The sequence below is a fragment of the Hermetia illucens genome, chromosome 2 (genome assembly GCF_905115235.1).
Source record: "Hermetia illucens chromosome 2, iHerIll2.2.curated.20191125, whole genome shotgun sequence".
Classification (NCBI taxonomy): Eukaryota; Metazoa; Arthropoda; class Insecta; order Diptera; family Stratiomyidae; genus Hermetia; species Hermetia illucens.
Window position 1 is genome coordinate 167285270 of NC_051850.1, and position 288358 is coordinate 167573627.

Genomic DNA, 288358 nt, shown 5'->3' on the forward strand with positions numbered 1-288358 from the left:
GCCTGTGTGTCCACCGGCTATCCTCCGCCTGTCCCATGCTGTTTGCCACGCAGTCAGTGACCGCAAACGCTCACTTTGCTGCTTGCTTCCTGATTTTCGTACAGACGACTTGCCTCATCGGTTAGAATATCTATCGGGATCATCCCTGCAATCACGCATGCTGCCTCATAAGATGTTGTTCGGTAGGCGCAATATGTTGGGAGAGCACTTAATTGATGTGTAGCTTGAAGGTGTCTATGATTTTCTCCGATTTTTATCGCCGACGCCCATACTGGTGCCGCATATAAAAGTACAAAACTGCTAGTGTTGAGCTGAATGCCGCCGCTTTCTGCCCAGTAAGCTTTAGGTGGGGTTTAAAGCTCAGCTTGGAGTCGAATATTACTCCCAGGTATTTCAGCGATGGCTGAGAGCTAACAACATGCACCCCGATGCAAATTTCAATAGTTTTTTGTTTCCGCCGCTTTGTAAAGAGCACCAACTCCGTCTTGTTTTCGACAACCTACAGCCCGTGGTCTTTAAGCTAAGACTTGATCGTCCGTATAGTCTCGTTCGCATATATTTGTACTTCGTCGGGGTGATTGGATGTTATGACCACTCCAACGTCATCTGCGAATCCGAAGACAACGGCTTGTTTAGCTACTGGAAGCCGTAGAACTCTATTATATATTAAGTTCCATAACAGAGAGCTCAGAACAGACCCCTGCGGAACTCCTGCGTTATTACATCCATCTTCAACCCTTCGTCTGCATTATAAAGTAGCTTCCGCTGTCGGAAGTAATCGAGGATTATATTTAATATGTATTTTGGTATTTTTGCCCAATGAGCGTTTCGATGATATGGTTCCATCTGGCAGAATTGAACGCGTTCTTGATATTAAGAGTCACTAGTGCGTAGTATTTTCCTTCGTCGTAGGCTTTCCTGGCTAGTTTAAAAACTAGTTTGGTAGCATCAACCGCTGACCGAGCCTTCCGGAAGCCAAACTGCTTATTCGATAAATAACCCCCACTATCAATTAACGGATATAACCGGGTATAGAATACCCGCTCGAGGATCTTGCCTATTGTATTCAGAAGACAGATAGGTCTATCGGATATTGGCTCACGGATCGGCTTACCTGTCTTCGGGATCAATTCAAGCTTTCGTATTTTCCACACTGCAAGCTTTTGTATTTTCCTTGTTGGGGATTCGATTTATGCCGGGGGCTGCGGCATCCCGGACCCTTTTCACTGCTTCCAAGACTTCGTCTGTGGTCACTGGAGGTATGTCTTCGGAGCTCATTGGTATCATTGGGAAGATTGTTTCCGGATGTTAGGGGAACAATGTCGAAAATAGAGGCGGACCTTTTGCCTTTGATTGCTGACATAACGGACTTGTACGCTGCTCCCCATGGATCTGAGTCTGCCTCATCACAGAGTCGCTTGAAGCAATCATTTTTACTTTTCGTGATGGCCCATTGCAACTTTTTTCGTGCCTGTTTATTTTCGAGGCACCGTTGTTCATACTCTGGCATGTTTCTTCGGCGTTGACTCCGCCTTCTGGCCTTCAAGCATTCCGTATGACACTTCACTATTGCAGCGTTCCACCAGTAGTTAGGGTTACGCTTCCGCGAGTGTGTCTTGATATGGAAGCGTCACATGCTTGGTATATCTGTTGGGACAGCTGCGATGCTTTTTCTATGGCCGTTCCAGTAAAGTCGGTGTTCCACTGTAATACCTCGAGAAATGTATCCCCATCAAGTGCCCTTGATGACCAACCTGTTTCTGGTTTCTTCAGGCGAGGATTTATTGTTCTGGGCCTCTTTTCAAGAATAATATATATCGCCTGGTGGTCGCTATGCGTGTATTTTTCGCTAATATGCCAGTGTAGATGTTTGATCAGGGAATCACTTACAGAAGTAAGATCTACAACGGAGCCAAGCTCTCCACGCCTAAAGGTGTTTAGGCTTCTGATGTTTGCCAGGGTGACGTTTAGGCAGGAGAAAACCTGGAGTAGAATTTTTCCCCTTCCATTTGTTTTTTGGCTTCCCCACTCCACTCTGTCTGTTTGTCGACTATACCGATTGACACAAAATTTAGTAAGAAGTTAGGAGCTGTGTACGCCCAGAATGCAGTGAGTTATATCCTTCTACGTTGAGATTTAGGGGGGGTTCCCATACATAAACAAGTCGGGAAACCGGAAGCTGGACGTTTCAGGTACGAAAGGTTTTGTGTATTTCTTAGTACGTAGCACGTAATATATGCATATGCCCACTTTCGGGTGATATTGACATTGATAGTCTTCAATTTTCAAAGAAGCAACAATTTCGACGTATTATAAATTTGTTAGTAACAGTGCGATTTCCATCAAACTTGGTATGATCATGCTCTACATTATAGCCTACATCACTGCAGAATTTCGTGCTGCTAGGATGAATTTAAGGAGGGTTTCCAGCCAATTACAAAAAATTATAGCAATATACTATTATTAACTTTCTTTGAACAGATATCGGTATGAAAGGTATTTCGGAGCCAAGGCACCATATAGTGGCAGCCTCTTGATTTTTTTCAGATTTTTCGGTTTGGTAGCTTCTGGGAATGGCCCCTTTAAAGAAATGATCATTTTCAACCCCCCGCATTCCCCACGTTTCCAAGAAATGTCAAAACTAAGACCGGCTTCGAAAAGTACTAATCGAGACCTTTAATTTGATACCCGACATGACTATATTTGATGAAAAAAAATGTTACACCCCCCTTTTGCATGTATGGGGACCCCTCCTTAAGTTCAACGTAAAATGATGTAACTCACTGTATGTGTGAGCGTTCACAGTTCCCACCTTTCTACCAAATTTGGTGCCAATCGCTATAACCGTCTCCGAAAAAAGTGCGTGTGACGGACAGACAGACAGACAGACAGACATACAGACATACAGTGGAAGGATCTCGATGAAGTGACATCCAAAGGAGAAATTTTCACTGCCTTGATGGAACAATTCAAGTTGGAGGAACTTGCCGAAGAGTCCATTGTGAGTTTGCGGAAAGCCTATGGCAATACTCAGACGGCCACATTGCGATTGCCGATGCAGAAGTTATTGGCGGCCGGGAAGGTTCGAATCGGATGGGTTGTTTCCCGTCTGAGAGAGCAGATTTCTCTAAAGAGGTGCTTCAAGTGCCTCGCGTTTGGTCATTTTGCGAAGGCATGCACCAGCGGCATTGATCGGTCCGATCGATGCAGAAGGTGTGGGGAGACAGGCCATATTGCCAAAGCGTGCAATAGGGACCCCAAATGCTTATTATGCGAAGGAAGTGAGGGACGGGATTACCGGCATATTGCCGGAAGTGCTAAATGCCCGAAATTTAGGAAGACGCTGACTTCAATGAAAAAATGAGGTTTATTCAAATAAACCTCAATCATTGTAGGGTCGCTCAAGATTTACTCGAGCAGACCGTCTATGAATCCGAGGTGGAAATTGCCATCATTAGCGAACCCTATAGAAACCGTCACGGTGGCGTGTGGGTTATAAATTCGTCTGGTGGAGCGGCTATATGGGCATGCGGTCGACAAGCCATCCAATGTACTAGGAATCAGACATACAGTGGCTTTGTGTGGGCGAAAATAAACGGGGTATATGTGTACAGCTGTTACGCCCCACCAAGCCTCACACTGCCCGAATTCGAGGAAATGCTTGACAGCCTTGTTCTCGACGCAAGGGGTCGTAGTCGAAGGGTGATAGCTGGTGACTTCAATGCTTGGGCCCGTGAGTGGGGTAGCAGGGAGACAAATGCAAGGGGCCGCAGTCTATTAGACACTTTCGCACAGTTGGATGTCGTTCTGGCCAAGAAAGAGGGGTCTACCTCAATCGTAGACCTAACTTTTGTCAGCCCTGCACTGGCACGTGGTATGTCTTGGTGTGTCAGCAACCACTACACCCACAGCTATCACCAGGCAATCTTATTTGGGCTATGGGTGGAGTCACCGGGCACAAGATCATCATGCCCGAAACCGAGAAAGATGTCAGGCTGGTCCGCTAAAGCTCTGGATGAGCGGATCTTTGTGGAGGTGTGGTTAGACCAACCTAGTAAAGCAGGCGCCTCTACGGAACGAGCTGTCCATGTGGCCGAATGCATCGCCAAAACATGTGACGCGTCCATGCCGAGGAGGTGTTCATTCCCCAGTAGAAGACCAAACTACTGGTGGAATGCTGAACTGGCCAGCCTTCGATCAGCCTGTCACCGAGCCAGAAGAGCGGCTCAAAGAGCAGTAGGCAGAATTGACCAAGGGCAAAAAAAGCACGCCTATAAGGAATCCCGCAAAACCTTCAAGCTCGCCATCCAACGGAGCAAGAGGGAATGCTTTAAGGAGCTCTGTTTAGAAGCAGACGTAAACCCGTGGGGGAGCGCCTATAGAATCGTGATGGGGCGATTCAGAGGCCGATCATCTCCGCAGATCACGTGTCCTACACTCTTGTTAGAAATCATCCAGGGGTTATTCCCTCAGCAAGAGGAGGGCGTAGACAGCTTCCAGCGACCTCTGAACGACACGGCAATACCGCCAGTCACCAGTGACGAGCTGCTGGAGATCTGCACTAGGATAGGAGATAATAAAGCTCCGGGTCTGGATGGCGTGCCGAATAAGGCCCTTAAGCTTGCCGTGAAATCCAGACCGGACATGTTCGCTGAGTTGTTCGAAGCGTGCATGTCCGAGGGGATATTTCCTACATCATGGAAACGACAGAAGTTGGTGCTACTGCCTAAGGCTGGCAAACCACCAGGTGAGCCAACCTCTTACAGACCTATTTGTCTTTTGGACACTGTGGGCAAAATGCTAGAGCGAGTAATCTATAATAGATTACTCCCGGTTGTTGAGAGCCAGGGAGGTCTCTCAGATTGGCAGTATGGGTTCCGTAAAGCCAGATCAACCGTTGATGCCATCAAAATGGTTACTGGCTTGACCGAAAATGCAATCCACCGAAGGGGCAGTACTAGCAAATACTGCATAGTGGTGACCCTGGATGTGAGAAATGCATTCAATTCGGCCAATTGGAACCTAATACGGGAATCTCTGGGGAAGATTGGTGTTCCCGCTTATCTTGCAGCTATTATCAACAGCTATTTACAAGAGCGGAGGCTTTGGTATGACACCGATGACGGACCCCAAGAGTACGTTGTCTCCGCGGGTGTCCCACAGGGGTCCGTACTGGGCCCATTGCTGTGGAACATCATGTACAACGATGTTCTTAAGCTTCCCCTTCCGGAGGAAGCCACGGTGGTGGGCTACGCCGATGATATAGCGCTGGTTGTTGTCGCAAAGCATCTCGAAGATGCTGAGTTATACTCATGCGAAGCGATCAGTGCTGTTAAGGGTTGGCTTGAGAGTTCTGGTCTGACACTTGTGGAGGAAAAAACGGAAGCGGTCCTTATCACCAAGCGCCGTAAAAGAAATTTTGCCCGTATTCAAATTGGGAATCATATCATCACTTCTAAGCCTGCGATCAAATACTTGGGAGTGATGATAGATGGGAAGCTTAGCTATAAAGCATATGTGCAGTATGTCTATGACAAAGCATCCACTGCGAGTGTGGCCCTGGCAAGAATGATGCCGAACGTGGGAGGGCCATGGCATGCTTCCAGGTTGCTTATAGCGAGGGTAGTGAGTTCGATCCTGCTCTATGCAGCTCCAGTTTGGGGAAAGGCATTGCAGGTTACATTTAACGGTAACAAACTGAGTTCAGTCTACAGAAGAACAGCCCTAAGAGTATGCTCGGCATTCAGGATTGTCTCAGATGATGCAGCATTCGTCATTTATGGAATGATGCCCATTGACATCTTGGCAGACGAGATTACGAATATATATAATGCGAAGTCTACCTCTCCTTTATCGCAGACGAAGAACGCCGAAAGGGAGAGATCGTTAAATAGATGGCAAGAGCGTTGGGAACGCTCGGGAAAGGGTCGGTGGACACACAGGCTCATCCCTGCCATCAAGGAGTGGTTGGAGAGACGGCACGGTGAGATTAATTATAATCTTACTCAGTTTCTCACGGGGCATGGAGGATATCGCCAGTACCTGTTCAGGTTTAAACTGGATACCTCACCCCATTGTCCAAACTGCGATGGAGTCCCACAGGACCCAGAGCATGTATTCTTCCACTGTCCAAGGTTTGTGGAGGAAAGGAAGAGCCTAGAGGAGACTCTAGGAGAGGTGCTTGTGCCAGAGAATCTGGTGCGAAGAAAGCTAACATGTCAGGAAGACTGGGATGCGATCCACTCCATGGTCGTATCTATCCAGAGCAAACTGCGAAAGTCAGAGGAGATTAGAAAAGCGCGGTTACGTACGCCGCGTAGAGACGAAAGGGGACGAAGCTAAAATGAGCTGACTCCGCCCTGTGATGTAATACCGTACGGTGGTTCCACGGGGCAGGGAGGGAGTCGGGGGTGGTTTTAGTGGGTAAGAATCCCACACGCTGGCGTGTCCAGGCCATTGTCTTTTGAAGATTTCCACCTCCTCAAAAAAAAAAAAAAAAGACAGACAGACAGACAGACAGACAGACGGTAAACCGATTTTAATAAGGTTTTGTGTTTACACAAAACCTTAAAAAGGGAGGTGTAAACATTTTTTTCGCCGAATATAATCATGATCATGATCATTTGATATCAAATGAAAGGTCTCGATTAGTACTTTTCGAAACCTTAGTTTTGAGATTTTTGAGAAAGGCGGGAAGTGGAAGGGGTGGAAAGTGATGATTTCTTTAACGAAGCCATTGTCAGAAACTACCCAACCGACAAATATAAAAAAAAATCATAAAGCTGCCTTTATATGGTGCCCAGGCTTCAAAATACTCTCCATATCGATATCTGTTCAAATTAAGTTAATAATAGTATATAAACAAATTTTTGGGGAAATTGAGTAAACCCCCCCCCCCCTAACTTGGTTGTAGTATAAAATATAATATGAAGCATATTATCCTCAAGTTTGATAAAAATCATACTATTAGTAACAAAGTTACAGTAGCTCAAAGTTGACTTGACCGTGTATATTTAATGCAACTAAATATCAATATCACACTAAAGTGGGTAGTGAGACATGCTAAATGCATATACATAACGGGCTACGTACAAATGGGATAGTTCTGCACTCAAATATTCTCTCAGAAGAAGCAAACAAAACCTTTTATACTTGAAGTGCCCAGCTTCCGGTTTCTCGACTTGTTTTGTAATTGGTTGCAAAACTGCCCTTAAGTTCATCCTGTTGCCACGAACTTACTTGTAGTAATGTAGCCTATAACATAGACCACAATTCTACCAAGTTTAGTGGAAATCGCGCTATTACTAACAAAGTTATAATAGGTCAAAGTTGACGTTTCCCTGCAAATTCAAGACTATAAAAGTCAATATCAGCCGAAAGTGGATCCTCTCACATAATATATGCATATATTACGTGCTGCGTACTAATGGGACAAATTCACACTCACCTTTCGTACCTGAAGCATCTAGCTTCCGGTTTCCCGACTTTTTGAGGGAAAGTCGCAAGGCGTCCTTAAAGAACTATTGTGCCCCTGGCTCCAATATGCAGCATTCGCATTAGATAGTATACGGCATATATTACCCAAGCAATGCATTACACCCTCATAAGATATATGTGCCCCTGTTCTAGCACAAGAAAAGAAATAAAATTTAAAATCGAAAGGGCCATCTAGCAAGGAAATTACCTTTTCGAATCTTTTGCGTATCTAAAAACACGGAAGATTAAAGCTTTTAGTTCTGTCTTGACTGCGTTAGCCCCAAGTGAAAACTTCCTCCATTCCTCTTATGATGCAGTAATAGGTGCAGTCCACCGCATTCATCTATCCATACAGCGTGAATGTTCTATTGAAAATCTCCAACGAGCCGCGAAATAGATAAGAAAGAAAAGCCGGTTGCGAGCGTGTTTACATAACTTAGTCGGGGGCGTCCAGCGTGGCTCTCCCACGGAAACACCGCAGAAATCCCCAAATAGTCACCACCGTCTTCACCGGCCGCTCGACATCGCAAACTGTCGCCGTCGGAGCGCATCCAACAGCGCGGCTCAACAGCAATCTGCCCATCTTCTGTTAACGCTCTGTTAGATACAATATCTAAATGCGGGTGCATTGATTAGCGGATGCACTGCAGATACATGCACGCAAACGGGCAGCGTATGCGGACGGAGCGGAATCAGCTGAGTGGAGTTCGAGTACTGGAAACAGTCCTCGCTACGTATCGCTGGGACCGATGCGGCCGCGGCAGTTTTGCAGTCAGGCCGATTAGATGCAACGGCTGTGATGCGTTTCGGGATGGGGATGCATTGCATCCGCGAAGGCGCGGCTACTGTTGTTGCTGTGGCCTCGGTGCCGGTGCTGCTGCTCCGACACGGGCGACTGCGCTGGTTGGCCGCTCCGCAGCTCATCGGCAGCTTCAGCCTTGCCAATATCGAATTCAACGGCTCAGCAACAGTCACAAGCCGACAGTCGAGTAGTTTGCATGCCTTGAAACAGAATAGATGGAAGATACAGTTACAGATACAAGGCCCGAGACAAGCGAGAATTTTTGAAAGAAAATTATATCCTGCTCGAGTGAAAACAGTTGTTTTCACTCAACCGTTGGCGGGTCTTGCATCGGACGGATATCTAGTTCTGCTATTAGATATCGCAGCGAACTGTAAGCGGACACAATCTTATTCAAAAAAGTAGCCGGGATACGCGTTCTTTTGGTGTTGTTAGTGCAACTGTCGATTGTACGATCGCGAATATAATTGAGTGTGGAGTGCGGAAGTTAATGGGATTCTTCCCTGTATAAGGTCCGGTGGTTTTCCTTTCCGCGAAAGCGTGTAGTTTCCTGAATCTCAACTCAGTGCATCGGAAGAAGCTTCTGCGCGATTAGAGTAATGATGGGAAAAAGTTCACCCGTCACTGTTCCCAGAACAGCTTCCTTGCAAGATTATCCTTCAGTTCATTCTGAGATTGTGGTCTAAGGGTTCGTTTGTGCTTCGCTTAAGGATGTCTTGTTGAGATGAGTTTTAGTACGAATTCAGTATTGGAACATTATAGTAAGTTTGTGTGGAGTGTTTGTGAGTAACTAAGAAGTGGAAGGGTATCGGGTCTCGTCCTTTTCTACTGAAGGATCAAAGTGGACAGCAGATTTACGAAGCGGTGAAAACGCAAGATCCTGCGGACGAACTAACCCCACAGATCAGCAGTTGCAACCGTTAAATTTTTTGGTGGCCTGAAGTCCGCTGGTATCCACTTAGGCCGAGTTTTCAATAAAGTTGAACGTCTCCGTTGGGAAGCCCATGCCCAGCTTCTTCCCTCCAAATTTTTTTCTGGTATAAATTCGATACTAAAGTGATATGTAATTCGCTTGATGCTCACGAGTTTCTCGAAGAAAGTGGTGTATGCGTGCGCAGATTTTACTCAAAAAGAAGCAAAGCAAAGAAAAGATCAGTTTTCTCGAGTCCGTAGCATATTATATATCTACATAGAGTGAGTTTCGACGTGTGTTAAAAATAGAAAATCTTACGTGTACGTGTGTCGCGAGTGACGTGTGTGCAGCGCGGATCGGCTCCTACTTTCTCGTCATTTATATACCTACGATTTTTTTCCTACGTTTGCTCCTCGTCCGGATCCACTAGTAAACTATAGTCCGCGTACTCTGCTGCCTTCCAACAACCGATCGCGATCTGTGTTCCTACCGGCTAGGCTGTTTCTAGCCCATCTTTCTCTGGGAGCATCAGGCGGTCTGCGTGTAAAATTCGTACGACACACCACTATCGCTGAACATTGTGAAAAGGGACGATCTAAAAAAAAAACAACAAAAAGTCAGCAAGAAGATCTAGGCGCTCTGTAGTAAGTGCAGCGTCTGGTCCACGCGACCTGACAGAATACGCCGATCATACCAAGCTGCGAGTTGAAACTATACTTTTAGAAAGACACGTCTCGCTGAAATCTAATTATTTCCAAAATAAGAATCTGCGCTTGGCAGCTTATCATTGACTAACTCTCAGCGCATAGTACACAACTCATCCTGAGGTGGCCTTAGTAATCTACGCGCACAGCACGTACTCCAGAATATACTACGCGAAAGTTATGCGTGATTTCTGCTTGGGCATCACGTATCCATCCCAGAAGCAGATCAAACGCAACATTCTGGAAGCCACAAGACAGAAGACAAACTTTGAATCCTCCGATCGTTCCATGCACTCAGAGGAGCGGAGAATTCCACGCGAAGAGTAGAAAAATTCTGAAAAAAGTTTAGGCTGTCTAGGCTCGATTTTCTCGCGACTGATTCAACCAGGCCCAATTTTTAGAGAATTGAATTTAGACATTTGATTGATTCATTATTATTTTCCTTACAATGCTACTGAAGTCTTAAGATAAAGGATAGAGTCAAAAGAACGACATCTTTCGAAATAGAACCAGTACCAGAAAAAGGAAAATCAGTAAGGCGACATAAGAAACGTATTTCCTTTACATAAACTAACGATTGTGATCGAGAAAAAAAAAATCTCATTCAAGTCGATCACGGACGCAAAACACCCAGACCAAGAACAATGAAGATCAGACGCAATAGCTACGAATACTTTTGTATAGTGCGAGGATTACAGAGAATTCAAAGGCACCTACTGAATCCCGTGTGGCAGGGTTGTAAGCATCATTCAGCACGATCACGAGTCAAGCAGAGTCTCAACTGAACGATCACTGATCCACACTAGGGTTTTATAAGAATACTCTGGGAAGCAGAAATTTCTACTACCCTGATTACATGACATTATCCAGGATCAAGAATATCCTTAAGTGAAATAACACAAAACGTGTGAATCGCTTGAAATTGCAATTTAAAGTCTGAAGAAAAAAAGAAGCAGAAATTCCTTCCAAGTGCGTGAACTCCATTCGAAATTCGATCATCAAAAACAGGCGATCATAGGGACGTCATGTATGCGCGGGTATTGCGCAAATGGAGTTTGGCCAGATTTCTAATGAACCTGTGGCTAGTCGTTATCATGTTGCTGGTAATATGTTGTCAGAATGCTACGAGCATGCATCTAGTAAAGAATACAAGATCGTCGCGATCGTCTCCGTATTCGTTAACGTCGTTAGTAAATACAATGCAGAGAAATTCGGATTTAGGTAGTACCATGACAATATATAGTCCTTACGGTAGATTGATAGACCCCTACCAGTATCAGCTCCGCCAATCTCAGCAACTTAATTATAATCAGCAGTATCAGGACTTTTTAGACACACAACTGGATAGAAGCCAGCAACAGCAACAACTACTTGTGAATGATGGTGTCGATCCGCGGCGATACTACTCACCGTACACGATATACATTAGAACAAATGCTGACACAGCACAGGTCGAGAAAAATGTTCCAAATATGAATAGTCAAATAATTAATTTAAATAGTAATAATAATCCAAGCAGTTCCACCTATAGTAGTAAAGACGGTACAAGCTCTCCGCCACACAAAGAGCAGAACCCGCACAGCAACGATCCTTCGGATCAAAAGCAAGCGCAGTTAGACCACCACAGTTCAATGAGTAGTTCAAATCTAAGATATTCAGATAACAGAAGAGGAAACGTACAACACCCACATAGATATCGGGGGAAGACACGCGATAAAATTCAAGGGGAAAGTCTTAATGTCCCCGCAAGAAGTGCAAAACTACCAGTATCATCCCCTTCACAAGCATTACAGCCATCCGCATTCGATCCCATTCGAACGGTGCCCGACTGGTTACAAATTGAAAACGAGCGACGACTACGAATAGAACGACACCGACAACGACGCCATCGCCATTTCGAACAAATTGCCCGTTCCAACAAGGATAATGGTGATACAGCAATTGACCATGGAAGCAAGCAGAACAACAATAACGGAAGCAGTCCTATTTCTACTATAACTACTAATCTAGGCAACAATAATGATAGAAACAATAGGAATAGCAGTAGCGATAATGTTAGGGATAAGAGTTCTGATCCAAGATTAAAAACGGAGGGCAGTAACCGCGGTCAAGCGATCGTCAATACTCAAAACAAAACGATCAGCTACCATCAGCCGCAATCGCGTTACAGACGCCGAAGAATATCTCGATCGCATCATCCTCGACGTCGTCAAAAGCGATACTGTTCCGCTCGTGATCCTGTTCAATTGGCATACCTGGCGCCAATTGTACTGGAAGGAAAGGTACACTCGATGAGTGCTAATCGCCGAGCTAACTTTTCCGCTTCATTTCAAGTTACACAGATTTTCAAAAATCGACAAAACCATAATATAAGGAAACTCGATCTCGTACGTTTACAATTTACTTTCTTGAATACAACCGGAGAATGTGACATCTACCACGAACAATTCCGGGAACGTGGATTTATAAGACGCGATTTGCAGAATGCAAGAAATTATACGCTTTTCTTAAAATATGTTGGCGAAAAACCCAGGATACTTGGTCAGCCGATACTGAGCAATCAACGTGTATATGCTTATGTTAAAAATGCTTCGCAGGAGAAATTTGGTAAGTTATTCTTTTATCCTAGAAATAACTGCCTCCTTATAAGATTTTTTTAGGGATCAGTAAATTAGTAAAATCTTATTCCTAAAGCTTCATTTGAACGGAAGTTAATTAAACTCCCACCACAATACTGATCGCATATCGATAAAATTGGGGTTTAGAAAATATGAATATTGGATAAGAAATGGAAAGGATCCTCCGAGCAACAGTACACTATCGTGCTCATCCTAGTATACTATGCGCTTGAAAATAAACGTATCCCTCCACAGGAAACACTTTTGATACTCCATGTATCATTGCATTTTCTGGAATAACCTCGAAATGTGTAATCCTCCGAAAATTTAAAACGATATCTCTTAGTCTAAATTACTCCCGTTTTTCCTTAAGCCATTTAGGGAAGGTTCATACCACAATAAGAGCAACCATCTTACTTCTCTGTTATCTTATTTCTCTGTGACATTCAGCAACAATCAACAGCAATATATTGTTGTTCACTGAGCTCCTAGATGTCTTCTCCAACCTCTCCACTGCTAGATGTCTTCTCCAATTCAACTCTCAACGTGTTTCCAAAGTACTCCCCCCCCCCCTTAATAATATGGGAGGTTTGGAAATCCTGGAATGACAGTTTTCTGGGAGACTACATTCCGTTCACGCACAGACGGGCCAAAAGCAGAAAATGGGACTGGGAGAGGGATACATGGAGTGAAACCAAAACATAGCATGTAGGTACCTCTAGGCCAACATGTACACTGCATTTCAGGGAAAAGTGTATGCGATCACGGGGAAATAACATAGAGACGTGCAAGACAGGGAAATACCATAGAAACGTGCAAAAATTCATAATCTTTTTGGCAACAAGGCATCTTTCTAAGCTATCACCTCAAACCAAATCAAAATTAGTGGGCGAAGGCTATCCAAAGAACACCAGTTGTGGAACATCACAAAGAACACCAGTTGTGGAATGCTACTTCATCCAGGTTGCGCTAATGCGTGAAATAATTTCATAGCGCAGTTCTCCATTGTTTGACAGTGAGTGTGCCTGTTTCATGGGGATCACTCGTCAAAACTCAGTTTTATTCAGATTCAATCTGAGACCATATTGCATTAGGCGAGTGATTAAAGAAATTTTTGACATGACAAAATATCCCTTTTATATGGTTCAACATTTACACTTAAGAATAGTACTCGCTGCATGAGAAGGTTCCTTGGAAGTTCATTCCGGTGGGCTAACAGTTTCCTCATGTTGTTTTTTAATCTTAGAAAATCGTTCCTAGTGGGTTCCGGTGTACATTGAAGGTTTTAAAGAACTACGGTTCGAAGTAATCGCTCTTAGTATTTTTAATTTTTGCAGAGCTTACAGCCTCAGAGCCCGTCTCCTATGGGTCCAAGTTGGCTTTAGAATGCCTGGTGTGTGTATGTGTTTCAGGTGGGTGAGAGGTAAAACCTCTCAGCACTTAGACCGTAGTGGTCCATTGTACTCGATTTCCGGCAGGATTTCCGTTAGTGGATGTGAAACTGCCCGCTGCTACATCAGCACTAAAGCTTGTTCCCAGTCTTCGATAGCAGCATTAGGTCCGGCTGACGCCCCCATTGCTGTTTCCAACCTAGGCATGGATAATTGAACCCACTCTTGTTAAGGCATCCGAGATTTCATTTCCCTCTATACCATAATGACCGGGTACCCAGAGTAGTTCCACCGTATTGAATCTAAAAACAGAGTTTATTCGAATTCTACATTCCTGAACGATTTTTGAAGTTATCGAAGGACTGGTTAATGCTCTCAATACAGCTTGACTATCACTATAGATTGCGGTACGCCTGCCCTTTTTAAGGTTTTGTGTAAACACAAAACCTTATTAAAATCGGTTTACTGTCTGTCTGTCTGTCTGTCCGTCTGTCTGTCTGTCTGTCTGTCTGTCCGTCACACGCATTTTTCTCGGAGACGGTTGTAGCGACTGACACCAAATTTGCTAGAAAGATGGGAACTGTGAACGCTCACGCATACAGTGAGTTACATCCTTTTACGTTGAATTTAAGGGGGGGTCCCCATACATGCAAAAGGGGGGTGTAAATTTTTTTTTCATCAAATATAGTCATGTGGGGTATCAAATGAAAGGTCTCGGTTAGTACTTTCCGAAGCCGGTCTTAGTTTTGACATTTGTTGGAAAGGCGGGGAGTACGGGGGGTTGAAAGTGATCATTCCTTTAAGGGGGCCATTCTCAGAAACTACCCAACCGAAAAATCTGAAAAAAATCAAAAGGCTGCCACTATATGGTGCCTGGGCTCCGAAATACCTTCTATAGTGATATCTGTACAAATCAAGTTAATAATAGTATATTACCATAATTTTTAATAATTGACTGCAAAACCCCCCTTACGTTCATGCTAGCGCGACGAAACTTCACAGCAATATAGAGTATAACATAGAGCATAACCTTACCAAGTTTGGCGGAAATCGCACTATTACTAACAAAGTTATAATACGTCAAAGTTGTGGCTTCTTCGCAAATTGAAGACTATGAATGACAATATCATCCGAAAGCTACGTACTAAGAAATACACAAAACCTTTCGTACCTGAAGCGTCCAGCTTCTGGTTTCCCGACTTGTTTTTTTTTTGTGCGTACACGGAGGTGGAAAATCTTAGAAAGACACGTCCGCCGCAGCTCCGCCGCCCGAACGGCGGAACAACAGCGGGCGCGTGTGGGATTCACATCCACTAAAAACCACCCCCGGTCTCTCCAGCCCCAGCCCCGCGGGACCACCATTGAGGTATTACTTCGCGGGGTAGGTTTGCTCTTAGGCACTCATCCTTCTCCTATTTGCAGCTTTCCTCCTTCTTTGTTTGTTCCTTTAGCAACTCCTCCTGCATTTGGATGATTGCGGAACCAACCGCAAGCCACTTCTCCTCGGACTCCAGCATCTCAGTAACCAAGCTCTCCGGGGTCCCGCTCCTGCCCAGCACCTGGTTTAAGCTCCTTCTCTCCATCGCAAATCGTGGGCAGTGAAACATCACATGCTCTGGATCCTCCGGTATGCCATCGCATCTGGGACAGTTCGGAAAATCATCCAACCCAAAGCGGTGCAGATACTGCCTGTAGCAACCACCGTGTCCCGTGAGGAACTGGGTAATGTGGTAGTTGGTATCCCCATGTTTTCGCTCAAGCCACACCCCAATGTTGGGAATGAGCCTGTGCGTCCACCGACCTTTCGCAGACTCGTCCCATCTGCGTTGCCAGAGATCAAGCGACTCTGACCTTGTGACGCTGTGCATGCCCCTCCATATGTCTTGCATTGTACAGGACACTCATTTCTTTGGCCAGGATGTCAACCGGGATCATGCCTGCCACCACCAATACTGCCTCATCTGATGTGGTTCTAAAAGCACTGCAAACCCTCAAAGCCATCCGCCGGTAAACCGAGTTCACCTGCTTCCGTCTCTGAGAGTTTGCCAGCGCCTCTGCCCACACAGGCGACGAGTAGAGCAGGATGGAGCGCACCACTCCGGCTAGCACCAACCTCCGGCAATGTTTCGGCCCACCAATATTTGGCAACATTTTTGCAAGTGCCGTGGTGGCACTTTTGGCATGCATACTCTATTTGGTGTCAATTATCACCCCCAGGTATTTGATAGCCGGCTTTGATACGACCGTACGTCCACCGACCTCCGCTTTTACAGTGTTATTTTTCCTGCGTTTCGTTATTAAGACCGCTTCCGTTTTCGCGTCCGCCAAGGTCAGCCCGGTCTTTTCTAGCCAGGACTTTACCGCTCTCACTGTTTCTGTTGCGTAAACCTCCACATCTTCTGGGTGTTTTGCTGCAATAACCACAGCTAAGTCATCAGCAAAGCCGACAATCGTAGTCCCCTCTGGGACGGGAAGAGCAAGCACCCCATTATACATGATATTCCACAACAGGGGACCAAGTACCGATCCCTGTGGTACCCCGGCTGTGACAATGTACTCTTTGGGGCCCTCATCCGTCCCATATCAGAGAGTCCTCTCTGAGAGGTAGTTTTCCACCAAATTCGCTAAGTATCCGGGGACACCTATGTCAGCCAACGCCCCTTTAATTCTATTCCAGTTGGCCGAGTTGAATGCGTTTTTGACATCCAACGCCACCACGGCACAGCAGCCGCCAGAAATCAGTGCACCTTTTGCCAGGTTTACCACCATGCCAATTGCGTCCACCGTAGAGTGGGCGCGTCGGAAACCAAACTGGCGTTCCGACAAACCATTGCTGGCTTCGACGATGGGCAGGAGTCTGTTATAGATGACTCTCTCCATCATCTTCCCCATTGTATCCAACAGGCAGATAGGACGATACGACGCCTGCCCTTCAATCGCTCGTCAATCATCCAGGTTGCCACTGTTAAGATCGTATACACTTCAGCCTGAAAAACCGTTATATATTATCCCAAGGAAAAAGCCCACTTCTCGTTTTTACTCGAGAAATAGTATATATTGACATGGTTCGTCTCACTTGCTCTTCGTTTCATGATAACCTCATATTTTCTCCCAAACAGATGTATGTGGAAGCTTTTTGTTTAGAATAGCTCCCGGATGTTTCACTCCTTCGGAGAGTTGAAGGGTTGTAACCCTCATCTCTGGAAGGCAAAGACCATTTAGTTTGGATTTACTGAACGTCCATGCCTGAGGTACAAAATGTCAATCAAATCAAGGGCGCATTGTATATTTATAAACACCGTTCCGCACAGCCACGTCATCTGCATAAGCTTGAGCGTATATTGGCAGATTTTGCAGTTCGCATAGTAGTGAGTTGATCAGCGGACCCCACAGAAGTGGGGGTTGGCCATTCGTCGCTTCTGTTGTTAAGTAGCGATCAACACCCACTTCAGCGCTTAGAAATCTCTGCGTTAGTATAGCGTAGATCCACTTAATTAAAGTTTCATCAACACCATGCTCTCTGCCGGCATCACATAGGTTTTGGAAGGGCGCACAGTCAAACCTTGAGAATTGCGTCCTCTATCTTAGAAACCAAAGAGTAAAGAGGAGACTCACAGGACTTTCCACGTTGGTAAGCATGTCGGTTTTCATTTAGTGGCTGCGACCTTAGCACCTCCTCCCGAATGTGACGTTCAACCAGCCTCTGCAGACATTTAGACGAAAATGATGTTAAGCTTAAGGAATTTGCCTGAAGTTCTTTGGATTTGAATAGTAATTTTTCCCAGGATTTGGTTTGAAGACCACCTTAACCTTCTGCCAAGAGGAAGGCATGTAGCCCAGAGCAAGACATCCATCCTAGGTTTTAATGTGCTCCGGTTCAAGGTAATCGCCCTTAGTATTTTTGACTTTTGCAGATTTTCAGTATTAGCTGACTTGCAGAGTTCCAGAGCCGTCTCCTATGGTTCCAAATTGGCCTTAGAGTACTTTAGTGGGCTAGTAGTTTAAAATTCGAATTTGGGGTGTTTGGTTTCCACATGTTTCTTCAACGCAAATCTTATGTATGGGTAGATTCTTAAGTATTTCATGACATTAAACTGTGGGATTGGTATGCCCGTAAGCTTAACTACAAAGCGGGATTCCGTTTCGGTGAGGTGAAAAGATGGAAATTTGGAACTATTAAGTCAGGGGAGATTACGGGGTGGTCCAAAATGTGCCAAGATGAAGGCGAAAGCACCATGATGATGTTGATCGTGTATAATTGGGCGACGTTTACTCCTCGGCCCGAGGTAGAAATTCAATTAAAATGATCTGAAGTGGCTTAGGTGAATTGGTGATGGTCAGAAGACTATCCTGAGTGGCTGCAGACAATTAAGAAGGATGAGCTAACCAAAACCTTAAAAATTTGTCGAAATCGCCGGTGAAGGTGAACAGCATCCTCAGGCCATTATAATGGAGGATGCCAAGAAAGGTGGGAATATCTGAACAGGAGAATCATCGATTGAGGATGCGATCCGAGTCGTTATAATTTCTTTTTTAATTTCCAGCTTTAGCTCGCGTGTTATATACCGATAGGTACCGGCAATTTCCCATGTTTGTTTGATGTTCAGGTTCCGGTATGGACCCACTCATCGATATAAGGATATGTCTGACTAGCAAAAAGGCAACTAAGCGCGTATTGACGAAACACTACTGGAGTGTTAGGTTGCTGCCATAGTTTTCCCCTCTTGGGCGACTCCGGCCATCCAGGATAGTTTTTCGACCATCGACTAATTTACATACGTTATTACAGGTTCCTTGCCAATCCTGAAACTGAGGCTTTCAATTTTTTGGTAGATGAAGACCGTGCTGATTGCCTTTTGATCTTGGAAGTGAGGCTAGGTTTGATCTGGGTGCTACCAAATGTTTAGAAAAAAACCTCGATTTTCTCTATAAAAGCAAGGAATTGCGGAGAACAATGCGTAACTGAAAATAAGACCGGTCAATTTTCCATGATTTTTTTAACCGGATTCTGGAATAACAGCGACCTGCATGGGGTCTTGGCGTAGAAGGGACCATGCCACCAAACTCGATTACAGATAACAAAAAAAGAAAGTTCAATTGCCCTAGTCCTTTTATGTGAGCGACTTTTTGGGGAGGGGTAGGAAGAGGAGTGTCTGGGAATGATAGGGGAAGTTGATTTGGAACGACGTGAGCCATTTTGTTTGGGTGGAGGGATATATTGGAAATAGGTGTGGCCCGGATGAAGAGAACAAGTGGTTCCTGAAATATTTTTCTTCTCACGAAATCACCACCATTTAATGCGCCGCGGGCCAGTGCATTTCTCACGCTGTTTTATCGATGACTTAATTCGCACGACGGCAACCAATGGCCGATGTTGAGGTGGGATGGTCTCATAGGGAACGGCTTTGCAATCAGTGACAATGGTAAAATGTCAGCGTCTTATAAGAATATAGTCGATTTGCGTTTCACTATTCCCACTATAAAATGTAGGACGATGAGAGAATCGTTTGATGAACCATGTATTCATAAGAACAAGATCATGGGTGTCCACAAAGTCGATTATACGCTCGCCACTTTCATGGCGCGCTCCGAACCCCTTTCCTCCAATGCACCTGTTACCTGGCGGTTTCACCCGCATGGCCATTAAGGTCGCCGGCAATAATGATATAGTCTCCAGCAGGCACGTGATACGTCTTTTCATCGAGAAGTTGCCAGAAGGCATCTTTCTCGGTGTCTGTGGTGAAGAAGTGAATAGTGCGATTAGCTGATATAATGGTGAGCTTCATCAGCCGATCATCAAATCGTTCGACTTTGTTAATGGCATGACGGAAACCCTCTGAGATGGGAATGCCAATACCATAATGAGTGTGTGGGCTGCCAAAATAGAGCAGTTTATAGTCATTTTTACCGCGTTCGCGTTCAATGTCGCAGCTTTTGGCACCAGACCATCGGGTTTCTTGCAGAGCGCAGATATGAATGCGCCTTTTCCAAATGGCTCTTGCGAGTTCCTCGCTCTTTCCAGTTAGGGTACCAACATTTAGCGTATTTTGTTGGTTTTGTTCGGACTAACTTGCTTACGTCCTGACGCCGTCCATGCGTCAACAACCCTTGCCCATTTCTCCATGGGGTCCCGTCCTGCCGCGTCGACTGAGGTGGACGCCCTAGTATTTCTCCGAGGCTTGTGACTCAATCCGATCATCTTGTTTGTAACGACATTGTATGCATTTTCTTGGTCGCCCTGTCCCGGGACCTGTCACCAAGAGAGATTAGGCAGGATTTAGCATAGTGGAATAACTCCAACTATACTCTATTTATCTCTTTCCCTGATCTCAGCATTTTATTTTTGTTTTACTGAGGATAGTACAAAGTACGTTGCCTCAAACCCTTCTCCTTTACCTGAGCTATTGGACCAGCATACTATGTTATAAACATGGCGGAGTTTGGTTCCCGTAATATCGATGTATACCAATTAAATAAAACAAAAAATACTCGCGAAATAGCAAAAACCGTCTAATTATTTCAAATTAGTGAACAGATGGTTATCGCTGCCATGGGGAAAAAGGAGTTGCAGGAATTGGGTCTTGTGGAAACTCGGTTACTAAGGGTTGAGGTGTGGCTTCTTCTTCACTCTGAATCTGGCCTTCACGGTATACATACGCGGTTTTTTGGAAGAATCGTACAGGATGTAGTTGGATATGTACTTCGCACTATCATTTTTGAAGTCGTCCTCTTTAGGTTCTCGTGAAAGCAACCGTTTGATACTTTTGAAGATTGAGTATTCCATTTGGTAAGATATCAGTAAAGTCAATGAATTTAGACATAGTTGAAAGATGATGCTTCGGGGAGGTGTAAATGATGTGGTCATCTACATATTGGACGGTATTAATAGGATTGTAGTTTGGAGGGTCCTTCGGAATGTCTACTGTGAAGAAAGAGAATTAGGTTGCGGAAACGATAGGATACCAGTGCAGAATTGGTATACACTGGAGAAGAGACATATCTCCGAACTTTTGCCTGGAATTGCCGACAATTGCCGAAAACGAGGGATGAGTTTTTCTCATATTGATGAGGCAGACTTTTCTAGGTATGCTGCTATTCACCCCGAGAAAATATCGACCGAATGATGGATTGACTTAGGCTTCATCATGTCGAGGAGAGAGACATTGCTGATTGGCTTCGCTATTTCAAGTGCAGATTACTTTGGCACTATCTTCTAAGTGTAATGAAACTAGACGAATAAAAGTTCACAAGATGCCTATTTCTAAAAAATAATTCCATCGTGATACATTAATATTTATCGAAGTGATGAAGTCAATATTTCACCTTCAAAATAATATTTCAATGTATGGTGGGTGTTTATATCTCCAGCGTACTTGAGAAGTAAATAAAAAGATGTTTATAGAATCCGACTTACTTTGACGGTTGCTTTGTAAACTTTCCATATTATTGCATGATTTACAGCACACAAATTCGTTGTTATCTAGATCTAATTTCTCCCCGCATTGTTATTGATAACGTGCTCTTAAAAATGCTGCTATCATTGATTGCAAACTTTGCGTAATTATTTCATCGATTTCGATTATAGCAACATTGAGTCATCAAAACTACCCCTGGAATGATCGTTTGGCATTGTGTGAAATATTTAACATGCGTGAGAAAGTACCTCCAAAATCAGATATTTTCATATTGCAGAAAAACTTGGGGCCGAATGTTAGAATCATGGTGGCGTGTTCAAAAGAATTATCACCAGAAACTTTTCTAGACCGCGTGTAACCTTAAGAAACCACTAGCATTTCCAAAGATTATCACTTGTTCGTTGTTTACAAGACGATAACAAATTCTGCTGTTGATATAAATAATAGTAATTATATGCAAAATATTTGATCGTACAAAACGTGAGATTCAAGGAAATCATACTGAACTTTTCGGGTAACATTCATTTGCCGAATGAATCAGAATTTTGGGGTAAAGATTTCTTTGGAAAGCAAACGTGAATATTTTTTTTGATTTATCGTTATTATATTTGATTGTTTGATCTACATTCTAAAAATATGCCAAACGTGTAGGTTATAGATAAATGCCATGGTGGAAGCTCTCTCATCGTGTTTCTAAAATAAATACCCATACTCTACGCTAACAAGTTACACTTTCAGTGCCTGTGATATCTGACACTTGAGTCTTGAATGAATTACTGTGCTGGAGGTTGTATGGGTGAAACTTTATCGAAATGCAGAGATATAATAAGCAAAGAGTGATTAGAACGTCATTAAATTTACATCACAACGCAACTTTAACATAAGATATTAAACAGACACACTCATAAATTGACGTTGTAAATTTTAGGTTTCACGCAGGATCTTCCTGTGGAAAATATTTGCAACCTGCAGAGTTAGTCATTTTTGACGCGGACACATTAAGGAGACACATTATAATACATAGTATTCAGAGTTTTCCGGTACAATAAATAAAAATATTAAATATATGGATGTATATTATGTCAAAATTTTGACTTTCTGTGAAGGCCATCTTTTTGCAAAACATTGTGCCACCTGTTTGATTGCGGGTGCTTGAAGAATAAACTTCCTACACCAAAAAAAGAACAAATTAGCTGGTCAAATGCTTTTGAAACTCCCACTGTGGAGGCTACCGCATTAAGAAATTATTTAGTGAAATATCTCTAGGTTGATGTTTGACACTGACAGCCCTCAATGAATTGAGTTCCGAGGACCAAAACAGAAACTTCGAGTTATAGAGGTTTTCGATTAAAGGACGATTTGGTTTATGCATTGTAACACACAGGAGGTGAAACTGCCTAGGCATACCTTGAATTTTTGCAGAACAAAAAATATTCCGTCCGGTGGGCGGTCAGTCAAGATTGCAGTTGCGATCTGCGCACCTCCATTGGTATTCGTTCCCATTTGTGGGATGGTGTGCACTTCGCAGTGTTTGACATAGAAATTTTCCTGCTTCGTGCCAAAAACAATCATAGAAGGCAGTGATCCGAATAATACGGCAATGTCACTTTATCCATTTTCTATTGCAATCTTGACTCGTCTTTTTTGACTAGTTTCACCTCCTGTGAAAAGTGTTTTTGACTGACAAATTGAAAAATCTAATGGTAAGGAAATGAGAAAAAAAATAATTAAAATTAAAAAAAAAAAAATTGAGAGAAAATAATGAAAAAATAAATAAATTGAGAAATAAAGTACAAAAATATTATGCATAGACACAAAACAATTCGGGAAACCAGAAGCTTCAGGTATGAAAGGTTTTCTGTATTTCTTTTATAAAAACATTTGAGTGGACACTTCACTTCAATTAGAACCTAGGATGATTAGGTTATATAAGAACAGCACGAATCTATGCACGATGCATAGAGTATAGAAGAACGTCCATTTCCGCATAATACTGACATTCAAAGTCTTGAATTTGCGCTGAAGCGACAACTCTGAACTATTATAAGTGCGATTTCCACCAAACTTAGTAGGACCATGCTCTATGTTATATCCTACATTGCTGCAAAATTAATAAAAAGTTTAGTAATATATAGTACCATATTACTATTATTAATTTTATTTGAACAGGGATCGATGTGTAGGGTATTTCGGAGTCTAGGGACCATATTATGACAGCCTCTTGATTTTTTTTCACATCTTTTGGTTGGGTAGTGTCTAAAAACGGGTCTATGAAAAAAATTATCACTTTCGACTCGAGGCCCCACCTTTCGAACAAATATCAAAAGACCGGTTTCGGAAAGCACTAACTGAGACAATATTTGGTGAAAAAAAATTCGTAAATCGATTTTAATAAGGTTTTGTTTTACACAAACTCTTAAAAATATGCAATAAAAAAATGTCAAATACGAAATTAAATATAAATACAGAATTTTATTCAGAAGAATGAAGAAGAAAAATTTTGCCATCTTCATTCCGTTTGATGAAATACTGTCAAAATTCTGTTAATAACTTTTTCGGTTTTTCAACTGAAAAAAGACGACAAGTCAAAACCATCAGTCAACCTTTTGTTTTTAAAAAAAAACTTTTGTGTTTAACTCAAAACGAGGGGTCCGTGGACCACAAGAGAGGCAGTAAGTGACTTCCCAAGCGGTTCGGTTTGTCATCAAGTGGATCCTCAATGAAAAAAGTAGTCAAGGAAACAGGAATATTTAGATGATTGAATAAAAGGCGGCATTTAGCTTAACGCTACAATTCAGTTTAGTTTCACTGAAAACATTACCATTAGATGGTTTGTACAACGCTTTAGCATTATAGAATTTTTAGCTTCGAAACAAGGGGTTTGTTCAGGGGGAACCTTGAAGGAAAGACCGATTTCATCGGAATAGTGAATATTCTTCTTTTATTAAGCACCTAGTTCACTTTTCCACTCTGAACACGCTAATTTTTAAAAACTCAACTGTATCTCTAAATTTGTCTAACCAACCCTTAGCAATTTTGAAGCGTTCGCTTACCAAAGAACTTGCAGAAGTCCAAGCTTTTGACTAGTTTTAGAAAACCAGTATAGAGACATGTATTTCCCATTTTTATGACTGAAAATGGCAAGGAAAAGTAGCAAACCCAAAAACTGCGTTTCTCATTCGTTGTGGATCATTCTTCTCAATTGCAGCACTAGCTCGATTTTTTCAGCCCCACGTGTGGTCTAAAGAGATTTTTTTAATTTTCGATTTTCCGTTTCGCATCTACTTCAGTTTCGACTTAACGCGATATTCCCATTTTGTATTCCAGGTTTTGGTACAGACCCAACTTACCGGATCAAAAATATGTGAAATTTTTGATAATGGCTTGAGGGGGACTGAAATGTGCAAAGGGAACCCAACTCCTTCGCATTTTCGAACTTGGCTAGTACAACGGTGTGTGAGTACGTGTCGACGGGACAGTTTAGTTGATCTACATTATTTGTGGGCGGATTTTCACGGTCGATTTCACCACATTATTTTTAGATGTTTGCTCTGCCTTCTTAGTTGACGTCTATGAACTCAAATGGTCATTTTACCCATCTCGCTATCGCAGAAGTCATTACAAACAGAAGTTGTCCGTCTTCTGCATTTAGTCTGTAAATTTTCCACACTTCTTATAAGAATGACCGCCACCATTGACGACTACAGCTTACTTTTGTCGTTTTATCAACCTTTCTAGGAGCTTCTCTGTCGTATCCACCATCCAAAGTCGTCGATACATCGGGATTTGACAAGCAGTGGATTTTCGGCCTTTTCGACACTCTTGGCAAAATATCTTTTAATAAGTTTTAGTGCTTCCTACGGAATTCCATCAAGCCCTGGGCCTTTGTGGCTTTTATAAGCTTTTTGGTACTTCCAGGATTTTGTTCGATAATTCGTTGACTTCAACTAAAGTCTCGTGTATTGGGAGGAGAGATTTCACTGTTCCTTTCATTTCTCTGCTGCTAAAAAAGGAGGTTTGTGGTGTCGCTCCCAGTTTGATCATGACGATCTTGGAACCAGAACTCCATAAATTATTATGAACAGGAAGATTATTACGGTTTTTTTGCCGTAGTTGATCCATTTTTGTTTTTCTTCGCGTTTCCTTTTATTAGCTCTCATGAATTTGCGCTTTCTTTTGAAACATAAATAAACCACTCGTTTTCTTAATCATCGGAATATTAGACACTTGTTTTATAGTCTACATTGTCATATTTATCTATAGTGCTTCTATCTCAAGTTGACGGCATAGATTAAATGAACGATTTCCTAAATCAAATTAGCGATTTTTCAAATTAAATTAACATTTTTTCCAAATCAAATTCATCGTATCAAATTATTAAGTAATCTAAAAGAAAAACTATCTGTGAAGGGGGGATATACATGGTTCATACGTAATCTTTTGGATTACGAAATAGTTTGAACCTTTAAATTTTATTTAGAATATCGTTAATTTGGTTCAAAAAAAAGTTCTTTCAATGGGAAAATCTTGAATTTGATTTGAAAAGAAGTGAATTTGAAAAATTGTTAATTTCATCTGCAATGTCATTAACTAGAGGTGGAAATGCTATATATTCTAGCATCTTTTCTGAGGTTATGTGGCATTGTTGTGCCTCTTTCACAGCTTATTGATGAGGAATTGTTGGCTCTCGAAACACTGTATTTGTGACTTCAAATAAAAAATTTTAACCGATACGGGAAAATTCTTCTCGGGTTTGTTTCTCCTGTTTAATCAATGACACCTAGGTCCCGTATTTCTATTGCCGTCATGGATTTTACGTTGGATACTTTCACTTTATTCGACTTTTTTTTTTTAGTGATGAAGTGCTTGGGTTTCATTTTTTCACCTTATTTATGCTTAAAAAGTATCATTTCTATTATGATTTCTCCAATGTTTTTACATTGTAAACTTTCAGGTTTTTTTTGAGTGGTTGAGGCTTTTCGCTGGCTTGATAATTGGTGCCTCTGTTTCGCCATTTAGTGCTCAATTTTAACACTTGGTTATTGTTTGGCTTTGTTCTCGAGCATTCCCTTCTTGGCTGGTTCTATTGGGGCGACGGAGGGAGAAAAGCATCCTTGTTCTCATTTTCAACGGCCTTGACTTGGATTATTATTGCTTGCTGTAATCGCCTGCCACTTGTCTGGGAGTTGCTTCTTGGTTATGGGCTCGACTGGGCTTTGGTCAGCTATTTTATTCATTTTGCCAGATTTCTACATTTTCTTCGCTAGTTTTGCTGTTCACTTTTAAAGCATGTATTCGTTTTTAGTTGTTTTGGCTTGTCTCGGCTTTCAACTTTTAACTAGTGTTTTCTGCAGGTTTTCATTATGGAAAACAAAGAGGTAAACTTCGTTCGGCTACTAAATGCCAGTGCGATTTTCATATTTTCAACGCTCTACAGCATTTTATCAGTGAATCGTATATTTCTTCTTTTGACTTTTTTGAAATTTATTCCTGATGGGAGAAAGTCTACCCTATGAAATATCTGAGCTTTTTTCGCATTAATTATCTGTTCTTCTTTTGTGGGTGAACTTCGCAAGCTGGTATAAACACGGTTGTTGCTCCGTTCAAATTATAATATAATCTTCTGCCTAAGATCTCGATTCAGCCACATTTCCTCTCCGAAAAGTATCTTTGCTCGCATACAGTTGGAGGTGTGATCATTGGAAACGGTAGCTTTTGTTCTTCATCCGTTCCCTGGTGTATTTGAGGGAATATCCTCAACAAACTTGAATGTGTGTTGGTGGTGGCTTTGGGGTGTGCTGTCCAATGTTATACTGCGAGTGTTTTTCTTTAGTCAATTTTGTCTCTACAGCCAGCTCGTTGTTCTCGCTTATCAAATGGTCGATGGATACGTAGGGACACCATGGGGAGATGATAAGTAATTTGCTTGGGACAGTAGCAAGGATCCCCACAGTTTTATTGCCACATTTCAAGTTCTAAACGTCAGTCAGTTATGGAGTAACCTCGCCCGGGCTTACCTTTTGCAGGTTTGAGAAATTGGAGATTACAGGTTTTGTTTTGTTTGTTGCACGGCGGTATCCCTGGTTTAAACTATATTCAAAACACTTCGCTTCACACTAGAGATGGAAAAGTGATGTATGTATGTCACACCATAAAGCTAATATCACCTTAAACTGTAATATCACATTACCATTATCGAGCGAAATTGAAATATTACCAAACATTACAGCATTACCAAACATTACTTAACATCATCGCATTACCCAACATTACCACATTATCTAACATCATCACACTATTAAAGGGATGGTGATATTTTTGCTATGATTGGTAATGTTTTGTATCACATTACAAAACATCACCAATCTTTGCAGTATCTTTGCCGATGCCGACGCCGCGTATCGCTTGTTCTTATGATCTCCTATTTTTTTGACTGGCTTTGGGCTAAAAAATGGTTTCGGATGCATGTGAGTGTGCGCTTAATGGTTTGCCATATGGTCTTACCTTGCCTAAAAATGTATCCTACTTATTTTCTAGGTGCTCCCCATTGAATTTAGCACTTTCTTAAATTTTATCTGTTCTGTAAAAAATCAGCCACCCAACAACGGTATCGGAGATTAGTGTCTCCTGTTCACTCGTAGGTAGAGTATAATTAACAAAGTCAGATTGCGCTTTAGTTTCACTATCATCACACTTAACACTGTGCAAGTGCTTACAGCAGCGAGACAAACCCAAGAGGTGCAGAGGCACCCATGATGACGGGGATTCGAACCCAGAGCAGCGAGATTGAGAAGCTGACGCTCTACCCCCTCAACCGTCTCATCGTTCAGTATCTGAAATGGTGCGAGAAAAGTAAAAGTAAAGGGAAGCAGCCCAGAGCCTTGGAAACCCAAAGGTACCTTTCGCATGGTTTTTAGCCACATTGCTATGCTCTTTTCCACGAACAAGCAATCATTAGGGAAATAAGAGCTATTTTCTAATGACTAACCTGGAATGCGCCGTTCCCTTTTAATGGTGCTGTTGTTGTAATGTGATCCCAGAAAACAAGTTGGTGACTCTCCCTTCAATAGTAAGTGACTCGATAGTCTTAAATCTCTTCCACTCTTGCGTGTGTATTTCAGTCGGGATAGAAAAAGTCGGAACATGAGACCACCAAGTCAATTCACCCAGTAAAAGAGTAGTTGATTTTTTACCGGAAGGTGCACCAGCTCTAATGTAGAAAGGAAAAATGAGGTTCAACGCATCCCTGGGAGGTACTACTTATCTGAGTGTAATTATGCGGTGTTCCAGCGATTAATTATTCGAAATAATAAAAAACTTGTTTTTTCTTTTTCGCTAGTGAAGATATTTATTCTTGCAAATGCCGAGATTTCGGGAACCAGTTGCTCCCTTCATCAACGCTAACAAGTCAAGTAGTACGTATGTCATAAAATACATAAAAAGACTGACAGAACGTCTAAAAATTTGTTGGCCAAATGATGATTATTTATATAGAAAGATGGATAATAGATAGATAAATATTTTTGTAGTGGATTTTGAATTGCACTTCTAAGGTTCAATCATTTCATATCGTCAGTGAGGCAGCGGGAGAAAGTGTTTTCTTTTGGAGTAGTTTTTTTTATAACGCCTCCCTTCCTCTGGCTTCTGGTGTCTTTACTTTCTGTTTAATCCTGAATACCAAACGGTTCGCCATGCATAAGCAACGAGGAAGCGGACAGTGGATTATTGTTTATATTACTATTGGATTTAGATTTTATTATTCCTTTGAATTAGCCTCAATTGGATTGCAAACTTGGGAATTACATAGCCAGAAATTCAAATGTACTCCCATGCGGTGCAAATAGGTCACATTTCCAGGAACTGCCAATTCCAGGTTGCACTGAATACCTGCTATCAAGCAGGCCTTCTTTAAAGTTCAAAGTACTGTGGGTGTTCCTGCCATTACGCATGAAGAGAATGCGTCGTAAAAGCTGATAGGTAAATCCACCAAATAACCAACTATTCAAATTTTCTTTTAAGACTCCTAAATACGAAAATAACCACCCATTTGAACAGCAAACGCGTTCTTTTGCCCATCCCTCGCATTCCATGATCATCAAAGCCTTCTCAAATGGTTACATTGTCCTCATCAAAAACAATCTTTTTAACTTTAGCTATTTGTTATCTATTTTTGAATTGTTTAAATTGCCGCAATGCCTGCACCCACGTCTTCATTACATCTTCATCTTGTTTTGATTTAAGGAATTTTTCGCGTCTGCACTTAATTGAAAAATGTGCTAATACAACACAATTATCTGAAACGATAAACTGGAATAAAATGAAAAATTTGTACAAAACGCAGACTTCTATTCGCGTTCTTATACTGCTCAGCCTCGGATGGGGTTAAATATTTGTCTGGTAGTGGAGCGAACACTTCTGCATTCAAATTCAAATTTCCCGCCCACACATGCGAAATCAATGAGCACAGGTTTTGGTTTATTGTTGAAACGATGAAATGAACTGTTGCTGGTTCTTGGTTTGAATTCAAGTAAATTCTGTAGTAACAGATCAACAATTTGTTTCTTAAGATGTAAAATATAAACAATAAATGATGGAAGCGGAATATATTTTTGTACCAACTTTGCAACAGTTGAAATGCGTGGTAGATTGGAAACAGGAATCACTTTGGGGAGTTGAAAATAGTCTCTAGCCTGGAAATATATTTATCCAATGATTTTGAAAGGTGGGTGGCAAAATCATCTCGTAATTAGACATATGCATGCAATGCTTTTGGGTATGATTGAGTTGATTGGATTGGGATAATCCAGGACGTAAACAAACGCGATGATATGTGATTCTCTAAGTTTCACGTGGTCAGGAGGAGAACGCTCGCTTGGAGAGTTGATGTTTCAATCACTATGGACGATACCGAAGTGGAAAGTTGTCATGGACTAAAGTCGCTACTACACCAAACCAAACCCATTACCGCCCATTAGGAGCCACTTTTTCAAGTTCCTTGTCCGAAAAAGTTTCAAATTAACAACAATTCCCTATTGTTTGCTTTAATTTGACGATTCAACGCCGACATGACAGTGCAAAATTGCGCATCCAAAAATGAAATTAATTTTCTTAACTATGTGATCGGAATGAGATGTTAGATCATATAATTCCTCCCCTTGTTGCTAAAAAACCGCCTGAAAAAGTAACACAACAATCATTTGTTTGATCTTGGTTTTCTCAGTCTTCTACATTTCGTTTTATTTAGGCTTCTAATATGGCTTTGATTTCGAATTTTTTTGCATTGGATTTTTTCCCTTTCGAATGACTTAGTCTGCGGATTTGATTTCACTTGACTTTTGCACGGTGGTGTGAACTGGACCTCGATATCCGTAGAAATAAACGTTGATCAATGCCATCAAGCTGTGAGCCAGCGAGGTTTCTAATTAATTTTCGTCGCTCAGTAAAGTCAGGCATTTCCGTGAGAACGCGGTATCTCTCGGCATCTTGATAGTACGCTATGTGTATTTTGAGGTAACCTTCTGCATCCAATACACTTTCACCAACTCTTCATTTTCAGAGGAAAAAAATAAAAAGGAAAATAACGAATGGCGGTAAATAGATACAAGAGATTCAGTCAGAGTTTGCTTTTTAGCGCAGAATTGAATTGGACAGTACTATATCTTTATGATTTTACATAATCAAGTGGTTTGGTGTTTGGTTTCTGTTTTTGCTAAACATATTCACGGAATTTGTTGAAGGATCAATAACAACCTATCACAATTCCGAAACGAATGTTCCAATGAAAGTTCAAATTTTAGAAATTATCTTCAAATAATTCAACTTAGGACTTCCCCTTATCTGACATTGAACATATTGGACACCTTCTAACACAACAACAAACGTTATCACGTAGTTTCTCAGTATTACCTTATCATTCATAAACGGCGCCATTCACAAACTGAATCACTTTCTCTGAGTATTTTTTAAAGTGAATTGACCTATGATTAGTTTTTCTGCTGAACCTTGAATATGTACATCCCCTGCTACTTACACTTGAATGCGTCTTAAGGTTGTAATCTTAGGTACAAGCCGGAAAGCATAATTACATTTGAACGAAGAAGAAGTCGCGAGAAACCCATTAACAGTTCATGCCTCGGTGACCAACATTGCCTGAAGTAGAAATGGTCATCGTAGGGTTCACTGGGAATTTATTATGCAAAAATAATGCAAAATGATTTTCAGTTGCAACTATCCATGTTCTTCTGTTTTGTAAGTAATTTTGCTCATCATTTCAGTAACATGAAATATAAGCCTCAATTAGGACCAGATGAAAACAGGGCTGAGTTTTATCTAAGTCAGTTCAATGTCGATATATTTACTTTTTCATTTTTAGGAATTTAGGTAGTCTTGAGTCCGCGTCAACTTGAATAGGGACTGCATCTGATGGAGAGAAACACTCTGGGTAATGGACCCATTTTTGGCAAAAGTAGTAATTAATGTTCAGTTTGAGGCTGCCCCTCTTCAAGTCGCTGCCGATTTAGGACTTGCTCAATAAAATGATTTCTGCTTCAACTAGCTTAGGCCTGAAGGCTTTCGGACAGTATAATTTGATTCATACCCAGATCAAATTACACCATCAGTCTTGGTATTCCCAAGTCAGAGGTGGCGCAGCGCCTGATAAGTTCCCTTTGCCCAGGATGAAAGCGTCAGCCGTTATTTATCGTTAGATCACTTTTGGATCAGCTTAGGATGACCACACCTTCTTGTTTAGATATGATTAAAGCTAATCCCAGGATCCTTTAGTTATGGACTAATTTACTGGCTCGATTCCCATTATATAGTTCTAGCCGAATCCCCTTCTGAACGGGATTGAGGCTGAAGAAGAACGAGCGACGTAGCTTTGGGCGAAAACGTGCTACATCTCAACGGAATTATTGTTATGTTGTCACCATATCGTCAAAAAATCGGCTTCTGAACGCAGCTCACACACAACATTTACAAAAATCTGGGGGGAGGGGCTAGCTAGTTGTTAGTAAGAAGACATGAAGTGGGCTTAAAACCCCGCAGCTCTGCAAATGCACCAAAAATTGGCAGGACCTCACCTCACCGCCAAGTCAGTTCGCGTCAGAACGTGCGAATTGGACGATGGAATTATAGCGGCTGGAAGGGAACATGAGTATATCAACCTTTTTCAGAGCGATTTACCCCGTTCTGCATCTTAGAGAAGGTTTTTTGACGGTAGATTTTGTACCTTCTGGGGACGTATAATACTAGAATCGAAAACGGATTTCGTCTTCAGCACCGGGTCATGAGAAGAGATCCTCCAGGTCCTTTCTGGGATTCATTTGGTGAAAAATTTGTTTTCATGGAAGGTAACCTCAAACCACACACTGCTGCTGTTGTATGCCAGTATTTAGAGGAGAGGAATAGCCTGAGCTGGCTAAGTTAAGACCTTAATCCAATCGGGCATTCATGGTATAAATTTAAAACAAGTCAGGAAACCGGAAGTTGGACGCGTTGGCTGTGAAAGGTTTTGTGTATTTCTTATATAAGAACATTTAAGTCGACATTAGCCCCATTAGAACCTAGCACGTAATATATGCATATATGCGCGAGAATATACACTTTCGCGTGACACTGACATCAAGACTGAGTCTTGACTTTCCATAGAAGCAACAACTTTGACCTATTATTATTTTGTTAGTAACAGTGCAATTTGCACCAAACTTGGTGGGACTATGCGCTATGCTTTAGTCTAATTTGCTGCGAAATTTCGTGATTTCGGGGTGAATTTAAAGGGGTTTTGCGGTCAATTAGTAAAAATTACTATTATTTACTTTATATGAACAGATATCGGTGTGGAGGGTATTTCGGAGTCTTGGTACATTTTTTCTAAATTTCTGAGAAACGCTCTTTGAAAGAAATGATCATTTAAAATAATAAAACTTGTTTTTTCTTCTTCGCCAGTGTTGATATTTGTATTTTTGCAAATACCGATATTTCGGGAACCATTCGTTCCCTTCATCGGTGCTAACAAATCTGCTCCTCAGTGGTTTTATTAGTCTAGACATGGAGAATTGATTATTAAATTCAGTTACGTCGTATTGTCTTTTGGAAAAACTCAATTGCTCTATACCTACTGATCGCTTTGCTGGAATATCTCGGTGTTACAATATTGTAGCCAACTTTCAGCTTCAGGGATCACTGAGCCAATCTCAACAACGGCGCTAGAGAAAGTCTTCGCAAATCATTCCACACAGCCCATTTTGCTACAAGCTGACGATACCGTACACAAATTTTCCAAAGAATTATTTTCGGGTATCATCTGAAGGATAATTTCTTTATTATATCCTAATTCTGCTGATACAGAGGTTCGGGATTCTTTGACGATTAGCCTCTTGTAGGCCTGTTTCGGTTCTCACTTTGTTTTAAAGCGAACAGCCTATTGGGACGATATCCGATAAGTTTTCTCCCACCGTCGTGCTCATTTTTAGTTACCTCTTTAAATGACACCTATACAAATTTGACAGCTGTCGACGATTAGTTTGTGGGATAGAGCATTTTGACCAAACAACTTTTGTTAATTTGAAGAAAGTGGGTAAACAGAAATTTCGTGTGTTAATAAAGCATTGCTTTTTGGTGGAAAAAAATACTGTTGAAACCAACATTATTAGGACTTTGCACCAGGAAAATTAATCGTTGAAAAATGGTTTACTAAGTTTAAACAAGGCGAAATGAGCGCCGATGATGGTGCACGCAGTGGAAGCCCCAAAGTGGCTACTACCGACGAAAACATGAAAAAAGTTCACAAAATAATTATGGATGACTGTAAAGTGAAATTAATCGAGATAGCTGAGGGTCTAAGGATAGCAAAGGAACGTATTGGACATATCATGCATGAGTGTTTGGGTATGCGAAAGCTCTGTTCAAAGTGGGGGCTGTGCGAGCTCAGAATCGTCAGAAACAGCAACGAGTTGAGGATTTTGAGCAGTGTTTGAAGCGCTTCCTTCATAAGAAACCCGAATTTATGCATCGATATGTGCCGATGTACGAAACATGGCTTCGTTATTTCACACAAGAATCAAAACGATCGTCATCTGAGTGGACTGCACGTCGTTATAAAAAAATGTTCTATATTAGCCTTCGAACTTTGTTGTTTTTTTCATGGTATTGTAATTAATATAAAAGAGAAAACCCTTTACAAGTCAGGCTCACTGTGCGAGGGTCGTTAAATAAGTCCTTAAAAATATACAAAAACCATATATTTTAGGCGTTTTTTTTTTTTGTGAAATAGACTTCTTTCAGCTTTTCGCACTTTTTCAAGTGTTTCTCCAACATAAAATGTAAAATTTTGGAAGCTCCTCAAAATAGATATCTGTTTTGGTGACGGTGACCGTTACCACCTCCTTTTAAGGTTTTGTTTGCAAAATAATATACCGAATAGTCATGTTGTGTATCAAATGAAAGGTCTCGATTAGTACTTTTCGAAGCCGGTCTTGTTAGAAAGCCGGAGAGTGAGAGATGATGATTTCTTTCACGGACCCAGTAGTTGCTTTTATGTGTTTCAAATAATTGGTATGTAAATGATCCGTGTGCATCCGAGAGAACTACGACCATAATCTTATTGGCGATTTCACTGTCGTTGATTTCTTCGGGGCCCGTTCGCCTTCAAATACCCACTTGATTGCCCTTTGTTTCTGGAGCTTAACAGTGTATCTGTATTTCGTTGCCAATAATATATTCCACGGAAAAGCGCCAAAACAGCCTCAGAGTCGACCGCATGGTTTCTACTGAGAGTAATCGCGGCACTTATTTTTCCGAAATTTTTCTCAGTCCCGATTTCTTCTGCAGAGTCAAAAACAGTGTACCTCGCGATATGCCTGCAACTTCAACTATTCTATTCACGTCAGTTCTTTGATAATTTAAAACCATATCGAAATTTCCTCCTCCATTTTGGAACAAGTCGTTAGACGTCCCGAAGGATGCTCACTTTTTTTGGAGCCACCTCAATTATAAACAGTTGCAAACATAAAGATAGACGTACCAAGAACTTCGCCCAATTCAACATTAATCTCTTTTGGTGTTAGGTTTTTAAAATATAAGTATTTAATAACTGCTTCAAATTCACTTTTCTCAATTTTTCGAAATAAGCAAAAATTTCTTGCCCGAATTGACAATTAAGATTAAACTATGCAATGAGTATTGAAACTTTGGTAGCTATCAAATGAGAAATGACACTTATTAAAAGCAAACTCTTCCTAATGCAACGGGCACTATCTATCGATAGCCTAAATCATTTGCTAATAAAGCTTCCGAATAATCTTAAAAACTTGGTCTCTGGTCAATATCAAGCAGAGGGACTGTATAAGGCTTTCTTCTCTTCTCCGGATATCTTTGTTGTGTTCCCATGGATCTGATTTATAATTCAGAGACTCTTTTTCATGACATTAAAGGCGATATCTTCCTAAATGCAGTAAATGTGGTTTGCGTCATCACCAGATAATTGCGCCAATGGTAAGTCGGTTATTTAAGTTGACCCAAACCAACGAGAGGAACTGACAAAAATGTCTATCAAAGCAGCGATAACTTAATATGCTAGATCCTTTCACCACATCCGAACTAAGCTTAGAATCGAGAGAAGAGGCGAACCGGACCAAGATGAGCTGGTCGCTAACGAAACAAAAAGTAAAGAAGATGAAAGAGGAAAGGCTCATCAGGAAATACGCGGCAGTGGTGAAGCGGTCGGCAACGTTTCTCCAGAGGAACGTCAGCAAAGGCAAACAAAAACGGACTGATGGAACTGGAGGAACTATTACACCGCATCTCCTTTCTACAGGCGATCGTGTAGAGCAGCAGGAGACGATTGGAAAGCAAAAACAGCCGCACTCTACGCTGAGGGCGCTGATAGTGCCAAACGGACCGCACTGCAAAACGAACTGGGGAAAAAGCGGAAACAGGACGGTATGTCTGAAGGAGACTTTATTAAAGTAGTTCCCAGCGCCCAAAGGAAAGCAAAAAAGGACAAAAGGAAACAACTGACTACGCCACCAGAGACCCTTCTGTCCAAAGACAAGGAGGCTGCAAACCAAAACCTAGTAGCAGAAAAAACGAGGAAAAGAAGAATGACTAGATCCTCTGCTCATTAAGCCAACTGATAGTAAGACATTTACGGAAGTCCTTAGTGAAATCCGGTACAAAATGAAACTCGAAGTCAACGGAACAGAGGTGTCTTCCATACGGAAAACAAGGGGTGGCGAAGTCCTCATTGAACTGTGCCTGAAGACGACTAGCAAGAATAAATATTAATGAAAGAAATGGATAATACAGGTACAATTTTTATCCTGCACCCAATTTTCCCATGTAATTTTCTGCACGACCCCATGATTTTTCCCCTACAGCCCTGCTTGCCAGTGTAATATTCTTATGTTGTTTCACCATTGCCTGAATTCATTTTAGGGGTAGACCTATAAGGTTCTTCGTGTTTCTTCATTCCTTACCTTACAATCAGAAATTAAATCAGAAACTTTTAGAAGAACTTAACTCCTGCTGCACTATATTATTACAAGATATCATAGCTATTGGCCGAATGGATGCATGCAGAATTTAATCCCATTTGTATAGAAATGCTTCCTTATCATAGGATTTGCCAGCAACCCGGATATTTCAGAACAGTGTTCAGTACTTTTCTGTAGCTGGCTGCATTCAATGTATCTGATCCGCTTGGGAGCCCCACGTCGTGAGATCCGTGAACTTTGCATGTAGAAATTCCATGATTCTGCTAATAAGCTTTGGCTAATGTTTAATTAAGTCCTAAGAAATCTATAGATTGCTGGCCTCACTTTCATATTTGCTTGTTTTATTAGAATACCCTTTTATCAGAGGAGTATTGTCCGAGTTTCGACTTTTTATATAGTAACACGATAAGACTATTTCAGGTTCTCCGCGGCTTCATATATACATTCTCTAATGGGGGGCAGTAGCTAGATTCCGTGACTTAACATTCACTGTTGCTCTAGTAATAATGAGCGAACTAAAGTAATTTAGCTCAAACGTTGGATCATGAAATGAATGTTTACATTTTATATTGAGTTAGTTACGTCATTCTCGTACGTTTTATATTCGAAACCTTGTCAAGGATGTCTCTACCTTAACCTACACCTACCGCTGATTGAGGTCGAAGTGACTGGTCCGTCTCGTCAGTCCATGGTTTCGAGCTGGATTATTTTGCATTCAGAGTGAATGCAAGTTGAACTTAACCCAGCATGGCTAATGTTGCAACCGAGAGGCGGGAAAGTTACGCACATTTCATTGGAAAATTGTATGCAATTAAGGGAGAACAAAGGAATTAGCAAAATTTGAATTAAAGATAATAAATAGGATAGATATGCTCTCTTCAGTCATACTCCTGCCTGTCGTTCAGCAGGGAATGGAACATTTATAGTGTGTGGGGAAAATTGGGCCAATCAATATTTTTGAAAATATTGTCCTCCATAGAAATTGCACTCACCGAGCGCACGAATTTTCCCAGAATATTGGGTCAGGGGCTGACAAAACTCAAGTCCGCAGTTGTTTCGTTTTTCCAATACGACGGGGGTTAATGACTCGAATCTTATGTTTCGGTTTTAAAATAGAAACACTTCTTCTGTCGGCCGTTCAGCAAACCATTCAATTCATACGATGACTCATTAAGACGGTAGACCACTAACTGCGGACTGGGGGCCTTTACCTGGTTGCGCTTTTTGTATTTATCTGGAAAAGTAGTATCATAATATTCTCGCACCTGACGCGAGCAAGTGCGCCAAGTTTAAGTGGGGTTAAACGACAATAAATAAGATGCTAAGAGGATTAAGTTACGAATTACGCGGATAAGACAGTGAAGATCTTAAGTGGCACTGCAACGCAAGGCTAAACTGTCGATGGCGTAACTATTACGTTTTAGAGGCGCGAACGCAACTTGCATCCAACAGATACACATGTTGTGCGGCCACGGATGATATTTAGCCCGTCACAGGTCACAGTCAGATGAACAGACAATTGTAATAATGGGTTTGAAAAGAGACAGACAGTTGAACGCATTCAATGTGTCTATTTATGATTCTAGATTTCTTTTTGTACAGAATTGCAATTCATGAGTAATATTTTCTTTTCTCTCATCTTTTCTGTTTATAGGCAGTGGAAAGTATCTTATAGTGTATGAGCTTGGAGTTTTTTAAACCATGACTTCAAGTAGAACAGCGTTAATACACTGTCTATAGTTACCCAAATTACCAAAGAAACACTATTTTTTGAAGATATTACCTTTCTATAGTTCTTAATTCTGTGATATTTTCAAGGTATTAACTCAAACTAGCATTATATGGGCCCGTTTCGAGAATATAGGGACTCTGAAGTCCTTATTTTCCTAAACAATGAAAGTTTTACATAATAGCGCCCAACGTGGGGACTTCACAGAATACTTGAATTAAGAATTTCAAAAGGGGCGATTTACGATTTACGAGGGCACAAAAAGCTGGTTTTTGTTTGAAATGTGTGAAAATAGAGATGTCTCCAGCCACTCGATTGCATTTTTTGAGACGATCCCTTTTCAAAATTCGTCGCAGGACGTCCAATTTTATTAACTAAATTGAAGGAGTTTACCTATTACAAAATAAAATAAGATGGTTGAGCGCCCGCCTCTCGATCTCGTTAATTCCAGTTTGAATCTCGGTCCTCTTAGATGTTTTTGTTCGTATCCATACTGTGGCACTTCCACAGCATTAAGGGGGTAAACACTACAAAGTTTGCAGAAGAAAGTAAAGTTTAGGATTTTTATAAGAAAAGTAAACAACATATCGAAGTTCCGTTAAAACATGTTTATTATAGGAGCGTTATTAAAGTTTTGTGTAAAACAAAACCTTATAAAAATCGGTTTATTGTCTGTCTGGCGTTTTATGCTTTTTTTTATACGTTGGACGATGGAAAGGTTCAAAGCCTACTGCTGGCTCCTGCCATACGGTTATGTCAGACTTTTACTCACTAAAACCACCTCTTTGTACTTTGCTTACCCCGCGGGACTGCCATTTCTTTATTACATCACAGGGCAGGGTTAGTTATGAAGTGCGGTTCCTGTCGTTATTTGTAACTTTCCTCCGAAGCTCCTCCCTCCTCAGCAGATTGTGGATCGCCTTCATTAATTTTTCCACCGCCCTCCAAGATGTTATACAGGCTAGCATGTGGTCCACGATATTCTTGGCTGTCAACCGTGCCCCGGCGTCAATTTCCGACTTCGCTCTGTGCACGGCAAACCGCAGTCAGTTAAAAACAACATGCTCCGCATCCTCCGGAATGATCCCACATATCAGACAATATGGGGAGTCTCCACGTCCGAAGCGATAAAGGTGTGCACGATACCGTCCGTGTCCGCTTAGGAATTGAGTTAGGTGGTAACTAACCTCACCGTGCCTTCGTTTAATCTTCGAATAATCCTGTGTGTCCAGCGTTATTTAGGTGAATCATCTCATCTTTTTTTGCCATTCCATAATAGATTCACTTTGTGCCAATTGCCGAAGATAGGTATAGGACTCGCCGATTGCATATGATGGGTCGCTTGACCCTCGTTCGCCAGGATGTTGGTGGGGATCATGCCTGCTACCGCACAAGCTGCTTCGTCTGAGGTTGTACGGTAAGCGCACGACGTTCGCAATGCACTCAATCGGTATGGGGCTGCGATTTTTCTTCTATTCTTTTTCCTACTTCAAAGACGGTGCCCAGACTGGAGCTGCATAAAGCAAGATGGTGCTGACAACTCTCGAGATTAGGAACCGACGGCTTTGCCTAGGACTACCTATATTTGGTATCATTTTTGCCAACAATTTAGCTACTCCGGAAGCTTCGGTTGCTAAATTTTCAAGATGGGACTTGCATTTCAGTCTTTGGTCAACCATGACTCCTACCTATTTAAGTGTTGGCGGCGACTGTATGATCCTGATCTTTATCAACGTTTGCTTCCTTCGCTTTGTAATCAAAACTACCTCGGTTTTATGCTCTGCAAGTGTCAGACCAGCTTCCTCAAGCCAAGACCTGATTTCAAAAATTGCTTCGTTTGTGAGTACCTTGATCTCATCAATATCTTGTGCTACGATAGTCACTTCGATATCGTCTACGAAGCCAATGATTGTCACTCCTTTGGTTAGTTGCAACTTTAAAATTCCGTCATACATTATTATCCACAGGAGAGGACCGAGGACTGATCCTGGTGGAACACAATATCCTCTCCCGGAGAAATTCCATGATTATGTGCACAAGGTATTTAGGAGCGCCTAATTTGGCTAAAGCCGCAATTATTTTGCTTCATTTTGCTGTTTCCTCTACTCTTTCGGGAAAATCCCATCTATGAGGCACGTCGTAAATGTTTCAGCGAATCACCTTGGAAATGTTTCGATGGCCACTGTCAGTGCTTTATTCGGAATGCCGTCTAAACCTGGCGCTTTATTTTCGGCAATCTTCTTCACGGTTTTCAAGACTTTTCCAGTGGTTGCCTTCGGAATTTCACCGGGATCTACCTGGACAGTGGGTAGGTTCAGTTCACTTGAAATTTTCGGGAAGAGAGTGCTAGTGATATCCGGCAGCAAATCAGGGTTGGTGTTTGACGGTGAGCGCTTACCCTTGATTGATGCCATAACTTCCTTGTATCCCCATGGGTCGAAGTCAGCTTCCTTGCATAACCTCTTGAAGTGTTCAGTATTACTTCTAGAGATGGCTGCTTGCAATTCCTTCCTCGCCTTCTTATATCGGTTGTGCAATTCTTCAGACTCAAGTCGGTTTCTGCTGGTTGGCTGTGTCTTCTGGGTTTAAAGTAAACTTTGCAAAGTTCTTCGATTTTAGCATTCCACCAGAAGTTGGGGATTCGCGTCTTGAGTACCATGCGGCGGGGCATGGAAGCGTCACACGCTTTTTTGTATCTTTTCAAGAACCTGCGCCACCTTTTCTCGGACATTTTCCACCGGTATCGCTTCCTGCAAAAGTATTTCCTCGAACATTTCTTTATCAAGTTTTTGGATATCCAACCCGATACTGCAGTTTTCTTGATTCGCTTTGCTCCTATCGTACGCGAAGATGGTCACTGTGCATGTATTCCTCGCTCACCTGCCATTGGACATCCTTACATAATGTATCGCTAACAAACGTAAAGTCTATCACCGATCCCATATCCCGTCTCCGAAAAGTGTTGATGTCGCCAGTATTTGCCAGAACGACATTCAGATGTGAAAATACTTCGAGCAATATGCGGCCTTTAGCATTTATTTCGCGACTACCCCAATCTACGGCTCAAGCATTAAAATCGCCAGCTACTATTATTGTGTTATGGCGGCTTGCTTCGGAAGCTAATTTTTCCACCATCAGCACGAATTCATCTAGCGTGAGGTTCGGCGCAGCGTAGCAGCTGATTATGTGAACGCCGCCTACGTTAGCTCGTGTGAATCCGTCTTCTGGGCCTAAGCCCAGGTTGTCGCTTTGCCGCTTCTGTCTGATACAAAGACACCACTGTGGAAGTCTTTTTAATATTCGCATATAATGGCAAGATCAATTTTATTTTCCAGCACGCTTTAAGAGAGCAGTTCCTGAGTTGCCTGGCAATGGTTTAAATTCAGCTGTAGGAACTTCATTTACGAAAAGCTGAAATCGCCTTCTTAGACGCCAGACATCTGTAACTGTCTGTGATATGGTCGATGTCATCCTCCTGAATTTCTCTTCATAGCAGGCATTTAGGATTTGCATTGCACTCTTTAGCAATATGCCCTTCTTCTCCGCATCTTCGGCAAAACAGATCTATCGCACTTGTTTGAACAGTTTCTGTCTGTCTGTCCATCACACGCATTTCTCTCGGAGACGGCCTTACCGATTCACACCAAATTTGGTGGAAAGGTGGGAACTGTGAACGCTCATCCATACAGTGAGTTACATAATTCTATGTAGAATTTAAGGGGAGTCCCCACACATGCAAAAGGAGGGTGTACATTTTTTTTCATCAAATATAGTCATGTGGGGTATCAAATGAAAGGTCTCGGTTAGCACTTTCCAAAGCCAGTGTTGGTTTTGACATTTGTTGGAAAGGTGGAGAGTGCGGGGGGTTGAAATTGATCATTTCTTTAACGGAGCCATTCGTAGAAACTACCCAACCGAAAAATCTGAAAAAAAATCAGGAGGCTCCCACTATAGGGTCTAGGCTCCCAAATACCCTCTATACCGATATCTGTTTAAATAAAGTTAATAATAGTATATTACTATATATTTTAGTTGTTGGCTGGAAAACCTCCCTTATGTTCATTCTAGTACTACGAGCAACAATGTAGAGTATAATATAGAGCATGATCTTACCTAGTTTGGTGCAAATCGCACTATTACTAACAAAGTTATAATAGGTCAAACTTGTCGCTTCTTTGCAAATTCAATACTAAATGTGAATATTCTCTTATCATATATGCATATATTACGTGCTACTAACTAATGGGACAAATGCACACTCAACCTTTCATATCTGAAACGTCCAGCTTCCGGTTTCCCAACTTGTTTAATAATTTTTTTTTGAATCAAAAATTCTCTCGAAAATTGTTAATAAAAATTAAACCGTGCAATATAAAGAAAAAATACTTTAAGGGGCGTGACTGCCACAATTCCTTTTCTTCCTGAGTGTGCGCCCTCTGCTTCCGTTGGTGGTGCTGAAAATTCAATCTTTGCTATTATTATATTATATGAAAACCCCACTTTGAGGAGCCATACCTTTTCGAGAAGGTGATCATCACAAGTCTTAATTGCAGTTATCGAAGGAGTACCTACTTTTCCCCCTCCATAACCCCTTTAGAAAGTTAAGGCCCTGCAGATGGAGAATATTTTAATATCATCATGATAAAGTTTGATTGGCCACAGTGTGTATATCGTCTCCTTTCTGGGCATGCAGCCCTTGTGGTCGAAAGTATAGATGGTTAACTCTGAAATTAGCGTCTAGCGCCTATTTTTGGTCAACTTACAACGTCGAATGTTGGCATACCATTCAAAGCTAAATGTTATTGGAACAAAGGCTTGTTTGAATCTTTTGGAAAATCCTGCAGTACAAATTCCTCATTTTGTCAAAACTGCAGCCATTTAGAATCAATTTCATAGAAAATCCTACTCAACAATCTTTCCTGCGTATGCGTATAATGAGTATGAGATGTAATTTGACAGAATTTTATCGATTGACTCTTTACGAATGTCCTAAACTATGTCTTTTATTTGAACATTTCAACTCTTCAAATTTATAATTAACAACATTTTTACGCTTTATTATAATGGAATAATACTTAAAAGAATTTAGGTGTTTACAGGTCTTTTTGGTTTGTGTAATTCAATGTAATACTTAAAACCAAAATCTTATTCTAAAAAAGATAACAAAGCGACGGTAACCAAAATGAACGCAACATTGTATGCCGCTCCTTTTTTGTTTCCTCCGGTCGGCGGACGTATCAGTTCACGCCTTTTTACAAATGTCATAATTGACATTTCTTCCAGCCACTACCAAGCCACCTATCGATATTGTTGCGGCCATTAATACAGCGGCGGAGGCGAATTCAGGTTCGCGCCTCAAAAGCATTTACCAGTGCCACTGCAGAAGGTCCTTCAGACTTGTTGCTCAAAGTGCTGCCCAAAAACTACTCTAGGATCGAACACTTTTCCGATGCCATTCCTGACTTTGAGGGGGGTATGTTTACTGAGTGAACTATGTTTCTCCTGAGAATTTTGTCTGAAGGAAAAATTACCTGTTTCTTAGACGAAACCTATTTTTGCTCTTCCTTTATCGTCTATCCATCCGATCGTACGTTTAGATCTAGTTTCCACATTCCGTTTAGCGTATTTTGGCCAAGATTTCAAATTTAATTGCTGGAATTATCTCAAAAAAATCATGTGGGATATACACTTCTCCATTCTACCAACAGTGGCAGGACCCGAATCCCTGGGGAGTTCGGTTTAAAAACAATTAAGATGCAGTATATCCGCTATTGGCGTAGCTCTCATAGCTCATACTGATCGTGAAAATTCATTTTAATTGTTTATGCTTTTATCGGGCTTGATTGCCGACGTTCATGAAAATGGCAACATAAAACTAAAGAGGTGTACAATTAATAAAACTACTTGGGTCCACTAGTACACACCACTGTCGCTCCCGCCACCACAGCCGACCATTATCGTCAATATGATCGTCAGAATATATGGGAACCTCTATCTTGAACTGAAACTATTCACTGCTAGGTTACTATATTTGTGAAAACTGGCTCTGTCTAATCGTATTTGGAATACACTTGATAATAATAATAAGCAAACATAGATCGTTACTCATTGCCAGATTGCTGTAATCGTAGTACGAGTATCGGATCGAATCCAATCGAAATGAAAACAGCTCAGAGCGAAGCCCGAAGAAATAGCGAAGATTAAGGTAGTGCCTGGTGGCAACATAATGTACGGTTAGGTACTTGGTCGCAGTGCTGCCGATGTAGCTTATTGCTAGGAACTGGTTACTCATCGGCTTCAGATACCAGACCTACATCAATTGGGAATTCCCAATTGATTCTCCTTCAGCGTTAGTACATACTGTTCAATTACACCCTCCTACACTTTCATTGTGGGAGATATCTTTTACAACTGTGGGCGATAAGTGCTAGGGTGGCTCAATATCCACCTCAACTTCAATAGTACTCTATCACTAACTGCACTTCGTCTACCCTTGATAACACTACTCTACACTACAAAACGCATCTGCGATCTTCGTTTCCACGGTCGCTATAGTAGGAGCTCGGAATTCAGTAGTCGCTGATATTTTTTCGCTGTTGTTGTTCTTTTTCTCGAACGCATAAGTTGCAATGCTATGTTGAGTTCGTAATTTGTCCCAAAAAAGGAGTTATAGAAAGCTATTTGCCTCGATCTTTTGCGACAGCGCAGAAATCAACTGATCAAGCGATCAACTGACCGTTCAAGACAACGATTCAGGTGAATTTGAAATTGTCTCTCTTGAATATCTATTTATCTATATTTGATACATGAGGCGTTCATTTGTATCCCGGAATTGCGTCAATTCAATTCAGATGTGATGCTGATTAATAATTTAGAACCATCCTTCTGATTATTACAATGCTCCATGAATCGATGAGATATTTTATGATATTGGCAATGAAATGAATTTTTATAGCATTTCTAGAGACCTAACAAGGAGCATATCTTGAAAAGGACCCTGGGAAAATGTTTTATTTGAAGGTTCGATGGTAATTTTATAATAACTTCCAATTTTTTGCGATGAAACAAACGTTTCGAATCTCCGCTTTTAACTTAGCAACATTCTCCAGCCATATAGCCGTCTTTGAGTTCGTTTAAGGAGGATTTTCCGAGAACTTTTTTGTCTTCTCGAAACGTTATGAGCCTTCATATACCATAGACATTGTTGGAAATGTTATTGTAATCCCCTTGTCTACTGCTATCTAAGTTGGATTGTCGTCAAACCACAACACTTTGACAATGTGAAATTGATTGAAAATCGTGGTTTGACAAATTCAAGCTTCGAATGATCTGTTGGTGTATAATATCATATCATGAGAGGACGTTAGCTGAAATGACTTCAATTTGGTATTGAGACAACTTTCTCGGCTTGAAATTTATCTAGCAAACTATCTAGGCTATATCTCCAGCTTGACTGATTTCGTTATCAACACACTTAAAGTTAAGCAAGTCACAAAGATGAACAAAAACAGCCATGACCAAGTAGACGATGTCCTCCACTTCCTTCAGAGTTAGGTCGTTTCTAGAGATATGGTAACCGTCGTCCAGGGGGTGTACTTTTCCACTGTCGGTTTTATAATGTTTTTTTGTCCTTCTCTCTTTTGGCTCTTTGATACAATCAATCTATCAGTATTATAAATTTTTGCCGGACTCGAAACACGAGCTTTATTTTATACAGTACTGCTCGGTCAATATTGTTGTGTACTTTCCTGAAATCCTCCAATATTTAATATACGGTTACCTTTCATCGCTTGGTGAGGCATAGCACATCAACTACATCTACGCGCCATCGCTCGCGGTTACCTGAAATGCGCTTCATCTCACCCAGCATGTGCAGCGGAAATCTAAATTCCGCGCACCGTTCCAAAATGATCCGTAAGGTGTTAATGTGGTTTATGCTTGAGGATGCGGGGCAGAAACGAGCCTCCTTTCTGTCGATCAAGTTTTCGAAATGTTCTTTGATGCGTTCCAGGATTGTTTTAGCTATTATTTTTACGATGGTGGGAAGCACGCAGATACCACTCCAATTGTCACATTCAAAATGTGTGTCTTTTTGGACTTTTCACGATCATTCCCTTCTTCCACCCTCTGGGAAAGGTCTCGGATTCCGAAGATTTCCGTACGAGTGGAAGCAGCGCAGCGATAAATAATCCTGCAGGGGGATCGCCCAGCGGCTTTACTCCGTTTTAGTGCATCGCTGATCGAAATGATCTCTCTTCTGCTTGGAAGAACACTCCGTATCCGCATGTTACGGTGACTAGCCACTTCATCCACAAGAGGGGAACCTCACCGGATGTAATACGGCTAAGGACTTTGCAAAGTGTCTTTCCACCTTTTCAGTTGTTCATCTTCGTGGATGAGAAGTCGACCGTTAACGTCAGTTTTCTTGATGCGATATACAGTCATGAAATCATTGCAATATGCGGAATCTTCTGTTTCCTTGATCAGAGCAATAGCAAATTCTCTTTTGTCACGCTATACACTACGCTGAACTCCTCGGAATTTCCCTCGGTATCGGAGGTCGAGCGCGTCATGCCCGCCATCACTGGCGGTGGTCAGTACAACTTCAACCTCTTCCGTTCATCGCTCCGCTTCCACGACTCCGTAGCACAGCCAGATCCCGTTCGGAACGTGGCCGACGACCTGTGAAGCACCCCAAAAAAAAGCATTTTTGATAGCGGCCGAGTGCTCATCGATATTCACAGTTGGGTTACTCAGTAGATCTGCCGCTTGCTCAGCAAAATAGCTTTCCCACTGTCGAATAGCAGCTGGGTTGTTCAACCGGTGGAGTTAAACAGCCCTGCGAAAAGTGGCGGACGCAACACACAAGCGAGGCCGATGTCAGTGGTCTCTTGTTATGCACATTCAGAAGACAACTCCTTAATCTACTGATGATCGCGAAGTGGTGGATCTGATTGCTTGTATGGCATCTGTAAGTTGAATCCCAACTAGCTGTGAACAGTGTGCCACCGTGTACCTTCATCCAGATCGCACAGGCAGTTATTAGTGTGAGATTTTGGGCTCCACATGAATGAGGACAAGACGAAGTATAATACATGGTCGCAACATCAACCGGTAACAGTTATGACGATGAAATTGGCGGACGGTGGTTGGCAGCCAACAGAGCCTATTTCAGCCTATAAAAACTGTTTCTCTCGAATCACTTCACAATAGAGCCAAAGTTTTTACCGAACAAGACAATGATCTTGCCAGCTCTCATATATTCCTCGGAGACTTGGGTTCTTAGCAAGAAAAATTTCGAACTCTTGGCCACGTTCGAGAGAAGAATCCTCCAAAGAATTTTTGGCCTCCTGCATGAGGATGGGCGATTCCGCAGCCTACATAACGACGAAATCTTTGAGTGATACCATGCCGTTTGCTTGTGGATAAAATCCGGCTCAACAGATTGCGGTCGGCGGGTCACTTAATCCGTGTGGGTGATTATGGTGCAGCCCGGAAAGTCTATAAGGGCAATATCTAGTATAGTAGAAAAAGAAGACGTGGCAGGCACTGCCTTAAATGGAGCAATGACGTAAGTCAGGACGTCAGACAGCTTTCAAGGATACCGAATTGATGGATTTCGGCACAAAACCGGTATGTCTGGAGTTCCTTACTAAGGCAGGCCTAGACCGGATACCGGTTGTTGCGCCGTTGTTGATGATGATGTATAACATCTCCAAGTCACGATGAATATTGAAGTTTCTGATGTACCACGGTGCAGAGGTGATCGTTTACTATATCTTAAACTACATTCTTTGAAGGAATTCGATGTTGGATGTGTTTCCTCTAAGTAAGCTTTCTGTATAGGCATAGTTCTACGTATTTTACCTGATTACGCTGAGGAATGGATAGTCCGTTAAACCTAACTGGGGAACATGTTCGTTTCTTCCATCTGGAGGTGACAGGACTGCACTTTGTTTGATCGACTTTAATTCTCCAGTTGGCCAACTGTTCAACTGCTTGATTTCATGTGATTCTCGAGGTCTCGAGATGTAATACTAGGGTTCGAATGTGTCTGTAGAGTATCGCTGTGTCGTTAGCGAAGATAGAAGTAAATAGTCGCTTATTTGTGGACAAGTTTACAGAATATGTATATCAAATAAAGCAGAGGGCCGAGGGCCACCCCCCCCCCCCCCTTTATGTTACATTCTCGTGAGATGAAAGTTGTTTGTTTAATAAAAAATTTTCTGCCAGTCAGATACGACTCGAGAATTTTATTGGTATTCACAGGTGGCTTTTTGTTGATTTTGTGCAACGTCAAGACAAGGCCGAGCAGTATTTTCTATCCTCCAATGGTTTTCTTCTGAATCCGAACTGGTGAGAAATAATAATTTCGTTTTCATCCATGTGTTGCGGTAGCTTTAGGGTCAAATGTGGTCTTACGAGAGTCTTAGAATTTTCGAAATTTTGAAACAAATCGGTTGGCAAATCTTCAAAACACACTGGCCTGGATACGCCAGCGTCAGGGATTTTTACTCACTAAAACCACACCCGACTCCCCCCATGCCTCGTCGAACCATCGTAAGGTAATATATCACGAAGCGAAGTTAGCTCACTCTAGCTTTATAATGCCGCGCTGAGGCGTACGTAACCGCATATTTCTCGTGTCTGCTGCCTTTGAGTTGATCGCATGTCAATCCTCCTGACGTACCTGATACCTCTCTTAGACTCTCCTCCAAGCACTTGCTTTCCTCCACAAAAATTGGGCAGTAGGACAATTTTTCTTTACTGCGAATTAATAATAGTCATTTCCGGGCTCTTGCAACCCCATTTGTTCTGGTCCTGATAGAATTCACAAATTTACTAGCAATCTCCGATACATTCGTTAACTGTTGCTTCTAAGAGTTTCTGCTCGAATTCGCGCGTCACGTTTTTCAACCGGCGAAACGGGTGCTTGGTATCGCTCTCCCATACCACCCATCGTTTCCCGAGCGTTCCATACGCTCTTCCCATCTACTTACAGATTTTTCCCTGTCGGCACTCTTCGTCTGCGACAAAGAAGATCTCCTTTGCCAAAATTGCTATCAGCATCATTCAAGAGATGACGAATGCTGAGACTAAAGGTAGTGTACACCCTTAGGGCTGTTCTTCGGTAGACTGCACTCAGTTTATGAGCGTTACCTGAAATCAGCAATGCCTTAACCCAAACGGGACCTACATAGAGCAAGATCGAGTTCACCACCATGGGTATAAGTAATTTAAAAATATGCCCTGACCCTTCTGCATTAGGCATAATCCTTTCCAAGGCCACACCTGCAGCTGATGTTGTCTCGTAAACATGCTGCTCGTGCTGCTTCTAACTGAGCTTCCCGTCCATTATCACTCCCAAGTATTTGATGATATAACTTCTTTTAAGGTGCTTGGTGATGAAGATCGCCTCCGTTTTTTCTTGGCTATCTGTTTATTTGTCCGTCTGTCTGTCCTTCTGTAAGACGCATTTTTCTTAGAAGCGACTGTCCCGATAAGTGTCAGACTCCACGGCAAAGGGGCAGAGACAGAGCTCCGAGTTCTAGCTATATGTAACCCCCATCAGCCGTGCTAAACGCCTCATTCCCTCATTTCTTTCTCGCTGGTTTTTTCGTAGGCACTCCTGATTACCTTCAGCAACGATCACTTCTCTATGTGCGAAGGACTTGTTTCTGTTGGTGAACAATATGGTTGAAAGATTGGTGGATTCTGCGGGAGAAAATGTTAGTAGGACCTTTTTGTATCAAAAGGTAAACCCCCTGACAGTGATTTGCTACGAAAAGTATTTAATTTCTAAGAATTGAATGTCCTTTCTCACCTATTCTGATATTCTATTTTTTTAACGTAGCATCGTTTCACCTCAAGCGATCTGCTCAGAAAATTATAAACTTTATCTGCAATTGATCGTGTTTATATGATGTAGCCGCATGTTGTCTGGAAATCTTTCACTATTCACCTCCATATGTACGCAATGTGCAAAATTTTTATTTTTGGTTTTTTGAAGCTGGTTGTTATGCTACTTGCTGACTGTCCGATTGAACTTCAGATCGCTATCACTAGGTGCGATTTCGAGATCGCATTACGCCATGGTATACCAAGGATGTTGTGGTTCTTAATGAGGAAGCTCACGGTATCTAGGTGGTCTCTTTAGCTGCCGCACTCTTATTTTCGAATATTTGTGCTTGTTAGCTTCAGAAGTAAGCTCTAAGCATTTCCATAACTTCAACCTACATGCATGCGGCGGCCGCGGCGATCACACATGCTAGCCGTTGCTAGTGAGCAGTGACAAAGTCACCTTTGCAGACACGCTTAAAGATTTAATCCTAAAGTGATAATTCACCGTAATAACTAATGGAAATCCATCTACACAAGCAGTGGGAACTCAGAAGAAACATTGTTTTATCGAAGTTTTCTATGTCATTTTTCCTATCACAAATCTGGACGAATTGCTTTGTTTGGTTACTCTATTGACATCGGGAACTTTCTTTAAGTTTAATCTAAACAATTTGATAACTCACCAGAAACAAATAAGAGCTAACTGTCGGAAGTTTGCTCAATCATCAAGAATTGTGATAAAATCACGAAAGGCTGGCATCGTAGTGTTAATGTCAGAAAAAATTTGGTGTCATTGGCACGGTTGTTTATGTGATCAAGGAGATTGAAAACGATCAGATTGAAATCATGAGATTGAAGCAGACTTTTGTTTAGACTGCATGGCTTTACACCACACACTTTCATTTCATCAGAATTTCGACAAAAAGCTACACTTGGAAAATATGAAATGTTTCATGCCTTATCCGAAAATCTATTTTCCTCTTGTGGATGAAGATTGACAACCTGCATTTCTCACGAGTGGTCAATTTCGATGCTTTGGATGATGGAAATTTTATAAATACTTTACTTTAGAGAAAGTATATAATGAAATGTAATATTTTGACTGCACTATATATTCTAACTCAATTAGTTGATGGAAGCATAGAACTTTTGTTTCTGCCGATAAGCTCGAATGTGGGCGCAAGTTGTAGTCCAATTTGAAAAGATATCTCCTTCGTCTATTTATAGAGAAATTCATTCGAATTTTGCTTTATTGGTTTGATAGAATTATCTTAGATATTAGATTTTACATCTTCAGGAAAGGCTTATTAATTATTATGATGTTAGAATAAGGATTATATAAACATTTATTCTAGAGTGTATAAAAATGATAGAAAATGAGAAATAGGCAAGCTTCAAAAACTACGTGAAGCCAGACGGCGCTCATTGTACGCCGGGTTTTAAGAAGAACCCTTTTGAAGGGGGAACCGTAGTTCCAGAGCTAGGACCACTTGGCAGGCCAATTATGTTATCACCTTTAGACAATCACAAACATCCATGACTATAACCATCTCGGCCAATGAATCGTTTAAGGTAAACCTATTTACCCTGTTTTCTAATATCAATCACGGAACCTGGGAAAATCCAACTTCCAGAAGCCAGATTGCTGTCAAGCACTAGCTGCTATTAACGAATTGATAAATTTGGTCATTATGTTCTTTGTAGAGATTTCTCGGTTGACGGATACTGCGTTATCCAGATTCTTTGTGTTGTGTCCAGAACTTTATCATGGGTTACTGGGCTCGTCACTTGGCAGTTTTTCCTATTTAGTGAAAGATAGTGTCTTGATATTGAGGAAACAATGTCGTGACTATCTTGCGTAATAATCCATATACGAGGGAGCCTTGAGACGTGGTTGACTTATATATGACTTTTCGAGAGTGAGGAACTACCCCTCTACAAAGGCGCTTGAAAGAGTTCTTTTTGCTTTACGTGTATGTTTGTACTCTTGAAGATGCTAATCACAATCTGAAGTATTTTTACGATGATGACTTCACTTTGTGGCCTTCCTGTAATCTGTCCATCACTTAGCGATCTTCATTTTACATCTGCAGTTAGGTTTACACCCTTGAGACCATAAACTCTATGTTTGCAGGTGCAGGAAACCTTTTTATATATTTTGATAAAAATAAAAAATCTTTCCAGGGGTCAAAACGCAAATAATAGTGACGTTGGAAATGTGTTTTCTTGACTTTTCGCGGCCGGTTAATTATTTCAGTGCAATATCTGCTTTAAGTCTGCGGCGATTATTAACATAGGATAGTCCCACTTTCGTTGTAGTTAATATCAATCCTGAGTGTTTTTGCTTCCGTAATTTCCTGTCAATTTTTTGTTTTTATCGAGCTTAAGCATCTCTCTAAGGCTCGTTTCACACGTATACGGTTCCATTGGCTTCAGTTTCGGTTACTGCAAACAAATGTGAAACTATTATATTTTTCGGATCCAATTCGGTATCTATTCAGTACCTAATTACACCGTATGGCACCGAATGCTGCTACGGCAAGGATAGGTTTTATCAGGTTACAATACGGTTCGAATTCGTGTATCAGTTTTTATTTGGCTGAAATAAGCAGTTTACCGAATAGGAATCGTGCAAGAACCGTGTATGTGTGAAAAGGTTTCATTCCGTTGGGTTAGCTATCGGTTGTGACCATAAATATACCGAATTTAATGCAACCCTATACGTATTGAACAAGCCAAATTGTCAGCACCTCTGACTTTAATATTAGACAAACTTTTCCTGGGGTTTCTTCCCTGCTGGTAAACTTGGCTCATCTAAATCGCTATTGAGATTTTATCCTTAGCAGTGATGAAATCGATTTAACATTGGAGACGAATGGATTGATTTCTGGATCGATGTTTCCCCTAATTGTGTTGGGTAGTTAACATTAAATTCTTTCGGAGCAATAGTTTAGTTTGCTTTTATAATTCCAACCTAATTTTCGATTAGAAAATTCATATTATTCCATTGAAAAATACCATCAGCTCACCCGCGCGTAAACGCGTACAGAATTGCGGTGGTTTTCACGGAACATTGGCCTATAGGGGATCATGCTGCAATACTCAGCATTCCCTATATTTCGCATTGTTATTGTTGCAGACACTAGGTAAAAAATTCTTGTGAAGACCGCAAGAGATCTCCGATTATGAGTTGTCCTTCGTAGGCTAAGCGTGCTAGGGTTAGCTTCGAAAATCAGGTACGGCAAGATTCTGTTATTGCTGCCCATCCCACAGTCTTAGGGAATTGAGGCATCAAAACGGCGCACTATCACGTTTCTCGCAGCGGCCACGGGTACCTAGCTACTTACTGATCAATGTTGAATGCTTTGGGATATCTTAAGAAGTCATGGGAGCAACAAGTAGCAGAAAGCAATGATGAAATCGAAAATAGACTGGGCGAAACAATAGAACCGAGGATATTTCGGGCACTGAAAATAAGGTTTTTTAGAGCACGGTTAGAGCCGCTGGAACAAATAAGGCAACATACTGGAAAGCGCCACTAAAATGCATATAATGGTTATTTTATTTCTACATTCTTACATGCACTGCAGGAGTCTTGAAAAACGCCTCTTAGTCTAATTCAATCTTCTCGTGGTGGGAAGACCAGCTTCCGGTTTGTCATGGATGATTGTATTCATCTTTGTGCTGTTTCTCTTCTATGGATGTCATTTGCTCAAGTGTGTTGATAATCAAACTAAAGCACTGAAATTTTAGGCGGTGTGGATGCCTCATCTTCCATGAAGGAGCGAACAATACTTACCTTTGTTAACAATATCATATTTTATTGTGAATTGAAAAAGCAAGTAAATATAAAATTCTATGAGTAGGTGGTGGCAAATGTTAACGAGGATTGGATTGAGGTAAAGTCGTAGGAGGGTCGTAGGATAAAACCAGACATAGCCATTAAAAGCGCGATTGATTATGTTGACAGAACGGCAATTAAAACTAGACTTGTAGTCGACGGTTACACTCCACAAATGATGTTCGGTAGTATTTAAGTGATTGACACTTCGAGTGGCATTTGCTGACATTTAGTGTCAACTTATTCATACTTAGTTGGATAAACTGAGAAGACTAAAAGCAGCAGATCGTTTTTTGTAGTCAGTACTCTTCGGCTAAGTGGTGGCAGAAGTGCACGGCCAAACAGTCTTCAACGTATCTCTCGAAAAGTTTGATCAGAGACAAGAAGAGTTACGTAAGGATAATAAGACTCTCTTTTGAAAGGTGAGGAAAGTAGGAGGAAACTTTTATTGAAAATTATAGATGAACGGGGAACTGATATATGTAGACACGTGCTTGCACGCCTCTGTGTTTGTCAGGTTCGGGAATGGCGGGGTCCTTTGAGTACTTTGATTCCTCACGTGTCACTTGAAAATGCGGAAAAATAAATCAAACATTCGCGCACCTATTGAAATAAGCAACACGCTAGCTAAACCTGGAAATGAAAAAATAAAAAAATGTGGGCCCAGCTGCGCGCTTGAGCCATAGAACTCTTTACCCGGATATGCGATCGAAAAGGAGGATCCACGGCGGATCACATCCTCGATCAATATTTCCCCTGCCTCAGACGCTTTGTGAGCCGCGGCTGCTGAGGTTCCCACCTTACCTTGACATCCTCAGGCCAGTTACTTCCTATGTGGTGCTTCCATATATAATAGTAACGCATAGAGAACATTTTCGCGGAATAGCTTCAGCTTGATGTTGTTGCTGAGATATCAGATTTTTTTTTGGACAAATCAACAAAGGGGATTCATTAGTGCATAGAGAGACATCAATATCGGTACCAACCCTTTGGTCACGGTCTATGACTCAGCGAGATCAATCGGATATCATTAGCGTAGTCGAAGTGTTTGACGGAAGATGTCAAAGTGGCCCATTTTGAGAAGAAAAAAATGTTTTCTCAGCTAAACTGTAGGATTAATAATGGGACGGCAAACTTGAGAGGTAAAGTCCTACCATAAAGTATCTAATCAATGTTGTTACCAGATACTTCAAATGCCTGTATATCCAATGTATCCATCATTGCGCTTTGAAGAAGCTTCCGAGATATATTTGGAAACATGAACTACTTTGCATATTTTAGTTTTCTTCATTGCAATGGAGTAAACTAATTGTAGTTTAACAGCGCCCACAACATAAAATCTAAATCCAGATTACTCAATCTATTGTAATACAATTTTCATAGCGAAAAGGGAAGCTTGCTTCCCACCAAACAATTACAGCAACCGACAACCGATATGTCCATGTGTGCCCTACATACCAGACCTGAATTTTCAATTAAGATCATAAAGCAAGTGAAAAACATTGTGGATGCCGGCTAATAGTATAGCACTTACGGTAGCTCTATGCTCACTCTTTACGCGCACTTTAGAAACTTCACGTTTGTGATGAAAAAAATACAAATAAAATAGAATCAGAAAAACACTATAAACAAGCTTTCGGCGTATTTTATAATGTATGTAGCATATGGGAAAATTCAGTTGCGTTCAGGCGTGTACTTTTAGAAATAAGTATAAAGTGTTCAAATGACCTTGATGGGTGTTCCCAATACCACCAACGAACACTATCCATTACTTTAAGTATTTATGATACGTACATCTATTAAACAGACTGGCCTGGAAATCAGTGGAATGCATTAAATAATAATAGATAAACGGATTTTATATGAAATTTCCAGGAAGGCTCATGATGCTCCTCCGTGTAGCAATTCTGCTGGAGCTTCTAAGTTCATTGCACAAATATCTGGTAGAAATCGATGGGACTCTTTACCCAGGAGTAGTAACTGCTCAGTATCTAGCCCCAAACACCCTGTATTTTGCCCAGCGGTGATGATGATTAACATTTCTTAGTTCGAATAACACCTGCTGCTTGACTAGATCAACATTTCAACGAAGTGATTCAGACCTTCGGTTAATCTGCAAGATTCCTTCAATTAGTGGTCACCACCGCTCGACAGAATGAATAAATTGGGTAGATTTCAATCCCTCGGAAGAATAAATTGAGAAAAGGAATCTACTTACGAAAGCCTCACTTATGAAACCTTCCTTCCTGTTCCCTACTTTGAAAGTAGTATCGAGTTATGAAATTGTTTTGCTACCTGTGGATTATGATACTCAAAATACGTGTACATATGGTGGGAACATACCGATTCCGGGGGTGGCCCCGTCTAGTTTTGGACAAAATCCGGCCCAATAGGCCAAGATGACAGGTCACCTAATCCGTGTGGGTAAGGATGCTCCAGCCCTATGGCGGCAATATTTAGAGTAAAAGCCGCAACGCCAGATGGAATGATCTCGTAAATCAGTACGTTAGACAGCTGGTAGGGATAACAAATTTGTCGACTTCGGCACACAACCATATTTTGGCATATTTCGAATTGTTTTTCTTGCTTGACGATGTGCAATGAATGCCACTATTTGGGTAGCCAAGATGATCATTAGGGTTGACTAAGATGAAGCACGGTGGCATTGCTATCCCAAAAATCTGAAAGAAAAGCTGTAAAAACCGCCCGTGTATGCCCGCAAGTATTTGATTGCACTCCATAGAAGTGTGCCTTCGCCTGATTTTTGTTGCTCGGCTGGTTCCTGCCCAAGACAATCCGCCCTTGGCTCCGTTCAGAACCAGGACAGCCACAAGTAGTGGGAACTAGATACCTGCGCATTGATCGCAGAAGAAATCAACGCAAGGACTCGCGAGGAGCAGTTTAGTCTTGCTAATCCCATGCAATGATGTTGTTAGCGAGGCTGTTTCGCGTTCGCCAGGATCCGGAATTTTTGTTTTAATTTTTATTTCCAGATCTAGCTCGTGTGGGTTTATTTCATTAGGTGTATACGAATCCCTCCGTTTGTTTAAGTATTTTTCTGGATCCGGTGCGGACGCACGCACCTCCAAGGGCATGTGAATCTTTGTATAATGACACGTGAGGGATCGAAGTGTTGGAAGGACTCCCTCCCCATTCCCGAACCTGGCTAGCACAGAGGCGTGCACGCACGTGTCGACGAAGCACTTGAATGGAACTTAAAAATTTGTGGGCGGACCTTCACGGTCAAATTAGCCATTTTTTTAGGTTTTTGGGATAGCTCTTCCCTTTAGGTCGTCTCCGATCACTGCTGATGGTCTCCTGATCATCGCCATGTCCATTTTGACATTACACATGCTAAGGCCATAAGGTTCCCATAGCACGATATAACCTCCGGTAAGGCTTCGTGATCACTTCAGATGAGTCCCATTGCAGACCCAGGTTTGATAGCCCTTTTCGAGTAACTGTAGTAGATAGAATTAACCAAAGCCATAATTAAAAATTTTCTGTTTCCTTAAAGCCGATCAATGTTTTTATTTTCTCCGAAAAAGTATTTCAGTCAGTCCCTTATTCACCTTTTCAGCGGAATGATCAAAGCTTGTGCTGGTATTATCAGTAACAAGAAGACTTCATAGGGAGGAGAAAATCCAGCGGCGGAGGTGCACGGAATCTCATTGTGTACTATTCGGGATGAGGTAGCCAAGCGGTCCATGATCCATTTTGTCAATTTATTGATGTGTCAATGTCGCCTAGATGGTTTTCTTGTATGTGTTTCCCCATCACAACAGGGAGCGGATGCATCCGAAATATTGAACTTGTATACATCTACTTATTTACTTCTCACTTCCTAGGAGAGCAAATATGGACGAAATGCCGCGAAAGCTTCAGGCTTTTACTTCCATCAAGCTTCTTATAGAGGAATTTTGAAGCATCATTTGCTCAGTGATTCGATTAGGATCCATTACCGTTAATCTGAAACAAATCCTTAAGGAATCTCCGCCTTTGTTTTCCGCCGGGATTTGAGAAGCCACAAACAGTTGTGCAATGTCTGCTGTTTTGGCAGATGCTGCCACCTGCTCGCAGCAAGTCGTGCCCATGCGCTAGCAACCACTTGGACGCACACCAATGTACTGCATCATATACGTGGCCCTAACACCAGCTCTTATGCGCAGAATTATGTTCACGCAAATTCCACCGCGGTCGAAGATATGCGATGATTTTCCGTCGCCATAAAATTTCAAAGAACGCGCTGGGAATTGAATTTCTTGTATATCGTTTTCTTGTCCTTAACATATGATATACTAGCTTTTATTTTAATTTCTATGGTTATTGCTCCTTAAATATTGATTCGAGTGCTAACTAACGTTTTCTTTTCTTTTCCTTCTTTTTTCTTCTCGTTTGGTACGTACCTCCTTCGGCATCTTAGATCCTACTAGGTCAATACCGTCTTTGACCGTCGTATAAATTGGCTAACGAGTTTTCAATTTTTTTCCTGTACCGTTTAGTTCTTATAGTTCAGGATGTGTTTTAGTAAATGATTTGCGGTTTCGTCCAGTGCAAAAGCTACTCATCAGACGCTTCCTCACCTCTGCCCTGGGAGCACCGTGATTGAAGTGGTTACAAAGTGGCATTTGCTCCCTTATATCCATTCGAAAACACGACATGTGTATGAAATATAACGCGAGCAAAAACTGCCCTGTAACATTCAAGCATAAGCCGGCCAAGGCTAAACTAGACAACATACTTCCACCGTTGAGTCCACGGATAGAATCGCAAATCATATACTTTTTGCAACTTGGGTGCTTGCCCAAGAATGAGGGTTCCGTGGACCCATCCGTGGGAGTATGTTGATTTCCAACTGGTCTAATCCGCTACCAAGTGGATGGCTAACTTAAGAATCCCTCTATTCTCAAACAAAAGTCTAGTTTAGCCATCAAGTGGATGGCGGACTTAGAAATCCCTCGATTCTCAAATAAAATTTTCATTTCAGGTTGAGGCGTGGGGTCACATGCCCCATCCATAGGTTACGTTCCCCTCGCAGCCATAGTATATTGTCTTACGTTTCACGTTGAACCAAGAATAGTATTTTATTCATAGAAGTAATCTTTTCGGAACTTGGAAGTAACTAAGCATGTTAATAGCTGAAATAGCGCCTATAAGCTAGACAATTCGCAAATGGCCACAGTGGAAAATTGTACAATCTAAATTGTGAATTTAGGTTACCCTTTAAATTTGTGAATGTTGTAACAGCTAAATCTTTTACTGTAAAATCTCCTTTCTTGCCCTGTTCTGCGGTCTTAAACAGGAACTCTCTTGGGTTCTTTTAGAATTGGGCCACCTCGATGTTTTAATCGGGAGATGTTCAGAATGGGTGAAAGCCCCCCAAATATCAGCAGAGGCCTGAAGAGGCATGAAATATAGGATGCAGCCCGTCATGGACTTTTCTTCTCAACTGGGACTCTGGGCCCTCCAATTTTTTGGATCCACGCCATTGTTTTTCTCAATAATGTACGTTACTTCAAAACATCTCATTGATTTTTCCGCTGTCATTTAAGTTTTTAGATTCAGGTGCGAATCTAGCGCACAAGATTAAAGTCACGTGAAGTTTTTGTAGATGAGGTTCAAGGGACTGAGGTGTCCAAAGGAGTCCCCAAACCTTCCGTACTCACCCGAGCCTAATTAATACGCATGTCAACGGGAAACTTCAGTGGAACCGCATTTCGATGCTGGTGGACCTATACGGTCAACTTTCAGCACTTTTCATTTAGCGTTTTGGCATCCTGAGCACTCTAATGAATTCATGTTTTATAGGCATTCGGCCCGAAATATAAACAAAGACAGGTTCCCGGGTTTTGACCTTCAGCCGTAATAGGTAATTGAATGAAACAGGTACTTCAGAACATGAACCGAACTGATATACTAAAAGGAAGTAGGTAATATCTTCCAGCCGTAAAAAGCGATAGCCAATGCATGCTCAAAATTAATACGCCTATTCCATATTGAAAAGTATTATAGTTGTCTACAAAAAAGGTTTTTGAACATTTTTATTCAAAAAATTGTCAAATGCCCCCCATTAATCTTAGTCCATTAGTCCAGTAGATATCAAGCACGCTGATATTCAATGATCCACGTTGCACTTGATAAGTTTTTGTGATTTTCGTTGAAATGATTTTATTAGGGGGACAATTATGAATGAAGTCCATAAATAGAAAAATTTACTAAAGCGAGCGCGAATTTTAAAATGAATTTCAAAAACCACAAGTCATTACCCTCTAGAAGCTAAGCCCACTTAAAAGATAATAGTATTATTTAATCAAATCAAAAATCATGTGGTAAAACTATATCGAATACTTCCTCACTATTTATCAACAATTCTCTATGCCAACTATCTACGACAAAGCTGGGAAATTCGAAGCACATGACTACTCGCTAATAAAAAAAAAGATTCAATTTACTAAAATTAATCTCTAACTAAAATATCTCAATTGAAGATAATATGCTCTAGTCGCAATCTTTAAAGCATTTACCCATATAATTAAAGGTCGATAAGATTAGTAACAATCGAAATTATTTTAAAATCTTAGGGAGACCGATAGAAAAAGTAATTTTCGGAAAGATATCCATAATGCAATATCTTTTATCTCTGATATGCATTTCATTTTTAAGGTTTTGTGTAAAAGCAAAAAGTTGTTAAAATCAATTTGTCGAACGCAATTTATTCAGAAATTGTCATAACTATTTGATAAAAGTTGAAGCTATCAATCTGATCGATGTAGAGACTGGAATCATTTTATCTTGAGTTTAGCGGGGAACTCCCGTATGTGCTAAGTAAAGGTGTACAAATTTGTTTGCGGAATATAGCAATGTGAGGCATCAAGTAAGGTCTTGAGCATTACTTTTCCATGAACCTGTTGGGGAGTACCGTCCCCACGTACTCGAGGAGGGCGATCAGACCCGAGTCTGCAAGGGACTCATCTGAAATGGCTTTGGCCACGAAGCCTCACCGAAGATGAGGGACGGCCCTCTGAGAGCATATGCTTCAGCAGAATTCCTGGAGGATGTGTTCTCGGCCCGATTATTTGCGGTTGGCCCCCTTGTGGGAGACTCATGGTGGTTGTGGTTATGCTTACATCGCGGGGAGAGCTCCTTGGGGCTCAAGCCTGGAGTTACGCTGTACAACTCGGGTGCCGTACCCCTAGGTGCGGCAGAGGTGTTAGATAGGCCTTGCATCCACTGGTATGAATGCTGAGCCTGCACTTAGTATAAACCAGTACCGCTGTACGAGTGATGGCGGGGTTCTAATTGTGGTCCCCAAATCAATTCGTGTGCGAAGAGGACCATTGGATTATATGTACACGGCAGGTACTCACGTTAAACCCCCAGGACTTTCATTAGTTTTAGATGCAAGTTGAAAGTGTGACGTCAGTTCTAAGGGGGAGGCTAAGATGTTTGAATCCAAGAATGGATTGATCCAACCTTGAACTAAATATGAGTACAAATTTGACTTTTCTTCCGAGATCGAGAAACTGACACCTTTGAATTTTATTCAATTTTTCTTGAAACTCATCAAAATACAATATTTAGAAATTAATACTTCAAATAAACTAAATACTAAATCAACTTTTTTTTTATTTTTCAGGTAAGTTTGCAGTTGCTATGTTGGAATGATTCATAAATTGGTATTAGCTGCACAGTTTATTCAGTTCAGTTCCCCAGTGAAGGGGGTTTATTCAATATGAAATTGTAAGTTTCCTTAGAATTGTTTTCCGCAACAAAAATCTTGGCAATAGTTACTGAATCGATAAATCCAGACAAGCTTGTAGTTACCCTCGAGTAAGAAATTTTAAGAAGGAAGATATCGGTTGTTTTTCTGAGAGAAATGTAAGATCGCAACTCTGCACAGTGAGTTTGATTATTTTACCGATAAAAAAAAAATAATAAAAAATATTTGTTTATAGAAAATCAGGAAAAAGAAAAACATTTCCTCGGAAACTCAAAAAGGAAACTTAACCAATTTTATTTTGTGTGAAAATTGTTACTTCTTCCAACGACGTCATAACCTTTCGAAAAATAGTATGCTTCGGGGAAAATGTTCAAAGTTTCATGAAAATTTTTTTCGTTATTTCATTTACTATTGTAATCTGAAATTTATTAAAAATTATACGTTTGTTGTTGGAGAATGCAATTCTGAATGGCCAGTTAAACTTTCAAATCAATTGGTGAAAATCATTCGGGTTGTCTTTCCAGCAAATTAAAAAGGTGATTTCAGCTCTGTCAAATCATATGTCATTGTTATATACCTCTACCCTGCTTTGCCGCATTTTACAATTGCCCACATTCACGTCATCATTTAGTTTTAAAGTTTTGTGTAAAACAGGACCTCGTTACAAACGGCCTGTTTTTTTTAAGGATGTAGAAATTTTCAGATAAACAGTCCTGGAGGGACGACTTTATAGGATTTTCACCCACTAAAATCAGTCCTTACTCTTGCGACCTTCATGAAGTTTTACACCACAGAAAAGAATTAGTTCACTTTTTCTGGGCCTCATTACTTCATTCCTTCTATTCGAAACACTCGCAACGGCGTCTCCTTCATCTCCATCGCTTCTCTCAGTCATGGTTGGATAGATCCAATCATGGAATTTTAGATTTTTTTCTTTAGATTTCTTTTTTTGTCCAAAAACTATCCTCCAGATGACGAGTCAATTCTAAAGCTAGAACACGCCTTCCAGGCTGTCGTTTTTAAGGTTTTGTTGAAAACGAAACCCTATTAAAATCGGTTCACTGTTTATCTGTCTGTCATACGTACTTTTCTCAGTAATGACTATCTCGATTGACACGAAATCTGGTGAATTTCATTGATGCATGCCGAATTTAAGGGGGTCCCCTTATGCCTAAAGGAGGAGTGTACAATTTGGTTCGCCGAATATAGTCTTGTGGGGTATCAAATGAATGCCCTCGGTTAGTACTTTTCGAAGCAGATATTAGTTTTGGCATTAGTTGCAAAGGGAGAAGTACGGCGGTCGGAAAGGAGACCATTACTTTGCAGAACTACCCAGTCGAAAAATTTGAAAAAAATAGAGTGGTGCATGTGCAAGGCATCTAGGCCTCAAAATATTCTCTGTTATGATATTGGTTCAAAAAAGTTAATAATAGTATATTTTTATATTTTAAAATTTTACAACACGCTCCCCTTAAGTTGACTTTAGATGCATAGATGCAATAAAGTACGCTTTAATTAGAAGCATCATACTGGAAAGTTTAACAGAAATCCTTCTATTATTATCAAATTTAAAGCAGGTCGAAATTGCTCCTTTTCAGTCAAATAAGTTAAATAACTACTGACTAAGAGGTAAAATGTCAGTACCACATCGTATTGAATACCGGGTGTATTCAATGTATATGTACCACGAGCTATTATATATATAAGTAGAACCATCGTGTAGCCAAATATCCTTACAAAAAATGTTCATACTTGAAGCACCGAGCTTCCGGTTTCCAACTTATTTTGACTGAATCTACTTTTCCGGATAGATAGGGCAATTGAAACCCCATCACCTTAGCTATAAGTAGTATATATATAGCGCAGTTCTCCAACGTTCGATATCATCCATGTTATAGCCATGCACGTGGTGGATAATTTGGATTTTTTAATGCTTTATCATCATTCCCAAGCATTTGTAATGGGGCGTTATTTCTTTTACAGCGCTTGGTGACGATATTGCTTCCGCTTTTCATTCGTTAAGTCATATGCGTATAATTCATCTCATTTTCGAGACACTTTTTCTACTACAACTTGTGCTATATCATTTGTGTAATCCTCCATCATTACATTCTCTAAAACCAGAAAATTAAATACAACATTGTGCATGGGGCTCCACAATAGTTATCCCAGTTCAGCTCTGGACACCCGCGGAGGCAACGTACTCTTTATTTCAGTTATCGGTGCCACACAAAAGTCATCTGGACGGCGATGGTTAGCCTAGAGGAATACTAACTTTTAGGCACCAGTTCTTGCTTCTACCGCTTTCAGGAGGTAGAAAACTTACTCTCTGGCATACACGCCTTCAAGAACTTAGTGAAGATGTTTGGCCTAGACTTTGATCATTGTGAATTTTTTAAGGTCTTCATATTTGCTCAAATACCCTTTCACCAAGAAGGATACAGTTATGATTTTTATTTATTTTATTTTTTTATATGAGCAATTTAAAAAGCAAAAAAATATTGCTATTTTTTAAAAACAATTTCTCATAAAAATCCTACGATTCTCAATAGAGACACTTTTACGAGGCCTGCCATACAGTCAGTTTGATTTTAAAAAATATAGCTTGTTTTTTAATATGCTTTAAGACACACACTTTTAGATTGATAATAATAAATCTTCTCATCCTTTTATAATAAATTCAGAACGATGGCCCTTATTCCACTGTACACAATGTTATATTACCTTATAATAGCGCATAATGAACTTTGCTATTTGTGGACGATGTATTTGAATGCCCACAAGAGAGGAGTTACGCCAAAAACATCTTCTTTTTCTTCCGCCTTTGTTCCGTTCACAAGCGGGGTCGGCTCGTCGTGATCGGCTTCGTCGTTTGGCTCTATCAAATGCTTGATCTGGATGCAATCACGAGCGTTTTAAATCCCTTTCCAGCGTATCAAGCCACCCTTGTTTCGGCCGGCCTTTTGGTCGCTTACCATCAACTTCAATGTTCAACGTTAGCGCCAATTACGTGACCATACCATCGAAAACGCCTTTCTCGCATATTTTCAACGATCGGTGTGATCAAACCGTGACACGCCACTGGTCCAACACAACATCTTCGTCTCATTACCGCAAAAGACCGTTCATTGTCTTTTATAGCTGGCCATCGCTCAGAACTACTGAAAACGACAGGACGGACAACATTGCAATAAATTTTAAATTAGAGGCGTTCGTCGATCGGAAAAAGCACACGCGACTTCATACAGATTGGAGATCGGATCGTGGTAGAGCAATTGAACCCAGCGCACGAATTCTTCTGGCAAAGTTCGTGTGGCACACGGTCAAACGCTTTCTCTAGATTCAGAAATGCAATGTAAAGAGGGCGATGCTTCTCACGGTGTTTTTCCATGAGTAACCGCGCAGCGAGTATTGAGTCAGTAGTTCCGCAGTTCTTGACAAATCCGGTTTGATGGACGGTTATTTCAACGATTTCGTGAACACGGTTGTCAAGAATGCGTTCATGGTATGTGAAAGTAACCGGATGGGACGGTAATTTGAACATTCTGCTCGATTTCTTTTCTTTTTCTATATTGGAACTTTCTTGCCAGTCAGAGGTGTTCTAAATTCCTGAAAAGCCCGATTAAGGAATTCATTGAGCCACGGTGTTGGGTTCCTCCTCTTCGCTTTCCAGAGTTTAGATGCGGTGTCGTTAGGTCCTATTGCTTTCCCCGAATTCGTTCCTTTTATTGCTTCTGCTAAAATTCAGTTGCGATGACTGGGACTGCTCCAAATGTCGGCAATGATTGTGGAAGTGGAGGACGAACAAATTCTTCAGTGGAAATCTGCTCAAAATATTCTTACCATCTATCTGGACTACAAAAGAGGAAGTAAGTTGCTTCCCAAGTGGTCCTGTCCGTCACCAAGTGGGTGCGGACTCAGGACCCTCAACATCCTTAACAAAAATTTACTTCGGGCTAATTTAGATCTGGACTTATGACGGACTTCACTAGAATATAATTCGTACCTATTGCGTGTTTCCGATTATATTTAAGTGTAGCGGTTGCCATCTTTCGTTACTTTCGGTCACGCTGCTCCTAGGGCAGAGGTGAGGCAGCGTCTGATGAGTTGCCTCGGCCCTGGATGAAACCGTCAGTCAGGTTTTTCGTTCTATTTTATTTTTGTTTTACTGAGGATAGTGCAAAGTACCTTGCCTCAAACCCTCCTCCTTTACCTAGGCTTGGGACTAGCATGCTATGTTAATTGCATGGCGGAGATACAACCGATAAGAGCTGTGATGATGAAATCCGCGCTTGGTTGTTCGCAGACAACAGAGCCTATTTCAGCTTACAAAAACTGTTTCACTCGAAACATCTCACCATAGGGTCAACGCTCTTACTGTACAAGATTATGATCTTGTCAGTCCTTATGTATTCCTATCTTCGGAAACCTGGGTTATTAGCAAACAAAATTGGGGACTCTTGGCCGCGTTCGAGAGAAGAATCCTCCGAAGAATTTTTGGTTCCCTACATAAGGATTGTCGATTCCATAGAATTCATAACGATGAAATCTATGAGCGGTACTACGACCGTCTGGTTGTGGATAAAATCTGGTTCAACAACAAAAAGTCGAAGCAGACCCTGCCTGAGATCGTTCCATTGGTAGGACACCAGACAGCTTTTAGGAATATCGAATTGGTGGACCTCGGCACATAACCGGGGTCTCTGGAATTCCATACCTAGACCGCATACCGGATGTTACACCGTTGATGATGGTGATGAAAGGAATAAGATTCTAGTTGTGTGTCCTGACGAAACTCAATCGAAGAAAGGGCGTCAAATGCAGAGGATGTTTGCATGCACTGTGGAATAACAAACAAATATACATTGAATTTTGCAGAATGCAGTTTGTGTGAATGTACTTAAACTATGCTGGAAGCAGGACATCACTCTGATTTCCGTGATAATTTTAACGTGATTGCCAGCATATTTTTTTTGTTTTTTAATCTTGCTTGTCCAATTCGTTTGAAATAAGAATATAATATAAAAGCATTTTTCTGTTCACTAGTGGTATTTACTATTCTTGCAAATACCGATATTTCGGGAACCGCTTGTTCCCTTCATCAGTGCTAACAAGTCCCTTATTAGTGGTGATTCCCGAAATATTGGCTTTTGCAAGATTAATAAATATTACCAGCGAATAGAAAAAAGCAAGTCTTAATTATTTCAAATAATTTAATCGCTAGAATCGTTGCGAAATTACACTTAGATTGTCTAATTCATTTCTACCGACCATTTGTGGAGAAACTTTTTCCGACAATCCTCAAATCTCGTCTCGCCTCTTACACAATAGTACAGGCAGGCATTGTTCATCATGAATAATGACCTTTTATTTTATAAGGCAGCGAAGTAAGCCTAGTTTGAAGAGCGCAAATTATCAACCAGGGATAGATAGATAGAAAGATAATAAAACTGGAAATTTTGGTGTAACTCCTGCGTTGATTTAAAAAAAAAAACCCTAACTTACAAACTGGTCTTGTTCTGATAGGAAATTAGTTCGCTATAATACATTTCACAATGGATGTAATATCATACAAGATAGCGTATCAAAAGATTGTGTTTATAATAATATTAGGTTTAATGGCACAGCACAAAACCTTTCAAGCCGTTTAAGTAAAAAGCTACCAAACTCTGACTTGTTTAATTGATTGCTTCCTAGATAAACGCAATTATCAGATCGGGGGTGAATTGTTTTTCTCAGTAGGGATTGGATTATATGGACTTCGAATGTGTATGGTCTTAAATGACTATGCAATTATTGGAGGACGACAAAAAATTGACTCCAATCGATTTTTTTTTTGTGTTATATACAGTTGCCGGTGGAAACTTTGAGTTGACAATTTGGTTCCCCGAAACTTTGTTCTTAGAAGGGAATAGCGGATACTGTTTGAAGGATGATATTGTCCAAATTATATTTAAATCCGCTGTTAGGGTTGGTCTATGCAATTATCTTCAAACTTTCGTTTTTATGGACGACTTCATAACAGAACGTTATCTTTCTCCGGCGTTTAGATTTCTATAAGGCCCTCGTCGTCCAAAATTATAATTGACTACCTCAAATGTTTTATTATTCAAGATTGCCTCTGTCAATTCTCAGAATATTGAGAAAGTACCGAACATACATACGACTTCATACAAGCAACAGCGACATTATTTTTTTAATTTTATTCAACTTTTATTCTATTTTCCTCAAAGAGCCATGGAAACAGATCACCTTTCCAAATATTGTGACTCATAAAATTTACCTCAAATATGTAATTTTCCCAAGAAAACAATTGGCCTATTTGTCGGCATCATGTCTTGGTGATCTAAAGGTACGTAATAATTTATGGTGGTAGCGCATATCTTTTGGAAATAATACCGAAAACGTGAAAATATTCCAGATAGCGCACCGTTTGTTCTTGTGAGAAAGTCTTGGCCATTTATTTTTGATGTAATGGCAAAATTTTTCGTGTTTGAAGAAATGAAGAGGCGATAAAAGGTTCTATCCGTGACATATTGTCGGTGGAAGAATATCTAAGTACATGACCTACTGTTACACTGGTGGTTTCGAAATAGAGGGCGGATGGTCTTATCTTAATCGTTCTATGTTAAAGTTCGGATGATGACTTCGTATGCACTGAACAATTGGAAGGTATTCGGTCCAATTTCGCTGGTTTAATGCTCTGTATCTGCGAAGAAATGTTACCGGAAAGGAAGCACATGGAGGGGTTTCTTTATTGAACTTCAGCACTTGGTACCCGCTTAGTATCTATTGCGGTTGCAATTTCTATGTTGAGTGTACTGTCTACAGGTGGTTCATTCCAGGTGGTTTCCAAATGTTCATGTGGTTTTCGTTGATGCAAGTTTGGTACAAACATTATAATCAAAATCTGGAAGAGTTCAACTTTCCATTAATTCGCTTAGTTAACACTTTAATATGTTCACGGATACATTCCATGTTTCGTTGGCGTGGGCTAGTGATTTTGGGGAAGTTCTGGTAGCTGAGGATCTTCGTCTCTAAAGCAAATTACGGATGCATTCTGCCTCTTAACATTTAATAGCTTAATTTCTTAGGATAAGTAACATTTTGGTGGATGATATGCGATCATACCCACGACCTATTAACTAACTCCTTAAGTCTTGTTCAATTACTCACGACGAATAGACGTCACCGTCATCACGGCAACACGATGATGATTCAGACACTTCTTGATGACCAGTTTTTTTATGACAAGGATCTGAAGTGAATTTAAATCATATGCGCTCGCTAGATTTCGAGGCATATAAAAAAGATCAGTTTGTTTGGTCATTGTCATCGACGGCGATCTCCCACCCTGTACGGGGGTGTATATTTTTCCTTATGCCCAAAATACAATATTCGCGCACTTATTCCATATATTACTTGGCTAAATAAAGTGGAGCGCGTTCACTTCTGTTGCGGCGTTTTAGGCATCGTAACATTCTGGACAGATGTTACCCATTTATGGGGTTTTCTTTAGTTCATTTATTCACGCCCATATATTATGTGTGTGCGATCGAATGGAGCGATAATTTGAATAAATAAAGCCCGACTTTTGGTAGTCAAGCTTTTTTCGGCATTTTCCAGTAATTTGGAGATTCAGCTCGCAGACTGGCAGACTACAGAACAGACAACCAACAGTAGATCGTTAGAAATCTACTGCAAACGCTTGCGCACACAAATAATCAACCACTTGCATGTAAACCATTTCGTGGGAAATCTTCCTTCCTTCCTTCTCCGTTACTATCTTCCGAGTAGGAAATTCAAAAAATCTGTTAGGAATCTCACATTCCGGCTGCTAATCCGACCTTAAAGGTTCCAAAATCTGCCGCTCCCTTGGATAATAATCCAAAAGCATTTTTCCGAGAAATGTTTCAATTGCTATTCACCTGAAATATTTTCGGCGGTACTGTAACTAACAACATTAACCATCATTTTCTAATGAAACTTACAACCGAGTTCTAGTGTATGCTTATTGACCGTAGCCAGTGTATACAATGAAGCTAAAGAGTTAGCGGTCTATAATCGCAATCGGAATATATTTGAATTTCAAATATTTGATTCTGATCGAAGGCTGCCTTTTTTTCAGCATAGCTTCTCACATATTCATCCCGGTATTCATTAAATCCTATTTATTGTAATATGTATGTAATTGATTGCGTAATTTTCGATCAAATCCGATATTGTGATCATTGAGATCATTGCGGCGCGATCATTCAGATTAATTGGATGATATGGAATTGGTAGTGCCTAAATTGAGTGGATAATGGGCAAATATACTTATGTCTAACAGGTAAATGATAGACTGCATGTGCACCTGATAAATTAGTTTATGGATTGGCAGTAGATAGCCGTCTGTCGGGCTAGTACCTGCTTGCTCGACTGTAATTTGTTGCAATTAAATTCTATTTCTGTATTTGTTGTGTAAGAATCGCATTGCGCCATTGCTTCATCACAAACTTGCGAATTCAATTATAATAATTTCTCATGAATACAATAATTGAAACATTGAAAGATACCGTCCTGAGATAAGTCTCTTAATTTGTTACAAGCGCCGTATGAGGCATTGTTTGATTGTTTCGCATAAGATAATGTATGCTATGCTTGGGCTGCAGCTAGGCCATTAAGAAGATTATGCATACAAACCTAACTGGTGAGTCCTTGTTCACCCATTTGCAGAGCTAACGCTAATTTCCTATTCCCACGAAGAAAAACCATTTGCTGGTCACATTATCCACCCATTAATCTACAACGAGAAATTTTTTTATATCCATAACGCTATTACAAACAAATAACCTCGTAAAGGTAACACAAAATGAGCCAAATTCTAAATAATTGAAGAAAAATATGCTTGTTCCGCTTTAGGCTAAAGAGTTTTTATTGTGTCCATTTACTATATTTCGGGAACCAACTCATTCGATATTTCTTGTGAAGGCGCCTTCTAGATATTGACAATGTGATGGTGCCCAAGCAGGGAGCCAGTAAATACTAAATTAAATTTCCATTTAAGTAACTGCATCTCGCCTTTATTTAGGCTTTTTTTTAATGGATGAATGTGGAATTCTTAAAAAGACACGGTGACGCTTTCGGAGACAGACTGCGGACTCGTCCAATCAGAAGCGATGCAAGTACTTTCTGCATCGACCGATCGGAAGCCCGCAGTCACTTCGGCCGAATTCACTCTTCTTCTCTGGTAGAGACAGTGTGCCCCATTCGCTAGAAGATCCAAGGGAATCACCCCCACGATAACAAACCTCACCTGATACCCTCATATGTATTGCACATCCTCATCGCGATTGGCCGATATACCGAACTTACCATTCCTTGGCTCACTGTGCTATTCACTTCGCACGCCCAGACAGGCGCCGCGTATAGCAAGATGGATTTCAGTATCCCCACGATAAGCAGCCGGCGACTAGATTTTGGCCCTCCAACATTAGGCATCATCCGTTGTAGAGATGAGCTAGTCTTTGCTGCCTTTTCGAGCGCATAGTCCAGGTGCCCCTTGAAGCTCAACATGGCATTGATTATTATCCCCAGGTATCTAATGATCGATTTTGAAATGGCTTCATAATTGCCAACCCGGACTTTGACAGTGTTGTTTTTCCTGCGATTGGTAATAAAGACCGCCTCCATCTTATCTTCCATCAGGTTCAATTTCAACATTTGGAGCCATGCCTTGATGGCATGAATGGTTCCATTAGCATACCGTTCCGCGTCTTAGTGGTGTTTCGCAATTACTACCACTGCCAGGTCGTCCGCGAAACCAATCAATGTTGCCTTCTTTGGCAAATGAAGGCTGAGCACCTCGTCATACATTATGTTCGACAGCAGGCGCCCCAGTACGGAGTCTTGGAGGACTACCGTTGTCAAAACATATTCCTTCGGCCCGTCGGCCGTCTCGTACCAAAGAAGTCTCTTCGAAAGGTAACTTTTGATTATCCGAGCTAAGTAACCAGGGGCATCCAGTTTAGCCAGGGTGCATTTAATCCAACCCCAATTGGCCGAGTTAAATTCATCCCTGACATCTAGTGTCACCACCGATGCCTCCCGGGCCAGGTCCACGACCGTTGCAATGGCATAAACCGTGGACCGCGCTCTGTAAAACCCATTCTGCGGTTCTGATAGACTACCCGCTAGCTCGACGAATGGAGCCTGTTGTATACCACCCTCTCCAACATCTTCCCCTTAGTGTCTAAAAGACAGATAGGGCGATATGAACAGGATGCGCCAGATGGATTTTGGGGCTTCAGTAGCAGAACCAGCCTTTGCCTTTTCAACTTCAGCATTTTGTTTGGAATCCCATCCAATCCCGGAGCCTTATTTTTCCGCATTCATCTACAGATCTTCCGTATTTCCTCCTCGGTCAACCCGGGGATTGAGAAGAGGTCCTGTTGAACCATTGCATGAGGCCACTTTCTTCTTGTTGTGGGAAAAGAATTGCGATTATTTTTATCAAGAGCTCCGAGCATGTTATCTGTGGTGATTTTTGTCCACAGATCTTGTTCATTACAACCTTGTAAGAAGTGCACCACGAGTTCGTATTTGCCTCAAGGTACAACTGCTTGCTTCCGCTTATTTACGTATAACCTTAACCTTAAGGCTACTTCGAAGACCGCGGTATTCTTTCTCCGACTGGCGATATTCTGGCTTCCCTCTGGTCTTTTGGCAAAGCCGTCTGGCTCGCAGACACGGTGCTCTCAACAGCGAGATTTCTTGGTTCCACCAGTAGCTTGGTTTCCTACTGTGATGGAACTTTTTCGCGACATTGTAGAGTCGCATATCTCAGTTACCCGTTGACATAATTGGCTCATTTTTTCCAGTGCTGTTCCCTTCGGGTCGTAACCTCCTTCTGAAGCCGCGAGGAATGTATCTTCCTCGAAAGCTACAGTGGACCATATCCTGTTCTTTCCGCATAGCCATCTGCCTTGGAAGCTGCCACACAGCCAACGCTGACTAGTACGATGCCCAGCTCTGCGAAGGTTTCAAGGAGGATTTGGCTCTTGGTGTTTATCACTCGACTTCCCCAGTTTAAGAGCCACGCGTTGGCATCGCCAGCAATGATTTTTGGGCTGTGGTCTCTGGCATCCAATACCAAGCTGTTTAGCATCTCCTCATATTGCGCTAATGTTGCACTAGGAGGAGCATAACCACTGTAGATATCGACGCCATTGACTTTTGCCCTCACAAAATCGCCTCCTGAGAATTCCATTGTTTCTTGAATGCTTGCCGTCCACATGTCCATATCGCCGCGTTTCCCGATGAGTCTTTCACCCACGTAGCAATAACGTAATTTTCGTAAGATTCATATATTATCGCCACGTCCACATTTGGCTCTCGAATGGTTTGCGAGAGCAAGTCTTATGCTGCCTCGCAATGGTTGAGGTTGATTTGTATCAACCTCATTTAGCCCTACGATTCAATTCGCTTCCATATTCGGGGCAACTGCCATCACGTGCCGGGCGTGCACTCCCTTTTCCCATTGCACAACATGCATCGTGGATCTCTCGTGCAGTCTTTAATAAGGTTTCCCTCTTCTCCACACTTCCTACACCTTCTCAACCTATTGTCCTCCCTGTACATGCTGCTGCAAAGTGACCAAAATCGAGGCAACTGAAGCATCTCTTGAGAGATACTTGTTCCCTGAGTCGGCACACGACCCAACCTTACCCGCGGTAATCAGTTCTCCACCTGAGCACGAAAACTATCCACTGTCTTCTCGCTCGATTTGTTTAGCTCTAGCATCAGGTCCCCCTTTTGCGTACACCTGATACAACTCACACTGCCGCCCAGGTTTGTTAATTCCGGATCGGCTCTGACTGTCCACTCTTCGGGTTTACGAGCTTTGCCCTTACCAAAGTTGGTGCCGTAATCGAAGAACTACTCGGAACTTTCGTCGGCTCAGCCTTCTTCAGCGAAGAAACCCTCTTCTCCTTGGCCGCCTATTCCATCCCTACTCCGTTTGCCCGTGTTCTCACCTGCCTCTAGTTGAGGAGGCGTCACCTGCGTTTCCCGCGTGACTTTGCCATGTGATGCTTGGGCTTTTTCTCCTCCACCGCCCTTATATAGGACAACTTAATGCTACGTATCAGAGCCCTGACATTTTGGTGGATATTACATTTCTCCTTAATGATCTCATAGAGTTCATTTATGCGTTCCCCCAGTGAAACAAACGTTGTTTCAATTTGCTCCCTTCCCTTCGTCTTTTATAACATATACGATAACAACGATAATTTTGTTAGTCTGTGGACTCTCGAAGTTCTTTTCTGAGTCCCGCGACGAATCTCAACTGCCTAGGGGCAATGTTGCCCTCCCAAGTTTTGAAATTTTGCGGTGTAGATCCCATTTTCACTCTACTAAGATCTCCTGTAGCATTGGATGCCAAAGTAGCCAAGTTTCCCACCACTGATGTACTGCGGTCGCTGGATATCGACAGCTGGGAGCCCGCTTGCCTGATTTGGTGACATGCAAACTAGTGATGAACAACAAAGCAGCGATCCTTGGAAGATGCATCATATCCATTTGAGAAATTTAGAAAACAACCCAGATCTAACGCTATGCTACTATGAGACAATTTTTTCAATGGAGTTGTCAACTCATAACGGCAAAGAAAGGTAAAATATTACTCGGGTTGGGCAAAACAGAGGATAATGACCCCGACCGAGCGTTGAACCCTGATCCAGCTGTTTACTGAAATCAGTTCAAAGAGGCTCAGAAAATTAAGAAGAAGAATTCAAGGCTGCTGGCTGTTATGGCCACGAATGCACGACAGCATGGAATCAATCCGATATTAATCAGTTGAATTCAGCACATGCTAAAGTGGCAAAGGATCCACATATTGGTTGATTGGAAGTCTATCAAGGGAAGATGTCTTAGGGGCTGACTACCGGAAGAAATTTTCTTTCCTTTGCTATGTCTCCTCGGAATGGATACTTTACTATGGCTCCTAGAGGACACAAAAAGTTTTGCGCATGCATTTGTGGATAACCTTGTGTGAAAAATTGTTGGGCGTACTTTGTTACCGCTTCAATGTAACTCGGCAGATAATCTACAGTTGGTACAGCCATAACGGACTGATGGTAAACGTGAAAGGACCGGACTAGTTTTGTTAGTTGTATATAATGGATATAACACGTGCCAATTGTTGTGCTTGTTAAATCTGGTGCTATTCCAAGGGAAATTGCTTGACAACTGAATTTAAGACGTTATATTGTTTGACGTGTGTACCAGAGATATCAAGAGACTGGAAGCTACCCGAAACAATACGGGTCTGGGCGGAAAGGCGCTGCATCTCAAAGGGATGATTGTCATATTGTCGCTACTGTGTTTAAAAATCGGCACCTAAATGCCGGTCAACACTTAGCAGACACTTTGCTGAAGAGGACTTGACAGACCGCAGGCCTGCATATGGCCCAAAATTGACAGTAGCACGAAGCCAAGCTCACCCTCAGTTCGCTCGGGACTCCATGGATTGGACAATGGACCAAAGGGGGTAGTCTTTTTCACTGTCGGACATAGGATGTGTTTACACGGTAATAATGGTCGAGCAATTTGCTGCATTTCAGATCGCGTGATCGCAGCGCTTTGAAGATATTAACCGCTCATCGAATAGCATGACGTGCCTGCGAATTATATCGAACATAAATCCGCTCATAGCAGAGAGCTGTTAGGAAATATCGAAAAGCTCGGCTGCTTTATTCCTGAGGTGATGGGTACTACCCCGACTCCCCCACTTGAAACTACTCTAAATCCACCGCCCATTCATTTGGAGGTGAAACGAGATCATCTGACAATGCATATAGGCTTGATACAATTGCTGTCTATGAAAGCAGCTCCAGTAAATTTTTGGCGTTTATCAACCTCAGGCGAGGTTATTTTAATCATCCTGGCAAGGATTTTCAGTGTGTGTTGAACTCCCTACTTTTGATACTACCTTTATTTTTTTAGTGTTTCCTAGTGTCTTTCATGGTAAATAATTCTTCCCGATATATTACAACAACTGTCTAGCTTAATAAATTACCACCGTTGATATTCATACCTTAAACGTCAAACTTCCGGTTTTCGTCTTATTTTCCTTGTTGTTGTGAATTCTCATCTTGGTAAAATTATGAATAGATGATCAAAACAAAGTACAGTCTTACTTTGACACTTAGACATTAATTCTTGAGTGCTATGTCAAAATGATGTCGTTTTTAGTTCCTATTTCATCAACAACAACGTCTTCCTGTAATTCAATAACGAAAACACGTTTCAAACCACTCTCTGTCTTGTATGTAAATTTAAATGTACTTAAAAATTATCCATCCATTCACTAAATAATTGTCACAGTATTATATTGTATTATTTCCTTTTCGCATGTGTCGTTTTAATTTTAATTTTTTTTGAGAAATCGAGTTCCTCCACCAACCATGGCGAACGCTGAAAAATAAGATGTTCACTAATTTGCTTCGTTTTTTTTTCTTTATTTTACGTAAAAGATAATTTCCGGTCAATGGTGACAGTTATGACATCTACTCGCGCATCAGAATATTACGTGAATGAGGCTTGGCGGCAGCTACTCTGGCAAACACTGGCCTTATGAAACAATAACCTTCAAGCAATTTATCTGTGTTTGCAACAGAAATAGTAGAAAGGGGACAGTACCAGCCACGTGACGCGAAATATAACAACAAATAATAATTTTCAAATATATTTTGTTGATTGAGTGGCAAACACTTTTTAGCTTAACTGATGGATATTATCTTTTTGTTGATGTTCAAGAACGCAGTTTTTAATTTGGTTTTCCACCTCCTTCGATAATAATACTGAATTTGTTGAAAAACTCACTTGAAATAAAACGAAAAATAAAACTTGATAAGTTTATATCTCTTCGTTATTCTAAGAGCAATAATGGGCAAATATCTATAGTTTTACCATGCTTATATTAGTGGGAATATTTGTAAAAATAGATCTGCTCATTCACCGCAGGCATCCGTGTTCGTATTTCATGGCTACCAGGAAAATATCAATGAACGTCCAAAATTGCCACCTGACTCAGATTTTCGAAATCTCATTGGAAAGGCGCCACTTCAGATATTGACTACTAATATGCACATGTGCAGCTGCATATGTATCTTTCCCTCGTGAGATCATCTAATTGTTTAAAATTAATTTCGTATCCACAGACATAGATCAAATGCCCACACGAACTATTCTACCAAATATTAAAGCAAAGTGCCAAACATAAAAGCAAACAATTCGTCATTTTTACGCTAAATGTCAGCCATAGAGAAGAAATCAAAGTAGATTTCCTAGTCTTTGCGAGAAGATCCAATTAGTCTCAGATTGCTGTCCTGGTAAAATGCTATGACGGTCGGGTAACCGGAAGCACAGAAGCGACGGCGACATTACTGCTGAAAAATTGAATGACCACTCCGTCACCGAATGCCAAATCTAATTGGCACTCGAAATACAGGGACTCAGAGGATCGGCATTGTCGGGTATACATATGAGTATCTTATATTTATTTTTGTTTTCGCGTAATATGAGTTTCAAACGAAAATGTTAAGTGGAAAACCTAACCGTAGCTACGGCTGCACTTTTCCCATACACATGTGATACGTGGCGCATGCGTCTCTATCAGTCATTCTCATATCCCTACGTTGTTTGTAGATCACATATCATATTTTCGGTATCCAGGCTGCGAGATACATACAGGGTGACGTAAAAATAGAAAAGTGTAGGTATTGAGAGGATGAATTTATGCCGAAAAATATAGATTATAAATTGCTTTAAATTTCACTCTGTATCTAGAATAATATAGGAAATTCCATTCGATGGATACAATCCAATTCCCTTAGCCTTTCATTTGAAATCTAGTAGTGTAGTCTAATATTCTTACTTCATCATCTTTCAGACTTAATTAGCCTACACTTTCTAATCGACTTGTTCAGTGATAAATAAAGCCCACGTGGACACAGTTTTTATTTAAAGTTGGGTTAGAGCTAGTTTCAAAACTCAACGCAGATAGGGTATCTATCCTCTTTGACAGGGTCCATACCCAGTACACTGTGGTATAGACCTTAACACTACATAAGCACCGAAGTTGGCGTCTGTAATCAATTGCATTATAGCAATGTTTGAAAAAGGATGATATTGCCCTTGCGTTTATCTAGAACTTCCAGAGAAGGCATTTTAAAGTAAATTGACGGTTACAGAAAGAAGTAGTCCTAGTGAAATTTCGCGGACTGGAGTAATTGATAACGAAATTTCTGTACATCAAATTTGAAACCAAACCTAGCCTGCACTCTCTTTTCTCGAGTTCAAAATTTTATGCGTAATACTACGTATACCCCTAGCTTCTTGGGATATCACCAAAGGACTGATTTGCATCATACGTAGAGTACGTTGCTTGAAACCGGGTGCTTACCAATGTCCTTCCTTCTCCCATGCAGCAAGTGATTCCACTGATGAAAAAAATACCTGACCCTTTATATGAAACTTAGGGCGACAGAATTTTGCAAGCGCTTGCAAATACACAAAGTGAAGCTTGCGACGGACAAAAGATTATCTCAGATACCCAGATTCAACACGAATTCACATCTACAAGCGCAAGCACCGACCATTATTACACGGCAGTTATCCCCGTCAAAATTAATAACAGCTAACCACTCTAGAGGATAAATACGAAAATGTTTCCAATTGTGTTAGTTAAAACTCGCGAAAATTTCAGACCAGGAAAATTGCTCCTCAGTCGCTTCCATCCACTGCATCTGCAAGGAACGCTTCCCTTGGCCGAAACCTTTTAGACCAAGTGGTTAATGTACCCTTCGGGGCAATAGTACCTTTTGTCATGCGCGGTATGAATAGCAAATATTCTGCACAGGAGATCCATGATGACTAGAAAGCTTAAGACATCAATCACCACAATAAAGCAAAGGAATAAAAAACCGAACCTGCGGCTGCTATAAAAGTAGAAAGTTTCTTCCATTAAATCCTCTTCATCTGCAAGAAGGAAACTGAACCTAGGGCGTTTCCTGCCTGACGCATTTGAGAAGTTCGGTTAAGTTAATATGGCGACCCGAATTTGATCCGTTTTAAACGAATGGTCAACAAACAAAACTGTCAAGTAAAATAACATGAAACTTTGAACTGCCACTTCAGGTGGTGACGTGTTCGGGCCAGGTGAGTGTCTACGACCGCCATTTCAAGGTCAAGTGACTCCTAATGCCACCGAAACTAAACCCCTAATGCGTCTATTGCGGAACTAATGAGCACGAAAGTTGAAGACTTGAAACCTGAAAATGGGATCCTCCATCGTCAGCGAACTATATCACTGTCGTCCCTATGGTTCACCAAACAGGCCATCTCAGACCTCGAACAGTTTGCGAGCAATCCTGGGAATTCATAAGCATGTCAAAATGATGGCCAACCATGGATATTAGAATCATTGAGTTGTACCTTAACTCTTTAGTTGGTTGAGACAGTGGATACCTATTTGAGTTGCGGAACATAACCCAAAAACAGTGCTCCGTGGTGAAACTATGTTAGACTGCACTTTGTTCTAAATTCTTCTTTCTTTCTTTCCAGAATTTTCTTCTTTTTACATCTAAGCAACTACCATTTTTCCGAATATTCTGGCATCCGAAAATTCCTTATAACCCAGTGATTTGATTCCATAATGTCACTAAATATCCCCTTTTGCTTTGTATACGTGGTATTTAACTAGTATTTCAAATAAATTTTTGACCCCAACGACTTTATCATCATACTATCCTTCTGCGCCTTACCTATCTGGCAAGTCGCAGCCATTGATCGTAGGAGGCTAGTTCAATGCTAGACACGTGTCCTTATTAAATACAAGCGTGAATGCCAATGATCACCGGCTCCACTACCCATCTAACTACCTACCCTGCTTCATGTTCTTAGCCAAGCACTCTTTACTTTTAACGTAGTTCTTCTTCTTTTTCTTTAGTCTTTGTCTCTTTCATAAACGGGGTAGGCTCGTCGTGGTCAGTTTGGCACAGTTGATCCCTGATATTTTGCCTCGAATTTTACATGTATGAACTGGTAACATACCAAACGATGCATTGAATTCTGTTTATTTCAGATGCAGCTATCACAAAGCAGTTGGTTTTATGTGTTGTCGATATACTGAAGTAAATTAGAAAGTACGTAACGAACTCGTGACGATACGCACTCACAGCTCAGCGACGCTTCCTACAAGACAACCACTTTAAAAACAAGGAGGCTATTTAGAAATAAATATCATCCGGAGTTTTTTCCTAAAAATCTTGGAAGTCTTTATACACGAACTGTCTCGTATCTGACATAAAAACTAATCGAAATACATAGAGAGAACTTTAAAAAATATTTCATCGGCTGTTAAGGCTGGCGATATCATCCGCAGAAAAGCAAATATCTTTGCTGCATTTCTCAAATGCACAACGCTTGAACTTATACATGTGTCCAAATTACAACGGTCCCAAAAAAGAAACGCGAATTTTCTCTTCCTCCTATTCTCTCTGGTAAACCATTACCCACTACCATCCACTTCCCTACGCACTACGTCCTGGTGGCTAAACGTGAGTATTCGCCGTATAGGCCTAACCCTAGATTATGCTTAAGACACTTACTGATTTTATGACCACAATCAGAGCCCCGCTGACTCATGCCAAAAAAGAATGAGAATCTTTCCCTTCAATCCATCAGTGTTTGATTAACACTTCCATATTAACAACACTGTCTCAGCTTTCCAGCTCCAGTCTCTTGCTTAAGCCCGGCGTTTTGATCTGGAAAACCGAAATCTTACTACCAGGTAATGAGCAGAAGCAGAAGCTCAACTAACTTCGTATTTAGATGAGCTTCATCGAAGGTCCACCAAATGGAAACTTGTCTTCGACATTATAAAATGTCAGATAATTGTATTTCAAGGAAAAATGAAAATGATCTCCAAAATGGTATTCAGTATCGAGAACATGATTTCTGTGAATCCTTACTCGGCCTCCCACCATATTGCCTAGTTTAGCGTAACCATAAACTCCAACCGTTTTAGCGTTCCTCATATCATTGAGGTTCTAAATCATATGAACAGCAGGTGTAACCTGTCCATCCCATTCTCTGCTGAACCCTAAAAATGGACCCAATTTGCTATTATTAGCAGTTGACCAGTGACCACACCACGATTTCGTCTTCTGAGCCCATATCTCACCTCGACAAATAGAAAGATGCATTTCAAAAAAGGCAGATTTTCCGCCATTTTTAACAAGTCGGAGTCCAACGGTTGCATCTGCATGTGGCTCGCCGTTCGTATTGTATATGAATTTCGTAAGTCAAACTATTCTCTTCAATATAATTTGACATTCTATGAACATTGATTTAAGATCCAGAGGTGAATTTGTATTAAATGGAGAACCTTGACTTATTATAACCTTGCTAATAGCAGTAGGATTTCTACCAAACTTACCAATACCGTGCTCTATGCCATGACTTTTATCATTGCAAAATTTTGTACTTTTGGGGCCTTGATTTAAGTGCCTCCTCTTGCTCATGCTAAAACTCTTTTGCATGCATAGGACTCTCCACCACTTAAACTCAATATAAAAAAATTTCATTCAATGAGTGCGTGGGAGCTCTCCAATAAAATCCTTTACAAAGCCACCCATTCATCACGCATCGACGACGGTTTCAGTTGCACCCCAAGTTCTTAGTGGCCGAGTGTCTAAATAATAATAATAATCGTTGGCGCAACAATCCAAGTGGACCAGGGCCTTGCAATATATTAGAGCACTTCATTCAAGACCGTAACGGCACAGGGCAGGATTACAGTACCCTGTAAGAGGCACTGTAGTCAGTATTGCCCCCGCCCGAGATTATTACCCTGATTTAATTCACTTATCCATTCACAGCTGAGTTGATTGCGAACCGATGTCAAATCAGGATACAAATTTCGCTGTCACCTGCGAGATTTGAACCGTGACCTTCCGTACGATAGCTTTACCACTCAAGTATCCAGAGACCAGTCTAAAGCCTGCCATATACCATCCGGCAGGCCTGTCAGTTACGCCCGAACATAAAGATCCTGGAGGTTTAACGTGAGTACCTAACCCGTAGGCATAATCCTACAGTGCTGTTGAGACATGAATTGATTTGGAGACGACAATCAGACCCCGTCATGACAGGCACAGCGGTAGTGGCTTATACTAAGTGCAGGCTTAGCATTCATACTAGTCGATACGAGGCCTATCCACCACCTCTGCCGCATCTAAGGAGTTCGACGCCTGAGTTGTTCAGCGCAGCTCTACCTCTGTGCCCACGTGGAGCTCTGACCGCGATGTGAGCACAACTAGCATAAAATTTTCACATGGCGGGAACCGCAAGTTACTGGGCCGAGAACACATCCTCCATGATTTCTTCCAGAAAATATGTTCTCAGAGGGCCATTCCATCTGCCATGGTACCAGATAGTCTCCGGTGGGGCTTCGTGACAAGAGCCCCTTCAGTTAAGCCCCTTGCAGACTCATGTTTGATTACCATCCTCGAGTACGTGAGGACGGCACTCTCAGTACGCCTGAACAATTTAAAGTTCAAACAAGCATCTCTTGGACTGCAAACACCATATATGTACCGGCAAGCCGGACGGCACCATCCATTCAACTCTCGCCGCGAAAGACGTTGCGACGTAAAGTTGATATATAACAGTTGGGCTGACAAGTTCGTAGGTTAGCATAGAACATTTTTTTATGTTATTATGTCTCACACACCTACCGGTTTGCTTGATCTCATTCAAGCCAGCCGCATGGCTGAATCGTTTTGGAATCGATCGTCTGTACCCTCAAAACTTACAGGCCAGCTGAAACCCATAAAAGTTCCGGCTGCCGGTGAATTCTGGAATGTTGAGGCTTAACTGACATGCTAGCCGGAGCGTGTATGACAGGCATAAGGATTGAGACCAGCGAAGAGAGCAATCACACTGCCTCAGCCAGGAGACCAATCACCCCACTACAGACACGAAACCTTCCTTATTTTCTATAATAGTCGCCTTTCCGCTAGAGAAAATAGGGTAGTCCGCCACACCGATCCGATCCGATCCGAATCACATTTTCCTGATTCCCCACTTGATTATATATATGACTGTCATTTACCTCTTGGTGGTGTATAGCCCGTCAACAATACCTACACGCCATCGCTTGAGGTTACCTGAAATGAGCTTCAACCCCGCCTGAGGCGCCTGCACTCCTTCTCTATTGTTCTCCAGCAAGTGGCCTCGGGGCGATCCATTCGTCGGCTAATTTGGGAGAGTGGATCCCATTATTTGGCATAGCCAGCAATGCAATTGTCGCCCGTCCTTAATGTGGGACTTACCCACTGCCACTTCCGATCAAATTTCGAACGGAGCTTGACTGGCAGAGAGCTGGTTGGTTTGGCTTCGGGCCCCCTTGCATTGACCACATCAACACCCTACGGATTATTTTGGAGGTGAAATCTCAGAGGATTTTGACTTCCCAAACGAAGTCCTCCAGTGTGATGCTCTTCATGCTGCTTTGTCTGGAGGATATTTCTCATCGGGTCATGAAGCTTGGTCAAACGACTCTGGATTTGCAAAGAGAGGCAAGTTGAGCTGATGATATCCACCAACAAAATTAAGGTTTTCATCCTGACGGGTCATCGTACTTTCTTTATCTGCATTAATGGCAAAGCATCGAAGGCGTTGATCAACTCATATATCTAGAAAGCGTGGTTTCTTCCGATAGTGAATGTTGTCCGACGTATTAACAGTGCTAGATCCGCTTTCACTGCCCTGCCTGAAATTTGGAAATGCAATTATCTTAACACAAAGATCAAGTTGATACCGTTCTGCGTTATTGTTTTTTCTGTAGGACAATATGAGAGTAGCATATGGACAGTGAATCCCACTGTTACTCGAAAGTTTTAAGCCTTCGTGAACACCTGTCTGCGTCATTTCATCGGAGTATGCCGGCTTGATACTATTAAACGAAGACTTGGTCAGCGTGCAGGCATCACAACAGTACGCCTCTCGATTGGAGATTTTTATTTTCTTCTAGACGCTGTACTCCGCTGTCACTTCATGTTTACGAATGAATAAAAGAGAGCAACCAAAATCTGGCTTTTATTATATTCTCGGTCAAGCTGTTTCCAGGACAGAGTGAGGCACCATGCAATGATTTGCTTCTGCTCTGGACGAAACCGTCAGTCACTATTTTTCTTAATGTACTATGTATTAAATTTTCTATTAGGCTACATCTCTTTTTAAACGTAGATATTACATTTAAAAAGATATGTAGCCTTAACGGATAAAATGCTTCTTGAATGAAAGAATAATCTCGCTGTAGCCCTACTGAAGAGTGATCGACATAAAATGAATTTGAAACTAAGCCTATTACCTACTTGAGGGGATGACAATTGTAGAAATCTAAAAACGTATCGGCTTTTTTAGGTTTAGATTGTGTTTGAGTTAAGTTATTAAATTATTAAGAGTATCCTTCTCTAGCATAGATACATAGATCTATTATATCCCACGTAAGGAGCCTTCCTAGGACACTGTTAAGTTGCTCATAAATGAAAACGTTTGCATCCCCCTTGAAAGCTTTTTTCAATCCATCTATTTCTCAATCTCATAATAGGAGGCCTATCTATGATATATCCGGCTCTCACGGCGCAAACGCACGCCTTGTAGATGAAATCTATATTCTAAATTGTAACAAATACATACTAAATCTCAACACGATGTTTGAAGATTGAAACCATGAGTAAAAGAATCGATTGTCAACTGAACCTGGAAGTTTAACTCATATACAATCTTAGATCCCCAAGCCGGCTTGAACTGTTAGATGACAGTGACTTTTCTTCACCATTTTACAACCGAGCAGAGGGCGAAATCATGTTAAATTTATTAAAAAAATCGTTTGATCATTCTGCACCTTAACGCTGATTATGTTTTCCTACTGTTCTCCCATCAGGCGTTCCAAATATTGTATCTTCAAATCGGACCTTCGGTTCAGATTTTTAGTTCGATCATGAGTGTTTGTGTTTTGTCATATGTCGAAATAAAATATTTGGAAAAACTGTAAAGGGTAATGGGATGAAATAAAAGATATTTTTCGAAATTAAAAAAATTAAAAAACTTATATTTCGGCTTGCGGTTTTGTCCCACTCTACGAAAAACCCCTTAGGTGCTAGCACCCCATTGGGATGCAAGTAAATAGTCTGCAGCCAGACGATGCATGAAATTAAGTAAAAGTTTCTTCGGCCGGGAGACAGATAGATACTAAATATTCTACTCGAAGAATTAACAATGAAGTTTAGTGAGGTTGTTGTTTGTATCAGGGAAATCAGGATTAACCTTATGCTTCCAATTATGGATTTCATCTGAAATCGATTATCTAATTTAGCTGATACTATTTCACAGCAGCTAGGATGGACCAATTCCACCATTCATTCTGCATTTAGTATCACCTTGTCAATCCAATGAAACCCCGCGGTTTGGTAAGACTATTCGGTACAAACTCTTACACTTTCCTATATTTCAGAGGTGTACTGACTCGTCTGGCTTATTTAAAGAAAAAGCGATTCAAGATCAGGAAATATGCGAGGACCATCTCAATGTTTGGAATTCTCAAAAACAAACCAAGAATTGTAAAAGACAAGAACCATTCATAATTACAAGTGAACCCATTATACGGCGCTACGGCCCAGTCTTTCAGAACCCTCTTGTATTCCCTACTCGCAACTTCAGGCGCTCACTAGAAATAGACACGAGAATTACGAGATGACATTTTATTACTTTGTGTAGATTTCCTAAAGATATGTCATTTTGGGTTGCGCCAACATGCTCCCTGTTCCGTCTTTGTCGCATCACATCGTCATCAATGTATGTCGAAAAAGATAGTGGCGTGCCGCAGTCGACTCCCTTGGGTCCCACAGTAGCTTTATTTTTGACAGACTCTTGATGTACATGAGCATTTTTCTTATTTATGTATTTTTATTTTTAGATAGGTAACTTTGTCCCAAAACTGTAAAATGCTCTTGGATTGCTTGTTTATTCTTCATCTACATAAAAACACCATGGACACGATGCAATGTGACATTATTTTTGGTTTGAGGATCTGTATGAGGACAAGAATGAAAGACGAAAAATGAAAATAGGAAAAAGAGACTGCGCGGAAGATTTGTGGAGCAATTTTCATGTCAATTTCGGCAGGTTTCTGATAGTTACGGGAGAAAATATGTAGAAGATTTGATGAATTGTTTTGGAATGATTATATTGCTGTGGTTAGCGTATGGGATGATTTTTTGTACAGATCAGGGCATACTTCAGATTGTTTCTATTGACGTGCACATGAAATGAGGGGAGTTCAGTTACGGGGGTGAAGTGGTTTGAGGACGTCCAGAGTGTTCCATAAGAAAATAATTGAAAATACACATCTATGTACCTTAATTATGCTGAAAAACTGACAATTTTGGCTTTTGGGACTTTCGAAATTGAAGTGACATAACTGCCAGCGCTTCAGCCTTGAACAGTTTTAGACGCTTTCCGTAACCCGCTTAATATTTGGAGATGGGCAGCACGACTTCGCCTTAAAGGATTCTTTATATAGAAAATTGCTTTTATCCTGCGTGGTGTACCTTTTAACTCTCAGGAGATAAAATCTCCCTCCATCTTTAAGATTGGGTTTATGATGCCATTCAACTGGAGTCTGTATGCTTAGCCCCCCCTCCTCCCCCCTTCTTCCATTATTATAAAGTTTAAGGGTGGCAATTGTAAGAAAAGTACAGCACTTCATGACAGCAGTGACACAGAGGCAGACGAGTATTTGAGTAAGAGTAGTTTCTTCCTACTGCTAGAATCATTCCCAGCTATTTGGCCTAACTTTATGATGTAAAATGTTCGCAAGAAAGGGATAGGCGCTTCAGTTCATACATGATTCTTTTTGGCATGCTATTTCTGAAGTCCATCTTAAGATTTTCCAGATTACACTGTCCCTTTACTAAACACAGAATACGTAATGATATTTTTTGCACAAATCTTTCCTAAATAAATGCACTGATATCGTCGGCATATCCTTTTGAACCTTGTACCCTGTTCTGTTTAGTAAGATCAGTAGTTCGTCCACTACACAGGTCCATTGTAAAGATGATAGATAGGGAACACTCCCTCGAGTATGTTATTGAAAACATCAGCCCCACGATAGTCGCCGCTTTGTTCTTTATTTTGGCCTAAATCTTCGAAACTAGCTGAGAAAGTGTCATCTTACAAGATCTTCTCCACTGACACACTTACACTCTCTCTCCTATTTACTTTTCAATATTCCTTCAGAGCCTTGAAGAGAGGCAGTTAGACTAATTCTTCTATAGGCTTTAGTTTGGAACTTGCCCTGGCTTTGCTTGGACACTTACTCCAAGTTCATTTCGTGGGTATGTTGCCAAGTGCAACGCTGACATTACAATTTTGAACTAAATGCTGCTTTATGTGTGAAATCCCCTCTTTGGGGAACATCTTCATCAAATGATTTATGTGATGCAAATGATCGCCCATTTTACCTTATTCAGTGTCATGAAGATGGCGACCTCCTAGGGCAAAAATGGCAAATTTCAAAATTTTCCTTTCCAGTTTTTGTATATATTAAATCACGTTTCTGTGATCAATGCTATCAGCCAATAGGGAACTGCGGTATGAAATTGCTTCACACATCAGCGCTAGATAGAAGAATTGGCGTTCTTCGTGATCGACGCATCAAGGAACGTCTTAAATCCAAAATTTACCGCAATATTGTCCTGAGTATTGGCCGACTACAAAAGACAATGAACAGCACCTCGCGTAATGTAGACGAAGATTTTGTTTTGCACTAGTCACGTAACACGCCATAAACACATCGTAAATGAGGATATCTGCGATCGATATAGAATTGCAGCGGTCGTGAAGAAATTGCGTGAGGGACGTCTTCAATGGTATGGACTTCGATACGCTAGATAGTGATTTGAGAGGCTTTCGACTCGCTCCATGCACATGACCGGGCAAAATTGTTATGTTTCTTCTGTGTCCTAATAAAATTAACCGAACTTTTAGCTAAAATTCACTGAAGGCGCACTCCCTTTTTGAAGTGCTTTCATTTTCTAACGATACCCTCCTCCCCAAAACTATGTTCTTTATGTTGCTGAGTAGGTATTGGTTATATTCCTCATTCCTCATTAAATAGTTTACTTGTTTTCAGTCGAAGGTTAGCAAGATTGTGATTCAGCCGACAATACTTATTGCACTCGCGATTCTTGGTCGCCCTACAGCGACTTTTATATAAGTTGGGAAGCCTTTTCCTTCTTGAGCTCATCCACACCCACCTAGATTCGCGTCTGCACCAACAATTATCTGGAGGTCGTGTGCCTTGCAGTAATTGATCACGCTGTCTACTTCCTTCGTGGGTCGTGCGAATAGCAGATCGTATGGAAAATAGACAGTTCGCAAAAGGTATGCCCGTACATTGCCATCCTCCTATGTAGTCTTTACTGATGATGCTATTAAGGTCGTTGAAATAATGTCATTTAGTGTCTATTTTTGAATTTTGAATTTGTTGGATAAGCATGTTCTGAGTTTATCAGTGGACATGTCATATATCAAGTGACCTTCTATACTAGTGAACCCGGCATGGATGAACATTATTAACATTGGAGAGCCTCAGTTTTAAGTAGTTGACTGAATGTTGCGGTCGCACCCTTACTATACTTACTGATACCTTTAGCAGTTAGCGGCGGCTGACATATTTTACAGAATTAGTTACTTTAGGCCAAGGCAACCGGTTCAGCCGCTTATTGCAAGTGTCTTCAAACTAATGTCATCGAATTTTAGGACGAAGCATATACCGTCGTTCCCGCCTTTAGAACTGACTATGTTCCATTCTTGTGTCCGAATAGCTCAGTGGTTAGAGCACTGGGTTGTCATACGGAAGGCCGCGGTTCAAATCTCGCTGGTGGCAGTGGGATTTGTATCGTGACTTAACGTCGGATACCAGTCGACTCAGCTGTGAATGAGTACCTGAGTCAAATCAGGGTAATAATCTCGGGCGAGCGCAATGCTGACCACATTGCCTCCTACAGTTCACTGTAGTGTACCGTTACGGTCTTGAATGAAGTGCTCTAACACACTTCAAGGCCCTGATCCAATATGGATTTGTTGCGCCAACGATTATTATTATTATTATTATGTTCCATTCTTCCCTTTTGAGACCAACGTTCTTGGTCTTCAGCTTAGTAAATACCTTCTCTAGACTATCGGTGCCCAAAAAATCTACATTCGTTGTCCAGGCCTTCTTAGTTTAGACTACCTCCCTGGCCTGACCAACCGCCTCGGGGTAACAAGCAATGTCGTGGTTCCCACCTAGTATTTAGACCACCAAGTTGCACAGAGCATGATGAAGACGTTTCTAACCAAGTAGCTATTCATGAACTTATGCCCAGTGGAGGATCTCTATTCACAACAACTCTGTGCCTCGACTTGCTTCGTGCCGTACACACCAAAGCTGTACACAGGGAGGTTTCCTCGGGCATTGTTGCCATGACTTACGTTCGGAATATTTAAATTTTTGAAAGTAACTTTGGAAACGTCAGTCAAGACTGGTTTCTTTGGCAGCCCCGTCTTAGGCACGCTTTTGTTCCTTTTTCTCCTGATACGTCTTATGGCCCTATTTCCAGTTTGAACTCTAAACAGCCTTTTCCTTGATAGGATTAATTTCACTATGCTGGTCGTGGTTGCTCCCTTTTTCCTGATCCTTCTTATGGCTCTCATTCGATTTTGGACTCCAAATAGCGTTTTCCTTCACAGGATTAATGTTAATATGGTGATCGTGGTTACATCTTTAGTTTGCTCTGCATGGCGGGATAGTTAATGGGATCGAGCGTTAGAATCTCGATCTCACTGCTCGAATCCCGGTCGTCATGGATGCGTTGTGTTTGTCTTTATACTTGTTTCTGCTGGTGGTAAGAGGAAAATCATTGAAGACATGATTTCCCGTGGACCACCCACCGTATTCACCTAATCTAGCTTCATGAAACTTTTTCGTCCCCATATTTTCTTTTTGATGAAACGGTCCTTCAGTTTCGTTATCATCACTATCAAACGTTCTGTTAGTGGTAAACTTACCAAACCAGGTGAATGCGGTGGGTGGTCCGCGGTAAATCATGTCTTCAATGACCTTTTTCCGATGCTCTTTTTGCCAAAAAATGAGCTCTTTCGAAACTAATCTTGCAGCGTCCCGTCTCATACCCAAAGGGTTGGTTAAAATCTTATGAACGGTCATTTTATCATGAGCCAAAACCAGCCTCTCCAACACAAAAAAATAATTTTCAAGCACTAATTTCTTTATTTTGTCGATGTTGTCGTCAGTGGCAGAGGTTAAAAGCCGTCCGGAACGAGGGAAATCTTTGGATTGGATTGGATTTTGGAAGTAATCAAACTTTTACTCAACGCCTTCAATGTAGCTTGACTATCGCTGTAGATTTCGATGCGCCTGCCCTTCAACCTGTTCGTCAGTCAACCAGGTTGCCGCCCTTAGGATCGCATATATTTCAGCCTGAAAAACCGTTACATATTATCCTAAGGAAGAAGCCCACTTCTTGCTTTTATTCGGGAAGTAGACTCCTGCTCCAGAACCCTGTTCTGTTTTTGAGCCATTGGTATGGAAAACGTCAGTATGTCCTGACACGCATTCTTCTGATTCGTCCCAGCTTTCTCTTCGTTTCAAGATGATATCATATCTTCTACTAAACAGACGTATGGGGATCCGAGAAACAAAAGGCATTGCGAAAATTGAATTCAGCTCTCCCAATAACTCTTGCAATGCTCCATGCCTTCCACGTCTATTGTTTCCCCATAGATCTAATCGAATTAATCTATGAGCTGCTGTTCCTGCAGTGCTCTGAATAAACATATCCAAGGGGTGCAAATTGAGTAATGGATTCAGAGCTGAGCCGAATGTCGTGCCATTACAACGGAGATAACCAGACACACCGTTCTTTGCACAGGCCAGGTGAGTCCTCTAAAATCCGTGCCTCGGCCGCGACCTGAATCCTCAAACTTACAGTCGCGAGTTACAGTCATTTGTTTCCATGTTCATGTGTTTTTGGACACCCTTAGTGTAGTAGTAAACTACCACAAGCTCCCCTCCACCACGACAAAGTGGTGTCCGAGGGGGAGTGCTGAATACTTACTGCTCATCGTCCATGAGGCCTGGCACTCATTGTTCAACGACTTGGCGATGCTATATGTCGGTGAGTTCAAATCGGCAATGATTTCTCGCATCTTGTCTCCCTTCTTATGGATTTTCGATTGACATCTGATTCTTGAAAGCGCGAGATTTAATATTCGAAGTCGCCCAATGTTTGAAAGCACCGCACTAGCTTCCTTCAACGCTCGATCGTCCCTTTTGATAGATTCGAGAAGCGGGTTGTCTCGCAATTCGAGGAAGTTTTCACTCTCCAGTTTTCGAACCTTCCAGTTTCCTATCCACTGCAACTTCTATGTTCTGGTCCGTATATTCAGATTTCTAATTAGCAGTAGATGATCGAAAAAGATGTTGTACGAAGTATCTATGTGTAGATAGCTTATTTTTAACGTTGAACCATTATGTTATTCCAACGAGTGGTGTATCCAAAACCATTGCAGCCGTCATAAACATATTGACTTCTTCACGGCCACGGTTCTTCCACTAAAATCATACGAGAAAGTAAGAATTATATGTGGATTATTACCGTGAGATAAATTTAGTTTCTATCTAGATTTTTTAGAGAAAATTGCAACAGTTGATCAATTCAATCTACATAGCGCCGAAAAGTCGAGGATGAATAGCTATCTCGCGGGAAAACCTAACGTGGGGTGATACAAAACGTAGGTGTGGCCTACTGACTGTGATTTACTTAACACTTCATACCGCAAGATACTTTAATTCAAAATTTTTGAGAAGCCATTTTCTACCGAAGGCGAAAATTTTACATTTGGTTCCATTTCCTTTCTGGTGGTTTCCCTCAATTTCTCGATCTTCAAATAAGATTTAGAATCAACTCTCCGACTACCAATTATAAATATTTCTGGAAATATTTTCAAGAACCGATTAGACAGATAAATAAACAGTTCTCTATCTTTGCGGTGGTGATTAACACAAATCGTAAAATCTGAGAAAAAGCGGATACGCAAGGTCTTTTTTGATCCGGCTATTTACTGGATTCTGTGCATGAAATCAACAAAAATAAATCTTTATTATGTAAAATAATTGGGGAGGGAAACTTGGAGTTTATTCTCGTAAATTTGATTTTTAAAGTTTGTCAAATTGTCAGCGGAAAGCAGCTATGACCTGGCGTCCTTTAGTTCAATCGGTTCACTAGCAAACAGGAAAAGGATTATAAAGCAATTCCTTTTCCAATAACAATGGAGTTCTGTGGTCCGTGGAGACATAAAATTTGTGAAGGAACATTACGAAAAATCAATAATAGATAGAAATAATTCCCCAAATTTACTTGTTCATTATTTAAACTTGATGAAATCTGTGATTATGTTAAAGCAAATTGTTTATTTACAAGAGAACTCAACCAGGCGCGATAAATCGTCTGGCTAGACTTTATCGTAGCAACCGGATCTAATTTCGGCGAATTATCGATCATTTAAAGATTATTAAGCGGAACTAATAGAAATTGCTATAGTTTTACAATTATTATTCATTGTTTTTTTGACCGAGGATATAAATAGAAATAAACATTAATTGCTCAATTAGGGGAGCAACTAGAAATCTTTTTGTGTTTCCCAGCAGATGATTCTCTCGTTTCATTTGATCACTTTTCCGCCTATAGAGAAGGAAATTGTTTGTTCTGGGAAGACTTATTTTCCACCGACGATCAATCCAAGAATGATTCAATTAATTTAAATAATTTCATAATTTTGCATCGGGAATTCCAAACAAATGGTGTTCAGAGGTTTTATGACCTGGATGAGTTTCATGGCATCTAGCCTTCCCAGAATATTTTTTTTAATGCCTGTGGAGTGCTGAGCAGTTTATGTTCTAGTATAATTGAGGTCTATGAATTAATTCCTTTTCTCTCCTTTTTTTGTTTTTATAAAATTATATCCTAAACTGTTCGGATTCCGATGCAAAGTAGAAGAGGTTTGCTTTGATGTTCTGCTAGCGCCTTATTCAAAAAAAATAATTTGAACCAATGGAATGGTGTACCGGAACTGGAATGTCTGCTGTTATTTTCGAGAGAACGTTAGAGAGAAAATAATATTTAGGATATAATTTGAAATTATTGACAGAACTACAATCAACATAGCTCCATATCAGCCTCTGAATTTATAGAAGTCGAATACCATCAAAATAGGGGACCTTTGAGCCTACTGATTGAAAGCATTGCAATTTTTTAGGGAAGTGAAATGGGAAATGGGGTTCAAAACACTGACTAAGTTCATACCACAGTGTTGTATGCAAGGCCAACCATCTTCTTCCAACAAAACCAAAGAAAGTTAATCCCTTTTGGTTCAAAAGTCATGAGCCCATTTTAACACGAATAAGGCCCATAAATAAGGAGTAAGGAGTCTCCTGCTTATTCCTTAGTGAATGCCCTAAAGCATAAACGGGGTCCCTTGTTATGCCTCAGCAGCGCTTCGTATGTAAATTTAGTTTCTCGGATCCATTTCAGCTTCCATTGTATCGAGGCCCTCAAAATGTAGACCCCTCAACAGGGTCATCCCATAATGCCTTGGTCATAAGTTATGTGGGAGCTGAGCAGCCATTGAAAATATATCCAACGTTCTAGAGTTACTGTTGCATAGTTGGCAGCGTTTTGAATATTGTAGATGATTCGGGACAGATAAGAGTAATTCTCTGATCGTGCTAGGAGTTCCCTTTTTCAGTAATCATCTTTAAGAGTCCCTCATTGTATTCCTGAGTAATAAAGTGTTTATAGGTTGCATCATCGAGAGAGTGATAATTTCGTTCAAAAATCTGTTGATCAAAGCGTACATATTGCAGAATTCACTACACCCATCGGGAGTAGATTGACAGTCGTCAATGTAGCCTCATTAATGCGAATTGTAGGGTATGCCAGGCCTGAAGGCATGGTCCCCTATAGGCCAACTATAGGTTCAAACCGCATTTACACAAAAGTTCTTGAAATTGGGTCTTGTAATAGCAGAAGCAATTTCTTCTTAATTTACTGCAGGTGGTGAGCCTTCGCCATCTGAAATCAGCAGCTCTTAAGCAGTATGAGTAGACTCCCAGAGCAGCGCCCCTCCTGTTCCTATGACCGGAAACCCAGAATAGGTTGACTTTGAGTCTGCCACAGTCTATCTAACCCGTCCCTGCAACAGGTAAGTACAAGGTAAGTACAATGCTTTAATGCCCACTTTGCTGCCAGTCAGAATGACTATGCTACGCTTGGGGCTCAGATAATATTCTAGCCATCGACAGGTCTCCAGTATCGCTAACATCTCCGTACTCAACTCTTCCGTACTAAATTGTTTAACTCGACTACACTTCGATGAATAATAACTTACAACAAGTCTCCGGCTTTCCACTCTGCCCAGGTTGGGAAACCCACAGCAAAATTCCCCTTGTAGTTCCTTTTGCGTCTGGCGTAATCCGTTAGGAAGGTACTTCGTGTAGAAAGTTACTAACGCCGTAGAGCTTCACTATCCAACATCCGAACTGACCCAGGCTAATAGTATCACACTACAGCGTATTTAATGCAGAAATCCAGGGGGTATAGGAGTTAATGAGGGCATCTTCCCGGTGGGACTGCAGAAATCCATGTTGATGGTTGCCAAATTAAATACGAGCCACAAGTATCGGTGGCGAGCGTCTTGGCAACAAGGTCAGTAGACAACAAATTTAGCTTCATGTTGCATTCATTCGCCTTGGGTCGAAAGTCGGAATTACCTTTTTTAGATTTTTTTAGATTTTCAGAATAACCAAAGGCAATATCGATGTGCATAGGGTAGCGACTACCGTGTCTTAAACGTTCTGAGTATTACCATTAACTTCCATCCAGATCTTAGTGCTTTTAACATTTTAGATTTTTTGATGGCTAAAACAACGCTAACAGAAGCACATTGAAACATTCGGTCCAGCATATTTCACCCTTGTATTTTTCAGCTACCATGGAATGTCTGTTTAAATAACTAAATAACAAACATCCTCTGGGATCGCTAGTGATATTGTTGACGAATTTCCTAGCAATATTCTTTATTTTGTTGGGTAGGGTTGACGAACGGTCTGACAGTGAATCAGAGCTTACTTACACCAAATGTGAGATTGAAACTACTCAAGTGTGCATTTCATTTAGAATTTTTGTTTACGCATATCAAACTGCAACTCCACAACCGTTGAGCCGTCGGGGTTGGTATTCCAAATAGAACCTCTTTCGTCTGTCAATTGGACGGCTGAAGTGAATAAATTTGCGATCCTGCTAACGTATAGTTTGTAGTTGCTTTTAGTAAAACTCGCCCAAAGTCTGTTTTAACTTTCCGCACAACCGTAGGTTTTAGTAAGGCTTGGAAGGTCCCATTAGTGGGATTTCTAAAGTCAGCTTTATTATAATTAATAAAGGTGTTAAGTGGGGTGTCAGTAATCTTCATTAATTAGGCTAGCACAAGTAACTGAGATTTCAAGTAAGCTGCAGAATTACAATTGGGAGTGGTGTCGTTCAGCTGGCAGATTTTGAACGTCTTAAATTGTCCAGTGACCAAGATTCCCCTGGCATTTTTATCCGGGTTGTCATACCATAACTGAGGATGTGTATTAAAATTTTCAAGCACGAGGCGATGCGTGCCAATCAAGAAGAGAGTGATGTTGAGTTCATGTCCGGCTGGGCAGCTGGAATTCTGAGGGAATGGTCACGCTAAAAGGTTGAACCTCAGCATTTCGATGATGATGATGTTGTGAATTTCAGGTGAAAACCCAAGCTACTATGGTTTTTGGAGGGGACTTCTAAGAGTCTCACATTGTATTCTGAGGTGGCGAGGAGGTAGACGAGGCAGCAACCCTGTTGTCCGAGGAGAACCTCTACGAGGTGGCACCGAGAAACGCTGAATGCACATTGACTTGCTTGTCGTGCAGTAGGCGGATGCTCGAAAGTCTTCGGCAATCGAATCAGAGTCTGCACTGGGATCCATCTGCAAAGCCTCACCAGAAGCGATCTGATACCATGGAAACCCGGATAACTCTCAAAGTTCAGATGTTATTTGCGGTTAGCCTAGTGGAAGTTTCATGAGGATTGTGGTTAAGTCTAACCAGTCAGAAACCTTCGGACCTCAAACGTGGAGTTGCGTTTTAATTCGGATGCCGCGCTCCTTGGTTTGGTAGAGATTTAGGTAAGTCTTGCATCCACCAGTATGAATGCTGAGGCCTACACTCAGTATAGAAGGGTACCGTTGTTGCTCGTCGCAGTGGAGCTCTAATTGTGGTCACAAAATTAATCTGCGAATTATGAAGACCGTGGGATCAACCAGCAGGACGTAGCTGTAAGCCTGTCATAGTTCATAGTTCGTAACACAGAGTTGGATTCATTGGGTCATGTTGGCTGACAACGAATCTGACGCAGCATACATCGTAGGCATCTCTGCACTGAAATAGCATTTGGTTGCATACACAAGAGGTCCAAAAAACGGAGTTCACTAAAATGGTGTCCAATCCGAAAGCGAGTAACATAGAAAACACAACACATTTCCCTTTTTACATTGAACATGGTTCCCTGATCGTGACCTTCTTGAAATAAAGTGATCCAGTGCGAAGAACCGCCAGATTGAAAAAAAGTGACAAGGCAGGATATTTGATGGAGCAACTTACTCCTTTCTTCTAGTGGAGTTCGGGGAGTTGTCTCAGTCCTGACAACGAAATCGCCAGCAATTTTACAAAAAAAAAGTGACTTTTGACAAAAAAGGAATACACTAGAGGAAAGGAGTCAATTGCTCCTCAAAATTAGCGTGGTCTGCTATCAGGTGGATGAGGGATTCAGGACCAATCCTCAAGTTACTATATTGGCGGGTTCTTTTATTTGATCATAGTCAAGTTTGCATTTTCAAGTCTATCCTTTGAGGGAAACTGGGTGGGGTTTGGAGGATATGTAGAAGAAAAAGAAAGGTCGCCTCTTTCTAGTTCCATGAAAGGATTGTGGAGATCACCACCAGGTAACTGATATCGGTCCTCATAGTGGGGCTATATTCATATCAAAAGGATATGGTTTATTTTCAAGTCCTACCACTGCAGTGGTAAAGGAGAGTACGCAGAAAAGATGCGGGAGGCCCTCTCTCTTAAATCCCGTTGAAAAATCGTAGCGTCGGGGCTACAGAGGGTATTATCCTGGATGTACTGAAAATAATGTAATGTAATCACAATTTTTCGTCCATTTCCTATGCAATTCATACAGATATTTACAACTATTCCGCTAATACATGGCTATCTGTTACTTAGAAGAATAGCAAAAAATCAAATCTCCCTACAGTGAATGCAACCCCCATAAATCACTTCGCTTTCGACGGCATTGTTGATATTTGTGTCACATTACAATCAAATAAGTAGATGAGGGTGTAAAAATAACCATTGGGAACAATCGGGAAACAGGCAGGTCATCCTTGTAATTTAAGTTTCGTCCACCCTCTGAAATTATCACAAACCCATGGACAGATGGAAATAAATGATAGAAAAATTGAAGGGTGCATAAGAAGTTCCTAGATTTTTCACAAACCTTTCGGTACTATGAATTTTGCATCTTTTCAAAAGTAACGACTATCTTCTAATTAATAAACTTATTAATAAATAGTGTTTGATTTCGACGTGAGCAATGTGCCTAGGTCTGTGGAGAAGGAAGAAAGAGACTTTAACAATATTATGTCGTGCAGTTTCGCGGAAAAAGGGCGCATCATTTTTACCCTGAGGCCCGGATTTTCTTCCTACGACCTAGCGTGAACCCCAATACTTACTATCTAGTAATTATACTCATAAAGGTTACTAAATCTCCTAAGCTAGTAGTGTGTATGCTCCGTTCAATATATTAAACTTTGATCTTCATCTTTTTCTGGTAGATTAGGTCAGTGCATTTGGAGATATAATGCACGTATCTTCCTGGAGAAATTGGATACCCTAATCTATAGACGCAAAATTCAGATAGGCCGTTCTGACGAAAATCCACTCTGCATTCAAAGCACCCATTTTGGCATTGTATCACCTCCCTTCCCAAATAAGATTGTCCAACTAGTCGCAAGTGCTTGATGCTTTCTTAATATCTTCTAGTAATTCATATCACAGAGTTAACGCACAGCAAACAAACCAATGAACTTTCCTCTTACGATATTGCACCAATGTACTCGTATATACGCCAATTCAATTTGCATTCTAAAACATTTTCAACAGGCACATTTGATTAAATTATAATTATGATTGTATTCTTATTAACCTGATGAATGCGACGTGCATTGAAATGTTAACTGGAAGCTTGGTCTGAAAATGGATGCATAGCGATCAAGTTTACGTTGGCTACTATAATAAAATTGTTACTTCCACCGAATATGGTTGTGATTTATTGATATTTTATTCTTATTATACTTTGTGAGTTTCTCTTTTAATTTCTTTTGCTGTAAGGATTTTTTTCTTCTTAATCTTATCTTTGAATATGGGCAGGAACTACTGTGATTCTAAATGTTTGCACATTTAAAATTGCATAAAGCATTTCATTAATGTTCCCGCCAAAACTTCATGCCATAATTATTTTATAAATATTTATATTCACAATAATGAATGTTGCATAAGATGTGTGTATCTTCATAATTAAGATATCACTTATACGAACGGGCTGATCTACTAATACTCTAGTCGAAAAGTATGACCATATTTTAAGAAAACCAACACTGACACGATTTTCAAGAATCAAGGGTCCTTATCTAACAAATCCAATGCAAGGATAATAGGTAAACATAACAATATCTATTGCACTGGCAATTTCCCTGATGGTACCAAATCATCAACTCGGCTAAATTCCTTCTTTTCCTTTTCAAGCCAATCCTTGGGGCCCGCCTTGCCAGAGTTTGATATTACATAAGGGTATGGTTTTAGTAGGCGATTTTCAGTTAGGATTCCTGATAACAGTCCCATATTTTGCTTTGGATTTACTGGAGAGAATAAGGAGACTGGGAGAAATACAATAGTTACTTTAGGGCGCAGTACAATTTGCCTTAGCGGAATAATAATGATGGAGTCTGGAATGCTTTAGTCCTAGAAGTCCATGCCCAAAATTGTACGACATTTGGGTTGAGAGCCCGTGAAACATTTTCTGTTGTCAGCTTTCGCGGGGTGATCCGCACCCATTTTTCCCTTGAATACCAATGTGCCCTCGTATATACAAAACTAATATCTTGTTTTGCCAGTGGAGTAAGGACTTCTAAGCAACCGCAGACCAGCTTTGGCTTATACAGATGCGTCATCAAAGTTATCTGTCTGAAAGAATACGTAGATTTGCTGGGTCAGATAGCGACAAAGTTGACTAGGGATTTCAATACAAACTAAAGCGGTGACCTCTGTGGCAAAACTTTCAGCGATCTATCTGTTCACCATAACATGAATTTCTTCTTTAATTCAAAATATGAAGGTCACTTATCTTGAGTTCCCCATTCTATTTCTCGATTTGGCAGGAGTAGTAAGCCCATATTATCTGGAATCAGCAGCTGACAAATAACGTAAATAGATTCCTCCTCTGACAGCAGGTAGTATCAGCAGCGGGTGGGTCATTCCTTTTTATATTCCTCTGTCCGGGAACTCAGATGAACCAGAATTTCAGCAAACTGCCTAAACTATTCTATTCTAACTAACTGCCCCTAAACTGATCCACCAGTTTCAAGAATGTCACCGCTGACTTTGACACTTTGATGGCGATTTGACTATCAGTCACAATACCTATATTTCGCTTGCTGATCGGATTTCGCCTCAATTTACGACAAACCGCCCGTATCGGCAATATCTCTGCTTACAGTATGCTGGCATATCCGCGAATAATTCAGATGTATTGTATTTTTATCTAAGGGAACTTCTCCTTTAATTGGACCATTGGGAAAAAAATTTCTTCCACATTTGTGATCTACGAACTCTTCTTTTTAGGGTAAATACGCAAAAATTAAAAAAATAAGGGACTGATGGTTTCGTCCAGGGCAAAGGCAATTAATCAGACGCTACTTCACCTCTGCTCTGGGAGCAGCACGACCGAAAGTGGCTACAGGTTGCAATCGCTCCTTTCTGTATAATCGCAAATGCGACCTGAGTGAGAATTATATCCAAGTGAAATCCGCTCTATATATTTAGACTCAAACTAGGCTGAAGGGAAATTATTTTTGTTTGTGGATTGGGAGAGTCTTAAGTCCGCATCCAATTGATTGGACACTTTAATTTCACAGCTTCATTTTTGATCTGTTTATGAAATATAGGGTAACATAGCCTTATTGAAGGCCTTTGAACATATTGAGAGTGAATTTGGTAGTAAATACAAATCGTCGCACTATAGAACCAGAAGTGAGGACTGCGTGAATTGCTGTTACTTACATAACGATTTCCCTAAGGGACCCTCATTTTTGGAACGAAAGTCTTTCTACAAGCAAAGCAGTGTTAATTCGCAGATTAATCGTTAGCCTCCAATTTCGATTCCCGGGAGAGCGGTTTTGGTTGAATTTATGATATGGTCCGCAGACATATTCGCAATTTTCAGCTAACCGAAATCCGTAAAATCCTCCGCGACAGCAATGGGATATACCACATAAGCTGCACACGTCACCCTAGCACCACTTTGCCTTTGTTCAATTTCCTTAAGATTTTATTCGTGGCTACTAGCCATTATAGGGGAGAGAGGGTAATGGTCAATCCTACTGTAGTTAAGAGCCCGATATTTAATCAATTTTTCAATTTGATTTTGAGACTTTGATGCCTTCAATATTTTAATAGTTCAGTCAAGGCCGTCTCTTGGCAGCCCAGATGGTCCTCCCTTGTGCATCTTCTAGCGGATCTTTTATGGCTGGTAGCATTCATGCTTATAACATATACATACATATAAACATATTTATATTGTACTCTAACCTAGTTATCTTTCCGAGAATAGACAGATCGTCCTTTTACCACGGTGGTCCTATGTTTTCAGTTTATTGAGAACCTAAATGTAAAAGTCTCTTCCGTTACTATTTCAAAGACTTCAAATTTTGCCACTACCTTGACTATGGTGGTAAAGTGATGTCGATGACTTCCTCCCAACCACTGCATATTGCTGAGCTAGGAAACAGAAGGTTGACGTATTGCTTATATTGTACTCACCTAGATTAATGTAGTAATAAAATCAAAGATTTATGTCGTACACATAAATAGCAATAAATGCTGTAGTTCTTCAGCGATCGGTCATGAACCACATATGCCGAAGAGCTATGCAGGTCTTCTATTCCTATCGACCCTAGTTTAATCATTGTTAGATCGTTTGAACTTAAGCCAGGGCACACAAATGCAGAGAAGCTCTTCCTGACAATGGTGCAGGCTCTGGTCTATTCCGTTGGATATCTTTTGAGCTGCACAATAAATTGTACTGTGTATTTTTGAGCCCTTTATACAGGATTTACTTATGAGGATTCCTTATAATGCGACGAATGAGGAAAACCAGTAGGTTGTCCGAGAGGCACTTCAACTGTTGTGGACTATATGCACTTCTCTTAGGAAAGATGTCGCATTTGAAATGGTAATTTTCCTTTTCCTAAAACGCCGTTAATGGTATCAACTGGCTTTTAGAAGGCATCTAATTTTGTGGAGCGCAAGGTTAACATTTGCATTCCTAATTTGAAACCGTATTTTATAGTCATCAATTTCCTCTACTTTTCACAAACCTCATTTAAGAGGAGTAGAAAACTGTTCTTCTTTTTGCAATTTGCATTCGCATTGCTGTGAGGGCAGAGACAGATGAACTTGTGCTCATCAAAGGGGACCGTAGGCGGCCAAATTCGAGGGGCAAATTTCCCAAGAATCTCACCGCATGGGAATTTGAACTTAATGTTCTTCCTTCCTTTCTTTTTATGCTGATTTTAGCGCCTCTCCAAAAACTGTTGTCTTAAAACTTTTCTTCACCTAGCAAAAGTACTGATCACCAGTGCTATCTGGAATTGACGCCTGGCTACTTCTTTGGAAGACTTCGAAGAGTGAAAACTGCTGGACGCCGTTCTTACCTTATTTTCTACTGTGGATGTTCCAGTTTCATATTCTTGCTTGAGTGATCATCCCCCTCATGAACCCGGTTCTTTTTAGTTGCAGCCTTCTGCTGACCCTCCAAACGCTTGTTGTTGTATTCACTAACAATCGCTAAATATGTACTCAGTTTAGTCATTTTCGTCCCACTTATCTTCCGTATTGACCTCCTTCCTTTTCACCATTTTGTTGAGAATTTAGAATTTCTTTTTGGTGCCGCGTCGTGAAAAGGACTCCGGCGTTTCTTCAGTGGTTTCTGGTCACAGTAACGCCTCACGATGTCGACAGTTTTAGTGTACCCACACTATGATATATGTATTCACAAAGTACAGTCATCATCTTCGTCCAAGCCATAGCGCCCATATTGGTCCTTCGTTTTCAGGATCCTCCTTTTCCAGGCATATTGTTCTATTGATTGTGGCCTCCAATCTCCCAATCTAAACAGTGATGTACTGTCTTTTTCAACAGAATCATCCTAGTGCCTTCGGGGTTTTCCCACTGGCTTTCCCCTTTCCATTCGCCCTTCGAATATACTTCAAGGTATGCGAGTGTCGTCTATACGCTAAACGTGGCGAGTTCATTGGAGCCTTCAGGGTGGTCGAATACTCATGATAACTAATGGTTGATCTGGTGCGCCATTGGTCGTTATCTCCCTTACCTCCTTTTATTCTCCTCTCAAAGAAATTCAGAAGCGTACGGTAAGGTCCATGTTTCACACACATAGCACAGCACCAGACTATAGTCCACAAATATTATATAAGGGTCCAGTGGGATATTATGAGATATGGAATGTCTGGTTGATAGTCAGAATAAAATAAAATAATGATAAAAGGTTACGCAACGGTTTGTCAATACTGCTTCCTTGCATTCTGTGAAACTTAGTTCTATGTTCCCTTATAATAATAAGTGAGATTCAGACGAATGATAGCTCCTTATAACCTTACAACCATTTTCAAACAGAACTCCCTTTTTTTCATGAAAAGCTTTTAGCAAGCGTGCAAAGTTATACTGATCTTCTTCACCCGAAACCGTATATTTAGTCTCCAATTTAACACACCAAGATTTAGTGCATTAGCAGAGTGTGACAGCCTTTGTCTTTTAGCCACAAAAGATGGAAATCAAGTATTTTTGTCTTCAATGAATTGTATCAGATTAGTTTTATTTGGATTAATGCTGAGGTCACATTTTACGGTCCACATCCACACTTTTCCACCGCATCTTCGAAAATATCCCTGATACTGATACCATCACGTCATCAGCATGCACTACCATCTTCACCCTGCCTCTGCTCACCTTCCTTAGAATTTCGTTCATGATTATTAGCTGGGCTACTGGAGAGATGGTTCCGCACTCGGAGCGACCTCCTGCTTATGGGCCTAGTTAAGTTGACATCATCTCAAATTTGATTATATTGCTCCGGTTCCTAGCATGAAAACTACCCATTGCGTAACTTAGTTTCCCAATCTTGTCGCAGTTAGAACTTCTTGGATGGTTTCGAACTAACATTGTTGACTATTCTTTCTATATATGTTCAGGAAGGCAGCTAAGATGTGTTGCTCGTAATATGACGTCTGGTCGATCCTGCTCATTGCCTCGGTACCGCACCAGTACGTTTGTGTATTTAGAACTTATCTAAAAATTAACGTGAAGCAATTGCACAACATAACTGTCCAACAACTCTTGTCATGATAAGAAAATTTCCTGCAAACGTGTCCTATTTACAGGTGGCATTCAAACTGGTATCTTCCAAACAAAGCACACTAACAGTGGCAGCTCCAGTGCGCTGCTTGAAGACTCTGTCCAAGAATCTTCTGTTTTTTAGGAAAATATGGGTTTCGGTGTTATTTAGCCAGAATCTTATTGAGTCTTATAGATTCGGTGAAGCTTTCAATATCTTAGCACTAGCCTACCCAGGACCTAGCTTGACAGTTCTGGCATCTTGTATTTTGAATAGTCTTTATATGATTGCTACTTGAAGCCAGTATTGACTACGGCCCTTATTATGCAGTCTTCCCTATATTATGCAGATTCTCATTCTAGAAACATCTTTTTTCGGCATTTTATTGTGAACGAAACTTTAAAGACAACTTTCTTTAATGTGATGAAGGACGGTAAATCCTGTAACATCTCTAGCGGTAGCGATTAAACAGAAACGGAAACAGAAAAATATCCAAACTCATCCTTTGGCCTGTATGATGAATTGTACTATGATATATATGTTGGAACCCCATTGCAGTGAGTCCTTCAATCGAGTGGTCTTGTATTAATTCAGTGTCGCTATTTTCTTCTATTTGCAAACTATTAATATGTACTGCCGTATCAAAATATTTCTAGACTTTTTTATTATTACATTACACCGTCCGCGTGATCCCGTCAATGGGGGTTACCGGCGAATCTAACGCTTCGCGGGCGCACATAGGCCTGCCTCGGACGTCGAGCTCGAACGAATGCTCCTGGTCCGTGACGATTACCACTGGAATATCAAAGTGCGGAATCCACTCTCAACAAAGGGCCTCGGCTCATGATTGCGCCGTAATGTCAGACAGAGGTGCTGCTTCAGACCAACGTGTAAACCTGTAGATGATTGTGAGGGAACACTTGAATCTGCGCGAGTTTTGCAAAAGGCCGATGATATCGAGATGGATGGTGTGGAAGCGCTTGATTGACCTAGGGAATACACCTACTTCCTTTCGAACATGCTTGTTGATCTTGCATTTCTGGCACGCAGTATAATGGCGCATAAGTTCGCGCCTCCGGTGTGCTGCCATAAAAGAGTCCTTGCCCTGCTACACTTGGCGTTAAGACATCTACTCCGACCTCTTCAGTTCAATAGTCTTAAGTCCAAATATCTCCTGTTCACCACAGCTGTTAGCCACTGGAGCCAGAGCTTTGTACTTTGGTTAGGCTCACTGGCAAGGGTTCGCATCATTTTTCCTGTCATTTCAAATTTCATCAATGACCGTTGTATGGTTGGCTTTGAACCGGAAGGCCCAAAGGAGTTCAGAGTATATTTCTACCCAAGCAGCTGTCAGCGCATGCGCTAGCTTATAGTGGCTTGAGGTCGGTTAACTCTTTTCGGTGTGGGAGAACAGATCTTATATTGTTGCTTAGAAAAATAAGACAGCCAAATCTATTGCTGTGATACTCGGTCAGCGTTGTACATTTTTCTCAAGTGGGAGTATCTATTTCCTGTATAGTTTATTAACTTTAGTTTTTTTCTGGTTCAGCTATTTCAGTGGTCAGGGGGGAGGGGACTAATCCATGGATTAGTTCACTATGGGGTCTGAGCCTGAAGCGCAATGGAAGCGGCTACTTTGATTGAAAGAAATTCAGTTTTGACAGACCCTTTATCTAAAATTTTACATTTTTGCTCAGAACATCACATTTTTTTTTTATCACAATCCGCTAAAGCATTTATGGTATTATTCATCAAAATCAGTCACAATACACTTTCCGAGAAATTTCAAGATTGGACAAGTTGCTGACAAAGTGAAAAACACAAACCAAATCAGTCCTTGCCGATATCAATAAAATGCAAGCTAGTCTGCGCAACAGAAGATTATCAATACAGAAAGCTTGATTGATTAACTATGGAATTTCGATTGTCGTGAAATTCCTTTACTGTGGAGTGGAAAGAAATTTGCGAATGTGGTCGATACCGGGGCGCCTGCTGATTTATAAATTGGACGCGCCGAATCGCGTCAAACTGGAATGATTAGTCGCCAGTGCAGGATGTTTATTCGTGTGCCTTCACCTAAATAACAATACCGAGTATCTTAATCATTTGTCAGCGCCGGCAAAGATATCACTAAACAATTTGTTTGCCGGTTGTTTGTATGATAGGGCTACAATCTATGGTGTTACGCTATGTGGCGTAATTAAGTTTCCAGTTAATATCTGATTCAGCGGGAAAGTTTAAATGGATAAGGGAAATTGGTCATCTTGCGAAATCGAGTGTTTATAATAGGCAGGATTACCAACTAGTTGAAAAGATCATCCAAATTATAAGTTAGTATTCCAGTATTACTGTTTTGATCGAAAGCTGAAACTATCAAAAATAAGGAAGTCGCTAAGGAACAGGGCTAACGTGTATCTACTGTCCTACCTGAAAAGGTATTTCTAGATCCTTTTAAGTCTCGCCCATAAATCATGGGCTACAATAAGTAGATTTTAACTATTTCCTTTCGTCACTTCCGCTCTCTAGCTGTGCAAAAGAATTTATTATTGTACTAATTGGTTCAGTCATAGCAGTTAAAATTATTGGGTTTTACTGTACGAATTAGCAATATGCGATTATCACCTCGCAACACAGCGTGCCAATGGTGACGTTGCCGTTTATCTCTAAAAATTCCAAAGATTTTATAATCTTATCGAATATTTTTATTGTTCTCTTCTAACGGTGTGGAAGTATTTAAGTAATTTTAAAGAAATGACGTTTATTCACTATGCATTCCACGTCGTTCATGTGTGTATTCTTTGAATGGACAGAAATTATATAATGAATAAGATTTTCCATCTATGAATCACTTGTCTATATTTTTTTCAAGTATTTCGCCAGGTAATTGAATCAGAAGGAAGTATCATAGATACTGATTCCAATGTTCTTAGATTTTGCGATAGTAATTTATGGTGCAGTGATGGGTCAGGCCAAGATGAAGCATATTTGGTTTAATCAGAACAGCCGAATTGGTGTGCACCTGCCATATACATTTTACTCGAATCTTATTTTTAGTGTTTAGACTATACGAAAGTATCTAAAATCAGCTCCTCTTCCTACGGTCATACCATACACTTGACTGCTCGAACGGATGGTTGTAGTGCTGCTAGATTGTGTAGCTGTGACACCGCACATTAATTCTCATCTTACATAGATGCTAGTATAGTTCTCGTTTGAGTTTGTATCACTTAGTGACATTAAGAATAGTTGGACATTTTCCGGATATGCCGACACTAGGTATAAATAATATCCACCCCTTCATGAGATTGGCATATGATAATAAATAAGTTCTAGATGTTGATGTATGTCGGCTTCCAAAGGTTTATTCCCTCTTGTAGATGGGATTTTGAAACCTCTGTGCCTGTTTCAGCTCCCCAATTTCTCTCCTTCGATTCTGTCGATAATACAATTAGAAGTAAAGCATCTGCTTATGTACGTACTATAAAAACAAATTACAGCTTAGCAACCTTGCAGACTATTCGTGGCTGAGTTTAGCACACTTGACTATGCGTTCACGTAGAATTGGGTGGATAAACTTAGCCAAAGAAACTTATGATCATCAGCTATCTTCGCCAGACTTCTTGAATCTTGAGATGTCTGGAGAGTTTAGTGCCGGGCAGTTGGGGAAAATGATCAAAAAGCTAGGGACCGACAATGTTCACAGACTATGCTATCCATTAATCTGTCATCATTTGCGGGTTAATTGAAAGTATCAAGAAATTATGGTTGTTAAGTTCAAACGGGAGTCTCGCTGTTGGGGCATTGGATCACACGTTGGGGCTAAGACTTAGCCAATTGCCAAACAATATTTGTAGATATGCTCGATTAACCATCTGACACAAATACATTTTTGCAAAGCAGCCATAATATTTCAAACCACAAACTTTGTTGAATTTTTGATTTTCCGGAAAATTTCGCAGAAATTCCAAATGGCTTGATTGGTCTGTTGATAGGTGAAAGTAATATTTTTGCAATTTTGGGCTTCTCTATTTTTGGATCTTTTGCGTAATACGGTTGATTATCTACAATGCGTACAATATGATGACCAGCAGACGGATAGTACACAGAATGAAAATCAATAAAATCAGGTGATATAATATATTAGGCAATACTTTTTTCGGGGTTCTCACAGGTTATTAAGAAATTTATTGATTGGATCTTCTACAAAACCTATCTTCAATAAGATTTTAGTCCAAAATTCGGTATAAGGATTGTAAACATACATACATAGTCCATATCTCCTTTTCTTCAGAATGATACAGGTACGATTTATTAAACAGCTTCCTATTGGGAATTTGGGTTTTGGGATCATTGCAGTGGAGGAGCTACTTAAGTAATCCAAGCAATAGCGAAAGTGGTCATGAAAGCGGTACCGCCGTGCTAGACACATATGTATTTTAGCCAACATGTCCTCCCTTATTCCTTATGAAACAATTTGTTTCTTTGGTATTTACTCGTATGGTCAGTCCGGCTCTTTTTGCCGCCTCCTTCTCCAAATGTGCCATGTGACTAACAACTATGACTCGGTAAAAAGGCAAACGGATGCCATCAGCATAATGGTAGTCTTTGGGGAATGATAACATAGTCCATTAAAATCCTCCACATCCTCCAGCTAAAGGACGCATGAAAAACATCACCGATAAGAAGAAGCAAAAGAATCGGTGACAAGATGCAACCCCTAGCGGAGTCGACTTTCGACTCCCAATTCTTCCAAGATTTTACGTGCATGCGACATTTTACGTCGTCTTATGTCTCTCTGATAAGTTATTAGTTTTTAAGAAATGCCCCTCCTGCGTAGAGCTCTCTGTTGACGGTGTTGGAAATTTTCTGAAAATTGATGATAAGCAAGGGCGGTGATGTAAATTTCGCACACTGTTCCACACTGATCCACAATGATGATACTAAATATTTGTATTCTATGCAAATATTCATATTTCGACAACTACTTGCCACCGTCTAGCTTCCTTGTATCTCTTCCGTGCTTCACCAGTCTTACGTCTACCCAGGAAACCACGCGGTTATTTTTGGCCATATGTGCCGTTAACTTTGATTGGAAAACCGTCGCTCCTTTGTTTTCCGTCAACACTTCTTCCATCTGATGTTCTCCAAGACATACTTCTACGTTACTTTTGGTTTGTCCGATGTATACTTTTTTGCAATCTGCGCAGAAAATTTTGTATATCTTGAACTTGGTCATTTAATCGATTGGATTCTTGTTTGAAGGGTTTAAGCTCGTTGTTCTTGCTGCTGGAAACGACGTCCAAACCATGTTTTCCCAGTTTTCATTTCAACGAAAAGAAAATTTCGCTGAATTCTAAAGTTATTCTCCGTTTGGACTGTTGATCTGGAATCCGCTTGGTGCACGCTTTCCGTTGAAGCATGTTCTTTCGTCTGCTGATCAAGCTGGTGATGGTTCGGTCGGTTTATCCATCGTTGCTGTTCATCAAGGCAATCTTGAAATTAGTTTTGTCGCGGAGAATACCACCTTCCCTTGTACATTTTTACGGTAACGGAGCTTTAAGGCATCGCACTCACCTCCGCTTCTAGCCATTAATAGATGTCTCAGCTCAATATGTTCATCGATTGGCCTTCACATCTTCGCAGTAAGTCAGGTCCTGTAGGCCAACAACTTCATCTGCACCAGAGGCAGAGGTATATTTAATGGCTTCCAGTTGGTTGGTTACAGTTTGTATCATTGGTGCATCAGGGGCCAGGGAGTCGGTCCACTGCTGGAAGTTATCCCGATCACAAAGACAGTGCATTTCGAATTTGGGAACCCAACACTCTGTTCCCCTGCGAGTACACACAGCCACGTCACGTAAGTTAAACAACCATCAAATGAGGGTTCTGTTCTGTTCGGCCGATGCCAGGACCCCTTTCATTACGCACATTCAGAAGACAAAGACAAGTCCTAAACTATTGGTGATCGTGATATCTGAAGCCCAACTGATTTTGGGGCATGTCCTGCGCTTGAACACTGAACGCTTGATAACAACACAGTGGAAATAACACCCCTTTTCATCTATACATACTGGAAGCTTCCGTGGAAAGTAGAACTACACAATTGCGATGCTCCTTAACACAGACCGGAATCTTGCAATCAAGAACCTGTTGAAAAATGGCTACCAGGCTCCAACGGCAAATCTTGCAGTAACTATCAGCAACAGTCCGGCGAGAACAGATTTGCGTCCACTTCCACTAGGCTTCCCAGAGTACAAAAGTAGAGTACCCAGGAGGCCCCCTTCGCACTTTTCATACCGATGCCCACATTTTAGAAATTAATCCTAAACCTTTTTGGATAGCCTATCTCTGTCTGTGGGAATTTTGTCCCACTCATGATGAGAGAAGAATTTTTGACGGGCCGCGATACTGTTAATTCCTAACAGAAACCTTGATGCCGGATAAAGGGGCCAACTTTCAACCGACCCGTGTGAATAGATGGATGAACATAGGGTTCGCGATGATTACAAGGACTTCAACTTGATGATGAAGAAGAAAAAAAGGCAGTAATTTGAAAAATGTATTCTAATAGTCGCCACTTTTAAGCTGTTAAATTCACATACACAGTTGCCTTTGCATTACTAATGAGCAACTCTTAAGTTCTCAAATCCGAAAATACTCGAACTGTTAAGAGCACTACTGAAAATTGAAGAGCTAGAAGAAAACTGTGGGATATAAAGTGCATGGATATGAAATTCCAGCTTATAACGAGTTGCATCAGGATTGCTGGGAATATTGGCTAGATTATCCTGTAATCAAAGGGCTCTTAGGGACAGATTCAGTTTTTGGGTTATGGAGCACAGCGTTTATCTCAATCTTTTCAATTCAGTATCATCCTTTCTCCTTCTCCGGGAAAACGAAGCAGATGAGTTTAAATTACTAAGCAAACTAGGATGACAGCCAGCAACTGCTTTTCAGCTCCTAATGATATATCCTCATTTCATTATTTGGTTGCAAACAAAGTGAATTAAATTCTCGCAATTCCCTTTTTAGTTAAATTACTGTAGCTTACAGTCCACGATATGGGAATACTCTAAAGCTACAACTCAGTTTCACATTATCCTGTTGTGTTTCGGCAAACATTTACCTTTCCTACAGAGCGATTCATCTGCCAAGTGAAGATACTCGCTGGTACAATGGCAACAAATTCTTGAAAAAGGATTGTAATTCTCCCAACATACCCTTTTCAGAGATCCTCGACGTATGCTGCAGAAATTGAAGTCTTTCACATACATACTACATGTCAGATTTTCGTGTTATCATGGGTTGATTGCCAATGTTGAAGACGTTAATCAGCGTGGCTGCTAAATTTGGGGCGAAACATGATATCATTGGGAAAACCGCCGTCTATTTCACTACAAGTGTGAGGCACTTGACAAGCTCCTCAAGCTCCAATGTGCAGGCTGTGCCACACAAAAAACTGAAGGATACGGTCGGCAAGGACTTCGGGACACAGTGTTTACCCAACCCATTAAGAGGGTTTTCCCTGATCACATCGTTTTATGAAGTTGACCAGATAATGTATGGACGAGGTATACAGTTTTGACTATACCAGTCATCATTTTCAAGAAACGGACGGTTTCCATCTTGAAGTGATTACATGCAACACAGCAATAATATCAAAAAGAGAATACACTGATGAGGGGGTCAGTTCCTTCCCAAAATACAGTACATATTTATGTGTCTTATTTAATAATACAGTTTTAGCGAATAAGGGAAATACGCTTCACAACCTGTTTATCTTAAACACCAAACTACAAGATGATTTTTGGATAGAAAAGTTGACAACGCGAAGACCGAAGCCCTCTACTCTACGGGTAAGCATTGGTATGACATAATAATTCTAGAAAGTGCCTTTTTCTTGGACATTTGAGGTTTATGTTAGCAAACAAGATTACACTGTCATTATTCTGCTTAGTATGGCCTTAGTACGGCGCTATCAGATGCTTGTTTATTTGGTATTACTTTTCAACACATCCCCCTTTGAAAAGATTCAGCAAAATCCACTGCAGTATTTCATGAAGGAAACGACTACTTATCAGTGTCTAATTCGCTTTTAAATAATCGTTTCGTATCTGCAGTTTTTACTTTGATAAAGGAAACCGAACATTTTGAGGATCTTCAATACTTTTATCGGGGAGGGTATATACATTTCAAAAATCTTTTCTGGTCGATAGCCGGAAAAAAATGTACGCAGAGATAATCTTTTTATACGAGGTATAGATGTTGTTTTTGCAACGATCATATTCTGAAATTAGCAATTTTCTTGCCCACACAAATTGTGTTTGGTACCAATAAAAGTAATTTATCAGTTTGTTGTGAAATAAAAATTCCAACAGAATTTCACCTACAATAGGACTCGTGGCTTTTTGTTTTGTTTACCGTGTCATGTTGAAAATTTCTTTTGCGTATTTGTTTGTTTAGACATCGAGTAAAAGTGGAATAATACATATTGTTTGAATTATGACTCAATCAAGCAACACGTGCTTTGAACTTATAGAATTTCACTGCAATTTTTTGGAAGCAAATACCTCATTTATGAATGAGTATTAGATTTGATGTTGTACAGAACGTCCATATCTATTTGATTGTACGTGCGTTTTTGGAAAACAACATATCAGTTGATTGGTTGAAAACAACATATAAGATATGAAACTGATGACGACGAAAAGCTCAATAAATTGACAAAATAATTTGACATGTTTCGTAAACAGGACATTCTCGAAATGCTAAGGAACCAAATGCGCCGAAAATAAGGACACTTGAATATTCCAAAGTTTTATACGAGTTCTAGAAAAGTAAGACGTAATGAGGATGAAACATCATTAATGACTCTTCAATGTAGCCATGTTTATACAGAAAACTTCAATAAATGAACCGAAGGAACAATAAGGCCAAAGATCACCTCCTTGTTAACAAATTAGCAAAAACAACCCATAAACTGGACAATCATCGAAATATTGTTCTTTGTATCTTTATTTTAAGTAAAAATGACAAACACATCTTGAAATTTAGTGCAGTATGCCGAAACACAAAAATGGGCCGAAGTAATGCCAAATAGGGCAAACCTAATTCCAGGAGCCAATCTATTTACGGGACCATTCCTATTAAAGCAAACTTTTACGAAGCTCATCATCGGGTTTTGTGGCAATAAGGTAATACATACTGCAAGAGGCTGCTGGAATTTACTACTATAATTAGATTACCTAGAAAACAACGCAAAATGCGACACTTTGATTTTACCTACCACAGTGAGTTTTTATTAGCCATTACAATGGCGCACAAATCCTTAAATTTCTTGAAAATAGAAGTAGTACCTAACTCTGGTTTCAAACTTGTTTCAACGAATGTAGACGACAATAGCCTATGCTTGAACGAAAAAATCGTTTTACCACATTATCAACTCCTTCGACATAGGCTTCAAAACCCAAACTAGTCCGGTTCCTTCCCATTTTTAGTTTCTTCATCTAGTCCCGCTGTTTGAAGGCTGCTCTACAGTCTGTGTAAGTAACACCGATTACAAATTCATGAAATTTAAAATTCATAGATCGTGAGGACTCGCTCTGCATGCAATTCTATCCGAGTAGAAACACTTGCTTGCTGCTTCCAGGGCAGAGGTGAGGCAGCGTCTGAAGAGTTGCTTCTGCCCTGTTAAGAAACCGTAGCCGTCTTCGTCCCCCTTTTAGTTTTGGAAACTTGGGTGTTAAACCTAAAACGAGGAGCCCGTGGACCATCAAGAGTGTGCGCAAGCTGCTCTCCATTTGGTCCGGTCCGGCATCAAGTCGATGCAGACTTAGGACTCCCCAATCCCTAAAAAAGAAAGAGTGTATGTACATCCTCGAAGTCGGCAAGAATGATTGCCCACTCGTAAGGCTGCATTAGACCCTAACCTGGACGGGACCTTGCTGAAGTTAAGCCCTCGGGATTGCAAAACGGATGCGGAAATTGAAAGTAAACGGGTCACTTCCATCAGAATTGTTTCCATTGATGTTGTGCACCAAAATTTTGTAGGGTACAATGTAGTAGATGTCTCGATAAAAAAACTCATACTTCGGAAGTTTCTGTACGACCGAGGTAAGCCATCGGACCCTCTACAATCACTAACAATATAAACTCGTTGATGTGGCCACAAAGCCGTTATGACATTTTTGGAAAGTAATAAAATTTATCTGTCTGGAGTTCCTTATTAAGGCAGGCCTAGACCGGATACCGGTTGTTGCGCCGTTGATGATGATGAATAAAATTTATCGTAGCACAGTCTCCATAACTTGTCTAGGAATAAGCCACCTCCATAAATCATTCGCCAGGAAATGCCAGGAACCTCGTATGTGACACCCGAATTTATATTATTTGACGCTTCTTAGAAATGAGCCTGGCAAAGATAAAATCGTCTTCTTACAGTTAATCCGTCTAATCCGGGTCTCCATTTCGACGTTGAACTCACCATTCAATGGAATTCTTTTCCTCTGAGAAAACTTTGAAGCTTGTGTTTCGCACTACGTAAATAATAGGTCTACTGAAATAAAACAGCACAAATACGAACACAAACTTTCATGACTAAGCAGAATTCATGATCAAAGATTTGGAGAACAACACTTTCGGAAGTACGTTGTCCTACGGGTGTTCCACAAGGCTCCGTCCTGAGCCCACTGCTATGGAACATCCTGTACAATGATGTACTTAATCTTCCGGTTCGGAGGAGGCCAAGGTGATGGGTTACGCCGACGAAATAGCACTGGTTGTGATCGCAAAGCATCTCGAAGATGCTGAGTTGTACTCAAGCGATGCAAACAATGCTATTAAGGATTGGTTAGAGACTGCTGGACTGGCACTTTCGGAGGAAAAGACGGAAACAGTCCTCATCACTAAACACGGCAAGAGAAATTACGCCTGAATTAGAATTAGGTCATCAAATACTTGGGAGTAAGGACAGATTGAAAATTCAATTTCAAGTAATACAGAGTGCATATTTGCGTTTGTTTCACACAAAACCTTAAAAAGATGACGACATTCACCGTTTCACAATCGACGAAATTCCACAAAAGACAGTATGAGTTGGAGCTCCTGCCAGCGGATTTTTACTGGAGATTAAGCCAGGACTTGAAAAAAAGCGATTGAAAGTGCTCCAATTTTTTTATGAAAAGCTAATGTAGGTAATGTGAAAACGATAATCATTATCCTGTCTGATGTCGGTGGTCAAAGGGTGCTCGCCTCGATGTGGAACTCTAAAGGAGCCCTCGTAAGGCGGTTGCAGCGGCCTCCGAGGGGCGTCCACCCTGATAAGGACCTAGTCACATATCTCGAGATCCCTAGGGGTATTGACCTCCGATGTCGCATGTCGAGACGGTGGAGTCGGCCGTATCTTCGAAACCGCGTTGCTGAGCAGACGAGTCGTTTAATCCTATTCTGATATCCAGTACAGGGCCGGCGGGGAGGCGTAGATTCTCCCCGTAAACTATCTCCGTTGGGCTGACCGCGAACTCCTCTTGCTGAGCTGTACCAAGGCAGAGGAGGACGAAAGGCAAAGACGGCGACCATGATCACGACGAATCGCGAGCCATTAGAGCGGCCTTCAGTGTCCGGTGTCAATATTCCAGTATACCATTAGACTGTGGATGGTACGCAGTAGTCAGGCCTTTGTCTACGGTGAACGGCGTGCCCTTAAGGAAGAAATGGAAGCATTTTATTGCGATGTTCCCGGCGAGTAGCTCACGATCGTAGGCGCTGTAGTTGCGTTGAGCTGAGTTGAGCTGTTTTGAAAAAAAGGTCAATGATTGCCAGATTTGATTCACTCATTGGTGAAGAGCGGCACCTACGGCTGTATCTGAGGCATCAACGAATACAGGTAGGGGTGCATCCGGCTGAGGAAATGCTGGTAGTGTTGCATCAACAAGCTGCTGTTTGACTGCTTCAAAAGCATCGACAACCGCAGTAGACCACGCAACCTCAGATTCGCAGGCAGAACCGACCAAAGCATCATACATGTAGACGAAACAAAAGTTCAAGTTTCGTAAAACAAAGTGGATAGAACTCTGGAAAGTCTGTACGGCGTTGCACAAGTCGAAAGTCACCTTGGTGAACTCAAAGAGTCCGAAAGGTGTGAAGATAGCCGTCTTCGGAATGTCTTCGGGAGCTACAGGGATTTGATGGAACCGCTTGGCTAAATCCAAGGTCGTAAGAACACGGCAGATTGTTAGTTAGTGCGCGAAATTATGGATGAGTGTACAAAAATGTCATTCTTGACATTTGTCCTCCACTTGATGCCAGGTCATCCGTTGAAGATACTGCGGCTTTTAATACTGCGGCGGAGGCACACGACTATCGATTATTGCTTATTCCTTTAATTTTTTGAGTAAGTAAGAATATGATTTTTCACTAGTGCTCCCCAATCCTAAATGATGGTAGGATATTGATATTCAAACTCAGCTTTAGGAAAGGTATTATCAACTTTATCTATTCTTAACCACATAAGATAAAGGAACATTCTGGGAGTCTAAGTAACGACAAGTTCTCGCACTTGCATCTTTCGGAAGTGTACAGAAACAAGACAAATTTTTAGCTCTCATGGTTCGATATATAAAAAAAGATCTTCTGGAAATTCTCACAGTTTGAATTTATATATTTCATTAAAAATATGTTCTCGAGAACATGAGAACCACAATCAATTAGTTTATTTAGCGAATCTTTTTTTCTCTAAGATTTTGAATAAAACGTTGATTTCATAGCTCATTCATTTCCACTGTATTTTCATTAACATTGCTATTATGCTGCTTATGATGTCAATTTTTTTCTTTATTTCATTTTTATCTTAATTCCATCACCTTCAAAATGCATGTCAAGAAACTCTACAAGTCTTATCTCATCTTATGGAAATACTGTAATGCAAAGAAAGCAGTAGGAGCAAAAATAAAAAGAATGATGGAATAGGAAAATGAAATAAGAAATTAAAATGTGCTATAGAGTCAACAATGGTCGGCGTATGGAGGTGAAGTTGTCATACAGCACTTCCATCCCACAACAACCAGCGGCCAACAGTCATGCCCATATCAGTGCGGAACAATCTTTCTTTCTCGTCGAACAATTCAAATCATCTCGTGGGAATTTTAGTGGCAATTTGAATTGCAAATTGCCACAGCGAAACAGCACATTAGCAAACGTCCGGACTTACATATATACAAAAGATACAAGATACTAGTACTCTGCGATTGCTGACTGTTGGCTGCTGGTAACGTGCCACCGGTTGTTGGCCATTGCTACGGAATGTGGCCTCACTCTGATGTATTTAAGAGCGGGTTGGAGGCATTGTGGATATAATAGGAAGCCGAGTATCGTTGGCACCAGCTTAGCTTAAATTGCCTTCCTATAGAAAATGAATGAGGTAACGATTATTAGATGCTACTCATGACAGGGAGCGTGTCGCACCGAGGAACCCCCTTATGGTACCTTCATTGACCTGACCCTGAACCTATGATCGTTCCACTTCAGTAGCTCAGGCTGCAAAGCCTCACTTTTAATGACTTTATAGCTACCCATATTTTTGCATATATTTAGACTACTCCTACTCTCCCTATAGATTACAGCCTCACTGCAAATTTGCTTCCAGTAAAATGTAGTTTGAAGCACGCCATTTTACGTGCATTTGTAAATTTATTGGCTTTGAAATTTAGGAAAAAACTTCGAGCAGTCAACCATGCCAAATCTTAGAAGTCGGCTTTCCAGAACACTTGAAGACCTCGTATCCAGTTTACAACGCTGAAATTTTCGACAAATAAATTTTCTTTGAAACTAGAGAATTATAGATACAACAGCCAATCTGGATGTCCTCACGAAATTCAGCAACCCAGCTGAACTCTAGAAAAAGAAAATATCCTCTTAGGGTTTCTCGGTACACACGAAATTACTCGGAAATTGATGGGTAACGGCTTGTAAATGTGAGAAATCCAATGAATTTGCTGAGTTTGTTTATTTAATCTAAAATTTCTAAGAGTAGATACTTTTTTATTTTGACTAGAATGAATCTTGCTTCTGGCAAGCATTCAAAAAATTGAATTTTTCCGAGTGAATACTTCAAATTCGTCATAAATCTGCTGAGGAAAACTATTGATCATGGGGATTACTTGAATGCTTCACCGGTTAAGGGGGCTCACATACAAATAATTATCAAGTAATATCCAGCATTAAAGAGGCTTTGATCAGCAGTTCACTTTGGTTATAGATTGTATCTTGTGTTTGTATGAATCATCTCCCATTTTGCGGATTTATCAAAAAGGCATGTCCTCCATTCGCACCTGCAATTGATTATAAGAAAAATCACAATTCAGCCTGTATTTCAACAGTCGAGCCACGCTGTATCAAGCGGAAAATAAATAAAATCTACACTAAATGTATATTGCCAAAAAAAATGAAATGAAAAGAAATGAAAAAAGAAGAGATTTTGAGTGATTTTTCTGAGAAAAAATAAATAAAAATGAGGTTACAGCCAGTCGACACGATCAGCGTCGTTCCGTAAAACGACTGTCGGGAACGAATCCGCCAGACGCAGACACTCCATGTTATTTTTAATCGCTTGGCTACGAGGAAATATTGCACCTCGATTTTCCACGTTGGCTTACGCGCTATTTTCCACGCAATTATTGAGGAAAATCTCATTCTGGCAGGTGATTTTTTTCACCGACAAAATGCTGTGGGGCTTACCAACCAGGACGGATACCGAACTGATTATCATCCATGAAGGAAGCAGCTTCAAACTGAAATTCCAAGGAAACATTGATGAATCTAACAAGCAACACTGCTTTATGTACACATTGTTTATGATATCAAAAGCTTGATACTACCAATTACTAATTAAAAAAATTCTCGCCGATTTAGATTGGTAGCACTCAAGAAGCATCGGGCATGGCACTTGTATTTCTGTCCTGAAAATGTGAAAATTTGATGATGCCTGAATGCGACGTGACGTGGCGACAGGTTTAATGAAATTTCACGGTAAATATAATTTAAGAAATGAAAAAAAAATGAGACACACAAGCTTTTTTTCATGAAGTCTACGTTTTGTAAAGTTAGCCGTCGTTGAATAATCAGTTCCTGAAATTAAGACAACAAATTAATTTACACTTTAAAAATCCGGTTGATGCCAAAAAACACAGAATCATTTTCAGGGAATTGTTTTGCTGTCCTGGCCTTACTGTCCGGAGGATGGTCAATATTCCACACTGATTCATAGCTTATGAAATAAGTATTCACAAAATTAAATCTAGGCCGATGAATTTCATGAAAGTTTAGTGGAGTGGCATTGAAAAGTGAGTATTGCATTACTTCTTCTTGGAAATTGATTTTCCGTTCATTTGCGGCTTACTCGACCTGTTTGACTTCAGTTGGAAAAGTCTTACGTCAACCTTCAATTAGCAGCGGTGAGTTTGAAGCTATACAAATCAATCATCTTCATATAATATACGGCTCCGTTGCAGTCACCCTTTAAGGGGGTGTCCTGATTTAGAAGGTCAAAAATATGTTTTTGCTAGATATTTTAGAAGAGGCAAAAATAAATGACCTCTTTGAACTTTGATGTATATTTTTCTCAATATTTGAAATGTCTGACAAAAATTTTTTGTACATGAAACATGCGTCCTGTCTGCATAGTTTCTGAATGGCGGGAATGTCTCGTAGTTCTTGTCCAAAAAAAACAATATAAAAACATTCCTAGTCACCATATACTTCTCTTCTCGGTGAACCGAAAAAAGTGGAAGAAATCCGAAATCATAGCAGATTTAAAAAAAAACAAATTTCAAAAAAAAAGAAAAAAAAATATTTTAATAATCTTCCAGGCTTTTATCTTTAGTTAACTTTAAAGAAAGTTTAATACTGAGAAAAAAAATATGATTCGATGTTCAATGAGTCGTTTAGTTTTACAGCCATAGCACTTGCAAATTTAAAAATCCATTTAATAATTGTTGTAATGTTCTACCCGCGAAAGCAGATAGAAAGATCATGATGACCCACCACTCTGAAAATAATTGGCTTCGTTTGTGTTTATTAGTCTGACTCTACATGCCTTCCCGTTCTTCAAATGGAGTGGATTTGGCTAAGGTCCATGGCCCGGTGTGACAGCAATCAGATGTCATCAGTGCTAGTCGAGGTATTTGAGAAAATATGTAATGGTCCGTTGAAGCCCTCTACATCCTCCGGGCAAGTAAGCATAAAGAACGTCACCTAAACGAGAAAAAATAATATCTGGAACAGGATGCAATCTTAACGGACTCCGCTTTGGACTTCAAATTCCTCCGAAATTTTACCTCGTTGCTGCACGTTATATTTTAAGTATTCTGCGTCATATTTCGTTCTGAGAATAGCTATAGTAGTAACTTTTCAAAAATATTCCTCCTGTGTGTGACATTTCAGATAGACTCCCTGTTCACGTTATCAAAAGCTTTCTCTTAATCAAAATGTTTCAAACCGAGCCGAAAGATCCAGATGTGGTAAGGACTGGAGGAAACTAGTCTCCTCGCTGGCGACGAAATATTCTAGGTATTCTCTAATGGATTCCAGGATTATTTTAGATGTTGGTTTCGTAACAGCAGAGAGAACGGAAATACCCCACTAAATGTTCTATAGTATAATAGGCATCACAATATTATTGGTGCCAATGGTCGGTGCAGAAATAGACAAATCGGTGCCGAATTCTTTTTCTAAAACACAAAAATTCCGTAAACTGACACCAGTAAACATTACCCCCCAGGCTTCACTAGCTCTACCTGCAATATAACATAGATCAAAAGTAACAGCTTCAAATCCTTTTGCCATTAGTTTTATAAAGATTTGCTATGATCACGCAGTCGACAACAACAATTTTTGAGACTCGAGGATGTGGTAATATGCGAAAATTTCCATCCGAACCGCCGTTTGACGTAACAAGTCGGGAAACCGGAAGCTGGACGCTTCAGGTATGAGAGGATTTGTGTATTTCTTTTATAAAAACATTTAAGTGTGCAATTGTCCCATTAGCACGTAACACGTAATATATGTATATACTATGTGAGAATATCCACATACCATGAAGATTTTTGGCCGCATTCTTGACAACAACTGGCAGGTGGTATCTGAATCTGAATCTGGGGTCGGCTTGTTTCTGACGGCTACCGCAAGGCGCACTCTCGTTACCTGGGAGTTGACTTCTGACAGATTTCTGATGTAAGACTCCGGTCCAGGATAGGGAGTGTCGCAATTGTACAATTATATGCGTCAACGGTGACACCTATATGATGAAGAAGAATACTTTCTACGAGCAATCACACGCAGTTCTGGACTTTCTAAAGGTGATATTGGAATCGTGATGGCTGAATTGAATTCTAATGTGAGCTCTGATAACACCTTGCTCGGACATGTGATGGGGAAGCACGGTTTTGGCGGCCGTAATGGTAATGGTGGGAGGTTCGTTTATCTCTGATGGCACATTTGTCGACCATGGAGCCATAAGATCAGTTGGATTTCAACTATCTGACACCGTACGAGGAATCAGGTCGATCACTTCGCGATCAATAGTAGAGGCAGGGGGGATCACCATCTGATGGTTGCTTACGTTCGCGTGCATATTGCGTCCGCCATTTCTTGCAAGATTGAGGAACTGTCACCCCCAAATTTCAACATCAACCGCTTGTATGTTCGAATTCTCATTCAGCAGTAGGAAAGCTATCTTGCTAATCGAACGGCAAATATACTTAGTAACTCGCCTGAGGATATCGATGAGCATCGGGCTGCCGGGCGTGGAGGAATTCAACGGACTATGACATCTTTCCTCAAACACCTCGAGTGCGCTGATGACAACTGTTCCCTCTCTCACCGATCCCATTGGATCGTGGACCTTAGCCAAAGATTTGGAAAGAGAGGCAAATAACATAGAGTTGAATTGAAGATAAAGAATAACAAAATGTTCTTTTCCCGGGTGCAACACAGAACATCGACCACTTCCCGAAGGGAACTCATAGAATCAGCCTGACTGAGGAATTGCAGAAGATTCCAAAGAACGGCTCTCGTGTTGAGAGTGTGATAATTTGAAGGGAATTTGCGTGTTCCCTGTCACTGCAAAGATAATACCTAAAATAATCCTTGAACGCCTAAAAACCATGTCGAAAGCTTAATCGACAGCGAGCAAACTGGTTTCCGCTCCGGATCATCCTGCATTGACCACATCGACACCCTATGGATCACTTCGAAGTAGCGCGCGGAATTGAGATCGTTGCAACATCTGCTCTTCATCGATTTTAAAAATTTTTTCGATACCGTGAAGGGGGCATGTATCTGGAGTGCTTTACGCAGGAGGGACATACCTGAGAAACTAATAGCAATTATCAGGACGGCATATGATGGCACAAAATGTCACGTTCTGCACCGTGGTAAAACCTCGGACAGTTGCATCCTGTCACCGATATTGTTTCTTCTCTGTCCGGAGGACCTCGACTAGCCTGATGATGGAAAGAGAGGCAACTAGAAATGAACTGAAAATGGATCATCACACTATTCATATTTGTATTAATAGGCAGAGCATTGAAGGCATCGATTAATTTGTATATCTAGGAAGCTAGGAAACACCGATGCGATAGATCCGCTTTGGTTACCTTGTCTAAAATCTGAAAATGCAGTTACTTAAAAACTAAGATCATGTTAAGACTGCACTGTTTGTGTTCTTTCTGTGTTGCTGTATGGGAGTAGCACATGGAAAGTAAACTTTACTGTTATTCCTAGGGTCCAAACCTTCGTGAACACCTGGTTACGTCGTATCACCGGAGAACGCTAGTCTAATACTATCTCAAACGAAGAGCTTGGTGGACACACAGGCTTGGAACTCATACGCACTGTGCTCGGAAAGCGGAAGTAGAAGGCCGACAACTGAATTACTGGATCCATTCTTCCAGATAGACCAACGGGTGGATCACCTCGAAGGCAATTGGCACAGAACAGTCGAGAAGGATTGCAGGGATCTCAGTAAATCGTTGGGGGAGCTGAAGGGTATTTCAGGTAACCGTGAATTATGACGCGTAAGTGAAGCTATACTCCGCCAAGTGATAAATGGCAACTATATTTATTTATAAATTGAAAGCCCATGCCTGTGGTACTAATTGCTATTGAAATGAACAGTAGTTGTATATTCCTATACATTCTTTCGTGGTCTGGATCAAAAGCTAGCATAGCGATGTCATCTATATAAGCGTGAGGGTGTATTGACAAATTTCACAGTCCACATAGTAGTGCATCGATCAAAATGCTGCACAGATGTGCCGATGGCAAACCTCCATGGTTGCAGCTTTTCGTTACTTCTGTCATCAGGTGGCGATCAATGGCTACTCTAGCACACAGCAAGAATAGAGTCACTTAAATAGAATATTATTGACGCCATGTCCCCTAGCGATGTTACAAAGGTTTTGGAAAGTGTCATAATCAAGACTCTTTCAATTTCCAACGCAACTGCTTACTAGTAGCATTTTTAAGCATAGTCTTAGGATAAAGACCCTTTATCATACATAAGGATTTACAATATCGGTTTTACATGATCAATAGCTTCAAACTCAAAAAAAGGTTTATATTAATAAATAAGGCACATCACAGTTTAGAACACGCTTAGTCTAGGGGACCTTAGCTTACTCTAAGGTTGTAACTATATAACTCAAATTAATAAAGTTAAAAATGTTCATACCACATAAGCTGAAGGGCTGCCCCTAGAGGAAAGATTACAGAAAACCTCCAATGGATTAGGAACGACGTTAGCCGTTCTGCTTGGGTGTAGGGACACACTGACAGTGAGGGTGGCGTCCGCTGTGGAGAACTACTCGAACTTCTCCGTCGAACAGACGGTTGTTACTGCTATAGGGAATAAGGAGCTGCGGGAATAGGGGAAATATTCCTCTTCGACCTCAATCCATAGACACTCGGCAATTAGAGGGTTGGGGTGTAACTCACACCTATCTGGGAATTTCACCACCTATAGGAAAAACTGTTTGCAATTTTTGTTTACTTTCTTTAGAAGCGCTGAAAATACACTAGACCAAGTGTGTGTATTTTGTGAAAAAAAAAACAATTCAAAGTCACAAGATTCCATCACAGTACGCGTATTGTTTCACAGTTCCACTATCGCTCAATCCATTGCCAATGTCATTATTCACCTTTTTTAAGTCTTCGGTTTCCCTAAGCATTGCTAAGCAATGAGGCTTTTTGAATGTTATTTTTGTACGAAATTCTGGTGGCCATCAACGTTGAAATATGAACTCTAATGAAACTCATTAAATTATAAACCCGTTCACGCTGGTATGAAATGGCATTGCAACTTATGCCAAATACTAAGATATAAGATAATATATAAGATACCCTATGAAGTATCAACATCCACATTTTTCAATCGAGGGGTTCTTACTACTTTTACTGAAGCTGATGGTCTTCACGCACTGCGTCCTTTTGTATCAAAATATAAAGTTTGATATTCTATCGAGATGATGAGAAATTTACGCTAGAGTATAGTAATTTGATACTTGCCCATTATTCAAAGGATGACTTCCACCCCAAGGAAAGTTTAGCCTATAACCAACCAATTCTCCCAAATATTTACAATGTCAAGACTCCCAGTTTGTTTTCATGCCAGCGGAAAAATGAAAAAGAAATTGCATTAAATAACTCAATCAAGATACGATTTCATCAAACGCCAGCCACACAGATTCTGTTTATGATGTGTATGTGGTTTCTAAATGTAGCGTCTAAACATCTACAATTGGAAACTAATAAACAGATAATAATGTGTGAGAATTTTCCGCGCAACATGTGCAATATCGCCGCACAGTTAACAACCGAAAAGAAAAAGAAATACAACAATAACAATGGCAGTAATAGTAATCGTGCAGGCACCGGCTCAGAGAAAAATAGCGAAAAATAACCAGCAATAATGTAGCGAGGCCAGCAACATATCGCGATTCGTGAAATCGCCAAGTATGTTACCGGCATCATAGTAACTTCGATAGTTTGGTTCACACACAGCTGATTAACCACATCGTTGCTGGTGGTATAGCGGTTCAGTAGTATCCATACGTACACCTGAGATATTTCCCTACAAATCGATCAAAGCCGATAATCGCGTGTTTTGTTTATCTTACATTGACCTGTCTTGAAAGTTGAGGATATGGGAAAAGTATGGTAAAACGTTGCGATTAATCCTTGTATTAAATTATGTGGGAATGCATTTCTGGGGAGTAGAGGAACACTGGGGAAGATTTGGTTTTTCATCTTAATCAATTTTGGAACATGCGCGCTATCCATACCCAGATATGAATATATCTGTGATGTCCTTTTTCTTCTTTTCGTATCCTATTGGTTATGAAATAGAATCTCTTCATTAGCTTCATTGAGATGAAGCTTCACAAAAGCATCGGATGGAGAAGGGAAGAGTCCAACTTCAGAAAGTACGAGACCCAATCTGAAACATCTAAGAATTTAATTCCATCTATAATATCTTAAAATTAACCACTGCACATAAGCATTTTTGGTCACGGCTTAGAAGTGCCTATAATAAGCACAATATTGTTGGTAAGCTAAAAAGTTTACCTTTTCTTAGAACTGTAAATATTCAAAAAACTAATCCCAAGGGTCACGTACCCTAAGAGTATGGAATATTCACCCAATAAAACCACCTCTCATTAAGCCACGACTTAGATTTTCCCTACTCAACAGCCTCCTTTGTCCTTTGTATATTTCAGTCTTACGTTTGAAAGAAAAGGACCATGTGGTCAACCTGCGAACCTTGGTTGGCTTTGCTGTGGAACAGGCTATTTCTCAAGAGATTAAAGCTCTTGCACAGTTTATCCTTTGTGAGAGTAAATCAGGATCGATCCCGTGGCCGCGTCAAGGATTATTGTCAATAGCCTTGTAGACGCTTGTGTATCCAAAGGGTGGAAAGTACTTTCTAGATATTTCGCGAAAAGATCTGTCTTCTCCTTTTAATAAACGCAGTTCCCGTTTTCCTGTTTAACTGGTGAGATTTGCTTTCAAGGTCCTTTTGGATATTTTGCCGCCCTACATAGTGAGTAGTCTATGCCTTTTTGTGCTGTAAAATTTACAACATTTCTGCTGGAGACCTCTTAGCTTGTTAGACAAAAAATTTAAGGTTTTTTCATTCTGATGTGCGATTTTTTGCTATAGTTTCCGCATTTTACGACTATTTGTCCGATTGTCTGTCTACCCATCACACGCACTCTTCTCAGAAACCATTATGCCGGTTAATTCGAAATTTTGTGGAAATATAATAGATTGGATGTAATCATCTCTGGCATCAAATGAAAGGTCTCGATTAGTGACTCTGACATTGATACGAAGGCGGGGGGGGGGGGGGGGGGGAGAATGCGAGGGCTGGAAGGAGTTCATTTCTTCCGCGAATCCTTTTTTAGAAGTTACTCATTGAAAAAAATATGAAGCTACCACTATACAACGAAGAATAGGTTGAAGATATTTTCACATTTTTTTTAACAAATACACAGTGACAGTCACAATCTGCATTCTGTCTTCCCCAATTTTCTGTTCCTCATGGTAACTAATATTTCCTTTAACAAATATTGTACATTCTCCTCTAGCTTATTCGCTAGGATTTGCTGGATGAAACGGGCAAAGGCCAATGGATTCTAGCATTGTTGGATCTCGTAAGGTGACTTTTGGAGATATATGCCTATGTTCCCAGTATATATGTTGAAAGCTCTCCAACTCTTTTCCAGTACATTTTTCATGTTGTCTTCTTATTTTTTTGCCTCATTACATGAATTACTGTTTAGGTTTCAAGAATTTGGTTAACAACGTCATTAGGCCCGAGTTACTAGTCAGTTTTTGGTTTGAATATAATTCCTACGACCCTCCCACCATGACTCCAATGACATGCAGAGGGAGCGAGTAACATTCGCTAACCACTTTGGTAACGCTGATTTGATGAGTTTCCTTTTCACCCGAATGAAACCCCAGTCGTCTTAATTTTTTAAGCATTGAGTAACACTCCGAAAAGAGGAGTCCATGGAGAAAAAGTGGTAGAAAATTCCTCTCCAACTGTAGTTGTAGATGGCGGACTCAGGCTCCCTCAATTCCAAAACAAAAAGTCAGTATTTTGCCTTGTCTCACTGCAAAACATTACCTGGTGTATTTGCAAGGTGAACACATTGAAAACACTATTATTAACTTATGTTTGGCATAAGAAAATGCCTCCGGCTGCCTCAGACAACAGACAAACAAATATCTGCGCATGTTTCAGACATCAAACAGACAAATGTCTGGGTACACAAATGTCTGTTTCAGACACAATCTTTTTCAATAGCGGACAAATGTCTGTGTCTACCCCACACATCAGTCAGACAAATGTCTGTGCCCGCGGCAGACATCAGTCTGATGCCTGGGCGACACCCAGACATTTGCCTGAAACAAAAAGCAGACAGCCTCAAGGTGACGCCTGACTGAAGCAGAGATTTGTCTGACACTGAAATTTGTATGTCTGATGTCTGAGCCACACTCATAAAATTTGTCTGTCTGATAATGTGAGATAGATGGAGACATTTACCAATTGCAGAAAAAGAGTTTACCTGGAACAGATGTTTGTCTGTCTGATGCCGACGCAACAATTTGTCTGACAATTGCCTGTCTGCTGTGTGAGACAGGCACAGACATTTGTCTGCTGCAGAAAAAGATTCTGTCTGAAAAAGGCATTTGTCTGACATAGACATTTACCCGTCTGATGCCTGATACAGACTCAGACATTTGTCTGACTGATGTGTGAGGCAGACACAGCCATTTTTCTGATGTAGATAAGGTTTTGTCTTAAACAGATATTTGTCCGACACAGAAATTTGTCTGCCTGATATCTGAAACATGCAAAGACATCTGTCTGTCTGAGGTATTTCCCTATGCCAAACGTAAGTTAATAATAGTGTTTTCAATATGTTTACCTTGCAATTACACTAGGCAACATTCTATCGTGTCGTTCCAGGTGGGCGTTAGCAAATCTATCGTGTCGTGCAAAACAGTCGTACCGTGTCGTGAAAGTGGGCACGCAACTGAAAGGTTGTCTTTTCTCGAAAGCGGCTATCCGTAGTAATGCCATGCCCTTCCGTTTTATCTCCTGTAACCACTTGACACTGTTGTCTAGTGGTTCATATTCAGGACTACCACTGGAGCGTGAGTGTCGACTTAATTCAGGCATGGGCAAGAATCGTTACTGGCCTTTGCCGAGTTAAAGACTATCAGGAACTTTACTTTATCTAACTGTAACTATTCACTCCTTTCTTCTTATTGGTTAAGAAAACTAGATAGTACTTAACATAGTTGATAAAAACAGAGATTGATGACATTAATGGATTAACAGATGCTATTGAGCGAAGAATTCCTTCTCTCTTTTGTATATTTATCCACTTCTCTTCATAATAACATTGACTCTAAGATATTCATACATAACTAATAATTCTTTTTCTCTTATAGGTAAGTTCCAGTGCTAAAGTGCTATTATAGAAAAAAAATGAAATGAAATGTCAAAACGTGAGTAATTTTTGTTTACCTAGAAGCTGTTACACTCCTTGATATCCTAGTATTCTTACTAGACATATCAACTGTAGTCTTAGGCTTGGAATGTTTGATTCGTTTTTAGGTCAAAGAATACACAATACCATCCAAGACCACAAAGAATATGATTGTTCGTCAAGAAAGGTAATGGAACTGGGTGGGATTTATCAACGGCAGGGTAGACCTTCCTCCGGACAAGTTTGTCAAAGAGATCCGCTGACAGATGGAGCCAAGTTGCACATTAAGTTCGGGTTCTTCTTCTAGGAAAATTGAGCTCGACCGGATAGCAGGGAGGTCTTTGAACTAAAAACACAGAATTTGAATTCACTGACTTGACAAATCCTTAAGGCGAAAGAACGAAAGGGTATGGGTGATTCTCTGCTAAAGATCAGGTTTAATGTTGGTCACTTTACACAAACCCAATACTCAGTGCATAAATGCATTCCTTTCACCCTAACCAGAAAAATGAGTAGTGGAAAATTATCCAGAGAACAAGAAAAAATGGCGACTGTAAAAATGAGATTCGTCTCCCGACGCATTCCTCAAATTTGTATGGTAGAAGAAAATCATTGCATATTTCCGAAGTTCTTTCCTCATTTACTCTGAGGTTAGTGCCGTGTATGTGATGCCGGTTTGTAACTACGTGGTTGCGAACACATCGCGACTGTGCACAGATTCGGAAAACTGCTACCCGAATGCCGTAGCCGATAAAACGAAAACCCGCAACCTATCACATCCTAATCCGAAGCTTCATGCTACCTCTCAGGTCATATTGAGTCGCGGTATTTGAAATTTCCACCCATCCTCAGCATCTTAGGTTTATTATGATAACTTGTCTATTTAGTATTGAGTTTCTACTGAGTATTAGGAAAGGTAGGGAAGTTTCGATCCGTAAACAGAACGATAATTGCAAGAGAAGAAAAGAGAATATGTATAGATAAACAGAAATGAAATCTGTATATAAATTGTTAGAGATAATACACATAAAGAGTCCTTGAGAGTTATTTTTGAATCTTCTACAGTTGAAAACATATTTCCCACCTTGTATATCTTGGAAAATGTTGAACCTATATTTATGTACTCCATTCTGTAATGACTTTTCTGTACTTGTGAATTTATAACTTCAAACTCTGTTTGCTTAACTACGCATTATTACGCAGAGATGTCTTCCTTGGACCAAACAAATTGTGAGATGCGCGCTCAGGTCTTCCTCAATCCTTTTGTTGAATATCAAGGATACCATGGAAGCCTTGTTGCTGTCCTGCCGTAAGTTCAACATCGGTACATCTGTAGAGTCGGTGAGGATTCCAGTTGTAAAGTTCACCATGTGATCTTTTCACTTTTTGACGAAGACTTGCGAACCACAGTCATGCATCACTTCTCAGATGAACTCGATGTCTCTCGGCGTGGAAACCAAGCACGTACCATTTCTTGAATTCAAGATGACACTCCGTTTCTTTTTGTTTTTCTCAACTTAAGCCTTTACACTTTATATTTTCTTGATTTTCGCTACTTCAAAATCACTAAATCACCTTAAGCATTCAACACCCGTTTTCTTAGTTGAAGTGTGAAGGTTATTTTTTAGCCAGTCAAACAACAAACAAAACAAAAGAAACAGATTTAGGAGAGTTTCCTTATTGACTGAAATGATTTGTTGGAAATCAGAAATTCTGTATTTCGGGAGCCAACTATATCCTTCATCAGTCTGCTCTTTCCCGCTTTCTGCCATCTAGCCTTCGACCAACCAAACCAAATTTCCTTTATGATCTCATGAGAAATGTTTCCTCCGCAAAGCTTTCTCTCCCTCACTACGGCACAAGTATCGACCAAACTTTTACCGCGTCCATCTAATTGTTCATATGTTGAAGGAATAGCGGATTACGGCAACAGTAGAGAAGGACAAATATTTCTATGAGGAAATTATGGTTGAAAAATGGAGGATATTTGTCGGTGGAGAAATTCTGCTCTTAGTTAACATTTTTAACATTTTTTATGGAAAAATAATTTTCACAGAGAGAGTAAGAGTAAACAAGGAAAGGGAAAAGGATAATTAGTTTCCGAAATATGTACAATATTTGTGTAGTTTTGAACAAAATTTGCTAAGAACCAAAGAAGATAAAATATAGGTGATGGGTTAATTCGAGGAAACACGTGTTTGCATTTCTTTGAAACAAATTAAGATTTAATAAATCCGAAACTTTCCTTTTTATCTTAATAGTTTTATATAAAAATTCCATGTTTTTAAGATTTTTTAATTCAACTTTCATATAATAATGAAACATTTGAACAATATCTCCCGAAATCTCCCCAGGCACTTCGGGAAATAGTTGCTCTGAGGTGTACACGATATCTTACAATAGAATCATCCGAAACACAAAATGCATTTGCTAAAGGAGAAAGTTTTTTTTTATCGATTTTTTAATTTTTCGTAGCACTTGGAAGCCAAATACCCGATTTTTGAGCAAAAAGAAAAGACGACGAAAAAAGACGCAAAATTAATAATTATGAAAAAGAAGTTCGCAATGATACCTGGTGAATTATGGTGTACGCGGACCATAAAATTCGGCTTGAAATAACGGACGTTTCCATGAAAATGGTGGAATGCCGTCAGATCCAGAATATGATATTATGATCCAGAATGGGATATTTTTTCCAATTAATTTAATTTTTAAAATAAAAACCAATGATTTGAATTGTTACTAGGACAGGCTCGGCACTTTTATATCATTCTGATAGATATTATAATACACAAATTATTATAAATTGATATCCTTTGTCATAAAACCACCTTTATTGCTAATAATCACCCTCTGACTTCATTTGAAGAAGTTGTTTCACCCTCCAATGTATTTACATTAATCTTCAAAAATAAGTAGGAAAAGTTTTATTTCCATTTTTCATATCTAAAAATCTTGGCCAGGCTATCTCATTACTATACCCCACCTGGGTTTCAATACATTTTATTCATTCCAACTACCTGAATTGCTCGAGACCATGATATGATAATTAGATTCATACGAATTTAACTTACCTCGAAAAATCCCAGAAATAGGCTTGAAAGAAAAAAGAATTAAATTGTCAGATCTCATTACAAGTGGTTAAAGATAGTCCGGTTGAAAGACGTGAATTGGGAGGATGAATATTATGATGGGAGAAATAGTGACGGTAATGATGATGATGATGATGGCCAAGTTGATTGCGAGCGTATCACAGTACCTTGACATAAAAACAATGGGCCGAATTATGAAATGGATTATTATATTACCAGCTATTTTCGCGAAAATATTTGCAAATCCGTTGTGCTTAAAATGCATGAGAAAATTCAGTTTGACGTGGTATAGATACAAGCTAGGATAATTAAGCTTGATTTGAAATATTAACGCGAATCCATTACATATTTCCCGCAATTTTCAAATATTACGCTATATTCGTAAATACTAAACTTATTTGGACACTTATTTGAGGATTACAGAAGCCATCTATATGATTTATTGGCTGTGGAATTAAGTTTTATTTAAGTTTCAGAAGCATTTTCAAGAATGAGTTATTTGTAACAGGAAAAGGAGGTGATAATTGTTGTGAATTTAGCTAGCCATTAAGCAGATTGTAAAATTAAATCATTAGTTTTGAATGTAACTTGGCAATCATAACCATGTTAATTTGTTTGGAGAGAGCCCAGGTATAATAGGATGTTATTCAAAATCATTGCCAATGGATTCGGTATAAACTAATAGACTCACTCATAACTGTCAAAAACCAGTGATCAATTTTTTAGTTTCGAAAGTAAATTTCATAAATTCCATAAAACTGTTGAACTTTTAATACACTGAAGAAATATCTTGAGTACTTCCACTATCGATTTTGGTTAGGCAATTTGATAATAGTGAGAATGGCATTGTCCCCTTTCCGGTTACCTTTCAGCTTTCAACTATGCAAGCTTTCGGATCAACAACTGTTTCCTCTGATTTTTTGCTAGAGTAGCTGACACGACAATTTGGCAGGAACTAAGGCCACTTATCGGCAAATTCAACCTTATTTATTCACAGGTCCATAATTAAAAAGCAGATTATCTTTTATACTTTAGTTTTCAGATAAACGTTCAAAAGAATTGACTACCCAGGGAGCAATTTGTCATCCTTTTTCGTTGCTTTCTTACGCATAGGCGATAGTTAGGCTTTACATCTACGGAGTAAGTCAAGTGTCGTTCAAGAGTTGTCTCTCGGCAACTTTTTTCCTCTTATGAAGTTTTGCAGTACCCTCTCTTTGGTTTGTTCTTGGTTTCGCTTTGAAGGAAGGATCTTTACTAAGCTCACCCAGTCTCATAAATTTGGACCGCATACCGCATCCCGTGCCTGCAAACATTTGATGCCACAGTCGTCTAAATTGGACATCCAAGGCCATGAACTTACTTACCTACTCCCAAAGATCACTGGTACCGAGTTTTAAATACCTGCTTTGGTTTCGGCACCCACTAAAGGTAATGAACCCTGCCTCATAGTTGTAATGGTAAATGTTGCGCTGAATTAGCCAAGGTTTATCTCTATGATCTCCTTCGAAATAAAGACGTTGGTGATCAATTTAGCCTTGGGCCATTGATGAGAGGAGAACGATACCGATGATATTATGATATGGTAGCAGCTCCAACATTAGAAAAAAAAGTTTTGGTTAATTCCAATTTCTTGTAATTTCTAATTTTCAAGTATCTCCAAATTTATCATCATCATCAACGGCTCAACAACCGGTATCTGACCCAAGGCGAGGAAGATGGGTTTCTTTGGATTTATGGATTAGCAATAACGCTTTTCAGCGAGTGTGTAATTACCAATAGGGTGTGGCTCATCCAGATTCCAGGGGGAAGCGGATCCTAGCTATGGTGACGGGAACGAGGCCCCTAGTTTTAAATACTGAATCCACGCTAACGTTCCAGCGCACAAACAGCGAAGAAATCACTACCGACCAACCGATGGGTTGGGGAATTACATCATATTCCAAGTGGTTGATACTATCTGTCGACCAGTTCGGCACTCCCACTGCGCCCTGGAATGGCGCAAAAAAGAACTTCCGGAAATTCGTCGAAGCTATTAGAACAGGCTGAGCCGGGCTGGAGGACACTTCGGAAGATGGTGGCGCTGCAGCTGAGACAGTAAATTCACATATCGTCAGAGCAGCCTATGAGGTCTTTATCCCCTGAAGGACACCCTATGCTGCTGACCTGCGGAAAGAATGTCAGAAGGTGCACAACAATGACAAGGTATGAGATCAGCTAAAAGGAGACCGCAGCATGATAAACAAAAACAAAACTCGCTGTTTAGCGCGAGTTTTGTGACGAGGCGAATGGGGGCCATGGAGACTCAGTTCTAACTGATTACCAGAAAGGTACCCAACCCTGTGCACTCAATGCCAAAAATATGGACTCATTTCGGGTGAAAATAACAACGTGGAAGGGGTTTTCACCATGAAACATCTGGAAGCAGCAGTCCTCTCCATACAAAAATAAGAAGGTGCCAATACCCGAGGGTGCACAAGCAAGTGCTCCTTCAGCGGGGAACCTACTCCTCGATGCACTCAACGCTTACATGGAGGAGGCGATGTTCCTTGTCGATGGAAAGTGTCAAGACTGACGCAGATCAGCTAAAGTGATGGAAACCCCGAGTTTCCGTCTACATATCGATCATTCTGTATGCTTGATACAGTCGGAAAAATGTTCGAAAAGCTCATGAGGACTAGACTCGCCGAAGCGATATGTGCTGCCGCGGAATTATTACCAACACAGTTTGGTTTTAGAGCAGAAGGATTAATACTGCATGTTGTCATGGAGGCTGTGGAAGTTATTCAATGAACTGAGGCACAGAGCCGTTGAAGTCAACTCCTTGTAACTCTTGATGTCAGAAATGCCATCAATTCTCTAGGATTACAGATATGCTAGCCGATCTAGAAAATTCATTTCTCATGCCCAGCTACCTTTTGTGCTTACTGAGGGGTTATTTCAGTGTCCATTCCCTGCTCTTTGAGACGCTTAGAGCCAGAGCAGGCATAAAAATTAGGTCGGAGGTAGCACAGAAACCCATCTTAGGGCAGCACTGTTTAAGTAAGTAAGTAAGTAGGTAGATTCGACTTGTCAAAAAATTTGGACATTTTGTTGAATAGGCACAAAGTAGAGTTGGCATATTTATGCGATAGGTAAGCTCGTAGTTTCAGCCTTGCGCTGAAAAATACCGAAGTAGTCATCTTGTCTAAAAAGAAAGCAAGAGACATTTTTTAAGGAAGTAACGCAGTCCGTTTTGTTTTATGGCGCCCAGGATTAGGTTGATGCTCTTGACAAGGAAATGAATGTGATACATTTGCCTTGCCTTGTGCAAATATAGTGACGGCGAGCTTTGGGGGTGATATTTACCTACCGCGCTGCTTCAGAATCGATTGTAATGTTCATTGCAAAAGTGACCCCCCCTACTCTTCTGGCCAAGAAATAAAACGATTTAGAAGTGTAAACGAAGAACCTCAAGAGAGGTAGCTGATCGTAAAAACCGACAACATACACTCAGGAGGCGTATAGAATGCGCGGCTTTTCAGCAGCTTACGTCCTTTTTGGACCGAAATCATGGTGAGGTTGATTATTTCCTTACTCAGTTTCTAAGCAGGCATGGAGGTTTTCAGTATTACCTGCACAACATCGGGAAGGTGTAATTAGCTGACTGTGTGTTCTGCAATAGTGGATGGCGACGATCACATCTTTTCAAGGTTTTGTGTAAAACAAAACCTTATTAAAATCGGTTTACTTTCTGCCTGCCTGTCTGCCCATCTGTCAGTCTGATTGTCTGTCGGTCACACGCATTTTTCTCAGAAATGGTTATAGGGATTGAAACCAAATTTTGTGGAAAGGTGAGAACTGTGATCGCTCACGCATAGCGTGAGTTACACCTTTCTATATCGAATTTAAGAGGGGGGTCCCCATACATGCGAAAGGGGAGTGTAAATTTTCTTCACCAAATATAGTCATGTAGGGTATCAAATAAAAGGTATCGGTTAGTACTTTCCGAAGGCGTTCTTAGTTTTGACATTTGTTGGAAGTGCGGGAGGTCGAAAGTGATCATTTCTTTCTCGCATCCATTCTCAGGAACTACTCAATCTGAAAAAAATCAGAACGCTGTCACTATATTGTGCCTGGGTTCCGAAGCACCCTCCATACCGATATCTTTTTAAATAAAGTTAATGCACTATATTATAATTTTAACTAGTTGACTACAAAGTCCCCCTTAAGTTTAACCTAAAATCACGACATTGCAGCAATGTAGGCTATGGCATAGCGCATGATCCTATCAAGTTTAGTGGAAATCGCACTATTATTAACGAAGTCAAAATTGTTGTTTCTGTGTAAATTCAAGATTTTGAATGTCAGCATCACCCGAAAGTGGATATTTTTACATAATATATGCCTATATATATATTATTATATATATATATTATGTTAAGTACTAATGGGACAAATGTCCACTGAAATGTTTTTATAAAAGAAATTCACCAAATCTTTCATTCCTGAAGCGTTCAGTTTCCGGTTTCGCGGAAGTTGGGATGTGAGTCATCAGCAATTTTACGCAGATACACGACAGCTCTCTTCCGATAACAATTGTCAGACCCATGCTCAGGAACACTGGCAGATGTACCCGTTTTTGTTGTGAACAAGCTTGACCAGTGTGGAACCGAATGGCAGGTGGTTCATTGATCCAAACATTCCCTTCTCCCCTGCTCCCCTTTGGTGAAAGAAATTCCCTGACTTACAGGCTCCCTAAGGCGGGGCGAGCCCAAAGTAGTGTGCCAAACGGGGGTATTCAAACGGTAGTACGTCGGTTTACTGTTACGGAAGTCTAACACTTAGCGCGAGAACATTGAGCTAAGCTCGGAAATTAGAGTCACTTATTCTAATTTCAGAGCGGCTCATGTAAATAAATTGTTTGCTCTAATTTCCAACCTTTTCCACGAGTTCGATGGGGTACTGCATCATCCAAGCTAGTGATAATTCACCAACCAAGGATGGTTCAAGTATTGAAGCCGATGGGAAGCGGCTCAAAAGCCGGCCAAATCAGCATTACTCTATGATCTATAAAGCCCTCGGTTCTACCCGAACCAAGCTTGTGATTGAGGAAATGTCAAACCCGATCCAGACCAGCCGACATCGCTACCGAACGGGATAAAGGCAAGAGAAGAAATAAAAAAGATTTTGTAGAGGTCTGTGCCTCTAAATTTTTATTTTATACCAGAAAAGGCTATCCGAAAAGTATCTAGCACGAGTCGCAGACAACTTTCTTTTGTAGAATATGAAAAATGGTAATTTTTATGGATTTTGGTTACGCGAAACATCTTTTCAACCTTTTGTTACAAACAAACCATCAATATATGTCACCCACACTTGTCTGAACATTTTCGATTGGAAGCTAATAGATTTTAATGTATTTCCCTGAAAAAGTTGTTATTGCTGCCATTCTTTACTTCTTGCTAATATTATAGATTTAATGTTTGTGCTCTGAAATATCATTAAATTTGAAAAATTTGGTTTTTTTAGTGGTAAACGTTCGATCATTTACGAGGAACTTACATGACTTATATTTCGTATGAAACCATTTAATTTGTTTTGTTAACTTTGAAAATTGAAATAAAATGAGTTTTATGTGTTTTTTGAAATCTATTAAAATCAGAGACAAATATCTTCATTCTACTTATGTTATTGTAGATCATGCGGTTATATTTGAAATCAAAACTAACATCATAGTACATATAGTAGTTTCAATATAGGAGACAAAAACTTATAAAACTTCGGATTATCAGAATTTTAAGATTTACTTTAATAAAATCTTTGCAGTTGCAGCTATAACTGTCGGAACAATTAAAAATAGTATTATTTACCAAAGATAGCAAAGCACCTTGCCCACAATCGTCGGTTTTTAAACTTAGCCATTAATAAATAAAAATTCCAATAAAAACCGAAAAACATCTAATAAAGAAAAAAAAATATCCTCGTGGAGAAATTCCCTATTCTAATTTAAAGTCATAAATAATCCATAGTCAAAACAATGTCTAATTTCATAAATTATGACTAAACATTAGAGATTCCTACGAGTTTCTACATTTTTGATAATAAATTCAATACTTGATGTTTGAGTTACTTTCCTACTTGCCCCATTATAAATGTCCATCCCCTCAAGAGGAAATGTTCCGAGAAGCAGATTATTGGACAAATCTCTCTTTTTTGATAATTTTTAATTTTTTATAATTTGAGTGCTAAAGACGAAATAATTTTCAAATATATTTTTATATATTTTTCGTCTGCACGTCGATATATGTATTATTTTTCTTTTCCACATTTCTGAGAGTATCTAATTTACAAAATGGATTAATTGTTCACCACTACACACATTGGATTCTACCGGTGAGTGTTAGGTGACTGTTCCGCCCTCAAACATATATTTGTACGTATTCATAATAGCATTTTCACGGTTTTTTGATTAATTTTAGACGAACCGTCTCCATTGGATGCGAATGAGCTGACACACATTTCTCTTTCACCTCGAAGTCTATTTTTTTCAAAGAAAAATAAAATGAAAATATGTTTTTTTTTTTCTGGCACTTTTTTTTCTTCTTCAAAATTCAAATTTCCCATATGATTCCATTGGGGATGCAACAATTTTTTACTGCAGTGCTCATGGATGATTATAAGGCATCTGGTGAATAATAAAAACGCGCCGACTAAATGGTTTATTTCTCATAATTTTATAAATATGGCACCCAACACCTATCCACGTAATGTATGATATCTTCGTGGAAATGAAGATTTTGAAAACGTTGTGAAGAGGGGAGATAGGTTATGTGTATTTTTCGAAATAAGAGCGGTTTGACTTGAAAGTACGATATTGAAAGGAAATCGTAAATTCCCTAATATTTATTTTCTTTGGATTTAATTGCCACAGAAAGTATGGCAAGTGTTTCTAAATGTTATGTAGTTTCGCATTCAGGTAGGCTATACCTATCCCATATAGTGTCAGCCTCGATTTTGGTAAATATTGAAACTATTTGAAATTGTAAATATATGCAACCGAAGATGGAATTGGATGAAATACAGGAAGCAAAATATGCTCTTTGCTCAATCTTTACGTCAACTTTTGCCAATTCGGTAGATTTTTCTGAATTGTATCTAAGGGAGAGAAGATATTAGAGCGAACTATCACACATTAAATAAATTGTTTGACTTCGAAAAATTATTTGTAAAAACATCCTTGAAATTGTTTCTTGGTCGTCTGGTAACTAAACATAGTATCTAATTTAGCATTATTTAGCCGCAAATAATGCAATTGTTATAGCAATCTGAATGAAAAATGGCTCTCAGTATGACCTGATTTGAAGTCTCAATTTTTTCGCGGAAAGTTTCACTCACAGTTTAATGAGATTCATATCAAAGAATTGACGAAAGACTTTTGGAGACTCGTTTAACAATTGTCTATCTTAAGGCCAAGAAAAATGCAGACTTTTCCTTTCTAAAATTAAAGAAGAAATGTTGAAGGAATTCTCAATATCGTGAATCTTGCCTATGGTACGCAATCGATGCCACTTAAAAAATCGAAGAGCTGCAGATCTTGTAATGCACTGGGAATTAGAACGGAGAAAGTAGCCATCCAAAAAATAAAAAAAAAAGTGTCAGTTGGCCGTACAGTATCGTCCGCCAACATCGAAGTACAATCTTACTGAAGTGTCTCTTCAAGGCGCGCTTTATCACACCTATGCCAACCACGTTTAGAAATGTGTGGGGGACGTGGTCCTCGCCTCAACCTCTCTCATGTCGTTGGAAAAATTGCACGTATCACACATCCAACGTGCTTAGACCGCACCAAGACCGCCTAAATTACAAAAAAAAAAATAATGTAGTGCAACATTACGTGAACACCGTGAATACAAACGTAAAAATAGAAAAGTAAAAAGAACGGCTCGACCTCGCAAGGATTCGGAAAACTAACTTCATGATGGATCGTATCCTTAATCGATTTCTCTCTTGCTTGAGATCTTAATGAAGCGCCGCCTTTTGATCACCTGATATCTAGGTATCTTCCGACCATAATATCTAAAAATGCTCAAATGCTCTATCAATAAATGCAGTATGATCTCGCCAGGAAGTCACGAAAAGAAGGGGTAAAGGGTCCCTAAATCAAAGAATTACTCAATACTTTCGGTCCTGGGAAGGCTACCAATGGTCCACTCCTCATCCAGCATGACGAATTGCTGAAAAGGTGGAAAACACTTCTCCGTGGTTCTTAACTGTATCACATCCGGTGAGGTTCCTCCTCTTGTGGCTGAAATGGCCAGTGACTGTTCTCCAAGCAAAAGAGAAATCATTTCGGCCCATAAATGCACTCAAATGGAGTAACGCCGCTGACAGTCTCTCTGCAGAGTTATTTATCGCTCTACTTTCAGTTACTGCAGATCTGATACTTCCACCGTTTGAGTGTGACATTTGGGGGGTATCTGCGTGCTCCCAGCTTTCGTAAAGATAATAGCTAAAATAAACCTGGAATGCATCTAAGGAGAGTCGAAAGCTTGATGGACAGAGAACAGGCCAGTTTCCGCTCAGGATCCTCCTGCATTGACCACAGCAACATCCTGTGGATCATTTTGGAACCGTATGCAGAGTTTAAGTCTACGCTTCACCTACTTTCGATAACGTAGACAGCGAGTGTATCTGGAGTGCTCTACGAAGGAAAAGCATTCCGGAGAAACTGATAGTTATTATTAGAGCAATATATGATGTTGCAAAATGTCAAATGCTGCGCCGAGGGAAAATTTCAGAGGATTTTAAGATCCAAAACGCAGTCGGTCAGGACAGCATCTTGTCACTGATTTTATTTCTTCTTGTTACCAGTAAGAGGAAGAAATAATAGGTTGTTCATACTGTCGTGTCCTGAGGATCTGGAAGAGTTCAATTGACTATTACACCTTTCCTAAAACACTTCGACTACGCTGATGACATCTCTTTGCTTTCCCACCGGGTCATGGACCTTGGCCAAATGACTCTGGTTTTGAAAAGAGAGGTGAGTAGAGTTGGACTGAAGAGAAACACCAACAAAAACAAGGTTCTCAATTTGGCGAATCATCGTACTTGCCCTATCTGCATTAATAGGCAGAGCATCGAAAGTGTCGATCAATTTGCATATCTAGGAAGCGTTGTTTCTACCGACGGTGACACTGAACTGGATGTTCCCCAGCGTATTAACAGTACTGGATCCGCTTTTGGTAATGATAATAATAATCATTGGTGCAACAATCCAATTGGATCCGGTCCTTGAAATGTTTTAGAGCACTTCATTCAAAATCGTAACGGTACACTACAGTATCCTATAGGAGGCGATGTGGTCAGCATTGCGCTCGCCCGAGATTATTACCCTGATTTGACTCAGGTACTCGTTCACAACTGAGTCGACTGGTATCCGACGTCAAATCACGATACAAATCCCACTGCCACTAGTGAGATTTGAACTGCGACCTTCCGTACGAAAGCCTTGTGCTCTAACCCCTCAGCTCTCCAGACACCGCTTTTGATGCTTTGTCTAAAATTTGGAAATGCAGTTATCTAAACACTAAGATCAAATTGCGACTGTTCCGTACTAGCGCTCTTTATGTGTTGCTATATGGCAGCAGCAAAGGGAAAATTGAGCCGACTGTCACTCGAACGCTATAGGCCTTCGTCCTTATCTGTCTGCGTTGAATCCTCAAGGTACTCTGGCCTGATACATACTATTACATATAAATGAAAAAGTTGGTCGCCCGCCACCCATGGGCGATATGATCAGCAGGCGGAAGTGCCAGTGGATAGATCCCACATTAAGAAGAACCCAACTTTAAACTTTATAGAGGTTGCTTAGTGATAAGTGCTACTTGCGCCTTATGCTCTCTGTGCGATAAACCTGCGTCCTCCAGCCGGAAGTTGTTGTCATAATCTGTTTCATTGATGTGAATTTTGATTGATCAAGAAGGTGTGCAACAACCTTCAGCCCAATGTCGGCCACAAAGCTGACAATGGTCACGCCGGTAGGGATGACGTTCGATGCCACTACTCTGTTATTCATAATTATCCACAAGGGTTGTCCTAGGATGTCACCCCCGAATTGGAACCACTCGAGCCCCAGCGCCAATAGCAGGATGAAGAATCAGGAGAACCATCGGAGTGCGGAGGCCACAGGCTGCCCAAATTTGTCTTTAAAAAACTTTGAGCCGGCTCCTGCTGCCTAATGTTTCTTTTAGCAAAACCGTAAATCTGTTAAATTTAAAGTCAATAAGATTTACATATTAAAAAAAATTTAGACTGTTGCTGGAGTTGCGGAAACCTCTTCGAAGTATACCACATTTTCTTCCTTCAATGGCTCAGTTTTTTCAGGTGACTTATGCTGCTGCTCGGATGTGGGGCATGGGAAAACTACCGGGCTTTCTGGGATAGTATCAAAGCTTCGGCTGGAATGCATTTTTGTTCATAGGGATGTGAGTAGGAGTCTTTGGATGGTTCTGCAGTGCAGTTGCTTACTCCATTTGTTGTTGCAACCTCTTGAAATTGTGAATTTTCCTCTGGAGTTGCTGGTTTTTCTTCAGCAGACGGATACCAGTCATCTCAGCTGTGAATAAGTACTTAAGTCAAATTAAGGTAATAATGTTGAGCTAGCGCAATGCTGACCACAGTGCCTCCTATAGGGTACTGTAATCCTGTGATATGCCGTTACGGTCTTGAATGAAGTGCTCTAACTCTCTTCAAAGCCTTGATCCAAATACGTTGTTGTGCCAAGGATTATTATTATTATTATTCCAATCTCATCAGTAGTAGATAGAGAGATAAGGTTTCCCCTTTAATCCAAAGAACTTCAAGGAGGGTTTACACTGAAATAAGTTAGGAAAGGTTAAAATGGGAATATACATGTTCATATACAGACCGAAATCAAGTTTTGAGGCCAGGGACGATGGAAATATAGCATAGATATTTTTCGGACTTGCGAAGGTGATGATGAGGTGGAAGGTAATGTATGTCTAATATTTCCTACCCCGAATACCGAAATCACCACATAATATCAATTCGTGTAAGGAAAATGGGCGATTACTCACTCCTTTTTCAAAAGAAGAGGAAACTGCAACTACGAAATAAAAAAAAATTAAGCTAAATTTAACAAGTCGAAAATCAGGAACCTGGCCCTTATGACGAATCGGGCAAGTTTGATCTACTATAACCCTGTTAATAATAATAGTAGTTCCACCAAGCTTCCTAGTATCGTAATGCTGGAACATTGTCCATGAGCCATTGTTGACAACGTTTCAACTTATGTAGCAGCGTAGAGTCTTATTGAAGCTCCAATGTTCACCAACGAAGAAAGTATTATTTAGTGGTTTGACTACTGGTTCGAGAACTGCTTCTTTGTAACTGTTAGCTGTGGTTTTGCTTCCAGGAGTGCGGAAATGCGAAAAATGGTTCGTGGCACTAATTTCATGGCAGACGCTATGATTTTTTGCCTATGACAAGGGTTCCGATTAATTCTACACCACATCGCTTCAACCACCTTTTCTGTGCGAACAGAACAATGCCGCGAGACTCTAGGCCGGCCAACAAAGTCAACTGTTTCTTCGTAACGTTTCTTAGCATGAAAAATTAATCACTTTAAGGGGTCATAACATCGAGTGTATCTTAGCGAGACCAACAATAGTTACGCCAACGAGATACTCACTGACTTGTAGCACTGACGAAGGAAGCAAGTGCTTCCCGAAATATCGGCATATGCAATATAATAAATAACACTAGGAGTGTGTATGGGGAACTTTCTCCTCCCCATACGGCATAATTTCTTATTTGTCAACGCTACTTACAGTATTTACGACTAGACTGTGTATATCAGTCCTCACTTGAATTCTCTGTGATGCTGTGAACCGAATCCCTGTTGTGGTCGAAAGATTAGCAGCAATTTCCTTAATGTTTTGACGAATTGGGTAACCATTCTTCGACACAGTGACGAGAATAACTCGTTTTCGACGTCTTGTGCGGTTACCTTTTTGAACCACCGGAACCGCAATTTTATTGTTGCCGCAATTTCAGCTGAACTACACTTAGATGCTGGCGGAACTGCACGATCGATTGCATTAACTACGCCTTCGTGACTGACGCTAAGCAATGCGAATTCTGATTAACTCCAAAGCCCATTTTGCTCCGCCCCAATATTCATAATCGTTAAATTTCTCAGAACTTCAATTTTGATTTGCCGAACAGAGATGACGTGCACTTGATTTCACCTTCAAGCTATAACAGTTATAGATCTTTTTTCCCAAAAAGTCTATGTTACTTTATTCACCTCATAAAATAAAGTTTCCTGCTCCATCCTTTTTTAGGATAGCATCAATTTTTGACATTCTCTGCAGCTGCAAAGGCATTTCCTGTGTGTTTACTGTCCCTAATAATAATAATTAGGCGAGACGGGGTGGAAAGGGGGATTCCATTCGGACCCAGGTTTTTTAAGGGACCCGGGTTTCAATTGAAAAATAGGTAATTAAGGGGCCTGCATAATTTTCACCACAAACCCGTATAATTGCCACTTCGGGCGCCGTTTTTCTGCACAATTTTCACCCCGGGCCCGGATTTTCTCTCCGCGGACCTGATAATAATTTTTGACGCAACAATCCACAGTGGATCAAGGCCTTGAAGCATGTAAGAACCCTTCATTCAAAACCATAACGGTACACTACAGTACAGTAGGTAGTGTGGCCAGCGTTGCGCTCGTCCCTAATGGTCCTTTCTCATTTCGTTTCTGGATTTCGAACAAGGATAATTGAATTCTCGCGACCTTTTGTGTATCTTAATTCCATCTACTCTGTTTTATATTCATACTATCTTAAACCAAATTTACCTTTGATGTACATTGGAGTAATTTTCATTATTCTGTTATATTGCATTACATTTTTCTTGAGGCAAGCCTCTCTTTGTAAAACTCTTCACTAGCAGTTTAAAGACTCATAAGGTGGCTACGATATCCTTCTGCTGGCACCAGAACGTACCCAAGGTCCATGGATTATTTGGATAACTGCAATGACTGATTAAAACATTCCTTATGGGATGATCACTCAGTGGAAGTGCCAGGTCGTGACTAAGAACAGGGATGCAGAGATAGATTCTTCAATTCCCAGCTAGTATGGCCTGAGAGATACACGAGGTAGTACATAAATGAATGAAGCACTCTACTCAATCGGAAAGCATTTCTTTTGAGTTTACAAATGAAGTGTATACATGGAGTGCGTCTCCGGGAGTTCTCAGTTGGGAGATTCAAATGTAAGATCTTGTAAAATATGCTGAATCTAGGTAAATGCCTAGTGCTCATCCATGCTAGTTAGTTTGCCTAATGTACAAAAATTAGGAAAAGATGATTTCGAACTACAATGAATGGCTCGAGGAATAGTCGAAATTTCGCAACTTCAAATATTCCTCTTACAGGATACTGATAATAAATCAAATCAGGACTTCTCTAAATATTTTTTCGCCAGAACTCCTTATAAGCAACTTATGGGCATACAAGTCTTATTGCTGAGCATTTAATGCCAAAACTATATCAAATTCAGCTTCAATCAAGATTGTAATAACTCACCTATATATGTATATGCATCGTTCTAGGAATATAATGATATTGCCGTAACCAGATTAAATGGCCAATAAATAATCTTTTTCTATCTCTGCGGCTCTCTTTATATTATAAACACCGCCAAAGAAATTGGAGTAAACGCAGCAGATATGCTCCTCGGAAAATACTCCCATGTTGTACGATTTTACGCTTGATTTCAGTTTATTTCGATAGTTCAATAGCCTAGAAATTATGGTGTACGAAAGTAGCCAATTATATATACATGTAGACACTACATACGCGTTCTGAGAACGTGAAGCATATGCTGCTGAATCTTATATAATCTGAACTGCTAGTAGATTAAATTGGCGCACTTTTCGCAGCTACATCTGCCTGGAAGTTTATAAAATTTTCGTTTAATCCTACATCTATGTATGTCAGTACAAACACATACTTTTTTTAAGTCGATAAATAATTAGGCATACAATGCTTTCAGTGCATCTGTAGATCCAAAAGCCAGATTTTGTCTGGATATCTTAACATAGTATGTGTGGCTCTGAAGTGCAAACGATCAATCGGATCTCCATGAAATGGATATAAATAGTTTAGAATGCCTATTTGTTCCCTATTTTATTTTGTTAGTGGATCGACAAGATCAGCAAACTGACCCATTATAGGCACATTTTGTCGGCCGATTAATTTCAAATAATTGCCTTTCGATCATTCAACGATCGTTGATTTTAACGCTTCCGTTCTAAAATCTCTATACGACCCTTTGATGATTAAAGCATTTATTGCTATCGAACTGAAGTGATAAAATCTAGGAAATATAATATACTCTATGAAATTTTAGAGCAATCTAAGGTTCTTCGGTATAAATAAATAAAAAATTTATTGGAGTTCGCGTAGATGGGACTTGGTGAATTGTTATCGATTCAAACAATGGTCTTGTGTGATTAAGAGGGTCCGATGAAGCCCATTTGCAAGTTTTCCACTTGATAGTGCAACAATTGAATACAGATGCATTTAATGTCATAAAAATGTCCTTTAAAACGTTTTGCTCTCCAAAATTTATTACTGAAAAAAAGTTAATTTCTATTTAACATAAATATTTACCCCAGACCCTTCAAACGTTTCTGGTGAATACATGATAGAATACATGGTTTGGAGTAAATTATCTACAAACGAGACGGTCTGTTTTTATTTTGTTTGTCTCTTACTCAAGCTTAGCACCTTCCACCATATAATTTATTTTGGCACGGATTCTATTCAAACGAAAATAATAGAAAAGTTGTAGATTCATCTAGACGGCAATGTATCACATAGAATGAAAATCTCAAAAATATTGAGAGAAAACAAAAGTAGATTGTTCTGTAAATACAACACGACTACTTCCCTTACAATGTCTGTCGCTCAAATGGTTGCCTTGAAATGTTTATTCACAATAGATCTATGTATGTTAGGAATATTGGTGTTTTGTTTTTGTTTTGTCAGGTTTGGGGATTACATATAGACAGCACTATGTCAAGCATGAAAGTGGTTCACCCGCATATATTAAAGCTCCACCGAAGTATTTTGTCGACACGCGTCTCTTTGCTAGCCACACTCGGGAATATGGGGGGTCCTTTGAACAGTTCAGTCCCTCATGTGTCATTTAACAAAATTTCACCTGTCCTTATACCTATGCGCGGGTCCGCACCGGAACCTCATAATCAAACAAACATATTTCAGGTACCTAACCAAAGTAAGAATACCCGAGAGTCGCTATCGAGAGCTAAGATCACATCCTAAATCGATGCTTCTCCTGCCTCAAATTTTCAAAAGGCGCGGCCTTTCCTCTCAACCTCAGCATCATCAGGCAATTATATAGGAGGATGCCTTTATTGTGAATCCTGGGAGTATGAGCAGAAGAGGGGAAGAGGAAGTCCTGAAGTCCAAAAATTTACCTCCGATTTATTTCGAAAAAATAAAATTAAAATACAGATAAACAATTAAAAAAATAAAAAAATAAAAAATAAATAATCGACAAACTAAAAATAAGATGAAAATTTTGAAAAATTGAGAGGGATGAAAAAAATATGACTAATCCTGAAATTAAAAAAAAAATAAAATGAATAGAAAAATAAATCAAGAAATAAAATACAAAAAATGCCCTCCTCTCTCAGAGCCCAATCTTTAAGGGTTTACAAAAATCTATCTTATACATGTATGTTGGACTTTCTGCCTACATATAAAATGTCCGAAGTGCACCCAAAACATTTCTGTTAACTTGTTAATATTTTTGTGATAAGAATGAGATATGTCCTTTGACCCAACCATTGCCCATGAGAATTCATACGCGGTCTAATTAACTTACCCTTTTCAAGTGGAAGTGAATGAAATCATCATAGTACGAGCGTCCAAAAAAAAGCTGCAGTTCAAAAACACCTGGCAACTCTCGTCGGAGAACCACAGCCACCATTTGACTTTCTGAATAATTTGCAAGTGTCTTGAAAAATGATTACTACACCTCCAATTACTACTGTCAGTGACGCAGAAATACGACCAGTCAATATGGGTTACTTGCACTGACAAACCGTTCCATTTACACACTTCAAGAATATTTCCACTTCCGCTGAAGGCAAATCCAACACAATAATAAATTGGTCCATGTTTCAAGGATATCTCTCGAATGGGCTTAACTTAACCAATATCATCCGCTGAGTGATCAGCAGCGCCGCAATTGTTCGTTTGAAATTCATTAAGAATCCGTTTCCAGTGATACAGCTTAAATTCTCCTTTTTCATACGCATAGACGCCTTTTCTCTCACAGTCCAAAATCCAAATTAGACCAATCTTTTCTTAACTTTTAAATTCCAGAGTCTTCCTCACTACCACCATTCAAAACTGGATTCCTCCTCAACAATTGGAACTTTCGAGTTAGCTAACTACTGGTCGACTTTCCTCAGCTGCCCAATGTCCTGCTAAATTTTTAGCCCAGACCTAGAACTGCCGGCTGGAACAATAGCAACAGCTACCTCAACTTTCTCCATGAATTGTATACTTCGAACCGGTCTTATTTTAACAACAAAATCTATCCGTATTCTCCGTATTCGCATGCATTTCGCTTTAGCCAGAAACAAGCGTTGTGAATGTCTCTAATAATACACAGCGTGAGCAGGCCTATGCGAAACTAAAGGGTTATTGATCGTTTTCCGAATACATATTAGAAAAAAATTGGATTTTGCAATATTTGAATAGATTTTAGGGTTTTTGAACCAGTTAAAAAATGATCAGGTTTTGTAGATAAAATTATGAAAAAGAAAATTAAAATAATCAATTTAAAAATGAGTTTTTTTATATGAGTGAACGTCGAGATGCGAATTAGGAAAGTGGAGTTTATTGGAGAAGCTAAGAGTGGTAAAACGTGAAGAAGAGCCATGGGCACTGCATATGGTGAGTCCGATGTTCCAAATGGAAAGTGGTCTCAGCTAGCCAGTTTCATGTTTTTAAAGCAACTTTCCTATCAAGTAGGCTGTAGAAAGGACCTACATTAAGGAAGAGCGACAAAGTGAAATCAACTATCATGAAATAATCGTCGCCTCAGGGAAATATGACGCAGAACAGTGGAAGAGGAGCGTCTCGAGAAGTTCTGGAGAACTCCCATCTGTTTTGTGCGTCTCCCACACTCAAGTAGACTTGATGAAACGTATCAAGTTTTAACAATGAAATTTACTATTCATATTTGTTGTCTTCAATTTTTTGTTCTACTCAACTGTCTACTTTACGTGTAATTCAACGAAAAGGGCGGTGCCGAAAAATCGGAAAACAAAGTATAATTGATAGACAAGGAGTAGCTTCCTCCAAACTACAATTTTTAGTTTTAAATGTAAATATATTTCGGGAGCGACTTAACCCCTTCGTCAGTACAAAGCTAGGTAGGTAGCTTTGTACTGATGAAGGAGGTAAGTCGCTCCCGAAATATACATTTACATTTAAAACTAAAAATCGTAGTTTGGAGGAAGCTACCCCCCGTCTAGTAGTATAATTCTTTAGATTTTCCAAATTCAGGCAAAGAGCGCAGAAAAAAAATTCCTCAAAAACTCGAAAATCAGATTAAAAACTTTACTAAGAAACAAGATTTAACACGGAATTCTACAATTCAAAATTTTAAACACTAATGCTTCGATTTTTCATTTAGTTTAGTGGGGTTTTGTTGGGCCCATTGTATTCAATGGCCTCCCACCCACGGCGTTCGCAAAGTTTCCCGAATCTGAGAGCATTCTAACATTCTCCAGGGACAAAGAATGTGTAGACTCTTCATTGAAAAAAACCTTATCAGGATATCTTTGTCTAAGATCTGTGGAAGCCGGATAGCTGCATATAAAGTCCAGGACCGTCTCTTCCTCCTCCACACATTGGCCGCATATAGCTGAAACCATCCCTCCATTTTTTTTTCATGTAGTCATTAAAAAAGGTTTGTTCCGTTAAAGGCCCCACTATGGTTTTCATTCGACTTCATGAATCCTTGTAATTTCACTCTCCAGAGTAGAGTCGATAGCCGGACCCCAAAAGCTGGTTCTGGACCTACCATTATGAATTCAGACCCTTGGCAGGCCAGTCTATCAGCTTCCTCATTACCAGCGATGTCCAAATGCCCTTGCACTCAGATCAGGAATATTTCGTTCAGTCGGCTAAGTTTCAGCAGCACCTAGTGATAGTTCCCCCCGACTGGCGTGATATGTTGTTACTGTTTAGTGCAGATAATGCTATCCGACTGTCAAATTAGATTCTATTGGTGTGATCCCGCAATTTTTGTCGCAAACATTCTTCTGCTTCCAAAGAAATTGCATATAACTACGCCTGGAGTATGGTTGTAATTTTTCAGAGAGGACGGACCAGCTTCGTAAACTTCAAATACTTGGGTCCGAAATTCATCCGAGCTAAGGTAAAGATATTAGAGTCGACCTAATTACATTTCCAAGTTTTGGACCAAGTAGCGAAGCTGGATTTGGCACTGTTAATTTGTTGAACTACGTCAAGTTTGCTGACAGTATCGGTATAAACATCGCAACTCAGATATATAGATTAATCAAGGCTTTTAATGTTCTTCTCATTAATGTAAACAGGAAGAGTGCAATAACCCATCAGACCAGATACTTTGATATTGCTGATACTTATCACAAGCTCAATTCCTTTTTCGTCTATCTCTAAATCCTTAATTATCTGGCCAAGATTTCATCAACGTATTCGTAGTCGTTTAGGCAAAGATGTCGTAATCCAATAAACACTCCCAAGTCGCCGGACCAAGGCAACATATAAAACGTCATCGATAAGGCAAGTGGTCCATATAGGAAGCTACAGAGCAAAGGCCAATTTGTTCTTCGTCGATTAAGAGTGCGCTATATGCATTTCGGAATTATTTTAGCTGTTACCTATACCATTGTAGGAAGTACGAGAACATAGATACTCCTTCAATTATCGCATTTGAAACGGACGCCTTTCCTCTCATCTTGATACTCATCCCTCTCTCTCTTCCAGTGAAAGATTTCAGATTCCTCAGAAATTTAGATAAGAGAAAGTCACAGTTACGAGGGCTGAAAGGAAGGGTTCGTTGAAGGAGACCATCAAACCCGGTGACTTGGGTCTGTTAATAGAGGAGATGATTTTATTTTTTATTGAAGGATCAGTCCTTATCAACCTGCTGTAGCTTGCCATCCCATATATCTTATATATAAAAATCAATTGCTGTTCGTTAGTCTCACTAAAACTCGAGAACGACTGAACGGATTTATCTTATCTTGGTTTTGAAATGTCCGTGGAGGTCTAGGGAAGGTTTAAAAGGTGAGAAAAATTCGAATAATTGCCGGTAAAACCCTAAAAACAGCACTTTTCTTCTTCCCATATAAACGTTTTTTTCTAAATAAAATTTAGAGTCAATTTGAACTTTATTGATATTCAAAAAAGTTCATTCACTTACTGTGTTCATCGGACCTCATATTACAGCTATGAAACGCACAAATTTTTTAACGCAACTAGAAATATTTGGCAACCAAGTGACAATCTTTTATTTCTAAAAAGACAAAAGACATCAAATGTTTCACAGCTCAGAACATGTTGTATTGGAAAATAGAATTCCATTTTTAGTATTTTTGTTTCTCACCGTTTAAACCTTCTCTGAATTTCCATAAATATTGGGTTGGGGCAAAAGAAATGTCGTATTTTGTCAATAGACGGCGACACTTAAACATATCTCGTGTTGTACTTATCGCATCGGATTATACTATACGGCGATTAGAAGACGACAATCTGTGCTACAGGTGTCTCTTTGACAGTGTTGTGATCATACGTTTCACTCTCAAGTTATAGCGCGTCAAAGATGAAGTCCACCAAGCAAGAAATTCGTCATATTTTACGTTTTTACTACCTGAGAGGTAAAAATGCAACGAAGGCGGCCGAAAAAATTTGTGAAGTTTATGGGCCCCATACTGTAACGATTCGCACAGCACAGCATTGGTTTGATCGATTTCGTTCTGGTGTGGGATGGGGATGTCGAAGATACACCCCGTACTGGTAGGTCAATCGTCGTAGAAACCGACAAAATCGTCGAAATCACCCAAGTAGACCGGCATATGAGCATTCGCTTGATTTGCCAGGAACGGGGTATAAATCATAAAATCATTTGGCACCATTTGCAGAAGATTGGATTCCAAAAGTAGTTGGATGTTTGGGTGCCACACGAGTTGCCGCAAAAAAATCTCCTGGACCGAAACAACGCCTGGGATGCACTGCTGAAACGGAACGAACACGACTCATTTTTGAAGCGGATGGTGACTGGTGATGAAAAGTGGATCCCATACAAAAATCTCAAGCGAAAAAGATCGTGGTCGAAGCGCGACGAGCCGGCCCAAACCATTGCCAAGCACGGATTGACGGCCAGGAAGGTTTTGCTGTTTGTTTGGTGGGATTGGAAGGGAATCATCCAGTATGAGCTGCTCAACTATGGCTAGACCCTCAATTTGGTCCTCTACTGTGAGCAACTCGACCGTTTGAAGCAGGCGATTGACCAGAAGCGGCCAGGATTGGTCAATAGGAATGGTGTTCTGTTCCACCGGGACAATGCTCGGCCTCACACATCTTTGATTACTCGCCAGAAGCTACGGGAGCTCGGATGGGATGTCCTATCGCACCCACCGTATAGTCCCGACCTGGCACCAAGTGATTACCATCTCTTTCGGTTCATGCAAAACGCTCTTGGTGCTACTAAGTTGGCGTTAAAAGAGGCCTGCGAAAACTGGCTGTCTGAGTTTTTTGCAAATAAGGAGGGGGGTTTTATAAGGGGGGGATAATGAAGCTGCCCTCTAAATGGCAACAAGTTTGGGAACAAAACGGTGCATGTTTGACTTAAATCGGATAATTCTAACTATGTTAAATAAAGCGTCAAATTTCGATCACAAATACGACATTTCTTTTTCCCCAACCCAATATTTCAAGACCAAACTAGACTACCTAGACCTAGACTAGATATTAAGTTTTGTTACAAATTAAATTTCTGAACGCAACGATAATATTTGACATTAAATTTAACAACCAACTAATATGTCAATCCATCCTGTTGCACTTTAGAACACGGAAAGAAGTATTACAATATCGCGTTACGATATCTATGAGTGCGCGAGAATTATATTATTTATTATTATTTGTTATATTTAATTCAAAAGTGTGACTCTTTCAATAAGTACTTTCCCTAAGCTGGTGACAGCAATAAGAAAATTAGGGTGGATCAACTATCAAAAGCTCACCAATCGATGGACAAGTTTTCTCTTGAGATGAAAAGTGCAATCTTCTGGACGCTAACATTTTTAGTTAAATGTAATTTTATAGCTTCATGTGAAATCGTTCTAAGAAAACCCATAAATAACGTATAAAAAATGCATAATATTCCTTAATTTTCTAGATCGATACAATATTCAAACAATTCGCAACTTTACGCTTGACTGTATCTGTGATTTGGTCTGAACGCATCTAGCCTAGTAGCTCAGGTTGGCAACAAATGAAAAGTTAAAAAGTAAATGGAAAAGCGAACATCTCAAAATAGACACAACGTCTCGCGTGAAACACGATTAAGACGGAGACGGCGACGCGAAAACTATACTCGTATGCACCAAAATACAAGATAACTTTCCTTACCAATGATGATCTGTGTAGACAACATGCATACATACACATATATATTCCAAACCAGACATTAAAGCGCTAGTTCTTTTGCTTCATCTGGACTCTATCAAAACAAGAACAATCTCCTAATCAGCATCTGTCTAAATGACGACGAAATCTTTTGGACGCGACGCCTCGAAGTCTTGGAAGTATCTTTCAGGCATATACTCGGATCTACAGCAGAGAAGGCGTTCATTAAATGGATGGTTCTATAAAACACTCTGGTCATCTGGGTTTAAAATGGCATCTTTTATTTTTTGAATGCATCTCTCTATGAGTTTTTTGGACGACCTTCTGAGTTTAGTAAGTTCGTCCAGTAAGTGGATAGAGATCTATAAGATAGCCATAGACAACGCAAGCTATGTACTCAGTAACAATACCAATAATAGAATAAGGTTGTCAGGTAATGTCCGTCCGAATCCACTGAAGTAGGTTGCTGTCCAATGACCGGAAGTATATCAATCAGTAGCTTTCTACACCTGATGAAACCTCATTTTCCAAAGCAATGACTCAAAAATAAGATAAATTTTCGCGAATTATACTGTTCAGAAAAATTGTATTAGTGTTGGAGCATCTGAACTGAATTCATCAGGCACAGCTAGTTGGCATGAGGTTTGGCACGATCATCGCGACCGTGTCAAAATGATCGATGATCTTCAATTTGGCGCTCAATTCTAATGAAAGTGAAAAGTTCCAGATTTGTCTAAGCCTACGAGGGATCTGGCGGAGATACGATATAATCGGATGACGTGACGATGAGCAATCTTCTGGTCATGTAGCCGCAGGCCTGACGGATGCAGACAGTGTTGTAGGAGGAGGTGGTGTATGACATTATTTTTTTTTCTTGGGCCTCTCGTTTAGTATTGGTAGTAAATCGCGGTTCTGTATTTTAACGCATCGGGCGGCGTGTTTGTCGTTGTCGCAGAAAACGAGAGATACTTGGCAATTGGCACGAGAACTCATCGCGCCAAAAAGATAATTTCGAGGTCAATCAACTTACTCATAACTGCGTAGCATTTCCATTTTTCAGGGTGGAGGGATGCATTCGGATAAATATGAATTTTGAAAATAATGAATATGTTGCGCAACCACTGAATGGGCAATGTACTCATTTGGATATCTGAATTGGTTAATTTTAGAAAAATATTCCATCGAGTCACTCTGTTTATGTGTATATGCGTACGCAGTTCATCTTGCGCCGTTGAGATTATGAAATCAAGGTTGATGCGTTCGGGGAAACCCCTCTATTTGGACGCGAGAAAAGGACTTGATGAAGACTTCCTTTTTGGTAGTCCAAAATTATCAGCTTCCATGCATACTTTCAGGAACAGAAGGGTTTTTGGCTGTTCTGGAAGTGCGGGTCGATGCAATTTTTCAGGTGAATTTTAAAAGCCCAGGTGTATGTCTTCATTTGGTAATCCGATTCATTTCTAGAATCGCAAAATGTCAGAATACATCAATTTATTTTAAGCCATGTAGATATTATTTTCTAAAGCAATCGGCATCTGTAGGCTATACACCTCACAAAAGACACTGATTTGAGAGGTTCTGTGACATATAGAGATGCCTTATTTTGTTATGTGTCTACTGGAAAGAACAGCTTTGATAAATTACAGGTTGCACACGTCAAGACATTCTTTATTAGAAACTTCATTTTGCCATTTTGCAATTTTCTTTATAAATTCTCAACCCCACTAAAAACTGGATGGGGTGTATCAATGGTTTTTAGGCAGATATTAAGTTAACAATGTAAATTATTTGTGTCTTATTTTAGGTTCTTTATTTTAATAAAATTTAAAAACCACTCCATTTCAAATTTTCCACATATTTTCGTCCATGTGACCTTCAAGCAAGTGCAGATTGCCTGAACCTTTACAAATCGTGACAAAGGCCGGTATGTATTTTATCCTGGCTCCCGATTTTTTTCTCTGATTAATTTGCTTGGTCTTCTCCGTACTCCCCAGTTGTTCATCCGACCCAAAAATCTTTAAGATCTTTTCGCGTGCAAAGAACACTCCTTTCCAGAACTCCAAATTTTCCTGTTAATATTCTTCAGGAAATTTTAAGCAATTTTGTTTGTTAGTTTTACTGATCCATGGTTTTTTTCGAAGACTGCGTTAAATAGCTCATGTTTACATAAAATATTTAAGTATTAACATTCTTATTCAAGTATTTTCTACTAATTCTTTGACCGACATTTTTAGATTTTCTTTCATTTTTCTTGGAACCTATCACTCATTATTTTCACTTTTCTTAGAATTTACCTTTTATTACTTTCACGGGAAACTTTCCTTGGAGTTTTTCACACTTCATTTTCAATTATGTTTTCACTTTTCTACCGATGGATAACACTTTGTACCGTTGTGTGAAGTATATTTATATTTTTTCTTTTATATTTAGAGGTATGATTTCCACTTTTGCAACGTTCAATAATCAGTGATTTGAAAATTTTGTGGAAAACGGGAAAAACTTCCGTTTTGACATGAGTTGTAAAGAGGTGAAGTGAGGAGGCTTGAAAGGAATCTCTTAAATTAATGTAGCCATTCTCCGAAACTACTCAGCCGAAAAATCTACAAAAAATCATGAAATTGTGCCTATACGATAGCCAGGCCTCTAAATACCCTCCATACAGATGTCTGCTCAAGTAAAGTTAATGATACTATATTATTATATTTTGGGAATTTTGCTGGAAGCACCCTTTACGTTTACACAAGCATCATAAAATTATGCGATAATATAGTAAGTAGTAGAATAAAGCGTGATACTGATGAGTTTGGTGCAAATCTTACTATTGCTAACTTAGTTACAATAGACGAAAATTGTGCCTTGGCAGAAATTTTCTTAGCTCTAAGATGTTATTTGTACATACATCTAATGTAGGTATCACTTTCAAGTAAATAGTTTGACAAACTTAATGCACGTGCTCGGCACAAATGGACCTGTCAATCCACAAAAACACTGTTGGAGCAACCTTTCGGTTTCCGAGTTGTCAATTATTTCTTCAAAGAAATATAATCCACAAAAAACATAATTAAGGGGATTTTTTAAAAGTTAAATTTTATGGAATTTCTTGTTTGGGAAAATTTCTAGAACCCTGCAACCACACGAGCCTGTATAAACTAATAAAACTTGAATACATATAACCATTAGTTGCTTTATATGTTTTAGTATTATCAAGTCCCTGCAATACTATTGGGATTATGAGTAAGCATTGATAAGAACTTAGCAAATTTGTTGCTACCACTGCTATTCCTATTCAAAGTTTTTTAACTTGCACTGAAGTGACTCCTTTGGCTTACTATAAATTTGTTAGTGGTACTGCGATTCCCACCAAACCTAGTAGGATCATATTCTAGCCTATATTACTGCCAAATTTCGTAATTGTATGACAACCTTAAGGGCTGTTTCGTAGACAACTACTAAAAAATAAAAAAAATATACTGTATTAACTTTATTAGAAAAAGTATCAGTTCGCAGCCTAGACACAACATAGTGACAGCTCTGCGATTTTTTTCAGATTTTTCAGTTTGGTAGGTTCTGAGAATGGGAACGTGAAAAAATGACCTCATTTCAACCCCCGCTCTCCCCCCCCCCTTGTGCACTAAACGTTAGACTTAAAATCAGCTTTAAAAAGTGCTAATCAAGACCTTCCATTTGATTCCGCACATGACCATTCTGTGAAAAAAAGTTTCACACCACCCCAATATAACTCACTATATGCGTGGGCGTTTACAGTTCCCACTTTTCCACCAAATTCGGTACCAATCGGTATAACCATTTCCGAGAAAAATGCGTGTGGTAAACAGACAGACACGTTTTACACAAAACCTTAAAAAAAAAGTTAGCAAAATTCATTGAGCTCGCTTGGAAAAGCCTCCCTAAAAGTAAAAAAAAAAATTAGAATTTACTGTCAAAATTTTTTAAGTTATATTAAATATTGTTAAGTCCTAATGCAATTTTAACTTTATCCGTTTTACTAGGTGGTGCAAAGATGGGAACTTCGATTTTCCTTCAATCGAATGGCCAATCTCTGTCAGTCTATCCGTCCTTCCTAACTATATCACTTCCTCGTTTCTAGCTCTCACTGCGCTAATGAATTCCTCCTCCGCTTTACAATTTATCTATTTTTTCCAAACTTTCCTCAGTTTTGATTCTCTCATCGTCTTCTCGAGGTTAACTCCCACATGAATTGATACACGGTCCAACCTAGATCAAAGATTTCAAAATTCAATCCTTGCGGAGCCGCTTTCCCTGACGCTCTACATTCTCAACTATCGCGCCGAGGTATATGACTACAAGAAAATCCCTAAAATGGTGAAATTTTGAAAGCTGTAATGGACTGGCCACACAATAAATGAACGACTCGCCAATGGCCAAAAGAAGAAAAGAAAAAACCGATGGCTCCAGACCGGTTGAAAAGCCGAGAAAAGGATGAGGGAACTCACTCGACGACGACAAAGTTTCATTATTAGATATCATTATACCGAGAAGGCTAGAGGCAATGCATTCGGGAAGCCAACACTTAATATAGGCGGTAGTACTACCAAGAAAAAGAAAAAATACTTTCTTTCTGAATTGTAGTCCTCGAAAGCACTTTCAAAACATATCTTCCAACGCAACATCTGTTTCAACAGGTGACAATGGATTGTCCATTAAAAGCCGGGCTCCCAACTTACATGTATGTTTCGTTATTGGAAATGAAGATATCGTTGTCCACCAGCCAAAATTTAAGATTTCTATAAGTCAATACTCCCGAACTTGGTTTGATTGCCAATGAGTGCTTATTTTTCAAAGACGATTTTCGCAACCAGTTTAGCCGGGGAATTGGACTAGAGAGACATATTTCCCAGCAATGTGTCAACAAAAGAAACAAGTCGGGAAACCGGAAGCTTGACGCTTCAGGAATAAAAGGTTTTGTGTTTCCCTATGTGAGAAGCATAACGTAGTTCTCCATTGGCTTATAGCATTGACCCGAGATATTGAAATCGTTCAGTTCTGGGCAGGTTACTGCCATTGCCAGAACTGGGCGATTTAAATATCTCGAAAGGCAGGTTACCGACATTGCCAAAACTCAGCGATTTAAATATCTCGAGGAGCAGGTTACTGCCATTGCCAGAACTCAGCGATTTAAATATCTCGAGTCAATGCTATCTGCCAATGGAGAACTGCGTAATGAAATTATTTCACACATTAACGCAACCTGGATGAAGTGGCATTCCCCAACTGGTGTTCTTTGTGATCGACGTATCAGCGCACGTCCCAAATCTAAAATTTACTGCAATATCGTTCGTCTGCCGCTCTCTATAGTTCTGAGTGTTGGCCGATTATAAAGGACAATGAACGGCGTCTTGCGGTAATGGGGGCGAAGATGTTGCATTGCACTGGTGGCGTGACAAGTTTTGATTACGTCTGAAATGAGAATATCCGCGAACTGCAAGAGAGGCGTTTTCGATGGTATGGTCACGTAATTCACACTAACGAGAATTCAACAACCAGTATTGGTCAGAACATCAAAAGCAATGGTAAGCAACCAAAAAGCCGGCCAAAACAATGGTGGCTTGATATGCTGGATGGGGATTTAAAGGTCTCAAGATTACATCCTGATCAGGCATTTGATAAAATAAAATGACGAAACCGATCACCACAGGCCGACCCCGCTTGTGAACTGATGGCTGAACAAAAAGAAAAAGATGTGAGGAGCGACGAGTTCACGACAGCTCCGTGCAATATAGCTTAAAATTTCATTGCCCTCTATTTTCTAGAAAGCGATTTAAATAAATCATTTGATGGAAAGCCCTGTGTTGATAATGGTCAACCTCATACGCCTCACACCCTGAGTTTAATATTATTAGCAAATGCCAACAATTTAACCAACATCAAATATAACAAGTCGGGAAACCGGAAGCTGGACGCTTCAGGAACGAAAGGTTTTGTGTATTTCTTAGTACGTAGCACGTAATATAAGCATATGTCCACTTTCGGGTGATATTGACATTGATAGTCTTCAATTTTCAAAGAAGCAAGAATTTCGACGTACTATAAATTTGTTAGTAATAGTGCGATTTCCATCAAACTTGGTATGATCATGCTCTACATTATAGCCTACATCACTGCAGAATTTCGTGCTGCTAGGATGAATTTAAGGGGGGTTTCCAGGCAATTACAAAAAATTATAGTAATATACTATTATTAACTTTCTTTGAACAGATATCGCTATAAAGGTATTTCGGAGCCAAGGCACCATATAGTGGCAGCATCCTGATTTTTTTCATATTTTTCGGTTTGGTAGTTTCTGAGAATGGCCCCCTTAAAGAAATGATCACTTTCAACCCCCCGCACTCCCCACATTTCCAAGAAATGTCAAAACTAAGACCGGCTTCGAAAAGCACTAATCGAGGCCTTTAATTTGATACCCCACACGACTATATTTGATGAAAAAAAATTTTACACCCCCCTTTTGCATGTATGGGGACCCCCCCCCCCTTAAATTCAACGTAAAAGGATGTAACTCACTGTATGTGTGAGCGTTCACAGTTCCCGCCTTTCTACCAAATTTGGTGTCAATCGCTATAACCGTCTCCGAGAAAAATGCGTGTGACGGACAGACAGACAGACATACAGATAGACTGACAGACGGACAGACGGACAGACAGACAGACAGACAGACGGTAAACCGATTTTAATAAGGTTTTGTGTTTACACAAAACTCATGGAACTTGGCATGTGTATGCACGAGACTGTCCTCTATGCCGGTGCAAAAATTGGTACACCTACGATGAAGCTAAGGGGAGTTCTTTAGTCAATTTCTAAAAGTTGATAATATACTATTAGTAAATTTATTTGAGCAGATACCAAAATGGGGCATCTCTCGAAGATTAGATTTCACATAAGTGTTTTACACAAAACCTTAAAAAGGACTGCAGATAATCAGATTCTTCATAAATGCGACTTTAATATTCCACGCGAATGTCAATTATTCCGGGTAATTATGACGTCAGCATCTGATTTGCATGGCTTTGAAAGCAGTAAACTCGCGCGAAATTGCTAAGTTTGAACTGCTATAACTTTGGCGTTAATTGCCAGATTTCCATGAAACTTAGTACATATTTACGAAATATTGTCCCCTATGCTTCGGAAGTCCTAGGATGAATTTAAGGGGGGTTTGTCAGTAAATTTCTAAAAAGTAGTAATATACTATTAGTAGGTTTATTTGACCAGATATCGGCGCACCACCCCGATTTTTTTCGGATTTTTCGGTTGGGTAGTTTCCGAAAATGAGTCCTGTCTCACTTCAAGTGCGTACATTTTGACTTCTTACTCACGCACTTTGCAATTTATACCAAAACTAATGTCAGTTTCGGAAAGTACAAATCGGGACCTTTCATTTGATACCCTACACAACTATATCCGGTGAAAAAAATTTTTGAATCCCGCTTTGCATGTATGGGGAGCCCCCCTTTAGACTCCACCTAAATTTATGCCACTCGCTGTATGCGTGAGATTTCATAGCTCCCATCTGTCCACTAAATTTCGTTCGGATCGGTTTAGCTGTTTTGGAGAAAAGTGCATGTGACAGACAGACAGACAGACATTGAATCGATTTTAATAAGGTTTTGTTTTACACAAAACCTTAAAAAACATAAAATTTTCGTACTCAGCCCAATTTTTTTTATTAAAATTACATAAATACTGGATTTTAGGAACCAACCAATAACTTTAGTAAAAAATATTCATTTTTTTGTGCCACTGGCTAACAAATATCTTTCAAACTTCAGCTCTCCTTTTTAGCGGTTCTTAAAATGTTCATCTGCATCGTTTAATTTAGAATACGCTGTTTCCAATCAAAGTTGCATTCACAATAAATCTTGGAATGATTGCTTATTTTCCGCAATTTTTCCACTATTTATCTGTTATACTTTCCGTTTAAAATTCGTGAAAAGTTCAACCCTTCACTGTACAAATGTTCCAAAAGCTGGTTTGACTTGAAACTCTTTTCCTATCTCTACTACAACCATCGACCTAGTTAGAAAATCACTGAATATATTCCTTTTCATATCCTATAAGGGGACAATTCACACGTCACCTCCTTTTTCCTGAAATGCGTCATTTTTTTCTAATTTCAAATGAAGCGGTTCACATTAAAATTTAATGCTAACAATAAACTTTACGAGGTGTTGGCCATTCATGATAGCTACTGCAGTATTTATCAAGCAAAAAAAATTCAAAATATAACTCAAAAAACAAATTAAGGAAAAGAAAGCAGATGTGTTTTAAATCACAGTCATAAACGCGCTTCTAGATGTGTATGAAGACTGAAATTTTATATGATAAGATATCTTAAATTTATTCAAGATAGTGTGACGCTTGTCTACTATGGAACCATGAACTAGGTTAACTGCTACAACGCATTCCAAATTGAAAATTTCGCGTGTGCAATAAAATTTATAAAAGAAAATCGTCTAGAATTTTTAATGCTTCTTCCACTAAAACATTTTTTTAAGAGACCTATTGGCTCCGATTTCTTTATATTATAGTGATTGACCGTTCAGGATACTGCAAACCTGATTGATGCCAGTGGTGAGCCATGATTTTGTAATAACAAACAGGGTGGATCCTCCCAAGTATTTGAAACTATTTTGAATAGTTTAGGGATGCACATTTTTAAGGTTTTGTGTGAAACAAAACTTTATTAGAATCGATTCGATGTCTGTCTGTCCGTCTGTCTATCTGTTTTTTTTTTTATACGTAGGAAGGTGGAAAGGTTCCAAACCTACCGCTGGCTCCTGCCATACGGTTATGTGAGACTTTTACTCACTAAAACCACCTCCTTCTCCTTCGCTTACCCCGCGGGACTGCCATTTCGGTATTACATCGCGGGGCAAGATCAGTTATGCACTGCGGCTTCTGTCGTTATTTGTCACTTTCCTCCGAAGCTCCTCGCTCCTCAGCAGATTGTGGATCGCCTTCATTAATTTTTCCACCGCCCTCCAAGATGTTTCAGGGGCTAGCATGTAGTCCACGATATTCTCGGGTGTCAACCGTGCCTCGGCGTCAATTTCCGCCTCCGCTCTGTGTGCAGTGAACCGCGGGCAGTTAAAAACAACATGCTCCGCATCTTCCGGCATCATCACGCATATTGGGCAATACGCCCGAAGCGATAAAGGTATGCACGGTACCCTCCGTGTCCGCTTAGGAATTGAGTTAGGTGGTAACAAACCTCACCGTGTCTTCGCTTGATCCATTTAGAGACATCTGGAATAATCCTGTGTGTCCAGCGTCCTTTAGGTGAATCATCCCACCTTTTCTGCCATTCCAAAATAGAATCACTTCGTGCCAATTGCCGACGATTGGTATAAGACTCACCGATTGCATATGATGGGTCATAGAGGCGTCGACCCTCATTCGCCAAGATGTCGATAGGGATCATGCCGGCTATCACACAAGCTGCTTCATCTGAAGTTGTACGGTAAGCGCATGACGTACGTAATACGCTCAATCGGTATGGGGCTGCGATTTTTCTTCTGTTTGCTTCCACATTCAAAGACGATGCCCAGACTGGAGCTGCATAAAGCAAGATGGAGCTAACAACTCTCGAGACCAGGAGCCGCCGGCTTTGCCTAGGACCACCTATATTTGGCAACATTCTTGCCAACAATGTAGCCACTCCGGAAGCTTTGGTTGCTAAATATTCAAGATGAGACCTGAATTTCAGTCTTTGGTCAACCATAACCCCTAGGTATTTAAACGTTGGCTGCGACTGTATTATGTATTCTCCAATCCTGATCTTTATCAACGTCTGCTTCCTTCCCTTTGTAATCAAAACTACCTCGGTTTTATGCTCCGCGAGTGTCAGACCAGCTTCCTCTAGCCAAGACCTGATTTCAAAAATTGCCTCGTTTGTGAGTACCTCGATCTCATCAATGTCTTGTGCGACGATAGTTACACCGATATCGTCTGCGAAGCCAATGATTGTCACTCCTTTGGGTAGTTGCAACTGTAGAATTCCGTCATATATTATTATCCACAGGAGAGGACCGAGGACTGATCCTTGTGGAACCCCGCAGGTTGTTGTATCCGTTTTAGGTCCATCGTCCGAATCGTAACACAATATCCTCTCCCGGAGAAATTCCATGACTATGTGCACCAGATATTTAGGAGCGCCCAATTTGGTTAAAGCCGCAATTATTTTGTTCCATTTTGCCGTATCAAAGGCATTCTTCACATCGAGAGTAACTACCGCGCAAGATTTATTGGCCTCCATTGCTTTTTCCGCAATTTCCGTCACCGTGCTGATGGCATTGACAGTAGATCTTGCCTTTCGGAATCCGAACTGCCTGTCTGAGAGACCACCCTCCCTTTCTGTGATTGGTACAAGCCTATTGAAGATGACCCGTTTGAAAAGTTTGCCGATGCCGTTTAGCAGGCATATAGGTCTATAAGACGAAGGATCACGCAAAGGTTTAGCAGCTTCGGGATTAGCACAAGCTTCTGTTTCCGCCACTCTTCCGGGAAAATCCCATCTTTGAGGCACGTGGTAAATGTTTCAGTCTGTCTGTCTGTCTGTCTGTCACAGCCGATTTATTCGGAAACGGCTGGACCGATTGTCGCGAAAATTAGTAAGCATGTGTGATCTGTTGCTCCCTTTACATGCAGCATGTGGCGCCATTTTGTGTTAAGTTTAAGGGGGGGCTCCCCATACATGTGAATGGAGGGTGCAACATTTTTTTTCATCAAATGTGGGCATGTGGGGTATCAAATTAAAGAGCCCAATAAGTAGTTTTCGAAACTGGTTCCATATTTGATAATAAGTGAAACATAGGGGAGTGAGGGTTCAAAATGTGACACCCAAAAAGTGAAATAGGTCTCGTTCTCAGAACCTATCTAACCAAAAAATCTGAAAAAAATCACAGTGGTGCATCTCTATGAAATCTAGGCCTCAAAATATATCCGGTTCCGATATCTGCACAAATAAAGTTAATAATAGTATATTTCCACATTTTAGAAATTTACTCAGCAACCCCTCTTATGTTCATCCCAGAATTATAAAATTTGGCACGGGTATAATGAAGATCATATTGCACAAGTTGGTCAAGTTTGAAGAAAATCAAACCATTATTAACAAAGTTGTAGGGTGTGAAACTTTGCCTTTTTTTGTGAATTTCGTGCACTCTACAACCTGTATGACGTCATCATTACATATCAATTCATCTTATGAATGGGGTCACAAAGAATTATTTTGTATTAGTTTTTTAGTTACAATTACTTCAAACAGATGTGTGTATGTAGGTATATAGTATATGCGTGCTAATGAAGTTTGCGTGTAGTATCTAATTCAGATGTTTGTACATTAAACCAGCGGTATTTAATATACGTACTATATATGTAGATATGAACGCTTTTGTGCACAAAGTAAACCGGAAATATGGGTACGATCAATTTATATACGTGCATATATGTGTACAGTATTCGGAAATAGGCAGTTTGTTTGTTTAGGGTGAGCGTAATATCTATGGTTGTAATATGTACGTACGAGTATGTCTCGTAGTTTGGAAAAATATGAAGGATTATGTTGGATTTGTAGCTATATACGGATAGAAAAATGTGCGTTGAAATTTCTTACATAAGATGAACACAAAACCTTTATACCTGAAGCGCGAGCTTCCGGTATTCCGGCTTGTTATTTATGATTAGATTAATTACAACCGAGTTATTTTAGAGGTACTGGCAATGATTGCTCTCGTTATTCCTCGAAAGGTCTCCTACTGGCCAGGGAGATGCGTATTCACCGGGCTTTCTATTTTCTATTGTATTAGCGCAAGGACCTAACTGTTATTGAGAATAAACAATGCCTCTCCCAATTATTTTCACAATAAGGCCCCAGTGATAACCGTAAATTAGAAAAAGACTTCTAACCAATATGTTTACTATTGATCAAAATAATAACTTCAATCAGTTACTGGTAACTTATATACATATGTAGTGCGAATTATTACGTCATATACTGAAAAAATGTCGGTTTCTGGAACAATGGACATAAATTTCTATTATCATAACTTGATAACACTTCCCAAAACGTAGTCATCGTCCGTTTATGTGGCGACCCTGGTGGTACAAATTCCATACTTTAATCGGAAAGTTATTCGTTGCGAATCAATTGAAGGTTTTTATGACAAAAACATTTTGTTTGCTTAATACTCTGAGCTTAATACTGCAAGAGGAGTTGGTCCTCAGAGGGTGGCGTAGGATCCACGAAATTTCACAAAGCGACATTAACTTCTTCAACAGACTATATCAGATGCTGTTCAGCAAGACCATAGGAAAGTTGCATCAATCTGCTAGGACTCGCTTTTATCCCCGGCATTCTTAAACATGCCGAGCGAATCTAATATTTAACAGATAGCCTTCACATAAAGCATTTTGGGTTCGTGTCTTGTGGTGATTCTGCTTCCTTGGTAATCTATCTACCAGCCAGGAAAAAGATGTTCAACCAAATTTTTTATTGCTTTTTCAATGCCTTGCTAATGTTGGCAGATTGCTTCCACTCTAGTGTCACTTGCAACTTCCTCTTATCTTCCAATTTAAACTGCTATCGGTACCTCTCTTGAGTTTTCCCGCAGGTCCTAATTTATTGTTCGTTTTGGTCAGAATTAGATATTGTCTACATTTTTCAGTTTAAATAATTAAAGTAATGGTGTTGCATTCATTGTTCGCATTATTGGAGAGAACGAGCACCTTTGTTCTTCTGCCTGCCAGGTACCTGAATTAGGCATATTATTTTCTTTACGATTCCCTTACCCTTGCCATACAGCGATGTTCATAAGCATGCCGAGTTTAATTACTGCAGTTACTCAAATCATCCTTCTTCGGAAGTTCATAGATTATTCCCTTTTTCAGAGTTCGAATTTGACTGTCTTTTATTTAATGTTCCTCCAGAGATCCATTTCCTCCAGTTTAGCTTTTCAATCTCCAAAATCTTTTCGGGTCTTGTTGGTGTATCGTCTGAAAATTTTCTTCATTTATGTTGCTTTCTTCTGTTATCAGTTGCTATAGTTTGATAGCAAGCTTATTTCTTGTAGATTCGTGAGGTAGTCTCTGTACGTCTATTAGCGTTTTCCTTCTGCTAGAAGCTGTCCTTCTAATTGCTGACGGCCTGAGTCGGATGTTCCGCTTTAAGAGTATGTTGTGACAAATGAAGATATGGTTTGGTGACTTGGTGTTACTTCCCATGTGACACTATTGTTGACCATTGAAACATTCATAAGTGTATATATAAGTCTCACTATCGACCAGCGTCTTGTGGTGGATTAGATACGCACAATCCACCACAACACGCCAGTCTAGAATGCTTTCAAGGTTTCTGGGCTTATTGGACTTTCCTGCAGATATGGATGCGTTATAAAAGTAGAAGATTTTGATATCGCACAAGCACATCACACCCATCAAACCCATATTTAGCTCGCATTTTACCTTCTGCAAGAGACTCGGGTCAGGTATGGGTGTCACTAATGTGTATTTCCATCAGTTCTATGAAAGAAAGTAAATGCAATTGTAGCCTCTCTTTCCATCGCTAGTAAGGTTTTTTTTATTTCACAAACACTAATATTTCGGGAACAATTTTTTCCCTGCCTCAGTATAAGTTAATCAAACAATTCTGAAATAGCTGCTAAGTGATCGGAGGTTTTTTTTGGGGGGGAAAATTAACATCATCAAATCTAATGACAATAAGATAATTCGCCAGTCCCATCAGTACTCCAAAGAAATTTCGCATCCTGCAGTCCTGGTCTTCAGTCGTCTCTCCTCAAGTAGGTCTCGTGGCTTCGCGACATACCCATAATTTCGGCCGCTTTGTCTTGCGATGCGCTTACGAGAAAAGTCATCTGCTTCATCATCATCAACGGCGCAACATCCACTATTCGGTCTAGGCCTGCCCTAATAAGGAACTCCAGACATCCTGGTTTTGCGCCGAGGTCCACCAATTCGATATCCCTAAAAGCTGTCTGGCGTCCTGGCCTACGCCATGGCTCCATCTTAGGCAGGGTCTGCCTGGTCTTCTTTTTCTACCATAGATATTGCCCTTATAGACTTTCCGGGTGGGATCATTCCTCATCCATACGGATTAAGTGACCTGCCCACCGCAACCTATTGAGCCGGATTTTATCCACGACCGGACGGTCATGGTATCGCTCATAGAATTCGTCATTGTGTAGGCTACGGAATCGTCTATCCTCAGGTAGGAGGCCTAAAATTCTTCGGAGGATTCTTCTCTCGGCAGTTCGCAATTTTTCTTGCTAAGAACCCAAGTTTCCGAAGAATACATGAGGACTGGCAAGATCATTGTCTTGTACAGTAAGAGCTTTGACCCTATGGTGAGACGTTTCGAGCGGAACAGTCTTTGTAAGCTGAAATAATCTCTGTTGGCTGACAACAACCGCGCGCGGATTTCATCATCGTAGCTGTTATCGGTTGTGATTTTCGACCCTAGATAGGAGAAATTGTCAACGGTCTCAAAGTTGTATTCTTCTATCCTTATTCTTCTTCGTGTTTGTGTTTGACCAGTGAGGTTTGATGTTGTTGTTAGTTTCCATGTGACATTATTATTGACTATTGAAATATTCATAAGTGTGCTAAGTATCACTATCGACCAGCGTCTTGTAATGGATTAGATATGCACAGTCCACCACAACACGCTAGTATGAAACGCCTACACCACCTTATTTAGAAGGAACTCTTCCGGTAATTCCATTTTGTTTTTTCTCATTCCCATTGATGCACTAAGTCTACACTGGAGAAGCAACTATCCCATTATTGTGAAAAAAGAGTTCTACTAGTTTCAGAATGCTTTGAATTGGAGCAGAATTTTCAAGCTTTCTGGGCTTATTGCAGATATGAACGCGTTATAAAAGTAGTATATTTTGATATCGCTCAAGCACATTATACCCATCAAACCCATACTGAGCCAGATTTGACTGCAAATAAATGCGAGAAAAAAAATCCCCTAAGTGCGACTCACACTTTACCTTCTGCAACAGACTCGGGTCAGATATGAGCATCACTAATGTGTATTTCCATCAGTTCTAGGAAAGAAAGTAAATACCATTGTAGCTTCTGTTTCCATCGTTTTTATTGCACAAATTCTAATATTTCGGGAATAACTTTTTCCCTACCTTAATATAAGTTGATCAAACAATTCTGAAATAGCTGCTAAGTGATCGGATGTTTTTTTTTGGGGGAGAATTAACATCATCAAATCTAATGCAGATAAGATAAATCGCCAGTCCCATCAGTACTCCAAGAAATCTCGCATTCTGCAGTAGCTTTATTAAATTTGGCCTTCAGTCGTCTCTCCTCAAGCAGGTCTCGTAAACCCAGCTGCCCTGCAGTATTCGTGGCTTCGCGGCATGCGCATAATTTCGTCCGCTTTGTCTTGCAATGCGCCTACGAAAAAAGTCATCTGCTTGCATGCAGTATATTTACTTTTCCGCCTATTTAGCTCCATTCAGCACCATCATCAAACCTCCCTATTCCTTATTCCCTATTCCGATATCATAATATACCCAAAAAATTTACACGGAACCCTATCACCTTTTTAATTTCCCCAAACCCTAAAGCCCATTTAAAAACTTCCAATTGCAATATTAAAATTTTCGAGTATATCAAAATGATCATCAACCTTTACTTTTTATTGTTGTTTTCACCATGCAATGCATGAACCTGATCGTGTTATGCTACGAGCCCGATTTGTTGAAAGTACCTTTCAAGCTTGTCTTCCGTATCGAAATTCGCTTTACTCTTGGAGAAGTGAAGAGATTGCAAATCTGTAGTCGGCGTTTTGTGTCCTTTTTCTCCTTTTTTTCGTTCAAGAAATAGTTTGGTGAATTTATTCGAGTTGCTTGCATTGGAGACTTTGACAACTAGTACGATGAATATCCGAAATGTCGCATTTATAACGATAGCCGATTTCGGAGCAAGACCGCAATTGCTTTCCCTGAAATAGATAACGTGCAAACTTTACCATTTCTGTTGTGTTTAACGTTTTTCTTACTGAATTTGAGAAAAATCAAAAAAGTACCCCATACATGCAAAAGGGGGGTGTAAATTTTTTTCCATCAAATATAGTCACGTGTGGTATCAAATTAAAAGTCTCGGTTAGTACTTTTCGAAGCCGGGCTTAGTTTTGACTTTTGTTGAAAGGGTGGGGAGTGCGGGGAGTTGAATTCATTTTTTTAACTAACCCATTCTCAGGAACTACCATACCGAAAAATCTGAAAAAAAGCAGGGGGCTGCCACTATACGGTGCCTAGGCTCCGAAATACCCTACATACCGATACCTGTTCAAATAAAGTTAATAATAGTATATTACTATAATTTTTAGTAATTGACAGGAAAACCCACCTTAAGTTCACCCTAGAATCACAAAATTGCAACAATATAGGCTACAGTATGGAGCATGATCCTGCCAAATTTGGTGAAAATCGCACTATTACTAACAAAGTTACACTAGGTCAAAACTGTCGCTCCTCAGCAAATTCAAGACTATGAACGTCAATATCACTTGAAAGTGGCTATTTTCACATAATATATGCATTTTTACGTGCTACATGCTAATGGGACAAATGCACACTCAAATCTCTTTATAAAAGAAATACACAAAACCTTTCATACCTGAAGCGTCTAGCTTCCGGTTTCCCGACTTGTTTATGAGTTAGATTGGATTCCACCGTAAATCCTGCAAGCGCATACTCAGAAGAGGATCCTCCATTTTTATGCCCTGAAGATATCAAGGAACCCCAAAGGTCATGAATATCTGAGGCAGGAGAAATATCATTTGTGAATATGAGGTGACCGTGTCTCAAGTCTTTCGGTGCGATCTGGTCGATATTTTGTTTTTGTATTTCCAGGTTAGCTTTGCAGAGATTAAACAATTTTCGGGGTGGTTCTTCGCGCAGCTTGAAGGAACACGTAAAACTTTATAAAATGACACGTGAGGAGCTGAAGTCTCCACAAGGATACCCCTCTCCCCACGCTACGCACCCAAGCTATCGTAGAGCCATGAAAGCGCTTGTCAACGGGGCACTTCAGTTGAATTTAAGTATTTGGGGGCGGACTCTTACAGTCAATTTCGCCATTGTTTTAAGTTTAGGTTGTTCTCCCCTCTAGGTCAAATCTGACTAACTCTAAAGGTATTTTAACCATCGTCCCAATCCCTGTAAGTCATTACAATCCTTGTCGTTAGATTTAAAGATAGGCATCGGGATTTCATCTCAATATCGTTAGCTTCCAGAGTGTAGAATTTTTTGCGACCCATACTGAGGTGCTCACCTTATTAATATTTTGATTTGTATAGGTTACAATCCTGACGATGATTTTCCTGGGAACATATTAGGTCCCAACATTCACGTGAGATGAGAATATTCTTGAAAAAGCTAATCCATTATTTCCCTGCAAGTGACTTACAAGGTTATGAACTCAAGTTCCTGTCGAAGGTGGAGGCAATTTTGACTAGATATGGGTAACTTTTGAGTGAGTCGACTCAAATGTGACTCATGCGACTAGTTAACTCACCACAAAACGGGGCGACTCGACTCAAAAAAGCCGACAAAATCAAACTATTTCAATTGAAGCGATTAACTCGATGGCACGATAAAGCACTACGCATTCAACTCAGGGAGATGGGCGAGGTGAATTTTGTAAGTCATGAGTGATCGCTGTGCTCTGTAGCTAGATTTTCAAAATTTTCTTCTCCTCTCTCAATATATCCAACGTGTAACCAGAGTCAAAAAAGAAAAGTATAGCGAGCTACGGCGAATTTCGAATAGTATAATTAGATGTAAGCAGCTGCTGAACATTAATAAAAAACCTCACTAATAGAAAAACCAGACAAGGATATAGACTAGGAATACAATTAAAAACGGTTATCAACCTAGGACTAGTCTCTGCAAGGACAAAGATGAAAAAATCAACAGCCATGCCGGCAGCGTCCACAAACGCTGTGCGTTCTGTTTTAAAGAGCTTCTGAATGCATACAAGTAAACCAAGACGATGGCGGTATTAGTGACCCTGGCCCCATTACACATCCTCCGACTGACGAAGATGACTAAGTCCAACTCCATCTCGCAGGTCAGGTTCCAGAACAGGTTGAGTGATCCTTTCAAAACAAATACTAGTTTGAGGCAGGACGACGGATTGGCGCGGACGATCTTCAACCTAGCACTCGAATGCGCTATCCGAGCAATGGATACCAACACTAGCGGGACGCTAATCATTAAGCCGACGCAGTTATTGACGAACGCAGATGACATCAACACCATGTCTCGAAAACTGACCAACGCAGAAAAAACTTCTGCATACTCTTGGCACTGATGTGAAAGAATTTGGACTACGCATCAATGAAGATAAAGCGAAAATAATGGTACAATCAAGAAGTAGAATGCTAGCTCTTACGAGTATCAACGTAGAGGACCTCAACATCGAATTCCTAGACAACTTTACATATCTGGGTAGCAGTCTGTCAAAGGACGCCAATGAAACTGACCAGGTGAAGTGGCAAATACTGCTAGCGAATAAGACTTTCTCCTCGGGTCTTCCCATAATGAAATTAAAGCATGTGCACAGAAACACGAAACTCCGCGTATACAAAACCATGATGCGACCAATGCTGTGCTATGTGTGCGAAACCTCGACCCTAACCCAAACCTCCGAAAATTTGCTAAACTTATTCGAAAAGAAAGTCATTCGGCGATTTTTGGGCGCAGTTCGAATTGTATGAACTGTACGATGAGCTAGAAGTCTCGAAATTTGTTAAATTACAACGCCTTCAGCGGGCAGGGAATGTCCAAGGAATGAGTGATGATCGTATGCCTAAAAAGGTTATAAACGGACGAGCGAGACTACGGGGAAAACCGAGGGCACGGTAGGAGAGCACAACATATACGAACGCCGAGCAACTTCATGGCATTCAAGATTGAAGTGACCGAGATAATCAGAGGATCATGGTCTGACGTCGGACTGTAGTATCAATTTTGCTTCTCTTCGCTTTAATATCTTTGTAGAAATGTAGAATTCTAAATACAATTGAAAATTTAGCATTCGTGAAATTTGTATGATGAACTCCCTTGTTATTTTGTCAAAAACGGGGTGGTTGATCATCGAAACATAAGCCTCATATACCGGCATCAAATCCTGGTTTCCGTCGTGATTAACTTTCTGTTCGTCTCGCTGCTGACTAGACTGCTTAGATTACCACGGAAAATGAGACAAGCCGAATCAGAGGTAGTACTGTAGTCCTCACCATATGTACAAAATTATAATATTTAAAAAACAATATTTTTAAAATACGAACAATACCTGTGGAACCTGTGCACAATAAAATGGAGCCAATAATCTCTATGATATCCATTGCTTTCGTACTTAGTGAAGTCAGCCAAATTTTCTTACGCTTTTTCTTACGGTTCGATGGTCAAGTTAGGCGAACGTCAGTCTTTTGATCCGGATCTACTGGTATCGATCTCGGTTCACCAGAGATGTTCGTGTTCGTCTTTGTCCTGCAACTTTATCACTGGCACAACATTAAATCTGATAGTAATGAAATCGAAGCACAATCCCATCAAATCCTTCCTGTCTACTAGACTGCCTTTTTTCAAGTTTACAGGACCAGCATCCAAGTTTCCATTGCATTGCATTCCACTGAACGTACAATATTTACAGCTGCATACTGTACATATATGTGCCCCTTATCAGGTATTCCTAATTTCTAGTTCCGTTTTGGAACGCACAAACATAGATCAATATAGTGTCAACGCGGCTCCAGTCCCGCATTAATTAGCGTCACGTATAAATTAGTGTCACCTATCGTTACTTTTTCAAACAGTGGCACTTGTCTAATGGTAGCGGCAGTAGTCCATCTGATAATGTCTCGTTATTGTTATTATTGTTGATTTTCGCTCAGCACATAGTAAACTCTTATTGTTAGCTTAGTGCGTGCGTATATTATGATTTATTAGCATACAAACGTCTGTTCGTTTCTATACATATATACACATGAATACATCTCTTGTACGTCTCCTACCTTGGTCTCTATGATTTTTCCCAAGAACACTAAATTCTTTTTTTTTCTCTCAAAACAAAGATTGCAAAATGATAAAAACCGTCTATACGGAAAATGGAAGACAATTCTAGGGATTTCTGCAGAAAAAATTAGTAAAAGGAAATTTGAGAAGAGCAAATGTTGACTTTTTTTTTCTAAAGAGTTTTTAATTGCACTTTGATTGCCCCTGCAAGCTCTTTTTTTCTGCAGTTTTTATTGTAACTGGCTGTACTTAGTGGAGTGTACGCGCGGCTTCTTGAAATAATAAACGATCTTGCTATGCTTAAGTCGATGCATAAGACAAGATCACACTCTTATAACAATGTAAAGTGCTCTTTATACGAGGGTCTACGAGCCGCAGATAGTAGCTGATGCTTGAAACTATTTGTCATTTTATGGAAACATTCTTGGCTTGGTTAAAAGTGATGAATTGCTGTTAAATTAACTATGAAGAAGTTGGAAAATACAGAAAATGTTAGTTTTTGTTGCCGTTGAAAATTAGAAAATTTGTTACTAAAGTACTTGGCTATGTTTATAGGTGACAATTTGAATTTTAAGCTTACGAAATGAGTCATTAGATTGGTATAGATCCTTTCGTTCCAAGAAATAGATTAAATGTTTGACTTGTTGTTTTTAAGACAAAATTGGAATATCTCAAAAGAAAATGCTTGGTTGGAATCTAGGATTGGAGTTAAATTATCATTCATCATCATCATCAACGGCGCAACAACCGGTATCCGGTCTAGGCCTGCCTTAATAAGGAACTCCAGACATCCCGGTTTTGCGTCGAGGCCCACCAATTCGATATCCCCAAAAGCTGTCTGGCGTCCTGACCTACGCCATCGTTCCATTTCAGGCAGGGTCTGCCACGTCTTCTTTTTGTGCGGTAGATATTGCCCTTATAGACTTTCCGGACTGGATCATACTCATCCATACGGATTAAGTGGCCCGCCCACCGCAGCCTGTTGAGCCAAATTTTATTCGCAACCAGACGGCCGTGGTATCATTCATAGATTTCGTCGTTATGTAGACTACGGGATCGTCCATCCTCATGTAGGGAGCCAAAAATTCTTCGGATGATTCTTCTCTCGAACGCAACCAAAAGTGTAGAGTTTTTTTTGCTAAGAACCCCAGTCTCTGAGGAATAGATAAGGACTGGCAAGATTATTGTCTTGTACAGTAAGAGACCCTACGGTGAGACTTTTCAAGCGAAACAATTTTTGTAAGCTAAAATAGGCTCTGTTGGCTGCTAACAACCGTTCGCGGATTTCATCGTCATAGCTGTTATCGGTTGTGATTTTTGTCCCTAGATAGGAGAAATTTTCAACGGTCTCAAAAGTTGTAGTTTCTTACCTTCACTTTTCGTTTGACCGGTGCGATTCGGTGTTGTTCGTTCTTTGGGTTTTGGTTTTGGCACTGGCTTTACCACCATGTACTTCGTTTTGCCTTCACTAATATGCAGCCTAAGGTCTCGCGCCACCTCCTCGATCTGGATGAAGGAAGACTGTACAACTTGAATGAAATGTTACTGCAAATTTACAGAATTTGGTAATATACGAGTAGTATTAACTTTTTTAGCAAGAACTGAAATAAAGGGTATTTTAAAAACGGTGAGCCGCACCCATATCGTTTAATGCTTGAGCTGTTTCACTTGTTCACTGACAGAATGTGTCAGAAAAATTCAAGGAACTATCTAACTCCCTTAGCATCCATATTCTAATGCTAGATGCAAGTGACCGAACATCGTCTGCAGTGAATCCAGTATTGTCAAACCACCCTAGTCTTAAGAGAAGGGTACCTTCCTATCAATCCATTTTATATGGAATTGCCATAGGGGCTGCTTTAATATTTTTGAAGCAACCCTGATACAAATGTCAGGGAACTGAAATATCAGGCATAGAAGCTGTACAGTTAAATCCAGATAGAACGACTTTCAAGGGACCGGCAAAATTTGGTCGCACTAACTGGACGACGCACAAAGCGACCAACATAAATTAAGTTCAAGTTTTCAAACAGGCCATATTCGCGCGCCGCATTCACGTTGTTACTTGCTATCTGTCATTCTCTCTTAGTGGACCTAATATTGATCAGAAGACTCGCCTTCCGAAAGCGCTTACTGCCGTAGTTCTTTACAGTCCATTTCGTTTGTCATAACACAGAACAGGCCGAATTTATCTCTTCTATATTACCAATTTCATTTTTCATCTTCCCGCATACATTAATGTCCCTTATTAAAGGCAACACAAAATAATTGATATACTACGCAAGCGTGATTTTCCTATCTACATAGGTAACTATTTCAGACATTTTATTTAGAAGGATGTGCCTCAGATAGTCTAACGTTTTCTACCCTTTCGAGAATCCGCCTTGAATCTTCGCATCTATTGATCTGGACTAGACTAAACTGATGATTGGTTCATTTTCATTCGAATATATATTTTCAGTTTTGACGAAACTCAGAACATGAACAATGTTTTGTATAGTATTACACGGTCAATACCGTCGTGTGCTTATTTGAAGTACACAGAAATTTGATAGGCGTTCCCGTTGTATTTTCGTCATTTCTCGAGGGCTTAGCTCACTGAGAATATCCTGTTGTTATCAATTTTCCTGGTTGAATCCTCCTTAGTATTCAGTAATTATGTTCTGGTGTAAGACCCTTTCAATAATGTTTGATAGCACCCTCTAATTTGTGCATAACAATGAAATGTCTCTATAATTTTCACAGCAGAATTTATCATCTTTTTATGCAAGGGACAGTTTGCGCTCTTTTTTGCATTCTCTAAGAAGTGACACTGAGGAGCTCATGAAGCACTGCTCTAGTGCCCAAAATTTTCGCCTTAAGTGAGCAATTTTCTAAAAATTTATAGCCCATTTTTAAGGTTTTGTGAGTTTTTGAGTAAACGCCTGTCTGTCTGTTTGTCTGTCACACCCAATTTATTCGGAAACGGCTGGACCAATTGCCACGAAAGTTGTTCAGAACGTGTGTTCTGTGGATCCCTTTACATACAGCAAATGACTCCAATTTGTGTTGAATTTAGTGGAGGTGGGGGCCCCCCATACATGCGAAAGGAGGGGTGCAAAATTTTTTTCGCAATATGTAGACGTGTGGGGTATCAAATGAAAAAGCTCAATTAGCACTTTTCGAAACTGGTCCCATATTTGATATTGAATGAGGGTTCAAAATTTCTCACAACCTAGCCAACCGAAAAATCTAAAAAAATCACAGTGGCGCTATATACAGGACAAATTGAGTTGAAATAAAAAATTCAAAAATTGGTTTGCTTTACTCGAACGATTTTGTTAATAGACATATTGCGCTTTTTAGCACAGGCATAAAGTCTTCACTGGGAGTGCAATTGAGGAGCTTATGCAGTACTGCTGCTAATACTCAACATTATCACTTCTCTTTACTGAAATTCTATCTACTCATGGTGCTTTTAGTTTCTAAGCACGTGCGGCTTATCCTTGACCTCTCCTACTCGCGATATGGGACAGCCATTCCAGTCTATTTAAATGAGGTGTGGATATTGTAGTATTGAAGAAAGAGGTATTAATTTCTCGACTTTGTGCTCGGCTAGGGACCACCATCGTTTCTTCCCTAAAGCGGCAGGCAAGATGAATCTTGAAGGAATACAGCCTAAGTTGTGCTACTTCCTCACTCTGATCTCGGATAAATTTTAAAATTGCGATGGCTTTTTGGCAATCCGTGAGTTCCCTCAACAGGAATGGAGTCAATAAATTACGGAGGATGGGGTCCTCGAGTCTCATTTGTCAATATGATAGCGTTTATAATTGAGTTTTCTTCTCTTTCAATAAATAATTTCTGCTTTTTGTAAATTCATTTTAATCGTGGTCCATTCTCTCAACTAATTCCATAATTTTCTTTGTAATTCTCCTGTTAACTCCTTTTGTCGAATATCCACGCAGCCTCAAGTTTCAATGCGACTGTGCTTCAGTTTCATTATCATCAAACCTAATGCTGTGCAACTCATAAGCCTATAGCAGCTACCCCTTACAATGATTTCTACTTCCATCTTCTCTGTTATCTTCATTGAATTCTGCTTTTATAATTTTAAATTGACCAGTAGATTCCCGCCATACCCCCGTTTTTGTATTTCAGTGCCTGACGCGTACGATGGGCATACCATTTTAAGGGTACGGGAAGATTTTGTTAATGACATGAGAGGGACTGAAATGCCAAAAGGGACAATACTGAGCCTAGAACAAAGGGGTGGAAGCGCGGGTCGACTGGACACTTCAGTAGAGTCGGCGGAACTTGATGGTCAATTGGTCAATTCCGGCATTCTCTTTCGATTTTGGGATAGTTTAGTCCTCATGGTTGGTTACGTTGGTGAACCCCAATTATCATTTGATCATCCTGCAATGCTAAAAGTCTTTACAGGTGTCTACCTCAACTGTACGTACATATTTTGTTTGACTCTCCTTATATTGTTTGAATAAAACATTCCTCGTTGAATCATTATTTTTTTGCCCAGAACATCATATCCGATGGTCTCCTCCCTCCGCTTCCTACTCACTGCAAGTGAACAATTGACATATCCCTGACAAGCTCCTGTTCGATAGAAAGGTCTGGTTATAGAAAAGGAGGTATCGCAAACAATGAGGCCAGCGGTACCATAAATTGTAACGGTAAAACCTATAACAGGCACTGTTACCGAACCTTCTCTCCTCTTCAGTTTCTCTGAAAATTCTCGGCGATAACGGAACAGATTAAACCCTAAAACTGACCAGGATTATATCAGAAAGATTGCTGGTTTATATCGGATGATGACTGTATTATTAATAATCGTTCTCCTTACAAAAGGTTGGCCTCTCGCTTCTTCGAGCCTTTCTGTCCTTTCTCGGAGTGCGTCACTCTACGACAGTTTCCTGGGCATTCCATGAGTCTCAGTTTAATTTCGAGTATAGCTTTCGCAAGTATCTAATTTTACCTTTGTTACGGTACTTCCGCTCACGAGTCTGCGAAACGTTCGCCATCGAATAATATTTGCCTTTGAAGTTTACCTGGAGAGAGGAACTCTTAGACTGCATCAAATAAATGTAAAATTTTCTAATACAACTTGGGCATGATGTTATCATCAATGCTGATAGGGGCGACTTTCCTTCATCAACTCAAGCGATAGCGTGAATGCATGTGTACAACACAAATGCTATAATCTAATGATATATGTATATCACATCACTTGAATACATAGAATAAGATCACCTTCGACAATTTCTAGAGTGGCCTTCAAATGGTTAAAGTAAATCATTGACATCCATACAAATAATGATAAGAAGTTACATTTGCGATTTTCAAGAAAATCATGTACATATTTGCTTAATTGAGCCTCATCGCATTACAGCAGCGAATTTATGCAAATGTACTTAGCATCAATCGAAACGACTGCACTTGCACTACATAATCTTAGTCATCCATTAATGTAAATGATTCAGATCTGTTATATCAGTTGTTTAGCATATATTTAAATAGAATTTATTTTTAATTAAGTTTACTATTGCACACACAGTTGTCTAGCAATGTTTGAAAATAGATCATGATAAGTATAAATCAAGCATAAATAGAACAGATTAGATCCGATCAGATCAGCAGACGTTGTGGATGCATAACGCATTGATGCGCTGCGAAATAAAAGGCCGCAAACTATGCACTATGTCTCCTACTGCAGCCGAGTGATTTGCTCAATTCTTCCATTGGCTGGGCTAATTTTGTTACAAAAATGAACAATTGTATCTTATACCTATGTTAACTGTATCTTTTAATACAATTAGTAACAATAAAATGGTGTGCTATTAGTTTATAATATGGTAATATGAAAATTAGGAGTCCTCCAAAATATTGAATAATATAAATGAGTGCTCTTATTAATTTTTTTAAAAACTATATCCTTTTATTGATTTGAATCCAAACGATTATAGTATATAAAGAAACTGCAAAACAGAAATGAAAGGAAACACCCCGATTCCAAAATAAAACCTTTTCAAAAGTCTACTCTGGCCCTCGCCTATTTACTTCCAATACTATCTAAGATTCTGTAAACAGAAGTTCCTTTAAAATTATTTCACTTCAGAAGGCTCGTCGACTAAATCTATTTTAGGACTTTGCTATAATATTATATATAAAGACACCAAACATATAAATTAGCATAAATTGAATAGGAAAGAAGCTAAAGAACTGTTTTGTTCGAATTAACTTTAGAACAGACTAAAAAAGTAGGAGTAGATAGCAAAGATAGCAGCAAACCTAGTATTGTAGACGTTGATAGCATGGGATATTTTCAAAGTGGTTCCTCTTTGTCTCCCAGATTTCAGTATTTCTTCGCGATATCATCAGTTCTATCGTGGGAAGCGGAGGTGGTGGAGGAAACAAATGGAATTTGTTTGAAATACTAAATTGACATATTTATGTAATTTGTTTTCTTTATTTCTTGATCATTGAATATTTTGTATAGTCCTTCTGTCATTTTACTTATAAAAAAAATTATTATTGTAGAAAGTTTATTTACTAGTTTAGCATCTGACCGAATGGTGGAGAAAACTATTTTGAGGTTGTGAAGTGAATTTCGAAAATTTGAAAAAAAATATTTATTTTAATAGAAGTGAGTTATACCCGAGCGTTAAAATATGATGAAATAATTTAGATTATTACTCTTGCTGAGAAAAGGGTCATTTTTTTCGAGAATGCAAATATAAGCAAACTAAAATCGCTTGCGCTTAAATTAAAAAAGAAAATAGGTTGGTTTATTTCTTACCTATCCCTCAGTCTGCCAGAAGAAACCAAAGTTTTGGTTTCTGGCGAACCAAACCATTCAGTTTTTGCCCCATTAACAAGCGGGGTCATGATCCGTTGTACTATTTTGTTTAGTCAAAGGCTTAATCTGAATTACATGACCATACCATCGTAGACGTCTCGCTCGTAATTTTTCCACGATGGGTGCAAACCCATATCGATTGCAAATATCATCATTTCGGATGTGATTCTGACGTGTTACGCCACTGGTCCAAAGTAACATCTACGTCTCTATTACCGCGAGACGAGGTCCATTGTCTTTTATAGTCGGTCAACACCCAGAACCATAGAGGGTGAAAGAGCGTAAACACTGCGGTAAATTTTCAACTTGAGGCATTCGTTGATACATCGATGAAAAAGAGCGCCAGTTGTGAAACATCACTTCACACAGGTTGCGCTAATGTGTGAAGCAATTCCATAATGTAGTTCACTATTGGCTGATAGCATTGATCCGAGATATTTAAATCGTTCAGTTTTAGGTAGCTCACTGCCATTGACGGTGATGGTGCCTATTTCATTAGGATCAGTCGCCAAACATTCCGTTTTATTCAGGCTGAGATCGTGCTGTATCAGGCTACTATTCCATTTTTGAACAATCAGCATTGAAATATCTACTTCTTCGAAACACTATTTAGAAATTGTAAACTTTAGAGCTCTGTTGGAATTGGAATGCAGTACAGTATTCTTCTTATCAGCCCTTTTCCACTCCGAAAGTATGATCTTATATTTAACAGTAATGTGCAATCCCGATCATTTTCCGATTCTGCCTCTTCGAAGTTGAGATTTGGCTCGTCTAATTTTCCATGTAACTCATTAATGTCAAACAAAAACCCTTCGATTGCAAATAAAGTAAATTCGAATTCAACACAATTCAATTCTGAAGCTTTAGAATAGTAAATCTATCGTAGTATTAAGACCAATTCTTCTACAATCTTAATCACCTTCTGAGGAGATCCTAAGTGATTTATGTATACAAATGCTCGATGAGTTAAATTAAAAGCCATAACCAACATTTGACTAGGACTTACAGTCACACTACTCCCAGGATAAAAAATGGATGAAACCGAAGTGCAAGTTGTCAAAGACTTGTCTATTTCGTACAAAAAGGGAAACCTATGCACAAAAAACGTGAAAGAAGCCCTCTCCACAACTGAAATGGTCCATCATGAAATAAATGCGGACTCAGCGCCCCTGCAATCCTCCAGTATGACACAGGGCGATGCCACCCATCAAATTCTGGATAGTGTGCAAATTTTTGAATACTCTTGATACCAGTAACGTTCACCAAAGATAAGTTTTTGGAAGGAATCATAGATGGGATAATTTGTTTGTTGAATTAACTTGCTTAGCCCAGTTTCGATTAGAACTAAATATTTTAATTTGATCAAATAACTAACCATTTAAATCTGATCTGCTTGCTGTTCTTAATGCGGATATCTAGACTGATCCTCAGGACGGATTATGATCATTTACAATGGAAATGTACAGTAGGAAGTAATTTAAGTGCCTATAAGGCTTGGTGGCGTTGCGCTTGCGCCAGAGCGGATCTTTCATCTATACTTGTTGGGGAAATTGTGACCCTTATTAGTGCAAGTGGAAAGCCAAAAAAACACAAAACTAATCACGGCTCGAAAGCATGCAAAAAGCGAAAAAACTCGAACTCCACGATGGGTCACATCCCTTCTGATCCTTCTCCTGCTTCACGTTTTGGTAAGGCTTAACTTAGAAGGTCCGAGATTTACTTCAGTGTCTGTAGGTTATATTTTATGAATATATGAGCCTTATTGTCAGTTAGGAAGTATAAAAATAACGGGGGATATCAAATTTTAGAAGAGAAAGAATGATCGATACAATTAAAAACGATATATTGAATGTAACTGAAAAAAGTAACTACAGAAGTTCCTGGTCACAATAATAATTATAAAAAAAATTTCCAACTAGAAAAGGAAACAAAAAAAAATACATATGGCTTTGTCTTTAATCTCCTAAGATCAAATCCCCATTGTGTTCCACTTAAAAACAGCTACATTCCAGTATCGCCAATCTTTTAACTAAATGACGATCTGCCATGATTCACCAGAGTCCACCTAATTGTGAACGTATTACGCCAACAGAAATCTAAACAAATATTTAAAATGTTTGTTTGGGGCCTGCGGAGTCCTAAATCCGCACCCACTTAATATCAGACCGACCCAAGTGGAGAGCCACTTGCTCCCACTCTTTATGGGCCACGGAGTCCTCTTTTTAGGTTTTACACCCAAAGTTCAAAAATTAAAAGAGGAATGCAGACGCTATGGTTTCGTACCAGGGCAGAGGCAACTTATCAAATGCTCCCTCACCTTTGCCCTGGGAGTAGCGGAACCGAAGTGGTTCGTAAGTATTATACGCTCCCTTTTATATTTCGCAAAACCGGGCAAGGGTCCCAAATTTCCAAAAAAATAAAGTGTCTAGCTCCGGCGAAGCTTTGGTCCGAACTGTGGGCGAATTTACGTTGAATATAACAACACACTTCAAGGCCCTGATCCAATATGGATTGTTGCGCCAACGATTATTATCATTATTACTCGTACCTGCGAGCCACTTCGTTACGCTACTCCCAGGGCAGAGGTGAGGCAGCGTCTGATAAGTTGCCACACAACGTAAATCAGCCCACAGTTCGGACCGAAGCCTGGTCGGAGTTAGACAACTTATGTTTAGGGGCTGAGGAGTCCTAAGCTCGCATTCACTTGATTTCCGAACCGGACCTAATGGAAAGCAACTTGTTCCCACTCTTTATGGTCCAGGGGCTCCTCTATTTGGATTTTACACCAAAAATTCAAAAAGTAAAAAAGGGTCGTTGCCGCCTTCCTCCCGTTATCTGAAAAAAAGAATATAGACAATTCGATGCATTTCATGACTCCTCCATTGCAAGTCAACTATATGTAAATATTCCATGTAGGCTACAATTTATTCTAACCGATAATAATGAAGATTAGTAAAGATTCACTAAACACGAAAAGAGGAGGTATATTAAAAAAGAAGGCCTGCAGTACGTTTTCTTAATAATGGAAAACTTTCAGTTTAACTTGGAAAGTATTGCAGCGGAACGAGCAACTTGCGTGCGACCGCCAGGCCATATAGTCCGGCCACTTTTCGCGGGGAAGTATTCCATGCAGTACACGATCTTGCGCATCCAGGCATTCGGCTGGTCACTAGAAAATATTACTGGCCTTCAATGTAGAAGGATGTTAACTCCTGGGCCAGACATTGCATCTCTTGCCAGAAGTGTAAAGTCACCATGCACATACAAAAAGAAGTAGGTTTTTTGCCGAGCGAGCAATTGCGTGTCGGACGTACGCAAGTGCGAATCACTGTGGTGAAAATTATTTTTAGGTGTCAGTGCACGATAGAGTGTAATATGGGGAAGAGAGGAGAGAAAACTCAACCGGAAAAACTGCAGCCTTAAAGAGACGAGAAAAATGTATCTTGTTATACATCCTCATTCCATACATCTTTTACTCATTTCGCTGTTTTCGTAACCAATCGTATCCCCCTCCAGACGCCAGCTTGATACAACAATTCAATTGCATCTGGGCATTGAAGTGTCTTAAAGGACTTCAGCGACATGGTAGCGAGTTTTGAGCGACATGGTATTTTTCTAAAAGTACTATTGTGGCGCGGCAGGATTCGCGGCATTCGAAATTTATTTCGAACTCCTGCACCTGGTCGGCCGTCGCTACCAGTTCCTCCAAGGAACCGGAGACGCAAGCTAGGATCACCTGGGTGCTCTCCGGGAGCCGTCGCAGCCAGAGCGACTTGATCAGGTCATCGCCGATCTTGCTCTCACCCAATTGCCTCATTTCGCGAAGCAATTGGCTGGGAGTGCGATCACCCAACGTTAAACCCGCCAGCAACTGGCTGATGCTACACTATTGGCATTTCCTCCGCAAAATGCACCCCTAGCCGTTTTTGTTGATACCTCTGACATCGCAGTAGGTGTTGCCGTTCACCAAAAGGTGGATCAGGTCTGGCAGCCGTTGAGCTTCTTCTCGAAACAGTTGAATCCCGCTCAACTGAACTACAGTACCTACGATCGCGAACTACTCGCCGCGTACTTGAGCATCAAATACTTCCGTTTCTCCTTAGAAGGCAGGCCGTTCACAGTGTTCACGGACCATAAGCCTCTCACATATGCTTTGAAACAAAAGCCCGACAAAGCGTCCCCTCGTCAGCTTCGACACCTGAGCTTTATAAGCCAGTTTACGTCAGACATCCAGAACGTGTCCGGCAAGGACAACATAGTTACTGACGCTTTGTCTCGTGTCTCCGAGGTTAACATCCCCGCCTCACTCGATTTCTCGGCTATTGCCAAGGCGCAGGAGGATGACGCAGCACTTCAGAGCCTCAAATCCAAACCCAAATACAAATTTCGGGAGTTGCCCATATTCGGCTCAAACCTCTCGCTTTGCTGCGAAGACTCGGAAAAGGAACCTCGGCCATACAATCCCGCCACCTTTTGCAAGGAAGTGTTCCACGCAGTTCAAGACTTGGCGCATCCAGGCATCAGGACAACAAATCGGTTAGTCACCGAAAAATACTTCTGGCCCTCCATGAACAAGGATATCAATTCCTGGGCCAGAGAGTGCATCGCATGCCAGAAATGTAAAGTCTCCAGGCATGTAAGGAAAGAAGTGGGCTCATTCCCCTGCACTACCAAGCGTTTCCACACGATACACCTCGACATGGTAGGGCCTTTGCGAGACTCGCACGGTTACAAGTATTGCCTCACAATCATCGACAGGTTCACGCAGTGGCCTGAGGCAATACCTCTGAAAGACATTACTGCGCAATCTTGTGCCGAAGCCCTCTGTCGAAAGTGGATACCTCGCTTTGGCGTCCCTGCAGTGGTCATCACTTACCAGAGAATGCAATTTGAATCCACCCTTTTCTCGGAGTTAGGCAAACTCCTGGGTTTTAAACGCCAGCGGACTACTGTATACCACCAGCAATCCAATGGGATGCTAGAACGTTGGCACCGGACGCGGAAAGCCGCCATTATGGCACGCGACGATCCGTCCTGGACTTAAGTCTTGCCTCTCGTCCTACTCGGCCTACGTACAACCCGCCGAGAGGAATTTGCTGCCAGCCCCGCGGAGCTGGTATACGGGGAGAACCCGAGACTCCCAAGCGATCCGGTCTTCGACAAGAGATCGGGTCTCACAGAGTCGGGGTTGGTGCGTCTGCTGAGGGACAATCTCCGACGCATCAAAGCGCCACCACCCACCCGAAAGTCGTCCACACCTGCCTGTTCGCCCAAGGAACTGGACACGTGCACGCAAGTTCTGGTCAGGACGGATGCCGTCCGGAAGCCGCAGCAGCCTTCATATGAGGGCCCGTACCGCGTTCTCGAGCGGGGAGAACATTTCTTCCAGCTCGAGATCGGCGGACACGAAAAGGCGGGTTCTCTGCCCAGGCTGAAACCCGTGTGCGCCCCGGAGCAGCGTCGTGTCCGCTTTGTGGATTGACGGTGAACGAAGTTCCAGGATCGGTCGCTAAAACCCCTAGGTTTCATCTAGGGGCGGAGTGATGTGGCGCGGCGGGATTCGCGGCATTCGAAATTTATTTCGAATGTTGCGAATGCGAACAAATAGATGGCGCGGAACTCTCCACTTTTAGAACTCGCCACGGGAGTGGAGGATTAGCGGTGAGAAAGTGCCGTTGGTTGGGACAGAAAAGACCGCATGGAAATAAGCCGGTCTCTTCTGTCTCAACCACCAAGGAGGTTGGAAGTTGCTGGCATCCGTCATTCTCAGCTGTGGATTGCAATATTTTAAAGATTTTAATATAACACAGCACGTTCCGCTTATTATTCATTGTGACGACTGTAATCATTCCTAGTTATAGTGACAGTTTCAATTTCAAATATTGGCATATTGTGTTAAGAAATAAAATGTTTTTTGCTGAGTGAAGCATATGTTTTTGCAAATGTGTAATTAATTACAAAACTATTATATTATCAACTAGTGTAGTTATTATCGGTTTCGTTTTCTAACAAACCATACCTTTGAAAGTTTTCCAACTATCCTTTTTTCCCTTCCAAACTGGATTGAATGCAGTGTCATCAACACGTTTGGATATTTATAAATCAATAGATATAGACTTCTGTATCACTTAATCTAAGAAATATTCACTTCAAGCATTGAAAAGTCTGCCCTTCTAGGTTCATAATAATAAAATAACAATCGATGACGCAGAAATCTAATTTAGATATAAGCCTTTAGTGTAGGTACTACCCTGATTTGACTGAGGTACCGGTTTATAGCTAAGTCGATTGTTGTCCATCGTCCAGTCATGATACATATATCTCTGCCACCAATGAGATTGAAACAGCGACCTTATGCTGTGACAGTATAGTGCTCTAATCACTAAGCCCTTCACATCGGTTCACATCTTCAACAGCATTTCCTTCCTTCTTTCCTTAAAGCCAGCATGATATATGTATAAGAGTAAACAAGTCGGGAAACCGGAAGCTAGACGCTTCAGGTATGAAAGGTTTTGTGTATTTCATTTATAAAGAGAGTTGGGTGTCCATTTGCCCCATTAGCATGTAGCACGTAAAATATGCATATATTATGTGAAAATAGCCACTTTCAAGTAATATTGACATTGATAGTCTTGAATTTGCAGAGGAGCAACAGATTTGACCTAGTATAACTTTGTTAGTAATAGTGCGATTTTCACCAAATTTTGCAGGATCATGCTGTAGCCTACATTGCTGCAAAATTTTGGGGGGTTTTCCCATCGATTACTAAAAATTATAGTAATATACTATTATTAACTTTATTTGAACAGGTATCGATATAATATATATGGGGACATCCCCTTAAATTCATCGTAAAAGGATGTAACTCACTATGTGCATGAGCGTTCACAGTTCCCACCTTTCTGCCAAATTTGGTGTCAATCGCTATAACCGTCTCCGAGAAAAACGCGTGTGACGGACAGTGAAGCCCATAGTGTTTTACGTAGGCACCTGTCGTGAGACAGACAGACAGACAGTAAACCGATTTTAATAAAAGGAATATCTTTTGGTTTCACTGACTCAACAGAATTAAGATTTTTCATAGGCCAATCTAATAGGCGAAGTCGAGCCAAAATAGCAGTTACCTATATGGTTTATAGACTTCCGACGCATGATTCTCTGTTCTGGTGGAATCAGAAAGCCAAACTATTGACTTTGATTTCTATTGTTAGCAAGCAACGAAATTGAACTAAACAATCTCGAGGTGCCATACTTCATCTTTTGGTAATTCACCAAAAACTGTAAGAGATTGGCTCAAAGTTCATTCATAAACCCGACCAGCACTCATTCCAGACGTTTTTCTCAAAACCCAATCAATGTTTTGTCAATTTTGGATTACCCTCTCACCGGAGATATTTTAAATAAATTTCCAGCATGATCTTGTGATACATCTTTAGAAATGGGACTCCCCCTCACATACTAGTGCTTTGAGTTTGAGTACATACACCATTGCGAGAGAAATAAGAGAGCACAGTCTAATTAAGATTGCCATTCGGATTGTTTATTAAGCTATCGATATTACATTCCAAATGATAAGATTCCGAGACAAACTTTCATTTGTGCAATATAGATAAGTAATTTCGTCTGCGGCTACGATTCCTTTCATTTTACCGGTGTCAAATTAAAGCTTTCTCTAATCTATCGGAAAAATATGACGTTTAGGTTCAAGTTGTGATTTCTGAGTTTATCAAATTGGAATGTTGATATCTCGACAAAGAAATTGTTATTTAAGGGGTTGCTTTATATTGAGATAATATACTATTTTAAAACTGTGATTCCTAAGAATAGAGTTGATTTGTGGAAAATTTACTTATATTATTCAATTCTAATATGATTGATGACCTAATTCCTTCGATATCTTAAATGTTTTCAAGGATAGTAGACCATGGGATAGTAGGCCTGCGTGTATTTACGCAAACACCGATTATGCAATGAATTTCACTTCTGAACTTCTTTACATTTTGAAAAAGATATGCATAATATTGATTAGAGTAGTTAAACGTCGCAAAGAAAAAATCTTTAAAATTTGCACTTGCTAGAAAAGATATCGTAATGTTATGAGCAGGAAAACGACATATGTTTTAGGCTCTGCAAATAATAAAGGATAATAATGCAACCAATATTCTAAATTTTCGAGTAATTTTTAGTTAACCCATTATTGGCCAAGGAGTCGTATGGGACCCCCCAATTTTCCAGTTGTGCTTTTTAATGATGTAGTTAATCGAATGTATCAATCAACTATTCATAAAAGCAACAAAAAATTTCTAATACTCAGATGCAATACTATGCATTACTGACATCGAATCTAAGAATATGCTTCAAAGCTGTGAAGGTTTGTCGCCATTCGAATTGTTCTCCTTGTATTATGACGACGAAATCATAAAAATGACAGTTGATGAATCAATGAGATATGCTGCTCAAAAGGACGACTCTACTTTTACCGTGTCAGCTTCTGAAATCAAACAATTTTTTGGAATACTTCTCCTTACCGGTTATCATAAATTGCCCCAGCTACAAATGTACTGGTCTAAAATTAAAGGCAAAAGCGTAGAATTTGTCAGGGAAACAATGCGTACAAATCGATTCAGAGCTATCAAAAAGAATTTACATTTCTCGGACAGCAATAACTTGAACAAAAATGATAAGTTTGCAGAACTTCGTCCACTTTTTAACAGGCTAAACATCAATTTCATGATGTTTAGGATTTTCTCTGAGAGGCTTTCGATAGATGACGAGATGATCCCATTTTTTGGTCGACATACTGCAAAAATGTTTATGAAAAGTAAGCCAAACTTTAAACGTCGATATCTTCTTAAATATTGAAAATTCGAGAAAAAGGAGCGAAATTCGTGATCACCTCGTAAGAGGAGAGAATTGGCTGAAAACGGGCATATGGGTTGTGTGGTCGAAAATTGGCCAAAACTGGGGAAAAATGGAAAAATCTTTTAGAAAACTTTAAACTTCTATATCTCCGTAAATATTGAGAATTCGAGGAAAGGAGCGGAATTCGTGATTACCTGGTAAGAGGGTAGAACTGGCTGAATACGGGTATATGGAAAAATCCTTTGGCTTCAAAACTTGGTGTTCGTGCTATGAAGATGGATACTTATTTCAATTTATTCGTTATGTTGATGTTTCAAAAGGAATCACGTCTGACCTAGGACTCTGTGGCAGTATTCTTTTGCAATTACTGACTCTTGTTGAGCGGCCAAAAAAACACGCTTTTTACTTCGATAATTTCTTTTCTTCTTACCAACTTTTTTATAAGCTGCTCGAGGAAGGTTTTTGTGCCACAGGGACCGTTAGAGAAAATCGGTTGAAAAAGTGTCCTCTTCTGCCAGACTCTGAACTGAAGAAGAGAGAAAGAGGAACGTATGATTCGGCGTACGATCCAAAATCTGATCTGTTAGTCTTCAAGTGACACGATAACTCCCCGATCGTGGTTGTAACTAACTGCACAACCATTGAGCCCCTAAATAAGGCTACACGATTTTCGAGGCATGCGAAAAAAGAAACAATTGATCAACCCGAAATGATCGCTAAATACAACCGATATATGGGAGAAGTTGACCTTGACGATAATGAGCCATTGGTGGTGGCCATTGTTTATCAATTCCCAGGGAAATTCAGTGGTAAATGTCTGGAAAATGCATTGATGTCTCAGCAATGGCTCAATGCCACTGATTGATTTTATTACTGACATCGTACTTGGACTTACAAAATTTACCACGCCCTGGGTAGAAAATCCCCCAATCCTTACCTTGGAACGCAGTCTATTTCATATGCAAGATACGACAACGTGGCACACATGATCACCCTCCGATTCTCGAAGGAGGTCTAGGATATGCAAGAATAAAACACTATATTTGCGCGAAAAATGTGAAGCCCATCTTCACCCGGAATGTTCTAAGTTGTTCCACACACGTAGGGTAGGACCTAAGCTGTATAAAGTGATAACCAATTATAAAAAAAATATGAACACATAATTTTTATTAAGTTTTTGTTTGCAAAACAAAACCTTTGGACCTTGTCCCTTTGCGCCGTGAACAAGATCATCTAACAGGTCTTCAAACTCAGGTACTGTGAAGCTTGGTGGGGCTGCCTATCCGTATGTCTGTCTGTCTGTCACACGCACTTTTATCAGAAATGGCTTTACCGATTGACACGAAATTTGATGAGAAGGTGGGAACTATGAATGCCCAGAGATGCAATGAGTGATATCCTTCTACGAGGAACTTAGGGGGGGGAGGGTCCCCAGACATGCAAAAGGAGAGTGTACAATTTTTTTCACCAAATATCGTCATGTTGGGTATTAAATGAAAGGTCTCGATTAGTACTTTTCGAAGCCGGTCTTAGTTTTGACATTGTTGGCAAGGGGGAGAGTGGGAGAGGTGGAAAATGATGATTTCTTTGACGGACCCATTTTCAGGAAACACCGAACCAAAAAATATGAAAAAAATATGAAGCTACGTCTATATGTGCCCAGGCCTCAAAATAGTCTCCATATCGATATCTGTTCAAATTAAGTTAATAATAGTATATTACCATATTTTTAGGGAAATTCATAACTTCATACTCGAAACGCCGAGCTTCCGGTTTCCCGACTTGTCTTAGTTTTAATTCAAATAAAACAAAAAGTAAAAAAATAAAGATGATTTTTATTATTTTCTAATATTTGCCAATAATGGGTTAAACTCATCCATTGCAAGGTGCCATCAACACACTCTCTTCTAGAAGCATGTAACCAATACCAATGCAAATATATGTTAAGTTGTTTCAAGCAAACGCCGTCGGCAATAATAGCATTCTGGCGATGATATAAGCTTACATTAAAAAGTATAATTGGTATCAAAAGCAGAAAACTGCTGAGCGAAAATCGCTCTTTTCTTCTTGAAGAATTGCCGAGCGATACCATTTCGTGTGTACCTGGAAGTTACTAATTTATTTAACCTTTTGATAAGGAAATCCAAGGTTTTGCTCATATTTATACTCTGGATGTAACACAAAAGTTTTCAAATTTGGGAAAAGCGAGAATTTGGAGAATGTCCTCTATTTAATTTCATAATTATTAGGAAAAGATGGAGGATAATCTCTGAAAATTACAGAATTTGTTTAACAAATTTTAACTCAGTTTAAAATATTTGTTGATACTGTGAATAACATTTTAACTAAGTGAATGAGTAGTAAGCTACCTACACACAATATGCAAACATTTCAAGTAAAATCATTTTCAACTCCATTCAAGTAAATACGATTCCTTCTTCAAACTTAAAGATACCATATTGCCGAAAATTTACCATAACCTGAGTGCAAGTGGCCAGTTTAATGGCAACATGACAAATTTGACGACTACCCGAGGACATGGGATTGCACCGAGTTGCAGTGCTTATTTAAATGCATTATACTGCACAAGCGCTATATTTCTCTTTGAATAAACGACAACGATAATAGAAATGCAAATACCAACATAAATGCTTAACTCATCGCAAGCGGCCAAACATATCTTAAAAATTCTCATTCGGGCGGATTACGACTTCTTTTGGCTGAGGTTCAAAAGGCAAGCGACAAATTATTAATTGTTGACGTGTCTGAGTGCAAGTATCAATTCCTACCGGTACAAGGACCTTGTTCATCAGACGAGCTAATTGAAATTTTGAGCCGGCTCTTCGTCATGCGTTACATGTTCATGAAAATCTCATCATTCAGTTGCTTCCGTGTATTTTTAGACAATTGAAATGTTTTCGAATCGGATCAGATGATTCTATTTTTGATTACGAAATGAAGTGCGAAAAAATACAGTTCATATGATTTTCGGGTCATTTTAACTTCGTAAATAATTCAATTTATTCGACATATAAGACTTATGATCTCAATGATAGCTATTATAATTTAAGCGGACCAAAAGGATTAAACATAAATCGTAATTGTGAGAGGAAGTCGTTATATTCATTTGTATTTAAATTATCTTGAAATTTTGGAAATTGGTGGGCAAGAAAGACCTTCAGTAGAAGAGTTCCATGATCTTTATAGTAGTAAATGCTTTACACATGAAAAATGAGTTTTTTTCGCAAATATAACACCGAAGATCAAATTAAATATACTATGTACTAAGTATAGTAATCAGTTGACAAAAGCCAATTTTTTTGCGATGCAACCAATACTAGAATACTCGATGTTCGACGGTATCAATTCGGCATCCTAGTAAAAGTACCACCCAGTATTGTTGGTAAAGTAGTATCTGTCAACTGTTCACAAGAGGGTTTCAAAATGAAGGTCATTAAACCAATTGACAGTATCGGAACTTCTAATACAGGCGAAAGTAAAACCGGGGCCAAAGAAAATAAAAGGAACCCATTTAATCACTTGCGATACCTTCTGCATCGGATGATAACAGTCCAAGAACCGACCGAGTACAAGAACCGAAGAAACGAAAAAAAGCTATAAAATGACGTGGTTGTCAAAAGTTTGGGCACTCCAAATCGTACCATGTACTTTCAGGTGAATGCGTCATATCATCCATCCCACATAAAAATACCCATTAGACAAGGAAAATGCATCTGCAGGGAATGCCTTATGAGTCAAAGACAATCATTAACCAAAAGACATTTAATAGGCAAACGAAATCCATCCAGTTTCCAACGCTCCAGACAAACTTGTGTCCACTAAAACCCAGTCGACCTTGTTTTACGTTGATGCTGTGAAATCTGAACGTCCCAAATCAACATAGCCTGCCGAATTCGCAAGAAAAATAAAGTCATTAATGACTTTAATGAGCATGAACCAATTCAGACGATCATTGTAAAACATGATGCAGGAACTCATGCGAAACCAGACGCTGATTCTACAAACCTCTCTCGTAAAAAGATAGGTCAGCTAAATCTGCCCTGAAATACGAATTGTATTATCCAACATGAATTGAAGTTACAATCATTCCTCGTTGACGGTCGAATGAACATCCTTCTTGTATCAGAGACTCATATACTCAAATATAATTTTATAATACCCAACTACAGATTGTCCGACAAAAAGCACCCTGATGGAAATTCTGGGTCTCTCATTCAAAATTTAATGATTTTGAAGTTCACTATGTCATGAAACACTTCCATAAGCAATATCGACATTGTAGTAAAATGGGGTGATCCTCCAAGATTTAGCATCCCTGCAGAGTACTATCTAAACGTTTTCAACACGCTTAATAGGAGACTTATTGTAGCTGGAGATTTCAATGTGTTTGGCATCGTATCGGTATCGGGTCAAAGAAAATCTCACCCAGGAGAAAAACACTCCGCGCTACCATATCAACGAAATTTGACGTGTTATCGGCCGCTCGATCCAACCTACTGGCCAACTGATCTCTGTAAAATACCTGACCTTTCGACTTTTGAATTCAAAAACAAGCCAACTATCCGCCCAATCTTTCGGTTATTCGCCTGCCCTCGAAACGTTTATAAATCTCTACCCAATCTACCAGACTACTGACAAAGCAGACATACTGTCTTTAATATCGGAAGTACATGCATATCTTTGCACTTACGAACAAATTTGTCCCTGAAATAAATCTTCAAATTGGGTCAAGAGGAATATTATCTCACTGAAGTGTTAACATCAGCTGCCCCGCATGTCGCATCGTAATCTCGTCGAACGACAACTAGGCGAGGAGTAATGCTGAGAAGGGTTCAATTTTTACTCAACACGGATTACCACGTTTTATTCCTCAACCGTCAACCGTTCTACCAAGATATGCTATTATCCACCCACCTAGCTAGTGATATCTTATGCCTTGTGTACTTTGCCAAATGCTGGAAATTGTCGCCAATAACGATGATCCCGGAGGAAAGTAAAGATCTTACACTTGGCACATTATATGAGCTCATAAGCCTGCTACCATCGCTAACAAACCTATTCGAAAACCTGCTAATATCCAAGCTACAACAACCCTTAGACGAAAACAAAGTCATTCTTTCTTATCAGTTCGGATTGAGGAGAAAGCAAAAGCAAAATAGTGGAAAGTACTCTTCAGCTGTATTGTTCGATAATACATAGGCATAATCAGGATCTACCAAGAAAACCTCATCAACAAAATTGAGGTATCTGAGGTATCCCACAGGCAGGAGAGCTGTTATTAAACAATAAAATTTTATCTCAGAGAATCCAACATCAATGCGAGGGTACTTCATGCTTTATCTGATATGTACTGCAGACTTACCAATAATGATACGATTACTTACCTCTACCTTTTCCGACGAAACATGCATTCTCTGCACATATTCGAGACCTTGAGATGTTGAGCAATCGTTACCCATTGGATAATCAAAGTTAACGAAACAAAGTGTAGTCATATGACCACCCCATTGAAGACACAAACATGTTTCTCAGTTAAACTTAATGCCCCACTCATTTTCCAGTCTAAGGAGATGAAATACTTAGGAATAAGTGTAGGTTTTCTTGAAAAAACCTATTGACACCAAAAACGCAGGTCAACCTGAGAACAATTACTTCCGCACCGCGGTACATTGAAAACTTCTGTATTCACCGCAGTCTTACTTATAAAACGCGAGATTAGACAGCTGATCTGATAAACTTGCTACACATCCAAATAGTTGGGTCAGGAACCTCTCACACTGAACTCAGTACCATTGTTTGAATTTGTTGCCTTCCTGAAGATACTAAAATAAAAATAAAATAAGTGGCCGCTAACCCTTGAATGGTGGTGAGGCATGTGGCCTGTCTTCGGGTTTAACAGTTGATAACTTTCTATTATTTTGGGTAGCATAAATGCCCAAAAATTTATGTAAAGCAATAAAAAAATTTGCTTCAATTAAACCATCCCATTCTTTCCGAAGCTTATCGACAGCTCCGCCTTTTACCACTTATTACGTTCTTCTAAAAACAGCTTCCATAGCAACAACGATTTGCGACGTTTTGAAAAAGGATTTGCCAAAATTTCTGTCATTTTTATTCACTTCTCCTATGGAAATCTGTGTCATCCAGAACATGTTTATGTATTTCGTCAAATTGGAGTCATATTTACACAATGCTTTGCCGCACCGGTGATCAGCTTGGCCACTTCCTCAAAAGCTTGAATACCTGGACCGAGCATCGGCAAAGGCCAACAAAGATCTAATTCGTGGCTTAACCTGGCTGCTTGAGACGCCGCGGGAGGATTAGGATGCCATATTTCGTTTTTTTTCGTTGAGCTCTTTTTTGCATTTGTTGATTGAGGCACCGCGGGAGGATTAGGATGGTATAATTTTTTTTTTTGTTGAGCGTTTTTTTGCATTCTTTATTCAGTCACTTCACCAGATAACGCCGAAGACTGAGCTATGGCGGAAGTGAAAATGGAAGCGCAAATTAAAACGAGTGTGATTAATTTGCACTTTCATTGTGTTTACAAATGTATATAAAAAACCGTCAAACATCTGATAACTATTCCATTATACCTACTCTCAGTACAGATGTGAAGATCACCCCAGGTGACGTGCCCCCGCCTTTTAAAAGGAATTGTTACTACTCTATTTCCTCACCACGAAAATAGCAGAAAACAAACGGCGGTCCAGCTCAACGAGTGCGTGATACCTCTATTGACAGAGGAGGAGCTACGAGAAATATGCGGTAGAATCGGTTACAAAAAAGCCCCAGGTTTGGATGACATTCATAACAGAACTTTGAAGATGGCAATGAAGCCTATCCCTGACCTTCTCGCCAACACCTTCGAAGCGTACCTAAAGCAAAGAATATTTCCTGCCCAGTGAAAAAGTTGGCATTGCTTTCCAAGCTCAATAGGCCACCTGGACTTTCAGCATCGTATCTTCCGATCTGCCTGTTAAATACAATGGGGAAACTGACGAAGAGAGTAATATATAACAGACTCCTACCCATCATCGAAAGTGGCAATGGGCTGTCGAGGCGCCAGTACGAGTTTCGGCCCGCCCACGCGGTGGATGCAATAAGCATGGTGATGATCTTGGCAAAAGACGCACTGAATTCTGGTGGTTATTGTGCCGTGGTTGCGCTGTATGTCAAAAACGCATTCAATTCCGCCAACTGGGGCCCAATTGAAAACGCATTGGCTGACATATGTGTTTCTGGATAGTTGGCGAACTGGTCGGGAGTCACCTCTCAAAGAAAACTCTCTGATACGGGATGGATGAGGGTCCCAAAGAGTACATCGTCACAGAAGGGTGTACAACAGGACTCTTTTTTTGTCCCTTGCTGTGGAAAGTCATGTTGATCATTTGGTACGGTCCAGCATTAAGTTGATGCGATATTTTTGGATTTTTTTTTCCGGTTCCCATTCGCACATTTTCTAGAAAGTTCCGACGGCTTTATCCAGCCCATAGGGAGAAACTATGCGAAAAACGGGCCCCGGGGTAAAAATTATAGTATCTGGGAAAAGAATTATGCCAGTCTATTTTTTTATTGAAAGTGGCAGTAACATCTGATTACAATTCTTGAACCAGAGCGTTTTAACACAAAATTTTCTGATGCGTCTATAAGAATTGCGCGCACTGTACTAGCGGCCAAGAACCTCCTTTACCACGAAGTCGTGTGAATATCCTGTTTCACTTTTGGTTTGGGATAAAATATAGCACTTATCACTGTGTAAGGAGGGGCAAGCCCCGAACCGTCACTTGGACTTCTCCGTCAACCAATCCTTACTTGTTCCTAAGATATGCCACCCATGGATAGCAAACCATTTGCAGTGAACGAGAAACGATATAAGAAATTAGCCCACCACCTCTAGTTAGTTACCATTTTGAGTTTGTGTTTCCTAGATATCGCAGCGACGATAATTCTTTACTTGGTGAAGCTTGGGCTGCCCAACTAACGATCAAATCCGCTGCCTGAAGCACCGTAGAACTGATCTTTGACGCTCACCACGTGAATATCTGAAATATTTTCTCTTAAATGTTGAAACATATAAAAATTGTAAAATTATACAAAGCACTACTTTCAATTTTGAATTGAGTAATCTTAATAAAGATTTATCTTTGATCTTTTCTCTCTCACACACACAAACACCAAGCCACTTTTTCAGAATGAGAGAGAGAAGCTTCAAAGCTATAGTATAACAGATTTGAACAAGCTTGAGGTAGGTCAGCCGGAGGCTGCCTTAAAGTGTAGTTTTCCCTTCGCTGCGCATTAAACCTTATCAACCTGAAGAAGACCCTGCCTCCATTTAATGGGAGGAAAAGGCCTTGAAAAGGCCTACTGTAACTAATCTCAAAGCATCTAAACTGTCTATCAAATTCGAAAATATTTCATCAAATCAATTCAGATATTTGTTAAATATTTAAAGACCATCCAAGCGCCGGAAGCCAATTAAGAAAGGCATTCGCTAACAAAAAAGATCAAAAAGTGAATTCAAATATCCAATCCCCTTTTCACATTATATCGCTTTTCCATTTGCAAAAGCAATTCAAATTAAAATTTCCCTGAATTTTATCAACATAAAACGTGTGGAATATAAAAAAAAGAAAATTTCTCCGTCAGTAGGATCTTATTAAAGCTAAAAATAGTGAACACAATTTTATTATCTCCAAAGTAGATCGTACTTAAAACAACAAAATCTGTTACTGTTGCTACTGTATCAAAAGCGTGTTGCCGATGATATTTCAAAAAGTTCTATCCACAGAAGTTTACGTTGAAAAACTGCATGATGAGTTTTTCCATTTCTCGATTTTACAAATTGAGCAAAAAAGTGTGTTTATTTCAATAATATTGAAGCTTACAAGTTAAAAAAAAAATTTAAAATTGAAAGGTGAAAGCAAAGGCTTAATTTCGGTTTAGAAATTATTTAGTAAGCAAAAAGTCTGACCAAGGTAAATTGATTTCTGGGTGGTTTAAAATTTATTTTTAATTCCTTTTTTGATAAATAAAATTAACCCCGGTACACATGGGATATAGAACATGCGCTTTGTAGAGAGCAAAAAGCAGATGTTCAACATTGAAAATTCAGTTAAATTTGGAAAATCGCATAAACATGTCACTATGAAGTGTACGCGGTAACTTATAAACTTTCACTAAAATTGAAATATATACATAGTTTACAAATGTAGATATAATGTTAAGACTTGATGATAAATTTTAGATGAAATACAAATGAAAATTGTGTAAAGTTCTAATCAGGAAAACTCCTACCAAAAGTCTTGAGCGCTGGTGCAACCACATTCGTCAATATATTCAGAATATTCAAGTTAGTAAAGTTAAATGTTTTCATTTTGGACAGTTTGCGATTTGTTTATTCTAGAAATGATATCACGTCATATGTTGTACAATTCCGAACGATATATCTAGAGGTAATGTTTCTCTATTTTATTGTTATTGCACTTTCAAATATATTGTATTATGCGGATATCTGTCACATTTTCTAGACTACAATCTAGCAGTCCACTAAGAAAAAAGCCATTGGGTTAAAGGATTAGTCCTGTTTTATATGTTACACAAACATATCCCTATATATCACCAAACGTATAAGTTTGGTTTTGAATTTCAGGCTACACTGGAGCCCTATCTTTAAGAATATGGACTACCACCTTATCTTCTACTTTATCCTCTAAGACTCTGTTACCGTAAAGCGTTTATATTACCTAAGTATTTCGTAGGCTTGATAATCAAGAGGAGAGATGAATCTGTAGGCTAGAATTCTAGAGTTAAACTTTCAAAAAACCCTATACGTAACCTAAGTGTAATAGATTGTCCTTTCACCCTATGGTAAAGGCTGGGTTGAAACTCATCTAATGAGCAATGGTGCTCATGAATAATCGTAAAACCATCCCAAGATGACTATTGTCAACCCCTAGGACAAAACTGCACTTTGCTTTGAAAAATTGATGATTGTTTATCATTCAAGTCCGCCAACACCTAAATATGTTATTTGTTAAAATGCGATATCCTTATATTAGGTAGAATCTGAAACCCAACTATGCAATACTTTGACGGGAATCGAAAAGGCGATTAATAAAAACTTAACGGGGGAGCTTGCTTTAAATGTTCGAAAAAATCGAACTTTTTTGCCATCAATCGATTCCTAATGTATGTGAAAATAGAACACAAAGTTAAGTCCAATATTCAATATTTTTGCAGATACAAAGCCAAAGCAGAGGAATATCAGGTAGTTATGGTGCGATCGATTAGCTAAATCACAGCACGCTAGTCCCCTTTTCAAGTGTCTTGTCGCAATTCTCTTCTTGAAAAGGTAGCAAACGTGCAACACAGTAGGTAAAATTCCACTTTGTATAGATCAGGAGTGGTTGATGGCCAGAGCTACTGAGTATTCGGAAAATTGTACTTTGTCAAGTGGATTTAGAAATATCTCCTTCAAAGTATCTTGTATTTAGCCTGGGCAACTAAAATAACCATTTTACGATATCAGTAGCATTGGGAACACTGCTCGCAATAAATTAATTATTCCTTGGAGTATCTTTGTAGAAATCAGTAGTCACCCATGTCGTTTTTGAAGATATAACCGAAAGGCTATGCACTCTGCTTTTGCGAGGCAATATTAGAAATATAAGCCTCATAAATGTTCACGCCCCTACAGAGGAGACTGCAGAGTGGAGAAGGGTAACTTTTACGAGGCAGTTGAACGAACCCTCGAAACCTTCCGCAAGTATGATATCAAAATCGTACCAAAATATCGGCGAGTTGGAAGTCCCGCCAACTGAAGACGAAGAACAAATGCTGCCACCACCAAACATAGAAGAAACAGTCCGTGCAATCCACCAGCTTAAATACCATAAGTCGCCAGAAGCCAATGGAATTACAGCCGAATTAGTTAAATATGAAGGCGACCAAATACACCAAGCGGTTCATCAACTGATGCTCAAGGTGTGGGAAAGCGAATGAATGCCCGTCATCTGGCAAAGAGGCATTATCTATAAAATATTATCCGCTATCTTGCTAGGCCGGATAGCCCCATACGCCCAGAACATCATTGGCCCCTACCAAAGAGGTTTCACTCCAGGCAAATCAGCAACAGATCAGATTTTCCCCCTTCGGCAAACGATGGAAAAACTGTTGGAATATGGTCATCAGTTGCGCCAACTTTTCATTGACTTCAAAGCCGCCTATGATAGCATAGCCAGGGTAAAACTGTACAGATGAGAGAATTCGGTATTCCGACGAAATTAATAAGACTGACTAGGCTGGCCCTGACCAATGTACGAGACCAGTTAAAATTAACAGGATCACTCTCAAGACCATTCGGCATCAACAACCGTCTACGACAAGGGGATCCCCTATTATGCGTCCTCTTTAACTTGGTCCTGGAGAAAATGATTCATGATGCAGATGTCAATGCAAGAAGCACCATCCTCTTCAAGTCCACCCAACTATTGGCCTATGCTAACGATATTGCCATCATGGGAACAATAACCCGAGATGTACAGTCTACCTTTATCCAGATCGACCAGGCGGCGCCAGATCTCGGGCAGCACATTAATGAAAACAAAGCAAAGTACATGGTGGCAACGTCCGTGACAAAAACCAAAGAACCGATAACATCCAATCGCAGTGGTCAAAGGAAAACAATAAAAATAGGAGACTTCAACTTTGAGACCGTTGAAAATTTCTCCTATTTAGGGTCAGAAATCACAACCGATAAGAGCTATAACGATGAAATCTGCGCACGGTTGTTGGCAGCCAACAGAGCCCATTTCAGCTTACAAAAACTGTTTCACTCGAAACGTCTCACTATAGGGTCAAAGCTCTATGAACACTATGATCTTGCAAGTCCTTATATATTCCTCCCAGACTTGGGTTCTTAGCAAAAAAAATTGGGAACTCTTGGCCGCGTTCGAGAGGAGAATCCTCCGAAGATTTTTTGACTCTCTACATATGGATGGACGACCCCGCAAGCTACATAACTACGAAATCTATGAGCGTTGTGGATAAAAGCGGACACAACAAGTTGCGGTGGGCTAGTTACTTAATCCGAATGGATGAGGATGATCCCGCCCGGAAAGTCTATAAGGGCAATATCTATGGTAGAAAGAGAAGATGAAGCAGACCCTGCCTGAGATGGAACAATGACTTTTAGGGATATCGAATTGGTGGACCTCAGCGCAAAATCGTTGTGTCAGGAGTTCCTTACTAAGGCAGGCCTAAATTGGATACCGGTTGTTGCGCCGTTAATGATGATGATGATGTCGCTTTCAGGAACAATAAATATCACATAATCTTTTATCATAACTTGACAATATCCACAATTGACGATTGCGGTAGCTCCAGCATTATCTTCAAAAAATCAGCCCTATTATTATATAGTCCCAATGATTATACCAAACTGAATATTTTTGATCCTAAAGTGGCTGTTCTTCAATTAATTGGAGGTTTTCAATATTGTAAAAACGACAATTTTGCCGTTTTATGCCGTACTTCAGGCGTCGACGATAATCAGCTCTGTTTAACTTTTGAACAATTTTAACGTTGTGGGAGCTCCTGTACCAGACGAGTGCAAATCATACAAGATTACAACGGTCTGGACGAGGCACCGCCAGGTTCGGTATATCCTACAGTTCGCATTGCCGAAACTGCAGAGAAGAGGGGGAAACCCTCAGGCAATTCCTTTGCAGTTGCCCAACTCTAACTATGATAGATTTAGGCTACGGACACTGGATAAACCATTCTTTGGAGACCTCAGAGAGATTTCTAGTTGCAGGGTGGGAGTACTGCTTTCGTTCATGAATGCTACGGGCTGGCTCTGAAGGTCTGAACCGGCGGGACTCTGCCTCCCTGCTCTCACAATAGCAGTCACGTCTTAGGGAATTTGTGGCATCAAAACGGCGCAAAACAACACTAATTGGGCTTGTGCTTGACGCCTCCAGCGTAATATAACATTAATCGATCTCTGACAACGTTGTCAAAAGTTGTAAAATTACTTGATGCTTCCAATTTAAATGACCTGTATTGATACAAAAAAAAATCGATATCTCTAGCTTTTTGGGTATAATTAATTTTCTGAAAAGAATCAATTTTTAGAAATCATAGATATTTGTATTCGTCATTATAATTTGCAAAATTATGACTGACGGTTCCCTCCAAGGCAGCGGCAACTCATCAGACGTTGCCTCACCTCTGCCCTGGGAACAGCGTGAGCGAAAGTGGCTATAGATGGTAATCGCTCCTTTATGTACCTATACATAAACACCTACCTATGCCATAAACATGACATGAGGGTAAATGATATTTAAGTGAAATCCGCTCTATATGCAGATCCAAACTAGGCCGAAGTGAACTTTTTTTCTTTGAGGATTGAAGGAGCCGAGCCCTAACTCCGCATCCAGTTGATGTCGAACTGGACCAATCGGGAAAAAAACCTGTTTTCAAAAGAGTGACTGACTGTTTCGTCTAGGGGCTGTTTGGTTGCTGTGAACTTATTATCTGCACACTGTGCGGTTGCCTATACTCCACAAAGAGATGAACATACAAATACTTCTGCCTGCATGGAGCTATAAACCTTTTCGTGCGCTGTTGTTATTTACTTCTCTAAACACTATTCTGCTTTTACCGGTATATAAAATAATTGTGTTTTTTTAATTAATTCATCCACGTATACGTATTGAACATAATGATTGTATGGCTTCTCTTCATCTCCAAACGCCCCAAACTCTGAACCGACACACACCTACTCCAATTTACCATATCATGGTCAATTCTACAGGTCCCCGAGGGGGAAGGGGATAAGGATGGTATGTATGAGAAAAAAGAAGGCCTCTTTTTGCAGCTCAGCCCTGCTTAAAAAGTCATGGCTTCCCCAAAAAGTGCTATTTTCACATCATATGTATGACGATCTCCTCCCGTGGAAGGTCTTCAACTGGGCTAGAGTACATCCTTTTTATACATATACGGTTCCATTCGGTTCAGTTTGTTTTCGGTCGCCAAATCACGATTTGTTTTTGTCTTCCAATCAATGTCAACGAATGATCAACAATGGAAAATCCTTCACGTTAAAAAAATACTTTAAGCTCCAGCATCTAACTCGAATGAGTCACGAATTTCGAAAAGCAACACAATATCAAACTTATCCACTGCTTTTCCTCCTGCCAAACCCTTGCATCTTTCCAACGGATCATTTTCATTCATCCCCACCTAAACCTGTAACGCATGTCGTGCAACCTAAAACCACATCCAATTGCCCATAATTGTAGCAATAGCACAACAACCAAAGGCTGTCGATGAAAAGAGATGGTGTATATCTATGAAGGAGGGGCGTGGAAGGTAATTCAAAGAATGTTCCGAGACTGGGCAAGGCTGTTGGTTGCCTCGTTGTAAGAAATTTAAATACAAAATTTTCCCATAAGAATCGAAGAAAAGAAGCCATTATCGCTGGTATGCACACTTAATGGACCACTGCAATTTAACAACCAACCAACCAAATTCACTTTTCAAAAGAAATTATGAGTTTCACCAAAAACACAAATCAATTATCCACATTTCATTCTATCAACAATAAAAATATATATTTTAATTCCGGCTGTCTGCTCCTCAGTAGATACAATATCTTATTTTTCAGATTCACTTGTTTCTCATCGTATGTCTATTTTATTATATTTCTGTTTTAACACGTCCATATGCATTCTATATATATAAATTCAATTTCATATATCATATATTTAAAAATATAAGTAATATTTGTCATATTTAAGAGGAAGGAAAATTTTTGGGAAGAATTTATGTCTAGACAAGATAATTACCATACTAAAAATTATTTATATTATATCGCGCTCTATTAAAGATGAAAAATAGCAAACGTGTTCAAATTTCTAAAATTCATTTAGAATGAGGGAGATGTATTCTATAAAAATAAAAATAACAAAAAAGTAAATTTTGGATCAATCAACACTTTATTCATAAAAGCGGTTGGTCGTCGTATATTCTTCTTGATAAAATATCTTTTGATTTATTGCCTACTTGTGAAAGAATTGTCAGACATGGCAAATAGGGATTTAATCAGTTATATTTGAATACATATATATATACATATGTTTCACAGGAGTACCTTTACGTGGCAACTAGAGCAATATTCTTGTTTTCTGTCTATCTCAATGGAATTCTTTATTGCCTTTTCGGTGCTTGGTGCTCTATCGAATTAATGAATTCAGGTCTAATTCTCACAAACATCAGTGCCTGGGGACACTATTTCCACGTCTTTTAATTTACTCAGCGTCAGTCACTAATGTACGTTTCTTTAGATTTATGACCTATCACAGCCTTTCCGGGAAAGATATCATCGCTTCCAGTTTTGATGTTACTCTCGGAATTACAGGATAGAGATTTAGCCGAGACCATACCTATTGGAATATCTCCGACTTTTTCACTTATGGACTCCTTTCTTCCATTGAATTAAAATATTTCAGCTGGCGACCCGTCTATCACTTTTGATATGAGTTACTTAACGATCGACTTTCATCTTGTTACTCACTGTACCATGGGAGAGCAAAACCTGATGAGTACAACCTCGGCACTCGATACCATCGCCATTTTAAAGATTTTTATTCAACTTTGTTAAAAAATACCACTTCTTTTAAAGGAGCTCATACTTCGAAGGTAGGGTTTACTCCGAACCCTCGCCATCGCAAAGGCAAAGACAGATATAGAGAAAAAAACAGGAGACATTCTCTCGCGGCCAGACCCCTTAAAAATGATGGAGCTTCAAATGGGGAGTATTTTGATATCATCACGCTATTACATTGCCTCCGGAGTGGACAAGGGTAAAGAAGGCTTGTAGGAGGAAGGGAAGGTCCTATCTTTTCACCCCTGCAAAAAAAATCCATAGTGGTGGAAGGGGGGACTATTTTCATATCATTAATCAGCTTATTGGTAGGCCGGTCATCGTCGTGGTGTGCAAGCTGGCGACCCCATCTGTAACTCTCCTTAAAGATCGCAACAATAATCTTATTAACGATACGCAAATAGCTCTTTTTCGGACCCCATAGTCCTTCACCGCCACAATCCTTCTTCTCTTTATCCTGTCTCATCGGTGGGTGGCACTGATAAATCAAACTTTACCATGATGATACCAAAGTAGTCCTTATTTGAAAGGTCATGATTTTTTAAAGAGGGTTGTCCGTTGGGACTTTCGAACGGGGTTTGAGAAAAATTACCTCCCGCTTCTCCCTTCATACCCTCCTTTCCATCTACGGGGATGGGCTCAAAGTTAAACTCTACCGTTTTTACATGAAAACGGTCTTTTTTTATTTTAAGTTGCTCTCCATTTGGTCCGGACAGCATCAAGTGGATGCGGACTTTGAACTCCCAAATTCCTAAAAAAAGTGTCTAGCTCCGGCCGACCTTCGGTCCGAACCTTGTCGTGTTTTGTGACTTATAAAAGGAATCGTATAACATCTGCGAGCCGCTTCGGTCACGCTGCTCCCAGGGCAGAGGTGAGGCAGCGTCTAATGAGTTGCCTCTGCCCTGGTACGAAATAGTAGCCGTCTTCATCCCTCTTTCACTTTTATGAAAACAGTCCATTCTTAGGGCGCCATAACTTTTTAAGGGAGATTTTTTTTTAACGAGGTTAGAAATGGGGGGTCTTTGCGCTCCTATTGCATACCCTCTCTACCCTCTCTCTTTAACGGCATATAGTTCAAAACTCCACCATGATAGTCTAAAGAAACGCACTTTGAGACGCCATAGCTTTTTGAGGGGGAAATGAGTACCATAAGTTTTCATCAGGTATGAGGAGAAACCAATTCCCTCCGACTCCATAAGCTCCTCAACCCCCGGAGCGGAGACGGAGTTGAAAATTCAACCTTTACCAAAATAAAATTTATAGTGTTACGGGGGGGGGGGGGGGGGGGAATAAGAACCAAGTGAGGAGGAGGACGATGAAGAAAGGGTGTTTGGCAATTAGGTGCAGAATCTAGTGAATGTTTGTCACTATAAACAATTATTCTTCCTTGGCTGTTGGTTCTAACTTCGGATAATAATGAGGATTTGAAAAACCTTGGGTACGAAGTATGTAGAAGCATACAGGATTTAGTCATGGCTATATCTGGTTTTGGCTTGGTCCTTAAAAATGGAGGAATAGTGACATAGGATTCTTCGCTCTTTGCGGTGAAGACGCTCCATTTGAGAGGGTCAGCTACTCAATCTCGTCCAACGGGCATGTGTCTGTGTTCATGTCGTCTCGCTGCTGTGAGCTTAATAGGAAATACTATATTGTACTTAACAAGTGGGTATGGGAATTTTAAGGCGTCATTCATACCGCTTAGTACCTTCGATATCTGTAGAACATTGATGGGCAGGAAATATTTCTAGATTATCAGGTTGATCTACTTAATGAGTTTCTCTAATACTGGAGAAAGTCAGTCAAAATCAAATTAATCATTAACATACATTAGTCTCAGTTCTCATGAGAATTATATTTTTTTTTATATTTGAAATTCACTAAGTGAACTTTTCTGTAAATTAAAATTAATCTTTTTCTTTTTATTTTTCAGGTAAAGCTGCAAGCATTAAATCATTGACAGCAAATAGGCAAAATAAAGTTCGTGAAAAGGAAGAATTACACATAATATGTAAAGTAAGGGGGAATCCACCACCGAAAATCACATGGTTTAAGGACGACAAGTCTATTAAGCAAAGTCGTCAACTATATCAGTTTATTAACCTGAAGTAAGTAACCACATACTTCAAGGAAGAGCTTTTATAAAAATTTAATAATTTAATAGGAATAAAAGATTGTTTTTTTATATTAAACGACGCACACAGTTATTTTATAAGCGCACTGGAAAAAGAAGCATCCGGCTTCCTAAATATCGATATATGCAGAATAAAAATAATTGTGCCCGTCCTTTAATATAAAAAACAATTTATTCTAAGATGAAGCTAGCAACTAATTTAAAAAAGTACAATTTTATGGAAATAATAGCACTTTTTAATGCATTAAGTTACATTTCTTCTTGTGTTATTGTATCTCTATTTATTAATTTTTCTATTCTATTTTTGGGAACCCTCTTTGGAATACAACAGAAGAAGATCCGAACTCATAGTTAAGTCATTCTCGAATGCTACAGCTGGTCTGTATGAATGCCGAGCAAAAAATATGGTTATGGTTAATCATAGTAGAAAAGTAGAAAAGAAGACAATACGAATTGAAGCTTATGGAAGACCAGGTAAATAAGCTACCAATACCTTGCATTATTGAAAATAAGATTCAATTTTTTACATAAAATGGCAACCAAGACCCACTCAATAATTTTAATTACATTAAAATAACAAACATATTGATGAGAACTCGATTAATTCAAAGAAAAATATTTTTTAAATTTTAAACTATTTTCTAAAAAAAAGTAAAAATTAAATTCATTAGCATTTTCATTTATCGTTACTGTTATAACTAAATAATAGAAAGAAGAATAGTTATGTGAGTGTATATGTTGCAATTGAGCTCTACAATATTTATATAAACCATTTTCACTAATAGCTTTTCAATAATTATCTATTTTAGAAAACCATAACGATACAGGAGAGGACTGCCCCAGTTCTATGGAAGCCTTTTGCTTGAATGGCGGAGTTTGTAGGTTTTTCAGCGATATTAATCATTACTATTGCAAGTAAGTAGAAGCAAGCCGTATGTGTTTAAAGTTAATAATATTGAAAATACATCGGATAATTCCTGGAATTTTGAGTTAGTTTAATTCTTGTAGTATAAAAGCTTTTAGTCGATCGAATTATAATGGGGAAAAGAGCTGGTCCGGAAACAAAGCTAAACATAATTAGGAAAATAAAAAATATTGGCGACAGTCAGCTGAAGCTAATCTCATAAAAAAAGATTGCAATATATATATGTATGCACATCCTATGCTATATATACTATAATAGGAAAGTGTAGAATGAGCTCTAATATTTTTCACATACATATATTGGTTTTTAATTAAACTCTTTTCAATTAGAAACAAATGAGCATTAATACATACTTTGTAAGTTTAATTCAGGGAATTTCCCACCTCAGCAGCCGCCTATAACAACCAAGGCACTTAGAGAGAAAATTCTGACCTAAGATAGAAATTATGCAGAAAACGGTCCCTGGCGTAAAAACTATGGGTCTCCTTTATCATCCCTCCTAGCTCGAGAACAATATACCCAATACTCAACTCAGGGTACTAAGAGTTTATCTCTTAGGGCCTAGTTATTTGACGCAAAAGAGGCAACTTGGTTAATAATAATCGGATTCCTAAAATTCAAACGCATATTACTGCAAGATTATACTGATCTAGGATGAACTTAAGGGAGCTTCGCAGTAACTTTTTAAAGTGTAATAATACGCTATTATTAACTTTATTTGAACAGGGGGGAGGGGGGCTTTAGAGTGCTTAATCCGTTCCTTTGTTAAAAAACAAATCGAATACAAATCAAGTTGCAAATCTATAAGAAACTTCCGAATTGATTCCGGCGGAATGAAGACGATTTGTTTAAACCTATAGTACTCATACGTGATAAGATTTGGGTACATTATCACATAAGGAGTGGTGGAGGAAGGATGGAGCCTGTCTAGTGAGGCCATAACTCTTCTTTCAGCTGGGGAAGTTCTAGCGATGGTTTTTTGTTACTACAAAGTAGTTTTGCTTACTGATTTTCTTCACGATCCATGTACGCAGCCTACCGAAGCAAAAGAGGTCCTTCTCCACAATTAAGCTAGAGTATACACCGTGAATTTGACAAGAGCAGATTGGATGAAAAGGACTGGGAAACCCTCTAACCTCTCTACATTCCAGACTCGTCTCTCTATTACTCCCCCAGGGAAAAGTCGCTTGAAGTTGTAGAATTCGATAGCAATAAAACCGACAAAGAACATGTGAGCAGCTGGTTGAACACGGGTCCTCAAACTTTTTTTTGGTAAGCCACATTCATGCCCCTAAATCAAAACTACAAAAGTATGCAGAGAAAAACTGAAGGAATAACTTGTGTATGTCTGTACTATTCATCAATAAATGCCTTATATTTGAATTACCCTCGTACTTTTCAAAAAGGTTTATTTAGGCTTAGGTTTAAAAGGTTAAAAAATTTAGCAGATATTTTACTGGTTGAATTATATATACATAGTAGTACATATATGGCTCAGTTTTTCACAAAGAATTTGCAACTAGCTTTTTAAAGTTTTGTGTAAATACAAAACCTTATTAAAATCGATTCAATGCCAGTTTGTCTGTCTGTCTGTCCCACCTGATTTACACGAAAATGGCCGAATTCATTCCTCGACTGATCAGACAGAGGATCAAAAAGCCCATGGCCTGGAGATTTGTCAGGAGCTGACCAATGTTAATGGAAGCTTCTTGAAAATCATCATTACATTTGGCGAGCTTGGGTTTATGGCACTAACACCAAAAAAACCCGCCAAGTGAAGTCAACCGTTAAAGTGATGCTCATTTATTGTTTAGGATAGTGAGGGATCCTAAGTCCACGTCCACTTGATATTGGACCGGACCAAATGAAAAACAACTTACTCTCACGTTTTATGGTCCACGAATCCCTCGTTTTGAACCCAATCAGTTAAAAATAGGGACTAACCATTGCGCCCAGAGGCAACTCATCAGACGATGCCTCACCTCTGTTCTGGGAGCAGCGTGACCGAAAATGACAACAGGTGGAAAACGCTCCTGTATATATTCGCAAAATCACGACAAGAGTGCGAATTATATCCAAGTGAACCTGCCAATAGTTTGAGCCTAACCTCCTTATTTTTGATGCCCATGGTTTCCGCGATTCGAAGGGCGTCATCTATCATAAACTCCTCTCACAAGGTGAGGCAATAAATCGTTATCGATACCCCACAACCCTGAGAACTTTACGCCAAAAGATTCGTCGGGAGAGGCGAGAATTATAGGTAACAGGCGAGTGTTTTTTCCACCACCCATCCCAATGAAAGGGCAACAGTTTCAGACGATAGAGTAGATCAAGAAAACAACGCTGGAACAGCTAAACAGCATCCATTAAACAGAGTTTCCCAGATGCGTTGATCAGTGGAAATACCAGTGGGAGAAGTGTATTATCTCCCAAAGGAAGTATGTCTTTCTTGTCTTGTACTCTTTATTTTCTTAATTTTTCTTCGAAACCGTAATACTCCGCGTAAAATTTGTTGGTCAGTAAGGTGTTTGGTCGAAGTAGAACGGAAAGGCTTTCGGCTCTCGTCCTTTGAATGGATTTCGTTTGTTTTTAGATTTACCAATCACTACCAGCTTTAGTTTGTAAGATCCCGTTAATAATAAGATTTTGGTTCACACGAAACCTTCAAAACTACCAAGTGCGAAATTACTTCGGGTAAGTACGACTTTCTGGGTTCTTTATATATATCGTTATAGGGTTGCGCCGATCGTGGAAAAATTGCGAGAGAGGCGTCTTCGATGGTATGGGCACGCAATTCGCGCTAGCGAGAATACGCTTGTCAAGATTAGTCTAAACATCGACCAAAAGGCAAGCTAAAACAACGGTGGCTTGATACGCTGGATTGGGATTTAAAAGCCTTGAAATTGCATCCAGATCACCCATTTGATAGAGCCAAATGGTGAAAACGATCAAGACGCGCCGACCCCGTTTGTGAGCGGGACAAAGGCTGAAGAAAAAGAAGGGGGGGGGGTCCTAGCACGCATTGTACACTATATATATATATATTTAGTGTATCTAACAATTCACTACATTCATATTGGCATTCAATGATGTCTTAAAGTGGAGTGAATTTTCACAATAGATCTACTATAAATTCGATAATAATGATAGAGTTTGCACCAAACTTTCCCATATTAGGCTCTACACTATGTCCTATATTATTACAAAACCTTAAAAACGACTATTGTGAGTGGAATGCAAATACATTTTAAAATTGTTAGTTTAATTCAATGCTCAAAGGTATTAAGTTCAAAACAAAGCCAATATATCATACATAGTACAACTATCGAACGTTCCAATTATTAATCTACTAGTCAACCCGTCTCTCCTATCTTTCATCTGTTGAATTGTATACGTCTAAAATCAACACTATAATCAAATTATGGGTTGTTGTGTGTCTTTACAGACATGTAACATATGTGGCAAATGAGCCATATCGCCACAATTCGGTGATAATTGCATCTCTGAGGAAAAACAACGAAACGCTTCATGACGTTGAGTTGAGAATGTACAGAACTCAAGCAGTTTGCACTTCAAAAACGGGCGAGTGTACAAACTCAGGGTGTACATTGTACCATACTTTGTAAGAATTACTTTAAGATATGTCACTCTCTTGTATGGCGATCTTAAATATATCAATGTGGAGAGGTAATTACGAATTAAATAAACCTTCAAGATGCACCTTTCTAGATACAGATAACGCTTTTCACATTTCATTTCGCAAACTTCATGAGTTGATTTCCAAAACTTGATTCAGACTCTCTACTGGGGGCATCTAGGCTACACACAGCTACTATAACTTCAATTATTATCTAGTATCATATCTCCGCCGTAAAATCCTCGTCATTATTCTTTAAAGAATCTGGACTTAATAAAATCAACAATCAACCATACAAACACATTTCAGAACAAAATATTGTGACTATCATGGCTATAGCCCGGCAAGCACCGGAAGATACTTACATCATCTTAATCGAATTGCTGGTGCTAAATACGATGACGGTAGATGAGACTCAACAAATGCTACATTATAACAAATTTTAACTTTACACCAATTACCAACAAATGAATTGTTCTGTCACGAGTCATTTACGTCCTTCCATTTACGAAATTAATGTGACATACGGTCTGGCTGGGGTCTTCTGAGAAGGGAGCAGTAATTGAGAAATTTTCCTGATAGTCGAGTATTTATAGATAGACTGTTGAGAGAGGAAAAAAATGTTTATTTTCACATTAATACGTACTCGAATGTTTTCGAGATTTCTGTAATGAAGATATTTTCTTTAAGGTAGGTAGTGTTTCAGGGATGTTGAGGGATTTTATTGGCATGTGTGTGTAGTAATATGCAAGATTTGGTCAAATGATTAGATTCTCACGTTTGTTCGAAATTTAATACAGTTGGCTTTCGAAATACCACAAAACACCATGTTTACATTATCAATCTAATTGCTCCGTTTGCCAATATCTTTCTTTGTTCTTTCAAACGCGAACAACCCAGTATAAAGCGCCTAAAAGCCAACAATTCTATGTCAAACATTCTTTTTGGAAGAAAAATCCAAATTTCTTACTTATTTTTAAGGTTTCGGTTAACGGCTATACCGATTGACATGAAATTTTGTGAGAAAATGGGAACCGTGGACGCCCACAGAACTAGTAAGTTACATCTTTCTACCCCTGACCATGTTATGAACAAAGTTTTGGATAATAGTTGTAACCAGAAAATCCTCAAAAGGATCATGAATGAAAGAATTGAGAAATACGACCAACTACCCTTTCGATTTTCTCCAGGGGAGCCCTTGCCTTCAATTATCTTTTTTCAGACCAATAAGAATTTAAATCTCCAAATCTAAATCGAATGAGAGCTCGATAAGATCAAAAAATTAGAAAACAATGAAAAAAAAGCGGTGGATATGAGGATGAAGATGGTGTGTAGATTTTACTAATTCTAGTGAGTAAGCTTCACAGATCAAAGTAGTAGTCTACGTCGAGGAAAAAAATTGGCAAATATTGAGAGCTGTATGCTCAGCGATGTTATTTCCCAATTTCCGCTTTACCATAACACCTAAAATGGAAGGTTCTGACATTCATAGTGCAGCGATTAAACGATGGATTGTGGTAAAACCATAGGGTCAAAGCTCTTACTGTATAAGACTATGATCTCGCCATACCTTATGTATTCCTCAGAAACCTGGCCTTGGCCGCATTCGAGAGAAGACTCCTCCGAAGAATTTTTGGCCCACTAGATTAGGATGGGCGATTCTATAGCCTACATAGCGACGAAATCTCTGAGCGATACCACGACCATCTGGTTATGGATAAAATCCGGTTCAACAAGTTGCGGTGAGTGGGTCGCTTAATCCGTATGGATGAGGATGATCCAGCCCGGAAATTCTATAAGGGCAATATCTATGGTAGGAAAACAATCGAACAACCGAAAAGGTCCCACCACTTCCGGTTAAGGTCCTTAAAGACTCCTTTAAGCGGACCACGGCACACCTTTGTGAATTCCATGGCGTCATAAGCTACTATAAGTCCTGTTTAGCACAAGCCACCAACATACGAGCATCACTCCATAACCTCCTCAAGAAAATTAACAGAAATTGCCAATCTGTGGGGTTTTTCTCCCAAAAGCCTACCGGAGAACTAAAGTGGAATGTATGAGGCAATCATTTAACACAAGCATAATGGTTTGATTTTATCCATTGTGGTTTGCTTTTATTCATCTGTTCATACTCATTATTAAGGTTGAAGTATAACATTTACTATTTAGCCTTTATCTCGTTTGGTAGTAGAATCAGCTTGTCTAGATCGAGTTCGCCACTTTTCTCGGTCATAGGCTTGGTTCAAGTGAACTCGTGAGGCCCTTAAATCTAAATCCATTATAGAAAGCCATTGGTGTTTTCGTCGGCGTTTGGGCTGTTTCTCATCGACTTTGAAGTTCAGGCCCATTTTATTCAGCGAGCTACCACTGGCAACGGTAGAACCTGTTTCATTGGGATCGATAGTTAAAAAGCCTATTATTCAGGTACAGCGCAGTCATACAAACTTCACCAAAAATAAGGCCAACATGAATATCTAAGATTGGGGACCACGATTGACAAGCGGGGAGATGAGTTTGGTCCACATGGAAGGGTCTGATGTTGTAGGGATTGTTCGAGTCAAAGAATTATTTGGAACAATAGACGGAGCCGATATATACAAAACTGGACGTCGTTTCGATTGAGGCTCCGGGGACATAAGTGGGTATAAAGAATTTTGTAATAAAGAACTTGTCGGAGACTTCTCTTGTGGTGTTTCCGGCCAAGATGTTGGATATTTCGTTCAGACAGACAGAAGCGGTTGAAGATGGAAAATGTTTTATGACAATTGTGCAGCTTGGTTTCACCAAGGACTCTATTTGTGAGTTGTGTTCATCAAGAACAGATCGGTATCGAGGGTGTTTCGGACCCTAGGCACCACATAGGGGCAGCCTCTTGATTTTTTTTTCAGTTTTTTTTGGTTTAGTTTCTGAGAATGGATCGGTAAAAAAAAAATGGCCACTTTTGACCCCCTGCACTTCCCACCTTTCGAATAAATGTCAACTGCTTCGAAAAGTACTAAACGAGAGCTTTCACTTGATACCCCACATGACTATATTTGGTGAAAACAAAAAAATGCATCACCCTTTTGCATGTACGGGAACTCCTCTTAAATTTGGCGTAGAATGATGTGATTCACTGTATGCGTAAGCGTTCACAGTTCCCACCTTTCCTCTAAATTTGTTGCCAATCATTATAACCGTTTCCGAGAACGATACGTGTGACAGATAAACAGACAGACAGTAAACCGATTTTAATAACGTTTTGTTTTACACGAAACCTGAAAAATTAGCCTATTTTCTGACTATAACCAAGCCGGACAAAACGACTTACACAACAGTAGAAATTCATGGTTAGGTGCTAAAAGGTTGATCACCTGGTTCGTGCGTGCGATCGCATTGTATGCAGAGACATTGAAATATAATAAGCCGCACTACGACTCTACGAACGCAAAGCAAGCCTTCATTTTGACGAAGGGTTTACTAGAAAGTACTCTACCGTGACCTTGGACCTCTACTTCTGTGGAGAGAAATTGTGGTTCAGATCACGAATAGTTATTGAATCGTTTTTTTCCTAGAGATATATGATCACTTATCATTTCGTTATCTAAATCGTAGTTTGGAGCAGAAGTTTTCTATCTAGACTACACAAAAGGGGCATTTCCCTAAATGTCAGCCCTTAGAATGCCAATAAAGGGAGGTAACCCCACAGACCATGCTCCACCGTAGCCGAATTGAGGGGTTTAGAAAGGATTCACATGAATTAAGAGGCCATTCCCAGAACTTAGTCACCCTGAAAAATATGAACACAAAATTACGGTCATGCTACTGCTATGAGATCTAGGCCTCAAGTATCCCTCAGACATGCCCAAATGAAGTGAATAATATTACATAATTACATTTTGGATGCTTATTCGCAATCCCCCTTAAGTTCATCCGAAAGTATGAAATTTTGCAGCAATATTGATGGTAACATGGATGATGATATTGAGAATTTTCATGGAAACGCTACTGTTATTAACGCGTAGTTTTACTGCATCCTTAGACATCATACACAGTATTACAAACATGAAAATAGTCTGACTTTCTCTAATACAGGTACATCCCTCGTGGTTGAGGCTAGCCAACCCGGAAAGTCACTGTGACCATCTTCACCTTGACTGCTCATTACGAAACAGAGGTTTATATGTACAATTGATTTTATTATTCTGAGAAATTATTCTCTTCCCTAATAATGCTTGATTCTAACACATTTTGCTTGGCATAAAATGGATTAAAAATGAGGAAATCCTGTTGACCATCCTTTTAATTACCCAGGCTCATACTCTGTAATTTTTGGAAATTTCTGAGGCGGTTCGATGCCGAAGGCTTTCGTGTCCGATTGCTTATCATGGAAATTCAAGCTTCAAACAATTTCATGAGGCGCCAATCTCAAAGTCAAGAAAGTTGCCCATATCAATGGCATACTGAAAGTAAAACTTGTAAACATTTATATTGTATTTACAAAACTCCAAGACCACTTTTTTATGTAAATAGTTCACATGCTCCCTTGCGTTTTAGATTGAGTCTAGCTCTCACAACTTATGAATTACCTAAAGTGAGGAGTGCCAGTTTCTGTCTACTATTTCATCAAGAAAAATAAATAATCAAGGAAGTAATCAAACGAAACGAAAATACATATCACCAAGAGTTCGATGAAGCCGCATCTTTTTGAACCCATTTATCTTTAAAATGCCGTGTTCCGGGAAAATTCGGAACATTCAAGATTCATTGAGTGGCGGAGATGCAAGCGCAGCACCTGAAATGTTCAGGCACTTCCTTTTGAAAATAAATTGATATCCTAGTGAGAGAGCGCGACTTCAAAGTGAATTTGTATATCAGATTGTCTTATTTGGGATTATAGTTTCGACGAAACTGCTATTCTGGAAAGTGTCTGTAACAATCTGTTTATGTACAGATTCAGCTGCGTTTTCATTCAAGGAATATGCTGAGATACATAAGTGAACTTTCTAGTTTTAGTAGTTAGCCTAATGGAGAGAACATTTATTCAAAAAATTCAGAAACATTTCGGATTAGATATTTTATTTCGCCCAACAATCTAGTCCATTCAATTCATGCACTAGCAACGCACCCCCTGTATCTACATGCGTGCTCTTTTTATGGATACAATTAAAATAAGTGTGCATGTCAGTCTTCTAATAAGTTTGCGTCAAAAATCGCTATCAACACCGTTTTAAAATCTTGTTGAAAGATTATTTTCAAGTTTTTTATCTATTGGATTTCAAACTTCATAGAGTAGGACATCAAATTTCCATTACAATGTGGTGAGTCTGCCAAGATCACTTACGCCGGCTTCCCTAATTTTCCCGTTCACATGATACGAACTACTTGTAGAGCGTCTTGAATTTTTTTTCTCAATTTTCCACGTCTTGAGTGATATTTTTAAGCCACTTGTAGGGGATTATGACGATAATCGTGACTGACGGCGTTCGTATTGATGGACGCACGAATAAATTTTAATATAATAAGAAATGCCTATTGGTCGCTATGGAGGTGTTCCAATTAAATTAGCAGAACGTCCTGTTCATTTTGCGAATACCATTGGACATTTTTGTTTTCTGCAGCGTTCATTTAGTGGACCAACTAATTTTCGGAAAATTTCAGTGTGTGGCCCGCGTAGGACTATTTTTAAATTCATAATTAGTTTGATTTCGCAATATTAAACAGGAGAATTATTAATTAAAATTACTTCTTTGAATAAAAACTGTATCTTCAAAATCAAGGCCGTTAGATACGTGAACATCTCGCAATAGATGCTTTTCCTCACGTACACCATCCCAGGAGTCGAAGTAAAATCGTTGACAGAAATTTTCCAAATGCAAACTATTATACTTGTTTTTCAGAAGGAAATGTGAACAAGTGAGAGACTTTTCTCTTTTAATTTTCTATGTCAATGAGGGGTACCAAGTCTTTATAATGCCACATTATTTTAAACCAAAGAGAACCAAAAAGATGTTTGAACAAGTGGAAAAAATTGACTTTAATTACACTAGAATTCCCTAAGCCTGATGCGAAAATCACAGGACTGTTTGCCGAATTTTCAACAAAAAAGATAGCATTTGCGATGATAGATAGAAATTTTTATCCAATCCAAGACTAATTGTAGTATTAGAACTGTTGGGTAACACTAGCTACTTCATAGAGCAATCACAGGATTGAAGGGATAGCAATAACAGTGTTGATGTGGGATATGTCTTGTGGTTATGTCTAGCCATATTGGAATCTGTTTATCTTAGAGAACTGACGGTTATCCTGTTTTTGAAGAGTGAAACCGTTTTCGGATTATTAACTTAAATCGAAATATAAACTATGAAATATATAAAAAAAAATACAAAATCACGGAAGAAATTCATTAGTAATTCAGATGCAAGGAGGAGGGAGGTTTCCATTATTTTTTTATTAAATATTATTCCTTTTTCGCTAAATAGGTAGATAGACGATCGATGGATAAGTTTGACTCTATCGAGGCTGATTTTTTTTCTAATTCCAAAATGCACTGGATTAAGGATTATATACCGAATTCATACTCGCATGCGATGAAGTCTTTTTGATAATTGTTTGACCAAATTTACTATAAGGTTTCCTTAAAACTATAGAAAAAAAGGCTTGCTCCATTATTTAAGGTCAAATTAAAATGGGCGGCACGGAATGGAAGGAAGAAAATATCATGGAATGGAAGGAGACAGGAGAGAAGAAGTGGCTTCACCTTCTTCGGAAATGAAGTTTCCCAAAAAATCATTCGTCAGGATAAAGACAAACTCATCAGACGTTCCTTGACCCTTGCCTTGCGGGACAGAGTCATGGAAACCGAAAGTAGTATTGATGACTCCGATTATATTAACTGTGGACTTTTTTTTACAACAACCGAAAACCGTCGGTTAGGAACCTAAGCTTAGACAACAATTTTGTTGTTTGGTGATGGTAAAATTCTCAATCCGCCTTGACCCTGCATTTGATGACATGGCCTCTATCCTAATAAACGAAGCCGTTTGGAAAGTTGTGTGTTCACCCAAAAAGGAGTAACCCTTGCACCAAGGGGAGCGGATAGATGGCGGACCACACTAATTTCAAGGAGGTCTTTACACTTTCGCCAGGATTACTCTATCCAATGGGTACCTTATAGCCTTCAGAACGTTCTGGAAGTCGCGAGGGTCGTAGAGGGAAAATACTCATTATTATTTTTTACATTGAAATTCATTTCCGGACTTTCGAGAAAATTTCGGACCCGAAGGGGATCTTATCCCTCTCCCTCTCCACTCATGACGTATAGTTATCACACCCAAAATAAAAGTACGAAGTTCTACAGTGCATCTTTCATGGCTCGAATGTGACAACAAGTCCTCTGAGCCTTCAGCAGTGATGAAATCAAATTTTGTGAACTGACATCTTGAAGTTGATGAAGCAAATTACTTTGACGAAATCAGGCCCCGTCCCTGATCCCTAGTCGTAATAATCGTTAAAAATTCTGCGCCGTCTCCACGGGAAAATTCAAATCCGAATTTCCGACAAAATTTACATTCAAAGTGTTTCTAAGGATGACTAACTGATCTTCTGTTGGCATGGAACACAGACGAGAAAGTGTAACCATTCACCTGGATATTTGCAATACTGAGGTAAATAATTATAGTTCCGATTTACTACCGTTCACCGAGGTACAATTAATTCTCAAAAGAACGGTCAAAAGAAGTCCCCTTTGCGGAGTTCGAAATTCACTTTCACTCCCCGATTCCAAAACTACGCCGGTCCCGCCCTATAGCCCAGGTTGCTGGGCTCTGCCCCCTTCATTAGTTTTAAGCGTTACTTAAGCCACTCACTTGGTTTTCTACCATGCACAGTTCAAATATGCTAGCGAACCACTTGGGTCTGGTTTTAGCAACTAACTTGACCTCTTTGTAAGAATTCACTCCCAATATCGGAGCCTTGATATCCTCAACGCTTCCAAAGATCACTCGTAGTTTCTCCTCGACATCCTTGATCGAGAAAAGATTCTTCAAACCATTGGACGATGATCACTTTCTCATTATTGGGGAAAAAACCTTGTAATTATTTTGAGCATGGTTTTTGCCCTTGTATCTTGTCCATTGCAACTTTGTAGTTCCCCTCTCCTCCAAAAATTGCGGGGATTTTTCCTCTTGTATCTTACTCTTTGCAACCTTATAGCCCCACTGGTTCGCATTAGCCTCAAGGTATGGCTGCCTGCAGAAATTCCATATGCTTTCCGATGTGCCCTTTTTAAGGCTACTTTCATTATCTCAGTATTTTTCCTCCAGCTCCCGATATTTTAACTTTCCTTTTGTCCTTTGGCAAAGTCTCCCCGCTTGCGGACACGATGATGTCAATTTCCGGATTCCACCACTAGTTTGATTTCCTACCGTGCTGGAAACGACGTCACTGCATTGTGAAGTCACATGCCTCAGTTGCCCGCTGACATAACTGACTCCCCTTTTCCAGGTGTGTTCTTGTCGTGACTTCCTTTTAGGGCTGCCCGAAATGTCCCATCTTGGAAAGCTCCAGAGGAGTGGCCAGCTATCCTAGTTTGTCTGAATTTGAGTGAAACAAAACCTTATTAAAATCGGTTCATTGTCTGTCTGTCTGTCACACCCATTTTCTCAGAAACGGTTACTCCAATTGATAAGAAATTTTCTGAAAAGGTGGGAACCATAAATATCCTCATTCTATATTGAGTTTAAAGCAGGTCGTAACATTTCACTGAATATAGTCATGTGGGATATGAAATGGTTTGGTTTGTATTTTAAAAAACCTGTTTCATTTTCTGACATTTGATGCAAGAACAGGGAAGGCGGGAAGTGTAATAACTTCTTTCCCGGACCCGTTCTCAGAAATTACCCATCCGAAAAATCCGAATAGAATCATTAAGCTACCACTACCTGGTACCTAGGCCTAAAAATACCCTCCTTATCGATGTCTATTTTCTTGGAAATTAGCTGGGGCCCCCTCAAATTTATTCCCGAATCATCAAGCTGCCATAATATAAGCTACACTATAGAGCTTGGTACTACCAAGTGTGGTGGAAATCGCACTATTACTAACAATGTTATAATAGGTCATTTATTGCAATCTAATGCCGGCTCCAAACTGCAAATCTCCACAATTTGCAACATTTGTAAGTGTAAATTCCTTTTGATTTGTCCAAAATACCGACACTCGAGCGGATCGTTGGCAAGTCAAACCAAACGCCCTATCCACACGTTTTTGTTTGCGAGGGTTTGTTGAGATTTGCCAAGCATGTAGATGGCGTATTCGACTTTGAATGTCAATGGCACACTAAAATGAATAGTTTGGTGTGATGACCATTGTGGGTGTGGCATTCACTCATCTGCCAGACCATCCCTCTCGCCAACGAGGTAGTAGTTATGTCGAATCGACGATCGAGCCCAACCCTCTACCTCGGAAAATGGGCACACATCCAACGTTTACTAATAAAGTGTCCAGCCACGTAGAGATTTCAAGTAGGATTTAGTCGTGGTATTTGTCGCTCGGATTTACTATTCAAAGCTGGCATATTGATATCGCTGCCAATAATTTTAGAATGCTTCCTCTCGTCGAGCCGTCCAACATCTCGTTATGTTGTGCTATTGTTACAGTACGGGGAGAATTACAGCTATAGATATCTACGCTGTTGACATTTGCCATTATAAAAGCGGGCTCTCGGGAATGCCTAGTCGCAAATTTCACTGGCAAACTAATAATAGCGGTCGCTGTACTACTATATGCCTTCTTCATCCTCTCTATCGCACCCTCTTCTATTTCGGTAAAGTTAGGTTGTTCGCTTAGCGCGAAACAGATATCCTCCCTTGTTGAACCTTGTCTAGATCTTTGCACTCGATTATTATTTCTTGCTGGCGAGCTTTCACTTCTGTTTGTTCACCTAGCATTTTTCCACCTGGCCGCGAAAATTATCCACTGACTTCTCGCTAGATTATTTGAGCTCTAAAATCAGATCCCCATTCTGTTTTCGCCTGATACGACTCACACTCCCGCCAAGTTCGCTTCCACTTTCAGAAGGATATCGTCGTAATTATACCTTCTTTCTTCGAAATAGTGGTTATTTCCGGACGAATCTTCTTTTTACCTGTTTTCCCCATTTTTCTGCCCAAATTTGTCCATTACTAGAACTTAGGAATTACTGACTCTTCCTCTTTTGTCAATATTAAGGCCGTAATCGAGGAACTACCAATTTTTCCCAGAACTTTTGCCGACTCGCTCTCGACCGCTTGCTGGGCACTAAAGGATCCACTAATATCGTTCCCATCCCGTTTCCCCCTCTATCCCCCGATAGCCTTATGTTGACGAGGTATCACCTGCGTGGCTTTGCCAAATCACGCTTGGGCGATTTTTTCAGGGCTCTGATATTGTAATGGATATCCCGCCTCTACTCCAGTTTGCTGTGGATACGGGGACCATCCGTATTCATTTTCCGGCCTCCATATTGGTTTGATTCGTAGAAATCTGCTGATGCGCACATGTGCACACCCAGAACGCACGAAGGGACTTACCCGATGAGAAATTTGGCAACTCCACACAGGGGCATAATAACAATATAATACGTACAATAAAATAGAATATATCTTGTTGTATATTTACTAGGTTAAATTATAGATAATAATTTTATTATTTATTTCGTTACTTTCTTATTTTAGATGCGCCGAAGGATTCGATGGCGAAAGATGCCATGAGAAGAGACCTACTAATGTATCACTGAGTATGTATCCGTCAACCATATGTGGACGATCTACATATTACGGGCAATCTAAATGCTAAAATAGGCTTTTCTATAGCATCAGTTGTTTAATGTATTCACCTTTCATTGCATAGCAAAACGGATCAATAAAATTGTATCAAACCAAATATTTTGATAAATCAACTTTAACTAGAACCAAAAACAACAACGAGTATACTTTTCCAAACCAAAATGAAAATTTATTGAATTTAAGTCTTTGAAGAATTTAACAGTATTGTAATTTTAATTTATTTTATTACTGTTCCTCTTATTTTACTTTGATTCTTAATTGTAATATCATCTACACCAAGATAGGAGGTATCATACTCTGGGCGGAAACAAATGGAAGAGGAAGCTCAGCCGGTTGTCTGCCCTCTGAAACAATTTAGTGTTACAGAACAAAAACAATGATATTTCAATTCCCTCATCGCTAAGTCGCGAGACCAAAATTAAGTCATAATTTTAAAGAAAAGGCGAAAAGTCAAACAGTACAAAATATCTGAGAATTGTCATGCCTTTCTTAATATTTTTATTCTAAACATTATTTACCTCTCTATAATACTAAATTCTAAAAAAAATAAATAAATGCCAATGTACAGAACAAAATCAATATTATGCAAATTGTTCTACAAATCTTACAAAATGTTACTATTTTAGAAAGAGTTAACACATTCCAATAACAACACTACAAGAAATTTATAAAATTTCCTTCTGGTTCTCTCAAATCAGAAACAAAATATGAGTAAAGGCTAAACAACATGAAACTGAGGTAGCAAATTGTACTTCACACGACCAAATATTCTCTTTCAATTTAGTTTAAACAATGGTGCTATAGAAAGTTTATAGAAACGGAATATCTTCACCTCTTTTGTCTGTATTACTACCTTTATAAGATTTTTATCGACATTTTTTTTTTTTTCGAAATATTCTATTCAACCATGATTATTATTATTATTTATTTTTCTTATGAGAAATTGTATTCAACAAACGCTCTAATGAAATCCTTCACGGGAAAAAGAAAGAGAGAGAGAATATGCAGGGAATTTTTGCTCCTGATAATGAAAAGGAAAATTTTAAAAAAAATAAATGATTTTGTAATATATATCAATGTATTTCTATATTTTTGAGAATATTTCTCGTTGTGTAATTCAATCTTAGCTTTGTAAAAATTAAAATTTTTAAAAGAAAATTTTGAATAAGTGTTGGGAATTATAAAATGAAAGTCATCTGAGAAAATCTTTCTTTCTTTTCCTTGTTAACGCTTCTTTTATTTAATGGCAAATCTGTAGTTTCATTCTGTAATGTAATTCCTATTCTCTCCTTATTTATTTATTTTAAATAAGTTTTTTTTTTGAAATATATAAGACCGAACCAAACAAATTTCTACCACATATTTTTTTATGTAAATATCGATTATTATTATAAACTAATATTAAAAACTTAGACGAAAAAAGGATCAAATTAATTATTGAAAAATGACTTTTAGCCTTCAAAATAAAAACATTTGAGAGAGAGAAGTGATCGATTTTAATTTTAGTTTATCATCCAAACATTTTCCTTAATAAGAAAAGATTCTGGATTGATTGAATTTTTTAAAATATCCGAATTTATTGCATTATCCATTCATATTGATTGAATGTTAAAAAGAAAATGTTTATTCAGTTGATGAATTGCAACCTATTTCGCATTGAAATAAGACATTTTTTCACTTTGTTTCGCAAATTATAAAGGTAGCCATCCATCCTCTTGGCGTTATAACAAATTTCGCAAACATCCCTTTCAAACTCCACTTGCAGTATGTACCAAGTAAGCAGTTCCCTAAGGACAAAGATTTACCCTTATAAATTTGGCAAGAGATCAATAACTCTAAAAATCCAAATATTTGCAGTCTTAAACACTCTCTGACTAGAAACAAAGCTAGATATTAACATAAAATGATGAGCTTTCATGGATTAAACAAAAATAGAATATGCCTCTTACTTAAACAAAAAAAATGGTATAACTGCAAATACTTTCAATTTTAGGTTTCACTTCCATGTATGTTCCTCTATTATTTCGACTTTCGACTATCTCGAGAAGAAATCACGGAAAACAACTTGTTTTAAATTTAAAAAAAATGTGAGTTGCGTTTAGCAGCAATTTTCTTTTATATTATTTCTGTTTTTTTCTCAATTCAACTCCCCAATTCATGGAGATTTCATCCACATACCTGAGAATTGATCCTTATCTGATTTCAAACCTTGCTCAAGTTAGTTAGCTTACTCCAATTTTACATACGTTACGTGTATATCAATGCAAGCTACAATGAATATATGAAATAATTTGATTTAAGTGATGTATAAAATAAACGAAAATGGAGGTAAGACTGATTCTTATGTTATAAGAAATATCATAATTTTAGTTTTGTAGTGTATTCTAATATTTTAGTGTTCCTTTTTCTCTATAATAATTCTAAATTAAATCTTTTTTTTTCTTTTTTTTTTAATTAGTATTTGTACAGGATAAACACATTTAAAACATTGTGCATTATTTTCCTGTTGCATTCTTTCTGGAATACACAACTACCAGATTTTAAGAAGACAATCTATAAACCAATAATGAGCAGTTCAAAAAAATATCCCCTGATAATAAGCATTTCCAATAAAAAAATCCAATAAAAATCCAATGAATATTCCAATAAAAAATCTAAATGTTGAAAGCAAAACTTTTTCTTCTTTATAAAATTAAAGAATAATTAAGTATGCTTGAAAAACGAGAGCTATGTCAAGTTTGGATGAGTCAACTTCCATGGAAAAAATTAGACTAATTCTTGGGTTCGAATTTTACATATTGATAAATAAATTATTAAAAATCGGGGATATTTTTATGCGTTTGCAGATTTGTTGAATAATTTTAAATCATTACATAAATATATTTAACTTTTGATATGAAAGTGTTGAAATTTCAAAGAATGCTAATTTAAAATGAATGAACTACACTCCCCGATTCAATGATGCATTTTATAGTATACAAAACGCAGCCAACCAAATCAAACAATACACAAATAATAGAACTAATATGAGCCACTAATGACGTGTTTTTAATTTTTGCTGCACCAAACAGTAAATTTATACTTGTATATGTTGTGAGACGTGCTAATATATTTTTTTTCTTTTTTTTTTTCTTTTATAATACCTCACTTTCCCTTCAAGGGAACTATATATTTTAGTGTATTAACTTTCAAACAAAGTGTAAGCCTTTAATATTTGTCATTAACTGAATGCACAAAGTATTTCGATATCTTACCATGCAATTCAATCGATTATTTCTCTAAACAAATGTTGAAAGATTGCTGATTTGAGATCTTATAGCGAAATATGTTTTCTCTAGACGTTTGTTGTGTGCACATTTTTCTTGGAAAACTATGAAGTGATATTGAAAACTAAAAAAACAAGCAAATACAATAGTATTAATCGAATTTTATTCTTTAACAATAGTATGTACACGACTGGCGAATTTTATTGTCCGTTTTGAATGCAATGTATTGTAACATATCATGTTCCACTAAGTACACCTTAGATAGATGAAAATGAACCAAATCTAATTTTAATTTATTTAATTTCATTTTATTTTATTTTTTCCACTTTCATTTTACATTTTAAGACTATGTAAAAACAATTTATTTATTGAATTAAATCGATGTATTTATTTTACTATAAATTTACATTAGATGTTATGAAAAATTTTTAATAACAAAAACTACTGCGACTAATACGACTGAAACGAACGAAAAATTTATTAAAAACTGAAAATTAACTTTTGTTGTTTTAAAACTTTTTTTGTATAAATTCTCCTCCTTTTTTCCGCATATTTGGCTGAGAAGACTTTTTGGGTTGCTTTATGATTAACCCCCTCCTTCTCCCCCCTATTCGCCCTAATTTTACTTTCCCTAGAAAACAAAAAACACCTTCCCTCATTCATTCTGATAATGGAGTTTTTTAAAATGGTTTGATGAATGTTCCCAAGTGCTTTGGTGCGTTTTCAATCAATTGGTTTATTTTTAATCCACTTTGCAAGTTATAATTACGCTTTGTATATTGAGTAGTGCGAAAAGCTGTGCAAACTTTGCTTGAACCAAAAACAGAAACAGAGAAAAAGAACAGAAATCTGAAGAAACTATACACGTTGTAAACTAATGAATGTGTAGATATGCCTAATAATGTAAGTAATGCATCTTTAACCAACTTCTTTCAACCTATTAACGTAACTTCTTTCTATGGTTTGGATGTTGCACACTCTTCTACTTTCTTTAAATTTCCATTCGGTATGTTTTCTGCATTGACTAAACCTTGTCCTCTTTGTAGATCAAACCGTGACGGGATACATGGCTGATAGTCCAACTGATACGATGTCGGAGGAAAGTGACGAAAATTTATCTCTATCGGAGGAGTAAATGGAGAATCTTATTGACCACCAAGAGGAGATACAATCAAAATCATGACAACCCTTAAGGATACTTGAATGAATGAAATAATCTCAGTTTAAAATAAAGCAAAAATGACTCATAATGAAATAACACAATATTTAACAAGTAGCATGAGAAATGACAATTATCGATGTAGTTATTTAATACAATTATGTTAAGATTAAATTAATTATCTGATGTTTAAATTTGTTTAAACGAAATGCCAAAGATGTACAATTTCTTAAGGTATTTTTACATTGTTTCAAACTTTATTAAATATCTTAATTTATATTTGTTTGTCATATTTTTATACGATGGAAGGCGACATGAATAAAAGAAAAGATTCAGTTCTACATTTAACTCATTTCCAATAATATTACACGAGTTTTATTTTATTTTTATTTCTAAGTATATACAATAACTGCTTTTTCTCATTTTTCAGTGTCCGATTTTCGTTTAATTCACTATTATTTAGTTCAAACCTATTTTTCTTTCATTTCGCGCACTGGAAAATAAAAAAAAAAGTGAAACAAGTCGGGAAACCGGAAGCTGGACGCTTCAGGTACGAAAGGTTTTGTGTATTTCTTAGTACGTAGCACGTAATATATGCAAATATTATGTGGGAATATCCACTTTCGGATGATATTGACATTCATAGTCTTGAATTTGCAAAGAAGCGACAACTTTGACGTATTATAACTTTGTTAATAATAGTGCGATTCCCACCAAACTTGACAAGATCATGCTCTATATTATACCCTATAATGTTTCGTGGTCCTAGCATGAATTTAAGGGGGGTTCTGCAGCGAATTACTAAAAATTATAGTAATATACTATTATTAACTTAATTTATACAGATAACAGTGTGAAAGGTATTTCGGAGCCCAGGCACCATATAGTGGCAGCCTCCTGATTGGCCCCCGTAAAGGGATGGTCACTTTCAACCACCCGCACTCCCCACCTTTCCAACAAATGTGAAAACTAAGACCAGCTTTGAAAAGTACTGACCGAGACCTTTCACTATATTTGATGAAAAAAAAATTTACACCCCCCTTTTGCATGTATGGGGACCCCCCCTTAAATTCGCTGTAAAAGAATGTAATTCACTGTATGCGTGAGCGTTCACAGTTCCCAGCTTTCCACCAAATTTGGTGTCAATCGCTGCAACCGTCTCCGAGAAAAATGCGTGTGACGGACAGACAGACAGACAGACAGACAGTAAACCGATTTTAATAAGGTTTTGTGTTTACACCTCTATGTGTCCTCTATGTCGTACACTTAGTACACTTAGGATGAACTTAAGGAGAGTTTTTTAGTCAATTTCTAAAAGTTGATAATATACGATTAGTAAATTTTTTGAGCAGATACCGGAATAGGACATCTCTCGAAGATTAGATTTCACATAAGTGTTTTACAAAAAACCTTAAAAAGGGCTGCAGATAAATAGATTCTTCATAAATGTGACTTTAATATTCCACGCGAATGTCAATTATTCCGGGTATTATGACAGCATCTGATTTGCATGGCTTTGGAAGCAGTAAACTCGTGCGAAATTGCTAAGTTTGAACTGCTATAACTTTGGCGTTAATTGCCTGAAATTTAGCACATATATACGAAATATTGTCCCCTATGCTGGTACAAAATTCGGAAGTCCTAGGGTGAATTTAAGGGGGATCTTCCAGTAAATTTCTAAAAAGCAGTAATATACTATTAGCAAGTTTATTTGAGCAGATATCGGAATGGGACATATTTTGAGGCCTAGATTTCATCTAGGCGCACCACCCTGATTTTTTCCGGATTTTTCGGTTGGGTAGTTTCCGAAAATGAGTCCTGTCTCACTTCAAGTGCGTACATTTTGACTCCTTACTCACGCACTTTGCAATTTATACCAAAAGTAATGCCAGTCTCGGAAAGTGCAAATCGAGACCTTTCATTTGATACCCTACACAACTATATCCGGTTAAAAAAAATTTTGAATCCCCCCTTTGCATGTATGGGGAGCCCCCTTTAAACTCCACCTAAATTTATGCCACTCGCTGTATGCGTGGGATTTCATAGTTCCCATCAGTCCACCAAATTTCGTTTGGATCGGTTTAGCCGTTTTGGAGAAAAATGCGTGTGACAGACAGACAGACAGACAGACATTGAATCGATTTTAATAAGGTTTTGTTTTACACAAAACCTTAAAAATGAGATGATTTGATAAGGGATTGCAAGTACATGAACATTTCTGAAGGATTCTTCATTTTGTTTCTTGTTCAGTTATAGTAAGGATGCGAAGTTTGGACCCAGTTGCTATTTTCGGTCATAAAACTTAAATAGAAAAAAAAATAACTGGAAAAGTTAGTGTATTACGACCCCGTGTGACGTCCGGTCTTCCAAAAAGTTTTAGGATTTTTTTGGAAAAAAGGTTTTTCAAAGTATGTTTATTAAGGGGTCAGCCCGTGTGAAGGCCGTTTTTCCGCTTTTTCTAGAAATTTTTTGTGAAGAACTGGATGAAAGTACAAATACGAATTTTCCACCATATATTTATTAATATCTTAAGCATACGTGGTAAGCCCGATAGCATAGTTTATTATTGAGATACAGAGCAACTTATATACCCATCTCCAAAAAAAAAGATGTTTTTCTGCTGCCACACTACAGGGCGTTATGATCATCTTGAAGAAAAAATGTAAACGGCATTTTAACGTGCAAATTTAACCATAGTTCGCAAACTATGATTATTAAAAAATATTCAAAGCTGTAATTTCCGAATGACTCCGAATATCAAAAACTCACTTAACCCATATATTCTACACTATATCTGGATACAATTGAGGCCAAAAAATCTATTCCTCGGATCCGACACAGACTTAAAACTCCAGAAATACCGACATAAACCACCATAAGAATGTAAACTCCGAAAACTTCCCAAAAAAGCTAGCTAAATGTCTCTATGATTCCGGCTGATTGGCTTATCTGAAGTCAAATAATCAAAAATCAAACGGCATTTTGATCTGTAACCCAGTATAATAAAATTAACTAGGATTTTCAAAAAATATTAAAAATTGTATATATTGTAATTTTATGATTTTTTTCGATAATTTCGGTATCGGAGTTCAAACGCGTTACGTTCGCGGTCGCCCGCAGCGGTCAACAGAGCCTTCAACCCCTTCTGTTCATCGATCCGGTTCCATGACTCCGCAGTCAGCCAGATCTTATGACACCCCTTCGGGACGTAGCCGACGATCTGTGTTGCACCCAAAAGAAGTTCATTTCTGATGGCAGCCTAATGCTCATCGATATTCTTAGGCGTCTATCTACCCTTTGATCAGCAGGATACCTCTCCCTAAGTGGAGCGACAGCTGGGTCGTACAAACGGTCGATATTGTACTTAGGGGGTCGCAGCTCTTCAACCCTGCGAGAAGTGGCGGATACTATACGCAAACGACTATCAGATGGTGATATATTTCGAGGCCAATGATCGCGAAGTGGTCGATCTGATTACACGTACGGCGTCAGTCAGTTGAAACCCAACTGACCTTGTTGCAGGCTCTGTACTCGAACAATATGCCACCAATGACAAGGCGGTGGAAGTTGCAAAAATCCACAAACTTCTCACCATTATCGTTGCGGTCACCAAGACCGTGTTTCTCCATCACATACCTGAGCGAGGTGTTATCAGATCCCACCTTGGCATTCAGTTCACCCATCACGATCACAATGTCACTTTTAAGAAGCTTTCCCTAAACCGTGTTTAATTACTCATAGAAAGCAAAGTTGGTGCATAGCACTGTATAATTGTGATGCTCCTTAACCTAGACCGAAATCTTGCAGTCTGTCAGAAACCGGCTCCCAAGTTAAGAATAGCCGTCAGAGGCAATCCAACACCGGCTTCGTGTCTGCTACCACTTGGCTTTCCAGAGTACAAAAGCGCATTACCGCAAGAGGGAGAGGAGAGATGCCCAGAATGTTATATCGTTGGAATCCCCGCTCAAGTTGAAGAAAGCGGGCATTCTAGGGACCCTCGCTAGCGTTTTCAGGTTGTACGTGCTGGTCTCCTTCAGTGTAGGCTCTAAATAATTCAAAAACAATGCCTGATGGCACCGATAGGTGCTTAAGTTACCTTTGAATAATAAGAAACTGCCTTCCTTTCCCCGGCTTAAGGCTTGTTTCAGATTTCGACAATATGAAAGTTTTGCGGAGCGTAGCAGCTATGCAAATACACACCGCTTGTCTACATCGTATTGTAGCCTTTTGAGTACGACCATAACCCTTTCCTTTCATAAACCCACAAAAAATTTTAGTAATATTACTTGTTGCGAACGGCGTGTTTCCATTGACAGAATTTATGTCCAAACAAATTCTAATTTCCTAAGTTGAAATTAGTGTCCATGTTTTTTTTCCGATAGCTCCGTGGTTAGAGCACTAGACTGTCATACGGAAGGTCGCGGTTCAAATCTCACTGGTGGCAGTGGAATTTGCATCGTGATTTGACGTCGGATACCAGTCGACTCAGCTGTGAATGAGTACCTGAGTCAAATCAGGGTAATAATCTCGGGCGAGCGCAATGCTGACCACATTGCCTCCTGGTGTACCGTTACGGTCTCGAATGAAGTGCTCTAACACACTTCAAGGCCCTGATCCAATATGGATTGTTGCGCCAACGATTATTATTATTATCTAAGTTGAAAAATGAGAACTAGGTTTTTTTCCTTATCCTGTAAATATTTTTATTTTTTCCCCGCATGCTAGTACCTACTAGCACTGAAGAAGGAGACACGTGGTCTCCGAAACGATCGTATGCGGGAAAAAAATAAAAATATTTACAGGATAAGGAAAAAAACCTCGTTCTCATTTTTCAACTTATCTAATTTCCTTTTGCGTATGAATTCTGCTTGATCATATTCCTTCCATGCTTTCTTTGGCCCAGATTCGTCGCAAAGCTGAGAACATTTCCGTTGAATATGTCATGCTGGCTCGTTTTGTGTTCATCTTCCTCCTCTCTTATTCGAACAAAGTTGTTATGCGATTTTGTTCCTTCGTACTTTGCATCTTCTTAATTAAGCTATGGATTAGAGTTGGCCGAAATCCATTTTTTGTGGCTATATCCACAATGAATGACTTTTCTTTTTCGAACCTTTCTTTAGTAAGAGGTATTAACGAAAGCGTGTGTACCATTGGTCGATAAGGGGCCACTTTATGCTGGTGTGAGTAGTTAGACGTCCTGATGATGGTACATTGGGTACTTCTTATATATGTCGATATCGAACCCATTTTTAAGGTTTTGTGTGAAACAAAACCTTATTAAAATCGATTCAATGTCTGTCTGTCTGTCTGTCTGTCTATCTGTCACACGCATTTTTCTCCAAAACGGCTAAACCGATTCAAATGAAATTTGGTGGACAGATGGGAACTATGAAATCCCACGCATACAGCGGGTGGCATAAATTTAGGTGGAGTTTAAAGGGGGCTCCCCATACATGCAAAGGGTGCATTCAAAATTTTTTTTCACCGGATATAGTTGCGTAGGGTATCAAATGAAAGGTCCCGATTTGTACTTTCCGAAACTGACATTAGTTTTGGCATAAATTGCAAAGTGCGTGAGTAAGGAGTCAAAATGTACGCACTTGAAGTGAGACAGGACTCATTTTCGGAAACTACCCAACCTAAAAATCCGAAAAAAATCAGGGTGGTGCGCCTAGATGAAATCTAGGCCTCAAAATATGTCCCATTCCGATATCTGCTCAAATAAACTTACTAATAGTATATTACTACTTATTAGAAATTTACTGAAAAACCCCCCTTAAATTCATCCTAGGACTTCCGAATCTTGTACCAGCATAGGGGACAATATTTCGTATATATGTGCCAAATTTCATGGAAATCAGGCAATTAACGCCAAAGTTATAGCAGTTCAAACTTAGCAATTTCGCACGGGTTTACTTCTTCCAAAGCCATGCAAATCAGATGCTGACGTCATAATTACCCGGAATAATTGACATTCGCGTGGAATATTAAAGTCGCATTTATGAAGAATCTATTTATCTGCAGCCCTTTTTAAGGTTTTTTGTAAAACACTTATGTGAAATCTAATCTTCGAGAGATGTCCCATTCCGGTATCTGCTCAAAAAATTTACTAATAGTATATTATCAACTTTTAGAAATAGACTAAAAAACTCTCCTTAAGTTCATCTTAAGTGTACTAAATTTTGCACCGACATAGAGGACAGCCTTGTGCATACACATGCCAGGTTTCATGAAAATCCAACAATTAGTGGGAAAGTTATAGCAGTTCAAACTTGTCAATTTCGTGCTAATTAACAGCATTCTAAGCCATACAAATAAGATGCTGACGTCATAATTAACGAGAATAATTGAAATTCGAGTGAAATATTAAAATTCCATTTAAGAAGAATCTAATTCTCCTTAGCCCTTTTTTATATTTGATGTTGGTTAAATTGTTTTCATTCGCTAATAATATTAACCAGAGGGCGTGAAGCGTATGAGGTTGACCATTATCAACACAGGGCTTTCCATCAAATGATTTATTTAAATCGCTTTCTAGAAAATAGAGGGCAATGGAGTTTTTAGCTATATTACACGGAGTTGTCGTGCACTCGTCGCTCCTCACATCTTTTTCTTTTTCTTCAGCCTTCAGTTCACAAGCGGGGTCGGCTCGTGGTGATCGGTTTCGTCATTTTATTTTATCAAATGCCTGATCAGGATGTAATCTCGAGACCTTTAAATCCCCATCCAGCGTATAAAGCCACCATTGTTTTGGCCGGCTTTTTGGTTGCTTACCATTGCTTTCGATGTTCTGTTCAATACTGGTTGTTGAATTCTCGTTAGCGTGAATTACGTGACCACACCATCGAAAACGCCTCTCTTGCAGTTTTTCCACGATCGATGCAAACCCATATCGATCGCGGATATTCTCATTTCAGACGTAATCAAAACGTGTCACGCCACCAGTGCAATGCAACATCTTCGTCCCCATTACCGCAAGACGCCGTTCATTGTCCCTTATAGTCGGCCAACCCTCAGAACTATAGAGAGTGGCAGACGGACGACATTGCAGTAAATTTTAGATTTGGGACGCGCGCTGATACGTCGATCACAAAGAACACCAGTTAGGGAATGCCACTTTATCCAGGTTGCATTAATGCGTGAAACAATTTCATTACGCAGTTCTCCATTGGCTGATAGCGTTGACTCGAGATTTTTAAATCGCTGAGTTCTGACAATGGCAGTAACCTGCCCTTCGAGATACTTAAATCGCTCAATTCTGGCAATGGCAGTAACCTGCCCAGAACTGAACGATTTCAATATCTCGGGTCAATGCTATAAGCCAATGGAGAACTACGTTATGCTCCTCACATAGGGAAACACAAAACCTTTTATACCTGAAGCGTCAAGCTTCCGGTTTCCCGACTTGTTTATCTTTTATTTTGATGTCGCAGAAGGGAATGCCACCGTTTGATTCCTGCTCCACCGTGAATTTTATATTAGGCTACCACTTGTTGATTTGGTCAAGTATTTCTTGCTTATCCCCCTCTTTTACAATTGGCAGAACGTCATCTTAGGTTTGGCCATCTGCCGTTCCATTTTCTTGTCTAGGCCTGCCACGAAAATTTCACTTAATAGTGCGGGTAATGGGTTTCAAATTTATCTCTAAAAGTAAAATAATTTTCTGAGAAACATGTCGCCGGAGTATTATCGTGCTGTTCGATCCATCCTTCTAGGTTTCGTATGTCTTCTTTCACCGGGATGCTAGTAAATAGTGGCTTTACATTGTATGAGATCAAGATTTCGTCGTCCTCTATACGGAACTCCTTCAATCTCTCCACGACTTCTGCTGCGTTTCTTACTGTTGTGGTGTTGGAAATACTACCCATTTTCTGTATTTCACATATCACCCACTTGGCTATGTTGTACGTTGGAGAGTTCGTATCTGCCATTATCTGCCTCATTTCTTCCCCTTCTTTGTGAATTTTTGATTAGCACCTAATTTTCTGAAGGGTCAGGTTAGGCATTCTAAGGTATTCCCTGTTTGGTATAATCGATTTGCACTCCTTCAGTGCCTTTTCCACTTGTTTAATCGAATCCGGCAATGGATTGGTTTTTAATTCGAAATATCCTCCAAATTTTAGTATTTCGAATTCTCGCTTGTCATATTTCGGTTTGTTCGTGACTACCAACGCGTTACCTTTATCCGCTTTTAGATAGTATGCGTCCTTCTGTTTCAGCTGTTTGACAAGCTTTATTTCCTTTGAAGATCGACTGGGCTTACTGTTAGCCACCGATTTTACAACTTTGACCACTTCTTTCCAAATGTTGTATTTTGTCTCTGTTTCGAAATATTTTATCTTACCCTCAATATCCATTATTGTAGTTTCAATTGGTGGTGCAGGTCTAACAGCGTAGCTCATCCCTTTACTGAGCATTTTTAAATCATCTATTGTAAATCGGGCAGTCGATTTATTAATAACGTAGCTGGGTATCGTTTCAATAAAGTATTTGGTTGAAAATTGATAGACTAGGGGTAATTTCCTCCAAACTACAATGTTTAGTTTTAAATGTTAATATATATTTCAGGAGCGACTTACCGCCTTCATCAGTACAAAGCTACTAAAAATAATTGTGATACTGTCATTCCTTTTGTGAAGCCGTATTCCGAAAGAGGGTATGTGATTAGTCAGTGAATCATGCAACTATAGGCTCCCATTCTTTGGGAAAATGTATGGTGCAAAGTTGCTGGTATCGTTCTCTGCGTTACTGTAGGCTTACGTTATATCTCGAACTGAAGCTTCCCCCTAGAGTTGACGTCAGATCTAGGTAAGGTAGAGCTTCATCATTTTCTACCTCTAGTGTAAACTCGATTTTATGATGAATTTTGTGTATAGAGGAGATGACCATGTCGATATCGTCTCTTCTAACAATCGCAAATACGTCGTATACATACCTAAACCATACTTTAGGCATTAAAATCAAATCAATTTCTTCTTCGATTGATGTCCTGAACCTTTCAGTGAATAATGGCGAGCCTACTCCCGGAGTAGTTTTGTAGAATCTGAACCTAAAAGTAAAATAGTTTTCGTTCATGCAGAACCTGGCAAGGTTTGCGTAGATTCGAGCTTTTCTTCTCCATTCCGGGCCAGATCCAAACTGGCTCAGCCATCTTTCGAGTTCGAAAATTGACTCTTCCACTGGCATGTTGGGAAACAATAGCTTTACGTCGAACGACACTATCACCCTGTCGTCGCCTATCCTCTCAATGTGTTGCATCTAGTACAGAAATTAGATGATAGGAGTTAGCCACTGAATACTTACTATTCGTCGCCCAAAGGGGCTGGCCTCATTGATCAACCGCTTAGCGATGTTGTACGTCGGTGAATTCGAGTCCGCAATGATTTCTCGCATCTCGTTCCCAGTCTGTGAATTTTCGGTTGACATCTGATTCTTGGAAGCGCTGGATTAGGCATTCCGAGTCGCCCAATATTCGGAAATACCGCACTAGCTTCCTTTAACGCTCGAGTGACCCTTTTAATAGATTCGAGAAGGGGGTTGTTCCGAAAAACAGCCTGGTCATACTTATCTTTGTCCTAACGACGACGTTGTGCCCCTTTTCTGCCTTGAGAAAATATAGCGGTTTATCACGAAGTTCGCGTATTGTTTTTAAATCGCGTTTACAAATTTTTAGCGGTGCGTTATTCCGAATTTGTTTGCCCTATTCGGTTGGGACTGGGATCTCAATAGGTCCACTAGTTTTTGTCATGGATACTTCTTTTTTTGGCTCTTGTACATTCCTGGGCTGTGCCTATTTTTGCCAATTGGACGAACATCGGTTCGGTTTTTCTCCAATTGGCTGGCTATTCTAGTTATAGTATATCTATTAGTGTAATTTTGTTAACCCTAGAGTATAATTAGTTTTTTTTCAATAACCTCGCGTTCCTATTATTTTACTCCGACTAGTATCTCTGGCTTTTTGTTCCCCATCCTATATCCTCTTAGTGTAAAGCTGTAGTGAATATACTTTTTCAAGAATTTAATATCTTCACTGAGTTTCGCCATGTTTGGCTTTCAGAAATTTTTGGTATGCCGATGGAGCCCGGCATGTTTGCATTGACAGAATTCATGTCCGAGCAAATAAACAGACTTTAATTTAAAATTTTGTTTAAGAATTGAGGGATTCCTAAGTCCGCCATTCACTTAATGGCGGACTGCACCAAGTTGGAAAGCAACGTGTTTTCGCGGTCGTGGTCCACGGAACCCTCGTTGTTGGGCTTAGGACTTAGCAATCTCTCAATCCTTAAACAAAATTTTATTTTAGCCTCAGCCGGCATGCCTCTGCCCTGGACGAAACTGCAAGTCTTAGAATCTAATTTCCTTTTTGCCAATGATTTTCGATTAGTACATAAGTTGGAGACTTTCGTAGGGGCCTAGTTTCCTAACGTCATTCACTTCTTTCAAAATATTAGTGTTGTCCAACGACAAATTGTGTGTCTACTCTATTAAATGTCTCGCAACCGCGGACTGGGTTATTCTTATTTTTAGCGGATTCGGCCTCCTTTAAATGTTCTAACACCTTGGTGTGGACTAACCGTTTTGTTTGCCCTACGTAAATCTTGTCGCAGTCTGGGCAGGAAATCTTATTAATGCCGCTTTTTTCAGTACACTCTTTTTTGTCCTTGACTGATTGTAACCAGGTCCTAAGTAGGTATGTTCTGCTGGACGAGATGACCCGGAATGTACGTTTATGTATCCGCCTTTTGATGTTCTGCGTCCGTCCCGAGTAAGTTAATGTTATCCGTTGCTTAGGTTCTGTGTTGACCTCTTGGAGGAGTGTTCACCTAACCGTTTGACTTCAAGAGCAAGAACCGAAGTGGAAAATTTGCCTATAGTCAATACTCAGTTTTACGGTGGAAGTGTTCAAGAGGGTGAATTCTAGTTTTCACTCCCGTGAAATTTTATTGAAAAAAAAAATAAGTTCTCGTTAAATTTTTATGATACAATATTATTTTCTTCTTCTTTTTCTTCCTTTATAGATTTTTTATTGAAAGGCAACGATTGGCAGTAAAAGTAATGCAGAAATATGCGATGGATAATTTTTTTATGATAGACTACTTCACTCCTCTAGTGGCAAAATATTAAATCAATCTTAGTAAAATATTTTTTCGCAATGGAAATATAAAAATATTAACAAATACTCATTGTAATCACAAATATTATACAAAATAAAATATGGTTGATCCTGGGAGCTCCAGATCTTCATATTTTTCTTCAAATATTAAACGCACAATTTAAAATGAGAGTCAAATTGAACGCACAAGGTATTAAGCATAATTTGAAGTAAAACTATTGTGATGTATTTTCCCCAATATTGGAAATTAAAAAAAAAATAAAGCAATGCAAAGAGTGACTGCACATTTGTAATGGGTTATCCCGAACTTTATACATAGAACCGAATAGCCAATTGTGATATAGATTGAATTAAAGATTAGAATGTTCGCTACATACTGCAAAAAAATACGCTCAAGTGCTTCCTATATAATTAATTTACTTATTCTACTATTACGATGTGTGTTAAATAAAATGAAACTTTAAATAAATGAATTCATTCAAAGCCATCTTTATTGTTTCTGCGGGAAATAACCTTCAACTTTGCTTTAGTTATCCTATTCTCCACCATGTGTCACTACCTCTGACAACTATTCAGAATTCTGCTCCTTGCTGTCAAATAAGAACCACAAAAAGTAACCGGACGCATAACGGATCGAACATTTGAATTTAATTCTAATTTATTTGTATATTGCAAGTATTTCGCACTGTAGATTAATATATCACGCATTTAACAAATATGACAAGTAACGCCCAAGCTACGAAAAACTCTATTACACTGAAAGGTTCAGCGGCAATCGTCTGCGAGTACTTAAGTAATATTGAATGGAGTCTTGTTAGGAAATTTCTTGGATTGATTTTGTGTTTTTGCAGATTATGGGATCAATTCGATTCTCTTTCAACGCGGGATTTATCCGCCAGAGACATTTGTTAACACACAGCAGTACGGGCTGACGATCCTTATGTCAAAAGACTCGAAAATTGAGGAGTTCTTGCGGACAGTTTTGCAGCAAACGCAAGGTAAATTTGGCGCGCTTCCCTATTGGCTTCAAATTTCACTGTTTTTGGTAGTTATGACTGGAATTGAATAAGAATTTATCTAAGTCGTAATTTTTCTGAAACTCGGTATTTTTTCATGCAGAATGGCTCTCGAAGAACCTCCTCGACAAGATTTCAATGATAATCACCAACGTCCACACGAAAGAGATCCTCGAATGCTGGGATTTCCGCGTGCAAAATGAAGCGGGCGATGGGACGGATAAGGAGTCGGGCAACCCAACATCGAGCAAGGAATTGAAGAGAATTCAGCAGGAAATTAGGGATGTAATGCGGCAGATCTCGGCGACCGTTAGCTACTTGCCGCTTTTAGATTGCATTTGCACCTTCGACGTCCTCATCCATACCGTTAAAGACTGCGACGTGCCTGAAGAATGGGGCGAGACGGAAGCGGCGTTCATCCAGAACAGCCAAGCCGTTCAGTTGAGGTCGTTCTCGACTGGACTACATAAGGTCGATACCGTTGTAAACTATAAAATGACTGCCTGAAACAAGGGCTGAGATACCTCCAACACATTTGGGATTGTATATAAGAATTGGGAAGGCTGTCTGATATTTTGGACAAGCCAAATGTGTGAAAATGATTAGTTCTAAGATTATTTAATAAAAATGTTATTTTAATTTGACTGAATTCTGCATTTTGTCGTTGCCCTTGACAGATTTACACTGGTCTATGGTCAAATCTACCTAAAAAGGCTTTCGACTACGCCAACAGAGAGGATATCCAGGCTTGTTTGCGTAGGGGGCTATTAACAGGGCCACAAATTGATAGAACAGTAGCTTCCTTCAAACTACTTTTTATTTTTCAGTGTCGATTAATATTTCGGGACCAACTTACCCCCTTCATCAGTACAAAACTACAGGCACAAAGTCTCGTGTCGAGATAATATTTTGGAGGAATTTTAAGTCCAATTTGGAGCCCACCATGGCTATATTCTGTCGCTGATTGAATTTTTTCTATTTATCGGTGACGTCCCTCATGCTACCTTGCCTGGAGAAGGAAGAGGGCAGTGGACACTGATATTTTTCGTTCAAACGCTAACTGCGCTAATGACTTCCGCTTGCTCTTTCACTCAGTTATGGACTTTGATCAAACAGTTCTGGATTTAGAACAGGAGGCAAACAAAGAATGAAAATCAACGTCAGTAAAACAAAGGTTCCCAGTCCGACGATCATCGCTTTTTTCCTGTTTGTTTGTCTATCTTGATAACATTGTTTCTGCTGATCGTGGCACTGAACTTGATTTTACCCGACACATTACATTCCCTTCCGCAGTTTTGTCTAAAATGCGAAGATACAAACACCTCACCTTTCTCTTATTTTCGTTCTTAATTGTTATTTGAGATTCTTTAAAGACGCTTATGTCTTGTCTTGTCAGGAGGACGGACCTAGAGCATATATCCTCGCGAAGAAGAATCTTCACGCTTTACTGTGTCCGGATCAGAGTTCCAGCCAAACTAGAGCAAGCGAGGGCAGAGAACGTGTACATTTCCTCGGCATACATATACGATCAGCTCTACCAGAACAACTACAACATTTGAGGAGCACTATAGCAACAAGGAAGGCCAACCTTTTAATAGGCTGCGACTCCAATGCAAGACATACGCGGGAGAACTGAGGCATTCTTTGATTTTATTATTACTGCAAGTCTATCGGTGTGCAATAGGGGCAATGAACCAACCTTCCATTTCCCCAGCTCGGAGAACTGTGAAGGCTAGGATGAGTGCTTGATATCAGCCTACTAACCGAAAATTTGATTCTTAGGGGGAGAACTGGAGAGTGTCTGACCAGAGATCCTTCTCAGATCACAGTTGGATACTTTTCAGTCTAGATCTCGCCACAGAGGTCTCCAGACTCTTTTTGAGAATTGTGGGGTCCACGGACCCCTCGTTTGGGGCTTAGCACCCAAACTTTAAAAAAATGTCAAGTGATGACGGCTTTAGGGTTTCTTACCAGGCCAGAGGCAAATAGTCAGACGCTGCCTCACCTCTGCCCTGGGAGAAGCGTGACCGAAACGGCTCGCAGATGTTAATTGCTCCTTTATATAGGGCAGAGATGAGGCAGCGTCTGACAATTTGCCTCTGCCCTGGTAAGAAACCGTAAAGCCGTCGCCTGACATTCCTTCAGAGACCCCAAAAAGATCGACTGGAGAAAATTAGGTCAAGTAATTAAGAACAAACTCTCCGGTGCGCAAATTGGCAAGATTGGCACGATAGACGAATTGGAGTCAAAGGTCGGGGCTCCAGAAAAGACTAAATACAGAAAGAAGACACTGCCACTGTGGTGGAATGAACATCTCTCTAGCCAGGAAGAAATCTTCAGCATAAATATTGGCTGCCATACAAGGACTGTGTGAAGAAGTACAAGTCAGCCATCAAGACCGACAAGAGGCGGAGCTCCTGGTTCAGACACACTTTCCCACCAGCGAGGAGGATTGTGAGTCAGAGCCTTCAGCATCCACCAAAACCCTGCGATACTATCAGATTAGTAATTACCGAGGATAAGATCGACTGGGCTATAAACAGCTCCTCGGCATATAAATTTCCGGGTCCAGATGGCATAATGCCAGTCATGGTGCAGAAGCAGCAAGAAAGAGTTGCGCCGTGGCTTGTTAAGATTTACCGAAGCTGCATCTCTTTAGGATACGTACCACAGACCTGGAGACGCGTAAAGTAGTTTTCATACCGGAAGCGAGGAGGCCTGGGCATGTGTCCGTGAAGGACTTTCGACCAATCAGGCTCACCTTTTTCGTGTTAAAGACCCTAGAACATTTCACGCTTGCCTAATGTCCTTATTATTTTTCGAGAAGATTTGAGGGCGTCTCCTATTGATATGGTATCGAATCGAAACCATCAAGTGTACACAGCTCTTAGTTTTTATAATATAATAATAAAACAAGTCGGGAAACCGGAAGCTGGACGATTCAGGTACGAAAGGTTTTGTGTATTTCTTAGTACGTAGCACATAATATATCCATATATTATGTGAGAGTATCCACTTTCGGGTGATATTGACATTAATAGTCTCCAATTTTCTAAGAAGCAACAAATTTGAGGTATTATAACTTTGTTAGTAATAGTACGATTTTCACCAAACTTGGCAAGATCATGCTCCATATTATAGCCTACATCACTGCAAAATTTCATGGTACTAGGATGAACTTAAGGGGGGTTTCTAACCAATTACAAAAAATTGTAGTAATATACTATTATTAACTTTATTTAAACAGATATCGGTATGGAAGGAATTTCGGAGCCCAGGCACCATATAGTGGCAACCTTCTGATTTTTTTCAGATTTTTCGGTTTAGTAGTTTCTGAGAATGGCCCCCTTAAAGAAGTGATGACTTTCAACTCCCCGCACTCCCCACCCTTCCAACGAATGTCAAAACTAAGATCGGCTTTGAAAAGTACTAATCGAGACCTTTAATTTGATACCCCACATGACTATATTTGATGAAAAAAAATTTTACACCCCTCTTTTGCATGTATGGGGACCCCCCCTTAAATTCAACGTAAAAAGATGTAATTCACTGTATGCGTGAGCGTTCACAGTTCCCACCTTTCTACCAAATTTTGTGTCAATCGTTATAACCGTCTCCGAGAAAAATGCGTGTGACGGACAGACAGACAGACAGACAGACAGACAGACGGACAGACAGACAGACACTAAACCGATTTTAATAAGGTTTTGTGTTTACACAAAACCTTAAAAACGATTTAAATTTGGATTCTTCTAGAAAAGAGTTGGTGGTCAAAGGGTAATGTGGATCCCAAGGCGAAACGTGGATTGGTATTGGTAGTAAATATGTTTGAAGTAGGTTTCTTAGTGCGCTAAAAAAAATACCTGCCGTTATCGGCTTTGAAAACATAAGCGAAAAGTTACACACTCTGCGATTGCGAGGCAAACTTAGAAATATAATCCTTATTAACGTTCACCTACAGAGGAGACTTCAGAGTCTGAGAAATGATCTTCACAACCACCTGAAAAACGTTATCGTTGATACGTCCACAACATACTTAGCCCCAGTCGCAAAAAAGTCGGAACGGCTGGTTCGACGATGAATGTAAGGTAGCAACGAAACGGAAGAGTGCCTCATACTGAGTAATGTTGGATTTTCAAAGAACGCGCACGCGCAGAGACTTATCATTAACTCTGCCGAGTGCAGAAGCGACTTCATTGATGGAAAAAGGAAGCCTGGGAGAACCAGATCTATGAGCAAGTTTTACCAAAAAATCAGTAGGATGAAGCCTTATATACCTCAATGCTCATCCTGCCGAGACAAAAAGGAAAATCTGATTTTCGATCGAAGAACAATATCGGCTAGTTGGAGGTTCTGCCAACTGAAGGCGATGAACAAATGCTGCCACCACCAAGTATAGAAGAAACAGTTGGTACAATGCAGCGGTTTAGAAGCGACCAGCGACCAGCTATATCAAGCCGTTCATCAACTTTTATTGAAGGTGTGGTGATTGGCAACGAGGCATTATCTGTTCCATACATAAAAAGGAAGATATCACGCAGTGCAGCAATTATAGATGTGCCACCTTGCTCAGTATCATTTATAAGATATTCTTCGCTATTTTGTTACGTTGGATAGCCTTATACGCTCAGAACATTATTAGCGCATACCAAAGGGGCTTAACTCCAGGCAAATCAGCAACAGATTAGATCTTCTTTCTGCGACAAGCGATGGAAAAACTTTTGGACTATGTCCATCAGTTGGACCATTTTTTCATCGACTCATCAGACGTTGTCTCACCTCTGCCTTGGAGACAGCGTGGTCTAACTGGTTTCTGAATGTGATTCGCTCCCGTATATCCACAAGTATATCATGGGTGCAAATTACATTCAAACGAAAAACCACGCAGTTGTTATGGCCGGGCAAACCTAAAGTAATTTTGAGTCCGCCATGCACAACCTAAAGGATAGTTTTCATTCGATATTTTCCATATCGCTGGGACGCTTGCTGTCCTAGAGACTGCACCTATCGATCGGACACGTTCAGTATTAAACCACGAAAAAATTCCTTGTCGATTGGTAGATGAGAATGGCGTTTATGATGTTTATGTGAAAAAAGGTTTTCATTTCCTTAAGCTGATTGAGAATGTGCTCAAAGAGGATCAAATCCTTGTTATGAACATGCGATTTTTGAGTGCAAGCTTGTGATCCTCACTTTACTTTACTTTTGTTTTCTATGACGGCAAACGTAGTTCACGTTCAACCGACCTTCTTGTAAAATCTGGAGGCAATCTTCTTGCCGTCTTTGCGTATGCAGAATCTTCGGAAACACGAGTATTGCTCTTGGTTCCAAATTATGGACTCTGCGACTGCGGCGTCTGGTTCTACTCCTGCTCTCTTGGTGACATCCTCTTGCTTTGTAGGCTTCAAATTGTGGTGCTTATCCTGCTGGAAGGTGAGAGAAGGTTTCATCGAAGTGATCGAGTGTAGTTCCTCCGCAAAGTTGATTTTATGGTAAACAGGCGATCTGTTCTCGTCATAGCAGCGTGTAGGAGTCGTCCTCTATAATACAGAGGCTGGCTGTAGCGAGAAAATGTGGGACCGTGGTAAACGTTATGCCGACAAACGGAGCTCGGCGTGAAAATTATTCATCAACAGTTACACAACCAGTTTGCTGTTAGTTTTTAGGTGATTACCAAACTTATTTTACATCGTCAAACTTGCCGTAATTTCTACATTCTAAATAACAACTCCGCTTCTACACTAGACCAATTTTATCGTTCTAACAACAGAATGAGGAGGATGAAGGGGAGCCTTTCAGATCTATCAAAAACTAATTTTAATGGCAGTGACCACATTGCCTCCCACAGTGTACTGTGGTGTACCGTTACGGTCTTGAATGAAGTGCTCTAACACACTTCAAGGCCTAGATCCAATATGGATTGTTGCGCCAACGATTATTATTTCCGAGTTATCACAATCTCGGCAGATGCCGGATTTTACCTAATACTAGCACTAAGTGCCAAGCATTTAGGCTCGGACGATCCTACCTACTTAAAAACTAAAGGGGCACTGGTGGTGGTGGCCGGTGGTAGGTCAGTGGGAGAATCCGTCCAGTACTCCCCGCAACATCGAGCACGTATGCAGAATGGTGTACTTCTGCATGGTTTGAACCAGACTGTGCAAAAGTCCCAGGACATCAAGGGAAGCCGTCAGGGATTTAGGTACAATACCTGTAGCTGACAATATTATGGGAACTACAACCACCCGCTCGAGACGCCAAATTTCTTTGATTTCCCGAGCCAATGGCTCATAGTTCACCTTCTTCTCCACGTATTTCCGTTCAATGTTGCTATTATGGGGGATAGCAACATCAATAATATACGCGGAGCGACCTGTCTTGTCAACTTACAGTACGTCAGGCTTGTTGTGTGCGGTATGGCGATCAGTCAGAACTTCCCGGTCCCAATACATGCTGTAAGCAGAACTATCAAGTACTGCTTGCGGCTCGTATCGGTAAACCGGACATGTCCCCGTGATCAGCCCATGCTTGTATGCAAGGTTTTGATGGATAACCTTACATACAGCATTATGCCTGGTGATGTACTGCACCGGTGCCATAACAGTACAGCCAGAAATGAGATGGTCCAACGTCTCTAACGCCGAACCACTGCACTGGTCGTTCTCCACCCGTTCTTTCATGATGAGCTTTTTATAAGCTCGGGTGGCGACCACGCCATCCTGAATGGCACACATGAACCCCTCCGTCTCAGCAAAGAGCTCCCCAGCACACAGCCATCTGTTCGACAGATGCAAATCGACAAATGGCTGCCAAAGACAATTCACGTGTTTACCGTGCATTGCCTTCGACTTCCATTCCTCGATCCGCTCTTGGTCCGACTTCACCCCACTCAGAGGATTGAAAGATCGATCCTTCAAGTTAAGTGGAGTCAGTCCACAGTCTGCCTTACAGACAGCCGCATGCAAGGGACTCGCCTGCTCTTTGCTGTAAAAATAAGCGCGCAGCGAGTCGACTTGGCGATGATGTTGTGCCGCCACGTCAACCACGCCCCTACCTCCGATGTCACGAGGCAGGTTCATCCGCTCCACGGCAGATTTTGGGTGATGCATTCGGAATTTGGACATAGTTGTCCGTATCCGCCGCTGGACGTTTTCCAGATCGGTCTTCGTCCACGGCAATATTCCGAATGCATAAGCCAGTGAAGGGATAGCGAATACATTCAACGCGCTTATTTTATTCTTCCCCGAGAGATGCGATTTCAGCACCAGCTTTACACGTCGCAGGAATTCAGACAGCAGAGCTTCCTTCAGATCACCAACTCGAGCATGGGTTCCTTGCAGAATTCCTAGGTACTTGTAGAAGTCTGTCTCGGTCATAGCTTCGATGTAGAGGTCACCAATGCTATGTCCGGCATGCGGCTCGTGATGACCTTTGCGGATGGCTTGGATTCGACATTTGTCTAATCCAAACTCCATCCGAATATCACGGCTGAACATGTCTATTATTCGTAACAGACTTCTGAGATGGTTGTCAGTACCAGCATACAGCTTGATGTCATCTAGGTACATCAAGTGTGTCAGTTCGCACTTAGCACGTAGGCCATATTTTATTGCAAAACCATGCCTCTAGCATCATTCAGTAGCCATGAAAGGGGGTTCAGTGCCATACAACACCAAAGAGGACTCAATGAATCCCCTGGAAGATGCCCCTCCGTATACGGATGGGCTCTGAGGTATTAGCACCCTCAGATGTACGGACTGATAAGGTGGTATGCCACCCTTCCATGACTGTCGCCAAAAACTTTATTACTTTCGGATCAATGCGATACAGATGTAGGATGTCGATCAGCCAGGTATGCGGAACGCTATCAAAAGCCTTGGCATAATCGATATAGCAACTGAAGAGGTTTCTTTGGCCTCTAGTTGCTTGTCCTGTCTTTGCAACCCCTTGACCCAACTCGGCAGCCCTTCTGCTCCTCGGACAGAATGTTGTTGGTCTCGAGGTGCGCATTGATCCTTCCACTAATAATGGACGTGATGAATTTGTAGAGGGTTGGTAAGCAAGTGATCGGTCTTGTGTCTGCGGGGTCCTGCACCGTGTCCTTCTTAGGGATAAGGTAGGTAATCCCCGCAGTGAGGAAGGGTGGAAATTCCTCCGGCCGACTCATGACCTCATTTATACTGCGTGCCAACCGACTGTGTACGCTGGTAAATTTCTTATACCAGAAATTCTGCACTCGATCCAGACCTGGGCCCCTCCAGTTCTTCGAGCTGTTTATGGCTCGTCGAACTTCCTCTTCGGTAACATCCGCGAAATTCATGCCAGATGTATTGACATGGCGGGTGCCTTCAGCGGTGATCCACTCAGCATGCTCAGCATGCTGGGCAGGTAACCCCCAAAGTCCACCCCAATACTCTTTTGCTTCCGTCACCGAGAACTGTATTGTCTGGGCTCTCTGTTGGGATTCGTTGAGAGATCTGAAAAAGCTCCGCTGGTTCCTCGCGTATGTTGCATTCTGGACACGTCTGGAATAACTTTCGCCATACCGCCGTAATCGACTGCATATGACAGAAAGTTTCTGTTTTAGTGTGTCCAGAATTTCAACAACGGGTGTCTCACAGGGGATGGCATAGTTCCGGTAAACCCTCTGCACTTTGTTTCTCACCCGTCGGCTGGCATTGCCAGTGCTGATTTGAATCATCATGCAAAGGATCCATATCCGAGAATTCTATACACGCTCTTTGAAATTCGTCCCGAACCTCAGCGGAAACCTCAGCTGGACGGTGGAGAAGAGTGCTTCGGCGAGTACTGAACCTGTTGCCTGCAGTGCGGCGTGGTGTTGTTGATGCCGCCGCCTCTGCCCCCATCGACTCTCGCTCACCAGTTTCCCCGATGACTTCAAGTCGAACACGTTCCCTGATGGTGGCCGGGATTGTGTCGCTGCGAGTAATAAAGCGGTACTGGTCTGCGACTCGCTGCACAGTCACGTGCGCGAATTGCGGGAAACGCTCGACGAATCTCTGGTGCAACAAGGGGCGGTAAGATGTTGTACCCGCCCCCGCCGTTATTTCGTAGTAGGAGCGGATGATGAAGAGGTTCATTTCTTCAGTCCATTTCATCCGCTTCCTACGCGAACCTGCTAAAGTGGTCGCCACAGGTTGTGGCGAAACAGCTGCAGCAGGCGGAGCTGTGCTCCTGGTCGTCGTGGCGCCTAGACGTCGAACCGCCCCACGACTAGCGGTTTCGACGCCGTGCTGTCCATTACGAGAGCCCGACCCAGTCACCAAGTCAGACGACTCCCGCCGGTTATCCGTACCGGACCTTAAATTTCTCCTTCTTCTCATTTTTGGTGGTGCATTTTATCCCTAGCTGCCAGGTGTGTAGATAGCTTCCTTAGTGAGTAATCTGCAAGACTGCAAAGTTCCTGCACTTTCCTCACCTACCCCCTGAGACGCTGCGGTGGCGTACAGCCATTCAGACTGAAGCTATCCATCCCTCCTCCTTTCACAACCGGGCTTGGGACCGGCTTCGGCGGAGTTATTATTATTATTATATTATTGTTTTCTCCTGGGCGATATTTTCGTACAAGCCTGCTATTATCAAATATATTTTTTAGCTCTTTCAGTACTTCAAGGCAGGCAACAATGCTTGTTGCAGTTTCTTACTTCTAAGAGTATCTTCATCAGCCCTTGATTTGCCCAGGTTTTATAGTCTTCGGAAAAAATCATTAGTAACCCGCTATTCCACTACGTTTTTCGAATCCTTTGGCGCTTCAAGTTCATGGATAATACTTCCATTTAGTGTTAGGCTGCGAACCATTTCATTAAGAACATATGTTCTTTCTTCAAACTTTGTGCTGTTTTCTATAGGGCATGTGAGAGCTACCTCTATTCCAGCAATTTAGATCTCTCTTATTGTGTTGAGCAGGTCCCTTTAATGAGGTCCTAGCCCTGGGTATTGTTAAAAGCCACAATCCCTGAGCCGAGTTACCACGACAGTTTTCAGTACAGACCAAACACGCCCTTTTCCTCTCCCTTTCGCTTTTAGATTTGATAATTCCTCCAGCTATACACCAAGCTAAAAATTTACCCGAAACAATCTCAAATTATTGAATGCGGGTGTCACCAACCCTTCACTTTTCTCTTATGGGGATTCTCTGTGCATTTTTTCCTGACACATCTCCATTCTACCAGATTTCTTCAATGTTTCAATGGAGTTAACTAGCAATTTGGTTAGAGTCCTTAGGAAGATAATCCGTTCTGGAAGTGTTGCTACCTCCTCTTCCGTAAGTCTCTCTTTGATTTGTGAATTACTTTAATATAGTGTTTGGTTATATTGCTACTACCGTCCCGTCCTCTTTACTTTATCTATTATCGCAACGCAGCAGTTTTCAGGTGCTACATTGCATTCGGTGCACAGAAATCATTTCGATCCTATTTTCGTGTCCGTTTTCCATGTTACTGGCTTGGTTTTTTTTATCACATTCAATTTATTTACCCTATTATTTACATTGCTAAGCTTAAGGCTATTACTTAATACTAGAACTTATTTCTAACGACATTAGTCTTTTCTAGAAATTAACCTAAAGCTTAATAATAAAAGTAATATACAGTTCAACTTAACCTAAGCTTATAAGCTAGTGGGGGGAAAGCCAGGAAAAACCCCCCATAATATTAAGATTGCGTATGGAAAAATTACCGGTAAAAGGATGAGAGAAGGATGCATAACGGGAGGGTTAAAATTATTGGGAGATGGAGTAGACAGTGTCAGAGCGATGTTCGTTGTAGGGCCGATGGTAATACATTAACCTACCGTTGCGAAAAATGCGACCTAAGGAGTGAAGGTTTAGGATGTCGGAGGGGGGGATATGGGTTCGAAATGGGCGGTCAGTAGGACTGATGTGTGAGAAGATGGAATTTCGGACAAGGCTATTGTCATGATTCAGGGAGTGGTAAAGGAACTTTATGAGGGATTTGATGAGGCACACGTCTAAACGGGTCGAGTTGACCCGGTTGTAGACGGCTTGGTTAGAACGGGGATGGGAAGGGCCTAGGGATATTCGGAAGAACTTCCTTTCGTTAGCTCGTAAGCGCTCCATTTGGTGGGAGGTTAGATCGCACCAGGCTACAAAGCCGTATGCCATTAATGGGCGTATTAGCAGCTTGTAGCAGTAGAGCTTAACGTCAGGACGGACAGAGGATTTATTATTGAGGATGGGCCATAGGGATTTAAGACCCGTTGAAGTGTTGGAGAGGATCGAATTAACGTGAGGGATGGGAGAGAGACGGGAGTTTAGATGGATGCCGAGGTATTTTGTAGAGGTAACGGTGAGGATTGGATCTTGGCCAATTTTAATAAGGAGGTCGGAAATATCGCAGCGCATCTTAAAGGTGAGTTTTATCCTGCCTCGAAAGACGATGGCATGGCATTTAGACGGATTGAGAAGGAGTTTCCAGGAGATGAGGTAGGAGTTGAGGGATTGGATGGAGAGGTTTATACGGGACTGGGCGGCACGGATATTTCTGGATGGGGTATAGAGAATTAGGTCATCGGCATATTGGAGAGTTTTGACTGTGTAAGGCGTTGTAGAGGAGTGGTGAAGAGGGATATCAGCGGTGTAAAGAGAGAAAAGGGTTGCCGAGAGGACCGAGCCTTGTGGGATGCCTGCAGGGGGACTATAGGGATCGGATAAGGAGTCGAGGACTCTAACTTGGGAATGGCGATTGGAGAGGAAACTAAGGATAAGTCGACAAAGGTGGGGATGAAATTTAAAGATAAAGGAAAGTTTGAAAATAAGGCCTTCGTGCCATACGGAATCGAAGGCCTTCTGAATGTCTAGGAGGCAGGCGGTGGTGGGGATGTTATTATTTAGGTATTTGTAGAGGTCGGATTTGAGGACGAGGAGGGCATGTGATGTGCCGTGACCTTTCTTGTTGGCAAATTGGAAGCTAGGGATGGTATCGTGATCGGAGATCTGGGAAAGTAGAAGGTCATGGATGGCGACTTCAAAAATCTTCGAAAGGGAGTTGAGTAGGGAGATTGGGCGGTCGCTATTGGGATTGGATGCGGGTTCTTGTTTCTTGCGGATGGAGACGATGTGCGCTTGTTTCCAAGGAGTGGGGAAATGTGCTAAGATAAAGCAATGATTGAAAATTTGTGAAAGGAGAGGACTTAGTGTTTTGGCGCACCTCTTAAGGATAATGGTAGGGATTTTGTCAGGACCTGTGGATTTTTTGTTTTTACGGGAAAGGATTATGGATTCGACGGATTCTTGGGAAAGGGATGGGATTGGGTCACAAAAATGGGGAGCGGGGCCTGGGGGTGGAATTGGTATGCTGGTGTAAACTGGGAAGTTGGACGTAAGGTCGGAGAGGTGTTGGGAAACTGAAGATTCGGTAGAAGGGTCTGAAAGATGGAGGGTAGTGCGATGGGCTACGAGGAAGGCTTTCGCTAATTGATCGGCATGGACTTTAGGAGAAGTGTTGTGGGGAAGGGTGGTAGGAGTTTTGGATTTGGCTAGGCGGGGACAGATGTGGCGGAGTTGGTTACATGTTTGATTATTTATGGAAATACCTGAAAGTTTGACGGTGTGGTGTTCGGCGTAGAGGGATTGGATTTCAGATCGGATGGTATGTGTTAGGGAATCAATGCGGGTTTTAAGGAAGTTGAAGCGGGGGTTGTATCTGTTGCGGTGGAGTTGGCGGCGGAGGGTGGTTTTGAGTTTGATTAGGTCGAGGATGTGGGTGGGGAGGGTGATGAGATTGTTGTAGTTTAGGGGACGCATAGGGATGGTTTGGTTGCAGACTTCTTGGGTGATTTCGGTTATTCGGGATATTGTATTGTCTAAATACTCTGGAGAAGGGTAGGAGGGAAGAGAGATGGATGCCAGTTTGTCAGCTAACTTGTAGTTGACGAGATTCCAGTTGGCTTTGGAATAATCTGGAAGTAGTTTAGGTTGGATTCTAGGGAGTTGATCATTAGTGTAGAACTCTAGAACTACACCGTCATGATCACTGAGGCCAGGAACAGTTGGGAGATCGGGGGGAACTGTAGGGAAGTGGGACTGAGTGAGGAGATTATTACTCACGAAGAATAGGTCAAGGAAGGAATGGGAATTGGATGAGTGGTGGGTAGGTTGATTGGGCGGGAGAAGGGTTAGCTGTAGAGGGAGAGAATTCTGGGAATACCAGTTGGCTAACCTGTTGCCATTGGGGTTGGGGATGGAATTGAACCACATACTGTGTTTGGCATTCAGGTCGCCGCCTAGTATGAGGAAGACTTGTTTATTTTGGGATTCTGGGAGGGCTCTGAGGAAATGAACAAGTCGGGTGAGGTCAGCTGGGTCAAGGATCTGTTTTGGGCAGTAGAGGCTGCCGAGGAAAGTGATAGAAGAACGGCAAATGACCGAGATAACCGTAATCTCAAGGGAGGGGGTGATGGATGATGGGACAAAAATTTGATTGGAGTTTATGTGATTGGACACTAGGATAGCTGTACCTCCGCCCGGGCGGTTTATGCGGTCGGTTCGGAAGGAAGTGATGTTGGGAAAGGAGAGTCTGTGGGTCGAGTTAAGTCTTGTTTCTGTGAGTAGGAGGAAGTGCGGATTATGGGTGTTATGGAAGTTGAGGAGTTCATGTCTTTTTTGTCTACTCACAATGGAATTGGGATTGAGCAATACCACTTTAGTGGACATTGCTAGGAGAGACTTGGCATAGGAAGGACAGTAGGGCAAGTCTTTTTTCCATGGGAGAGGAAAGGGAATGATAGGTGGGAATGAAGGAGTTGAGTTGGGAGGCAAGCTGAGGAGTCGGTATATTGAAAAGTGAATGGATTTCACTATCCAAATTGAATGAAGTGTTAGGACGAGTGGCGTTTCGGGCTATGGAAGCGTATGAGAGTGTTTGTTGATGGGGTGGGATAGGATTGTTGATTTGGATGGGATTGTGTTGGGGGTGGGGTCTATGATTTGGGACTGTGTTAGGGTTGGTTGGTTGGAGGATTGAGTTTTGGCGGGCGCGGGCTTGAACAAACATCGGGCAGTTCCGATAACTCGCCGGATGAGTGTTAGAGCCGCAGTTGATAGAAGTGGGGTTTTGTTGTTGTGATTTCGGGCATTCCCGGGGACCATGAGGGGTGTTGCATTTGACGCAACGGTATGGCAGATTGCAGTTTGAAGCCGCATGCCCTAACCTTTGACAGTTCCGGCACTGGGCAATTTCGTGGAACTGTACGTTTTCAAACTTGACAAGGCAATGGAACATCGCTCGGGCCTTGGACAGTGAGGATTGTTGGAAGCCTGGTTTGAAGGTTGTAAGGAACAGATGAAGTGACTTATTGTTGCGTCTTGATGAACTCGTCTCATAAGGACGGACACTAACTGCCTCTGAGACACCAAGGCGATGAAGTTCATCAAGAACCTCTTGGGGGGTGTAAGTGAAGTCTAGTCCACGTAGAACTAGATTCACTGGTTTTTGGTGGGAAGGCGTGAAGGTAAAGAAGGGATGGTTCCCTTCTTTGAGTAATGCTTTGGTTGTTTCGAATTCTGTTTGGTTCGAGACGAGCACATGGGTGGAGTGGATGCTTGTTTTCTTAAGGGAGACGTTAGGGGAAGCATTAATTATTTTTGATGTAATGGCTTTGGTATTGGTCGGATCGGCGCGGATTATTATGGGGGGAAATTTTTCCTGACTTACCTTAGAAGCAGGTGTACTATTCTTATCGCGGATTACTGTATTTGGATGAACTTGTTGTTGAGATGGATTGATTGCGTTAGTATTGGTAATCGGTTGTTGAGTTCTGGTGAGATCAATGTTGGGAGTAGTTGCTGGATGTAGAGTTATTCGTTGTATGGTTGAAGTGTTGAAGGTTGGTTCTTGCTGGATCGGTGTGTGTGTCATTAGTTGTTGGCTTGATTGCTGTTCATTTATTGCATTGATGTGTGGTTGAGATGGTGAGTCGGAGAGGATTTGAGTTTCTGTTTCTTCTAATGATGGTGGTAGTGGTGTTAGCTGATGCGAGCGGGTCATTGTCTCCGCTTCGTTGTGTGTGTGTATGAGTTGGTTGCCGTATTTGCCGGCACAAAAATTTCGGTAGTCGGCCATTTTGCTGGCCAGGTTGGTGAATGTTTCCTCGTTATCGAGGATCCCGGGCCCGTCAATTCCAAGAAGAGACATGAGCCGGAGGTTGTGGATCATTAGTCTCTTGTTGGTTTCTGAGATTTGGGACAGCCGGCGCTCGAGGTCGGCCATTTTCAATTCAGAATCGCTGTCCGACTCGGAACAGCATTCTATCGAAGCAGCTGCGGGGCTGCTCGGTGGTGAGGAGGGGTCGTCAGGTTCCCCAGCAGGGTGGATCTTTTTTCAAGGATCCACCTCCTGGAGGGATACGGACCTAACGTCCACATTGCGTTTCGACATAGTGTCGAAACGCAATACAAAGTCTATTAATTCTACACGTGTTTAAATGTTCAAATGTACTACTGCACTAGCACTACAAAAGCTAACTACAACTACGTACAACTACTACTACTACTACTGTTACACAATTGAGTCTTTAAGTCTTTAAGGAACACTCACTCGATTCGGAAAGAACGCGTCCGTACTGCACGACGTACCGACTGATACTGCTGGCTTGGTTTCTGTTGTTTTCTTCGTTTTATACTCGACTCGCAAAGATGTGTTACGTACGCAACACTGTGGCCCCACGTTGTGTCCCAATTTTGTTACGATGAAAGTTAGGCGTTGCATCACCTCAGCACCAACATGGTCACCAAGGCTGTCAAACAACCAAACTCCCCAACAGGTTTGCCAGTCGTGAACACCGATTGCGCGAGATAATATGTGTTGAAGCTAACCCGAATGCTAGCAGTTCGGCGAGATGAGGGCCGGGGTTTTTGGTTCTCAAATATTATCCCCCTGTTAGAACACAAAGATTTTATCACGTGCCTTGACCCAATAGTCAAAGAAAAACTAAACCCACCCGGGGTAAACTATCCTCATAGAGACAAGAAGTCTCTAGGCGGGTTAATACTACCAAAAATTTCAATCCGAAAGGAGCTAAACTGCCATACGACCTAATAAGGGAGGGGACAAAATCACATAGAAAACTAACGCGCGCGCAATGGACGGGGAAGGATTAGCCCTGAGCCGCTTTTGGCACCTACACAACGAGTGGCCTTCGTTTTTTTTTCCTGTTCATGGGGACCAGATGACATGGTGGTTCTGCGGCAGCCCAACTCAACCTAAACGTTCTCCCCCTGCCGCTTTGAATATAATGGGAGAACTCTAAATAATTCGGAGGGCTGACTGGGAGGTTGAAGCCAAATCAACTAAATCCAATTCATAATTAATTTTATAAACTCAAATTACTATTTTATAAGAAATCATATCCATGTTCTTTTCACGTTTGCACAGGTCTTTCTTTCACTTTGTAAATGATATTATAAAAATTTCGGTAACAGTTTAGCTTCTAACTCGAAAATAACAATGGTGGTGTGGTGTGAAAAAAATAAATGATTGGAATAAAAGTATAACGCAAGCGTTTGGTCTTTGTAGTAAATAGCCTGGATCATCATCCCATTAAACAGTCTAAAGTACATATGATAATAAACCTTTTGTTCCAAAGCCACGTTATAGTTTGCACTCCAGAAACCAAACAAAATAAATTGAGGCTGGAATGTTTAACGCTTAATAGAAATCAATTAGCCTTAGTTTGGATGTGTTACTCTTTATGAATTTGTTTCGCTTTTCACTACTAACGATTGGTTAATATTCAGCTTTATCTTATCTCAAGTCATGTCACGAAAATCATGCTCTTAAAAGGATTATTACAATTCTTATGCCACAGTACAATTGAATTTGAATGACTTTGGCCTGCCGTTTTGGAGTTGGCAGAATTTTGAATTGAACTGTACAAATTTTCGATTCTCTCATTTTTTACACAGCCCTACCAGAATCTTATCTGAAAAACAACACAAACACAACAAATATGTATTTTGACAGTTGTTTTCGTCAGAGGTGAAGAAACGTCAATGCCCCAAATTGTGGGCTTGTGCCTTATCAATATTGGCATTTTCGCTTGATATTGAGAGCGCACCGTTGACCGAATGAATGAGAGTATTTCTTTGTCATTTAGAACAAAACAATCCAATACATGAAAGTGTTCCAGCACGGGCCGTCAGTGGGTAGCGAAGACGATTCCCGCTGCATGCCGGTAACGATTATCTCCCAGATGTGACCTTCATACGACATTCAGTCCGCTTTTATCACTCAGATATTTGCCAGTCGGGGGAGAGCATAGAAGTTGAAAGGTTTTCAGGGCTAGTGGTTGAAGCTGTAGCTTTGTAGTTCAGTAATTCTAGCTAATCTAGTCGTGTGGGGTTCGAAAAGTGTTCAGAGAGATGACCCTTAAGTCAGCAACCGTTCAAACCACCCCGTATGAGGGTCAAAAACCGGGAACAAGCGGGCTCAGGAAGAAGGTAGGATGGCGATGGCTGCAGTTTCTAAAGAGGAGTTTTGTCTGGACTGACACGGTATTATGGTTTCAGGTGAAGGTTTTTACTCAGAAGAATTACACGGAGAACTTCGTTCAGTGCATTTTGGACGCTAATGGCAGTGCAATTTCCGGGAGTCTGTTGGTCGTAGGCGGCGATGGACGGTATTATTGCAAGGAGGCGGTGGAAATCATTGCCAGGATTTGCGCTGCTAATGGGGTAAGTGTCGAGTGAACGCCTTGCAGCCGCAGCAGGCTCGTTTCATTCAAGGAAAAAAATGTTCTCTCTCCAAATATTCGGAATTGTGCCAGATTCGAGCTGGTTTCTGCATGGTTTTGAGGATATTTTTCAGGAAAATAAACTGCCTGGATAGCGTTATTGACACTTTATATATAATTTGCGAATAGATTTAACATCTGGTTCCACCAAAAGAAGGCAGGTTTCACAAAAAATGAATAAATTGCAAAGCCACGGATTGGAAATAATCGCTGCAATGATAAATTTTATCGCTATCGCAAAATATAGTTTTCCTCTATGAATATCAATCACAATCACGGCTTTAAATCTTATCTCTGCTAGTTTTGTTTGCGCTGCACGTTAGTTTGTCTAGAAAAAGGTAATCAGCATACGTTATCTACGTTTTTGATGAATTACAATGAAGTCTCCTAGTATGACCTCAGTAAGTTCAGTTCAAGTTTTCCTTCGTATACCTGATATTGTGTGGGTTCTGCTGTCCTGGAATTTTGAAAAATTTCGGAGCCTTAGCGAATAGTTTTCTATTACATTACTGTGTTTGCCTTGCTGGCATATTAGGTCAAACGAAGTTCATTCGATCTCTGTATTTCAAAACAATTTACCTATATTAATGATCTCAACCAGTTGATCTTTATATATGCTCAGAATGAACATCCTATTTAACCGTTGTCAACTCAGCGAATGAATCGTCCAGGTCTGGCAGTACTTAAGCGCAGGTTCGGGAAGGTGGGTCGGGCTCTTTGATGACTTCAGTCTCTTACACGGTTAAATCCGCGAGAAATTAAAGAACAACCGGAGAAGACGGTCGAAGAGTTGCAACGCAGCTCAATATCCAACTGGCAACCTCGGTGAAACTCAGACAACGCAGCAGACTCTTTTGTCGGGGGTAATCTGTGCAATAAGCATAAGACCGATACGTATGTGGTGGGCAACGCTTTATTGCGCACTAGGACCTAGGCTTCCCGTAGGGACTAGTACTGATGTGCTGGAAGGTGATCAAATCAGCGAGAGAGATCTCAACGAAGCTCGTCCCTTCAATAGAAACACGGACACGATGGTTAAAAAGAACGTATGCGTAAGCTGCAGCCTCATTTCTGGCTGCTGCTGTGGGAGTTTGCTCCAAGGATGGCAAGATGTCAAAGGGACAATTTATCATCCTCCGGTGGTGCCTGTGGAAAGAAATGCTGGAGCCTGAAATCTCATGATGGGCTCCTCCATTTGGAGTGCAATGAGGCTGCCTTATAGTGGCTCCAACAAGTAATTCCAACTTTGAGTTCTGGCGGCCGGTCTAAGTTCACTATTATGAATACCGAACATGCTGGATATTGGAAGGCAGAGGGACATCATCCGCATGCTTGGTGACCGGAACACGGGCGTTGATTTCGGACACATGGACAGGGTAAAGTTCATGAATGCCACGAAGGGAAAACTAAAAACGTGGAGGGTTTCATCCTATTGTTCGAACTGCACTAAAAAAATCTGAAGGTGCTCAGGGTCAGTCACCATATGGCGCTTCACGTTTCCCTTAATAGATTTAAACTCAATCATATCAGGAAACTGTAGAGCATCATCTCCATTTTGGGAATGAAGAAAAATGATGGTCTTCGTCTCGCACCGAATGGAGCAAATCGCGGCAAATTCGGTACGTTTCTCCACAATGGAACTGTGCGCGAGGGATACTGCGGAACCCCCGTGTGGGGACTCGATGTGGCGAAGAAACTACAGAGCAAATCCGACCTGCTAGTAACTTCTCCTGCACCTTTTACCGGACAAACGGAAGTCAGAGCCATGAACGGAATCGGCTTGATGCCAGGTTGTGGGATCGGATCTACGCAAACTGAGTACTGCAAATTTGAGAAGGTGTTGAGCGGAAAATAGAAGAACTCTTTGCGTGAAGAGATGAAAATGGGCCCTGCCGCACCTCCAAATGCGATAATTCTCTGAGAAATAAAACATGAGCGGATCGTGTCTTTGACGGTACGGTTTTAGGATACGGTTTTGGTTACTCATCGGCCGGGGCTTACGCATCTAAATGTTTTCTATTACATTAGAATCAGCTTATGTCGAAAAACAATATTTTTTCAAATTAACCTGCAGCATGCCAAAGCTTCCCCCCATCTGCTGGCACCAAGGCTCACAAAGCTGCAGGACTAGAGCCACGGGTTCGGTTTAATAAAATCTGTGGCATCAGTTAAGAGGGCTAGGATCTGAGTATGAAAAATCCATAAATCCGGAGCTTATGTCCTGATGTCAGAACGGTTAGAAACAACTATGCTAAGACAGTTCTGCTCCCAGGTCCTAGTTACGGTCATTTCACAATACCGGATTAATGACGAGAGGAAAAGCATTATAGCTGATGATTCTTTGTGTCCTCCACCGACGAAAAAACTATCTTCGGGGATGTGGTAGCGTGTACAGAATCAAGGTGTCTCGGACTCTTAATACGTTGCGGCGCGAACAGTGCCGTTCGCTTCCCGCAAGAAGGCTTCAGCCTGTCCAAGGAGATCCTCTTGGGCTTGTTACTGATGTTGAGATTGAATGAGTGCTCCTCACACTCGAATACTTTCCAGGGGTCTTCGTATGGTGGCTGTTGCGGTTTCCGGAGGACATCAGCCCTCATCAGAAGGTGAGTACAAACTTGAAGTTCCTTAGGAGTGTGGATCGCCGGTTGCGTGTGATTAGATGGCGAACGGGGCTTTAATTTGGGTAAGAGCTCTCGTAGTAGGCGCAACAATTCGGTCTCTCTAAGGCCGTCTATTTTGTCGAGGACCAGGTCGAGGTTCTTCCCGTACATCACCTCAGCAGGGCTGGCAGCAAACTCCTCACGGACGCCCAAGACAAGACCTGCTATCAGGATGACTCGTCGCGCGCCATGTGACGCAACATCTTCGTCTCCATTACCGCAAGACGCCATTCATTTTCTTTTATAGTCGGCCAACACTCAAAACCATAGAGGGCGACAGGACGGACGACATTGCTGTAAATTTTAGATTTGAGACGTTCTTTGACACCACGATCACAAAGAACACCAGTTGTGGTGGCCACTTCATCCAGATTGCGTTAATGCGTAAAGTAATTTCATAACGCAGTTCTCCATTGTTGACTAACATCTGATAGTGCACCTATACCAATTGCATCAATACCTACATGAATGTTTTCTTTTCAAGTGACCGCAACTGTTACTCTAAGGCTTCAAGCTTTTGTCAGTCCATGTTTGCGTCGATAATTTGCGTTGGCAGAGTTTTGGCTCGTAGACGTGATAATTAAAAGACGGAAATGTCAGTGGATAGGTTGTGCCTTGAGAAATGACGATCCTATTGTGAGTTATGCCATGCAATGGAACTTACTATACCATTGTACTCGGTGAACTGCTCGCCCTACAACTATGTAGCGTTGAAGTGCAAACTTGCGGAAAATCATGGTGAAAATTGAAGCTCATTGCCAGGAACTGACGGCCATAGTACGTAGATATCCACATAGGGATTTTTAACAACTATATTCTACTTCTATTTAAAAGTCAATAAGTTTAAACCTACTCACCGAATTTATATAAGCTCTTGTTTATAAAAAAAGGATTGATCTGGGATTCAAATGGAGGTGAAAACTTCCTTAATCGCCTCTGACTTTATTGTGATTGATCCTGGTTGCTCACGTAGCTGAGAATATTTAGGTCCAGTTTTGGCAGAGTTATCTCCTATTCGGAAATTGGCGAATGTTAACCGTACAGATCAGTCAACATCTACATGCAGCACAATTGAAATATTCCGTCGGCATGAACACTTTAGTCTTTATGGCATCATAGTCGCAATCATGATTTACACTTAAGTGAAAACTCCATCCATGGGTGGCTCTTGAATATTACCTGCATGCCATGCCATCAAATTCATTCGATTGATCGATTATTCAATTACAATTCCTCGCAACGACCGAACACCACGCATCATAAACCTAGCCAAGTACTGTCACGCTGCTCGACACACCAAACTTTCCTGCCCAACATACGTACCGCAAAGTTTATCCTGTCGAAAAGCAGGAGGACTTGCAGGTGTATTGTGGGCATTCTGACAGGCCATAATTCACCAGCTGGGCATATGTTCAGAATAGGAATTACCGAAGATGATACGTGTCCCTCCTGTAATGAGGAAGCGGAATCCACGGAGCATTTCCTATGTGAATGCCCTGCCTATGGACGCATCAGGCATCAGATCTTTGGTGCCGATGTCCTCCAATTGCGACGGGTAGCATCATATCCACTAACGGAAATCCTGCGATACGTTAACGAATCCGGAATATTCCGTTAGACGGGGGAGGCGAGTACAATGGGCCAACACGGCCTGAGTGCTCAGAAGCTGTAGCTTCTCCTCCACCATACACACACACACACACACACACACACACTGTCACGCTTTAAGCGAAATTTCCCAAACCGTATCCGTGTGAAAAATTATCATTAACAGATTTCGAATGGTGGTTGCTGTTCACTCCTTGGTGGAGTATAGGGCATACACTTAGTCAGATTCCTCTTCAGTTTCACTATCATTACGTTTAACGCTGCGCAAGTGATAAACACGAGACGAACACAGCACCCATGACGATTGGGATTCGAACCCAGAGGCTTCCAGAAGGTTGACACTTAACAATCGCGCCGTCCGAGTTATAATGATGTAATTTAGGCATTCTTCCCGCCGCTGTGTAAACATTCCGCTCAAACAAGGCATTGATCCATGACCTATTGATGATGTCTGTCTGATCTTCTTCATTCTTTGTCCTGTTCAGTGGCGGGGTCGGCTTGTCTGGATGGAGTCGCGGGGCTCTCCAATCACCATCCAGCGTATCAAATCATCTTAGTTTCGGCGTGGCTTTTGGTTGTTTCCTATCGACTTCGATGTTCAGACTAATTCTTGTAAGTGAATACTCGTGGCCATACTGTCAAAGACGTCTCTCTCGTAATTTTTCCACATTCGGTGCAACTCCATATTGATCGCGGATATTCTCATTTTGGATGTGATCAAGGCGTGTTACGCCACTAGTGTAACGCAATATTTTCGTCCCCATTTCCGCAAGACGCTGTTCATTGTCTTTTATAGTCGGCCAACACTCAAATTCATAGAAGGCGACAGGACGTATGATATTGCGGTAAATTTTAAATTTGAGATGTTGGTTAATATGTCGAACACAAATAATGTTAGTTCTGGGACGCGACTTTATCCAGGTTGCGCTAATACTTGAAGCAATTTTATAACGCAGTTCATCATTGGCTGATAGCATTGATCCGAGAAATTTAAATCGCTCAGTTCTGGGCAGGTCACTACCACTAGCAGTGATAGTAGCTGTCTCAATGGGATTGGTCATTAAAAATTCTATTTTATTTACATTCGTTCATTTACTCTTCGGTAGAGCAATTTAATCAAGCATAACTTCTTCTGGCACTAGGTGTTGCCGCAGGGCATACCAGATGAATTTGTGTGGTATACGGGCAAACGTCTTCTCTAGATCCATAAATGCAATGTAAAGAGGGCGATGTTTCTCACGGTGTTTCTCCATGTGTAACCATGCAGCGTGCATTGCTTCAGTAGTTTCGCAGTTCTTGACATTTGTAATGATTGGTAATCGCGTAAGTGAGACCAGTTTGTCTTTTTTCTCACGAAGTGCGCCCAGCGGATCTGTGCGTTCCTCACACTGTCTTATCGGTGGCACGGTTTGCAGGACAGCAATCAATGACGGATGCTGAGGTGCGATGGTCTCAGAGGGAAGAGCTTTGTGGCTTGTAGCGGTGATAAAGTGCCTGCGTCTAATGGGGATGTAGTCGATTTGCGGTTGTTTTACTATTCCCACTATAAAATGTAAGAAGTAAGAAGATGAGATAATCGTTTATTGATACGTGCAAGGTCGTGAGTGTCTGCAAAGTCGACTACACGCTCGTCATCGTCATTGCGTGCTCTAAAACCTTTTTTTTGTGTGATCAGTTGATATAATGGTGAGCTTCATGAGCTGGTCATCAAATCGTTCGACTTCTTTAATGGTACCACGGAAACCCTATGAAATGACATTGCCAACAACGTTCATATTCTATATCGTAGCCTTTCGCGCCGTACCATCGAGTATTTTGTAGAGCACAAATATTAATGCGCCTTTTCAAAGCGCTCTTAGGAGTTCCGCGGTCTTTCCATTGAGGGTACCAATATTTAGTGTGCAGACACAAATTTGTTTTGATTGGATTAATTCGTCTGAAATGAACGTCTTAGCATTTCTCCGAAGCTTCGAATTCAACACTATCATTTTTGTTTTGAACGACATTGAATACATTTTCATGGTTGGTTTGTCGTGGGACCTGCCAACAAGAGACATCAGGTAGGATTCAGCCTAGATGAATAACTTCAACAAAGTACCCCCAAACTGTTCTTTTTTATCTGGGCTCGGAATCACTAAGAGTTTGCCTGATGCTGAGTATAAAAAAATTCACTTTACAAATGAAAGCAAGAGTGACTAATACAAAACAATGCATTTGCGAGAGTACTGGAACTTTGCCTTAAAATGTTGACAGACTCTATCTTTCCTCTATTCTGGGAGCATCGTGAATGAAAGTGGTTGCCAGTTGTTGTTTGCTACTTTATATTTGTTCAGAAACAGGAGTATGAATTGTATTTAAGAAGACAATCGCCTGGTTAAGGCCTAAGCTAGACGTCGGTAATTCCGATTAATTCATTCCATTCTTTTATCTTTTTCAATTTGATTGTAAGATTATTTTTGGTTAAGTTGTGAGCTAACGCCGAACATGGTATTGGTGAGATATGAAATGGTCATAAGCGAGAGATAAGTAAATTTATGCTCTGATTCTAATTCAAAATGTAAAATTGCTCACTATTTCACCGCGATAACTATTACATTCCATCTTTACAGGTTGCCAAGCTCCTGGTCGGACAGAATGGTATCCTATCAACACCTGCGGTATCGAGTCTTATTCGTCACAATAAAGCATATGGTATTTTTTCCTCAACTGTTTTTCTTCGTTTTTTTTCTAAAATCTCATCCCCAACTTAGGTGGTATCATCCTGACAGCATCACATAACCCCGGTGGCCCAGATAATGACTTTGGCATTAAATTCAATTGCTCGAATGGAGGACCAGCTCCAGACGGTGTAACGGATAAAATTTTTCAACTATCCACTGCCATCAAAGAGTATAAAATTGTTGAAGATCTTAAAATCGATATTTCGAAAATTGGAACAAATTGCTACGAGGTAAGAGTTGAAAAGCAGAAGATGTAATCATTGGACCGAGAAAATTCTAAAAGATTTTAAAGGACAAGTTTCGTTCAATATACGACATAAATAGTTTTATGGTGCGCAACTGCTTTCTGAACTTTCCAAGTCCATTGGGATCGGATACAAACTTTTTAATGGGGAGCAAATAAATTTTTAAATTGAGTCAGATTGAGATTCTACCACAACCTTATTGAATTATTGGCCATCATTGCTTTTATCCAAAAATTAGAATCTTACTAAGTGGACGTACGTATATAATACACGTAATATAAATAAATGAGGGATATAATCAAAGGAGTTTGGGAAATGATCGAACAGAAACAGGGCTTCAGGTAAGAATACTCAAGAAGAAAAAAAGAAAAACAATAAAACGTCCATGATGATATCTTCAATCCAAACAGAGAGAAGAGAAGCGGAACATTAGCATTTGGGATTTAACCGCCTGCTTGCGTATGAGCATCCTTCGTGTGCACCCACGTAACGGCGTTTAGCTGGGGTTGAGGAAGGTGTATGAGTAATCTTATTTATTTGGAGGCATTTTCCCGCATACGTAGGCTCTCTTTCATTCTTTCCAATCGGACCAAGCCAAACGTTCGTTTTCGGAAGATTCAATCCCAAACAAAGTCAATCGAAACTTTAGCTACATCGCAAAAAAAACTTTTTGTGTTTTCCGAGTTAAGTTGTTTATTTATCTACTCTTATTGCTCGCTAGGTTGATGGTAAACCGTTTGTTGTCGAAGTAATCGACTCTGTCGAAAATTATGTAAATCATATGAAGGAAATTTTCGATTTCGGCAAACTTCATGATTTCGTGAGTGGCAAGAAGACTGGAACACCACTGAAGGCACGAATTGATTCGATGAACGGCGTAACTGGTTCATATGTGAGGGAGATATTCCTTAACTGTCTAGGAGCGACGCCCGATAGTGTTGTGCATACGACGCCACTAGAAGATTTCGGTGGATTACATCCTGATCCAAATTTGACATATGCCAAGGATTTGGTAGACACCGTAGCGAAAGGAGATTACGACATTGGGGCTGCATTCGATGGCGATGGAGTAAACTTGCTGAAGATATGAATATTTATTTTGATAGTAAAACAAGTTGTATTCTAGGATCGTAATATGATTATCGGAAGGAATGCTTTCTTCGTGACACCTAGTGATTCTTTGGCTGTCATTGCTCATTACTTGGAGTGTATTCCTTATTTCAGGAAAAATGGAATTCAAGGATTTGCTCGAAGTATGCCAACTGCATCTGCTGTTGATTTGTAAGTGCATTTATTTGAGTTTGAATTTACATATAATGTGAATGTCTGAATGTATAACAGAGTCGGCCAAAAGCTTGGAAAGGAAGTTTTTGAAGTGCCCACGGGATGGAAGTACTTTGGCAATTTGATGGATGCTGGTCGTCTCTGCTTGTGTGGTGAAGAAAGCTTCGGTACTGGTTCGAATCACATTCGTGAAAAGGATGGAGTATGGGCAGTCCTTGCATGGCTTTCAATAATGGAACACACTGGAAAGAGTATTGAAGACATCTTGAAGAACCATTGGTCAATTTATGGTCGCAATTACTTTACCCGATATGATTATGAGGAATGCGAATTAGAACCATGCAATCAAATGATTAGTACAATGGAGAAGACTATTACTGACCCTGCATTTAAGGGTCGTGAATTCAGTTCCTTGGGGAAAACGTACAAAGTGAAAGTGGCCGACAACTTTGGTTATACAGATCCTGTCGATAAATCGGTTGCATCGAAACAGGGATTAAGAGTCGTGTTTGAAGATGGCAGTCGAATCGTAATGAGGCTGAGTGGAACTGGAAGCTCAGGAGCAACTGTGAGGTGAGAAAAACTTTTATTAATTATTGAATCGATCGGTTAGTGTAACACCCATTGATATTTTCTTTTGCCAGGATGTACATTGATTCATATGAAAAGGATAATGTTCTTGGAAAGGCTAGTGAAATGCTTAAACCGTTGATCAACATTGCTTTGGAAATATCCGATCTCCAGAAATTCACCGGTCGCACTGCACCCACCGTTATTACATAAAATCATCGATAAGGACCTGCTAGCTGAGAATACTCTGTTTTGTTAAATGAATCTTGCATTTTTTGTTCGCTTTCAAACGTTTGTTGCATGATGGGGGAGAAAAAATAAAAATTTAATGTTAAATGAATTTGAATTGCTTTCTTTCATTCTAAAACATTCAAACGTTCGTCCTTCGGGCTTACCAATTAGCGTACAATCGCTCTATCAAGATGTGACTGAGCCTGACATAAAGCTGCAGCAGCGTAGAAGAAAGATAATTTCAACCTGCCTATTTTGGTGACTTTCAAGAGGCGTACAGCCAATGGACCTTGAATTTGTTTTCCAATTTTTCCCATTGTTGTTTTCCTTCAAAGCATCATTCCGAACAACCTTTTCAGGGCATTGAATAGAATATTGTTTACTTCTTTCCACTTTGATGCGTCAATTTCATATTTTTTTTTCTATCTTCTCCAATTCTGTTTAATATACGAATTGAAATGAATTTTTTATTTGTACAGCCCAAGTTCACTATTTTATGCGTTCCTGTGTTGTGTGGGACCTGGTTGCTATTCAATGGAAGCCATGATTTGAATTATTTAATTGTATTGAAACCAGGTCAATAGGGAGCGAAGTGAATGAAATATAAATGATTCTCTTCTTATGTTCCTCTTATTTTATTCTTAGAATTCAATGTGTTCATGCCTGGCGACTCTTGACATATATTGACCTTATGAATAGAGGTTTGAGCGGGAGCAATGCAATTCCGAATAACATCAAGCTTTAGAATCTTGACTTTAATGTGGAATGGTGAATTGATGATGACGGTTCGATAAACGATATTGTTGGGTTTATATCTACTTATATTTATATCAACTGTTGGAATATGAGAACTAGTGGAATATATAAAATTAGAAGTAGTGGAATATATTAATTCACTTGTGGGTACTTGATGTCTAAAAAGTCGATTTGGTAGCAAAAACGACGTTCCAAAAACTGCGTTCTGAATTCTTGTCGTATGTAGTTAGTTGCGATGACTTTCAAAATGGAATATAGTTGGTGAACTAGCGGAGCTTTTTTAGACCATTTTCTCCAATGATTCGGCGAATCATTGGAGGAAATGTAGTTTTTAGTAACGAAAGTAAAAGAATATTTTTTTTGGGATAGGGTAGGTTACACATTTATGCACACAGTGTTGGACTCCCGGTTTGGTACGTCGTCGGACTACCAACTAAACGCTTCCCCATTGTCAGAGAGCTAGCCTGAAACTGTTTGTCACATTACTTCGGAATAGTCCCCGAACTCTCCCGCCTTGCGGAGTCTTTAAATCAGGAAATTCTTTTCACCAACAGGAGGAAAGGAACTGTCAGTTTAAGGAATCCCCTGGCATCCGGCTGCTCCACTGGTCGAGCTCTATCTTCTTAGCAACGAGGGCAACACGGCTCCACCTGTCAGCACTCCTCAGCATCTGTTCCTTCGACAATGTTGTCTGGAGAGAGATACCCTATGTTTAAATAGAGCTTCTGACGAACCCCATCCCACTTTTCACAAGAAAAAAAATCGTGATGGGCGTCGTCCACAACTCCAATGCAAACAATGCGCCTTTCCAATCTTGTGCAGGTAAGACTGAAAACCTCGATGCCCACTTAAAAATTGGGTTAAAAAATAGCCAGTCTCACCATGCTTCCTATTCAGCCACGCACCTAAGTTGCCGATGAGCCGCACAATCCATCTGCCTCATTTTGCGAAGAGAGCTGCCACCCGTCTAGAGTGCGTTGCCGTTCTTCACGAGCAACAATCTCTCTTGGCTCATCTCGCTTGGGCTTGTATTTGGCTTGACGCTCCTTAGTAGGAAGGGCAACGGGGATCATTACCGCGATTACCATCACGACCGGTTCAGAGACAGTGCGGTACATAGACGCTACCCGCAAAGCTCCTCGTCTCTGGGCTTGCGTGAGACATTTACGATATACCTCCTTGCCAAGAGCGTCAGCCCATACCTCTGCCACGTAGAGCAGGACAGACTTCGTTGACCTCATCAGGAGACGTCGCCTGCTAGACCTAGGGCCCTCAATGTTTGCCGTTAGCCTACTTAACGCCGAAACTGCAGCTGCATCCTGGTTCGCTGCTACTTTGCTCAAAAAAGCTCATCTTTAAGTCAAAAGTCAGCCTGAGGTACTTTACCGTTGGTTTTGACTCGATTATCGGCTCGCCGAACGATATGAACGCAGGGTCGGAATTCTTGTTTTAGTCAGGATGACTACTTCGGTTTTTTCCAGTGCAAGGTTGAAACCATGAGTAGTCATCCGTCCGCTACCCGTCGCATCAATACGCCGAGCCTTCTTTGCGCCTGTTCGACAGTGCGTCCAGCAACAAGCGCCGCGACATCATCTGCATTTCCGAACAAGCGCAACTCTTTTTCATGTCGAGTTTAAGTAGGCTACCATAGGTAGCGTTCCAGAAGTCCGGCCCTAGGATGGATCACTGTGCTACCTCATCCTCCTCTGGCCTTCTAGTGTTTCATAGAGCAGATAGTCACTCCTCAGATAGTCCCTCAATATCCGTAAGAGATAGTTCGGCACGTGGAAAGTATTGTCTAGTGTGCCTAGAATGTCTTTCCATCTTACGGAATTATAGGCGTTTCTGACGTCAAGCGTTACGAACCCCATCCACGACTTGCATGACAGCATCAACTGTGGATCTCCCTGCTCTAAAACCGAACTGCCGTGGAGATAAGTCTCCGGCACCGCGTATCGTTTCAGCAAGTCTACTTCTGATGAGCTTTTCGAGCATTTTTTCAGCAGAGCAGAGCATCGGGTCCTGGCTCCTTCTTGCTTTTCGTAGAGAGGACTGCCTCTTCCGACCCTTTTATAGAGAAAAGTGGACAGTCCTCTGCGCTCTCCGCGCCGATACTATCATCCCATAAGGGGTGCGCAGGGAATAGTGCCCTTACAATGCGAATAAAGTTTCCGCAGAGCCCCGATTTTTCGTGTTCCCAGTTTGGAACCAAGTCCCCACGGATTCCCATTCACTTTGTCGACCAGACCCTGCCACCAACGAGCTTTGCTCTTGTCTATTGGGCTGTGGGGTCTTCTTTTTTGCAGATTTGTACTCCGTAACTATGATACATTCCTCCTCCCGATCGCTTAGACGTTATGTTAAGCGGCGGAGCCTGTGACATTCCTTCCGAAGCTCTGCGATTTCTACTGCCCACCAATACATAGAAGGTTTTCCGCGTCTCGATGCCCTCCTGGGTATGGAGGCGCCGCAGGCCGTCGTTATCAGGTTCATAGCTGAATTTACGACAGTGTCAGCTGCGGCGTCACCGCTCCCAGGAGTACCCTCCAGCGCAGCCCCACCTGTTCCAAGAATTTCGCCAAACCTCCCGGTGTTCACTTTCGCGATGTTCCATGCACAGGCAGTGCGCCGGGGTGGCACACACCGAGAGTTTGTGTCCACCACTTCGAAGGTAATGTATTGATGATCGCTTGCCGAGAAGTGTTGCAGAACTCGCTACCTGTTCCCCAGCAACACCAGTGATTCCGCCGCGAAGGTTACGTCTGGAATGCTTCCCTCGCAGCCCGGCCGCCGGAACGTTGGAGTGGATCCGGTGTTTAGAACTACCAGTCCTGTTCTCACCACTATTTCCATGATTCGTTTCCCTCTGGAGTCTGTGTGAGGCATTCCCCATTCAAGTGCACTAGCATTGAAGTCACCCCGGACCAGGATCCGCCCATCTGTGCCTAACATAGCGTTCTTCAAAGCATCAAGCCTGCGTTGAAAGTCCGGCATTGTCTCATTCGGTTAGAAATGTACAATCTTCTTCAGATTGGTCCGATTCAGAAGCAGGGTGGGCTGGTTATTTTGTTTGTTCATAGACCTAATGTGGATGGAGTCGACAGGCTCTCAAATCACCATCTAGCCTATCAAGCCATTGTTGCTTCGACTGTTCTTTTTCTCGTTTTCCATCGACTTCGATGTTCAGACCAATTTTGACGATGAGTTCTCGCCGGTACGAATAATATTGATACGGATGTGATAATGCATGTTATGCCACTGGTTCTTTGGGTTCTTCGGATTGACTAATTAAACCTAGCGCACGAGTTCCCCTGGAACTAGGTGTAGCCGTAGAGTATACCAAACTCATTTGGCCGTGTGCATCCAAACGTGCTCTCTAGATCTAAAAAATCAAATGGATAAGGGGCGATTCGCACCTTTTCTATGAGTAATCACGCAGCATATATTGCATCAGTAGTTCAGCAGTTCTTGACAAACCCAGCTTGATTTATGGTTATTCGAACGATGTCGTAAATACGGTTTACAAGAATGCTTCAAAAAATCTTGATGGTATGGGACAGAAACCGGATCGGATAGTATTATAATTTGAACTTTGCACAGGATTGCTTTTGCCTTTAGTAGATGGTATTAGGCGGTATTCAACCCTCCGTAATAATCAGATTGATGAACTAACCGTGCCACATTATTGGTTCCCAACAGCCAATGCTTGGGGAAATCAATGAGGGAGCGGATGACTTGGCCAGGAAAATAGCTGAAACGTCATCTAATAGATATCGGAATGGGATGTATTTTGAGGCCTAGATTTCTTTAGGTACATTGTGATTTTTTTTTAGATTTTTCGGTTGGATAGAGAACGAGACTGTTACACTTTTTCATGGCCCTCTCTCCCTTCCGTTTTACCCGTGATCAAATATAGGACCAGTTTCGAAAAGTACTAATTAAGCCCTTTCATTTGATACCCGACATGGTCATATAATGGGAAAAACATGTTGCATCCTTCACTCGCATGTTTAGGGGGTTCTGACAATCGACTCAGCAAAATCCAAGGGGAATGAAAACGGTTGATGGACTAAGGTATTATAGTTAATAAAAAGACGAAGAAAAGGCAAAAGTGCCAATCTACCCAGAAGCAATTGTGATCTTCAGCAAGGGAAATTTGTCCAACGCGGAGATACTGAAAAAGGTCAAAGCTGCCCCCGACCTAAAAGATCTAGGCGGAAATGTCAGCAAGATTCGAAGGACCCAGAAAGGTGACCTCATATTTGAGCTGAAAAAATTCAGCTTGGGAAAAAACTGATGGCTTCCGAACTCAAGTTGAGAACTCACTTGGGAAGAATGTCACAATACGGACCCAAAATATGAGGTCTATATACAGTGCGAGGATCTCGATGGAGTGACATCCAAAGGAGAAATTTGTCAGTTTTCAGTGGCACGTGATATGTCCTTGTGCGTCAGCGAGGACTACACCCACAGCGATCACCTGACAATCTTCTTTGAGCAAGAAAGATGTCAGGCTGGTCTGCTAAAGCTCTAGATGAGCAGACCTTCATAGAGGCGTGGTTCGACCAATCTATTAAAGCAGGGGCCTCTACCCTTGTCTGGCCCAATGCAGCGCCAAAGCATATGATGTCCATGCCTTGAGGGTACCGATTCCCCAGTAGACGAACAAACTACTGTTGGAATACTGAACTGACCAGCCTTCGACCAGCCTGTCACCGAGCGAGAAGAGCGGCTCAGAGGGCGATTGGCAATATCGACCAAGGACAAAAAGAATGCGCCTATAAGGAAATCCGCAAAACACTCAAGCTCACCATCCAACGGAGCAAGAGAGAATGCTTTAAGGAGCTCTGTTCGGAAGCGGAAGTAAACCCGTGGGGGAGCGCCTATAAAATCGTGTTGGAGCGATTCAGAGGCCGTTTACCTCCACAGATCACGCGCTCTTCACTCTTGTTAAAAGAGGAGGGCATTGACAGCTTCCAGCGATCTCTGAATGTGACGGGAATATCGCCAGTCACCTAAAAAAAGTCAAATAATAATAATCGTTGGCGCAACAATCCATATTGGATCAAGGCCTTGAAGTGTGTTAGAGCACTTCATTCAAGACCGTAACGGTACACCACAGTATACTGTGGGAGGCAATGTGGTCAGCATTGCGCTCGCCCGAGATTATTACCCTGATTTGACTCAGGTACTCATTCACAGCTGAGTCGACTGGTGTCCGACATCCAATCACGATAACAAATTCCTCTGCCCCCAGCGAGATTTGAACCGCGACCTTCCGCTACGACAGCCCAGCGCTCTAACCACTTGAGCCATCCGGACAAGTCAAAGCTAAGCGGAAATGTCAACAGATCCAGAAAGGGGATTTCATGATCGAGCTGAAGATACCCACCACGGGCAAAACCGGCAGCTTTCTCACTCAGGTTAAAAACTCACTTGGGGAGAATGCTTCAGTACGTACTCAAAAACATGAGATCTGCAGACAGCGTAATGATCTCGATGAAGTGATATCAAAATGAGAAATTTGCACTGCCAGTTTGTGAAGAGCCTACGGCAGTAATCAATACGATTACCAGTGGAGACAGTGTAGAAGTTGTTGGCGGCCGGAAAAATTCGGATTGGATGAAGGAGCAGATCTTACTTAAGAGCTGCCTCATTTTTGGACACTACGCAAAGGCACGCACCGGCGGCATAGATCGATTCGATCAATGAAAAAGGTGTTTTTACAATAGAGAACCAGTCCGAGTACAGAAGTCCCGGCATCTACGAACACATACACGTAACAATATCAATGGGAATGGTATTTATTTTACAGCTAATAGTAGTGCTGGCGATCGTAGGGAGGAAAAGCCTGACCTAATGGAAAAATGATGCAGTCTTGCCTCCCATAATTAATCTATTTTTCTATAATGAGTTTCTCTATTTTGGGTCCGGAGAAAATTGCCTGAACCTCTTCCTTTTGACCCCTTTCGTTGGATTTACATGTGTTATCAACTTTATCAAGGATTATAGACGCGTAGGTGCTCAACTCGTCACTTTACATTTCTCCTAGGGTGTTCGAGTCATTTTTCTAGCAATTATATTCATTCTTATCAATGACGAATGAACCAGGATTCGCCACCGTGGTAATGAGATCGACAAAGTAAACCTCAACTACCCGGCCACAGCAAAAAAATCTTGTAAAAAAAGTTGAACAATGGTATCCTGTCTCAATTATCGGCCCTTTCCGTTCTTCCTGAAGAGCATTTCAGGTAACCTCGAGCGATGGCGAGTAGATGTGGTTGACGCGCTATACCCCGCCAAGGGTAAGACTCAACCATATATGCAAGTCGAATGCGTTGAGGGAAATTCTTTTTGGAGCCGTCTGTCCGTTAAATCTTATTTTCCACCAAGAAGATCTTTTACAGTGGTAACAATCCCAGCCCAAACCACTAACATCCTTACTGTTAATTTCACCTACCTTTTTTCCCAAACTATTCTTGAGTTAAATATGCTTTCATTAATAAATTGATTTTTTATGAGTGGAGGTGGGGTAGGTAGGTAGGTATCAGTGGCCGCTCCGAGGAGCCCAATTAGCGCTTTGGTGCGCCGTTTTGATGCCACAAACTCCTAAGACCGTGACTGTTGTTATAGGAACAGGGAAGCAGAGTCCAGCTGGCTCGGATCTTCAAAGCCAGCCCGTAGCATTCACGAAGGAAAGCAGCTCTCCGATCCTGCAGCTAGAAATCTCACTGAGGTCCCCAAAGAATGGTTTACCCAGTGTCCGCAGCCTGGCTCGAGCCAGAGCTGGGAAATCGCAGACAAAGTGCATGAAGGTTTCCCTTCCTTCTCCGCAGCTTCGGCAATGCGAATTGTAGGGTAAGCCGAGCCTAGCGGCATGGTCCCCTATGGGCCAGTGCCCCGTGCAGGCCGCAGTAATCTTGAATGCATTTGCACGCGTCTGACACAGGAGCTCTCGTGATCGGGCTATGTTATAAGCGGGCCAAATTCTCCTTGATTTGGCACAGCTTGTAAGCCTTCGCCATCTCAGGCCCGCGGCTGCTAGATAGTGCGAGTAGACTCGTATTCCCTGAGGGACTGCCAAGAGCAGAGCCTTGCCTGGCCAATCAGTCAGCCTGCTCATTCCCTTCTATGTTCTTATGCCCGGGAACCCAGAGGAGAGTGATCTTGAGCGTGCCGCCCAGATGGTTGAGCGTGTCTCTGCACTGCCCCACCAACCGGGAAGATGTCGTCGTTGAATACAAGGCCTTGATGGCCGCTTGGCTGTCGGTCAGAATGGCTATGTTACGCTTGGGGCTCGAATCACGCTCCAGCCATCGACAGACTTCCAATATCGTCAGTACTTCCGCCTAGAATACATTGGCGAAACCTGGGACACCGTGTGTATTCGAGAAAACCCCCGCGCCGACTCCATAGGCCATCTTTGATCCGTCCGTAAAGAATACCGTGTCATAGTCTTGCAACACGCCGCCGGTCTTCCACTTTGCCCTGGTTGGAAGGTCCACAGCAAGGTTTCTCGTGAAGTTCAGCTTGCGTGTGACATAGTCCGTGGGGGATGCCCAGATTTTTTGAGGTATTTCATCTAGAATGTTGCTGTGGCCGTAAGACTTCGCTGCCCAGCATCCGGACTCGCGTAGTCTGACGGCACTGCACGCTGCAACATATTTGATGTGGAGGTCTAGCGGGAGGAGATGCAGGAGTACATTGAGAGCATTTGCCGGGCAGGACTGCAGAGGCCCCGTAGCACCTGCACACGCGGTTCTTTGAATCCTATTAAGCTTCGTTCTATTGTATTTCTTCTTCAAAGCCTGCCACCATACAATAGATCCGTACGTGAGGATCGGACGCACTACAGCGGTGTACATCCAGAGAACCATCCTCGGCCGGAGACCCCATTCCTTCGCAAAGGTTCTCTTACAGGCATAGAAGGCTATACAGCCTTCTTAACCCTCAGATCTATGTTCAACCTCCAATTTAGCTTAGGATCCAGGATTACACCCAGATACTTTACATTAGAGGAAAGAATCAATGTTTGTTCATTCAGGCGTGGTAGATGGAATTCAGGTATCCTTGGCTTGGTGATGAACAGCATCAGTTGCGTTTTGGTTGGGTTAATGCTGAGTCCGCATCTTGCGGCCCACAGGCACACCTTTCGCAACGCTCCTTCCATGATGTCGCTCATAATGGACAGAAACATCCCTGATATTAATATCACCAAGTCGTCGGCATACGCCACCACCTTCACCCCGCTGCTGTCCAATGTACGTAAAATTTTGCCCATTACTATTAACCAGAGCACCGGTGAGATAGCACCACCCTGGGGCGTGCCTCTGTTCACAGCTCTGGTCAAGTGGTTGCCTCCCAGATCGGACTGGATTATCCTGGTACTCAGCATGGATATAATCCAATGCGTGAGATAACCCTTCAATCCAATACCGGTCAAGACTTTCTTGATGGCGTTGGTACTGACGTTGTTGAAAGCTCCTTCTATATCCAAGAAGGCAGCAAGGGTATACTCCTTGTATTGCAGCGACCGCTCAACCGTGCCAATTACCTCGTGGAGGGCGGTTTCTGTGGATTTTCCTTTGAGGTTGGCGTTCTCTCTATAATCGTCTTTAAGTGAATGTCCAGGACGCGTTCTAGGGTCTTCAGCACGAAAGAGGTCAGGCTGATTGGCCGAAAGTCCTTTGCGGACTCATGACCTCGCCTGCCCGCTTTCGGTATGAAAACAACCCATGCGCGCCTCCAGGACTGCAGTACGTATCCTAAAGTGATGCAGCTCCGGTAAATCTCAACAAGGCAAGGCACAACCCTTTCCTGCTGCTTCTGTAGCATGACTGGCATTATGCCATCTGGACCTGGAGATTTGTATGCGGAGAAGCTGTTTATAGCCCAGCCGATCCTATCCCCGGTAATTACCGATTTGACAGTCTCGCACAGCTGGGGTTGCCGCAGACCTTCCAAGCGAGGTTCTGACTCACAGTCCTCCTCGCTGGAGGGAAAGTGCGTTTGCACCAGCAGCTCCAAAGTTTCGCTAGAAGATTCCGTTCAGGAGCCTTCCGAATTTTTAAGGAAGGATGGACTCTTATGTTCCTTGGACAGAATCTTATTGAGCCTCGCGGATTCACTAGTGCTTTCAATGTTCTGACAATAGTCTAGGCAAGATCACCTCTTGGCGGTCCTGATGGCCGGCTTGTACTTCTTTAGGCAGTCCTTGTATGGCTGCCAGTATTTTTGCCTGTAGCAGATGTTGAAGATTTCTCTGGTCAGCTTCCTGAGACAAGAGAGATCTTCGTTCCACCACGGCGGCAGGGTCTTTTTGCTGTACTTAGCGGGGCACGAGCCTTTGAAGGCGGTATCAAAAGCCTTCTCCAGAGCCCCGACCTTTCACTCCAGTTCGTCTGTCGTGCCAATCCTACCAATTTGCACACCTGAGAGTTTGTTCTTAATTACCTGACCAAACTTTCTCCAGTCGATCCTCCTGGGGTCTCTAAAGGGCTTGGAGACCTCTGCGGCGAGATCTAGACTGAAGAGTATCCAATTGTGGTCAGAGAAGGATCTCTGGTCAGACACTCTCCAGTTCTCTACCCTAAGAATCTCGTTGTCAGTTATTAGGGTGATATCAAGGACCTCCTCCCAACCGTCACAGTTCTCCGAACAGGGGAAATGAAAGGTTGGTGTACTGCCCCTGTTATACACCGATAGATTTGAAGTAATAATAAAATCAAAGAATGACTCACCTCTTTCGTTGATTTCGGAGTTGCCCCAAAGCGTATGCCTTGCATTTGCGTCGCAGCCTATCAGCAGGTTGGCTTTCTTTGCTGTTATGGTGTTCGTCAGATGTTGTAGTTCTTCTGGCGGTGCTGATCGGTCGTGAGCCATGTACGCCGAGGAAATATACACGTTCCCTGCCCCCACCTGCTCCAGCTTGACCACCACTAGGTCACTGGAACTCAGGTCCGGGCACAGAAAAGCGTGCAGACTCTTCCTCGCAAGAATACATGCTCTAGGTTTAGCCTGATCAGCGTCTCCTGTGCTGTGGAATAAATTAAAATATTTGCTTCGGGGCCCTTTGATGGTTCGGTCGCTTCCGACCCAGGGCTCCTGTATTAATCCGATGTCGATGTCTTCCTCTAAGAGGAAGACGAGCAGATTAGCCGAGGCGCACTTCGAGTGCTGCAGATTTATCTGTGTTACCCTCAGCATGATCTGCTTGCGTGGGGGGTTTGTCAGCCCCCGTCGGACCGTCGATCGTCATCTCGTCCAACAGCTCGTTGGCAGCGTCGATTGGGTCAAGGTCGCCGTCCGGTTTTGCAGAGCGGAACACTTTTACTTTGGCATTCTTGACACCGAACCACACTTTATAATCAGCCTTTTTCAGTACCTCCAGGCACTCCTCGTTTATGCGGAGTAGTACGGGCTGGCTGTTTATCTGAGTTTCCTCCTCCTTCATAACAACCCAGTCGTCCATGGGAATCCCGGGGTTGTGAAGGCGCAGGAAATGGACGAGCTTGCCCTTCTCCATGCGGATCTTCGGCAACCAGATGCGAGCGACCGGTCTCCTGGGAATCTCGTCGTACGGGATAATCTTGAGCTTAACGCCCTCCCAGGCGTCGCTGATCTTAGCGACACACGAGCCGAGAAAGTCCTTAGAGAACTGGTCCATGTAAGCTATTACGTGGAACCCACGGACCACCTGAGATGAATCAAAGTGGGGAGTGAGTCCCGGGTGTTTGCCTCCACTCTCCACGAGATGTTCATAGACCATGCCCGACAGCCTAGTCTCAACACTGGTCTACACCTCCAGCGTTAGTTTGCCGCTAGCAGAATTGCCATCCGCCAGCGCCACACGTAAGTGACTCCTGGCCACGTCGCTGAAGGGCTTCGCAGTACGTGGCCCGCAGGCTGACGGTTGCTGTACAATTTCCTCCGTATGTTGCTTGGCGTCTGCGCTCTTGCCCACTCTGCTCCGCTTCTTATCTTGTTCGACCACGTCTTGAGATCGGTTGCGTTTTAGAGCGATGGGTTTCGCCTTCTGCTCGTCAACCCGGCGTTTGCTGTTGTATTCATCAACAATCGCCTGATATTTAGCGAGGTCTTTTTCATCCCGCTCGTCGACAGTACCGGCCTCCTTATTCTTGGCAATCTTGCCGAGAATATGCATGGCCTTCTGGTACTGGCTCTTGAGCAGGACACCCGTGGACCTTCGTTTCTTAGTCGGTTTCCGGCGACCGACATTCTTGTCGGTTTTCGCTTTCGAGGGATCCCCCGACGCTGAGGGCTTCGGGTCAGGAGTACTATGTCTGGTACTCGCTACACCCAGCTTGACGGCAGTGGGATACAGGCTGGAAGCCACTAGTACTGCTCTCGACGGCCACTGTCTCCTAGCTGGAGGCCAGCAGCTCGTCCTCCGATAATGCGCCTGGCATCATCGCCTCCTCTTCTATCGTCGTTTTAGTTTTTTTGTTAATTGGGTCCATGTCTTGGTCCCATGAGTAGTCCGGGAAGAATGTCCACCCTGGCTGGCCCGGCCACCAGGGTAAGGGTCTTATTTGTAACTGAAGGTGCCCAAGGTATTCAGAGTTCGCATACTAAAGACCAAGCTCCCCATTGGCCACGCAGCCCTCGGCGTATGCTGTTCCACCTTGGCTTGGGGTCCTATTAGCACCTTCTCCGGTGCAGGGAGGACGATCCCCGGGCTGTTGCTTCAGTCCATCCCCCCGCCAGATCTACTTGCCCCTAACACATGATCAGCAGACAAGCAGATCCTCGTCAGTTGGATGAGCCTACTCCCAGCCTGGCCCTACACACTCTCGGCCCGCCCGAAGACGGTTTCCAGCGGCCACCACGCGGAGGTCGTGTGAGGACTTGCCGAATTATGCAACTTTAACCTGAAGCATAATCAGACCAGGCCGCCGAGTGGAGGTGGAAATCTTAAAAAGACGCTACTGCGCCAAGTTGCAGCAGTATGTGGGATTCTCAGCCATTAAGCCCACCCCCACTTCTCCGTCCATATCTTGAAGTATTACTTCGCGAAGAGAGCCAGGTTTACACCAGCACAACTAAGTTGCGCGTCCGTTGCGCTTCCCAGGCTCGATCCAGTTCTTGTAGCTTTTCTTGTATGGCAGTTGCTGTTGCATTTATCGCACTCCAATGTCCTTCCGATTTCAGATTCTCCTCTACAAAATTGTGAGGTCCAAGAACTGCGTCGAGGGCATTGTTTAATATTCCTCTTTCATTCGTGAATCTTGGACAATGAAAAATAACATGCCCCGGGTCCTTGGGTGTAGCGGCGCATTGGGGAGAGTCTGGGGACTCATCCAATCCGATGTGATGCAAGTACTTCCTGTATCAACCGTGTCCCGTAAGGAACTCCCTTAGGTAGTAATTTAACTCTCCATGCTTTTGCTCGACCGATGTCTCAATACACGGGATCAGTGTACTCAGCGTGCTGCATTCCATAGAAGATCCAAGGGAATCATCCTCGCGATGACACACACTGCCTCACTGGATACTGTCCTATATGCACTCCACAACATCAGCGCGATTGGCCGGTATGCCTAACTTACCGTTTCCTGGTTCACTGTGTTATACAGTACGCACGCCCAGACAGAAGCTGGGATAGATTTCGCCATCACCGCGATATGCATCCTTGTTAGACATGAGCTAGCCTTTTCTGCCTTTTCGGGCGTAGATGCCCCTTGAACTTCAGCTTGGCATCGGTCATTACCCCCATGTACGTAATGATCGATTTTGAAACGCCCTCGTGATTACCAACCCGGATGTTGACAATATTGTTTTTCCTGCGATTAGTAATAAGGAGCAATGCTTTGATGACACGAATGGTTTCACTTCCACACAGTTCCACGTCGCAATTACTACCATTGGCAGGTCATCTGCAAAATCAATCAATGTTGACTCCCTTGGCACGCAAAAGCCAAGCACTCCGTCATATATTATGTTCCACAGCAGAGGTCCCAGTACGGAGCCTTGGGGAACACCTTCATGAAACATATTCTTTCGGCCCGTCGTCCGTCTCGTGTTAAAGACGACTCTCCGAGAGGTAACTCTCAATTATCGGAGCTAAGTAACCAGGGACACACAGTTTAGCCAGGGTGCCCTTAATCTAACCCCAGTTAGCTGTTGCTAGTTAAAGGCATTCCGGACATCCAGCGTCACCTCTGTGATGCACTTCCGAGAACCACATCCACTACCGTTGCTGTTGCATCGACAATGGACCGTGCTCTGCGAAAACCATACTGCAGTTCCGATAGACCACTCGCTAGCTCGACGAAGGGAAGCAGCCTGTTCTATATCACCCTTTCAAACATCTAGCCCCCCCCCCCTTCGTCTCTAAAAGACAGATAGGGAGATATGAAGAGGGTGGGCCAGATGGTTTTTGGGACTTCGGTAGTAGAACCAACCTCTACCTTTTCTACTAAGCGGGGAACACTCCTTCCGCCATGCACGATTCAAATGTACTTAATAAATTCAATTAGGACTATAGAACCTAAATTAGCTTAGTTTAGTTCATAAACTTTTGGTTAAAGTTTAAGGTGACGATTGAAGGATGAAGTGGGAGGAACATTTCTTTTTTCTTCTAGCCTTGTAAGTTTCAGACATAGACAAATCGTGCAATTCAGTAAACATATCAAGAAAACCATTTGCAACATGTATTTCATGGAGCATACAAGCCTTTTTGAATTCTTTGAGCAAATAGTCCTTGTTTTACAGGAGAAAACACAACAAAATAAATTCACTGAAACATTCCACACTCTAACAAACCGAAACTTGAATTGCCGCTTAGCCAAGCATTAAATCCATAAAAATAAGTTTTTCATATCCTAAAAAATAAAATAACGTACAGGACGCCATGTCCTTGAGGCCCATCTAGGCTCGTGTGCTAATGCAAACAGGATTGGTGGAGCCAAATAGGCTTTTGTGTTGGTGGAGTTAAATTCCTGGTTGGATCAAAGACATAAAAACACTGGATTCAAAATTCTCAACGGATGCCGGGAAAGTCTCTTTGCAATCAACTTTACACTTGTTCTATCACAAGGAATACTCCACCATCAACTGTGGGAATGGAAGGAACATTTTTCCTATTAAATTTTCTGGAAGGAAGCTGAAAATGATCGAGAGCTTATGGTAAATAGAATAGAAGCCAAGGATTGAGGGTACGGGTCAGGGTCTCCGAATAGGTTTCTTACATTGTTCGTTTTCTGGGTAAATTGGATCAAGTGGCTTTGGATGCAAGTAGGGTGGGGCGAAGCAGTCCGTAGTATTGGGAGGTTTTCAGGCCTGTGGTGAAGCGATATGTACTCAGTATTTATTACTTGTATTATCTCAACTGTGAAACTGGCGTTGGGATGGTTTGTTATTGACAATATACAAGTTTTCCTTTTTTACACGGATGAAACGAATCCTGGCGCACCGAAAGGAAAATTCATTTTGATTCCAATCAAACACCCTGTACATCCCATTTCCTTCCCGAACAGGAAGGAATGATTTACGCGAGATAAATAGCTGGAGGCATACGAACTGCCATGCCATGTGGGTTGTTCTCGTCCACAGCGGACGTAGTATGGATGAAATGGATTACGGGCTTGCCGCAAGGAGAATAATTCACTTATAATAACAATAACTGGATCACACATCATCTATGCAGTCATTTGCGATAATAAACCGAAAATAATGACATAAATATTTGCCTTTGGCTATGTTGCAATCAAAATGTTGATTACATGTTGTATGGAATTCATGACAAAGGATATGCCTTAGCTGCTATTGATACGCAGTGATGTCGATGTTTTCTGGTTTCAGCTTCCAGGGAGACATATGAAGTGGAAACTGAAAGCTGCGCGAGGATATGGCTCTCCGTGTTTCACAGTTTCACTGACAACGTGCAAATTAGTCATTGTGGCTTTAGATTGAATTATACGCATGGGATGTTGTGTTGCTTCCTGCTTGGGAAGGTGATACCGAGCATGTATTGAAATTTCAGTGACAATGTTATCCAATTAGCGGTAAAGTGGTACCTATGGGTATGTATGTACTTGAAATGCCAGTATTAATCGAGGAGACTGTGGCGGAAATTGGAATATATTCGTAAGTGGCTCGTTCAATCATCATTCCTAGCTGAATATGTTGATTGTTTAATAAAGTAATAAATATAATCAACAAGTACATAGTAGAAGTATATGCGGTTGGCGTACCAGAGAGCTCTCTCTTCATCCTATTTGTTGCCTCCTCAGTAAGCCTTAACTAAAGACAACGTGGCACTCGGCCTCAGATGCCTTCATTCTTCCCTAGTACCAAATGCAATTAGTTGATTGGATAATTAAAATTTAAAGTGCCTGTGGCAGTTGATTGGCTGCTTTTTGCTGAAAGTTCAGACCTTTCTTTTGAAGAGTAATCCCTGAAATCGTGAATGAGATTGATCCAAGACAGTACAAAAGTTGCCTTTACATTTACGTTAGGTGTTCTCCTGGTTATAATAATAGCGCTTCTACCAGCGGCCGTGTTAGTATAGTTGGCACAGCATTAGCCAATGCTACTGACACTTCAATTGGTTGTTCCGGTTACGACATGGGAGAAATTGAATCCTCTTTTACTATTGCAGGTTTCTTTCTCTACAGTGACCAGGTACTCCAGGTAGTTCCATCAAATTGAACCTAGATGTATAGTTTAAACGTATTCTATATTACTGATTGATTGAGGTGGTGTAAGGATTGTTCGATGTTCTCAGTGCAGCTTGACTATTACTGTAGATTGCGGTGCGCCTATCCTTCAACCGTTCGTGAGTAATCTAGGTTGTCGCTCTTAGAATTGAATACACTTCAGCCTGTAATACCATTAAATAATGTCTCAAGGAAAAAGTCTATCTCTTGTTTTTCTCCGAAAGATAGACCCTTGCTCTAGGATCCCATCCTGTTTTTGAGTCATTGATGTGGAAGACCTCATCTTCTACCAGACAGATGTATCGGAAATCAGGATTCAGAAGGCATTGCGAGAACCGGATTTAGTTTTGTCAATATCACTTCCAACGCTATGTGTCCTTCATGTCCAAACATTTCAACAAATTAGCTTATGATCTGCTCTCATGGCACTGCTTTGAATATATGTATATATCCAGGTGTTGTAAATTGAGTAGCACATCCACATGTGGGTCGGATGTTGTGATCATGGCACCAATAATACCTAGACATACAGTTCGTTGGAGCGAGCCTAGGTCCTAATAGAGACTCTTGTTGTGCCTTAATCCACCACACTACGGACGATTAGGTTTTCTGTTTGTTTGTACTGAAATTTTTAAAAATCTTGGAAGAACACAACCGTTTCAGCTTATCCGCGCGAACTTCGGAGCTTGAGCGGGCACGTGTGGGATTCATACCTACTATAAACCAGCTCTGGTCCCTCCAGTCTCAGCCCCGTCGGAGCACCATTTAGGTGTTAATTCACAGAGTGGGGGTCCCCTTAAGCATTTGTGTTTCTGCTTCTTTCTGCATTCCTTCTTCTTACTTCCTTCAGAAGCTCTTTTTGTATTTTTACGATTGCAAAGGAAACCGTAAGCCAGTTTTTCTCTGACCTCAGCATCTCTTCAACCATATTTTCTAGGCTCCGCTCCTTCCGGGCGATTGGTTCAGATCCTCTCTCCCTATTGCGAACCTCATATGCTCTGGATCTTCCCCTATGTCACCGTCTCTAGGGCAATCCGGTGAATTATCCAAACCAAGGTGATGCAGATACTGGCCTGTAGTAACTACTGTGACGCGATAATGCGGTAGTTGGTCTCCCCATTTTTCTACTCATGCTATATCATAATGTTAGGAATGAGCCTGTGTGTCCATCGACCCCTCGTATAATCGTCCCATCTGCTTTGCCAGAGATAATACGACTCCGACCTTGCCGCATTCCTGCGTTCTGTATGCCCCTGCAAGGGCCTTGCATGATGCACACAATCTTTCACCAGAACGTCGATTATGTCCGCGACTACCAGTGGTGCTTCATTTGATGTGGTACTAAAAGTGGTGCAGATCCTCAGAGCCATCAGCTGGCAAACCGTATTCACCTGCTTCCTTTTGTAAGAGTTCTCAAGTAGAGAAGCAACCGCCGACAGTGTTTCCACCGGCCATTGTTTTTGTGGCGCAGCCATAGACATTGTTTAGGTGCTTTACTACTGCCCCTACAGCGAGGTCCTCCATAAAGCCGATAACCATAACCTTTTCTTGGAGGAGACGATAGACTACCTCATTATACATAACATTCCACAGCAGGGGACTCAGCATCGGGTCCTGTGGTGTATCCGTTGTGACGACGTACTTCTTAGGGCCCTTATTCGTAACAGAGAGTCCTCTGTTAAAGGTAATTTTCTCTTAAGGAGGCAATGTGGTCAGCATTGCGCTCGCCTGAGATTATTACCCTGATTTGATTCAGGTACTCATTCACAGCTGAGTCGACTGGTATCCGACGTCAAATAACGATACAAATTCCGCTGCCACCAGTGAGATTTGAACCACGACCTTCCGATATGGTTCACTACATCGATGTCTTCTGAGAGCTTGAGAAGTGGGTCATGCGCTGTCTGGCCTACCTACCCTCTAAGCCGATACACAACCCAATATATTTTTACTCTTTCTATTGCCAACAGGTTGAGCGCTGGTAGGTTGATGACGACAGTTTCTGTTCCATTGTAAGCTTTTCTAACCATTTTCATCGCTGACTACTTTTCCAAGTTTTCGTAAACCTCTTCCTTCATAGTGATTTCAGACTATAGTGATCTTCGGTCTGCTTGCTTATACGGGCTCAAGAATTTGTCCGCGGTTCCATCTTTTGATTTCTTGAGCTCCAAGGTAAGGTCTCCTTTCTGAGACCATCTAATGCGGATAACGTTATCCCCCTGATGAGTTCTGGGATTGCTTTCACTCTGCTGAGAATGCGAGCCTATGACCCTTCATTTCGTTTGGAGATGATAATAACCTACGGTTTTACCTTCATCCAATCTCTCCCTTTCCGAGGTGTCACATTTTTTCAGACTTCCATATCCTCGTAGTGAGATCTACTCCTTTTCTTTAGAATTGCGGCTATGGGGCCTTCGCCTCCTCACCCGCTCCACGCTTTTGGGAGTTTAGCCTTTTATCTCTTGGGAGTTTGCTACCCTGTTGATTTATTTAACCGTTCGCGGGTTTTCTTCTCTCGTGTTTTGAGCGGGCGTCATTTGTGTTAGCTCGCTCTCTTTTCCGCCCAACTCCTTCATTCCTCATTCCTTGGTGGCTGCATCTTAAATTATTTGGTGTCAAAGCTTCTTCCTTTGTATGGCCTCTCATTGCACACTCCCACAGCGCTTTCAACAGTCGGGAGTTGGAGCGTTCTGATGGAAAATTTAGCATGGCCTGACGGGAGATTTAGCATCTCCACAAAGGACGGATGAACATCAGCCTAGTGATAACAATCAAATCAACAGTATGTATATTTCTGCTCAACGTTCCTAGGTCTCGATCAACAGCTGGTACAATCATGCCATTGGTATAAAATTGGGCTGCTGCTAACTGAACTGTTGAGTTTGGGAAAGTGTCATCCGCTTTTCTTAGAGAGTTCGACTTGGCTGACTTATACCATTCAAGGATTCTGCACAGCTCCTCTTTCGCCTTCAATTTCACCACAGTATGTTCTAAAGTTGTCGGTCTTTGAACTTTTTACGGGCCTCTTATACTGTTTTTAGAGTCCTTGAAGTATAACCAGTCTTCTTTCTTGTATATTTCACAAAAAAGGTTCCATAAGGCGTCTGGTTGATTTTGTGAGTTTTTGCAGTTCTTAGTTTTACTAGCAAACGAATTATTGAATTTTGGCCAATCCGCTTTCCTTGCATCCTGTCTGTACGCCTGCTGTAGTCAGAATAAATTTTAACTAACGACGGTCTGGCAGAAAAATTTCGTCTAGGATCCACTTTTTTCTAATCAACTAGTTGAATTATGTCACTTTTTCATTTTCTTTTTTTTTGCTGTAATGAACGTTGGGCACACTCGATACTACAGTAAAGACTGAAATGATGAATAGCTTCTTTTCTTAAGAATTACGTTGGCAGCTACTCCAAAAAATATTTAGAGTGGTCGTGCCCCAACCCCAAGCTCACTTGATTCTGCATATCAACCCAGATTCGTCAGTTGTTGCATCGGCGGAGAGAGAGAGAGTGTCTCATCCGTGAACTACCAACGAAGGAGGCCATCATGAAAACATCAATTATTAAACCTTAGTTTTGGTCCAGGCACAGGATGGCAAATTATCTCTTTGTTAATTTGTCGTCTTTAGAGGAAACTCCCACGATAGCAGCCAAAAAGGAAGCTGCTGCTCTCCTCTTTTGCTTCTGTCTCTTTCATTCCTGTCTTTGCTTTATTGAAATTTTTTTCTATGATTTTTTCTATGATTTACCAGTTTGCCCTACCTTCCTCCGAAGTTTCAACTTCCAACTTGGTGTCCAATTTTTCTGCAAATGCCACACCAGGTAGTTCAGCAACGCATGTGTCCTTCGTCCCAAAGAGCCTCGCCTTCTTTGGTAGTGCCTTCCTCTGTTGCCGGCTGGGACATTTTCCTGTGCATTTTTAAGTAAGGAAGTTTAAGAGAGTTGAGTTGAGTAGGATGAGTAGGATGAGTTCCAAATGAGGGAAATTCTTTTAAAAAAGGAGGAATCAGGTGCAATACTTTGGACTTTTTTAAGGAAAGATAGTTGCCGAAAGGGGAGCGGAGAAACGAGCAATTCTCAAGAATGCTACGTACGAGGGAGTTGAATAGTGTTAAAGAGGGTTGAACCGAGTCAAAAGTCAGAGGACATATGCAATATAAAACCACACATACTGGAAAAGCGATCGCAGACATCCATGCAGTGCCTGTCGGAGCGGAGTTTATCGCCGAAAGTTACACCGAGATCTTTGATGAAACTTCGATGTGAAGAAGGATTGCCACCATGAGAGTAGGAAAACCGAGTGAGTGACAATTTGATAAAGTAGAACATCGAATAGCACTTGCTTTCATTTAGTGCTAACTTATTTTCGGAATACCATCAAAACCATGGTGATTGATTCAGTTCGACTAAAGGGTCCCCAAGAGAAGCTACAAATGGCAAAATTTTTAAGGTCATCAGCATAAAGCAAGCAACGAACTGTGAGGAGAGAGGGAAGGTTGTTGATGGGATATAAAGACTGTAGTGGACCCAGAATGGAGGCTTGTGGTGTACCAGAGGAGGAGGAAAAGGAATGGAGTATGCAACTATCAACAGGTACGTGACAGGGACGACCTGAAAGGTATGAGGCGAGTAATATAATGGGTGACAGGAGAATGTTAAGAGAAGCGAGTTTGCTCGAAAATGCCGTGTAATTTACAGAGTGGCGGTCCTAAAAAATCGTGCAGATGACCTAAACTTACTGTTTAGTATTTAGACTTTCAGTCACGAAATTGGTGAAGTCTAGTAGGTTAGTTGCGCTGGACCGAGCGAAGCGAAATGAGTGTTGAGTTTTTAGAAAAAAGAGGTTAGTAAGGCTGCTAGGACCGGGCCAAGGTTACCAATGAGATATTCAACTAAGGAAGGAGCATAGGTATTCCGGGGATGCAAGCCAGGTCGCAATAAGTCGAGGGAGGATAGAAGAAGGGGAAGAAGAGTTATACACTGAAGAAAAGTAATTACACATTAAGTCACACAATAGTTGCGGCGAAGAGCTTGCCAACTTGATGAAAGTAGGAGAAAGCTGAGTATCATGAGTTACATGAAAGTCTTCCGCATCCAGAGGAGGGGCATAGGTATGAATGGATAATAAGAAATAATTTTTATTTTCAGTAGAAAGTATGTTAATTTTTCGGTAGATCGTATTATGTGAGGCTGCATTTTTTTCCTTTTCTAAGAGCCGTGTATAGGATGACTGATGCATGTAGAGGAGAAAAAACAGATGCGGCAGTCAGGCAGTTACGTGAATGCTCAAGAACATATTAATAAACTCAAAGTCGGAAAGAGCTTAAACCTAAATTAAATATAATTTAATAGAGTCATCATCTATAAACTCGGAGTCAAAATGGTGTGGAATGCCGCAGAATCCTTGAAGTATTCATAAAACAAACTCACTGGCGATGCTGGTATGTCGACTATTTACTAAACTTGTGGCTATCGAGGCAAAAGACTCGATGTGACTTGATATAAAACTCATCCCTGTAACATTCGATGATATCATTTCCAATTTTCCACTGGACAGAAGCTGAAGACTGTGTTTTGATGAGCTTCTGACAGTATATGACCTACAAAAAGGACATATCTATCCTGTCTCAGTTCCACTGTTATATAGGATTTTATTTCGGCTTCTTTAGAAATTTATCTATGATTTAATTTTTATTTGTGACGCTTCATCGCATTTTATCTTTTTTTAATTCCGAACAATACGAAGGTCATGTACGAGAAAAGGAATCGATCGATTAAAAGACAAGAGTATGGTTGGTGGAAGAGCAAGACAATTCGGAAAGGCGACATATCTTGTTTTGGTCATGTTATGAAATGAGACCCATGTTCTCAGAGCCATGTGTGGAAGAAAATGATCACCCGGAGCTAACAGATATTTGTCATATTATACACTATAAAACTTTAAATTTAAGGAGCTTTTATAGCAGGGTGTCACGAGAGAGCCCTGGCAGGAAGGGCATTCCCTATTCACC

At 40.6% G+C, this 288358-nt stretch overlaps 3 protein-coding genes across 4 annotated transcripts; all 3 read left to right on the forward strand.

Moving 5' to 3' along the window:
* Positions 1-8162: 8162 nt before the first annotated feature.
* LOC119648208 (protein vein) lies at positions 8163-227060 on the forward strand. The gene is made up of 6 exons (XM_038049813.1): positions 8163-12502; positions 206698-206872; positions 207230-207372; positions 207708-207813; positions 222161-222222; positions 226584-227060. Exons 1-6 carry the CDS (start codon positions 10921-10923, stop codon positions 226670-226672), a joined length of 2157 nt encoding a protein of 718 aa, XP_037905741.1. The 5' UTR covers positions 8163-10920; the 3' UTR covers positions 226673-227060.
* An 11346-nt stretch (positions 227061-238406) lies between these two features.
* On the forward strand, positions 238407-239474 carry LOC119648964 (mitotic spindle assembly checkpoint protein MAD2A). Its single transcript, XM_038050883.1, has 3 exons — positions 238407-238602; positions 238661-238807; positions 238929-239474. The coding sequence occupies exons 1-3, from the start codon at positions 238527-238529 to the stop codon at positions 239330-239332; spliced, it is 627 nt and encodes a 208-aa protein (XP_037906811.1). The 5' UTR covers positions 238407-238526; the 3' UTR covers positions 239333-239474.
* Positions 239475-255845: 16371 nt separating this feature from the next.
* On the forward strand, positions 255846-266024 carry LOC119649232 (phosphoglucomutase). Of its 2 annotated transcripts, XM_038051294.1 has the most exons (9): positions 255846-256036; positions 256097-256301; positions 256371-256535; positions 263472-263553; positions 263613-263812; positions 264549-264896; positions 264954-265108; positions 265169-265684; positions 265756-266024. In XM_038051294.1, the coding sequence occupies exons 2-9, from the start codon at positions 256224-256226 to the stop codon at positions 265892-265894; spliced, it is 1683 nt and encodes a 560-aa protein (XP_037907222.1). In that variant the 5' UTR covers positions 255846-256036; positions 256097-256223; the 3' UTR covers positions 265895-266024. The 2 variants fall into 2 exon arrangements, with proteins under 2 accessions (XP_037907222.1, XP_037907221.1); XM_038051293.1 differs by having other exon boundaries at positions 255846-256301.
* The last annotated feature ends 22334 nt before the right edge of the window (positions 266025-288358 follow it).

Bases quoted from the DNA above. Each gene is read 5' to 3' on its own strand.
- LOC119648208 (XM_038049813.1), top strand. From the start codon at position 10,921: ATGTATGCGCGGGTATTGCGCAAATGGAGTTTGGCCAGATTTCTAATG. The intron at 207,373-207,707 runs GTAAATAAGCTA...TATCTATTTTAG, and splicing joins TGAAGCTTATGGAAGACCAG to AAAACCATAACGATACAGGA. The intron at 207,814-222,160 runs GTAAGTAGAAGC...TTCTTATTTTAG, and splicing joins ATTAATCATTACTATTGCAA to ATGCGCCGAAGGATTCGATG.
- LOC119648964 (XM_038050883.1), top strand. From the start codon at position 238,527: ATGACAAGTAACGCCCAAGCTACGAAAAACTCTATTACACTGAAAGGT. The intron at 238,603-238,660 runs GTAATATTGAAT...GTGTTTTTGCAG, and splicing joins AATCGTCTGCGAGTACTTAA to ATTATGGGATCAATTCGATT. The intron at 238,808-238,928 runs GTAAATTTGGCG...TTTTTCATGCAG, and splicing joins AGTTTTGCAGCAAACGCAAG to AATGGCTCTCGAAGAACCTC.
- LOC119649232 (XM_038051293.1), top strand. From the start codon at position 256,224: ATGACCCTTAAGTCAGCAACCGTTCAAACCACCCCGTATGAGGGTCAA. The intron at 256,536-263,471 runs GTAAGTGTCGAG...CCATCTTTACAG, and splicing joins GGATTTGCGCTGCTAATGGG to GTTGCCAAGCTCCTGGTCGG. The intron at 265,685-265,755 runs GTGAGAAAAACT...TTCTTTTGCCAG, and splicing joins AGCTCAGGAGCAACTGTGAG to GATGTACATTGATTCATATG.